Source organism: Phoenix dactylifera, chromosome 3 (genome assembly GCF_009389715.1).
Source record: "Phoenix dactylifera cultivar Barhee BC4 chromosome 3, palm_55x_up_171113_PBpolish2nd_filt_p, whole genome shotgun sequence".
NCBI classification, from domain to species: Eukaryota; Viridiplantae; Streptophyta; class Magnoliopsida; order Arecales; family Arecaceae; genus Phoenix; species Phoenix dactylifera.
In genome coordinates this window covers 2750699-2994491 of record NC_052394.1, presented here as the reverse complement: position 1 = coordinate 2994491, position 243793 = coordinate 2750699, and the positions used below count along the sequence as shown (strand labels likewise).

At 40.0% G+C, this 243793-nt stretch overlaps 25 protein-coding genes and 2 long non-coding RNA genes across 57 annotated transcripts; 9 read left to right on the top strand and 18 right to left on the bottom strand.

Moving 5' to 3' along the window:
• The first annotated feature begins 737 nt into the window (after window positions 1-737).
• Window positions 738-12961, top strand: LOC103709716. 4 transcript variants are annotated; one of them, XM_008795217.4, is made up of 6 exons: window positions 741-1029; window positions 1111-1496; window positions 1607-2368; window positions 4294-5445; window positions 9586-10892; window positions 10977-12961. In XM_008795217.4, exons 2-6 carry the CDS (start codon window positions 1316-1318, stop codon window positions 12531-12533), a joined length of 4959 nt encoding a protein of 1652 aa, XP_008793439.2. In that variant the 5' UTR covers window positions 741-1029; window positions 1111-1315; the 3' UTR covers window positions 12534-12961. The 4 variants fall into 4 exon arrangements, with proteins under 4 accessions (XP_017698886.2, XP_017698885.2, XP_008793439.2 ...); XM_017843397.3 differs by having other exon boundaries at window positions 738-1029; window positions 9589-12961; XM_017843396.3 differs by having other exon boundaries at window positions 740-1029; window positions 4297-5445; window positions 9586-12961.
• A 1537-nt stretch (window positions 12962-14498) lies between these two features.
• LOC103709737 lies at window positions 14499-19362 on the top strand. Of its 2 annotated transcripts, XM_008795237.4 has the most exons (5): window positions 14499-14652; window positions 15583-15972; window positions 17493-17614; window positions 18847-19041; window positions 19116-19362. In XM_008795237.4, exons 2-4 carry the CDS (start codon window positions 15684-15686, stop codon window positions 19012-19014), a joined length of 579 nt encoding a protein of 192 aa, XP_008793459.2. In that variant the 5' UTR covers window positions 14499-14652; window positions 15583-15683; the 3' UTR covers window positions 19015-19041; window positions 19116-19362. The 2 variants fall into 2 exon arrangements, with proteins under 2 accessions (XP_008793459.2, XP_008793449.2); XM_008795227.3 differs by having other exon boundaries at window positions 18847-19360.
• A 238-nt stretch (window positions 19363-19600) lies between these two features.
• On the bottom strand, window positions 19601-21829 carry LOC103709748 (tetraspanin-6-like). Its single transcript, XM_008795244.4, has 3 exons — window positions 20612-21829; window positions 20154-20473; window positions 19601-20038 (listed from the first exon to the last, which is right to left on the bottom strand). Exons 1-3 carry the CDS (start codon window positions 21107-21109, stop codon window positions 19999-20001), a joined length of 858 nt encoding a protein of 285 aa, XP_008793466.1. The 5' UTR covers window positions 21110-21829; the 3' UTR covers window positions 19601-19998.
• Window positions 21830-24187: 2358 nt separating this feature from the next.
• Window positions 24188-27106, bottom strand: LOC103709757. Of its 2 annotated transcripts, none has more exons than XM_008795263.3 (6): window positions 26673-27106; window positions 26382-26481; window positions 25798-26296; window positions 25035-25701; window positions 24883-24932; window positions 24188-24468 (listed from the first exon to the last, which is right to left on the bottom strand). In XM_008795263.3, the coding sequence occupies exons 1-6, from the start codon at window positions 26698-26700 to the stop codon at window positions 24460-24462; spliced, it is 1353 nt and encodes a 450-aa protein (XP_008793485.2). In that variant the 5' UTR covers window positions 26701-27106; the 3' UTR covers window positions 24188-24459. The 2 variants fall into 2 exon arrangements, with proteins under 2 accessions (XP_008793485.2, XP_008793477.2); XM_008795255.3 differs by having other exon boundaries at window positions 25017-25701; window positions 26673-26768.
• A 9722-nt stretch (window positions 27107-36828) lies between these two features.
• LOC103709782 lies at window positions 36829-49608 on the top strand. Its single transcript, XR_604514.4, has 4 exons — window positions 36829-36914; window positions 37113-37176; window positions 47415-48630; window positions 48745-49608. It is a non-coding gene; the product is annotated as an uncharacterized LOC103709782 (long non-coding RNA).
• LOC103709772 (peroxidase 21) lies at window positions 48683-51477 on the bottom strand. The gene is made up of 5 exons (XM_008795275.4): window positions 51374-51477; window positions 50566-50714; window positions 50284-50472; window positions 49323-49488; window positions 48683-49245 (listed from the first exon to the last, which is right to left on the bottom strand). The coding sequence occupies exons 1-5, from the start codon at window positions 51441-51443 to the stop codon at window positions 48839-48841; spliced, it is 981 nt and encodes a 326-aa protein (XP_008793497.1). The 5' UTR covers window positions 51444-51477; the 3' UTR covers window positions 48683-48838.
• A 1576-nt stretch (window positions 51478-53053) lies between these two features.
• Window positions 53054-57121, bottom strand: LOC103709790 (transmembrane protein 209). The gene is made up of 7 exons (XM_008795291.4): window positions 56706-57121; window positions 56562-56617; window positions 55594-56474; window positions 55300-55501; window positions 54940-55122; window positions 54342-54718; window positions 53054-53500 (listed from the first exon to the last, which is right to left on the bottom strand). Exons 1-7 carry the CDS (start codon window positions 56891-56893, stop codon window positions 53360-53362), a joined length of 2028 nt encoding a protein of 675 aa, XP_008793513.2. The 5' UTR covers window positions 56894-57121; the 3' UTR covers window positions 53054-53359.
• A 2689-nt stretch (window positions 57122-59810) lies between these two features.
• On the bottom strand, window positions 59811-70624 carry LOC103709803 (importin subunit alpha-2). Its single transcript, XM_008795308.3, has 11 exons — window positions 70368-70624; window positions 69523-69742; window positions 67942-68095; window positions 66603-66705; window positions 65189-65373; window positions 63344-63423; window positions 62188-62338; window positions 61285-61366; window positions 61153-61211; window positions 60765-61070; window positions 59811-60297 (listed from the first exon to the last, which is right to left on the bottom strand). The coding sequence occupies exons 1-11, from the start codon at window positions 70423-70425 to the stop codon at window positions 60133-60135; spliced, it is 1563 nt and encodes a 520-aa protein (XP_008793530.1). The 5' UTR covers window positions 70426-70624; the 3' UTR covers window positions 59811-60132.
• A 1597-nt stretch (window positions 70625-72221) lies between these two features.
• Window positions 72222-79871, top strand: LOC103709813 (lipid phosphate phosphatase gamma). 4 transcript variants are annotated; one of them, XM_039124279.1, is made up of 4 exons: window positions 72222-72526; window positions 72599-73112; window positions 73209-73420; window positions 79391-79871. In XM_039124279.1, exons 1-3 carry the CDS (start codon window positions 72237-72239, stop codon window positions 73413-73415), a joined length of 1011 nt encoding a protein of 336 aa, XP_038980207.1. In that variant the 5' UTR covers window positions 72222-72236; the 3' UTR covers window positions 73416-73420; window positions 79391-79871. The 4 variants fall into 4 exon arrangements, with proteins under 4 accessions (XP_038980207.1, XP_008793550.2, XP_008793542.2 ...); XM_008795328.4 differs by lacking the exon at window positions 79391-79871 and adding an exon at window positions 78669-78969 and having other exon boundaries at window positions 72602-73112; XM_008795320.4 differs by lacking the exon at window positions 79391-79871 and adding an exon at window positions 78669-78969.
• Window positions 79102-80365, bottom strand: LOC120110160. Its single transcript, XM_039124280.1, has 4 exons — window positions 80006-80365; window positions 79486-79584; window positions 79361-79404; window positions 79102-79273 (listed from the first exon to the last, which is right to left on the bottom strand). Exons 1-4 carry the CDS (start codon window positions 80085-80087, stop codon window positions 79253-79255), a joined length of 246 nt encoding a protein of 81 aa, XP_038980208.1. The 5' UTR covers window positions 80088-80365; the 3' UTR covers window positions 79102-79252.
• A 5942-nt stretch (window positions 80366-86307) lies between these two features.
• LOC103709830 (alpha-taxilin-like) lies at window positions 86308-98680 on the bottom strand. 7 transcript variants are annotated; one of them, XM_039124275.1, is made up of 13 exons: window positions 98085-98680; window positions 96505-96590; window positions 95703-95805; window positions 95063-95130; window positions 94891-94968; window positions 92494-92558; window positions 91187-91253; window positions 90919-91101; window positions 89549-89605; window positions 89326-89421; window positions 86946-86992; window positions 86680-86853; window positions 86308-86588 (listed from the first exon to the last, which is right to left on the bottom strand). In XM_039124275.1, the coding sequence occupies exons 1-12, from the start codon at window positions 98527-98529 to the stop codon at window positions 86682-86684; spliced, it is 1467 nt and encodes a 488-aa protein (XP_038980203.1). In that variant the 5' UTR covers window positions 98530-98680; the 3' UTR covers window positions 86308-86588; window positions 86680-86681. The 7 variants fall into 7 exon arrangements, 6 of the variants coding, with proteins under 6 accessions (XP_038980203.1, XP_038980202.1, XP_038980205.1 ...); XM_039124274.1 differs by having other exon boundaries at window positions 86460-86853; XM_039124277.1 differs by lacking the exons at window positions 86308-86588; window positions 86680-86853; window positions 86946-86992 and adding an exon at window positions 87149-87596.
• Window positions 98681-98769: 89 nt separating this feature from the next.
• On the bottom strand, window positions 98770-102333 carry LOC103709860 (probable serine/threonine-protein kinase PBL25). Its single transcript, XM_008795385.4, has 5 exons — window positions 101722-102333; window positions 100457-100656; window positions 100155-100344; window positions 99502-99893; window positions 98770-99281 (listed from the first exon to the last, which is right to left on the bottom strand). The coding sequence occupies exons 1-5, from the start codon at window positions 101864-101866 to the stop codon at window positions 98898-98900; spliced, it is 1311 nt and encodes a 436-aa protein (XP_008793607.2). The 5' UTR covers window positions 101867-102333; the 3' UTR covers window positions 98770-98897.
• An 8173-nt stretch (window positions 102334-110506) lies between these two features.
• On the bottom strand, window positions 110507-113814 carry LOC103709868 (L-type lectin-domain containing receptor kinase VIII.1). The gene has a single exon (XM_008795397.3). It carries the CDS (start codon window positions 113664-113666, stop codon window positions 111486-111488), a length of 2181 nt encoding a protein of 726 aa, XP_008793619.2. The 5' UTR covers window positions 113667-113814; the 3' UTR covers window positions 110507-111485.
• Window positions 113815-115835: 2021 nt separating this feature from the next.
• LOC103709879 lies at window positions 115836-121765 on the bottom strand. Of its 5 annotated transcripts, none has more exons than XR_005510919.1 (4): window positions 121285-121765; window positions 120938-121123; window positions 116355-119767; window positions 115836-116148 (listed from the first exon to the last, which is right to left on the bottom strand). It is a non-coding gene; the product is annotated as an uncharacterized LOC103709879 (long non-coding RNA). The 5 variants fall into 5 exon arrangements; XR_003386089.2 differs by having other exon boundaries at window positions 120938-121118; XR_003386091.2 differs by having other exon boundaries at window positions 116355-118618; window positions 118690-119767; window positions 120938-121764.
• Window positions 121766-123670: 1905 nt separating this feature from the next.
• Window positions 123671-124741, top strand: LOC120110328. Its single transcript, XM_039125146.1, has one exon. The coding sequence runs from the start codon at window positions 123671-123673 to the stop codon at window positions 124739-124741; it is 1071 nt and encodes a 356-aa protein (XP_038981074.1).
• Window positions 124742-126318: 1577 nt separating this feature from the next.
• LOC103709889 (40S ribosomal protein S26-like) lies at window positions 126319-131816 on the bottom strand. Its single transcript, XM_008795417.4, has 5 exons — window positions 131674-131816; window positions 131495-131587; window positions 131079-131163; window positions 130849-130979; window positions 126319-126709 (listed from the first exon to the last, which is right to left on the bottom strand). The coding sequence occupies exons 1-5, from the start codon at window positions 131674-131676 to the stop codon at window positions 126644-126646; spliced, it is 378 nt and encodes a 125-aa protein (XP_008793639.1). The 5' UTR covers window positions 131677-131816; the 3' UTR covers window positions 126319-126643.
• Window positions 131817-138526: 6710 nt separating this feature from the next.
• LOC103705468 (cell number regulator 8-like) lies at window positions 138527-140812 on the bottom strand. The gene is made up of 3 exons (XM_008789179.4): window positions 140471-140812; window positions 139755-139957; window positions 138527-139079 (listed from the first exon to the last, which is right to left on the bottom strand). Exons 1-3 carry the CDS (start codon window positions 140721-140723, stop codon window positions 138837-138839), a joined length of 699 nt encoding a protein of 232 aa, XP_008787401.1. The 5' UTR covers window positions 140724-140812; the 3' UTR covers window positions 138527-138836.
• A 2269-nt stretch (window positions 140813-143081) lies between these two features.
• LOC103705467 (E3 SUMO-protein ligase SIZ1-like) lies at window positions 143082-164592 on the bottom strand. 3 transcript variants are annotated; one of them, XM_039124271.1, is made up of 16 exons: window positions 164007-164592; window positions 162629-162709; window positions 162069-162111; window positions 159997-160075; window positions 159693-159855; window positions 156493-156626; window positions 155419-155487; window positions 153959-154046; window positions 152069-152144; window positions 151742-151815; window positions 151220-151327; window positions 147944-148105; window positions 146818-146922; window positions 146660-146740; window positions 145376-146573; window positions 143082-143404 (listed from the first exon to the last, which is right to left on the bottom strand). In XM_039124271.1, the coding sequence occupies exons 1-16, from the start codon at window positions 164028-164030 to the stop codon at window positions 143319-143321; spliced, it is 2571 nt and encodes an 856-aa protein (XP_038980199.1). In that variant the 5' UTR covers window positions 164031-164592; the 3' UTR covers window positions 143082-143318. The 3 variants fall into 3 exon arrangements, with proteins under 3 accessions (XP_038980199.1, XP_008787400.2, XP_038980200.1); XM_008789178.4 differs by lacking the exon at window positions 143082-143404 and adding an exon at window positions 143544-144390; XM_039124272.1 differs by lacking the exons at window positions 143082-143404; window positions 151220-151327 and adding an exon at window positions 143544-144390.
• A 3885-nt stretch (window positions 164593-168477) lies between these two features.
• Window positions 168478-172584, top strand: LOC103705465. The gene is made up of 2 exons (XM_008789177.3): window positions 168478-168661; window positions 171732-172584. The coding sequence occupies exons 1-2, from the start codon at window positions 168571-168573 to the stop codon at window positions 172406-172408; spliced, it is 768 nt and encodes a 255-aa protein (XP_008787399.1). The 5' UTR covers window positions 168478-168570; the 3' UTR covers window positions 172409-172584.
• A 578-nt stretch (window positions 172585-173162) lies between these two features.
• Window positions 173163-182663, bottom strand: LOC103705464. Its single transcript, XM_008789176.3, has 6 exons — window positions 181784-182663; window positions 179435-179626; window positions 179087-179326; window positions 176939-177156; window positions 174264-174518; window positions 173163-173734 (listed from the first exon to the last, which is right to left on the bottom strand). The coding sequence occupies exons 1-6, from the start codon at window positions 182250-182252 to the stop codon at window positions 173435-173437; spliced, it is 1674 nt and encodes a 557-aa protein (XP_008787398.2). The 5' UTR covers window positions 182253-182663; the 3' UTR covers window positions 173163-173434.
• Window positions 182664-186867: 4204 nt separating this feature from the next.
• Window positions 186868-192229, top strand: LOC103708755 (protein disulfide isomerase-like 5-1). The gene is made up of 4 exons (XM_008793828.4): window positions 186868-187050; window positions 190374-190432; window positions 190637-190812; window positions 191826-192229. Exons 1-4 carry the CDS (start codon window positions 186928-186930, stop codon window positions 191909-191911), a joined length of 444 nt encoding a protein of 147 aa, XP_008792050.1. The 5' UTR covers window positions 186868-186927; the 3' UTR covers window positions 191912-192229.
• A 728-nt stretch (window positions 192230-192957) lies between these two features.
• On the bottom strand, window positions 192958-197628 carry LOC103708774 (elongation factor 1-alpha). The gene is made up of 3 exons (XM_008793851.4): window positions 197467-197628; window positions 194632-195098; window positions 192958-194105 (listed from the first exon to the last, which is right to left on the bottom strand). The coding sequence occupies exons 2-3, from the start codon at window positions 195091-195093 to the stop codon at window positions 193224-193226; spliced, it is 1344 nt and encodes a 447-aa protein (XP_008792073.1). The 5' UTR covers window positions 195094-195098; window positions 197467-197628; the 3' UTR covers window positions 192958-193223.
• A 3009-nt stretch (window positions 197629-200637) lies between these two features.
• LOC103708765 (elongation factor 1-alpha) lies at window positions 200638-204909 on the bottom strand. The gene is made up of 3 exons (XM_039124269.1): window positions 204667-204909; window positions 202085-202579; window positions 200638-201853 (listed from the first exon to the last, which is right to left on the bottom strand). The coding sequence occupies exons 2-3, from the start codon at window positions 202544-202546 to the stop codon at window positions 200972-200974; spliced, it is 1344 nt and encodes a 447-aa protein (XP_038980197.1). The 5' UTR covers window positions 202547-202579; window positions 204667-204909; the 3' UTR covers window positions 200638-200971.
• A 1909-nt stretch (window positions 204910-206818) lies between these two features.
• LOC103708781 (mitochondrial import inner membrane translocase subunit TIM14-2-like) lies at window positions 206819-212601 on the top strand. The gene is made up of 3 exons (XM_008793864.4): window positions 206819-207043; window positions 209961-210139; window positions 212119-212601. Exons 1-3 carry the CDS (start codon window positions 207041-207043, stop codon window positions 212273-212275), a joined length of 339 nt encoding a protein of 112 aa, XP_008792086.1. The 5' UTR covers window positions 206819-207040; the 3' UTR covers window positions 212276-212601.
• A 1749-nt stretch (window positions 212602-214350) lies between these two features.
• On the bottom strand, window positions 214351-220414 carry LOC103708788 (protein IQ-DOMAIN 1-like). Its single transcript, XM_008793875.4, has 6 exons — window positions 220254-220414; window positions 219690-219809; window positions 219266-219592; window positions 218007-218228; window positions 215606-215725; window positions 214351-215362 (listed from the first exon to the last, which is right to left on the bottom strand). Exons 2-6 carry the CDS (start codon window positions 219762-219764, stop codon window positions 214634-214636), a joined length of 1473 nt encoding a protein of 490 aa, XP_008792097.2. The 5' UTR covers window positions 219765-219809; window positions 220254-220414; the 3' UTR covers window positions 214351-214633.
• A 5528-nt stretch (window positions 220415-225942) lies between these two features.
• LOC103708797 (beta-1,4-xylosyltransferase IRX9-like) lies at window positions 225943-229774 on the bottom strand. Its single transcript, XM_008793886.4, has 3 exons — window positions 228780-229774; window positions 227573-227852; window positions 225943-226495 (listed from the first exon to the last, which is right to left on the bottom strand). Exons 1-3 carry the CDS (start codon window positions 229409-229411, stop codon window positions 226346-226348), a joined length of 1062 nt encoding a protein of 353 aa, XP_008792108.2. The 5' UTR covers window positions 229412-229774; the 3' UTR covers window positions 225943-226345.
• A 4128-nt stretch (window positions 229775-233902) lies between these two features.
• LOC103708805 lies at window positions 233903-238545 on the top strand. Of its 11 annotated transcripts, none has more exons than XR_001879563.3 (4): window positions 233906-234655; window positions 236150-236561; window positions 237070-237187; window positions 237795-238545. XR_001879563.3 is itself a non-coding variant. In XM_026805787.2 (2 exons), the coding sequence occupies exons 1-2, from the start codon at window positions 234156-234158 to the stop codon at window positions 235113-235115; spliced, it is 519 nt and encodes a 172-aa protein (XP_026661588.2). In that variant the 5' UTR covers window positions 233911-234155; the 3' UTR covers window positions 235116-236140. The 11 variants fall into 11 exon arrangements, 1 of the variants encoding a protein (XP_026661588.2); XR_001879562.3 differs by having other exon boundaries at window positions 237062-237187; XR_005510915.1 differs by having other exon boundaries at window positions 233903-234655; window positions 236150-237707.
• The last annotated feature ends 5248 nt before the right edge of the window (window positions 238546-243793 follow it).

The window sequence follows — 243793 nt, the reverse complement described above, 5'->3', positions numbered from 1 at the left end:
TTCCTCCACCCTTTTCCCTCTCCCTTTCCCTTAACCCACGTAGCATGCCGTCAATCAAGGTATCTCCAGCGGTCCCCATCAGACTTGTTAACTAGACAAAGAATATGTCATTTCCCTTTAAATTTTCTCACATAAATATTTGGTTTTCCGACACTATTTACTTTTTAATCCCATTATTAAATTTATAAGAAATTACCTATATATAAATAAAATATCAAAAGATGCTTAAATTAACTACGAGGGTTCCAGCGCACCGGACTTGCCAGCCCCGTCCCCATCCCACGCGGCACCGTGCCGCCTCGCAAGATCTCTCGCACGTGCCGGCCCCTGCCCCCGGGTCTCTCGCCCTGCGTGCATCCGATCGCCCGTTAGTGAAGTGGAAAGAATTCTGAAACGTTACAATTCTCTTAAAAACTGTCTCTGCACAGTCCCCAAACTGCCCTCTCTGTCCATCTCATTTTCGCACCGGCCCTCGGTACCAGGGTCGGAGAAAGTCTCCCGATCCCAGCCGGCAATGTTGAATCGGACGGATCTACATCGGAGAGTTCCCGGAATCCAAAGGTGAGAGATTGAAGGGAGGATTGGGGATACAGGTGTAATTCCAGGAAGGAGTTGGGGTACATAGGGAAAGGGAGGAGTCCGCATTAAGCCAGGAGGAGAAAGCGAGGGGTTGGAGGGGGAGGGATTGAAATAATGCTGGAGAAAGGATTTTAATTCAATAATAGAAATTCCAGCGGACGTGAGGGGAGATTGAACTCGAGTTTATGGCGCTGCCAAGGGGCATTGAATTCCAGGCTGGGCTCCCCTTTATCGGCTCACGTTTTCCGGTGTCGCCACGGTTCCGGTTCGGCGTCTTCCCTTCCACACAGCCGGGGAGAAAGATAGACGACGTCTCCGACGCCCTACGAGCGGCGCGCGATGGAGCGACTGTGAATGGCACGATCTCGCCTACGGCGACGTCTTCGTCTGATTCGACGAGCTCTTCTCGCCCTCTAGGGCTTCCTAACCCTCTTCCCTTCTCTCCGAGAGGTAGGAAAAACTGGTTCTTGGCTCCCATTTCTTCCTACACATGCTCTCCGATGTTGATTGGTTTTTTTTTCGGGGGTTTAGATCTGGTTTTGATCCACGGCACGGGAAGAAACCCTAGAAAATTCTCGTGGATGGCTGTTTCTTGAGGGGATTTGGATGTTGGAACCAAGGAAAAGCCTAGAAATTTAAGCAGGTAGCTCCGAGGAAGGCCTTCTACGAATTGGTGTCCGTAGTTCTTTTCCCGTGGTTTCTGGGGCATCGATGCCCTTTGTTGGTGGGGTATTTGATGCCTCCAGAACCAGTGCCTTGGGATCGCAAGGACTCGGTGTTCAAGGAGAGGAAGCACGAGACAGGGACTGGCTCCGACGCCCCAGGCAGCGGTTCCTCGTTCTCCACACCGCGGTGGAGGGAGCCCTTCCACGGGCCCCGTGACTTCTCCCGCGCTTCCCCTCGTCGGCCTCCATCAGGTACTTGCCCGAACCCGACTCGGATCTGAGAAGTCTAGGGCTCTACCCCTTCCTTTTTCCTGTCTTCCTGATGATTATTCTCTCTTTTGGCAAACTCTCTTCTTCTAAAGGTCACTACCGGCAGGGAGGTAGTTATCATCAGATTTACCCCGACGAGTCGGGCGCCCATGGGTGCACCCCTTCCCGGTCAGATAGATTTTGGTTGGAAGATGAGAGCTTTAGGCCTTCTTCGGGAAGATATGGCGTTGTCGGCGGCGGTGGCGGCGGACGGAGCGGCAGTGGAGGCAGCAGGGAGGGCCGGGGATCTTTCCGGCGGTTCCCTTATTGGGACTCCGTCGACTTCTCACGGCAGCAGCATCACGACCCTCATGTGACCGCTCAGAGGTCAGTCGCAGTTCCGATCCCGCCCGCATCTCAACCGCCCTTGAAAGATCCAAATGATAAGACCGGTGGCGGTGCGGAGGATGGCTCGGGCACAGGCCACAGATCCGAACAGGACCATTCGTTGGGTTCGATCTCGTGGAAGCCCCTTAAGTGGAGCCGTCCCGGTAGCCTTTCCTTCACGAAGGCTGGCAGATCTGAGTCGGAGGAGACCGGGCTCGAGGTGTCGGTGCCTCCTGGGAAAGAGAGTCCGATCAGATCTCCGGTGGCGTCCCCTGCACCCTCTGATGAAGGTGCTCCTAGGAAGAAGCCGCGTCTTGGGTGGGGCCAGGGCCTGGCAAAGTATGAGAAGCAGAAGGTGGAAGGATCTCTGGATCCCCCTGGGACTGCTGCCAAGGTGTCTGTCAATGACACTAGCCCGAAAGTTGTGGGTCTTGCTGGATGCCCTTCTCCCGCAACTCCAGGATCATTCACCTGCAGTTCATCACCAGGTAAGATAAGGTTTTCTTTCTTTCTTTCTTTCTTTTTATAAGTTTTTTTTTTTGATATGTTAGTTTGATCTGTAGTTTGTTAATAGGTTTTTGGAGTTTCTACTGCATGCTTGCTAAAAAACATTGTATCGATTTTGCTTAAAATCAATGTTTCATTTTATATATCTATGCCATCGGTCTTGATTTTCTGAATGTATTATTTGTTGAATTGTGCCCTCAATTTGAAACTTGGCTTTTTTCGAAATGGTTAATATTCGGCACAAATCTCTTGATCTTGGTATACTTTCCTCATTGGCTTTTCATCTTGTACCTGTGGCTGAAAAAGGATTAGCATTATATTTCTTCTACTTTCCTGTTGCCCATTTCCAAAAGTTAGATGTGATTCTTGTGAGTCCATTATTATTTCCCTTTGGTTGGTCCAGTGGCAGGATTGTTCCTCTACCATTGGGGTTACTTTGGTAGATATACCCATTTCGATGGGCTTGTGCTTAATTTGGCTGCTACTCTTTTAGTATGTCGGACTTGGCTGTTCTGGAGGCAGGTGGAAATTTGTAATATAACTTTTAGTTGAAGAAAAAATTATGCTTAGAAATTTTTAGGCCAATTCATCGATATATCTATCATATGTTTTTAGAAAATTTCCAATTCCAGGTTTCTTTATTTTGGTTGGTGTTGGTGGGCATTGCCAGCGTGCCCAAGTTTCTGTTGCTTGCAAACAATTGGAACAAGTTAACTATCCTTTTTGAACTTATTTTGCTTGCAACTTTCACACTTGGAATTTAGTTACATATGTATAATGAGGGTTAACTATGGCCTTCTTTTTGGTGTTTGTGTTGTGCTTTTTTTAAATTATTTATTAGCATATACAAGGCCTTTAACCTGCGGTACCAGAGCCACTTTAGTCAGCTCAGGACCCAAAGGTAATTCAGGTGAAATTGATGGACAATTTTAGTTGGGTGGTTAATTTATCCAATTTTGTTACTGTGTGGCTATCAATATTTCCTAAAATAGTGTCTTGCTGATTCAGTTAGTATTTTCAGTTTGTTGCTTTGAAAAGCCAAAATGCTTTTGACAAGCCATGCAGCAATTTGGGCATATCTTGTACTCATCATTTGGAAGAAATGAAACCAAAAAGACAACAAGAGTTGTAGTTCTCGCATATGATGAAAGGCTAAAGCAAGTGAAAGTTATAATCAAGTTTGATTTCATGATTGTATAATGTCACAGATTTTCTGGTGGAATGTTGTGGCATTAAACCCAATAGTCAATCTTTGTATGCCGACACTTGTCCTTCATTTGATTAGCATCTGCTTAGGTTATCTGCTGTCAGAGCATCTTGTCTGTTATTGTTACAAAATTCTGCTTTGAACTTGTTTTTCAACTCCATTTTTGTTGCATTTTCAACTGATGGTAAATTTGTTAGATGTCCATCACCACTTTCCATATATCAGAAACAGTGAAAGTGAAGAAATTGGCTGTGAACAACTTTTTTTCTGCATTCATGAGTATCTTAAAGGCTGAATGTTGTTTGTTCAATAAATGCCTTTTTTCGGGTATGATATGTTTCTGCTTTCATTTGAGCACTCTCTCCATGTTTCTGCTTTCATTTGAGCACTCTCCATGTTTCTGTTTTCATGTGAGCTGATATATCTGTTGTGTGATATGTTTATCATGTCATTGATGTTTATCTTTTTTTTGGTAAAGATGTTTATCTAACTTTAAGAAGCTTTTATGCAAATAAGATTTTACGAGTCATATGATGGTGGGGATAAGGTTGGTTGATCTTCACCTTCCACCTGTTCTTCTCTGGCTTCTTTGGAATGTTAATTTAAATTGATTGTTTGCTAACTTAGTTGGAGCATTTAAATACTTAATTCTCAATGGTGATTGGTAATCTAACCTTTTCCATTATTGGTATTTTGCAGCAGGCATAGAGGAGAAGCCTTGCATCAAGGCAGTGAATGGTGAGAATGATACAAGTCATTGCAGTGATTCGTCCGAGGAATTCTCTATTAGGTTAGGTTACATGAAGGGTAATCCTATTAACATCCTGAATACTCTGCTTGCTGATTTATTGCAACCTGAGGATGCCAGTTCTGGGGATTCCACTTTCTCAAGAGAAACTGCTATGAACAAGTTGCTGTTATTAAAATCGGGTGTTTCTAAGGAATTGGAGAAAACTGAATATGAACTCGATTTGTTTGAAAACAAACTCAAGTCCATGGATAGTGATGCTGAAAATGATCCTTATCAAAGTTCTTTTACAATACCAGCTAATAGTGCACCAGAACCTTGCATAGAGTCATCTGATGTTGCATCAAAAGATTCTAATCCTTCGAAATATCATGAGTTTTCTTCTTCTGCATGTACAGGGAATCCTGCCCTATATACCAATTCCTTGAATGACAATAATACTGAAATTAAAGATGGGGATGTGGATAACCCGCAAGCAGCTTCATCTAGATTTAACAATTTAGCATGCTCCAGTAGGGGAGTTCATGATCACAACAATGAAAAATTGGCTGGATGCTTTGAGATTTTTGAGAAGGTCAGGTTCAAGGTCCCAGAAATCCGACATTTTATCTTATCTGATGCGGAAAGACCTACAGCTGTATGTGATCATGGAGATGGGAATTGTGTAGAGGCAGCAAGTAGTAGCGAGAATGGTAACTCTGAAGCAAGTTTACATGGCAAGACAGACTGTAATTTAATAAGTTTAATTATGGCTTCTAATTGGGATGCTGCAAAAAAAGCTTCACAAGTATTTCATAAGGCATTGCCTACTGATCCACCTCAGTTTGATGTTTGGGAATTAGGTAAACTTTTGTCACCGAGTAAAAATGATCTCCGAGTCAAAGAAAAGCTTGCTATTCACAAGGGCTTGCTGAAATTCAAAGAGCGAGTTCTTGCTCTCAAGTTCAGGGCACTCCACCATTTATGGAAGGAGGATCTACGGTTGCTTTCTATAAGAAAGCATCGTACAAAGTCAAGCAAGCGTTTTGAATTAAGTAGCCGAGCATCACAGGGTGGTTCTCAAAAGCAACGTTGTTCTTTCCGGTCAAGGTTTGCACTGCCTGGTTAGTCTTTGATTTGACCTCATGTATTTTTAGATATTGAGCCCTTTTCATAAATAAAGTTTTTGATGCCATGTAGCATATTTTCTAGAATGGGAGTTTTTTTAAATCACTAATCATAGCCTAAAATAGTAAGAATATTACAGTATGGTAGGTGAAGTGCTTCTGCACTTATATAATACAATCCAAGCAATGGCATGAGGATAATGTCACTTCCTTATTTGCAATGGCATCCTTGCAATAATATGCCATTCTTCTTTATTTAAAATGTTTGAAATTGCTTGATGACTGATTCTTTCATCTGTTTTCACTTGAGCAAGATTTTGAGTTTGTGATATGCACATTGTTGTTCGTTATTTCAGGGCACTACTATTATATATTTTTTAATTTTTCCTACCTTGTAAATATATTTATTTTAGGTCCCCAATTGTCATTGTCCAATAGACACTCTTGTTTTAGCATCGGGTGAGACATGAGGTAGCTCTTTAGCAAAGAGTGTTTAATCCATTAAAATTGCTTGAGTGGAATGTTTTAATTTTTATTTTCCTTGTCAGTAAAATTTTGATGGTTAAGGATTCTCTATGAGTACGGTTATTATCTTCTAACTCATAAACTGCTGGAATGTTCAGTTGGTCACTTCACTTCCTAAAGTGATAGAGCGTGGTTGCCAAATTTTACGGTTATTATTAGATGGAAGACCTATATATAATAATTGTTGTGAAAAGGGTGAAATTTTATGTTCCACATGGAATGTTAAGTATGTTGAAGGTCATATGGGGGGAAATAATAGGCTGTTTTTTGGAACATCTAAAATTTGATAGGTCTGAAATGATAAATCTCTGTGTTGGACGTGGAAGCAACAATTTGTTGGATGTTTATAACCTTCTATTGTTTCTGAAATTTGTGTAGCACCCATAGGGCTGCAGTTTAGCAAGTCCAAGTAGTTCATGAACAGTTTAAGTTTTTGTTGCTTGGTATTGCTTACTTCAAAAACAGACATTCAGCCAATTTGATATCGGTTAAAAAGGTTCTTCATGTGTTCTGTTTTGTAGGGTCTCTTGGCATTCTTATGCTCAATCAAATGATAAAGTTTGTCATTGTTGATTGTAATTTTGTTGATCTTGATATCCATCCACAATAACATCTCTTTTGAGAATTTAAACAATTGTACTCAAGGAAGACAGGATGGTATCTGTTTTAATATACCAAGTTAATATTGGACTAGAGAGGCAAATCTACTGCAAAACAAAATGAACTGGGAAAGACATTTGATCGCCAAAAGTAATCAGAAAATGCAGCTCAAGACCTGACTTCAAGCAACAAAATATGATTGCAGATAAACCAAGTTTTAGGGTCAAGCCTCCCTTCAATCCACCATCTGATTTAGTTTGATGTTTGATATTCAGTGAGTATAATTAGACAAATGGTGCTTGCTCTGATGATAGTTCTAGCTTCTGGCAACTAATGATTACTACTGATAGGAAGGCATCTATTGTAATTTAGGCACTGATTGCTCGATACATGTGTAGTTTTTGGCAATAATGAACAGTGTATCATGTATTGCAGCTGGTAAGATGGTGAAGGCATGCGCGGTCTGATATAATTAAGCTGGTTAATAACTCTAAATGAAAATTATCAGAAGTGAAGGTGATGTAACAGTCGGTATATGATTTGTTGCACCATTATATTTTGATTGAATGTGTTCCATGGCACACCTCTGGGATTATATCTGTATTTGGTGCACCTTTGAGTTTCTTGTTTTTAGTGGGCATATGTAGATTGGTAAGCTTTGTTTTGTGTTTGTTTTCATGGATTGACTGCTCTTACATATGGCTGGTTAATGTGCACTTCTGAGATTATCTAGTATTAATTTAATAGCTTGAAATATATGTCAGACAGTAAATTAGAATAATGGTGTAACTGTAGAGAATAATGGTTTTCGTGAAATTGGATACTTAATGAGCATTGTGGGGTTACATGGAGAACATATTTGTGTACTTGAGGGTGGTATGAGTGCAAACAAGCTTTGGAGTTTTTAGCAATTTCCACCTGCTTGTGAGTCTCAAGGGAAAGAAGTCTGAAGTATGCTTATTAGTGTTTCAGGAAGTGGTGCCAATTCATAAGAAGGATGCAATTATAAATGTAACTCTTAACATTTATTGTTATAGCACAAGGACTTTTTGAGTAGGAAAGTTCCCACAGATAAGGCTTAGAACTAATATTATTATACAAAAATGATGAGTAACTGATCGAGAGGACATGCTTTTGGTTAGCAAGGACCAGCAAAGAAGAATGTGACTTAAGCTTCTGTACATGGCAGATTGAATGGGGGAATATATTAAAAAATTGTCCCAATCTCAAGTGCCTGAGATGCAGCTTTGCTTTGTAGACCAATGTCTTGCACCAAGGTTTATGTTTGAGCACCTGGGTATTTTGCCAATCATTTGATTAGCCGTATTCTCCTTCTATATATGTTTATAATTTCAAGGAACATATTCATACGTTGTGCTAGAGAGTCTTTTATATCATTAATTGCTACATTATGGACCCAGAATCTGATCATATATTAACTACACCTGTAATATTTTTCGTTATAACTTTTCAATTTGCTTATGGTGCCAGCAGAAATTTCTGTGAAGTCCATCCAAAAAATTTGCTTTCACATTTCCAGTGTCATGAATTATTAGTTTGCTAGTCCATACTGTGTTGCAAGGGTTTGTAACAGTTGCCAATAAATCAAGTTTCGGAAGGGAAATACCAGAAGGGCAATATTTCACATTCAAGTGTATCATTTTGTATCTACTGATAAATTCAAAAAAATCTACTTAGTATCTCCATGGCTCTTTTTTTCTTTTAGTTTGTGCCCTCCGATTTTGACAATAGTGCTAGGTGTTGCTGGGATGACTTGCAATCATGCTTTCAAAGTTGAGAATTTGTCAAGTGATTAGATCCAAGGGTGTTATTTTATTGTTCTTGCTTCAAAGTAATGATTTTGGCATTTCTTCAGAATTTCTCTTGATATTTTTCTAGGTGGATGTGTGGATTCCATATGTTTGTTGCTGATGAGTTGATGGTTGACAGATGGGAAAGTACTAGTCTACATATTGTTTACGTTATTGCCTTGTCGTGTGGGGTTCACTTATGTGGGTTGGGGAACAACTACTTGATGGTAAAATTACTCGCAAGGAAATTTTAAGTTCTAGCTGCTTGCACAAAATACACTTTTGTGCACTCTTCTGCATATTTTGTTTTCATTGTTTGTAAATAATTTTCCATATAGTTAATAATTTTTTTTAGCTAAAAAATTGTTAATTAGTGGGTCTGCAGCCCATTTCAGCAGTTGTGTTTGAAATGAGGTTGGCAAAATTTTCTCTGCAATGCACTTTTTAGATCTCTGTAAAGATGGATAAGTGAAAAGTTGTGTTTTCATTGTTATGTTGTACATTCATGTGCCATAGTTATTTGGTAAAACCATCTTGAGAATAATGATGACCATGTTCAATAGGATGTTCTTAATGTTATTGTAATTGCAAAGTTCGTCATCTTCAAACTTGCCTTAGGGATAAGGTGATTGGCTGAAACTTCAGACCTTGTTGTAGACTAAATCACCTACAAATCAGACCACTATATGTAGCTGAAGCGATGTTTAAGCTAGCGCTGCAAATGAATATTATATTCCTTAGATGTGATAAGTTTTAAGTTTAAGGTAATATAGAGCACTGTCAGCAGATAATGATCAGCCTCTAGGAATATTGAGACAGTATTTAGTGCTGGAACCCCATATCTTGATTGAGGGCTTGTGGTTGGTGGTTTTCTTGTCCTCTCATAGATGAGTGTGTTTATACATTTGCTTAGATTTTCATGTTAATGCCTATGATATACATTGTTCATTATTCATGGCCACTATTTTTTTAATAAGTTTTCATTTTGTAATAGCATTTATTGGTGTTTCTTTGATTGTTATGATCTTATCTATTTTGAATTGCTGTAGTGTTTGCATACATCTTCTAGACGCCATCTCCATATGATTTAACCGACTGTCGAGATTGTTGTTATGAGTTATCTTTTATTTTGTCAAATTCTGCATCACTTTGTTGTTTTATTCTTTTTTGTCATCTGAAAGTTTTATCTTCCCCCTTGCAGCAGGTAATTTAACTCTAGTTCCTACCACAGAAATAGTAGAGTTTACAAGCAAGTTGCTGTCAGATTCCCAAATCAAGCTCTACAGGAATAACTTGAAGATGCCAGCTCTAATTTTTGATGAGAAGGAGAGGAAACAGACAAAGTTTATCACAAGTAATAGACTGATAGAAGACCCAATCTCTTTTGAGAAGGAACGAGCAATGATAAACCCATGGACGCAAGAAGAAAAGGAAGTCTTCATGGAGATGCTTGCCACATTTGGTAAAGATTTTACGAAGATTTCTTCTTTTCTTAGCCACAAAACGACAGCAGACTGCATTGAGTTTTATTACAAGAACCATAAGTCTGAAAGTTTCAAAGAAGTAAAGAAACGGTTGGATCTTAAAAAGCAGTGGCAGTGCTTGCCTACCAGCAATTATCTTGTAACATCAGGAAAGAAGTGGAATCGTGGAATAAATGCTGCTTCACTAGATATGCTTGGGGCAGCATCGATGGTAGCAGCACACAGCAGTGGTAATGCAAAGAGCCAACAAAGGTATGCTGGAAGGTCCATTCATGGAACCTATAATGGCCTGAAAGTGCCTTGCGGGAATTATAGGTCATTGGAAACGGTAAGCAGTGTTGAAATACCAGGGCATGAGAGAGAAACTGTAGCTGCTGATGTTTTAGCGGGCATGTGTGGCGCTCTATCCTCTGAAGCAATGAGCTCTTGTGTTACTAGTTCTATCGACCCTGTCGAGAAGATGAGCTTCATGGCAGTGGAGCGACCCTTGACACTAGAAGTTACCCAAATTTTTGATGAGGGCACTTGTTCAAATGAAGGCTGTGGTGACTTGGACTCGTTTGATTGGACTGATGAGGAGAAGTCCATGTTTATCCGAGCTTTGAGCATGTATGGCAAAGATTTTGCAAGGATCTCACGGCGTGTAGGGACAAGATCAAGGGAGCAATGCAAGATCTTCTTTAGTAAAGCTAGAAAATGTCTTGGCCTAGATGTGATCCACCAAGGAATTAGCAATGGGGGAATGCCAATGGGTGATGCCAATGGAGGAAGGGGTGATGCCGATGATGCTTGTGCTGCTGAGATGGATTCTGCAATTTGCAGTACGCAGTCTTGTTCTAAAATGGATGCAGATGTGTGCCAGTCTGTGGCCAAGATTAACAGTGAAGGGTGGGTTAATGCTGCCATGACTCCCCTGCAGGCTGAAACTGATAGAACAAGCGAGCAGGGTGTCGTGGGAGGAATAAATCTGGAGGAAGAGGGGAAGGTTGATAAGCATGTGTCTGTTCTTCCTGAGAATAAGCTGGTAAGTGAAGGGGACAATCCTCAGTCTGTTTTTACTTTGAAGAAAAATGCTGATGCTGCAATAAGATCTAATGAATCTGTACAGCTTCATGAAGCTGTAGAGTGTGTTCATGCAGCAATGAAGATTGGGGGAAGTATGGTCTCTCCAGTTGAACCTGCCTTTACAGCATGTATGGAAGTCGAGTCCAAAGCTCACATTGATGATGTGGTCCAGCAAAAAGGTAATGGCGGAAAATTTTCTGCAGATGTGATGAAAAAGGAAGTAGATGTGCCATTGCTGGTGCCTGAGACTGGGTCATGTAATAAACAGCAGATGGATATAGACTTAATTAATGGTGGCAAAATTTGCTCTGCAAGCAATTCTAAGGTTGATCTAAATTCTCTGCTCCCAGGAAAGAAAGTTGATGATTGCCCCAGGTCCACATTTGCCCCCGATTGCCAGCATCAGATACACCTGGATCTGCTCCGGTGTCTGCAGAAAATACCTCAGGGCATCTCATTGAAGCAGGAGAATCCCGACTCTTTACTGTTGAACTCAGTGTTGCCTGATCCATCTTCTATTTGTTTTGAGGGCCCTCATCTTGTAGCTTCCCAGGCTATGAATTTTGAGGAGCATGGGAACAAGCAGCATCTGAATCCAGCAGCCAGAGATCTTTACCAGCAGTATATGATAAGAAATCCATTTCTGCATCTGGTTGACCAGCCCTTGCATGTTCTCAGAGGCTATCAGCTGCAGGTCAAAAATCAGGAGGTGAAGAGAGAAGCGGATCCTCTGATTGGTGAAAAACCAGTTTTAATAGAAAGCCATCCCAAGAAAAATGGGGTTTCCCAATCAAATCAGTTCTTTACTTCAGAGATGCATGGGGACCATTGCTATCGTTCCAGCCTTTCACGTTCGAGGCCAGGGGTACTGTTTCCCCTGAGGAGTGAGGCCCAACCAGAAGCTCAGTTAAGACATTGCTCCCAGAATGCTTGCTCTGAGCCTGAAGAGCAAACGCACCAAGCTAGTGATGTCAAACTGTTTGGGCAAATTATCTGTCATCCGTCATCCTCACAAAAATCAAATTCTTCCCCGCATGAATGCAATAGTAAGCCCTCCTCACCGAGAATTAATAGGTCTTCAACTGGGAAACCATCTAATGCTGTAAAAGCTGGCATGCCTTTTGCTTCCACACCTGGAAATAGTGGTCATGTGGGTCTGGAGGAGCTGCCTGTAAGAAGTTATGGCTTCTGTGACGGGAATAGACTACAGAGTGGATTCTCATCCTTGCCAGAATCTGCTGTCATGTTGGCGAAGTATCATGGATCACTGGCTGGAATGTCATTTTACACTGCCAAAGATAGTGTTCCTAGCAGCAACGGGATTTTAGCACAGCAGTCTTACATGCAGCACTTGGCATCAGATGGAAAGCGGCTTGAAAGCTTCTGTGAGCTGCAGAAGAGGAACGGGATTGAAATGGTTTCAGGGTTCCAGCAGCAAGGGAGGGTTGCAAGGTTAGGAGCAAACATGGTGGGGGGAGGAATACTTGGCAGTGGAGGGGTGTCAGACCCTGTGGCGGCCTTAAAAATGCATTATGCTGCAAGGGCCAATGTCCTTAGCGGTGAAATGGAGTCATGGAGAGGAGATATAGGAGGGAGATAGCAGAGACTTATTTGAATAGGAAAAGAGTGGTCGGTGATTGCTGGCAGTAGAAAGGGTGGTCGGATAAATGTTGGGGTGGGATAGAGGGCGTGGTTTTGACGCCCTACTGTATCATATTTAGTTTTTGTAACTTGAATGAAATCAAACACAGGAGGGGGAGTGAATGGCTTTCCCGTCCATATTGTTTTGTCTGTGAAATAGTTGCTTTCTGGCTTCTGTTCTTCTTTCGTCCTCCCTCTGGGTGCCCAAGATTTTAAATCTGATGGGCCTTTCCTATTTTCCTTTATTTCTTTTTCATCTCAATATACACAGCCGATTGGACTCATACCTGTTGTATTGCTGATTTAGCAGCTTTTTTTTTTTTACATTTTTAAACTATGTTAAGAGAATTATCAGTGCATCTAACTATATTGGTAATTATTTCTTTACATCCAAGGGTTTAACAGGCTTCATCATTGTTTAGTTGTGATTGTAGTGAGACTAAAAATTCATTTTCATTGAGAAGTATAGGACGAAAAAAGAAAAGCTTCCTGTTGATCCATAGGCATGTTGTCATGCCTGTTAGCTTATCTGTTAGGTGTCTATAATGTGGATCTATGTACATGATTGTAAGAGGATGTACGTTATATTTGGTGGTGACATAAAATCAAGCATTACATATTCTATTTTTAGAGTTCACTTACGATGCTTATGGCAATTGTTTTTGTCAACAGCATTTTATCTATTTATTTTGGGTACATCCTTGTATGTTTTTTATGGTGTCTATTGATATCGTTTCGTGAGTCATTCGAGTCTCACCTGCTGTGCATGGTTTGATGTCTCTTTAAATAGTCAGTGAGAATTCATTTTAGTTTTGCCTACTTCTGTCTTGGAGAGTTTTCCTGCTTAACGAATTTTGCTTTGAATCATAGTTTTTGTCTTTCATGTAATATATGGTTAGGGTTAACATTTTGAACGAGACAAAACACAGAGGGCAAATAAAGACTGAGCAGAGTTGAAGTTCGTTAACCCTGGACAGTGTGAAGTTTATTCTGCTCTAAACCTGTGGATCTGTGACTAGTTCCGCTCCGAACCTGTGGGTCTTTGTGACTGTAGAAGAAAATGTTTCATGAAAATTTATATTGCATTAAGACCAATGCGATTATTCACCACCTTTTTAATAATTATGGATATGGTTGCTGATAAGCCACTTGGGCCATGCCGGTCAGCAGGCTCTGACATTGCGATGTATGACCTTGCATTTTCTATATTTCACGATAGTTTTTGCAACGCTGAAAACTTAATAACACCTATGAAATCGCCCTCCAACTGTTTGACGGATTCCGCCAACGAGGTTAGTGCCCTACTATTATCTCCTCCAATACGTTTTACTTTCTCTGCGAGGTGAAGGAGAATAAGCCGAATTGAAAGGGCTCTACCTGTTTGATTTTTTATTGTTATTCTGGTTTTCTTTTCGCGGCATCACGTTGTTCGAACATGGGTGGTCTTTTAGTTCTTATAAACAAGCAAAACATCCCTGCATCCCCTTCTGATTAATGGAACATCAGAATTCCAAGTAAGGATTTGTTGACAATCACAAATTTTTTAATTGTTAGTTAGCAAATAATTTATAACAAAATACCAGAAAGAATAATACAAAACAATATATAGTATATTTTTCACTTATAGACAAGTAGGAACAGGCACATTTGCTTACACCAAGCATTAGTATATCAATGAGATCGATTGAATTATTAGCTCTAGCAATAGTAATATCTGACTTAGCCCTAATAAGTATCCGAAGATGGCTGCAAGTATGACGAAGGGAGGGCATCGAAAGGGCAAATATCGAGCAGGTGATCGCCATTGGTCGAGCAGGCCCTTCGCGAGGGCTCCCATTGGGCCCTACGATGCCCAGATCTTTCTTTTTGAGAAAGGCCAGGCCCAGATTTTTGATTCCTGTTGGGCCTTATTTGGGCATTGCGAAATCGTAGACGTGCGGCGAGGCGAGCCCTAATTTCGCACAACTGTTCCTACTCTTCTCCCAGACGACCACCCCTCTTCCTCCCCCATGATCTCCGACTGCGGAGCATCGAACACCATCGGCGTCGGTGTCGGCTAACATCAGACCGGATACAAGGTATATTTCACTCTCGCAGCCATGGCGCCCAACCCATTGTCTCTCTCCCTCCTTTCCTCTTTGTTTTTTTTTTTGTTTCCTTTTGTTATGTTCAATGTTTCCGTCTCATTTCCTCTGGTGAAGTATTTAGTTTTTGTTAGAGGAGGCTACTTCTTTGTTTAAAATTAGGGTTTTTTGCTTTAATTACTAATTTCTGTGGTTTTTCCTCGGTACATTGGATTGTAATAGTAATTGAATATCTTGTTTTCGGTAGTTTGTTTATATTTCTCTTCTTTCTAGTCGAAGTTGATTTAACCAAAGGAAAGAAATTGATGGACAATTTATCAGTGCATCACAAATCGATTACTCGATGAAGATTTATTGAATAACTGACAGTAATGTGGTATTCTTCTCTGGACATGGAATTAGGGTTTCCGAATGTATTGTATATGCGTAACACTACGGACATTGAGCAATATAATATGATGAGTGGGGGTTTCAGAATTTTATGTTCGATGCATCCGTTTATTTGCTTTCTTATCTTTGGGCCACATTGTTCTATGCCTTTTTATTTTCTTCACTGGCTCTTTCACTATTTAAATCCGCATCATCAAACTCATGATTTAAGCACCGTTTTTTTTTTTTTTGGCATGGTATTTCATTGTCTTGAATGTTCATAGAATGGTACTCTTTAATCCTCGTAGAAAAATTCCCATACAACACTTTGTTAGTTTTTTAAATTTAATGTGAAATAGATAAGTGAAGTAATCTTTGCCATGCACTCATTATATTTTCGGCAGTTCCTTTCAAGAATTTAATATCCATTTATCTAATGCTTTATCTGTTCTCAGCAATCACTCTCTATTGTTTCAACGCCTTATTGCTAGCATTTGCTTGTTAGATGGCTTTTTAATAGGTGTAACATTGCCTCCTTTCTACTCGTCGTGGCAGATATTCCCGCTACTGTGTTGGTAAACCTGAAACCAGTCAAAGACAAGGTGACAGTTGATAGTCTGCCATTGGTCTACATTGTATAAACAGTTGAGAGAAACATGGCTCTAGCTGGAGTTCTGCGGAACAGCATTCGCCATTTGTCAGCTCGATGTTTTCTGCCTCTTTCAGTCCCACTATCTCAAAAAGTCTTCACTCCTTTGCCTGTTGCTCCCACCAGTGGAGTTTGCCCGACATTTTTATCTGATCTGCACGGTGGCTTGTCTTTAGAAAGATTCTTTTCTACTTCTACAGCAGGTGCAGTTTTTAGCAGCTTGACTGATAATCGATACCCAAAGAGAAGGCCTGGAACAAAGCCTCGACGGAAAAGAAGCAGCCTAAAACCTCCAGGTTTGGATTCAACTCCTCTAATCTGTTTAATTACCTCTTATCTTAAGTTGTGCCTTAGCCTTCTTTGCCAGAACCATGTTCTTTTTGCACATTGGCTTACTTTAATAGTCTAATCTCACATTTGGCAGGCGCACTTGTTCATTGTAGTTAATCATCTTTCAAATTAGTCAATAGCATGTTGAAGTTTGTTGGTAGCTCGTTCTGCATGTAGGCTGATGAATATTCTTAAATAATCTAGATTTCAAGCTTTTTAATATTTTCTCACACTGTTCCCAGAGTCTGGAGCTATAGTTTGTATAATTTTAAGGAGCACAGTTGAAGCATATTATATTGTCATGTAATATCTTTTAAATTATTTTTTTTGGAAAGTTGGATTTGACCATGTGATGAAGTCAGGTTTGACTGAATCTGAATATGAATTAATTTTCTGCTGGATTTTTCTTTAGGAAAAACTGTATGGCTTGATGAGGATTTGTACCATGTTAAAATTGTTTAATATAATGCTGCTTAATCACCAAATTGTTATACTATGTTTGGTTTATAGTGGCATCAGAAAAATATTAGACTTAAAAGTTAAAATACATGGAACCTATTCTAGACATAACAGTTAGAACTAATACAGTTCAATGGGGTCAACAATCTGGTTAGTCCGGTTGGAGCGGGCAGAGCACAACTTTGGTTTGATCTCTGGTCTTTTTTTTTTGAAAACATAATTTAATTGACGAGTATCAGAAGGCACTCATTTGCAGAAGTTCAACCAGCCTGTAAAGTGTAAAAGATAAATGAAAGTTGAAAGCGTTAGGCAGACTCCAAGTAACTGAGATAGGGCTATTTATTTGTTATTAATGTTGTTGTTATCTGAATACTTCCTCTTCCATTATGATCCTCAAAATGCTGAAACTTTCCACAATTTTGTTCATGACTTTTCTTGGGGCTCTGAAAGTGGAATATCTTCCTTTACTTTATCTTGATATATTTTCTTTTCTACTGAGCATCTGGTATGATGACTTCTCTGTTAAATCATGGGTATGCTTGATATAAATCATTTAAGTGACTTATTACTTCTTTTTCATAATCATTTCTAGGTTTTAAGATTGAAGTTTCACATTCATCTTCTTTTTTACTTAACCTTAGTTTGAAAGAATTAATACTCTCAGCATATTTATGTATTTGTAATAATTAGTTTACATTTAACAGAAGTCTCTTGTTGCGTTCCTTTCAAAAGGCTGGTTCGGAGTATGGTTATAATTACTTGAATTGTGAACTGAGGTTAATTCATCCTTCAGGTGCAGCCTGGTAAAACTCTTCCTGAATGTGGGAAGAGTGTTGATGTTCAAAATCATCATCAATGGAAAATTTGTGTAATTCCATTCATGTCTCTAGTCATCACCAGTTTCCGCGAAATCATAACTCTTATAACTTTTTTAATTACCACATGTTGCATGCTAGGTTTTTAAACTGAAAATTTGTTTCCTTTCTGTTTTTGGGTTCATATAGTAATGGTGTGACGAAGATTGCAGGTCCTTATGCTTGGGTTCAGTATGTGCCTGGAGAACCAATACCTAGAAGTCGACCAAATGAAGGAAGTGTCCAGGGAAGGAAACGAAAGAAGCGCATCAAGCAAAGGAAAGCATTTATATTGGTAAGTTTGCAAATAATTTCATCTTCTGGATACTATTCTTGTGTGAGGGAGTATTATTTAATATTCTCGTGGATTTCTTTTATTAGATTCTTTGATTCATTGGTTATTGTTGATTTTATCTTCACTTGGTCAACCATAATGCCATCAATCATCGTTTCCCTTTAGGATTGAAAATTAGTTATGCTTTGGAACCTGCAGTTGCTGCTAAATCAATTTCACTTATAACGGTCTTGGTAAATCATCCATAAACGTATAAACTAGCAACAATTGCAGGAAATTGAATGGACGTAGGTCAAGTTCTCTCGTATATATGGAATGTTGATAAAAAATAGAAAGACAGTTGCTGCTTTATATACATCATTGTTCTATTCTTGGTTTGATTAGGACTTGGATCAATTCATCAAGTCATTCTTGGATATATTGTAATCATTAGAATATGTGTCAGCACAATTTGGGCATCTGCAATATTGAAGAATCTCCAACCATAGCACATAGACTTTCTAAATTTGCAAGCGAACTGTGGCTCTATATGAATAAGGAAGGAAAGGAAGCATATTTGATAGCAAGAAGAAAATAAGAAGATAAATTAAAGAGTATAGAAGGTGTAAATAGTGAAATTTTTTGCATCTATTTATTTATTTTGATTCTTTTTCGGTATCTTTTTCTTTCTTAGCATGTCATTTCTAAACCTGGAGAATTTTCTCCTTTAGCATCTTTTTTTGTCAGTAAAAATGGAGTGTGGTTGGTATTCTCAGGCGGCATGGTGCCGTAGAAAATCACATATTCTCCTATATATGACTTTATTAAATATTAACTATCTTTTGTGTTTTATGGGGCATGGAATGGGCTCTTCATCCATGCCCCCCTTAGGTTCAGCTAAAAATTTGTTAACAGTGTTTGATAGCCTGAGATTTGCCAACTATTTAGATAAACTGTTTTCTTGTTGGATATAATGTTATATTCAGTATATATAGAGAACTAGTTATAAAGTCATACTCAGCTTTCTATGTTTTACTATTCAAAGACTGATTGCACCTTGGCATTTATTCCTGCATCTCCTTGATTTTTAAAAATATGCTGTCTTACTTGGTTAAATGTGTGTGCTGAATTCTTTTTTGTCTATTGTATAAATCTTTCATCTGTGATTTCCTATCTGCCAGTGTATTGAGGATGATGAACACCATATTATCTGATCTCTTAGCTAATTCAATTGCCCCGTGTTATTTGTGCAGTCTGAGAAAAAGAAACGCAAAGCTCAGTGGGCAGAGGCTAGGAAGAAGAGGGACATGAAGAGGATTGAGAGGAAGATGGCTGCAGTGGCAAGGGAAAAAGCTTGGGCTCAAAGGTTGATAGAATTGCAGCAGCTTGAAGAAGCAAAGAAGGCTGCAAGGGCCGAATAACCCCGTACAACCCATACTTATCAAATGGTACTCGTGCTCTAAACCTGATTGAATATTTTTGCAGCCTTTGGAGCCTGACCTTAATTAGAGGTCCTCTTCAGATAGGTATTTCTGTTGAATGTACGAAGATGTCGCAGTGTTCACAGAATTCATGGGCGAGTAAGCTGCGTGGCAAGTGCTGATTATGATACTCTGATGTAGATTTCATTGCATTTTTCGCATTTCCAAGAATAAAGATTGAGAGATAAGCAACTCTTTGTTTGTCCGACCATCAAGTGCAAGCCTATTGTTTCCCATGTAATGTCACAATACAACGTTGGCAATTGGATGCTTGAAATTTTTTGTAGCTCTCTGGTTATTACTCAGGCTAGAGAGTTATACGATCCTTGGTGAAGACTGAAGAGATGTCGCCGCTGGATTTTAATTAAGATGGTTTGAAGAAAGCAGGGTCTCTGATAATGCTTTGAGAATCGACGTAATGGTCAACCTTGCGTGATGAAGTTCATCTCTCGGTTAAAAAAACCAATATCAAAACGGTAGAAAAGATAAAAACATCGTCCAAGCTTAAACGGAATAATCACAGCGATGGGCATAAGAAGCTAATGGAATTTAATCAAAAAGGCTTACACAACTACAATTGTGCTCGTTTTGTCTCTGTATGGAAGCAAGGATCGATTCTTTTTGTCAACGTTGAATTATCTTAGAATGCATGCTCATGCGTGTATATATATTACATATTGCAAGGATGCTTGCTCTGGACTTCATGGAAAGCAGATGCAGTGGCGATTGAGTGATGATGAAGTATGCAGTCTATCACCTTAGAGTCATCTGGACAACAAATCATTCCATTCCAAAATCCTCCTCAGCATGCATTCCAATGGAGCTTCATCCATCTCCTAGTCATACGCTCAACCAAAATATCTACAGGCCCGAGAAACTCACAACCTTCATGGCACAATCCGGGTCAAAACGAAGGGAAGGGAGCTAATAGAGCTGGTCCCTTCTGTCACGCCACCACCTCCCCCTGCACAACAGGAACAGGTACCATGGGATCAAGTTTTCGAGATAAATTAAAGATGGTATAAGCAAGAAGGAAGGCAGGGGAGGGAATGGTTGAATAATAATAGTGGAGTACGTACCAGTAGTAGTCCCAGCGAGGTCGCATTTTGGACATGTGGTTCTCGCCATAGGGGTACCCGTATTCGGCACGGCGGGCGTTGCGGAGGGCGCAGCAGCCAGTGAAGTAGACGACGAGGAGGAAGACGAGGACGACGACGTTGAGGACGGAGAGCTTGTGCCAGTCCCGCCTTACCTGTTCCAGGACCCCGGCCTTGCACGAGTCGCACTCGTAGCACAGCACGCTCGCCGCGTTGTTCCACCGGTAGCAGTCCGCGTCCTGCGCCGCCACCGCCGCCCCCGCGCTGTACGTGCACGATGTCGGCGGCTTGCAGCACCCGGACTGCACAAAAAAAGTGCAACCTTTTAGAAACTCGTCTCTATTGAGCTCTGCTCTCCCAACGCTTTTCCCCTGTTCTCCATGCTGGAGTTATATAGGTTGGGTTCTTTACCGTCTGATTGAAATTGAATCATAGGTTACCTGGATCGGCGTGAGGTCCTTTTGGAGGTAGTCCAAGGGAGTCCAGAGTACGATGTTGGCGCAGGCCTTGGAGCCCACGACGCAGGCCCTCGCCGCCTGCCAGTACCGGCCCTCCGTGATCCGCCGCCGGAGCCACCGGGAATAGTCCTCCAGGTGGTACTCCCGGTACACCCGGCCGGGCACCTGCACCCCGCCGCCGCGGCCGGTGACGGCGAACCCGAACACCGTCAGGCCGAGGAGCGCCGCGATGAGGAGGAGCATCACCAGGAGGTAGAGCCACAGCGCCCACGCCACGTTGAAGCACGCCCCCACGAACCCCGCCAGCGACACCAGCAGCACCACGAAGCCCAGCACCAGCAGCGGCTTCTGCAGCAACGACTCGCACGTCTTCGAGCTCCGCGCCAGCCACAGTCCCCCGCCGATGATCGGAATCGACGCCAGCAGCGACAAGAGGTTCAGGTACCCGATCACCATGTTGCTGCATCGGTACATGGCCATCTCCCCTCCTCTCTCTCTCTCTCTCTCTCTCTCTCTCTAGATTGGCTTCTACTCGCTTCTTTGCTTGCTTGCTTGCCTTCTTTCTTCTGATTGCTCGGTCTGAGAGCGGGTATTACTTTCCGCTTCTTCTTCTTTCTTCATGGGCTGCTTTACTAATGTGGTTCTGCTTTTTCTGAAAACAAGGCGAGCCTTCTGCAATTTTGTAGGGTGGTGGATGTATACCTCGGTGCTTCCCTCTTTCTGGGCCAAAGCTTTGTGAACAGGATATTCGACTTCTGGGTGCCTTGTGCGGGTCTTCATTTCTTAAATGCTAAGTAATAATGGAGGGAGGTAGTTCTTTTTGTTTGTGTCTTGGCTTTATGGACTTTTTTCTGGCTTTACTATGGATTGTTAGTGGAGTTTCAGCTATTGTTACTTAGTGCATATAATGGTGCTTTTGGGGAGATAAGATCTGAGACTTAGCAGCATACTTTTGATAACAATAGACCACGCTCCGATCGCTTTATTGCTTTAGGTTGACGTGTTCGTAGTGTCCAAAAGAATCCAGATATGAAGGCATGAAGCGACGTATGCTCGATTATGGGGGTCGGGCACGGCATGCCAATTCCGGCAATGAGGAAACCACGACCCGTTCCGTCTGTAGTGACTTTTGGATTGAAGGGAACTTGGTTCGATCTTTTTACAGTTCCGGTTAGCTCAAAGAATTTAGTTCAAACTCTTAGGGGTCCAGGTTAGGCCCTTCGTGCAAAAAAAAAAAAAAAAAAAAAGAAAAAAAAAAAAAACATCAAAAGTTCTTCGGCACGCTGGAGTGCAGGGTCCACTTTGGGTGTTGCAATTCGAAACTTGGAAAGTTTCTGTAAGATTTGATAGCACTATGAGCTCCTATTTGGGACGTTTTTTTTTTTTGTTTTCATTTTTTTTGTTCTATTCCTTCCTGTCATCGGATTAAATTAGCTGAATTTCAGGTTAACTGTGATATATTTTCTTCCTCTCTTTATTTTGTTCTTGTAATAATTTCTCTTTCCATTTTAAGATTAACTAGAAGCTGTAAGTGTCCGAACTCTTTCAGTTATGTGGTTTAGGAAGATCCAAATTGGTGTAATTCATCACAAAATGGACTTCAATTTCTATTTTCTATAGCATAGTAATTGGAGAGAGAAATTGATTATAAATAAGTGCTTGGGCGTGCTTTTTGTATGAGAATTTAAATCGATCTCTTTTTTCTAGAAAAAAAAAACAATCTTTGTAGACCTGTCGCGAAATGTTGATGACAAGTTCAAATCATTTCTCAGGGAAGTTGCTTTCAGCAAGACATGGATTTATTTCTAACTGAAAATTATTTTACTGCACCTCTAACACGGAGGCAAGGAAGAGTAGATCCATCTCTCTCCCTTTTTTTTTTTGGCAGGATGTAGATCCATCTCATTAATGGAGGCACGAGTTTATACTCATTATTTTCTCAAAGCTTATTACCTCATTTTACATTACATTTCCAAAAACAAATTCACTCTGCATGGTCCATTGAAAATAACTATACCTCCTCTACTGCTCAGCACTCAGGAGGAGTCCTCTGAAAGAGTTGTGTTGGTTCTTCCTTCTCTTCGCCAACTTTTTTATGACTCTGCTAGCTATACTCATGCTAGACCTGTGTGAGCAATCGTTGTACCAAAAAAATGAAATAAAAATAACTATAGATTTTCCTATGAATGTTATGTGCTTGGTGATGTGCTTATTATTTAATCTACCATGCAGCTTCTCTATAATCTCTCATGTTCGGAGCTTTTACATTTTTCAGTGTTCCCAAACAACCATTAAGCTTGGGGTTCATTATGCCAGATTGATTATTTATGCCTTGTTAATCCACCTGCCAGCTTCTCTATAATCTCTCATACAGTAGGAGCTTTCAGATTTTTGCAGTTTTCCTAGATGACCATTAAGCCTGGTGTTCGTTAAGGTAAAATTGTGTAGTTCAAGCAAATGGAATACTGGCTACTCTCCACTAGTAGTATCACCTTGTTGATCTAAATCCCTTTGTTGCTTGAACTGGAGATTATCTTATCAACCAACAGGCATAATGAGAAATTAGATGCATGTGATCCACAAGCTCTGCCACTTCACATACTTTCTGATTTGCGGTACTTTTTTTTTTGAATTTTATTGCAATCAATTATAAGCCTATCACTGGCTATCCGTATCTGTTAATTTGACAAAGCTTATAACTAGCGACAATTCAGTAAAGCCTATTGATCATCCAGCACCAAATTTGTCTAAATTAAATTATGTTTTGGCAATTATTTGATAAGATTGCACTATATCAATTGGACTCTCTTGATCCATCAGAAATATCAAGGTCCTTTGGACAATTTATTAATTTAGTTTTATGGCATATAACCTCTAATAAAAATTCTGACAGTTTTTTCTAATAAAAAAAGTCTTGAAGAAGGGTTTAAGACCCTTCCATCTCAGAATTTATTAGAGAGGCCATCTTAACATTCTCTTGCACTTATGCAGTTTTAATGCTAATGGTTAACAGTATTGGAGAGGCCATCTTCTTTTAACCTTTTCTTTTGCTGTCAAAGGCCAGGCCAAAGTATTCTTATGTATGTTGTGGGAAAATGGAACATGATTATTTGATCTAGATCCATCAAGGCTGTGGGATTATTCCCCTAGGAAGAGGTAACTCAATGAGTAAGAGCCTCTTTGGAGAGCTGATCAGCCTTCAGATTGGCCTTCTTAGATACATGAGTGACAATGACAAAGCCAAAACTTTGAAGAAAAAAAGTAGAGCCTTCTTTTCAACTTATTAGCATACAAACAGTAATAATATAAAAACACTCACCATGAGAGATCCCATGAGACATCTTAGTTCTTGGGGACCATCATAGGCAGTGAAGCTCTCAATGTTTCAAATTCGAACTGATCAACAATAATGAAGAGTGAAATCTCTCTTACTAATTCAACATGAATACTAAACAGTATATGAGTTTAGAATCCTGATGCATCAATGAATGGTTGTAAACTATAAAAGAAATCCTCTTAGCCTTAGGCCATCATGATTTTCTAGAAGGATCCTGTTCATAAACTAAGAGCAGCTGCATTCAGATATATCAAGTGCATTTGCAACAAAAGCCAAATCCATGCGAAATAGCATATCCACACCATTTACACCAATCAATCAATCAGTGTCCTCTCATCTATGTCATGGAGGCAAATTACAAACTTACACTTCCAGTTGAAGCTGCAAAACATTCCATACAAACTAAAAAACCACACACACACTAAATAATATAATCAGGGGCACAGCTACAGCTTAAATCTTCTGCAAATTCAGTCGCATCTGAGTCCCATGGCTATGCACTCTGTAAAGATGGCATAAAGTTCATATTTCTAAGCAACATAATAATCAGCAAACCCAGCTGATGCAAGTAGACAACTGATGATGTAAGATGTAATCAACTAGGAATGCGTGTTAGGGGGAAAAAGGATTTATCAAGAAATGTATGCTTTTAAAAGTATCCCTTTCTCAAATACATATGATGCTTCATTGCAGAATAAGTACATATTCTAGCTATTACTAAGCATGATAAGTCCATGAAATGAGAAAATCAGAGTGACATAAAATTCTTGATAAACTATACTACCTAGTTCAGTTTTCTAAATGGGCATGCAGAATGATGCACAACCGGCTAGGTGGAGAAGCAACATGTAACATCACATCTTTTTGGAGGATATGGTTCCTTAAAAGGTCGAGCAAAACATATAGAAGTTCAAACCTGATTAGTCATTGCATCTTCTCCAAATACATCAGAATTAAAATTGTCACCTGACATGTGAAAGAACACAAGATCAAAATAGAAGTAGTCGAACATGAGAAATGCAGCACAAAGAAATAGTACTGTCTAATTACTTGAATTGTAGTCACTACCCTTCAAATCTTCCTTGTCTTTGCTCCTAAGCTGACCACTCCCATCCCTTTTACCTCCATCTTTTACATTAGTCTTCATTTGCCCCCTAACAGAGAACTTCAGCCCTGCTTGGTTTTTCTTTGCTGAAATCCGACCCTTGTCAGCGGAACCACTCTGTGTCCTGGTATTCAAAGATGAACCTTTCATGGAGAGCCCGGTGCCTTTATTAGACTTTTCCTCCAAAGATTCATTAGCACATACATGGGAAATGATCATGGCCTCAGAATTCTTATTCTCAGGAAAGCGGTCTTCAGATGTGTTGATTGCTGGCTTTGCCTCTGTACATTCCTCAGTGACAGAACCACCTTTCGGATCAGTAGTATTAGCATCCATATCCCGGAGAGGTGCGTCCTCTGTTTCATCCACTACTGGGTTATCATCACCATCATATTCCAAACAGCCATCTTTATTCGTCTCACAGATTGTTAACTCTTCTCCTGCATCAGGTTTGGGTTCCTCCTCATCAGCAAAGATAGCATCAAACTTATCGAGATTATAGGAATGAGCATTCGCTTCATCATTTGATAGCCCATAAGCCTTGAAAAGATCAGTCCACAAAGATTCAGCAGAACCGACTCGGTGTCGTGCCGCATAATGTTTGAGCTCCATCTGAAGTTTGTGAACCGGCTGACAAGTAGAAACATGAAAGAGTGATAATTTAGACCTATGGTTACCATCATAAGAAAGAAAATGGAAGAAGAAGAAGAAGAAGAAGCACCGAACCTGGGCTTGGCACTCCAACGCAAGGCGGAAGAATGCAGCTGCAACGGAATGCCTCCCCACAGACTCCGCCAGCTTCACCTGAGCGAGCCAATATGATGAGGACTCCAGCTTGTCAAGCCTGCACTTGCTGCAGTTCTGCGCGCTGTGGTATGGCGTGCCCAGCACTGCGGACTTGATCGAAGACATCGGGGTGCAGATTCCTTCCTGCTGGGCAATCTTTTCATCACCATCGGCAGCTGCTGCCACTGGATCTTGGAAGCACACATGCTGATGCTTCTTGGTGCTGGTCTTGGCATTACTAGAATCGCTACCGGCGGCATTCTCGTTTGCCTTTCGGTCCTTTCCGGTTACAGCTACGGCGGGGCCCTCCGTTTTGACTGGTTTCGTGGCGTTTCCGGAAGGTTTCCATGGCTTGCAGGTTTTGGTTGATGAGGGCTTCGATAGAGACTTCTCGACCGGCATGTTCGTGCTTCGAGCGACACCGAAACCACGCTTTGGCCTGGAAACGAAAAACTTCACGAATGACGAAGAGAATATGTGAGAATGAAATGAATGAACGAGTTCAGATCAGGATCTTCTGATACCTGGTTGGAGCAGTAGTGAGGGTTTGAGATGTTGGTTTCTTGGAAGATTTGATTCGTTCGCCATCTTTTGTGGTGGAGTTTGCTGCTGGCCGGCGTTTGCCTGAGCGATGCATCAGACCCCAAATAGGAAGGTATCAAGAAGGAAATTATATGAATGCAGCACACACGCGATTCATTAATAAATATGCCGCTACTGAGTGGAAACTTTGTGCAATAATTTCTTCATAAAAGGTAAATACGGGAGATTAAGGATTCGTCAATGGATTCAGAAGGGGGAGAAATAATAATTACCAGGGAAGGGGGTGGGATGGACATCCATGGCGACCGCGAAAGCGAGCGCGTGGGAGGGAGGGAGACGGGATTTGAAATTTTTCGAACGAGGAGGGTACGCTCCGCAGGGCGCTAAAATGGAAGATCATTGGTTCGGATGTCCCTCCTGAACAAACCAGTTTAGAAGATACTGTCTACGTGTGGATTTCTAGTTGGACTACCTGGAGACATTCTTTTGTCAGGGACCCGAGCAATTAAATCCGCGACAAGTACGCTACGGTTTAACGCATCGTCTCGGGATCGGCAGTTGGGGCGCCGGCTCTGGTTCTATTGGAGAGCACTTGCCCACCTCCTTGCAGGTGAACTCAATTATCGATTAATGTCTACTGGGAGCCTTGGGGTTATAAGCTTGAAACTGAAACATAATGTCTTGTATCCAGGAGTTCTATTGGTAGATATCAACTTAAGTCTTGGTATGAGGTTGAACCTTGGTGCAAGGATAGCCTTGCTCAATTATAATTTAAAGATAATAAGTAAGTTTAAAACATAAAAATAGCATTTCCATATGCAGAATAAGACTGCATGTCTCTATTTTCTGAAAATTTTGTAATGATGGAAGTCTCGTGTACTAGGTTATTCTTTATCAATTTACCTCTAAGAGGCTGGAATTAACTTTTTTGAAAATAAGCTTTGCCAAGGTGAGTCTGCAGTAGAGCAAATCTAATCAAACCGATCTTTGCATTGATGTTTAGGCCGTGTTTTGATGCCCAGATAGATAGATGATGGAAGAGTATATGCTCTAAAAAGAAGTGTTTGCATTTATGGAGGAAAAAATTTCCAGTAGAGAAATCACGTAATAGATGATTTCTAAAAATCTTTCAAAATCTTTAATTTTCTGGATAATGAATCCGTGGGCTGCTTCAGTTGAGTAGGAACTTTTTTTTTTTTTCTCTCCATGCACAATCTGTTCCCTCATGACTTGATTGATTTCATCTCACAGATAACTTGTCTCAGTGTGAATTTGAAGTAGTCTTTCTCAGCCCAACAAAAATTATAACTATTAAAACTCATTTGGATTTGATCATACTAAATGAGGCATGCATTTCAAAGGCTCCAAATAGATGTGGGTTATTTTAAAGTAATGATCATTATGGTGTCAATGTCTTAATAATTATTTGGTACCCCCCCCCCCCCCCCCCAATTGGACGGAGTTCTGATCCTCCTAAAAGGGGAGGCGACGAGGAGGAAGAAATGAGGGTTGTAGGGCCCATAGAAGATAGTTGGCAATTCCGGCGCAAGCAGAAACGCGTGAGGGACCGAGTGATGCAGGACGGAAGTACGGATTGAAATACAGAGAGAAAGAGGAGAAGAAGAGGGGAAGAAGAAGGGAAGGAGGAGAAGAGGAGGAGGAAGAAGAAGACCAATTTTCATTCATTAATTCATTAAAACCCTAAACATGAGGATGGACCCATATATATAGGGTCACAAAATAACAAATAAACCCCTACAAATAAAATAATTCCAAAAAGCTCCTAAAATGACAATATGCAAATAAACCCAATCAACATAAAATAAATCAATCTAAAATAAAATCAGGCTGGCTGAATCGGCTGGAACCCGCTGAGCTGGCTGGATCCTGTGGCGACCGGCTGACCTGGCACTGGTGTCCGCACCAACTCTCCTCGGGTGGAAAGAAGTCGACCTCGACGAAAGCGGCTCGGTAAAGCCCCGGTAGTACTCCAACAAGTCCGGGTCAATCAGCGGTATCTCCTCGCGCTGGATCCAAGTGTAGCCGGACCTTGGTCGTCCTCGCCAACGAACCAGGAAATGTTGGATGCCTCCATCACTGGTAAAAACTATTTGCTCGGCTAAAATAGAATCAATATACTCTTTTTGTGCTCGATGGAGGGTAAAAGGAAACGAAGATGGCATGGAATCAATAATAGGATAAACATCAGGCGCAGGAGAGTGTGCAGCAAAAGAGTCATCAGGGATTGCAACCAAATCTTTAATATTAATAGTAAGGCTATGACCGAAATCAAATGGAAAGTCAATGGCATAGGCGTCAGTGCCATCCTTGTGCAACACCCTGAATGGTCCAATACTAAGAGACTGCAATTCCTTAAGATGGATCATTACGTAACCCCAAGTTTGAAATTCTTTAGCACGGAAATCAGCTTGCATCGGATACGGAGCAGTACATGCATGAATGCCCTTATGGATTTCCTGATACAACTTATGAATGTGTTGTGTAAATGCATATGCAGGCTCAGAAATCCTAACATCAATTTCGATGGGTTGTGCGGGGGCATAACCAACTACACTCATGGTAGACTGGTCAAACTCGTTATCTGACTGTGCAAGCGAGCTAGGTGGAGTGTGGGTGCATCCTAGGGTTTCAGGTTTGTCATCACACTCTTCCTCAATGTCCTGAATGTCATCGAGGTTTGGTTCATAGATTTGCTCCTCTAAGTCATCTATGTCACCTCCCTGCTTTTGCTGAGCAATAACGAAAAATTTGTTCGCACATTGGGAGGTAACGTGACCAAAACCTTGGCATTTGTAACACCGAATTTTGGAATGTGGTTTGGGAGGCTCACCAAGCATTCCCTTGCCATTAGTGTTGCGGCCTGTGACATGGGCAGTAGGAGGGGGCCTATGAGTAGTGGACCCTACAGAAGGTTTGGACCCTAAGGAATTAAGGCCGGTGGGAGTGCTCCGTGTGTCAGGGCGCCTTACAAATGTGGACTGAGTGTTCCATCGATTTAGGAGATCGTCTTGGTAGTTAAGGGGCAGGTATTTTTCTTTAAGTCTCTCTTTCATCTCTACCCAATCAGTTACTTCATGTTGATGTCTCCTAGCTAACAGATGTTCGGTACTTTGCCAGAAAAGTTTAGCTCGACCAATGAGTTTCATTCTAGCGAATCGAACTTTTTTGTTCTCAGACAGATTGTACCACTCAAAAAAGTGGTCCATTTCATGCAACCAGTCTGAAAAGATCTTTGGGTCATTGCGACCATCAAAGGTAGGGGCTTCAACCCGGATGCCTTTCGTCACATCTTCAACATGTTCACGAGGTTCACTGGGTTCTACGTTATGTCGGTAACCTCTACCAATAATAGAGAAGGGACCAGATCCTCTAGGGTGAGGGTAGGCATGATGATGACCTGGAACAGACCTATTACCAAACTTGCCCTGCCGAACAGAGCCTTGTTGTTTTAAAATTTGTTCTAGGGTTTCGTCCTCATCAACACCCGGTAAATGGGGAGTACTAGCTCTTTGGGATTCAAGAACCCTTTGAGGTGAAACCTCAATTGAATCGAGTCGGGCATTAACTTGGGTGGACATTGTGGTTAGGTCATGAATTTGGGCGTTGTTTGCTTGGACTTGGGCATTCGTATTTTGGACTTGAATATCAGTGTCGTGGATAGCTTTTAATAGGGCTTCAATTTTGGAATCCATGCCTAATTGGGACTCAGGATGAGATGCGTCACGACCACTACGTAGATGCATAAAATGAATGTCAAAATGTATGATCCGACCAACTATAAATGTTCCTAAGTAGACCTAATGCATGAAATGAATTCAAAATTGCAAAATAGATACTCAATATAATCGGAAGCTAACTCAAGCAATTGAAATTGGCTTTGAATTACGTAACAAATTCAGATAAGTAGTTGCAGCCAAATAGTACTAGTTTTCAGTGTGTTGCAGGGTTGCACAGAGCCTCAAAGAACTTCCAAAGATTAGGTAGCCCTACAATTAATAACAAAGACAGGCCACTACTAGGGTTTTGGTGTTGTTTGGAGTGGATGTGTTGAATTTTTTAGGAAGCAATATCAATAGAGCACATAAGAGTTAATTCATTCTAAATTTAGACAAACAAATAAAATTTGCAGTAAAGGAAGAAACCTGACCTGGGTTGGGGTGACGACCAGAAAACCTGCACTGTAAGTAGGCTTGTCAAACGGCTCCAATTGGGGTTGATCTCAGCAACACGGCAGGTCGAAATGGGCTCTGCAGTGGCGTTGCAGGCCGACGGGCTTGGGCCTGTGAGGAAGAAATCGGATTGGGCCCGGTGTTTAGGGCCTGAGAGTCGGGCCCGGTGGATTCTTTGGGAGTGCGGGCGCGGGCCCGATGAGAGAATCGGCTACAGAGAAAATGAAGGTGGGGTGGGAGGTGAGGTGGATTCGGCCATGAAGGAAGAAGAAAGGGGAGGAGAGATGGGGTTATCTTTGATCCCACAGAGGGGAGGGGAGGTGCGATCAGTGGAGGCGGAGGCGGTTGCAGCACGGGGGCGGCACTGCGGAGGCGGTTGCAGCACGGGGGCGGCACTGCGGTGGAGGCGGAGGCGGTTGCAGCACGGGGGCGGCACTGCGGTGGAGGCGGAGGCGGTCGCAGCACGGGGGCGGCGCTGCGTGCGGGCGGCAGAGGAAGAGGGCGGCGCTGCGTGCGGGCGGAGGGGAAGCGGCGACGTCGGAGACGGAGGTGCGTTGAGGTGGGGCGGCGTTGTGCGCGAGCGAAGGCGAAACAGCAAGGCGGCGAGGGCGGTGCTGCACGGGAGGTGAAGTGGCGACGGATCTCAACGGTGGCAGGGGCGGCGAGGCCGGAGGGGCGGCGGCTGCAGCGGCTAGGGTGGAGCGGCGCTTCACGGGCGGCGGCGACGGCGAGCGAACAGAGGGAGAAGATGAACAGAGGTAAGTTTTTTTTTTTTTTTTTTTTTTTTTTTTTCTCTTTTTTTTTCTTTTTCTTTTCTTTTCTTTTTTTTTTTTTTTTTTTTAACCCGATTGGGTTCGAGTTAGCGGGTTGTGGGCTAACGGGTGTGAAGCTTACCCGTTAATCAATTTTAAACCTCCCGACGGTTCGAGAGGGTTCTCCGACCCTTGCGGCGGCGGCTGCGGGGCGGGGCTCCGATGGCCGTGGCGGAGGGCGGTGATCTCGGCTGCGGCTCCGTGTACCGCGGCAACGGGCGGCGGCCAGTGGCGTGAGGGACCTTCTCCGGCCGACTGTGGACCGCGTGGTTGGAATCCTTGGCGGCGTTGCTAACGGGGGAAGGGCACATCCCGGTGGTGCTCAGTGGAAGGGGAAGTGGGGTGCTCGGTGGAAGGAGAAGCAGCGGCCGGCGGTGAGACAGAGGAGGTGGAGCACGGCGAAGGGTACTGCTTGGCGGAGGCGAGCGGGGTGGTGTGGCGGTCTTCCTCTCCCGTATCCGGCCACAGACGGTGGCGGCAGGTCGCGGCCGAAAGGGCTTTCCGTCGGACCAGGGGCGGCGGGTCTCCGTAGGTCGCGGTGGTCTCCGGTGGTGAATCGGCCGCGAGCGTGCCCTCCTCCGGGTGGGGCGGCCACGAGCGGGCAAGGGAACAACAGGAGCAGTGGAAAGGCAGGCCTGCTAGAGGTGTCGGCCTTTTCTCCTCTGGAAAACAGGAGGGTTTTCTTCTCTGTTTTTTTTTTTTTATCTGATGAGAACCGAGAGGGAGGGAACGTGGGCAGTTGAGGGAGGAGAGTGGTGAGGTGAGGCGGTGCAGCAGGCCAAAAGTGGAGGTGGCGGAGGTGATCCGTTCTAGGATCTCCGGGCTTTGGCGACAGAGGCAAAGCCGAGGCTCTGATACCAAAGCTGATGCAGGACGGAAGTACGGATTGAAATACAGAGAGAAAGAGGAGAAGAAGAGGGGAAGAAGAGGGGAAGAAGAAGGCAAGGAGGAGAAGAGGAGGAGGAAGAAGAAGACCAATTTTCATTCATTAATTCATTAAAACCCTAAACATGAGGATGGACCCATATATATAGGGTCACAAAATAACAAATAAACCCCTACAAATAAAATAATTCCAAAAAGCTCCTAAAATGACAATATGCAAATAAACCCAATCAACATAAAATAAATCAATCTAAAATAAAATCAGGCTGGCTGAATCGGCTGGAACCCGCTGAGCTGGCTGGATCCTGTGGCGACCGGCTGACCTGGCACTGGTGTCCGCACCACCGAGTGGTCGTCAAAATTCAACTTAGCCGTAGTAAGAAGAAAAATGGCGTAGATATTCTTGTTGTTGCTGCAGTTCTTCGCTCTTGGTTTTATTCTGAAGGACGAGTTGACTGCGTTGCCATGGAGTGAATGCTCGGTCCTGTTTTTTTTTTTTTTACTCGATGCTTCAGATTCTTCATGAACTGAGACCAAATGCCAAGATTTTTAATTAACAGGAAATGACAAATGAAAATAATCAAGAAGGTATTTTTTTTTTTTTTCTAACCCTGGGGAAACCTTCACCCTCACAAAATATGGTGGGCATGGAGGGCTATGTTAGCTACCTGCAGGCAGATTGTGGGAATCGGCCCAAATGAACTTGTCCCGAATTAAAGTCGGCAAGCTCAACCAACTTTAATTCGAAACTTCAAAAAGAAAAAAAAAAAAAATAGAACAGTGGAAACCACCCTCCGTGTGGTTATCCGACGAGCAAATCCAAATTTGAGCCTCCATCCCTCTATTTTTGGTCGAATCAAGATTTTCTTTGATATCCATTTCTATCGGCCGCCGCTGCCGTCGGCTAGCCATTGACCTCTTGCCGCTCTGGCCTAACAACCATTAGCCCTCCCCCGGTCTCTTCTCTTCCATCTTTTCCCTCTCTTCCCCTTCCCATTTTCACCTTTTTCTTCTTCCTCTAATTTCTTCCTTTTCTTCCCATTTTTTTCTTATTTATTAGTTTTAAAGAAAATCCTCTTTTCCCTCCTTGTTGTTTTAGACTGGTGGATTGGGTAAAATGATTTATTCATATCACCGATGAATCAAATTTAGGCCTCAGATTGAACTTAAGTCGAGGCTCTCTCTTCTTTCTATCTTTATAGGTTGATCCAGATCGAGTCAAAATTTATTTAATTAGTCTACTTTACTTTTAATTGATGAATTAGATCGAACCCAAGAACTCTAATTCGATTAGGTGAAAATCCAGATCCGAATAGCAAGGAGGTATGATCAAGATTGATTCCTTTGCATTCAGGTAATCACAAACTCCACCTTCTTCAGAAATACATGTGTCAGTGTTAAATTATAAGTAATTATTGATTCGTGGGGTTGTCGAGACCTGGGGATATTAGACTAAATTTATTGGTCTAGATATAGATTGGACCCTATTATAGGACATTTCAAGTTATATAGTGCCTTATAGAAGTCTAATAAGATACTTGATTATTTTAGGTTTTTGGATGATTTTTTTTTTTTGCTTAGTGAATTTTGAGAGATTTTAGAGCAGAAATTGTAAGTTACCTCTACCTCTAGTATTTAATCATTCAAATGATTTAATCTACATTATTTGGGAATTAGTCTATTGCTATTAATTTATGGTTAAATTAAGTACTACATGCGTTGTGCATGAAAATGATTTGTAAACTATTGGATCAGGTATAATATGATTTATTTAGACATGAATTATAATTTATTGCATCGATAAATATACTGATATTATATATGTTATGTGTTGATTTTTTGCTATTCTCTAGTCCAAATATGATCTCACAAGCTTAGGATCTAGTCTCCTTTCGGGCCTCCAGTAGGGCGATCACTAACACATGCCGGCTGAGCGCGTGTTCTAATTAGGAGCTAGTTTTTTTTTGGACCTAGCCAGTCAAGGCTGATAGCTTGTATATGCTATTAGAAGCATGTATCTCTATATAATTTTAGAGTTAGTTTCTTTTCGACCCTCCAACGGGGCGATCACTAGCATATGATTGGTGGACAGCATGTTATAGTCGAGATCTAGTCTCTTTTGGAGCTTGCGACAGGCCAATCATGGCTATAGTCATAAGTATAAGGAGAGTGAGTCCATCAGTATTTGATTTAAAAATTTATGTTGGTTAAACGCATCATCTTCAAATCTATTGACAGACTTGATATGTTCATCGGCGTGCTATACTCATGGAAAATCATACAAACTGGATATATATGTGTGTGTGTATATATATTACAATATATTTAATCGTACTGGAAGTTTTGGTAACTTACTGGGCTGCGAAGCTCATCACCTCTTTTCTAAATCAAAAAGTAGGCTTTGCATATCTTATGGGTTTAAACCTTATAGATGTACAACCATTTGTCACGTGCTTGGTTAGAGCCATCTAGCCAAGGTGTGACACAAATCCGAAGGACTTTCAGGTGAGTATTGGGCATGGTGAGTTGGCTTCACCGTCCTTGGCTTTTTTTACCACCATCAATAAAAAACAAAATCTTTTCGAATAAATTTATGATATTGTCTAAAAAACCCATTTTTTTGCGTTTTAACTCCATATTGGCTGTTTATGATAATTAACTTCATAATAGATGGTTATGTTAATTATTGTAGTTTTTTTGTTGATTTAAACAATTACCATGATTTGCAAGAACGAAATTATTAAGATCATATGTCCATCAAAAAATGCCTATAAGCACTTGGCAATGGCTTGCCGTCTTTAGAACCATAGAACCATAACAAAGCATAAATTTAAAATAAGAATGCTGAAGTAACTCAAGAAAAGATATCACGCGAAAAGCTATTCGGCTGGTGGAGTGCACTCCCATTTCCCCACTTGAACTGGTATCATCGATCGTGCGATCCAGTGAACCAAAGTGAATGGTGCAAGCCAGCTAGGTGACTTTTGACTTTTCGAAGTTACAGTAACACGGCTCAACTTACAAATGACCATAAAATGGAGAAGACAACGTCAACGTAGTAGAGAAGAGTATCACTTTATCATATCATTTTAATGTATCATTTAGCAACCTATCATACTTTATAACGACACGAGGCCAATAACAAGGTCAAGGAAGAAACATTACATTCTTATTTCATATGAATCGTAGCTATATAGCATGATATGTGTCGGTCCTGCTTGATATGATTTGAGAAAGAAATTTGCTGCTTGCCACTTAAGTTTTCGAGAATACATGTTCATGACAATCGAGAATAATATCAGGGTAAATTATACCAAGATTAGAGAAACAGCATTGTCTCATTACCTCTAGCAAGTCACAACTACCATGATGTGTGTTGGCTAAGACGCATGTTTGGCGTGGAATAGAAGAGGAATTAGTAGCTTGCCACCTAAATTTCAGGGGATACTTTAAGGCATAAGTGTCAGAGACACATATGCAACTAACAAAAAATTGTATCATGGTGATAGCTTGTTCCCATCTAAACCGGATGGTAGCTCAGTGAAACGGAGCTTTACTTATAATCAAGTGGTTTCAAGTTCGAAATGCATGGGCGTCGATTAAATTATGGAGACCGGATGTTCCCTGATCGGACACGGGGTTTGGAAAGGCTACTAGTCCACTGGTAGCCTCGGTGGTGCCAGGTGTGATGTACTCACACGGAGGGTTCGTGCTGGAGCCCAAAGGGGTATCCGAGTTGGGCCCATAGGGGAGGGAATGAGTAAAACCGGCCGGAATGCCCAATATACGATCTTTTCTGTCTGCATCGAACATTCTCCGGGCAGGGTGGGGGCCCAGTGGGGGCTGCTACGCGGGGGTGGGTTTGTCCCTTCCTCCCCTCTTCCCCTTTTCTTTAGCAAAAAAAAAAAAAAAACTGGGTGGTGTTTTTTTTATGGTACAACAACTATTCAGGCTAACCTAGCATGAGGCAACCAACAAAGCCAAGGAAGAAAATATGACACAGGAGTGGAGAAACAGTTACATAACATGTTCAGAGGACATCTTTGAAGTGTTGAGTAGCAAAAGCGACGACATAGTCAGCATCCCTATTCATTTCTCGGTATACAAACACGGCCTGAAAGGCGCTGCATTCGCGCGTTAGCCGACAGATATCACACAGCAAGGGGTGTCCATCTCTCCTCCGTTCCTCGGCCGTGTCCACTCAACTACCGTAGCTGAGTCCTCGAGGATGCTTTAAGCTCTCAACACTTGTCTTGTGAAGATGGAGTTCTTTTATGCTGCTCTGAGCTCTGCCCCTAAGGCTACCAGTTATATATATTTGGATAATATTACCATAGGCAAGTTTTGTGCAGGAACTAAAAGCGAGTCAGATTTACATGTCCATTTGAAACCATCAACTCAAAATTTTGGGCGAGTCAATATACATTTGCTACCCACGGATTCAAATTCAGGCACCAAGCATTGGACAGCATGGATACATTGGACCCGACCCGACCCGAACCGTCGGACCGTGTGCGAGTTGGACACGGTGTCCCGCCCACCGTATTAGCTCAATAAGTGGAGACCTGGAAATTTTGAAAACATCGAAGAAAGCACGCGTGCACTGGGGAGAGATCTGGTGCTAAAGGTTACTTCCTCTCCTTATTTTCCCGTCCATCATCTCTTTAGGTTTTTAATCCATCTTCATTCGAGGATCGGAGGACGTCCGGATCGCCGATTCTTTTTTCTTTATTTCGAGCTGGTTCTTTTGCGCTTTTTTTGACCTAATCTTTTCACGGAGTATTTACTGATTTCTGAAGAATTTTGTTTCCAAATCGGGTGGCAGCGAAGGGATCGAGGGCGGCGTGGTGGGATCTCGCGCCATGGGCGAGCAGTTCTCTGGTAGAGCGGTACGAGTGCTGATCTGCTTTCTTTCATTCTTTTCCTTATCTAAACTCTTCGCGTGGATCGATCCGTGCTCGATCTTGAGCCATCTTTTCCGATCCAGTTGTAATTCGTTATAAAGAATCCATGTTCTTTCATATTGTTCCTTCCAGAATGAGCTGTTGCCGTTCTAGAGCTGATCTAATTTAAAATTACCGAGATAAACTTTTTCTTTTCAAAAAAAAATAATCTACCATTAGATGATCGAAGCTTTCTTGACTTCGTCATATGGTTTTCGCACAAATTACTCCTGCATTTTCATCATCTTAACAGTAAAATTTAGACGTGGGACCCGTTTTAATTTCTCTTTTGCACCAATATATTCTCAATTGGCTCTCATTCCCATTGGTTATAGTCTAATCCTCTGTTTCACCTAGTTATTGTTAATCTTTACAGTTAATCATCGTTATTCTTCTGACCCTCTTGGCTAGATTGATCTTACCCATGCATTATTTTCCTCGAAGGTGTTGTCTTTAGCTATTTCAAGTTCTTTTTTTTAGCTGTCCTCTGCGGCTAAAGGTGGATTTTGTGGGACGGTATGCTCTGTCTACTTATTAATCATGTGCTTGCAATTTAAGGAAGTATTATGAATTTATTAATTTTAGAACTATTGGAATAGTTTGCAAGGTGCATTTCATTGGAGGTTTATCTTTTTACCCTCGTCATCATGTGCACATCATAGAGTTAAGTTTCTTGAGCGTTGCCCAGGTTGTGAATTGGTGCAGGCTTTTTTTTTCTTTGAACAGTCATTTTAGGCATTCAAGAATCTTCAAAACATCTAGACATCTCGAATATTTCTCTTGTGATGTGATTGCATGCATAATCATTGATTGGAACCTTCCCTGCTCATCTTCTTTCTTTATATAATTTCTCAAGGAACCAGCAGGACTCGCAGCAACAGCTAGTTAGGAAAAGGTTGTTGATGTACTATGTCCTTGCTGAATCTAATGATGTAAAATCTTTCTCTATGTTATCAAAATAATGAATCATAATCTTTTTTTTTTTCTTTTGAGAAATGAGGGAGAGCCAAAGCTCGACCTATGTTCATTAGGAGAACGAAGGAAAGTACATGAAGTCCTCCACAAAGTGAGGAATACAATACATAGGCTAACTTCTCAGAGTACTCATAAGGATATCCAATAGAAGTGAGAATCAGCTTGACACCCAATTGGGCTTAATCTGTTCCCAGCTTGCAAATGTCTCTAAAGCTTTTTCAAAGGTCTGTTGATGTGTGGATTCTTAGCCAAGGAAGATACAACTGTTCCTCTTGAGCCATAGAGTGCAGGTCTGGGCTAAAGTGAAAGAGTCCTAAACTAAGCCATAGACATCCAATTTTCTGTGTTTCCTCAGCTTCAGCCACACTGCTATTGGAGTCATTCTTCTTGGCCTTCTTAATTGGGTAGAGCCTCAACTAGATTCCAACATGTCATGCATAGTTGTAATAGGCTGCATCTTTTGTAATATGCTGATTTAATTTGATTTATCCATGGCCGTTCTCCATCAGATAAAAGTCTCCATGCCATTTAGAAAGGAGAGTTCTATTGAACTTGACTAGATTGAGGATGCCTAGTCCCCTTTCTTGCACACTACCTTCCAATTAACCAGAGTAGGGGTTAAAGAAGAAATAGGCTTGCCATACCATAAAAGGCTTCTTTGTCAACTTATGTATTTTAATCAAAATCCAAGGATATATAAAAGACAGGCAGGGCTATGAGGACCCAATTTACCAATGTGAGTTCCACCATTGATAGCAGTTGTCCCTTCCTATTTGCTAACTTTTGCTTGGACTTGTTTCGCAGTGGATATCACTTGGTTTTCGTGAGAGCATTGGGAGTTAGACGAAGACCTAAATAAATGATCGGGAAGGTTGTTGCAGGGCATCCCATGGCAGCAGCTAGTTGTTGTTCTCTTTCACGTTGCTGACCCATATAAAGCAGAGATCTCTTAGCAAAATTGATTTTCAATCCTGGTGCAAATTGGAAGCTCATTAGTATTAACTTCAGGTCGATGATCTGGGAGGTATCTGCTTCACAAAAAAGGATGTTGTCATCTGCATATTGGTGGTTGAGGATTCCTTCATTCTTGTGATCTAAGCCAAGGCCTTTAACATAACTAGATGTATTTTCTTTGTACAAAATCCTTGTAGGGATATCTGAACCTAGAATGAATAGATAGAGAGATAGTGGATCGCCTTGTCAAAGACCATTTCTATATTGAATCCAGTTTTCTGGTTCACCATTAGCAGGGATTGCAGTTTTATCAGAGTGGAGGATGGTAGAGATCGACCGGATCCACTTCAGTCCAAATCCTCTCTTTTATAAGGATGAATTCCCATTGGACCTTGTCGAAAGCCTTTTCAAAGTCAAGCTTACAAAGGACACCCTTGTTGTTATGACATTAGGCTACAACTCCATAGGCACTTAGATAATAGTTCGGTATGCATTGTTTCTTGATGAAGGCTGTTTGAGTCTAATCTATGAGTGTTGGCAAGAGGGATTGCAGTCTGAGCTATTTGGTAAACTGATCGGCCTGAACTCTGATAGGTGCTTGGCTACCTCCTTTGGAACCAGAGTAATTCGATCTATCTAGAGTTGGGCACTGGGCCGGGCCGCCCACGGTCCGGCACGGCCCGGCACGAAGCGGGCCGTGCCTGGCACGGCCCGCTAGCTACAGTACCGGGCCGTGCCTGGCACGGCCCATTTAAGGGGGCCGTGCTGGGTCACGGGTTTCTGGCTCGCGGGCCGAGCCCGGCACGGCCCGCTTCGGGCCTGGGCCGGCATGGCCCTCTCTTGGCCCGCGGGCCAAGCACGGCACGGCCCGTCTCCATAAAAATTAATGCTTCATAAATTTTTTTAATAAATTAATAAATATTGAAAACTAAGGATTTATTAATATAAAGCCACCTTAATGGTGGGGGGTTTGGCATAGACCCCTACCAGTTTATTAATTTAAATCAAAATGGTACATGAAGGGAGGTTTGGACCTTGGTCTGACCTCCAGAATACAATAAGAAAGGGCCGAGGTTTGGACCTTGGTCTGACCTCCAGAATACAATAAAAATGTACAATTATAAAAAATTAAGAAATCTTACAAATCATCAGTGATTCAGTGAATCAGTATTCACTCTTCAGTAGTGTTTGTATCATCATCATCAGAGGATGTTGTATTATGTCCACCTTTATCTTGAAGTCTTGCCTCAGCATCCAACCAATCTTTGAAGCAGAGAAGCATCTCCACCGTTTCGCCCGTCATCCTACTTCTCTTTTCGTCAAGAACACGCCGACCTGCACTAAAAGCGGATTCCGATGCTACCGTGGACATCGGCACAGCTAAAATATCGCGTGCAATTGCAGACATAACAGGATATTGATTTTTAACACTCTTCCACCAAGTTAATACATCTAGATTCTCTATTTGATTTTCATCATATGCAGACTGAAGATCATTTCGTAAATAAAATTCTAGTTCACTACTTAAAGATGAAGAAGATGAAGATAAACTTGAAGCATGTGTGTGTTTTCTCTGTGCAATGAATGAAAAAATAGATGACGAATGAGAACTACTAGAAGAAGAAATAGAGGTTTGTACGGAAAATCTAGATCCACGAATTTTTTCATCATATATAGCATAAATATCATAAAGAAGTTGTTTTACCTCATTTTTAGCAGGTTCAGGATCTTGATTCATATTTTCACAGTATGCATCAAGTAAAATTAGCACGCCATTTAATTTAACTCTAGGATCAAATACAGCAGCTAAGTTATGCATAGGACATATCTTGTCCCAATACTCATTCCATTTAGATTCCATTAGGTCAATAATAGGCATTAAAACATCATCATATCTATGTTCTGCAAATTTTTGACTAATTATATATGCTTGTTGTAAAAATGAACATGAAGTTGGATAATAAATACCAGAAAGAACATTGGTAGCATTATAAAAACTAAGCAAAAAATCTTCCAAAATTTTTCCTTTATTCCAATCAGTTTCAGTCAATGTAAAGCCTAATCCACGATCATTAATATATGCACTTAATAAGTTTTTATATGGGTATGCATCATGTATCATGCTATATGTTGAGTTCCAACGAGTAATTACATCAAGTTTAAATTTTTTAAAACGTTTACCATGATTTATACATAGTTCCTTAAATTCTTGAAGTCTTGATCTTGAAGCATGAATAAAAGAAACTGCATTTCTAATTTTTGAAATCACATCTTGAATCATGCCCATGCCAGCTTGAACAGAAAGATTTAAGATATGACATGCACATCTAATATGCAATAAATTTTCATCTAACATGGGATGCAATGAGTCTTTTAATAATGCAACAGCAGAATTATTATTAGATGCATTATCAAAAGTAATAGACATAATTTTATCATTAATATTATATGAACATGCAGTTTGATAAATGACATTTGAAATTTGTTGCCCAGAATGTGGAAAATCAAAAGCACGAAAAGCAAGAATACGTTTATTTAATTGCCAATCATTATCAATATAATGAGCAGTAATGGCAATAAAACAATTACTACCTACAGATGCTGACCAAATATCAGAAGTTAATGAAATTTTTACATTTAAAGTAGAAAGTGTTTCAATTAAACTTTGTCTCATTGCTAAAAAGTTAGTCATAGCTACTCTTCTAAATGTACGCCTACTAGTTCTTTTGTAAGCAGGTTGTAGGTTTAATTGAACATATTCTTCAAAATTAAAAGATTCACATAAACTAAAAGGTAATTCATCCTTAACTATCCATTTTACAAGTGCTTTTCTTTGATTTTCATGATTATATGCAAAATTACCTACAAGTAATCCCCCTTGTATATTAAGGGTACTTTGAGTTTGAGCATGAGAATCATGCATCCTATGACTCTCTTGATGTCTTTTTAAATGCCCTGTTCCCCCACTACTACTACAACTATAAAGTTTGGCACATTTTTTACATTTAGCTTTCCAGACTCCATCAACCATAACTCTATCAAATTCATTCCATACAGCACTAGTCCTCTTACGAGAAGAGGTTTGATCTTCACTCGGTTCACTAGTTCTAGAGGAACTAGGAACATGGGGTTGGGGATTAGTTTCTTCTCCCTCAGAAACAGGAGGAATGCCAAACTGACTTTCCTCAAAAGATGACATATCTAAATTGATGAATTCAAAAAATAAAAACTAACTACAAGGAGGAATTGAGTAGAGGGTCGGAGGGCAGAGGCAGAGCCGAGATTCTGAGCTTCCTCTTGTGCTCTCAACAGGAGTGACCTTCTCTTCTCAACAGGAACCTCCTCTTGTGTAGCACTTGAACACTTGCTAAATCCAAACTAAAAATTAAATTGCTAGAAGAGCACTTTAGAAGAGAGAAATAATAGTAGTAGAGAAGGAGAGAATAGTTGGTTTGGTGTGGTGAGAATGAGGGAGGAAAGGGCTATTTATAGAAGCCCAAATTTTTTTCCCAAAATACCCCTCAATTTAGCCGTTTTTGGACTGTTGGGAGGGGCAAATTTGGAAATTTCCCAAAATAGCCGTTGGAAACGGCTATTTTTCTCCCCCCTCTCCAGACGGGCCGTGCCTGGCACGGCCCGTCTCGTGCCGTGCCCGGCCCGGCCCGCCAATAGACGGGCCTGGGGCCGGGCCGGGCTTCCGTTCTGTGCTGAACGGGCCGTGCCCGGCACGGCCTGTTTAGACCTCGGGCCCGGTGGGCCTGGGCCGGGCCGGCCCGGCACGTCCCGATGCCCAAGTCTAGATCTATCTAGCTTTGCTGTTCCCTAGTGAACTTCTTGAAAGATTTTGAAGAGGCCCTCCTTTATTGTATCCCAAAAGATCTTGAGGAATGAGACAGGGTGTCCATATGGTCTTGGAGCCTTATCATTAGGTATGCTAAAGTTAGCCTTCTTGATTTCTTCTATAGTGAAAGGGGCTTCTAGTAAAGCTGATAGTTGGGAGCGATCTTCTAGAAGAGCATTCCAACCTTTTAACTCCATAACTAAGGTTGAGGAAGTGCCTATAATGTCTCTGAAGTAGTCAAGATGGCTTCCATTGACACTAGGTTGGAGGTTTCTATTTCATCCCAGGAGATTAAAGAGTTATACTTGAATGTCCTTCAAGCCATTGCCACCAGGTGAAAAAAAGGCCAATGTTTCTATCTCCTTCCTTCAACCGGTATACCCTTGATCTTTAGCATCGTAGAATCTCTTCCTGGTGTAAGATGCCCTTAAGTTTGGTATGTAGGGAGAGTCTATATTCCCTCTGATGACAGTTCAGATCAGCAATCTCCTCCAGTTTGTCCAATTCTTGAATCTTCTTGTGTAATTCAGCTTTCTCTCTTGTTATGTCTGCCATATTTGCATAGCCCACATCTGAAGGCTGCTCTCAGATTATACACTTTGGAAGACCAAGATTGCAGGCATTCGGGAATGAAGTGGCAATGGACCAAGCTGTTTTTACAAAGTCGTGGAAGCAAGACCTGTAGCCTAAAATTCTCAAATCAAAAAAGATGAGGGTGAGTAATAAGCTTGTTAGTTTCCAGGAGGATAGGGGCATGATCAGAGTAGGGGTTGGCTAAGGCTTTTAAAATAGTGGAAGGGAACAAGAAATCCCTATCTATGAGAGGAGAAACCTATCTAACTTGTTAAATGAAGGGTAGAGTCTCTTGTTGCACCAGGTATACAATCAGCCTTTTAGGGGAGGATCAAGAGTCAGGGTGGAACACATTAGGGTGGCAAAGGCTTTGGCTCTATCAGGCCTTTTGTTTCAACTAATACATGGGTTGCACTGAAGTTACCCTAGAAGCCATGGGAGGGTTACAAAGCTCTTAACCTCAAGCAGCTCTGACCAGAAGGGTCCTTTTAGATTGAGTGAATGGCCTATACACTACTATAAAGGCCCAGTTGCAGTTTCTTCTCAGGTCACAGTGGAAAACTGTAATGGTAAACATTTTGGTGAAAGAGGTTACACAGTTGAAGATTTTGCTATTCCAACTATGTAGGATCCCCCCAGCCAACAGCATCAAGGGAAGCTTGCTCTAAAGGATGATGTCCTTAACAACACACTTCTTCTCAGATTGCCCTAGCCCTCATATATTCCATGAAACAACTTTCAATTTTACATTAACATCAACACCCAAAGAACAGAAGAAATTGTCTTTTAACAAGCAATACTTAATACAAAACCCCAACCTTTACTGAGGTACTCAAAATGGAAGTCTTAATACAAATCCAAAAGATAAACATAACCATAGAGACATGGTTTATAGAGATGAAACAGCAAGCAGTAATTCTGGTATTTCCACCAAATGGCTTTCGTCAGGGGATTGGAGAGAGTATTGACTTTGATGGGCCACAGTGTGGATTCATGAGCTCCACCATATCTTCCACAGATGTGCCATTTCAGTAGAAATCCACAAGCAGCGCCAAAACTCTGCAGAGCATTAATTGATTCTAAAGCTTCAGGAGCTTCCTTGTTGGCCACTTGCTTCCCTTTGTCCTTCGCACTTGCCTTTTTGGTGATGGAGGCCGCTTTCCTTGCTGCCTTCTCAGTTCTTTACCCTGCAGTCTTTTCTTAGTTCTCACCCTTTTTCTTCATTCCATATTGGTTTTTTGTCACCCACATTTAATTCAGAGACCAGTAAGGTAACATTTTCAATTTCATCTGCAGAAGCATCTTCCAAGCAGGCAAAACCTTACGTGGGTTAGCCTGAACCAAATGTTGCTCATTCTCCTCCAAGGAAGGGGAGCGGGAATTACTGGGGATGACAAGGTTGATAGCAGCTAGCAGGCTAGGGGCAGTAGGGGCAAGAAAGTTATAGGTCTGCTTCATGATTGCAACTAGGTTAGGGTTATCAATAGAGAAAGCCGGGGGGGGGGGGGGGGGGGGGGGGGGGTAGAGCTTTAAAACAAGGCTAGGGTTTCCTTTACTTAAAACATGCTAGAGTTTGGGATTTGAATTAAAGCCATCCTTGAGGGCTCAACAGAGAGGTCAGCAGAGGGATTGGAGAAGGAAACTAGTTCAAAGGTAACGTTTTGATGGTAAGAAAGCTTTTTAAGAATATGCTTAATAGGTTTTTTAACCGGAATGGAAAATACCAAGGACTCATTAAAGCCCGACTGGGTAGTGCTGCTGGAGTTAGAGGAAGTGTTAGAGGGGCTATGGGTAGACTTGTGAGGGTTAGAGAGGCTATTTCTTCTAGAGCCTGAGGAGGAACTGCCTTGGCTAGGTATGTCTGGGTCCTGAGAAGATAAGAGTATCAAGCTCACTAGGGCCATTCCATTTCTAGTCTGAGCATTCATTAGATGACCTCAGAGGAGGAGCATCCAGGGCTTCCGAGTTGAAGCAAATGACATGCACTCTAACTCTATAAGAATAATCACCCAAAGTAACATCCATGGCTTCTGGAATATCTTCTAGATTAATCGCATAACAAGTAAAATAAGAGGAATCGAGATGGACCTTGGAGACACATGCTTCATATATCTCACGCACTAACCCAAAAGTGCTGACAATCTTCTCCATGAGGTTCTAATCCAGCATGTTCTGGGGAGATTATACTTCGATTGAAGGTAAGCCTAAAGAACTCAATAAATATTGTACCTTGATTTCTTAATGAGAAAAGGTATTTCCTGGAACTTGATGGCTTAGATGCTATTGCCAAGCTTCTTCATTTCCTAGTCCACATCATTTCTGTCTGTCCACATGACATGGCCACAGCAATCTGTTGCTCAGAGACGTCTTCCTGTGGCGACCCAATCGAGGTTTGCAGCAGCTGTCTTGTTGAGTTGGTCCACCTTGTTCACCATGTCCTGGGTTACAGGAAGGAAAGCAGCTGAGCATTGAACTCAGTTGGGGTGTGGAAAGGATAGTCTTCCATTCTGTTGGAGATAATGGTCCTAGAGGTGAGAGTAGGGGGTGAAAGATCAAGTGGAAGGAGCTAAACTTGGAGTTGAGGAAGCCTTTTTGAGGGGGCAATGGAGGGCAGGGCACCTAACTGCACAATGACCCACTCTGTATTTATAGTAGCATACGGTAGCATTTCTACGATTATTGCTCTTGTGACCTCTTCCTACACACCTGAACCATGTTCACAGCGAAATCTTGAATAATCATGTCCGTCAACTAGAATGGCCCACCAGCCTTTGGGAAATTGTTTGACGGTGTTGGGTTGGGAGAGGAGAGGGGGGGGGGGGGGGGGGGGGGGCGAGGGGAGGAGGAAGGGGAAAGTCAAAGGCAGTGGACGAAGGGAGGTGGGGCCAGAAGTATGGGACGGAGAGGACAGGAGATGGGGGAGGGAGATTGGTGGAGTGGAAATTGGTCAAGGGCAATGGTTTTGTTTTTTTTTTTTTTGGGGGGGGGGGGGGTGAATAGGGGGCAGAGGATAATACCATGGCAGTGGGGGGAGGGAGTAGGTGTGGTGGATAGGACAGGGGCAGAGGCGGAGGCCGGAGTGGAAGCGGAAGCCAATCTCAATCAAAATTCCTCTTGGCTAATAGATCTGACTTGAAATACAGCCATAATGAAAAACTCGATTGCAATATTTTATCAATGCCCATTTCTGCATGTATAGATGCTTTTAGTTTGGCTAGTTGATTGCTGACCACAATTTTCCATGTTATGCACATATCCATTTTTCATGAGAATGAGACTGCGTTATGGTGTTGTAAGCTAGAACACTGCTGAATCATTTTGCTTTACATCTAAAGGTTGTTTTCTGAATGGACAATATTAGTGGTGTTGAAGCCATTAGTTAATGTGCAATAACTCTTTGAATATTTCATGCTTTGAAGAACTTTGTTGCATTTTGGAAGTAACAGCTATGTCGAAGAAATTTCAGTATCATTTATGATTTTTTTTTGAATCTTCCCCTGATCTTACTGTGACTTTTAATTAAATTGGATATCTATACCTTTTTTTTTAATTGTCTTTTAGTTTCTGGTGAACCTTGTATGTAGTTAAGGAAATTTATTTTGAACCTTTGGTACCTTATCCTCATTGTTTTCTTTGTTTGATCTTCAGTCTTTCATATTCAAGTCTCATTTATCTGAGTGCTCTCTCTCTCAAAAAAAAAAAATACTGAGTAGTGGTTTATTTTTCATTTATTCAACAGTGAATTATAATTGTGGCTGCAGTTTGAATACTTCTATTTTTCTTGGTTCCTTCTACTAGTCCTTCAATTCTGTGATGAGATGGACATCATTCTTTTCAACAGGAAAATTTGGTCAGGGAGGAGGCAACAAAAGGGTTGAACCCAGGGCTGGTAGTCTTACTTGTGGTTGGTGGTCTTGTGCTGTTTTTCCTTGTCGGAAACTATGCACTCTACAGGTATGCAGAAAAGACCCTTCCACCAAAGAAGAAGAAACCTGTCTCCAAAAAGAAATTGAAGAGGGAAAGGCTTAAGCAAGGGGTCTCCGCTCCAGGAGAGTAGAAGTAGTGCCTACAAAACTAGCAAGAAATCTTGATCATAGTGCTGATTGTCAGTTTAGTTGTATGTCGAGGTCTAGTTCTTTGTTAAGCTTGGAAACCTCGAAAGTTTACCATTTGATTTGGTATAAGCTATATTTAGTTGGAAATTCAAGGTAGATTGGAGTTACTAAACAATTCCAGCTGGTGCTTGCTTGCTTGAATGCCATTATTATATGCTTGTTGCAATGCCACACCATTACCATCCTACTCTCCTACCCGCCCTCCTCCTCCTCCTCCTCCTCCTCCCCTCTTCTAATACGTTGGGAACACCATCACCAGTCTTTGAACCCTGGACCTGCATGGAATGTTACTTAGGCTCAGGCACATGCGCATGCAATTATAGTAATTTCTCTTTCATTATGAAAATATTCAGGTTACAGTATAGTACCAGTTTTTAGCTGGGGATCTCTTTCTAAGATCCGCAATATGTTTAATTGTTTATTGCTCTGCAATTGTCTATTACTACATCTTGATGTAAAGTTGAATAAAATATTTTTACACACATTAATCTCCCATTCTTAATGAAAATATTCAGGTTATATTATAGCCCCATCTCTTTAAGATATGCAATACATTTAATTGTTTATTGCTATGCATTACATTCAATTGTTTGTTGCTACATCTTGCTGTAAAATTGAACAGAATATTTTTATGGTTTTGAAGGGTGGAAGTAAATATTAGTCGACAATGAATGGCACGTTTTACTGTCCTGTGGCCACAGACTTGCTTAATATTCTGTTGGTATCTTTATTTTTCTGCTAGCATCCTTTTCTTTCTGTTTTTGGTGGAAGATGCCCATAGGCATTCTCCAGCCAAAAAGATGATACTGGAACCCCCCTATGTGGAGATGATTGGTATAACACACAATCTGCAGCTTCTTTGGTTGTGTACTGCAAGATCTCTATTCAAAGTGCACCATGTGAACGCATACTTTTATGTTCCATCAAAATCTACCTTTCTGTGTGGGTATTTAGTTCTACAACAATACACACTCACATTTTTATTTTCTTTGCATTGAATTTAAGTTGTTTGGATGTAATGCTTATCTTGTTGGCTGGTCTTTTTTATGCCCACAGTCATCTTATTTAGTTATCAAAATACAAGGTGATCGAACCTTCCATGAAAACTGTAAGAGGTAGCAGGTTTGCGGGCAGTTTGCAATGCCTCCCATCAATCAGCGTTGACAAACCGGCAGTCCTTTCTTATCTCACCTTGATCGATGGTCAGTGGATTGTTCTCTGATAGCAAGAGAAGTGCACCTGCAAACCGTTCATGGAAGTAGCTGTTATTAGCTGCCATCAGTTCCACAAAAGAAGAGGTTGTAGGATCAGAAGCGAGCTGCTGATCTATCAGCAACAGCCCCCTGTGCTTCAACAAGTTCTTGTAGTACATGTTGTCGATCACCATCGGCGTCTCTCGGTCGTTCCTTGAGTACGATACCTTCTTTGGATCCGGATTTGGTGTTGGACACCGGACTCGTAGGTATTCACCATACTCAGGAGCTATTGTGGGATCAATTGTGGGATAGAGTCTACCAACAAGGTTCACACAATGAACTCGGCCGACTGAATGTGCTCCTGAAACGAGGAGGGTAGCCTTTTATTGTTCTGAGGATGGAAGAATTGCTAGTTTTCTAATGGAGATGGTGTCATACCTAAAAGAGCCACTGTACCCTCTGTATCAATTCCTACTGACTGGAATCGTGAGAGAACCAGCGAGCTGGAGTCATTGTGATTAGGAATAGAGTCTTCCACCATTTCTACGTGGCTTTCCTTGCTATCTCTTCTTCCAGTTTTCATGGGAATGTATGGTCCTCCAAGCTGTTAAGAATTTTTTTGTGTACAGGGTTACATGATTAGTTGTTGACTCTCGAAAGAAATTGAGAAAATGCATCAAAACCTGGAAAGAATTAATAAATATGCAAAAATTATGTTTAGAAAGTGAAAAATTGGAACAGTAATAACCGCCGATCAATGGCTTCCTGACAAGTATGCCAGTGAGATGAGTTTTGGTTGTTGAATAAATCTTAGCATTTGTGAATTATCAAATAGCTTGTGGGTTGTTCCCGCCTTAGAAATTTTTTTTTCTTATTGAAAGGTTTTTATTGGAAAGCTGATGGATATATGATACTTAAAAAATTAGTTTTTACATATTTGGTTGACAATAAGAAAGTGACAAATTAAGAAGTAACTTATGTTTCATTTAGCATATACTTTTCTAGAAAACTATATAATATACCTGTTATATCTTTAATAAAGAAAAGTTCTTATTCTATTCTATTTAAAAGCTTAAGGGTACTTTTAGAAAAAAAATATTTCAATTTTCAGCTGTGGGAACATACTTTTTCCTGTCTCATATGGATTGTTTTTTTTCATATAATGTGAAAATGTTATTTTTATGGGCAAATTACTTTTCTCTCTTTTTTTAAAAAATTTCAAGCAAACATGAAATATTTTTCTATTTTTTTTATTGATCATATTTTTTGTTCTCCTCTTCCTACGAACCAAACGCATCTTAAGCTGTATCTGAAGGAAGATGTAACAGAAGGAAAACACTCAATAGCGAAACCATGGTTCATATAAGGCTGAGGTCACCAATCTAGAGTTTAAACATACCCAAAGAACACCTTCTCTTGCAGAGAGAGCAACGACATCAGCACAAGATACTGTATCAGGGCACTCCCTCTCGAGTGCGTCCTTAATCGTTGTGATGTACTTGAAGTTTCTCATGCCGAAGCTCCGCTGGGAGGTCTGCTCTGATATTATTGAGTTGGTCGTCTCCAATAGAAGCGAGGCATCACAGGACTGCATCATTAAACACAATACAAGTTTTGAAGAAGCTTCGAAATAAGAGAATGGCTGACGTTTCAATGAATACTAAGAGAAAAGGAATCTAACCTTGACCATGCAGTCATGGAAGAGATTTCTGACCCAAGAGATAGCAGTGTTGCCGTGTTTGTGGTACAGCTTCGCTACCTCTTCCTTGACTATGTCCTCAGCTCTTGGGCAGCTCTCTGAGTAGTAGTTTAGGCTCAGATCACCCTCCCCTGCAATACCATTACCTGATTTATTAGTATTAATTTGGATCCTTGCTTAATCCAAGGGATTAGAACCTCATGCTCCACCATTAGATGCCACGGTGAAGATGTGAGCATACAAAGTGACCCAAGACTGCAGTCACACCCCTTCATCAGATGGATCCTGCTACGAACGAGCTGCATCCTGTGATTCCATTTGGACTTCGGCATCCATGCATCGAATTCTAAACCAATGGCAGAGAGAAATTATATCCTATACTGCATGCACCACGTGGCCATACATGCAGCCAATCATTGTAAATCGTTTTTCTAAGAATGCACTGAGATGAGCGCTTGATGATTAGAGTTTATAGAAACAAGTGGCTGTGATTGGCTGATGCATAGCCATACGGTGCATGCTGTATTTGTATCTTTTCAGACCTGGTTGTAGCATTTCCTGCAATCAGGGTTTGTGGCAGGTGCTGAACGGGCCACGAGGTAGGAGTGCCCCTTGAGATTCGTGTGTATGACATCGTCAGCACCTGCCACGTATTCCGTTCAATATGAATTATGAATGAAATTCCTATGGTCAAGGCTGTAAAGGATCCCATAGCAGATTCGAGCACTCTTCATGAACATAAACACGCGAGCCGGTGATTTTTAGCAGTTGATATAAAAAGAAGCATTACCAAAGCTGGAGATGAGGCCGAGCAGGAAGGAAACCAGGAGGAGAGTAGCAAGCCCGCGTCTGAAGGCCATGCTGGGTTCTTGAGGGGATTGCGTGAGCCTCAGCCAGTTTCTACCCTCTTATAGGGAGGACGAAGTAATATGTAGACTTAATTAATAGGAATTCAATCAGACACGCTTCTGCTTCAAGTTTCAGCATACCCAATCTTCCGGATAGGAGTGGGATTTGAAAGCAACTCCTCTCCACTATCGACATTTACCTTTCCTTTTGTCCCATGTCCAGCTAAATTAGGCCAATCCACACAGAGATATGCTAGGTTCCACCTCACCCCTGTGCTCCACTTAATTGCAGGGCAACAAGCATTCGTGAAGGAAAGTCCGTGCGGGTGTGTATTTAGTCCCACATCGATTATTCGCTGGGTAGATATTGGGTACTTATACAAAATCAAAGAATCCAAATAAGATCTTCTAGCTAGTCATTTTGGATAAGGTCCTGAGTTGTTACAACATTAGAAAAAAATAATTAATTTGAGAATGAAAATGCACACATACCGCCATGCTTTAATCTACAGTAATGAACCTCCCATAGTCTAAAGGTTTTACCAACTCGATGAAATTAGTGGACGGCACTGAGTAGAGAGAATACATACCGACAACCACCACAATGGCACCACCATTTCAAAGCCAATGATTTGGGCAGGCACAATACGCAACAAAGAGATCGCCATCACGCGTGGAACAAATATGATAGCATAATCCAATCCAATCTAAACTGATACAGAAATTCAAATTGAAATTTAAGAAGCAAATATGGGGCTTGTTTGGTGGATGAGAATATTCAGACATTTTCTAATCTTTCCAGAATGCTTTCAATAAGCTGATGCATTGGTGCATAAAAAAGTCGCTCGCAGCCTCGCACTGCCGCAGGTTGCGCTGATATTAGTGGCAGACACCGAGCCCAGAGTTCCACACAATGCCTTTGAAATCAAAGCCCATAGGCATTTGTGGCAGATTATTAGCGGTGCAATAAACACTTGATTATACCAGCTGACTTTGTAAACTTGAACAAAGAACATAGAATGATTAAATGACTCTCTCTCTCACACACACACCCACCCACGCACGCACGCACAAATTTGATTAACAATTGATAATCAGTGTGATTTTACTATTTCAACGAATAAATTAATTGAAAACCAATGCTAGCTTTAAGAAGGAACATACTGCCCTTGAAAAAATTGCTGTCTAAGAAGCCTTTAAGCACTTGCTCAATATTTTACTAATTTACTAATAAGATTTTGCTTTTTTAGAATTTCTTTTTTTCTTTAATTTTCTGAGAGCACCACCTGCGCAATAATTAGTCAAGATCAAAATTTTGGGAATAGACAATCCAATAAGCGAATCTAAAAAGCATCTATTTTCCAAGTGGTGTGACTACTGGGGCAGGCCCAAATTCACTTCTTAATTTACCCAAGAGCCAAACCATAAATCTCTCTTTGATTTGCGATGCAAGGGGCAGTCCCATTTGCAACTTTCATGGGATACTGTCCTCCAACTCCATTTACTTTCTCCTGTGCCTCCATGAACTGCCTGTGCCAAAGTAGTGGTTATAGTGCTGCATAAAATTATAAATATACCCTCATATCATGTTGCTTGGTATTTTAATATGGCACATCACAAAATTAAGAACACCGAAACAAAGGTCCATTAGCAACCCAGTAGCTGTATGGTATTGATGGATGACAAATCCACCACAAAATCTACCATGAAAAGCATGTTGGTAAAATATGAAATATAGCTAGTAAACTAGGCAAGTACTTCTACATTCAGGAGACTAGGGCCCACGGAGTAATATCGGCACGGTGATGGCTAGCAAATTAGACCTTTGAAACTATGGTTCAAATCCATTTACACCTACTGACACTGAAATAACAACTTGCTGGAAAAACAAAAAGGTTTTACGAACAGCTAGTGCCTCAAAAATGCTTTCAGCTTTCTTCAGCAGAATCAAGAATTGGAAGGATATTAAAAGCTGAAGAACCAAGATGAACTCCTCTCACAATACCTCCATAGCCTTGCTTAATTTTGTGACAAAGGAGCAAAATAGCATCCCATAATGCTGTCCTTCCCTGGAAACATGGAAAAAGAAAAAGTAAGTAGAGCTGCTATGAGTATTTATGATACTGAAGTCACCAATCTACTGGTTTTCATCTACTGCTCGTATTTGAAAGGTTATTATCTACAAATCAGTCGTACGTGCAAGCTGCTTAATGAAACTGCAGCTCTGAAAGTCATTCTTTAATGAGAAAACTAATTAAAACAACTGAAGCACAAACAGGTTCATTAGAATTTTCAAATAGATATCCTTGAAAGATCAGATATTGTCCCTAGAAACAGAGCCACTGACTAGGTGGGAGCACAAGATGATGGTCCCTAGAGGTTTCCCTTTTTATTTTTTGATTGATAACTGAGAGAATCTGTGCATGAATGAAAATCACCCAATCCCACAGATAAGCTGATAGAGATAGCAACAAGCAATCTCCTGCAAAAATCATAGTGCCTAGTGCAGCATTCTTTAAACAAATTTACTAGCACAAGGAGAAACTTTTGCCTAATTAACAAGTTAGCCTGGAACAAAACAAGTAAGGTGTTAAGCAATGTGTCAGCTAATATTGACAGATCTTCTAAGCCTGTCAGTATCACTTACTGGACATGCTGCCAGCTAAGTTCAGATTTCTGCCACTGCATCACATAAACAAATTAATGTGCTTGCAAATAGTACTTCAAACAGATAAAAAGGGCAATCATTAAAACAATTTGCCAGGAAAAAGAATAAACCGCAGACAACTTGAAACAAAGAATATGCAGTTGATGTTGATGCAAGTGTTAGAAAGAGATATAATTAGCTAGAGTCATTCAAAGTTTATCAGACAACATTAAGCGATTAAACCCAAAAAAAACTGCACTTACCTGAAGAGAGAATTGCAGCTTCTTATCCCAATATAAAGCAAATATTGGAGGACTTTGCTTCCCAACTGCTAATATACAAGCTCCTGGGTGAATTACAGCTGGAATGCCTGAGATAACAGCCACATACTTCTCAGGAAACTTTTCTTTTGGAGGGAGAACTCCCAGGAACAAGGGATTCTTGCTAGACTGTGCACCAGAATAGGAGGTAGGATCAACATGCAACATCCATTTGGGATGCTCCAAGAAAGCGCAGAATAAGTACAACAACAAGTGAGAGTCAGTTGGTAGCTCGCTTGTCCACTTTTTGTCTGCTTTATCATAACCAACCCCATTCCCTGTATACTCGTAGTTCTTCAAGCATGTTCCTTCAGCAAGCTCTGCGACATGGCAGAAAATATATGCACAGTATTACTGCTGAATTCCAAGGTTTCAGTAAATAACTTAACTTATCGATAGGCATGCCATGATCATACTCTTGTGATTTATGTTGCTATGAAGTTACCAACATTTCTTGAAATACATATAAATTGTAAATGAGCATAAAGCAATATGCCAAAGCGTGTTTGCTTTAAATAATGGCAAGATGAAGTTAATCTACCTCGGACTCTTTGAACTGTGTAATCTGCACGTACGCTGCTCTGAGGCAGCAAGCCTTTAATCAGCTCTCCTTTCATCAGTGTGTTAAGCCTCTGGTGTTCGGTGATGGCATCCACACATGCCTGTATGACAGGTAGTAGAGGATTTGGTTGTGGCTGTTGTGCACCAGCTAAGGGTACCTGCGCTGAAAGTAGGAAAGATCCAAAAACAAATGCCTGAATCAACATATCAAACACAACCAAATGATAGGCATGCTAGCTCATTAGTGTTAACCAGAGATCCAAAAAAAAAAAAGAAAAAAAAGAAAGGAACAATGACCAAGCAACAAAAGACATGTAAGAGAAGCACAAAGGTAACTGACATATTGATTGATCTCTTGCTTGCAGAAGGATCGCACGTAATTGATGAAGCAGCCTATCCTCATCCAACGTGAATGTTGGCTGCCACTCTCTTGCACCCTCAATGGGAGATGTATTGATTGGCAGTGTAGCAGTCGGTGGTGTGCCACTTCCAACCTGACTGACCGTAATGGGAATGCCGACACTGGCTGCTGCTTGCATTACCTACAAATATTACAGAAACAAAATCAGCATTGGCGATTTGGAAAAGAAAGCAGATTAGCACATATCCATTTGACTAAAACAAACACCAAAACCTGAATGTGGCTTGTCTCGATCTTTTCGAGCAATGGGTTCACCAGATTCGAAGAAAACCACTGCCTGAGACGATCCCGCCACCACTCAATCTGCGGGTAGACCCCCAAACTCTCAAATGCCTCGACTGCCTGTTCCATCGACATGGGAGGGTGCAGCTCCCCCTCTCCCTTCTTCGGGGGCGTCGTGTACTTCTGGTGGGAACCAGGGGACATCCTGACAGGCCTCAAGGGTGTGCTCCTCGTGGCACCTGAAGCAGTCGCTGAGGTGGCCACAGACCCAGGGCTTGCAATACCGAAACCCCGAATGGTAGGCGATGGTGTCGCTGCCGCCTTTATCGCCGACTCTGTGATCTTTTCGTCTACATCTGCTAGGAACTGCTCCAGCATTGCCTCCGTCTGTATCCCCTTTGCACTGCCTGAGCTCTGCCGCGACCATGGAGTTCCAGGAGAGGCGGTGTACTGCGAAAGTGAGGCAGAGGGTGATATGGGCGACACTGCCAGCTTCTTGCCACCGCCGGAGCTCTGTGCATCAGACCCAATTCGGGACGGTCGAGAAGGGGCATAGCTGAACGCCGATTTCCGGATGGGGACGAGGGGTTCGGAGGATGGGACGGGCCGGGACTTAGGGGGCTTCTTGACGGGCTCGGCATCTACAGTCGCTTCAGTGGGTTTCGGCTTCAAGCCTAAAAGCCCCAGCTGGCGCTCGGTCAGGAGGCTCTTCTGCTCCTTCGGTTTCTTCGAAGGGGATGCAGCTGATAAAGAACGAGCGGCGACACCCAGGGCGTTCTTTGTGTTGCGGAGTGACAGTGCCCTGATAAGGGCCGATAGAGTCGCCACGAACACCAGGCCGACTGCAGCTTCCAAGACCTTGGTAAGGAGTTCTGAGGCACACATTCGAAAGAGTAGAAATTCTTACAAACATCTGGAGAGCAATAAACAGAAATAGCATAAAGATGAAGAGAGCTTACGAGCTGTTCTGAAGGAAACGTGGATCCGTGTCAAGCTCTTGACGAGGCTATCTTCCCTGAGGAAGATGGCAGAAAGAAATGGGTGACATTATTATGAAAGAAAGAGAGAGAGAGAGAGAGAGGAGGATGGAGGAAAAACCAAACCTGGAGGTGATGGAGAGGAGGGAGAGGGCGGAGGCGAGGAAGGAGGAGGAGATGAGAAGGAGGGCGGAAGCGGAGGGCTGGAGGCTGCGGGCGGTGAGGGCGGCGGCGAAGTTGGGGTTCTGGTACACAGAGAACTTGGCCTTGGGGCCTTGAGAAGGACGAGGAGGGCTCCTGTTCGCGCCTTCCATGCCTCCTCTCGCGCGCGGCTGGGGCGGAATCGGGGCTCGGATTGGAAGCGGTGGCCGCAATGTCGTCACTTCACAGTGGGTGGGTTGCAGTCGTAGGGTGTAGCTAAGAGAGGGAGGGTCATTCTCGTTCCCATCTCCATCGCCGTTATCGCCGCCCAAATTGAAATTTTAAAGGTGCCGTGGCGGGCAGCCCTTCTGTTGGGCTGCTTGGCGAGAGAATCTGGGCGCGGTCTGGCTGCGAAAAATGGCACTTTTTTTTTTTCAATTTTATACAGCGACAGCTCACATCAGTCCCAACCAATAAAATCAGAAAAAAAAATGTATGACGAAAAAAAACAGACTCGAAATTGTTTTAGAAAATCTTTTTCAAATGATGTGTAGGATGGAAGGTGACCCGCACTATTTACTTTCCAATAAATATGAGATGTTCTCAACTCTGTTCCAAAAGTCGGCTCATCAAAAATACGTCGCTCTCTGGCTGCGACGAGTTTAGTATAATAATTTCTGATCACAAAGCCCACATCTTCTTTATCGCCATCCTAAATATTTACTATTGTCAAAATGACACTTTTCACTACAGAACCCATCAATAGGTCCACTACCATCAGTTTGATAATTTTTTCTTCCACCCGGCTCTCAAGACACTCGAACCCTTAACCCCGTTGCATATAAACAACATCCCACATCTACCAACTAGTGATTGATCAACATAAAACATTATATAAATATATGCATACATACGAGAAATCTAGACAAGAAGCCAAGATCCTGAGCTGGCCCACCATAGACACAATTTCGCCATTCGTGGCCCAATCACGGCCCGGTCGTATTAGCATGCAAGATTACGCACATGCATATGGATAGGATTTTTCGCACCCAAACAAATGAAACGATGTAGCTGATGCAAGTACGTTTGACGTAACAGAGTAGAAAAGATGTCACATGATATGAACCTGCTCTCGCAGGGACTTAATAAAGCATTATTGATAGCTCCCAGCGTCTAATGTCCACATATCATCCTCCTAAACAGAGAACCGAGCACGTCATTCCCCTCCGCTCGCCAAAATCCGAATCCTCCGTCCCAGAAACTCGTCCGGGAGGAAGATTAAAGCAAACACCCGTCGAGACAAGTTTCCTTCGCAGGAGAGATGATGCTGTGGCCTCCTCGATGGTTCCGCGCTTCCGGACCGACAGCATCATCTCCCCGGCGAGGGTAACCTGGCCAGAGGCGCAGTATACACCCTCTCTTCTAGGTCGTTACTTTCCACTCTCCTTCAGAATTCTGCGTCTTAGACTACTGTAATGCTTGCTGCTGTTAGGTATTCTCTCTTTTACCTGAGTTGGAAGCGGATATCAGTCTTGTTCGAAAGTGTTAACGTTTGATACTCCCTGGTTATTAGGACTTCTGAATTAAGTTTTCCTGGTCGTCAGGATTAATGGATTATCTCTGTTGTTTCCTGTTTGGATCCGCATGATTCTTTGATGTTTATGTCAGCTAGCTGATCCTGATTTGTAGATTGGTTTGAGTTTGTCATTCGGCTGTTAATGAGTTTTCGTACTTTTTTTATGGAATTTATTGGTGTACCGTGGCCTATTTAAAGAGTGACAAGGTAGGCTGAAGTTATTTCCTGGCGCCAGTGTGTTCTTATTGTAGGTCCTGGTCCCAACGTAACCAGAGCGCTTGTTCTTCTTTCTACAATTTTTTTTTTTATATAAATATTTTTCTAAATATTAAATTTTATATAAATATTCTCTCAAAAATAATATTTGCATGTATATTTTTATAAAACATTTACTTTACTATTCTATTTTTTTATTTTTATTTTTACATATATACTTACGATACATCAAAAAAAATATTTATAGAACGATCACGATGGAGGACAAAAAAATAATTTAGAAATTATATTTTATTTTTAATAAAAAATAAATATAATTTTTATTAATGGTATTAGGAGAACCGTTATAGTAGAAGCATTTGTTAAAAAAATAGTATTTTATAAGAATACAGAAATAAATATAAATTTTTAAAAAATATTTATGCAAACGTATCTATACTTAATGACCCATTAGTAGTAGTAGCCTGTTATTGTTACATATGAACACGTTGGTTTTATGTCCTAGTATGCCTATATCATTAATGTTGAATTAAGATTATTTCAATATAAAAAATCATCATAACTTTATTTTGGCATGATAAGCCGTTGTTACGATTCAAGGGGTTTTTTTCACCCTTTTTGGCAGTCAATAACTTGCGTCATGGCGATTCTATGTTTGGCACTTTTGACAAGAAACATTACAGGCATTTAGTCGTCTCACATTTTTATTGGAGATTCGGTGCATGGTAAATTTAGATCCATGGCCATGGGTTCCTTGTTGGACTAGTAGTCTTCGTGCACCTTATCTTTCCTTGACACCTTTTTTTTTTTTGGATCCCCGGCCATTTTTATCCTTCACAAATTACAATCAGCAGAAGCCAAGCTCATATTCCCCGCATTCCATAAGATTTAGAGATCAAACTCCATAGATGTATACCAAAAACCAATTGGAAAATCTAACAATCATGACATGCTTATAGTCCTGTAGGTTGCAACTTGCATGAGATTGGAACCTCAGCAATCACCCAATCAGTCATGATGCTAGGCATGGCTCATTACAAAACACGCGTAAGCTTAGCAAATTGACCAATTTATGGACCACTAGGAGAAAAGAATGAACCTGGAATTGTAACGGGTGGGCATAAATAGCTTAGGATTATTGCAATTTAAATTTTACGGTAACTTGATAAAGTAGTAGTATTCTACACTGCTTTAGTCCTAACTTGAGTCTCATTTGGACAAGAAAAAATGATAGATACAACTACTGGTCTGTACATAAAACTTGATCATGCCATCTCATGTCTTGCAGCACATTTTGATTCATACGAACAGGCATAAATAGCTTTGGATTATTGCAATTTAAATTTTACGGTAACTCGATAAAGTAGTAGTACTCCACACTGCATTAGTCCTAACTTCAGTCTCATTTGGACAAGAAAAAATTGATAGATACAGCTACTGGTCTGTACATAAAACTTGATCATGCCATCTCATGTCATACAGAACATTTTGATTCATACGAACATGTTTTAAACATCAAACAGTTGCAATACGGTGCCGGATGGATGAATGCCGTTTGGTGCATTTGATGTTGGTCAGAGACAAGTAGAATTCAAGTCAGAGTTGGTCATGCAGGTGTTGTTACTCATCAAGCCCATAGTCCTCGCCGAAATATTTATCTACCAATCCGTTTGCCATGTTTCTCATTTCCTCATTCTCATGAAACTGGAACCTTTCCATTGCATCGATTCCATCCTCCCTCTCAACCAGCTTTGGGCCTTCTCCATTGGGCATCCCCCTCAAGACCTGCAAGCAGATGCGCAAAAATTAACATCCTCCATCCCATGTGTGACTAGATTGAAATCACATACTCCCTTATGGAATTGAATGGAAATTTAGACTAGAAGATTTTCCAGAAAAAGTGTTTGGCATAACAGTTGATGTACGCTCACATTTTTTCGTTCCACTAGAATTCAAAAACCGACTGTTATTTTGATTCGCTGGGTTCTTTTTTTAAAGGAAAATAGATTTCCTAGGACATATAAGGCCACAACACTAGGAGACACATGGAAAAACATCATGGCAGCGTAAATGATGCAGTGAAATACTTATACTAACCTGCACAACCTAAAATAATATTCCTCTCACATAAAAACATCCATGAAACAGAAGAAAAAGGAGCAGGCAAAACAAGGGGGACAATACCACCCTGAAATTATCACTGTAACAAGAAAACATAAAGCAGAGAATATAGGGAAGTGAATTTTGCTGACCAGTTCCAAGAATTGAAGTCCCAGCCTTGCACTCTCTATATCAGCAGACCTGACCAGATTTATAAACCCTGGAAGGCATCCATGGTTCACAAGTGCGACCAAGTGCCGCAGAATTATGCTTGGCTGTCCAGCACCTTCGGCTGGGGCAACACAAAGATTCCCCAGAACATATGCGACTTCTTTTCTTATGTCGAATGGCGCACTTGATAGAAGATGCACCAATAAAGGTGTGGCCTGACTAGAGAATATCAACTCCTTGTGTTCAAATGATCCTGCTGCTATGTTAGATAGGACCCATGCAGCCTCCTACATGAGTGAGTTTAGAACTTCTATGAGAAAACAGTTATATGCCTTTCATATTAAAAGTTGACCAATAACAAAGTGGTACCTTCTTTAAAACACGGTGCTCACTTTTCAAACACTTCATCAAACCTGATAAGACTTGATCTGGAAACCATAATCTGTCAGTACTCATGAAGAATGAAATTCACACCCAAGCAAGGAAAAGTTTCAGAGTAACCTGTGATATTATGCCCAACAATTAGGACAGCATCAGTAATGTAACTGTCACCAGCTACAAGATTACCTAAACTACGAAGTACCTGTATGAATAGAACAATCATCTATCAGTATGGAACCCTGAGAAATTTTACCATTTGAATGCTAACCTTAACGACCATGTCTGAGAACACGGACACTACACCTTTACATCTAAAATGACTTTTGGCATGTGAAACCCTCCTATGATGACTCACAACTGAAAATGTATATGACTTATGCGACCAGTGTAGATCACCCATGGCCTATACATATACAAAAGCATGCAAGTAGAATATGCACATGTACGCAACACAGATAGCCATATCTTTATGTATTGGTATAGTAATGGAAGTTCAACTTAAGAACCTGTTGACGAGAATTGAACCAGAGCTTTACGAATGCAAATTACAAGATGCATCACATTTAAATTTGAAATTGATAGTTTTTCATGATCTACAGCATTTAAATTGCCAAGAAACCAAAAATAAAATGCGTAGACAAAAAGAAATAAGGTAGTCAATATAAGTGGAAAATACAGTACATAATTTGCACAACTAATGTCAAATGGGTTTGACATGGTTATCTTTTTCTTCTAGATAAGACCAACTACCAACGCATATGCTTCAAAGGTGAAATAGCAAGATACAATGAGCACTTAAAAACTAAAAATCATTATCCACACCATATGCATCTATGATTCAACATCTAGGAGGATGTTTGCAGGTTCACATGGCAAAATAAGACTATTATATACAAAATTAGAGCCTATCATATATCAGGAAGACAGATTTCAGGAAGAAGGAAAATTAAAACTGAATCCTCCTAACAAGCAAGTAAATAATCTGCATGGAAGAAATTCAGTTTCATTGAAAGTGGTTGCTACCGGAATGAGCAACTGCAAACTCTCTGATGCTGCTAATCTTCCAGCTAAAAGTTCAACGACATCACTTTTTACGAGCAGACTGACAGCAATTTCTGAGAGTGCTGAAAGATAAACCACTACCCATGCCACTTCAGTAGCCAACTCATCATCCCTAAGTACAATTCAACAAATAATCATTAGCTCACTGTTATGCTAACTCGACTAGGTAATATTGAGAGACGCAGGAAAAAAACATGCATAAATTTGTAAGCATGAAGTTTAAAACTCGGTTGGACAATGTACAAACAGCAACAGGCCTTCATTTTTAAACAATTTAAATATATAATATATATAAGAAAAACAATCTTTAGAACAACCACTTGAGGGATCATCGCATACACTCAGAATGCATGGGGTGACTGCATTTCGGAATGAGCAAAAATTATTTCAGTGGCCAACCTGAAAAGTATCGTGAAACTAACATTGCTTTTCTTTGATAGTTATTGGATCATGTGTTACAATAATGCTCATAAGGCATAAGTAATCATACAGATTGTGGTTTAACATGCTATTTCTGCATATGCACAAACATGCTAGGTTAGGGAAACTCAGTAAAGTTCCCAGGTACCTAACTCATTGAAAACAAGTCATTTGAGAATCTTCAATCTGAAAATGTAAAATATCACAAGGCAATCAATATGGTACTTTATACTTATAAATATACAAATTAACAGATGGAACTTCAAATATCACATGATAATTAAACTCCAACATTGACCATGCTTGTTCAAAAAACCATAGACCAAACTCTTGCCTTTAGTTATATTAAATTTGTCATGGAGCCCTTTTTTTCATTTGAAACCATAAAAAGCTTTTTAAGTGGGAAGAGAGTTTGCATTTTGTACGACCCCTGAAGAGCTCTTAGAAATTGGACGAAGCATGTAATGCAGGGAAGAGTGCATGACCATATGCCCCCACATATTCCCAAGACTGGATGATGATAAATGGATATTTGTTTCGTATCCATCAAGAAATCACTATATAGATTAGAAATAGATCATATTAATACATTAAAACAGGTTGTTGTTACCTTGACTTTTATGAAGATTACTCACAAAATATGAGATTATGTAATACAAGTGAGAAGAGATAACAATAAACCAAGCAAAAAACCTACGATTTTTTCAAGTGCCGTATGATTGCATCTAGCACCCCATCAATTCTTATTAATGACATTGCAGCCTTAGGATCAGGTCCCTGAACATAAACATAAGAGTAATCAAAGGCATTGAAGACAATGAAAATTCATTAACATAACGTTTCAAACACTAGGCCTATACAGAAACAGCATTTTACATATAAATGCATTTGAAATGGAACTATTATTAGTATTTACAACCTGGGAAGAGTCCCAAAAGGAGTAAAAGATATCACGTACAAACCTACATATGAAGCAAGACCAAATAGAAGAAATCAACAATAGCTTTTATTATGTCAATAGATCTTAATATGTGGAATGGGAATAAGTCTAGTTGATTCAGGATTATAAAACAGGATTTTTTCGGATCACAGATTTGCATGCTATTGTGAGAAGTTGTTTATGGGTTATATCCTCTGCAGATGAATAATCAGTGCACTTGTATCCTATTCCATTAGTTAGTTTCTTACAAGCTACAAAGTGCCACCTCATAGAGGAACAGATGTTTACACTTACAAGCAAACATCCAGTGCAGCGGTTTATAGTTTTACGCGATAACCACAAATTACAATGCTCAAACATAATTTGCAGCATCATCAATCAGCAGTCTTAAGCGTGAATCTGGTAAATTTTATATGCATACAATGGAACATGCAGCAAACAACTAGTGATGTTTAAACAAAGCAAATACACATTTTATATCTCTAGGTATACCTCAACCAGGCTAACACTAAAGAAGAAGAGTATCTTATCATCCTCCATTTTAAGTTCATAAACCAGACACAGACAATGTAAAATGCAAACCAGATTATACGTTGCAATTGAGACTAATGCATTATATATTAGGACAGATGTAAAAATAAATTAAAGATAAAACAACACAAGTTTCCATACTAGTTAACAGTAGATTGCCTGGTTGAAGTGGCATGTTAGTGTACATCCATGACAGACTTAACACAAGAAATCCAGTCAAAATAAAGCTTCTAGAGTCAAAGGAGTAGTACTTTTATAGCTGAACAAATAAGAAACTTCTGATTCATACTGAAACAGAGAAAGCCATAATGTGTTGACAATTTTAATCCTTCTAGATATACTTCATACTTATAGAAATTGTCATCTACCTCATATATTAGCTTATTGGTTTAAGGAAAATGATCAACCTGACCTACAATGAACACAAGGAAGACTGGTAAACATTGTACAATTGGCATAGGAATGGTACTGCTTGAAGATTATGCGTAACACTTTACTATTAAGAAAATGTCCAGAAATATTTATTGACATCCCATTGTACGAACTAGCACAGCTAAAATTGCCATGCTAATTCCAGAATCACTTGCTATATTGCTTCTTATCCATGTGAGTAAACGTTACAATGTGTAGAATGTATGAAAATACACCTATATCTCATTTTAAACTAGATGCCCAAGATAGATTGCCACAGATTCCACAAAAAGCACAAATAAATAGTTTGCATAGCAATATAATAAGCATCAAATTGTTTTGCTCTCTCATTACTAACAAAACATATAAATCAAGGTTTAAACTATAAAGTACCTGTACAGGTACCTGTACCTGTAGGGTGGGGTATCATACTGATACATGGTATTCCTCCATGTGCCAGCACAGCAAAAAATGAGCATGCTACACAATGCCTCAATATAATACCAGCACAGAGGTGTGCTGATATCAGTACCTTATCAATACAGACGGGTACTTATCAGCACAGACTTTTACACACTGGTATCTAAATCCTAGACACAGATTTTTGTGACCAGAAATATTAGTGAAAATCTCTAAACTTGCGGTGAAAAAGATCATGACCTTAATGAGATTTGATAATGCCCAAGCAGCGGTCCTTGTTGTAGAAACCTTATTCGACAGCATCAAACGTGCGAGAGGTAACAAAGCTCCTTGCGCAAGCAAAACATTCCTCAACTCGTCCCCTTCACCAGCAACATTTCCCAAGGCCCATGCGCACTGCTCAGCAACAGGAACAGAACTCGTCTCTACCAGATAATCACAAGTTAGTGAAAAGCTATTGGACAGTACAAAAAAGCAAGAAGTAGTTTCGCTTCCTACTAACAAAGAATAAGGTACAGGCCTTTACGGGCCACTAATCCCATTATTGAGATTATGTGATGAAGTAACAGGCGTAAGCAAGACTTTTTCATACAGAGATGGGATATGTCTAAGCCTTAAATTTTCAACGGGTTAGGGGTGAAAATTGGCTGGATCAGGTTTAAATGCAGCATGACAAGACCAGATTCTGGACACATCTGTGTTCTGATTTTAGGATTCAAATCCATCCTGCTTGTATATCAAGTTATTTCATTTTTCAGATTCTAGTTGCATTTGTTTCATTTAAGGTCAAGATAGTTAGGCCTTAAACCTATCAGTTATATGACCAGTCATGCCAAGTTAAACCGACTTGAGTTAGATTCAAGATCCAACTGCATTGAGGTCCATATCTACAAGTTGGATAGAAGGTTGAAAGGAAACCAATAGGAGAACTCCAAAGATGACTGAAGAACTTGTCCTTACAATTTTGTAGTTACTGATTATAACAAGCATGCACAACAGAAGCGCACAGAAGACTTCATTGAAGATACTCAAGCCAAAGCCATCTCCTCCCAAGCTTTACCTCTCCCATTAAACAACTTTGAAAATTATCTCCCCTTGGATAGGTCTCCATCTTACAAGAGATAGCAGCCTAACAATTTATATGAAAAATTCAGAAAACTGGATTTAAAGAAGATGATGTGAGGGAAATCAAAAGTTTGTGTGATAATTAAAATTGGATCAAGTTGGCATAATGCTTTAGGCTACAGTCAGCAAAATCCAATACTCAAGGATACCACTAATAGCTAGAAGGCCCTTCCATAAATGCGAGTTTAACCCTTCAAGTGGAGGTACCCGCTTTGCAACAGGCTCACTAAAGGAGAGTGCCTATGACAAAAATATTAGTATGCATTTAAGGAGTACTAAGTTATGTAATTTATAGGAATTGGGAGCAGAGACTTTCACTTCACTAATTTAATGAAACTGAAATTTCAAAGAACCAATGGTTCCCAAAACAAATGACATGAATTTAAAAGAAAATAAAAATAAAATTCAATATAGAAACTGATGTGTAGATCTATTATAAAAAATGGATAAACATTTACGAAAACCTATAAAACAGGAGCTGAATCTAGTATGTTCGAACAACTCCTCAAAAAGATAACCAACCTCCTACCTCCTAGGTGAGCTATAAGCAAAGGCAATGCAGGCAATAACGACCTTGTTTCTTCGGGTTCCCCGGCTGCAATATTAGTTAGACACCAAGCAGCCTCAAGCAACTGCGAAATGATTAGAAAGATAATTGTGACCATAAGTAATAAAAAGTTATATCGTAGATTAATATAAACCACAGTAAGAACTAAGAAACTACTTAGAAATATTGGCAAGTCGACTTGTGTCTCAACCAACTAGAGTCATTTTCTAAGGATAACAAGTAAGATTTAATTTAACCCATCAAGCATTGAAAAGGAATTGTGACTCAGCCAAACCTGGCCATTGCATCATAACTCGGAAAGAGAGTCAATAGAACTTATTCAAATAAGCTTCCCCTTTTATAATCAAATAACATTATTAATCCAGTCAAGTTAGAGCAGATTATTTTTCAACAAAGGCAATTCAAGATGAATTTAAAAGCTCGCTAATCAAGGATATAACTTTTCAAAATTATGGTTTCTTGCGATTTCCAAATGATGATCATGTTAATTACTTGAGTAAGTTTACATAATGGATAAAGGTAATAAAGTGATTTGCTAGATACAGTTAAGAAGTTACATATATACGCCCTTGTGCGGTTGCCTTTAATGTAAACTATCTTAGGGTTTATAATAAATTGAAGGAATCAGCCACTTACTTCATTCATTGGACTGGAAAAAGGTAACATGTGGCAAATCAAAATTTTTTATCTCCAAAGAGATCATGGCCATGGTACTATGTATGTAATATAGTAATAAGGTAATCTATTGGTAATTGTTTTGAATCTCTGAAAGTTCTTTTGATTAAATAGGTTTGAATTTGCCAAATGCTTTCTTAGATTATCAATGAAAAGAAGAAAAATATGTTGTCCTCATCATTGTTTGCTAAAAACCATATGCTCTGACAACCAAAGTAGTTCGGTTAACATATCATATTAAAATAAATCCATAGGTTTTTATCTATTTGTATTCCTTCCTTTTGAAGAAGAATATTTTAGTTAATTTTATTGATTTTATCATCTATTTTATAATTGTTAAGCTGCTAGTTATTTCTGTTCATATTATTTGTTTCAAAGATATAAACCACCCTAGTCATCAAGTTGACTCACCGAAAGATAGTTAGGAGAAGACAAGTCAAATCTGAAAGGTAAGTGATGAGCTTCTTAATCTAGTTCTAGTGAACAAATATCTATCAACAAAAAGAGGGTTAGTTTATTTTCAGTTACTGTCATTCATCAGGTAGGAATTAGCATGGGGCCTCAAAATCCTTGCATGTATTATTAGTTCCAAGTAACTAGTAGAAAATTACTAGAATATGTGAACCTGTTCATCTGCTGATCCAAAAGATAGGCATTGCACTAGGACAGGAATAGCTCCAGCTTGGAGGGCTGCTTCAACAGGAGGTACTTCAGACTTTGATAACAAGCGTCTCAAGGCACGAAGTGTCTCTATCTTCTTCTGTGTCGCCCCTTTTCCTCTAGAAATTTCAACTCAAAAGACATCAACATCAAGCAAATTGAGCAAATAATTTACAAAAGAATTACAAATGATAATGAACTAAAATTATGATAGAAGTGGAGATCGCATGCAGATTATATCCTCAGATGCGTATGCGTATAACATTTTCCTCTTGTTTTTCTGCACTCCAATCCTTAGCAGCCCCTAGGTAAATTTTCATTTGATAAAATAAATAATGGGGATGGGAGGGGCAACTAAAAATTGTTTAGATGAATAAATCCCTTTTCTTATTTGTCCATGATATTTTTTAGTCGTACAAGAAGAACTCAAACTGAATGTGCTAGTGTCTCTTGGACAATCATCTATATATTTTCTTTTTCTTTTTTTCCTTCCATTAAGCATCCACCCTTCCTTTCTTTGAAAGCAAATAAAAAAGAAAACCAGGTAAGCCTCAAACGTATTTAAGGTCTAAAACTTAATCTGGTACATTTTCAAGTCACTTACAAGAACACAGTTTATGCAATTTTCCGATAAAAAATATAATTTAATGGTTCTTAATTTCTTATGCAATCAAATATCAAATTATTGTTTTCAAAGCTGGTCCAATGTGCATTGTTTCATAATGTTTGACATATATATAAGCTAGTTTAAGATTCTGTGACTGACATCTAGCTTATAACCTAAAAAGGCAATTCTGAGAGTTTGCTTTAGATACTGTGGTACTTAATCCTTGTTGTCTCAACTTGGAATATCCATTCAAGAATATATAGATGTTGAATTTTAAATGTTAATCAATTATCTCATCCTAAGTCATTTCATACTTGTTGTCATCCAGAAAATCAATATAACAATGATATCTGTAAGAAAGGATTTTACTTTCCCAAAGAATCACTTCATATCGTAGGTTTTAGGGGCAGGAAGCCTGATATTGGCGAATTCTGGGCGCCACTTAATGTAACTAGTGGTAGATGAAATATATGTATGAGTCATTTCACATGCCCAACATATCAATGCATCTAGATGGAAAAACAAAAGAACTTTATATCTTTTTTTGAGGGAAAATGGAGGAAGTGAGACATTTCCCCCTATTTTATTGAAGGAAGAAGAAAGAGTTGTTATGGAGTTGGATTGTACGGTATTGATGGTTGTCAGGAATACATGAAGGGGGCCAATCTCAAGCTGCTACAAAAGGGTCCCTGAGTATTAGAAGGAGACTGGATAACGCACTCAATAGGTTCCTGTTGCTGTCTGTTGTTTTATTAGAATAGAACTTCATATCTTCAAGATGAACAAAGGCAACCTTCAATGGTTGAAAGAAAAATATTGCATATAAGGATAAGATTTACTCCAGCACTGCTCAAAACAAGAAATTCATCGTTGAAAGACAATTCACACCTAAGCAGCTTGCAAAATCTTTATCATCTTGATGGGAGAGAGAAGACATACTGGTACAACAAAGCAGACTTTAAATCTTCCACAGTTTGAGAAGTTTGAGAATCCAACACTGCCTTCTCTTCATCAACAAGCATATCACCCTCCACTAAACCTTCACTATCATCAGCAACTGCAACCCGGCATAGACGTTTTGTGCGTATTAACGCTTCTCTTCTTTCCTTTCCCACTGCAATGGCATGTTGCCGCCGCCGTTGCGCAGCAGTACCGTGCACTGATGTACAATTTTTTTTATGTTAGCTCCACATAAAAAATACAACAAATTATAGCACAAAAAAAAAAAAACAGATTGACGGCAAACTAAACATTAATACGCCAACAAACCAAAACTTAAAAATTCTAAAAAAAAAAAAAGAAGTGATGCGTTAAGTCATCTTTCATAACGCAAGCATAGCATTGATCTGGGAAAAACAGCATTTTTTTCTAACGCTGGGCACTGAAAAGCACAGAAAAGAAGTGAAGATATTGATTATGAGCAGAGAAAGCATAAGATTTTAAATTTTCCCTGCCACCCAGCTCTGATAAGCTCTCTATTTCCAATAGATTTACACGACAAACATAAGCTTTCCATCGGCGACTTCTTGACCAACTTGTTTAGTGCGGCAATCCCTGCAAATTTTAGAATCGAACTATATATTCACCCTCGCTAATCTACCGCACCATCACATTATAGGGTTTTGGGGACGGAAGAGAAGTTGAATCCATCAGGGAAGGTTCTTTCGATTGGGATCAAAATTCTTTAGGGTTTAAAAAGTAGAAGAACCAAGAACAAGATCAAGTATTATGCAGTCCATCCGACCGTAAAATCGAATGAGACGTTCAAGAAAGAAATAAAAAACCTGAGGACTTGATGGAATCTCGCCGCTGGGGAGGAGGGGAAACCTCTTCGTCCGCCATTTTTTCACCCTTTCCTGTTCGATCTTTGGAGTAGAGAGAAACGGTCCAAGAGTAGAGCTTGGTTCTCTTACTTAACAAGTACGGCGACAACTGCGGCGCCGCCTGAGGCTACAAGAAAGATTTTGGAGTGGGTTGTCGCTCTTGAACGGGCGGCCCTGGTAAAGGAGGTGGAAGAGGCGTCGTTCCCGACAAGAATCTTAGCTGCGGATGTCCTCATAGAGATATTTATCACTATGCAGACTTCCTTCCGCATAGAGAGTTCATGCGCCCGCCCGAAGAGGAGAATCCTGCCAAAAATGGATCCAGCTTTTTTTTTTTTATTTTACAAATGAATACTCTCACTTTGACATCGAAATTATAGATGTCCACATAATGTATCTCTATGCGGATATTTTTTCTTCCGCATAAGAAAATTATGCACACGTCAATGTTCCGAGTCCCAGTGGACTATCTAGTCTAAGCGGTCTAAGTGGACCCTTGATGAGGATTATTAGTCTTTTATTATCATCTCAACATTGAGCTTCTTTGATCATAACTTACCCATCAAACACAAAAAAATAAAATTCTAGTAATAGAGCACAAGGAAGTTTAGTATTCAAGAGGGAACGTATTGATACTCTATTGTTAAATTCATATTTTTTAGATGACACGATGAAAATAAGAAGAAAAAAAAAGAAGCTAAAGACGAATGGTAAGCTAGAGCAAATTTAATAAAGTTGGCTTTGTTGGGCTTTATTTTGATGTTCTATCAAGTGATGCATGGGGGAAAAAAAGAAAAGGATATGAGGCTATCCATAGCATAGAGTTTCTTTCCTAAGTTTTTGATTTAAATAGATGATATGGATCTAATGTTTAATTTGGAAGGACATGTTAGAGGATCTAACCAAAAGATTTCTAAATTTGATGCTTTGCATAATAATCCATGAACCAACACCAAATAATCAGGCCTCTTTCCTTACCTCATAATAAATTCTAAATCCTAAGGAGACATTGTTTGTGAACATTCTTTCCATACATTAAACTTTAAATACATAAGAGAGAATTTCAACATTTGATACCTTATATAACTATTTGAATCAAACGCAAGGAATTGAGTCTTAAATCATTCCCTCATTAGATCTCATGTTGATGTGTTTAGCTTGCATTCGTTTCATTCAATTAAATTTTACAGACATGTGACAAAATTTAGAGATATGATGCTTAATTAACACAATTAATGATGAATCAGATGCAAGAAATGAAGTACATATCATTCCCTCATCAAAAAAATCCTGTCTCTCTGGAGATATGTTGCATTTGCATTCTTTTTTTAATAAAAATTTCAATATATAAAATAAAATTTGGTCCTCTAGCCATGAATCAGTAGGTATTAGATATTAACGACATATATTCTACATTGCCATCACCAAATTCTGCCGGATCCTCCTCCCATCACGGTTCTTATTTTTAAAAAAATAAGTTTTATACAGTAAATTTAGTATTTAGCCAATCTTGTAACTCTTGTAATTGATTTTTAGTTTTGCACTTAACATGTTATATAGATTTACTAAAAAAATTATTTTAAGATCACTACATGGAAATAAAAAAAAATAAATTGCTAAAAGTAAAGAATTCGACAAGAAGTAACCATCCATTCAAATCAAGGCTATTTTTTTTTCCCATTCGACTCGAACAGATCAATAATCTACGATCAGTGTGTTGGTTTTGCATCAATTACTATTTTTTTTTTTGTTGTTTTTTGATCGATTTGATGAGTTCTAACCATTTCTTTTTTCTCTGTGCATCTTTTATTTTCCTCGTATACGTCACGCATGACACACCGGATCGCCCTTGTGCAGAGGTACCATTCTCCATTTGGCATCAACCAACGGCGCGATCATATCCTCGGCGAAAGCCTCGCCTCACCTCTCTACCTCCCATCACAAACACCAATTCAGCGACCACCCCGCCGCAACCTCCCCTCAACTACGTCCCTTTCCCACGCTCGATTCCACGTTTCACTCACAAACGCACCGACCATCTTCTATTCATACCCCAATTCCAAATCTTCCATCCCTCCTCTCCCGGCCGCATCGCCGTTTCCAGAGAAGCCTCCTGGAAGGTAAGACTTCCACTCTCCTCCCCCCGATCCGTCCCCATGATTTCTTTAATAAATCTATGAATAAATAAATAGTAGGAGGGAAGATAGAGTAGAAGTAGCGTCGACGGCAAACGGAATGGCGAGTCCCTCGCCGGCGGCGGCGCTGAAGGCGGTGACCCTGACCCACGTTCGGTACCGGCGCGGCGACTCCCTGGGCCACTTCCTGGCCTGGGTCTCCCTGATCCCGGTGTTCATAAGCCTGGGGGGATTCGTGACGCACTTCGTCTTCCGGCGGGAGCTCCAGGGCTTGTGCTTCGCGCTGGGCCTCATCGTGTCCCAGGTTCTCAACGAGCTCATCAAGACCTCCGTCCAGCAGTCCCGCCCGGCTACCTGCGCCGCCCTCGAGATGTGCGAATCCCATGGCTGGCCCTCCTCCCACGCCCAGTACATGTTCTTCTTTGCCGCCTACTTCACCCTCCTCTGCTACAAAGGCGTCGTCGGCGTCGCCTCGTCGCGATCCAGGCTCTTCCTCGCCTTCCTCCCCTGGCCTCCGGCGGTGCTCACCATGTACTCTAGGGTTTACTTGGGATACCACACCGTCGCCCAGGTCAGGCTCTTGAGTTATATTCTTGTTTTGTTCCCGATCTGGGGGTTTCTTGATGATGGATTTTGTCCGTTTCGTTTTGTTTGAAACGGTCTTTAGGTGTTTGCGGGGGCGACGCTGGGGGTGGTGCTTGGGGTGGGGTGGTTCTGGATCGTGAACAGTATGCTGATGGAGTATTTTCCGGCGATCGAGGAGAGTCCGGTGGGGAGGTTCTTGTACATCAAGGACACGTCGCATATACCGAATGTGCTCAAGTTTGAGTACGATAATGCCAGGGCTGCTCGGAAGAAGTTGGCTCAGGATTGAAATCTGTAAGTTGGTTCTGATTGCTGCAGTTCGATGCTTGGTGTTGTCTTTTTCTTTCTAATCGTGCTGCTACTTTGTTGATAAATCTGGTATATTGTGGAGTCCTGTTTTCCTACTTGTGCTAAATCTTACTAGGAAGAAGATTGGGAACAGGGTTGATGCTGGCTCTCATATTTCTTGAAATACTCTGTAATAGCATGATTTGCTTTGCGAAATAAATATAGTTTCAAACAAACCGCTCCTGTTTTTGTAGTCTGTGTAGAGGATGCAAATATAATCATCCGATCGATAAAACTATGACATTAATTAGCAATACTTATTCCAGTTGTTTGTATTTGGCTTCTTAATTTGTTGCTAATGTGCACTCTTATATGTTTGCTTCTGACTCGAACACTTATTTTATGTCGCCTAACATCTCGATTTATACAAATTATCAGGCTTTATAATCTCTATCTTCTACTAAGTCTCCAAATCAATCTATCTAGGTCATCTGCAGCCGTCTATCAAGTTAGATGTTGACTCTCTGAATGAGGGAATCATGATAGTAGAAAAAGTTAGCTTGTCTCTTTTCAATTAATTCCAAATGGAACCTTATTGGCATTTATTTCTTCACATAAAATGCTAATACATGCCCTCTAAGTATGGTGTATCAACTGAAACTATATTATTTGCAGACTTGATGAACCTGCTTTTGAAAATCATTGGACTTTAGATTGGCACTTTGTTTTGATCCTCTGTAAACAAAGATTCATTTGACTTGCAACACATAGCCCCTTTATTTGTGCTTTTAATAACTTAAGTATACTTCTTGAATAGACCTTTTTCCTCCTTTACAAAAAAAGGGGGACCTTTTTCCTTAATGCTCACTGAGCCATCTCTCCTCGTACTCTATGATTAGCTTTTCTCAAGCAGTAAAGTCCATTAAAGTTTCTTTCAGCACCTCTTTCCATCAGGTACCTATTCAAGAAGGTAGTTTTTGTGGATGACCTTCTTAGAACAAAGCTGTATCATTTCAGAAGTATTTTGCTATTATTCTGCCAAGTATAGTTCTATCAGCTATCTTCTGATTGTTGCTAGGTCGAGTGATGAGGTGATAACACTGATGAAACTTGAGTCCATTAAGATACAAAGTTGATGCAAGAATTTTGTTTAAATTATGAATGTAAGAGCAGGTCTAGATCTACAATTTAACAATGCTACTGCTACATTGCTTCAAGTCCTATGTACTACAAATGCACCAAACATGTTGAAACTAATGATCGCTTTGCTTGGGAACAGTTGGATTGAAAGGAGGACGAGACTACTTCTATTCATCCAAAAGACCATGTCTCCTTTTTCTTCATCAAAGGCTTTGTGGTATAAAATTGAAGGAACTCATTGCAATTTGGGCATGATTCATTTTTATGCATCACCTACTTTGATGAAATTATTAGTATTTTGGACCCATACAGTGGATAAATAATGTCTTTGGCTCCATTTTGCATTGTTTTTACACTTTTGGGGCCTTATCTTTCAGCAATTAACCACTTAAGAGGGACATTTGGGTCATTTATCATCCTTAAATGGTTCTTATATATTATAAGGCAGAAAAATTCTAAATAGATGGTTACTTCATTTGATATCACTTTTCTCTCTTCTTTTGAAGAATCGGTGCTCGTGGCCTTGCTAATTGCCTACTAGCACACATGTATGTGTGCAGTGTGGGCATGCACCCTGAAAATCGAAATTTATATTCACAATATCGGTGGTGGCCCCTTAAAATAAATCATCTCAAACACTATTGCTCCCCTTCTCAAAACATATCATCTCAAACATCACCCCCAACCTCCCGCTTAGTTGTTTTCCCATTGTCTACCATTGCACTTTATCTCCTCATTTATTTGGGATTTCAAATGCCTATCAAAACTCATAGAGGCTTTTGAGTTAGAATAAAGTGTGAGTTCTACTAAACAACTTCTAGTCTTTTTGTTATATTTTCCGCTTTTAATAGTATCCAAATCCTTGTAATTTCATTTCTTAGTGAAGTTGTAATTAGGAAATAAAATAAAATAAAATAAATTACTTTTTAACATAGATACTATTTTATTGTCTTCATATAGTTTTAAATTGGATTTACTTTTAAAAATGGATTTCATATTTTTTTTTTTGATTTCATTATCTTTTAAGCTTGTATTAATGGATAGGTGATGTAGGTCAACAAGGGTTAGGGCTGCCTACATGCAATGATGGACCTTGAGATGAAGGATTAAGGTTATGAAGGATTTTTTTTGTCGACTGTCCAGGTTCTAGATTAGTATATTCAATAAGAAAACCTGAAATTTAGGGAAATGGCTATTCAGAAGAATGTCTATTTAGGGTGTCTTATTTGTGGGAAGATGAACCAAATCACAATTTAGAGCTCTCTTGGACAATCAGATATAAATCTATAATCAGCTTAGATCAGATAATGCATACAGAAATCTATAGACAAAATATGATCTATTCAAAGCCCAAAATGAGCAGGGATAAACAGCAGATTTATGAAATAAAGAAGAAGAAGAAGATAGAGAGAGTGAAGGAATATTTAGCAGAAAATGGAGAGAGGAGGATACAAGAGGGCTGAACCTAGCCTCAAATCTTCAATTCCATTCACAATAAAAAACCAGTATAGAAGTCTTTTGCTTGACCAACTGTATAAAACTCAAACTTGACCCACTAGTAAACAAATTTTAGTCTTTCTGGGACTCTTTAAAAAATAGAAACAAATCCATCAAATAATTTCCAAAACAAAGCTAGTTATTGACTTCTAACAGCGCTGCAACATCACTATTCATGCTAGAGTGGCTTGAACAGTAGCTGACACCTTAACTTATCTAAATTGACTCCTTTTGGACCTCCTAAAATTGTTGACTTGAAGATCCGTGACACGATCTTGTTTGTCTGTTATTGGACTCAAAAAATCCTAAGAATCTCAATTTAAAGCCTGCAAAAAAGAACTTTATGTCAATGAAATTCAGGCTTTTAAATGCGATGCAATTTATTGTTGCGTCATTTGCTTTCATTGCATCGATCTCATCCTTGAGGTTTTCATGATTCACTTATAAGCTCGATCGACCATTGAATCTTCAAGATCTAATGATGAAAGCCTACATAAAATTTTTCTTGCAATCACACCATTGATTGGTTGGTCTAATGTCCATTGCTTCGCAATCAACAAGCATTGTATCATACTTCTGATGGCGATCTTCGTTGAATCCAACAAATCAATCAAGAATGGGTCTTCATATCACCTTCATTGCCTTTAGGGTTGTGACTTGATATCACCATGAGTGCTCTTTATCCAAATCTTCATCATTGTGATCTTCTACCTTCAAAATACCTCATAGATCATCATCTGCAGCATTTTCAATCAACAGGTCTTCAATTGCAGCATCTTTGCATGATGGATCCCCTATGATAGGTTCTCCATTTGATGAAACCTCAATTATGATCTCTTCTTGCAATGATTTTTCAACTTTGTGACTCTTGATATGTGGTTCAATCTCAAGAAGCTTTCCAACTCCTGCTGCTGCTGCTGCTGCAGTTGCCTGTAATTTAGCATTCATTGGCATCATATTATTACTGATAGACGTCAATCTAGTCTCCAACTGCCCAAAAACCTTCTTTTTTATGTTTAGCATGTTGATGAAGATCATTGAGTTTGAAATGAAGTCCATGTTTGATAACATGACAAAAGGGGAAAGAAATGAAGAGGACCAAGAAGAAGAATGGAAGAGCAAAATGTAGGACCTTTTATCTCTGATACTAAATTTAATGAAGGATAGCAAGGGGTTAGGGCTGCCTACCTGCAATGGTGGACCTTGAGGTGAAGGATTGTGGTTACAAAGGACTTTATTGCCTGCTGTTCAGGTTCTGAGATTAGGATAGTCAATAAGAAAACTTGAAATCTAAGGCAATGGCTGTTCAAAAGAATGTCTATTTAGGGCATGTTATATGTAGGAAGATGAATCAAATCACAATCTGGATCCCTCTTAGACAATCAAATATAAATCTGTAATCATATCAGATCAGATAATATATACAGAAATCTGTAGATAACAATGTGAGCTATTCAAATCCCAAAAGAAGTAGGGATAAACAACAAATTTATGAAATAAAGAAGAAGAAAAGGGAGAGGGAGGAGAGGGATAAGTAACAGAAAATAGAGAGAGAGGAGAAGGGGAAAAGAGAGGAGGAAACAAGGGGGCTGAACTGGGCCTCAAAGCTCAATTCCATTCATAATAAAGAATCTGCATACTAGTGTTTTGCTTGACCAACTTTATAGAAAGAAAGATAGAAACAAATTCCTCAAAAAATTTCCAAAACAAACTAGTAACCGATTCCTAATAGCCATGGGTACTGTAGGAACACTATTCATGCTACAGTGATGAAAAAACTTACCAAAAATGGCTCCTTGTGTACCTCCTAAAATTATTACTTGAAGATATATCACACGACCTTGATTGGCTGTTATTGGACTTGAAAAATCCTAATGATTTCCATCTAAAGCCTGAAATAAGCCCTATGAGTTGGACAGATGAATCTGCAGCAATTGTTAACTCTCTCCCTTCAAAATATGGAACTCTCATGAAATTGCAATGCCAGATCATTTACCAAGTGTTTGCTGTCTGTCTTACACAGAAAGGTCCCCATTAAGTAAATTTAATCCTAGAGAAGTCTCATATGCCTTTTGATTTTAGGATCCAAAAGATGAGTTTTCTTTTGTCTAATTAAGTAGAGGACTGGATTCATCCACTTTTTTAGAAAAAATGAAAAAGAATGACTGAATTTTAAGAAAGATAGAGGGCAAAAATAGTCTGAAAGTTCAAGCTATTGGGGAAAACAAGTTGTAATAGCATCTACTAAGGCTTCAATTCTAATTGATGTTCCAGGGTATTGAAATTGGAGTCATAATATTCAGATACAAGTGACAAATGGATATTGAGTGTGAGGCATATTCTGAAAGTGCTAATGTATCGTGTATAGATTCTAATCGGACAAATTCTCGAAGACAACAAATTATGTATATCAAGGAAAATTATTGTCTGATCATGTTGCTATTTGTTAGATCGGTATTCCATTTTGGGAGGATTGGAAGATATTAGCAGTTCTAGTATTTAATATACTTGTTTAAATATCTCTGAATCTATTCCTACAAATCATTGGTCGCGAAAGTTAATCATTGAATATATGGCATCTATCTGGAATTCAACTGTTTTTCCTACTTTGATGCAGGTTACTTTACCTGATGAAATATTCATTTGTCATAAGGAGCATGATCTAAGCCAACTAATGCTGAAATCTAGGCACTAAGCTAGACCCACCGACTATTTAGAGGCATGCAGAGGATTGCTGGAGATGGATGTCTACAATCCAGGGTCTTATCCTTGGTAGTTCAAGCTACTTTGATTTATGTTTTGTTTAAGACATGATGTTCGGAGTAGCCAAACACATTCTTACAATAATTAAACTGTGGTCCACATTTAAGAACTGCCCTTGGATTCACATATCAAGTTATTGTTTGTGATTATATTCATTTATGTTTACTGGGAACCGAAACTTCGCCATATTGGCAGTTGGACTGAAAACTTCAAACCAGTGCACTCCATTCACGGTGCTGTCTTTTGGCCTGATAAGCTTGAGTTTGCTGTCTGGGATGCCATGGAGATGCGTTAATATTGTTATATTTATTAACTATCATATACTTGAAAGTACAACCAGATTACTTCACCTTCCCTCAGATTAATAATTGTATACAATCATGGCTAAAGTTTTATCTACCACGTCCATAAACACGAGAACCATTCTCGCACCTCCTCTTACCCATGAGTAGCTTTTCTCTGTGAGCAAAATAACAATTAAAGCGTTACTAATTCAGCTGCAAGTAAGAACTAAAACTAAAATTTGGTGCAGAAAATCAATCTTACATCACTGCCCTTGTCTCTTTTTCTTGACAGCTTGGCCTTTGGATCTGCATGGATGATTTAAGATGAATAAAAGCTTTAGCTCAAGTGGAAATTTTACTGTCGGAGCGAATAGATAGTGGCAGCACCTCTCAAAGATTGTGGAGGAGGCAAGGAAGAATGGGTCTCCGGGCCTCGGTAGTCAATCTCGTACATCTCTGGGATGCTTGAATGCTGTCCTGCGCCTTCTGCATGAGCGAAAAATCCCAACATCAACTCAAACTAGTAGCAGCCTCTCTAATTCTATTTTCATGTCGACAATGGTTATTCCTCAGTTTACAAAGTCTGGCCTTCAGTACTAGTTTCAAATCAGCTGGGCCTTAAAAACTTTCAAATCAGCTGGGCCTTAAAAAAAGGGGACCTCTTTCTATCCAGGAAACAGAGACGACAATCGTCTTCATAAAGGTGGCCAAAAGAGTGAGCTCATCGACTGGGGATCTCACAACCTTATGTATTAATCCCTTTTTTCATTCGTTTTTAAGAGGAAAAAAAGGAAACAAAAAACCCTTTTTTGCTGTCGGTCGGAAAAAATTCAAGCATCCAGGCTGACAGAGTTATAGAGAGGCTCAAAATCAAGTGAAACAAATTCAGCGTTTGGAGTGATCAAACCTTGGCACTGCACTGAGCCAGCTGCTGCAAGAACCAAAACCAAGAAGACGAGGGTGACGACAATGCACGATCTTTTTCCCATCTCAGATCTCCGACTTCTTAGTTGCCACAAAACAAAGAACTTGAGAGGCTTGGGCAGAGCCTCTTTCCTTTTCTACTCTTCAAAGATTTGGAACCCATCACCGTTGGGACAGCAGGCATAAGGTGGCGATGGAGATGCCCAGTGATGCAAGCAAGACACCCCTGGGGCCAGGTCTCGACCCCTACTTCCTTTCCCTCTTCACTTCTCAAGCCAAATCCTGCTAAGAACCCCTTTTTTTTAAAAAAAAACTACTGGGTATTTTGTTTTGCAAGGAAGAGTACAAGACAGAGCCATGTGAGTATTATTAGATGACATTGGCTTCTCATGGCTGGACACTTGACACCTAGCGGGCAAACTCATCAGTCCCCACAAGGCTTCATTTTGTTTATATGATCACGTTGTCGGTACACGATAGAATGGAACAAGTTCATGCTGCCTGCTGTGCTTTCGAGCCACAAGAGCAAGTTGAAAGAAGATGGAAACAAATGCATGCTTGCGTTTGTCCCCTCTTTATCGCTCATGTGGGGATGCAGGTACGTTGAGACCGCGAGGAGCCATTGCTTTTGTGATGCGGGGAAGCGAGGTGAAGAAGATGACCTCTGTTCTGCGGCTGAATCCACAACCAAACAGAGGGGAACAGGGAGAAGTTGGGCTCCAAAACAGAGCTTGGTTGTTTTCTTTTCTTTTTTTTTTTTATTCGTGGGAAAACAATCTATGAAGAAGGAGCCTTTCGGCGCTCCTGTACAACCCCTTTTATATCACCACAACTGACCCTAAAATCCCTCATCATAACCCTAATCAAATTAGACTCTTAATTAAGCCTGAAATTGGAACTAAACAAATATAATTTTGGACCCAATTTAAACTAAGCAAGGACTCAACCAAATCTAAAACAAAGTCTCTTACACAGCTCCAAGTTGGGTTCATTTTGGTTCTGCATCAGTCCCCTCCACTTGAACACAACTCGTCCTCGAGTTCGCATCTGGATATAACTGCTCTTCAGGATTATGGTATTCATAGATATCGGCGACATTAAAAGTCTTTGAAATTCCCATATCATCTGGCAGGTCCACAACGTAAGCATTGTTATTGATCTTTTTCAAGATTATGTATGGGCCATACTTTCTTGGCTTCCATTTGCTGTAAGTTCCCACAGGAAACCGTTCTTTGCGTAGGAAAACCATCACCATGTCACCTTCTTGAAATTCTTTGTGCCTTCGATGTCTATCTGCTGTTGACTTGTACTTAGCATTTGTGTCCTCTAGGCGCTTCTTCACCTCCAACTGTATAGCTTGAACCTCCTCTGCCAAATGTTCTGCAGCCACACTCTTTCCCAAAATTTTCGGTAGGCGCGCCAGATCCAATGCGTGCTTTGGTGCCTTTGAATAGACAATGGAGAAAGGCGACCTTCCGGTTCCACTATGGACAGCATTGTTGTAGGCAAACTCTGCTTGGGCCAAGGCATAATCCCAATGTTTTGGGGTACTCCCACAAATACAACGGATCAAATTACCCAGTGTCCTGTTAACCACTTCTGTCTGTCCATCAGTCTGAGGATGCGCAGTGCTACTGAAATTTAATGAAGTGTCAAACATCCTCCAAAGAGTAAGCCAGAAGTGACTCAAAAATTTGGAATCCCGATCTGACGTTATAGATTGTGGTACCCCATGCAAACGAACAATCTCCCGAAAGAACAGCCTTGCAATGTGGGATGCATCTGATGTCTTCTTGCAAGGAATGAAATGCGCCATCTTGGAGAACCTGTCCACCACCACGAAGACTGAATCTACACCCCTTTGTGTTCGGGGAAGTCCCAACACAAAATCCATCGACAGATCCTCCCAAATAGCATTTGGCACAGGTAGAGGCATATATAATCCAGTGTTTTGCGATTGTCCCTTCGCTGTCTGGCAAGTATAGCACCTTTGAATAAATTTTCCAACATCTCTTCTCAGCTGCGGCCAATGATACCTTTCCGTGAGACTGGCAATGGTCTTGTCCCGACCCATATGCCCACTAAGACCGCCACCATGAAGGTCTCTAATCAGCTTTTCTCGCAATGATGATCTGGGAATACATAAGGAATTGCCGCGAAATAGATAACCATCCTGAATGTTGAAGTCTCCAGTTGCTTGATGACTTGTACACTTTGCCCATACATCTTTGAAGTCCTCATCCTCTGCATACAACTCTTTCAGATATTCAAACCCCACGACCTCTGCCTGCATAGTAGTCAATAAAGCATTGCGTCGGCTCAAAGCATCTGCCACCCGATTCTGCTGCCCGGACCGATGCTTCAACACAAAGGAAAATTTCTGCAAGAAGCTTACCCATCGAACATGCATTCGGTTCAAATTGTTCTGATTATTGATGTACTTCAAGGCTTGATGGTCGCTGTACAGAACAAATTCTTTTTGAATAAGGTAATGCTCCCAATGCTTCAACGCCCGGATGATGGCATAGAACTCTAGCTCGTAGGTTGTCCATTTTTGCCGTGCTTCACTAAGTTTTTCACTGAAGTACTCCACGGGCCGTCCTTCTTGGTTCAAAACAGCCCCTATGCCGACCACAGAAGCATCACACTCCACTTCAAATAGCTTCTCAAAACTCGGTAATGCTAGTACTGGTGCAGAAGTGAGCTTTTCTTTTATCAGTTCAAAACTTGCTTGTTGCTGCTCTTTCCATTGAAATTGGCCCTTCTTCATGCATTCGGTGATGGGAGCGACGATGGTACTGAAGTTTCGAATAAAATGCCGATAGAATGTCGCTAACCCATGAAAGCTGCGAACTTGGCTAACATTTGTAGGAATCGGCCACTCCCGTATTGCCTTTACCTTCTCTTCATCAACCTGTATGCCATCAGCCCCAACAACAAATCCCAGGAACACCAAGCGTTTTGTAACAAAATGACACTTCTTAAGATTAACAAACAACTGATTCTTCCGTAAAGCAAGCAAAACTGCTCTCAAGTGCTCCTTATGCTCAATTTCATTGCGACTATAGATCAAAATATCATCAAAGTAGACGACGACGAACTTTCCAATAAATGATTTTAGTACTTGATTCATTGTTCTCATGAAGGTGCTCGGTGCATTGGATAGGCCAAAAGGCATGACCATCCACTCATATAACCCATCCTTCGTCTTGAACGCCGTCTTCCACTCATCACCAGGGCGAATCCGGATTTGATGGTAGCCGCTTCGTAAGTCAATTTTGGAGAAGACCTTGGCTCCTTCTAACATGTCGAGCATATCATTCAAACGGGGTATGGAAAACCGGTATTTTACTGTTATCCTGTTGATCGCACGGCTGTCCACACACATACGCCAACTCCCATCCTTCTTCGGCGTCAAAAGTGCAGGCACCGCGCACGGACTCATGCTCTCCCGGATCAGCCCCTTCTTGATCAAATCTTCAACTTGTTGCTGCAGAATTTTGCTCTCCTTGGGACTCATGCGGTAATGAGGCAGATTGGGAAGACTTGCACCAGGCACCAAATCAATATGGTGCTGAATATCTCGCATGGGAGGCAGTCTATTTGGTAACTCTGCAGGAGTGATGTCTTTGAACTCTGTCAACAATTCTTTGAACTCTTCGGGCACCTGCTGCAGGATAGGCATCTCCGTCCCCTTAACAATCAACACCATAACCTCTTCAGCCCCCTTGAGCTCCGCCATGAACTGCGCACCAGAAACTGCAAGGAAAGACTTCCCCTCCACTTGAGAAGTTTTGGGGGTAGGCTTCTCTTTCATGGGCACCAACAGAATTTTCCTACCCTGCCATCGGAACAAGTATGTGTTGTCTCGGCCCCTGAATGTAACATCTGTGTCATGCTGCCATGGACGCCCGAGTAGAACATGACATGCATCCATATCCACCACATCGCATACCACTTCATCCTTGTAGTACCTCCCGATGGACAAGGGCACCCTGCATACATTTTCTACCCTCGTTTCAGCTCCTTTCTTAATCCATCCAATCTTATAAGGAGACGGGTGCTTTTCTGTCTTCAATCCCATCGCACGAACCAACGCGGAGGAGACAATGTTTTCGCTACTGCCGCTGTCAATAATCACGTTGCACACAGTTTTGTTGATAGTGCAGCAAGTCTTGAAGATGCTGTGGCGTTGCGATTCTTCTTCACTCTTCGGGGCAAATAAAATTCGCTGAACTACAAAGGAGGCCGGAACTCCCTGATCCGGCGCCGTCACCTCGACGTCTTCATCGTCGGTCTGCCCCTCTTCATGATCCTCCTCCTCATGCGGCATTTCTTCTTCATCCTCAGCTTCGACTACATGGACTGGCCGTCGCCTCGGACACTCGTTAGACCGATGCCCCACCTCCTGACATCTGTAACATTTTATAGGCATGGGTCTCTCGTAGGGGTTGCCACTACCTTTTGGGGCCGCCTGCTGCCTGCTGAAATTTCCGGCTCCTCTCAATGTGGATATCGGTGGTGGTTGACTCGAGGTGGCCGCCCCTTCAACAGTCTTCTGCTTTGCCATGGTGGAGCGCGAGGATGATGCTCTAGTCATGGGCTGAAATTGGTGTGCCTTTCGTGTCGCCTGCGCCTCTAGTTTTAAGGCCAAACTTGTAGCTTCCGTCAGACTCCACACCGGATATAAATCTACCTGATCTCGGATGGCCGGCTTTAACCCACCAATGTACCTTGCCACTTGCTGATTTTCTGTTTCTGACAAGTTGTTGCGGGCGTTGAGGCGGTTGAATTCATCAGTGTATTCGGTCACCGTCCGGGGGCCCTGTCGGCAGTTCTGGTACTGATGGTAGAGTGCCTGCTCGTAGTCAGGCGGGAGAAAACGGCCACGCAAATGTTGTTTCATCTTGCGCCAGGTGGTGATCTGCATCTTTCCTTGCCGTAGACGGTTATGTTGCAGTTGATCCCACCATGCAGATGCTCCTCCCTTCAGTTTATACGCGACCAGCTTCACTTTCTTCTGATCTGGGATTTCCATATAATCGAAAAATTTTTCTACCTTGGCCAACCAATCCAAAAATCCCTCAATGTGAAGATTACCGTTAAATGCTGGGAGATCCACCTTCAATCTGAAATCAGGGGAGCCCCTATCACGAACGCCCCAAGGGAGCCTGTTCCTCACGGGTTCCGCATTCCTACCTCCTGCAGGGAACCTGTTCACCCGTGGACGCGGCTCCTGTGCTTCGTAGAAAACTCCATCGTCATCAGGTGGCCAGCCGTCAAAGGCCATATCCCCAGGGGGTCTTCGGTCGAGTCCACGGAGCCCGTGGCCCGCACGGTTTTGATTCCTCCATGGACGCCGCCCACCAAGCTCTTCCTCCGGCGGCCCCTCATCCGGACAGCGGTGGTAGAAGGGCCTTCGGTCCCGTTCGCCCCCGATGAAGCCGTACTCGCCTGGGTGCAGATGCGGTCCACCGACCGTCCCATAGACCGCGGCTCCCTCCTCTTCATCGGAAGACTCCGGAGGAACTCGCTGGCGCCGCTGATGGGGTGGATCTCGCACCGGTGCCGGTGGACCGTGAGGGAGATCCTCGCGAGTCTGCACACGCTCCCGGTTGGGATCCACAGCGCTTTCGATCCGCATGGCTTGGAGGTTTTGCTGGATTTCATGCACGGCTCCCTCCAACCCGCGGATCGCTGCCCAAAGGGCTCGTTCCCCGTGATCGCCGTCGACGGGGCGGACACCTACGCCGTTGTCATCCACCATCGAAGCAGGAGGCGCCTGCTCTGATACCAACTGATGCGGGGAAGCGAGGTGAAGAAGATGACCTCTGTTCTGCGGCTGAATCCACAACCAAACAGAGGGGAACAGGGAGAAGTTGGGCTCCAAAACAGAGCTTGGTTGTTTTCTTTTCTTTTTTTTTTTTTATTCGTGGGAAAACAATCTATGAAGAAGGAGCCTTTCGGCGCTCCTGTACAACCCCTTTTATATCACCACAACTGACCCTAAAATCCCTCATCATAACCCTAATCAAACTAGACTCTTAATTAAGCCTAAAATTGGAACTAAACAAATATAATTTTGGACCCAATTTAAACTAAGCAAGGACTCAACCAAATCTAAAACAAAGTCTCCTACACAGCTCCAAGTTGGGTTCATTTTGGTTCTGCATCATTTTGGTCTTACATGGGACCCTGCACCGCTTGACATCTCAACTGCATCGAATAAATGTCATCCTTGCTCATCCCATGGCGAGAGGAGATGGGCGCACTGTGGAATAACAAATGCAGGTAATGTTACTTGAATGACTAACGAATTAATTACAGGGCCCTGTTGTTATACCTTGTTTTTTTCTTTTCCCCAATCCTCGCAAACTCTCGTTCACGTCGTTGCATAAGAAATTGCCGCAAACTTTTCTACTTGAAGGCAGTTTTCTCAGCATTAAGAAATGGCTCCAGCTTTTCTGCTTCAAAGAAAAACCGAGTGTCCAGAAGAGGAATCCCGTCCCGTGATCGCATTTGACGCGCTGCAACCACCAAGACTCCTATCTTGCGAGGGACTTCAACTTCACGCCATCCCACATGGTAACATGGATTTAGCTTTTTTTTATAGTCATCAAATATGGCATTCTATGATGCCATGGAACGAACCTTTACCTTTAATATAGAAATGCTTCTTGCTGTATGTAGTTTCTGAGTCCATAAATGCATAAAAAATAAAATGCTTTGAAGGAACTAGTTATATTGAGAACAGGGATCCTATAGATCATCTTTTGTGGAATTGATCGGAACCGGACAGTTTGGTCCATATCAAACCGAATCGACACTAGCCTGAATTCACGAAGAAGAAATATAAGAGACCAAGAGGGGCTGCAGGAGGAAAATACTTGGACTACCCATTAGCTTAAAGCAATCACATATACCTAGCATCTTTACTCGTCCACTTTATGGAATTTGACGAACCCAATAGCTGGAATGAAAGAACATGTTGATCAAAGAATGGTCAAGACAACAAGACATTTCAAAAAATAACAGGTTCCTGACTGGATATTGAGAATTAGTTTAAAGAAACAACTAGAGATAATAGCAGCAAAGTTCAGCTTCAAACAATCGCATAAAAAATTCATGCAGAATTCACTATATGGATAAGGCGGTGACAAAAGGACCATTCTTTTCATTTTCACATCGAGGAGATATCATCACATAATATGATTCATTTTACAAAAGAATCTTAATACATAATGAGATGTGAGAGAACTGCACTATAGGCATAAATTCTTGCACAAAATCTGAAATTTCAGGCAAACTTTTGCTGGTGAGAACTGCCAAAATCCATTAACTTTGGGAATCTTCATTTGCTGGAGCTCCTGTGACTTGCATACTAACTGGATCTGTATTGCTGCCAACTAAATTTTGTTTCCTTTCTGCATGTAGTGATCGGCACAAAGATTCGAGCTTCTCTTTCTGGTTCTTCACTTTTTCCAGCTGTTTCTTCATAAGTTCTCGCTTTGACAATTTAAAAGCAGGGCAAAATCACTAAGATTGTCTTTCGTCGAAGGGGATGGAAACAATAGCTGCAAGCATATAATAGCCACCGAACCTTTGAAAACAAGCTAAACCTGTGAGGGCCAAACTATAGGACAGATTTTCCAAAACAAGCTAATCCTGTGTTGGCCAAACTATAGGACAGATTTCGCGGTTTCCTTTAGCAGTGCAAATATACTTGTTTAAGTGGAGATCATATGTGCCAAGAAATCATGATAATTTATGATTATACCATTCCTCTGTAATTACAAACCTGAGAATTTAAAAATAAAATAAATAAAATTCTATTTATAACTTTTCAACTTCAGTGCTCTTATTTAACTCGTGTTTTGGCAACCCAACCCACTCTCCTGAAAATTCTCAACTTCCAATCACGTGATTTTTCTGCATAAAATGGCAGGAAAATGTTATTTATATTTTTTTTCCTAAGGAAAAAGTATGCAGATGCAGCCATTATATCTGCACCATATTCATGAAGGATAACTCACAATACATGAAGCAAGGGCATCCCTTACGAATACCTTTGAACTAGTACACAACAGGATTTTCACTCAGTTCTATCACATCACTCATATTACTGTTCTACATCAGAGAAAGCTAATACTTGCCTTATTTTTAAACAGGAAAAGTTACTGTCTCCATAAATCTAAAAAGCAAAAACAGACTTTTGAGATTTTCCAAACCATTGAATTTACTTACCACCCCCTCTAAATTCTCTTCTCCACCTATAGTGACTGATATCAAGAAAACATATTATTTTTGATTTTCACTTTTATATGTTCCTTTATAAATGTAAACATCTAGAAAACAGTTTCAACATGTTGTCTCCTGAACAATTAAGTTAGCTACAGATACACGTGAAAAATTTTTGATAAAAGGGAACAGATACTTGACATTCAGACTGAAAAGCAAGGAGTTCCCTGGGTATTTTTGCAGCGTATGTCCAATCTGGTGATAGATGTACGAGATAAAGCTTGAATCTTGTAATTTTTCCCCCAGCTACATATTATCATCTAGAGCATGATTAAAATTCATATATCAATACTAGCTTCCATATTGTGACTGTGGAGTAACTAGCTAAAAGGGACTATATATCTATGCCCACCTCTGGAGCCATCTTAGTATGATAGAAAGAAGTGGAAAACAATCTATACCGTCTTTAAAGTGAGCAGAAAATCGGAAACTGCACGGGCAAATGAACGGTTGCAATTTAAAGCTAGGATCAGAAGGGAAGTGAAGGCATAAAATTGTCTAGATGGAGTAGGTGCATAGATGCTTCCCTGACAGATCATGTATTTATTGGAAATAAGGAAAATCTGATATTTCTAAAGCCAACCTTAAAGGGCTGGGACTATGGATAGTCTTTATGCCTATTATAATAGTTGGCATGTGGTAAAAGGACACCACTTGCCATTAACCAGCTCAGAGGCCCGAAGTTTGTATAATCCTATATAAAAAATACAACCACTTACCCTTTTTATTTAGAATTTTACTTCTATACTTGTCGTGCTTCTGACAAAAAAAACAACAGATATTTACACTATAGACAATGTAAGAAGATGACAAACCAACAACATTTCATGTCTTATCGACATGGGAATGAGAAAAAAAAAAAAGCAACCACACATAATTTACATGGACCAAATTTTTTTTGCATAGCAAAGACCTATAATCTTGGATTCTCAGTGAGGTAGTGCCATTGGAGGGTTAAAAACATCAAAAACTAGCAATTAATTTCAACATGAATGCTCAGCTTACCTCCTCAACAAGGTTCACAAGGGCAATATCTGACTTCTCACACTTGTTCTTTAAAAATTCATTTTCCTTCTCAAGTTCTTTTATCAATTTTGCCATCTGATTAAATTCAAGTGCCACAGAAATAATATTAGTTAGTAGAAGATATACATAAAATTATATATTCAAAAAGTTTGGGGCTATTACTTTATATAAATACGAAATCCCAACTCAAATGCAAAAATACCTCTTCCATCTCCTGCTTAAATGCTTCAAAGACATTGTTGCTTTTTGACAAAGCTTCCTGAAGAGAACAGTATACATTTGAATATTGGTTTTATTCTTGTTTGATCCGTGCAAAAGAAGACATTATCTGGAAAGCATAAGAACTAATGATGCAGTTGATAATTGGAGATTCGAAACATCTGGTTCCTTGATAGACAATGGTAGGAATTCCAATATAAATATACTCAATTAGGCTGGAAGTTGCACTTTTAAGTTACATCCTTCTTTCGGAAGAAATTGATCAGGCCCAATATTTTCTGGAAAAAAAATAAATAAAAAGAGGCGCACCCTTCAGCCAGTAAGCCAGGAGTGTCCTCATCCCAGTCAATAAATTAATGCAGAACAAGTGTGAGCCGGATGTGCTCATGCTTCCATCAGCTAATCAGCAGGTGGTTCTTATTTGATGTCCAAAACCCTAGTGACTGCCCTTTTGCCAATTCATCAAACTTTATCAATACAAAAATTTGAATTTCGGCTGGAAATTTGGGTAACATAAAAAGTCCATGCCTGTATAACAGCATTGTAGAAATAAGAATACCAAATGATGTGCCTAACAACTAGGAATTAAGGATGACTTCTGAGAGGAAACCTACAAAATGCAATAATAGGGTAATGGATAGCTAGTTGAGATGGTGTATTCATGTAAATCTTCCAAATAAGGAGAAGGTTCAAAATTCTTGTGGAACCATAGACTTGGCATTGAGCTTGTTTGCCATGCATATTCTTAAAAGCTGATTGAGTCAACCGTGTAACAAGCTGAATCCTCAGAAATGAAGATATAATTAGTACAAACAAAGTGGATCAAATAATATCCTCACTCATAAGATTTGATTTATTTTTTGCGAAGATAAACAGCACAAAACTAAATATTCTCTACAATAAGAAGAACAAAATGAATGACTAAATGAAGGTTGACAAGGATAGGTAGTTTGATAATTAATATAGCAGACTAACAGACCAGATATTTAGTAAGCATATACTTGGGCTATTACTTTTCAACATTTAAATATTTAATATTGCTCTCTCATAACCTCTTTCTATATGTATACAACATAAAGTGGATGAAACAACAACATAAATCTTTTGTGTGTTGAATGCATCTAGGCCAATTTGCAATGTTATCAGATCATCATATATGGGTAAAGCACTAAAATGCAAGTCCAAGTACAGATGTTATTCTGCAGAATGTCCTAGCAGTGGTGTTACATCAAACATTAGCAATATTTTCTCAGTCTAAATTAGTAACTGACTTATGATAAATGGATAACATATCCTGATAAATATATCCTCTGAAGAACCTTTAGTGCGACAAAATTAGATATGAAAAAGTACCTGAAACTGCTGAAATTTTTCTCCATCAGCTGCAAGCTGTAAATGCAAACTCTTCTCAGTGGCCATAAGTTGTGCAATTTGTTCGGCGTACAGTTGCATCTGAGTTTGTTCTTGACCAGACTTCTCTAGTTGTTTTCGAATTTTCACATCAGCAAGCTGAAGTTCCGGGGTTTTTTGTTTCAACTGCACATTAATTTTTTAAACCAGGAAAAATAGTTAATCTTATAGTAAACATGTTAAAAATTAGTAAAACCACAGAAGATCTTACTTTTTGGGCAAACTGTTGTTCAGAGAGAGCATATTGATCAGCAAGATGTTTTAACTTATTTCTCAGCCTACAATAAAATCTCATAAAACCTAGTGTTAGATAGAAGAAACATGAGAAATATAATGAAAGCCTAAAGTAAGGATACTGGGGGGAGGGAGACATTTACATTTCCGAAAATTGATAACTATCAGAAAAAATTCCAATGGAGATTAAAATGTAACATGAAATATATTATCATGGCAGGTGCACAATCTGTTTAAAAAAGAAAAGATGTTTGCTGCCGGGAAAAGAATATTTCATATTCATTATGACTGCACTAGAAATGAAACTGTCAAAATATAATCCAAAACCACAGACCACACCTCTTACCATGAGGTAAGACAAGTTAGATAGGATCTCCAAAATCACCAATTATTTTGAACAGTGATACACACAACATCGAACATAATTTAAAATTACATTAATATAAATCAAGGTTAGAGGAACCGGTGCTAGGAACTGTACCAGTTCTCTGGCGGGACGACTCGGTATGGGCCGTGCCGGGCCTGTACCGAGAGAGGGCATGCTGTCGGAGCCGGAGAAGGAGAAGAGAAAGAGAGAGCGAGCGGGAGAGGGAGGGAGAAGGAGAGGTGGTGGACACCGGCAGAGACCGGGGGGGGGGGGGGGGGGGAGGCCGCGGTTGGTTCCCTTGCTTCTCCCTCCCTCCACCACTCGCTCTCTCTTTCTCTTCTCCTTCTCCGACTCTAGCAGCGTGCCGTTTTTACAGCCCGAACTGTACCGAGGAGCGACTAGTATGGCTCGGAAAGAGTGGAACTGCCCGATTCGGGACGGTTCCACCGACCATAATACACATGTGGACATAGAATCTTAATAACATGCTTTGGTCGAAGGTCCTTCATAATGACATCAAAATTTGTAATTCTAAGATCATTCTTTTAGTAGATGTTTAGAAGGCTAACTTATTTTGCCCATCAAATTGACCAAATTTCTGTTAGTTCGTAGATCGTATATGATAAGAGAAACTTCTTTTAATGATGATCAAGTACCATCCAACTCATAATGATGATTAATAAATGCACAGAAAAAATTGCAAGGAAAAACTAAAAAAGGTAATGACTATGTCCAAGAAAAGCAACTCCTAAGAAGCAAGTCAAGAATTCTCTATATCTAAACAAAAAGTCCATGCTTAGCCAAAATAAGATGATAAGAGCATGCTCCAAAAGCATTAAACCAAATGATTCAAGATCTAATTATGAAAACATATTTTTACTGTTAACTATTCAATCTAAACATAAATCACATCTTACATCTCATTGTCTTTGAGTTGAGAAAGGCACTCATTTTTCTGCTCCTCGAGCTTACTACTTACATCCTATAACACAATACAGAGACCATTATCAAAATATTAGTTGCTAGAAATCAGAAAACAATAAGAAAACTCAATTACAATACAAATGCAAAGCAAACAAAATGAAAAACTTGGAAACAGGTTTAAGGCATATGGCAAGGCAAATAGCCAAAATGAAGTCGATGATTTTTTAATCAATACATGGAAATACCTAGTGAATGTTATGTATGTTTTTCCTCAATTAATCTTACAGTAAACAAAGAAAGGCAGATTATTGTAGACTAGTATCATTCATGTTGTATTTCATAAACAACACCTTGCGAGTGATGTTGCTGAAGTGAAGCAGGCTTTCTACCAGAATACTGATGTACCAGTAAAAATGATGTGAAACAATAAACCAACATAAACACAAGATGGACTAATAAAACCACAACTTGTATCATAAAAACGAGAAAAATTATTATGACATAAGAGATGACAGAGGAGATTAGCTCAGTTTGATTGTGTATATGAGATGGTCAATAATTTGGCCTACTAATTAGCAATGGCCCCATGGCCCCAAGTTGCAGAAAGGCACAATGATTGGACTGATTGCTTAGTTGTTCATAAATGGCACAATATAATCCACGCATGCCCCCCCCCCCCCCCCCCTCACACACACCCACACCCACACACACACACACACACACACACACACACACACACACACACACACACACAGAGAGAGAGAGAGAGAGAGAGAGAGAGAGAATAAAGTTGAAGTAAAGGGTGACAAAAACTTGATTACCCAAACAAAGGCTTAGAATACACTTCCTTAACAGTCTGCCAGTTGAGTCACTTATCCCAGTGGACAGAACATTCAAGTATCACGGAGAGAAAACTGTCTCCCCTATAACAACCACGGTACTAAAAATATCTGATAATTATATTTGTAAATATTTATTTTTCTTTATTTTTCTTCTTTTTGGTGTATGTATATACATTAGTGTTAATAAGGACATCAACTTTGCTTTCCTTTTCTCTTAAAGTGTACAATCACATATCTTAGTAAGTTAGTATATATACATTTGCCAGAAGGTATGCTCGTGGTTCCTTCGACAATGCACAAGACTTTCATAAATCGCCTTGTCAGACGTTATTAGAATGTCCCCATCAGATAAGCTTCAACAATCAAATGTGTAAGAACTTAACCTTTTTTCTGTTATTCTGCCTAGTATCTTGCATGTGCACAAAATATTTTTTCTATTGGCACGTGCACAAGATACCTTACCACCAAGGAAGACATTGGAAATTATAAATCAATAAAAAATACAGAAATCTAGCCACCCAATTCTGAAGAAAATTAGGTGATTAGAAAAATGTCCTTCACGAATAAATAGTGACATAAAACTAAGATGCTTCCATACGTAGCTATCTTATAATTTTGATTCTTGGAATCCTGATTGTCCTTGTGGCTTAAATTCCATTCACTTTGTGTGCATGGTGGTTCTGAATAATATCTTGATCCGTAACCTTCGGAAGGATGCTTGTACCTAGCAGTTTATTTTGTGTGAAAATGTGGTTAAGTTTGTTTAGAACGTGCTCCTGGGGTGTCATGTTGCATAGAAACACAGGAAGTGATTCAGAAGGCAGCTCCTTTTACAAGAACCCTCTTGGGAATGTTGAGTTCGTGGAAACCCAACAAGGTATACGTCAAAACTACAATGGAGGTCACAATCTTCTAATATTGAAAGAAAGGCTAGAACTGCACAAAAGATGTTGGAAAGAAATTTGCTGTCAGTGTCCAGATATGGGGCCGATATCTCGATTCAGGTTCTTGAAGGTCAGTTGCATATAAAATCAAGAATGATTAGTTTTTAAATGAAAAACTGTATCCCTTTCTATTGTCTTCTGTCTTCTCTTTGCTTTTGTTTTACGAATGAGATCCTCATCTCTCCTTTACTGTTTTGCTGTTCTTTGATCTATCATACTGCCCAGGCATAGGGTAACTTACTGAACTATAACATTTTATTGATATAAAAGATTTAATCAGAAAAAAAAGAACATACGAGAAACAAAGATAAAGCCGTTTAGCTATTTTACATCAATAACTTTCTATTGCTTAAATACTGTTTGTATATACAGTAGTGAGTGCTTATGCTGTATATTCGTATTCCATAATTCACCGTTTGAATATCAAAATTTTTCATTTATGGAGCTTGTTTTGGGTAGCTAATATCTATTATTTTCCCATTTCAACATATGGCACCTTTGAAAGATTCTCGATGTTCCAAACCACATTTATGCAAACTGTATATTTTCTTAATGAAATAAGCACTAACTATGTATTTATGACTACTATAAAATATGAGCATGCCTTGATTGCATCATTAAATTTTGTAGACAAGTCTAGTCTCATATTCTGTCCCTCCGTTGATAATCTTTGGCATTCATCCTGCAATAAAGTACATCAACTATAAATATAGTTGAATAGCATATAGAAATAATGCCATTATAATTTGATTGTGCCTTTTAATTGGAGAATGTACCATGAGCATCTTATTGTGACACTGCAGCTCTCTACAAAGTGGCTCAAGCCTTTCTCGAACAGCAACAGCTTGAAGATGCAAGCAAATTTAAAACAAGAAACCTGATATAATTTAATCTGAAAAAAATGTGGTTGCAGGAAATAGAGGCCATTGTTACTTATTCAAGGAGCTTTCTAAATTAAAATAACTAAATGTATAGAGTCATAAACATCAGAAAACAGGCAGATAAGCATGTGCTATGGAATATTCTAAGGACAAAGGACATAAATCTCCCATTTTTTAGGATTCCAACTGTCACAGAGCACCAATATCTTCACATTCAAGGATTGGATATTCTGATTCCGACTATAGTCATGATAAAGCCTACTGAAAAGATATCTTCAAGCTCATTAAGGCACGTCCAAAAAGAACTTCTTAAAGAAAACATCCAGAAAGGGTCATAAATTAATGATTTAGCAAACACCCAAATGAGGGGCGCAAGGGTTATTGTGATAAATGTGACTATATATTTCATGAAACGTGGGTGGCACTCCCAGAGGCACAAAGCATAGACTATGATAATACTATATGTCCCTATTTAGTGCTCAGCCACGAACATTTCATATCTTGAAAGTTAATAAAGTAATATCTTGATACTTGCCGGCATCTCTTTCTGCTATAACTTTCTGATAATTCAAAGTAAACTCTAATGACTCTTCTTCTGACTTTATTCCACGCTTTACAGCTTTACGTTTTGCTTCATCCTGAAAAGACAATGAGATACAAAGTGATATCACCCTGCAATTCACGCGCTGAAAGTAATTAAAAGAAACTAGCTAAAATACCAAAAGTAAAAAACTAATTTTCTATGTCATGAACCCACAAGCTACAGAAACCAAAAGATTTGCTGCTTTGACACAACAAACTGATCCATGTAATTCTTGACTTATGTCCTTCTGGGAAAGGAAAAAATCTAGAAGAAAAAGAAGGTAGTACAGCATGATAGTAGCCTACAATGCAAGTTTTCAAAGAGACCAAAGAACTCCTGGAAGAAAACAAGAACGCCAAAATTCCTAGGTAACACAAAGAAAAAGCATAGGCAAAAAACCAGCTTCCTGGAACAAAGTGATAAGGGAAATGGTGCCCTTCAAAAAATGGGAAAAGGAAAAAAGAAAATATATCATAGCAAAATGGAACTAATACAAATTTACAGTAGCTACAGTCAAATTTTGCAAGCATAATTCATTTTATCATCAAGGTAAACATCATTCAAAGTATCATTCAGGCAAAATAAAACCAGTACAGATGATGATCTCATTTAATTGTCTATGCTATCAATCGTAGCTATAAGAAGAAACAGGGTACAGATAAGTTGGTGAATGACTATCTCCAACTAATTTTTATTCCTCAACATTGCAGAATTGATATAACACAACAAGGGTACTACAATATTTAGTGACTACCTTTTGATGTTTTAAACTATCAGCGTATTCTACAGTGGATCTTTCCTTCCAATTGGTGGTATGTAACTCCAAGGACCCTTTAGCATCTACAAAGACCATGGGAAAGAAAACACAAGTATCAATAAATCTGACAGTTCAGTGTAAGTTTCTGTGCACCTAATGAATCATTAGCTAAGATTTGCTGGCTTCTTCGGTGCTTACATACTACAAATATATTGCAACACATTCCACTAGGAGTAGTCAAAATAAGAAACTTCACATACTTCATGCAGAGATCACCAATCCATCCTAATATGCAAGTCCTTGGTATTTCTTTTTGACCGAGAACCACAATTACTTCTATGCAAGTCAAACATCATTTATTTTAGTTTTTTTGGCTAAAAGTAGTGTCACTATGAAATATCTCATATTTATATGTCTTCATAAAAATACTTATTTATGCAATTGTGCAATTATTATAAAGGAGTTCTCCAGATGGCCATTGTAGACACGCAATTAAAATTCCCATGACCTGTGATCCCAGACCATTTTTTTTACTTAAATTGATGATCACTTTATCGAAACATATAAGAACACTATCAGCTAGTCTTGTTAAAGATACTATCAATAAACTAATATCTTGATGTTAATGTGCATGTTATCTGTCTTAGCCAGTATCTTACTTGTATTAGGGCCCATATTTATTATCTTAATATGAAACAACTAGTATATATCAGAATCAAGTACTGATGAAGGGCAATTGTGTGACCCACATTACTATCTTCCCTTCATTTATGAACTACCATGAAGATTAATCATTCAATCGACACAGCTCTTCTCTCCTCAGTTCTCTTCTTCTTCTTCATGCTTATCCCCTCTCCCAAAATAAAATAAAAGATAACATTTTTAACTCTGCTTATCATTTTCCCATATCATCTAAACGGCCAGGTTGTTAAGATCACCTTATCTTGAAGCTGCCACCAAATTCCTCTACTACAAGGTTCATAGAATAATTCCCTGATTTCCCAACAAACTTCCACCTTTTCCTCGAACATATCGCCATAAAAAACAACAGTCTCTTGAAACTATTACCCTTCTATTCCTAGGCCATGTTTTCTTTGAAAAAAAAGGAATACAAGAAATAAAGAAAAAACGGTACTCCTATCTCCATTACATCATTTGACCTTATTATTTCGTTATGAAATCATCTTTTCTTATTCAATTCCTATTACCCTGTTCAAGCCTTCCTTTAACAACCTTGAAGAAGCTGGCAGCTTTCTTCCTTCAAAAGGAGATGTTCATAAATAAAATCATTAAATCAAAGGAACTCATAAACGGAAGGAGAGACAAAAAGAAGTGGCTTCCGTTTTGAAAGAACTTCTTAGTAGCAATCTTTCTAGAACGAATCCCAGTGTCCGCCGTTTGTTCTCCGATACAAAAATCATTAGCTCACACAAGTTACATACTTCATTTCAAAAAAAACAAAAAGACCAAAAAGATTCGTGTTAGAACCCTGAAAAAAGATACAAATCATGATCTAATTCTTACTTCTGATCACTTGGCTACTTGAGAAAAAACAAATAAAAGATAAAAATCAATACCTTTTCCAGAGGACTGACAGTCCCCTCGGCTTTCTTCTGAAGACGAGGACACCGAGATCTCGTTCTGGGGCGAATTCATCTCCTTCGACTTCTCCGATGGATCATTGTCCGGTGTAGGCATCAAGATCCTATGTTCCACTCCCACTGAATCATCGCGATGATCAAGACTGTCCTTTTGCGATAAGAAATCAGTAGATTTTTTCGTTGTCAACTTGTGCAGCCCATCCGCTAAGCTCTCGGGAGTTAGGGTTTCGGACGCGCCAGAGAGTGACAATCCGTCTCCCCGCTCGCCGGAGGGACCAAGACCGTGTAACGCGTCCTTGGAGTCCGGCGGCGCAGCCGGGGGCTCGGTGGAGCTCTCGACGAAGCCGTCGGGCAGCGAGTCCGCTTCTAGGAGTCGGTTCGCGGGAGAGCTCTCCATGTCGGACACCGGCGGAAGAGACATTTCCGGTGGTGGGAAGGAGGATGGATTTGGAGAAGTGGAAGGGGGTTTTGGAGGTCAAAGAGGCCCCCGCACCGGTGGGATCCAATTTATATCAAAGTCGGCGTTCTTGACGTCGTCGTTGCCGACTCCAATTAGAGACGAGGATCCTCAGCAACCATTACCTAGAAACAATGATGCATCTACTGTACTGATGACAGAATTCTGTATATGAAATCATCAACCCACATATCTGCATGATACTGATGGAAACTACCATCGACATGTTATTTTTGAAAATGGATCAAGTTGCAAAAGATGTCCCTTCGATCTTTTGGATGAAAGGAATGAGCTATACTTGTATAACTACAAGACCAAATTCAAACAATCTCTTATATTACAACGAACCAGCAGTTTGATGCTAGCCCCCCTGGTTGTCTTGAATTCGAACCCCATCGGATGGCCTCTGCCACCGCACGCTGCCGATCGAAAGCACTCAAATCCTGCAAGCCGTGTTCATCTGGTTCGATATCTTCTTCCCTTGGTGTGGATTGGGAGGATTGAGAACAGCTCTCTTCATAAGCAGCCGGTTCTCCAGTGAGGAAGCTTAAGGCCACAACAACATCAGCCATGAATGGCCGGACTTCAGCTTCCTCTTGCAGGCACATGGCAGCCACAGCAACAGCTTGATTCAAGCCTCTCTCAGAGTAGTCCCCTTGGAGAAGCAGGTCGGCAAGCTCTGCATACCGCTTCTGGTCTTTGAATATGGGCTGTGCCTGTAAAATCAGAACAAGAGTAGGAGGATCATAGGAAGTAGCATAACATGAAGAGGTATCAACAAACTCGGCACGAGTGAAATGTGTGAATTGAACTAATGATATGAAGATTTGTTTCATCTTTAGGGAAATTTCTGACTAGTGTGCATGAATTCCACTTTATGGTGTTGAGTCTAATTACACATGCTCAGCTATATAGATAGATTTAGGCAGCACATACCCAAGCGACCAGATTCTGTTCGTCCTTATCCTTGGTTGTATCAATGACTCTTCTCCCTGTGATTAGCTCCAATAAAACGACTCCAAAACTGTATACATCCGACTTCAAAGTGAGCTGACCTGTTCTTGCATACTCTGGTGCACAGTAGCCATATGTGCCCATCACCCTCGACGAGACATGCAGTTTATCTCCTACTGGGCCAACTTTGGCTAGTCCAAAATCAGAAAGCTTTGGATGATAACTTTCATCAAGTAAGATATTGGATGATTTTAGATCGCGATAGATCACAGGTGGGCTGGCCTTCTCATGCAAGTATTCTAGACCTTTAGCAGCGCCGTAAGCTATATTCATTCTAGTATACCAGCTTAGTGGTTTCTGATCAGGAGGGATCTCTGTGAAGACAATGTAGTGCAGAATCCATTAAGTTAAAAGCAATATGCAAAACAACAATGAAAGGATAAACTATATATCGGCATCATATTTAGATATATAAAAGAAAATCATAGGTTTGAAGCCTGAAAAAGATGGCCTGTTAATCTTAGAACTAATGCATGTAAAAGAAAGCCTAATGATCCAAGAAGGTTGAAACTCGATGCTGACAAAAATAGGCAGGTTCCAAGATGGCAAATAATTCTGAAAAAACTAAATCTCACCAAGCAGATGGTCTTCCAGGGAACCTAAGGGCATATACTCATACACCAACAGTCTCTGATCTCCATCAGCGCAATACCCGATAAGATTGACCAGATTTTGATGATGGAGGAGACTGAGCATCAAGACCTCCACAAGAAACTCTTTGTTGCCTTGCAAACTATTCCTGTCTAGTTGCTTAACAGCCACAAGCTGATGCAAACAAAATGGCACAAGTATTTAATCCATGAACAATTCTCTCAAAATCGCCAAAAAAATTCAGGAAAAATCATTGGCTAGAGAGCAGAGCTGGAGAAAAGAATACCTGGTTAGTTTTCTCAAGATGTCCCTTATAAACTCTACCAAAGCCCCCTTCTCCTAGCAGGCAGTCAGCACGGAAATTCCTGGTAGCTGTAGCTAGCTCGCGGAATGTAAATGTTTGCGAAGCAATATTTCCATTTCCGGTTTCCTTTTTAGGTGCTGCTTCAGCTGCATTCCCTGTTGAGGTCTTCTGAGGGAGATTTTCTGCGCAGGGAAGGTTACAGCATAGACCAATATCCAAGTTAAGCAATGCCATGTTCCTATGCAGAAGAAATAAATGTGGATCCCCTCAGTTGGCTAAACTATTCTCCCTTGCAGAAAAACACAACCAAATTTTGCCCTCATAGACAGTAGCAGTGATGCAGATTATTGAGGATGCAGTCTAGAAATGTTTCAACATGTAAAAAAGTCATTCTGAATGATAAATTCAAAATTAAATCTTTGGCTCATATAATTTCCATACAGCAAATATTCTTTCATCAGTACCAGTAAAGAGAACATAGAAATGCACACTGCAATTTTAAGTCCACTGATTGAATAAATTCACATTAGCTACAACAGGAAACATGGAAGAGTGAATCTGGATGGAGAAAACCAGGAATGGGAGAAAATGGTTGCAAGCTAGCTAACATGGACCGGGCGTTGATTCATGCTCCAAGACCTCCTAGATTTGTACATAGGATTACATGAAAAGGAATTTGTATTGACTGATTCATGAATCAGTTGTAGAGGGTACAAGAATTACATCTGTAGAATCCTATGTATGACATCTGTAGACAAATTAGTGCAAGATGTCAAGCTGCAAAAGAATAGGTGCGGTGGAGGGGTAAATGTGAAGCATAGTATTTGTTTGATAATTAATCAATAAATTAATTATTCACCATAAACTTGGGAAAAGTTTCCATCCACAGAAAAGGAAATAAAATGATATTTATCAAATTAAAACACAGAAGTAGATGAAAAACAAATGGTTAAGATTCAATCAATCAAGATGATAACACCCAAGAGTGGTAGGTAATTTGAACCAAGCAGCAGCTAGAATAACGAACAGTTGCGGTTAAAGTTCCTCAAGGTTATATTAGCAAGCTATCATTCAACCTCGCGCATTACATTGTAATACCAAATACTCCATCAGTTTTTACTACTTGGATCGATCCGCACGCAATTCATCGGAGAATCGACGAGTCTCATGCGATAACCTTAAAAATCCATTAGAAACTGCGATGTTTCATGCTTGTAACAATAGAAGACAGATGAGCAGCAACTCACCGGGCTTTGGGGATGTCTCGCTGACCCTCGTCGGAGCAACTGCCACAGGAGCCGGCCTCTTCCCTGCCTCCAGAATCTTTCTTGATACCCTCCTCTCGCCGGCGTCGTCGACCGCCGGCGCGTTAAAACAAGAAAAGCAGCTCATTTCTCGATAAAGAAACCCTCTAGCTAGCGTACGTACCTGTGGATTCTTCCAAAAAATTTACAGCATCCACTATAGTCAAAAAATGATGGGCATAAAGAACTAAGTCCCTCGATTCATCAAATGGGCAAAATCTCGTCGAACAAACTACAAATTTCACCATAAAAAACAAATAACTTATCAAATTGATCCAGTTTAAACAAGGAAATGGCCCCAGAAGATCGAAAAACCTCCTGAGGGAGACGGTTCTTTCGGATTTGGGAGGGGAGGGGAGGGATCGAAGAGGAGGAAAAGGGAGACGTCGGTTTCCATTCCGCAAGAGGCGGACGTGTCTGAATTAAGGCGGGAATTGAGGACCAGACGCGGGTCAAGATTCGCAGGAGTAGGGAAAAGGCTTGGATCGAACAACAACGAAGGTTTTGTCGGTTGGAGTTTAGCCGTTGGCGTTGGTTTCAGCCGTTAGAGCGGGCGAGGACGGAAGGGCAGAAAGGGGAACTGCGGTTGGTCAAAAATATTTAGGTTGGTACGCTTTGAAATCCCAAAACTAATTTTGATAATTCTGTTAAAACTGGACGTTTTAGAATATTTGACTGAAGATTCGTGGAGTCGATCTCAAGTATCTAGAATAAAACTAGAATAAGACTGGATTGTTATGGTTATGATAGGAATTATAATAATTTAAAAATACAGGTATAAGTTGCTTGCTATACATAGACATGGAGCCTGTCCAAATCAGCAAAGTCTTCGTTAAAAACAATGGCAGCTAATATCAGATGGTAGGTGAACCCAATGAATCCATCAAATGATTTTTGTAGTAAGAGTTACAGTTCGTTGTAAAATTAAATATAATTTTTAATTAATTATTTCTTAATTTAATTATTATTGTCCTTTAATTTAATTTTCATGCGAGCAACATATGCCTCACCTAGAAGCTAGAGGGATAGACAAATGAAATTTCGCTTTGAAATTGTTTCATATTGATGTTTTTTTTCGTAAGATTTGCATTAACTGAAGTTTTTTTCCTTCCTTTTTTAAAAAAAAATTCTTGGATACATAGGCAAGACAAAGTGTTTATCTTGCACTATTTTCTCAAGTATTGATGGCAAATTGCTTCAGACCTGGTCATGGATGAGGAGGTACATATAATGAAACTTTAGATCTAGATAAAAAGTAAATCTATATGATTTGCATAGAGTTGAACATGCTCATGGTTCTAGAATATGTATTTTTTTAAAGTTTGCCCCAGGTCATATAATCCCATTTACCTAGGCGAGATGAGGTTCTTCCCAGGCCTTCCTGACTTAAACTACTAGGTTACTGGAAATGCCAGTGCATCGTTCATTGTTTCTTACAAATTTGTTTTACTTCCGAACATCTTTTACTTTGAAAACTACTAAAAGTTACAATCATTTCATCAGTAAATACCAGATATGTGCATGAGCCTATCCATGCAACATGAAGTCTTGCGTATAAAAGTTCACAATCCATGCATCAATGAGTGGTGAATTATTGAACAAGGCTACCACGTATGCCCTAATCTAATAAATCAATGATCGATCGACCCCATTGGAGAGAATCCAAACTAAATGCACAATAAATCGGGCATTGGTCCACACTCAAACCTTCGTTTACATAGTTGCAGCTGCCCTACTATAGAGCTCATATTGCTGAAGTTCCATTAGATTTTCAAGCTAGCCAACCTAGGGGTTGATTCCAAATCCTTGTAGCATTCCTAATGTCCATGTGCTAATCTCGGGTGCCAAATGGCCAGAGGACCGTGACCACATAGAACCCTTCTATCATAAGACGAACGTGGAGTCGAATTTTTTGCTAGGGTTTCTCTCGCAATTCAAGACATACATCCTAAAGAGAATATGATTCCCTTTTTTTTATTTAACCAACAGACATGCTCCCTTCTAATGCTCACTAAATGTTCACATGTATGGCGAACCACTTCAAAATATCCAATCACTTGCCATTGGCATTTGTTGTCTCGGATCAAGCATATGGATGACTATAATATGGCTGGTATGCGTTGCACTAGCTTGTTTATTTGTTTTCCACTCGCACACTATTCTTCATGTATTACATGTGCTACCATCAAATATAAAAAGATTGCTGAGAGAGTTTTCAATCTAAACAAGTTGTTGCACAAACAAATCAATAGACTAAATGCTCCATGTGAACATGGAATATTAAGTTTAGTCAAGTAAGAACTTAATTTGATGGCCAAATTTGAGTAGTAAGCGCTATAAGTGGAGATCCTAGCTTGAAGCTCGTGTTGATTATTTATATTTTATAGTCATTTGAAGTTTCTACCACATACTATATGCAAATTCTTATTTATTTTCTGGTACTACTTTCAAGTTCTTATTCTATCATAAGCCATGCAACTTGATGGAATCTCTCTCATATATAAGCAGGCTGCTTCCACTTGGCTATCTGCTCTTTCCTTCCGTTTACTCAAGAACAATGTTTTTTTATGCTTACCAAGATGGAAATGCTGAGGGAAAATGGCATCATTCCACCACAAGGATGTGCAAGCTGACTCAAAGATATTAGCAGGTAATGAAGCCCATTGCCAAGAATTAAAAAAAAAGGTAATGAGACAGCCAACTACTGGCCCCTTTCACATACACCCGCTAACAAATGCACTGAAAGCGCCACCATTGTTTGAGATCAGCAACACCAAGTTGGCCAGTTTAAATGGAATAACTTTGTGCAAAGATGAAAGTATAAAACAACACATATTTTGATGGAATAGTTTTATCCATGTTTATCTGAGTTAATTGGGTTAAGTAAACCAAAAGGTGGGGACTGAGTGCTGTCATATTTTGCAAAATCCCCCGTTACACTCCTTCAAAGTTCTCGAACTCAAGCAAAAAAAGAGAGTTCGGCTAATTAAGCAGTTTAGCCTAATAAGAGGGTTATTAACGCAAAAATGGAGTTAAAACTTTCTTTGTTGGCATAATTTTGCACCCGTCCTCTTACCATCAAATTAACACCATCTCTTTCAATCAAATTACGACAAGTTGAGTGTATAGCCAACATCAATTCTATTTGCTGTTTCTATGAAAGCCACCAAAACAGTAAGTTTTAACCTGCACTCGCCCTGGACTTCGATCGTATGACAGGTCAACAACCATGGTACGCTCATCATCCAGTTAACGCGGCTGCGCGTCGCATATGAGTGTCATATTGCACATTTAAAAATTCTGGACTTTCTAAATTTAACTATTGGATAGACCAAGCCCGACAGACTAGGCAAATAGTCACTCTTTGGATATTTAGACTATGGTAAGTGATCGTGTGGTCTTTCAGACCACGCACATATTTAAAGAGGCTAACGGAGCATAGACTGGGCAGTTTTTTATGTAGCCTATCAATGTAAAAGTACCATGCGGGCCGGAGAGGAGGAGTTACCTAGAGCACTCCAAAATCTATTATTTTCTGACATTATTAGATGTATCCATATTCGAACTATATGAAACACCCGCTTTAGGAAAAAAAATTAGCCACTCTTTCTAGAAAATTTAAGATCAGATGAGAAATGCCCCTATATGTGCTTTAGGATTTGGACTAGTCCATTGGACCGATCCATGTAATAATTTCTCACTTCTAAGAGCTTCTTCGCATGCTTGAACTTCTAACCAAACATATCAAACATGCCAAGAAGCTCTTTCTAAGTTCAGGATTTCCGAGCTCTTTTTTTAGTATAATCAAACATGCCTGTTGGTGGAAAAATGGACCACCCCACAAATGTAATTATAGCACCCAAATCCATCAGCAAGCTCGAGCTCATCCTAAGTGATCGGGCTCTTCCGCTCTCGAGCTCATCCTAAGTGATCGGGCTCTTCCGCTCTCGAGCTCATCCTAAGTGATCGAGCTCTTCCGCTCTCGAGCTCATAGACCAGAGAGCCGAGACCAGAGAGCCGAGACCAGAGAGCCGAGACCAGAAGGCCGAGCACAGCAGGCCAAGCCCATGCCTTAGCCAAATATCCAATTTCCACCTAACCCTCTAAGGGACCTGACAACTCCACTACAACCTGCCGCTATCTCCAAGCCATCAAGGCATAAGATCTCCGCAAGTATTCGGCACGACCTGCCATTAATGCATGAGACCCCCTCAAGTCTCCGATGCATTCAGTCATTTAATGAACACGGCTCAAGGCGATCTCTGGATCACTGAACCATCAAAGCGTATGGCTCTCCCTGACCGCCGGTTCACTCGGTAATAAATGCACTTACCATCCACGGACCCCAGGCCCACCACGGCCGGCGGTTCAACCACCCCAATAGGTCCGATCGACCGTGACAACTCCCTGGTTCCGGTCTGATTCGGCCTTATTTTCCACCACGCCATTAATGGGCCAAATCGTGCCCAATTATTACAAAACAGGACAAACCTCCTGTCACCTCCCAGGTAACAAAAATCCTCCTATAAAAGGAAACCTGGGGGGGAAAAGGGAGGGGGGACCAAAACGGGAGGAAAAACCCGAAGCCGGAGAGAACCCTCCGGGACCGGGTGAAAAGAAGAAAACAGCACAGACACAATAGAGGATATCACCCTCTTCATCTTCTTCATCTTATCAAAATATTCCTGCTGTCTTCTCCATATACTCTCCTCCCCGCTCTCTCCACATACTTGCCCCCTCTGACTTAGGCATCGGAGGGCCGGCGCCGGAGAGCCCGGCCACCGGCTTTTTTGCAGGACAGGACAGGACTGGACGCACCACCCCTCTTCGGACGCTCCCACGCCCCACGGTGGAGGACGCAGCCGGCCGGCGCACCGCCGTCCGCCCCCTGTAGCAGCGGAGCTCCTCCTTCTCCGGCTTCGCGGCGGCCCCCGGGTCCAATTTCCAGCAACAGTTGGCGCTAGAGGAAGGGCCCGAGTTCGCTGCCATGAAGCTAAGAAGCAAAGGGGCTTCCAATGCCTCTCGACGTCCTCCACCCAGTCCTGAGCATTCCGTCCGGAACTCACCACCTCCGGCTGAGTCAGTTCATCAAGTTCGGCCGGAGCAGTTTGATGCCCTGGTGCAACAAGTGCAAGCCTTGGCTACCGCTGTCCCAAGCTTGCAACCCAGGGGCATCCCAACGGCACCGCCTCCTCCGGCTCCAGTTCAACCGGAGCCCCCTACAAGCGGGTTTCCCCTTCGAGTATCATGCTCCAAGTCCCAAACGCTCAGTCCAAAATTCACCATCAAGATCTCCGGTAGATCAAGTTCCACAAGTCCAACTCGAGCACTTCGATGCGCTTGTGCAGCAAGTCCAAGCGCTAGCTATTTACAGCCCAAAGCCTGCAACAAGTGGAGGCCCCTCCTGTGCCGCCTCCACGGAATCATGTTAAGCAGAGGAAGAAACTTTCTCCAGACTCCCGAGCCATCTCGAATCAGGCATGGCTCCCGCTGCAACGACGTATGTGAGGGCAACCAGTGAGAAGTAGTAGTCCAAGTCTCACGTCAACGAGTTGGGGAGAAAGAGAAATAAAAGCTGAGGTCTGAAGAAGGAGAGTTATGGAGCTTTAAAATGGGATTGTAAGCCTCTGTGACAAAGGGTACAGCCCCATTAAATCCCATTATCCTTCCAAGTCTTCTGTCTTCCGGCAGCAAGCAAGAAACCAGCATGTACTCCCTCCTTACGGGCGTAAGTCCTTGGGACGGCGCCCGCGACATTGCTCCCCTTTCAGAGCGTCGCCATCACTGAAGCCCCCGCCGAGCTCATGCAGACCGAGCTCAGAAACCCGAGCGCAAAACACCTAAAAAATCAAGCCAAAGAAGGCCGGTGCCGAACCAAGTCCTGAGGGACTTCGAAGCTCGAGAGCTATCAAAATATCTCCAAAAGGTACAGGACGCCACTTTGGCTTCAAATAAATTCAATATTTTATCTATTTTCAGGTTAGCCAACGAGCTCGGCTCGTGCTCCTACCCTGACCACGGTCAGGATGCCCCGAGACGTCGGGATGCCCCGGCTATAGGGACGCCCGAGACGTCGGGATATGAGTTAGCGGTCCTCTCTGACCGGACGAGCTCGGCTCGTGCTCCATCGGCTATGAGTTAGCGGTCCTCTCTGACCGGACGAGCTCGGCTCGTGCTCCTACCCTGAGACGTCAGGATGCCCCAATATATTGGGATGCCCTGCCACAACGGGATGCCCCGATCCGTCGGGATGGCCCGAGACGTCGGGATATGAGTTAGCGGTCCTCTCTGACCGGACGAGCTCGGCTCGTGCTCCATCGGCTATGAGTTAGCGGTCCTCTCTGACCGGACGAGCTCGGCTCGTGCTCCATCGGCTATGAGTTAGCGGTCCTCTCTGACCGGACGAGCTCGGCTCGTGCTCCTACCCTGACCACGGTCAGGATGCCCCAATATATTGGGATGCCCTGCCACAACGGGATGCCCCGATCCGTCGGGATGGCCCGAGACGTCGGGATATGAGTTAGCGGTCCTCTCTGACCGGACGAGCTCGGCTCGTGCTCCATCGGCTATGAGTTAGCAGTCCTCTCTGACCGGACGAGCTCGGCTCGTGCTCCATCGGCTATGAGTTAGCGGTCCTCTCTGACCGGACGAGCTCGGCTCGTGCTCCTACCCTGACCACGGTCAGGATGCCCCGAGACGTCGGGATGCCCCGGCTATAGGGATGCTCGAGACATCGAGATGAGTAGCGGTCCTCTCTGACCGGACGAGCTCGGCTCGTGCTCCATCGTCTTCAGCCAACGAGCTCAGCCCGCTCTTCTATTTTTGGATTTCTCTGCCGACGTCCCCAAAGAACGGAGTCCGAGCAGAGAAGCGTCTTCAGTCGCCTCGACGCAAGGACGCACACGGTACAAGGTACCCATTTACTTAATGTTTCTACATTAATCTCTCTATATTGTCTATTCTATTTTTGGATTTCTCTGCCAACGTCCCCAAGAACGGAGTCCGAGCAGAGGAGCGTCTTCAGTCGCCTCGGCGCAGGGACGCACTTAGTACCAGGTACCCATTCATTTAATGTCTTTACATTCTCATTTATCTTTACTTGGACTTTTCTCTGCCGACGTCCCCAAAGAACGGAGTCCGAGCAGAGAAGCGTCTTCAGTCGCCTCGGCGCAAGGACGCACACGGTACAAGGTACCCATTCATTTAATGTCTTTACATTATTTTATTCTTGGACTTTTCTCTGCCGACGTCCCCAAAGAACGGAGTCCGAGCAGAGAAGCGTCTTCAGTCGCCTCGGCGCAAGGACGCACACGGTACAAGGTACCCATTCATTTAATGTCTTTACATTCTCATTTATCTTTACTTGGATTCTTCTCTGCCGACGTCCCCAAAGAACGGACTCCGAGCAGAAAAAGCGTCTTCAGTCGCCTTGGTGTAAGAACGCTCACAGCACCAGGACGATCGATGACTGAACTACTTCCTTCGCCCGAGCCAAAAAGTAGCTCGGACTCGGAAGTCGGGGGGTAGTGTTGGTGGAAAAATGGACCACCCCACAAATGTAATTATAGCACCCAAATCCATCAGCAAGCTCGAGCTCATCCTAAGTGATCGGGCTCTTCCGCTCTCGAGCTCATCCTAAGTGATCGGGCTCTTCCGCTCTCGAGCTCATAGACTAGAGAGCCGAGACCAGAGAGCCGAGACCAGAAGGCCGAGACCAGAAGGCCGAGACCAGAGAGCCGAGACCAGAAGGCCGAGACCAGAGAGCCGAGACCAGAGAGCCGAGACCAGAAGGCCGAGCACAGCAGGCCAAGCCCATGCCTTAGCCAAATATCCAATTTCCACCTAACCCTCTAAGGGACCTGACAACTCCACTACAACCTGCCGCTATCTCCAAGCCATCAAGGCATAAGATCTCCGCAAGTATTCGGCACGACCTGCCATTAATGCATGAGACCCCCTCAAGTCTCCAATGCATTCAGTCATTTAATGAACACGGCTCAAGGCGATCTCCGGATCACTGAACCATCAAAGCGTATGGCTCTCCCTGACCGCCGGTTCACTCGGTAATAAATGCACTTACCATCCACGGACCCCAGGCCCACCACGGCCGGCGGTTCAACCACCCCAACAGGTCCGATCGACCGTGACAACTCCCTGGTTCCGGTCTGATTCGGCCTTATTTTCCACCACGCCATTAATGGGCCAAATCGTGCCCAATTATTACAAAACAGGACAAACCTCCTGTCACCTCCCAGGTAACAAAAATCCTCCTATAAAAGGAAACCTGGGGGAAAAGGGAGGGGGACCAAAACGGGAGGAAAAATCCGAAGCCGGAGAGAACCCTCCGGGACCGGGTGAAAAGAAGAAAACAGCACAGACACAATAGAGGATATCACCCTCTTCATCTTCTTCATCTTATCAAAATATTCCTGCTGTCTTCTCCATATACTCTCCTCCCCGCTCTCTCCACATACTTGCCCCCTCTGACTTAGGCATCGGAGGGCCGGCGCCGGGGAGCCCGGCCACCGGCTTTTTTGCAGGACAGGACAGGACTGGACGCACCACCCCTCTTCGGACGCTCCCACGCCCCACGGTGGAGGACGCAGCCGGCCGGCGCACCGCCGTCCGCCCCCTGTAGCAGCGGAGCTCCTCCTTCTCCGGCTTCGCGGCGGCCCCCGGGTCCAATTTCCAGCAACAATGCCAAAATATGTAAATCGGTCAAGAAGCGTGCTGAATTTGGGGAAATCCATTTTTAATCATACCAAGAAAAAAACATTTTTGGTTTTCCAAAAAAAAGAGAGGAAAAACTGGAAAACAAATTTTCCTGTGAACTAGCAGAGGCAATACGCAACCATCATGGCACGTGACCTCACCTCGGTTGTCGGTTCCCTTCCTACCGTTTCTTCTCCATTTCAATATACTAATGATCAAACCAGCACCAAATTTCCACGGCCGTCCTCACCCTTTCCCCTTACGCAACGCCGCCTTGTCAACGGCACCAGATCCGAAGGACGGCCCACCGTTGTCGCCAAAAAAAGGAGGCCCCCCTAACCACATCACGCACTAATAATTTCAAAACACGTTTGAGCAAATATATCTGTAATAAATACATAATAAGTACCTTATAACTAGAAGAAAGTATGATAAAACTATCATTCCGCATTGTAGCTTTTTTTTTTTTTTTTTAACAGGTTGATCATACAATATGTATACGATTACATGCAATAAAAGCAAAAAATACAAGCTCATAGAATATTCGAAGCAACTCTCCCTCCGATACTTCCTAAATAGTTAGCCACATAAGCAGACAATCTTGTTGTGCTCTCTAAATATATGCTTAGCTTGAAAGGCATCTTCGTAGCCTTTTTGTTGCCCAGCTAAATAATATAAAATAATATACAAGTTATGATACCTTTCCGTGCACAGGGTATTATTAACCATTAAACTAAAAAATAAGATTAATTAAGAAAGTCAAAAAAAATTAAGAGGCCCCTAATTTATGTTGGGCTTGCCATTCTTATACCGATAAACAAATGATGAACGTAAGTTATAATTAAAATGAATAATGAATTTGATATAAATAAATAAATAAATAGGATAGATTTATAAGCATGCCGACGATAATTATAATTATACGTACATATACCGTATGTAAGAATCCGAGGCAGGCTGGAATCCAATCACCTCCCGGTGGGCGGCAGAGGACATCACCCTCCGCTGCCACCTCTGAGTGTACTCCGAAGAGAGGAGGAGGAGGAGGAGGAGGAGGACAGGTTGAGCCCCATGGCGGTGTAGTCGGAGACGCTGTCCTGGAGGCTGAGGAGGAGGTGGTGGTTGGAGCTGAAGGTCATGGACGGCTTGGATACCGGCACAAAGGGCGGGTCGGCCTCGCCGCTCAGCATCTGGACGACACTCCTCATCCCCGGCCGCAGGTTTGGGTCCGGGCTCGAACATGCCAACCCCACCAACAGAACTCTCCTCATTTCCCCTTCGTCGAACTCCCCCTCCAGCCGCCGGTCCGCCGCCTCTAGAATTCTTCCCCCGCCGTGCAATCCCCATACCCACTCGACCAAATTGCTGCACCACTGGGTGCTGCTGCCGGCGGGCCGGTCGTCGCCGTCGATGGGGCGGCGGCCGCAGGCAACCTCGAGGACCAATGCGCCAAAGCTGAAGACGTCAGTTCTCTCGGTGGCGCGGCCGGTGAGGAGGTATTCGGGAGCGAGGTAGCCCATGGTGCCAGCGGTGACGGTGGCGTCGGGGGACTTGTCGTGCTCGATCTGGCGGGCGAGGCCGAAGTCGCCGAGGCGGGCGTGGTAGCCCTCGTCGAGCATGACGTTGCTGGACTTGACGTCGCGGTGGATCACCTGGCGCTCGCACTCTCGGTGGAGGTAGGCGAGGGCGGAGGCCACGCCGATCAGGATCTTCCTCCGGTGGCGCCACGCCAGAGGCGGCGCTTCTGGCTCGAACAGGGCCTTGTCGAGGCTCCCGTTGAGCATGTAATCGTAGACGAGTAGGATCTCCCCCTTCTCGTGGCACCAGCCTTGGAGGCGGACCAAGTTCCGGTGCCGGAGACTGGCGATGATGGAAAGCTCCGAGAGGAACTCCGCCCTCGCCTGTGCTCCGCCATTATCGCCGCCGCCGCCCTGGATGCATCGTTTGACAGCCACCATCGCGCCGGTCTCTGGGATGATGCCCTTGTACACGGTCCCGAAGGCGCCATGGCCAATCATCCGAGATTGGTCGAAGACCCGGGTGGCAGTGCTCAGCTCCCGATAGCTGAACTCCCTCGGGGTCTTCACAATCTCCGAAGCCGCCGCCAAGCCGTTCCATTTCTTGAGGGCTTTGGCACGCCGGGCGAAGGCCCAGATGCCAACGCCGGCGCAGGCCGCGACGAAGAAGACCCCTGCCATCGCCACCCCGGCCACGGCGGCGGGGCCCTGCCTGCAGAGCCCGTTGGTCTGGCACGGCGACGACGAATGGGCAACGGCGGTCTCGTTGCTCGGGCCCGCGGCGGCCGCGATGGAGACGGACGGCGAAGGGGCGGAGATGTTGGAACTGGGGGAGTTGAGCTTCGGGGGAGTAGTGGAGGGGACGGCGCTGGGAGAGGGAGAGGAGAAGCTCCACCATTCGATGCTGTGGATCTCGGTGCTCCCCTGGGTGGATCCAGAGAAGCCGACGAAGGTGAAGTCGTCGAGGAATTGGCCGAGGTCGAGGGGAACCGAGAGGACCGGATCGGCGGGGCGGACGGTGGAGGAGGAGACAAAGACCTGGAGGAGCCCGCGGTCGACGGCGCCACCGCCAGCGCCGCCATACTCGATCCAGGCGTTGATGCGGTCGCCGCTCTTCAAGTCGATGCCGGCGGAGTCGAGATCAGCGGCCTGGGCGGAGACCATGCTGTTGATGTCCACCCCGACGTGGTTGCTGTTGATGTCCTGGAACTCCACGTCCATGCGGGTGTCGAACTCGACGGCGACGACGGAGGGGCCGCCGGCGCCGGCGCCGGCGGAGGCAGTGAGGAGGCCGAGGAAGCCTCCGGCGTCGCCGAGGGCGCGGTCGTCGGAGGTGAGGAGGAAGGCGAGGCCGCCGCCGATGGAGGAGGGGTTGAGATTAGTAATAGAGAAGGAGAAGAAGGTGGAGAAGGGAAAGGGGAGGCGTGTAGAGGGGTGGCGGAGGCGGACGGGGTCGGCGTAGAGGGCGCGGCCGGAGCCGGAGTTGGGGACGGGCAAGTCACGTGAGAGGCGGATGCTGCCGTTCTTGAGATGGGCGTCGCCCAAAAGCTTTAAACTCCCGAGCGTCAGGGTCCCGAAGTCGAACCTCGCGGACAAGCCGCCTTCCAACGAGAGCAATAATAAGAAGAAAAGGGAGAGCAACTGTTGTTCCGGCGGCATTGTCAGGAATGCCGGCGATCCATCCGCCGGAGTTCTTAGAGGGAGCGTGCCCAGGAAAGGGAGAACGGTGGAGAAGGTATAATGGAGGATTCTTGGGACGGAAGGTAGGGGGAGCGAAGGAGAGGTTGCTCTCGTTGAGTTGGAAAGGGGAAAGGGGACTGAAGTGGGGGTTGCCTTGAGAGGGAGAGTCCAAAGGGGGCCTGATGGAGACAAGTGGCCAAATGGGATGCGACGTGTCCCACTTGCAACGGTAAACTAGAGGGTGATGGGGGAAGTCGGGAGGAGGCCCCGGGTCTCGGTCCCGGTCTTGATCTGCTCCGGAGATTAATTGAGCGCCCTTCAGTCCAATAGTGGAAATAACGCCCGTTGGAACAGAGTACTACGTATTCCGGAATGATTCCAGCGAAAGACGGGACCAGGCTGATAACGGCCGTTACGGATATATAGCGGTTGGAAGAGCATCTAGATTGCGATGGGGAAGTGGAACTCGGCGGTGTTAATCATTCCTGCGGGCATGTGATGTGAACGGGAGGGTCGTTGGGTTCTGGCAGCCTTTTCTTATCTTTCTTCCAGGCTTTCTGTTGACTACGGCCCCGATGTGCGTGCGCGTCATTACGTCTGATACTTCGTAGATGGAGGGTCCCCGACTTGTGATCCGACGTGGAACCATGTCAGTGGTCTGATCCACCAAAGAGTTAACGGGTGCATCGTGCCCCGTGCTCTGAAATGTTCGTAGATGGCGCGTCCCCCGCCGATCGGGCATGTCAATTCTCCTTTGCCTTAAACTCTACAACAACGGCAGAAAAAAAAGTAAAAACAGAATAAAACCCTTGCTGCGAAAAGTCTAAGGGCAAAGACAAAGTATCACGCCGCAAGCCTCGGCCCGTGAAGGCAGCGGACGGTCCGAGGCGGGAAAGGTTTAGGGAGCAGCGCAACACTATTCTCTTGTGGGCACGGTGCATCTACCAATATTTGTCCTCCCCTCCTTTTTTTTTTTTTTGATACAAACTTTGTCCTCCTCGTTTCGGACTCCTTTTATTTATTATCCTCATTTGTTCGTATCGTTGTTTTGTCGCACCAATACTGCATATTATCTTATTTGATAGGGTAAAAAGAGATCGGTATAAAATGTGTCCTCATACTTTGCAAATCTATCTACTTACTCAGAGTGGTTGCTGCGGACAAGAATCTTGGAGCATCGGCAGTCGTGGAGTGGATTGCACGCATTGGCTGCTCTACCTTAGCTTAGCTTTCCAAATAATTCATTCATATGAAACATGTACATTCACAGACCCTTTGTATCCATTCCCATTAGCTTTCTTTGTGCGCAACGCACGGTTCGTATGGGAGACTATGTATCGCTTCCAAAGCTTGCCTTTTGTTAAAGGGCTGGCTGCTGGTACCACTAAGACTCCACAGTGGAATCCGCTCATGCGGGCGTCCAGCCATTGGGGTTTCGTTCGAATCTCGTAAAATAATAAGAATGATTGTCTGCATCATAAGGACCTGAGCACCTGTTTTTCTTCTTTTTAGAAATGGGGATCTCGTTACTGATGGAGTGTCATGTTATTCACGAAACAGTTCCCTCTCGACGCCATCTACCAATGGGCATGTGTGGGCCAGACCCAACATGCACCGCTCGGAATTTGTGAAAGCTTTGAGACCCACTATGACTACTATGAGTCTCCCAATGGGGGGCTCTGCATCATATCGGAATGAGGCGCAATATAATCCATGGAATTGTAGCCGTCAGATAAAGATGGAGTAACCAACTTGCGATCAGATTGCAGATTAAGCCAATGCACCAGCTGGGATTTCTTCCGACAAACATCACCAGGCCCATTAACAGCCCAAATTACGCTCTGTCTACACTAGTTTAAGCAGCTGGACCACAGAAATAAATAGAACTGACGACGAAACAAGATCATGACTCACACGACTTACTTATTCATGATGCGCAATGATTTAGTCATGTGTAGCATTTTAAAATTATCAAAACCATTCTTGTTTGCTTTAATATTTTATTTCTGTTTAGTTTTACTATAATCTTTTTTTGGCTGCCACTCCTATCATCGATTAACACAAGCAGTATCCCTCCAAGGGTTAGCCTCACATGTAAAGGAATCATATCGACTTGCAACCTGGAAGGTTCCTGGCACAACAAAAAGGTAAAAACATTAAAATGATAAATACAACGCTGAGTTTATTGCATGGACAATGAAGATGGTCATGATTCAGACTACTTGGTGTGCTCTGTGACAGATGAAAGTTTTTTCCAACAACAAGACGTTAGATGATAGGTCAAAAACTGAGACAAAATCATCTGTTAAGACAGATGTTAATGACTAAACAAAACGAGAAATGATATGAGCAAGCTTTCAACAGAATAAATCGATGTCAAGGCACCTAGCAAGGCAAAGGAACACCACCGTGCAACATCCTGAAAGTAGTTGATTTGGTTTGCCTGTGATAAGCTTCAAGCCTGGGGGGGGACCAACCAAGCAGAAAAGGATCAAATTCTGCTACTTAAGAAGTATGCGATCTACTTTGAAGTTAACATGCTATAAGGCATGTCAAATAATTATAATTCATACATCTAGTTGGTAAGCTAGTCAATGCTGCAATTAGTTATCCATAAAAGCTTTTGTAAATAAAACTGTTGCATATTTATCTGCGAGCAGAGCAAACCTGTTCAAAATATGAGCCCCCACCAGAGATTGTTTATCCTTCTGCCCTGGCAAGAACAGCCGCATCAGCAGCAATTACCTCTCATCATTGCCCTTTTCTGCATGCCTTGTTTGATCTAGTTCTTCCTGTGTTTCAAAGATGGTGGCAGTGGTGCGTGATTTATGGACATTATATTAATTCCATTGTTATCAATTATCTGCCATCATTGCCCTTTTCATTCAGTTCTTCCTATGCTTGGGGAAATAAGACAAATAATGTCATGTGAAGTAATTTTGATGAATTTCATTCCTTGTACAGTACATATTTTAAATAAAACCAACAATTTGCAAGCTTTGTCCATTAACATGCTATGTAAAAGTGAGCTGACGACAGTTAAGCATCTTATAAAGCATAAGCACTTCAAGTATTGACAAGGAGTAGAGGTTTAGTTGCCTCGGAGGCAGCAAAGTGACTTTTAATAAATGTCTAATCATAATACAGCTGATACGTGACAAAGATTGAAGGTGTTAAAAGTAAAACATTAAAGATATTGAACATTTTCACAACAAAGAAGATATTAAGCATAAATTCCATGGTAAACAATAGCACCATCAGGGAGGTATATGGTAAAAATCCGACCATGAAGTATAAATTTTGAGCCAGCAGTTTCCCAATAAGTCGAGGGAATTCATGTATACAAAGAAATTGAATTCTTTATCTGTCAACAGAAATAGTTATGGTTCTTTTGTCAATGCAACAACCGGTGGAAATCCTAATCAACTACGACTCTAAGTGAAATCAAAGATGAAAAAAAAAAATTTAAAATTTTCCTACAAGCTTTCTCTATTGTAACTCTTATGCCATACACTTACAAATGGTAAAAAAGAACAATGTAGCAAGTCATGAAAATGTTCTTAGGCTACCATAATGTCTATTTATTTTATCAATATATTGTGTCTTCAGGATATTCTGCACAGAATACCTGATATAGGCATATCATCTTTAAGTTAGTATGGTACAAAGAATTGAATTAGGAAGTTGATCAGTGCTAGTCTTAGGGCATCCTTGTTTACATAAAATATAAGATAAAAACAAATGGCGAATGCCCCACAGCAAAGTAGTTCCTTTCAAGATGCTTTATCGCAAATTAAGTGATAGTCAACTTCATACAGACTTTACAGCAGACACAATGTTGAAATTGCCACTTAATGTCCAAACTCTTGATGTTAAATCTCATGTATTTTGTACAGAAGAGGTATCACTCATAACTGCAATAATTAAACTGAAATCACGTGGTGATCTATTTTTTGTACCCAAAAGAATCTTCCGTGCGTTGATGATTCTCAATTAGCGGCTACACTGCCAGATTTCCTAAAGAAAGTGCAAAGCCAACATATCAAACGAACAGATGAACATACAGTATGTGGTGCATCTGTCATCAGGAGTGAATGCTCAAAATCAGCACTCAGTACCATGACCAAATCTAATAGTTTCACAATAAGTATCTCCCTTCATGACTTCTTCATTCAATTATTGAGATCCATCAGTCCATCTCGAAGAAATATTCTTTTACGTCAACACCCACCAAAAACATATCTTGGAATTCTATGTCAAACTATTTCATATCACCTTGACGGTTGACATAAAGCTGAGAGTTTTAAAATAGGAGTTCAATGTAATGATATCACAAAGCTTAGTGCATTACTTGTTACGTGGCATCACAGAACTTAACCAGGTGATGATGAAAATGAATAACAGCTCTCTAGTGCAACTCATGTAAGTAAAACATGCTCGATGCATTTTTTTTTAAAAAAATAGAGCTACTAATTATTCTAAAATTTGATGACTTATTTTTGTGAGAATATGTATTATAGTTTCATAAATATTTTTTATTCCCCTAGGTTCTGCCATTTATATCTGCAGATATTTTAGCTGTTGCTTTAATTTGCAAATACTATCAAGTATCAACAGATAGACTCGTCACTACATTACTGGCTTTGAATATGCCAACTAATATGAAAATCCTGATAATATCCAATAACTACCATAAGGAGAGCTAACAGAAAATGATGTATCCAAATAAAAGTGTCACAGAACTATAACATGGCAAGCAAGAAAAAGGATCCAAAACTAAGACATAAATGAATCATGATCCCTAGAAGCAACCGCAAGGAAAAAGTACTTTGACTTATATGGCTATGTAATAGCATTTTCATTCAGCAAAGTAGCCATGATCGATCTTTTCCCTTTAGAGAAAATGTTCGTGCTCCTCTTAAAGTGGCCCGCTGCAAACATCTAGGAATTAGGCTGCACTGCATAAATCACATATAGAACCATATGAGTGTATGTAAATTACATTCACCGAACAGTGGATGACCAATGGATGCAAGGTGAATGCGAATTTGATGTGGTCGTCCTTAGTGAATCTCAACCTACAAAAATCCATATTTAGTCACAATACATAATTAGCAAGCAAACAAGAGCATAGTGGTTTATATTGAAAAACATTTTAGTGTCAAAGACATGATATATTTTAGTGACTTATATGACGCTGTCTAATGTATCTCAGATATAATTAGCATGTAAAAGCCAAGATGAAGAATCAACTGCTTTGTGTCAAACGCAACTTTACATTTTCTGCATAATTTAGATAAAGACAAGTCTATTATTTATATCAGCTTCAGGTCTTAAGACCATTTAAATCAACCCAACTCAATAACTGCATGATTTCATAATCAACCACTTTTTGCATAAGTGGTATCAAGAAAATTGAAATTCAATGGAGTCTTTCAAAAAATGCATGGCAAGAAATTATGTTTCCAGATACACCATAAATAGGTGAAAAATGGAAGTAAACATCTGTATAAGCTGCGAGGCCTGCAGCTAACTGGGTGTTCTAATATTAATTAAAAGAATTAAATGGGATTGCATTTGACATACTATAAGAAACGATGACCTAAAAGAAATAGATCAAATGATTACCATGAAGAGAATTCTGCAAAAGCTATTCTAGCAATCAACAATGTTGGAAACTAATAGAATATGATGAAAGCAATGAGTACGCCGGAAAAAAAAATCAATGATGCATAAAAGAAAAAAAAGGGAAAAAACAGCCAACAAGAATACCTGAACCAATATTTGGTTTCTTTGGAGATCTCTCTCAAGAACATAAACCTTGCTCAGATGTTTCACTTACAGAAATATGAAATTAAGAGAAATTAAGATATATGAAACAAACAGTAAACATTGAGAAAGGAAACAATTACAGATATTCCACTTAACAAAGACTGTAGATAGTCATGTTTAAAAAAGATATATACTCCCATTTCAAAAGATAATAGTAAGAAGATACAACACCTAATGAAGATGCAACATAAATCCCCTTTGCTACCCCTGTACAGTGCATCACTCCAATAGGCTGTTTTAATTCCAACCTGCAATGTCCAAGCAACCTCAAAAATTCGCCCTCAAAATACTTTACAATCTTGAAATTTTCAAGACTAGAAATGGTACTTTCCTCTAAATTGTACTTAAAGGATTAAAATGATAGGTTAATTGAAGAAGAGTGCTGTCTTGACATCAGCTTGCAGTGGGGGCAGAGTTTGTTTCAAATATGCAAGCATACAAGGAAGACCAGATACATCCTACTCATCAAAGATGGACATGGTAAAACAGAATTAAAGATCACCGTATCAATTAGTTTATCCATCATAGGAAACAAGAAATTAGAGACATGGTCACCAGTAACCGTATAGCCAACACCAGATAGCTGGACAACTCATGTTACTAATGGTTAGTTATTCTTAACTAAAACACAATTCTGTATGAAATTCAGTCATCATCATCCAACATCCAGGCATTCTTCCCATGAAAATGGGTCAGTAATGCGTCATAATTCTAAGTTAAAGGATCCATGGAAGAATTGAGTAGACTCCTACAACTGGTTGCTAATCTTATATCAACCTTCCAAAACACATGCTTATCGGTGTCATAATTCCTAGATTCGCGGGTGACAAAATCAAAGACATGTCAACATTATTTAGTTATTTTAAATGTATTACTTCACCAAGCAATTCATAACTAGTGACATAGAAGCATCAAGATTGAGCTAAATAAATATAAAGAGTACCCGGGGGGATGGGTGGGGGGGGGGGGGGGGAATCGAAATCCGCTACCTACGCTTCACAGACATGAGTAAATTAAGGATCACATAATGCTGTGATATTTTGCCACACTAGCCGAATAAATTAAGGGCATGTTTGTTTAGAGGAGAGTTGGATTATGGAATAGGAATGAGAATGAGTGACTCATATTCCAGCCATTTAGTTGAGGGGAGTCCCATTCCCATTCCGATTTTAGGGAGGAACGGAAAGACCCCAATCCCCCAAAATCCAATCCTTACTCTCCCCTAGTATGATATGGCTATTCCAATTTCTAAAGCAATTTCACATAAAAACCTTCCAATTTCACATAAAAACCTGAGAATCGTGCAAGGATCGGCTATCCCTTCTCCTTTGACGGTAATATCAAGATAAAAAAAACATTTTACAATTAAAAAAGAAAAAGAAGCAAATCATTCTGGATCGTCATAAAGGATAGCAGACCTGGCCATTCTTGATTCTGTGAAACCAACTGTTTTTTTTCGAGGGTAGATTCTGCGAATCCAACTGTTATACCGGTCCGAGGGAAAAGGAAACCCAAAGCTTAGCCATTATTCCAAGAAACGGAAAGAGATGAGAAGGAATTGGGAATCGAAGCGCCCGCTTGCCCAACGGTGCCGAGTTCCTGTACTTGGAGAAGTGAAAATCGACTAGGGTTAGAACTGCTGGCATCGGGAAAAGAGAGAAGAATGAACTTAGGAGACAGCACGAGAGAAGAGAGGAGGATAAAAGAAAAGAAACGATGCGATTGCGAGAAGAGGAGGGACGAGGAAGAAGGAAAAGAAGAAAACCAGAGCTCGGGGATCGGACGACCAGTGCAGTGCAAGCCGTCGTTGAGGCCACGGGCCACCGGAGGACGCGGCGGCGGCCGTGCCGATGGCGTCGGTGACGGCCATTCCTCCGAGGCCGCAGCGGCGCCAATCGAAGATCAGACAATTGGGGCAGGCGTTCTTGGAACGTTCTTGGAAGTTAATGGTGGCCGAGACCGGACACTACATTGGTTTCGTGTCAAGAACTTGGAGTCGCAGCTGTAACCTTCTCGCCAGCCACCATTGGATGGGTCTGGGCGGGGTCCGAACTTGCGGGGGTTTGGTTTCGCCGGTCACAGAGTTTGGTTCCAGAGGTGGAGAAGAATCGGGAAGTCACCATCCCTATTTCATTGTTTGGGTGCACATGGAAAACAAAATTACACTTAGCACATCAAGTTTAGAATAAATATCAAAAATGACTTCAAAACATATATGCCTTTGTCAAGAGAACAAATTATTTTTGAATCATCCAGCCCTTGATTGGATACTGTTAACCCTTGCCACTTTGAACAACCGGGAGAGGATTTGAACCTGAATGGAGTTAGCCCTCAGAGGATTGACTAGGTATATAGTAGAATGGAAAAGGATTAGCCCCCCCCCCCCTCTCTCTCTCTCTCTCACACACGCACACACACGCGCGCGCATATATATAAGAGAATGATTGAGAGAGTTATACTATTAAATTTAATATAATAAGGCCTAGTAAGGCGTGTACAAACCCAAAATCGCACTTATGCATGCGTGATTAGCAAACTTGATTACTTAAATGAGACATGCATATAATATTCTACATGGAATTGACACAAAAGAAATAGCAATAGTGTCGTGATATGTTTCGCACACTTAAATTGGACCAAGAACAATGAAACAATCATGAATTCACGAGTTTCGCACACTTAAATAGCAGTAGTGTCTTGCTGCTACTAATTGCATACAAACAAGTGCATGCCGAAGATAAGGGGCCAATGAGATAAATGCAAATGGGTGTCACAAGCTTTAGCATGTTCGTTTATCCAAAAGTAGCGTTATTAATTCAAACTATATACCAACAGATTCATCTACGTCCATAATGATCTTTCTTCTTCATCCTCCATCAAGCATGTATATATGCTACATTTGTTTGTATGATGACATCTCGCTATCATATGTATGTGCTTACAAGTTACAAGGGCAAGCACCAGTATGGGTCCACTTAAGAAGGCATTTTTTAAAAAAATAATTGATTTGAGTTGAGAAGACAAAAAGCATGGAGAATAAACCTAGTTCAGAATGAAATGAAGAATTGCCGGAGCGAGAAGCTGAAACCCAAAATAGTAATTCCACTTTCGACGCGGCATACCTCAAGACAAGTCTCTTTCACTGAGAAATTGATAGGGGATCACTTCTATAGGCAGACAGCACAACGCTAACGAATAATACCTCATCCACACAGCCATTCCTTTGGACCATGCTTTTTAGATTTACCTGACGATCTTGCCTCCCCGATACAAGACACAATTTAAACCACCATGACAAAGTAATGCGCCTTTCACTCTCTTTCCATCCCCAGAAAAGCAGAAAGGAATCTCACTTCCATACCATGCCATGCTATCAAATGACCGGCTAAAACAAAACAATATATATAGATATGATAAATAAATGATAATAGAAATCTCAAAATTTCTAATTTCGTTAGATATTTTTATAGAATTGAGCTAAAAATTCTATAAAAATCAAATACGTTTGCTTATTTATCTAAAAATTTCTAAGAGTCTCTTCAAATCCTTAGCTTAGGCTTAAGTTTTTGGATTGCCGGAAGCAAAAAAAAAAAATCTATTTTATGAAATTTGGGCTGGCTGGTATTTAGTTGATACACAATTATGTTTAAATAAGCGGTCTAATTTATATATTTTATAAAATTTTAATTTAATTTTATAAAAAATATCTATAGAAATTTTTAATGATAAAATAAAACGGGTAGATGTGATTCCCCACCCGAATCACGTGCCAAGAGCAAACGGCTGTTAAATTAATAGAGTAAAAGACGAAAGAAGGATTGGAAACTAGTAAACATGGAAAAGTAATAGGCAGTAATAGAATAATACCTCGCGATCTGATGCACTCGCACTCCCACTCGTGCAGCGGCGCTGCACGGAGGACAGTCAATTAATAAATTAATAATCTCCTTCCTTTTGTTTTCTTTTTTTTTGATAAAAGGAGAAGAAAAGGACGAAACGCCCACCTCTTTATCTGATCTTTCCGTGACTACTTGTGCAGTCGAGCAAAGCCAGAGAGAGAGAGAGAGAGTGAGGGGGGCAGCACGCGCGACCACCATTCATGTGCTCGCTTCCCCTATCCAACCTCTGATTCGAAACCCCGGAAGGAAGCCATGATAAAGTCGGCGGCGACGGTGGCGGTGGGGAAGGGGATGATGGTGGGATCGAGCCCGGGGCGGACGGAGAAGCTGCCAGCGCCGGGGCTGGCGAGGCTGCTGGGGGGGGCGGGGAAGAGCCGGGGGCGGGGAGGGGCGGCACGGTCGAGCCCGATGTTCGTGACGCGGAGCCGGAGCGTGGGGCGGCTGGCGGAGGCGGAGGCAAGGGCCGAGGAGGGGGAACCGTCGTCCCCCAAGGTCACGTGCATCGGCCAGGTCCGAATCAGGAACAAGAACAAGAAGAAGAGGGACACGACGACTACGACGTTCAAGTCTAAGGAGAGGCGGCCGACGGCGACGGCTACGGTGGTGGAGCGTTGCCGGTGCCTCCAGAGGCCGCTGCTTTGCGGTATGTTCGCCGGCTGTACAAGGGGCTCAGGCGGGCGGCCGTGGCGGTCGTTGTGGTGGCGGCAGTGGGAGTTTAGCCTCCGATCTGGAAAAGGCCGGAGGTACCAGCAGAGAAGATCAATCGAGAAGGACGCAGATCTCATGAAGCCACCAATAGAAATGGTAGGAGGAGGAGGAGGAGGAGGAGGAGGAGTTTTTGAATCGGATCGAGAAGAATATAAGGACGACGACGATGAGGAGGAAAAATTGGAGAACGAGGAGGAGGATGAGACTAGGGTTTTCGTTTCGTCGGCGACGACGCCGCCGCCAAAGAACGCGCTTCTGCTGATGAGATGCCGATCGGCTCCGCACAACCGTGCGTCGTCCCTCGCCGCCAACCGGTTCCCGGTCTCTCCGCTTCCGCCATCGGAATCGAAGCCTTCTCTGGCAGAGAAGAAGACGGAAGCGAGAGAAGATGAGGAGGAGAAAGAAGGGAAGAACTCGAGCAATGGGAGCTCGAGAGATGGAGGGGAGGGGGTAGAGGAGGTATCGCGGCCCCTGGTGCTGACGCGGTGCAAGTCGGAGCCGGCGAGGGGGGCGGTGGTCCCGGAAGCGTCTTACTGTTTCTGGGCCAACAGCGGCAACGGCAGGTCGGCCCTCGTACACGACGACCGGCCCCCACCACCTCTCCTCCACCGCTGAAGCAGCTCAGACCCACGCGGGATCCGAAAATCCAAAAATTTCTTCTGGTTTCCAATTAATTTTTTTGTTGTTAAGCGTTGCCTTCTGTTTGTTTAGCGAGGGGTAATGGATGTATTTTACCAAAAAAAAAAAAAGGGGTAATGGATGTACAAAGTTGCGTCTAGAGACTAGTAACGAACCACTTCCGAGTACGCTGTCTTCTCTTATCTATCCATCCTCTCTATGAGGAAACGAGGATAATTTAATGCTTTTCCTCGAGATCTATTATTTTTGTGGGAATCCGAGATGGAGAGAATCTCCAATCGCACCACTTTCTGCGAGGGAAATGAAAGAGACAATCATATATCTAATCATGTATCTACGTGGAGAAGAAGCTACCGTGTCCGTACGCCTCAAAAGGAGTAAACTAACGTCAGTGTCAAATGTCATAAGCGCCAAGTCTTCAGAGGATTTTAGATTTGTTTATGATGACGACTAATTTGTTTGACACTGCGGCGATAAGAGTAAAGATCTTGCTCTCCGGCCGGCTGGGTGGGTGGCGGTGGCGGTGGCGGACGAAGGACTCCAGGTGAGCCTCCACCACTTTGCTAAAGCTGTACATATCGTCACTGTTTTGCCTGGAAATAGGTTTCGATTTGTCATTCAATATAAAACTCAATAATGGCGAGCAGGGGCATTAGCCTTCACCGGTTTACCTCCTGCATAGCCAATGAAATACTGAACTTTACGTGGCTTCAACCTTAGGCGACCGTGATTACAGCGGCCATTTCCATGCACGCCGGAGTGGTCCTGCCTGCATGGGTTGGTCCACGAAAAAAGGAAAAGACAATTCTGCCTTCACCATTCCACAAGGTTCAAGCAACCACGATCCGTCACATCGCGGCAGGACGAGGCTAGCCATTGAATCAACAGCACCTTGGCGTGTGGGGATGATTCATGGCAGTGATGTTTCAAATCAAGATAAAATTAGGTCTCGACTACCAAGAGACAATGGGTTTTGTTCATGGTTTTCGCATGGTCTTCAGAACTACCTAGCAGTCTCGATATGTCTCCAATGAGGCCCAGGGGTCGTAGAACAGGATAACGCACAAGCACTCTAGGGTTTACAAATCTACATTCTCACTTTCGGCCGTTACTTGTGTAGAACCACATTCCTAAAGGACCACCATAATATATGACCGCGTCACAAATATTTCAGATATATTTTCCATTTCACTGAATTTCGCCATTAGAGGATTACTAATTAATCTACCAACAACCTTTTCGCCATTAGAGAAGCTAATTAATCCTGTGGTTATAATATCAGCAAGCTATTGAATATTTTGTCTTTGATCATGTGAATCTCAAATGGTCACCAGTTACCAGTTATCGAGTCAATATTCCAAACACAGCCTCGTGGTCAGAAACCTCCAAGTAAGGTACAAGCTTGATGAAATTAAGCAAACGTCGAGGTCATGACAGTCGAAGTAATTAGTTGCCCGACCAACCCACAAAGAAATCTGACAGGAGATGCAACAGAGCATAAACGTAGGACACAGGCGGGCCTGTAATTCATATAGTACTAGCTACCAGCGAAATGATCAAACAGACAAATTGTGCACAACTTTTAACTTTCATTTGAGTTTGTGTTCCAGTAATCACACTGCTTTGAACATTATCATATCAGCGCCAAATCTCTGTTGAAGAAAAAAACACAGAAAATGGTTCAAATACTCTTCAAAGTAATCTGATCGGTTAAGCAACAAATGGATTAACCGAAAGTCCACGAAACTTTAACAAACTCGAAATGGTGATAATACTTGACCTCCCTAACTAGGTCTTCTAAGTCTAGAGGATGATATTCAATGCTTAAAATCCCCATCAAAATACCACACTCTTTGAGCTCTAAAGGATAAGACGACTTCACGGGCGACCAGGATTTCCAGCTCCAACAGGGCGAGATCCTTGCCCAGGCCTTGCCATGTCATCCTGTACGAAATGCAGGACAGAAAGCAGTTTAATAATTCGTTACTGTATCATAGCAGGGGGCTGCAAATGTTAGGCATAACAGTTGTTTCATGATTTGACCAGATGGCAGAGCTATTATGCACAATAATACAACATTTCAGATACGAAGACAGACTAGCATCTGGTAATGTTGCACGTGGCCAGACAGGCTTAACTATTGGTACTCAAATCGAAAATCGTTGTGGTATGGCGCTTGCAACTCTTCTTATTTTTTTTAATTAAACAAAATTAGGATCAGATCGCAGCTAATTGGTTATTGCTCGAATCTTGATCTGTACACAATTCATACCAACCCAACTATGGCTCTCCAAACCAAATGCTCCCATCTGAAATAAGCGCACCATATCTAAACCTAACAAAAACATAACCATCACAACTGAAAAAATAAAAACAAATTTAAAAACTACCTTTCCCCTAGTCATCTCCTCTAAAATCTCTCCAACAACACCAATGTTTAGTTGAATGATAACGACCACAACGAGCATAACCAAGAAATAAACACAGGCAAGAAATCATAGCTACATAATAGTTACTTGGTCTTTTGACTGAGAAGCTAAGGGTGATATTGGGTCGGGTCACAACCAGATTTTAGTTACTAAACCCAGACCATTGCCTTTTGGAGTATGCAGTCAGGTCCAGGTAATAAGAATATTATAAAATCCATCAGGTCCCTAGCTGGGTACGGGTACATTAAGTCTTAGCTCCTATTAGATACCAAACTTTACATCTTGAATAAATAATCAAGCTAAAAGAACCCATACTTTGAAAAGTTTATCAATAAAACATCCAATTACATAGTCCAAAATATAAATCATAACCAACAAGTAATTGATAAATCTAATCATATAAAAATAATTGACAAAAAAAATACACTTAATTTAAACATAAATATAACCAACCAAACGTGTTCTAACATGTTATTATTTTTATTCCAGAACTTTGATTTTTGTGTGGACTAATGAGCAATATTATAAGTTACAAAAATTTTATTGTTCTAAGATCTAGATCAGATAGTTTTATTCCCGATCAGCAGAAAAGCCAAACATAGTCTTCTACTTATAAAAAAATGTTGTTGCTTTATCCTGAATAATTGCATCATTACTCTTGCTCGGGTAATAAGGAACAAAATACATGTTAAAGAGCAGTCAATGATATTTCCTTTCAAGCTATAGCTGTTGGTGAATAAGCTCATTCCCTCTAATGAAGGAAAAATCTCATGAAGCCAAAGAAATAGAAAGACAGCAAAAAAAAAGTTACATTTTTCCTTTCTCTATCTTTTTTGAGAAGTAAATTTGAACTGTTTTGTTTTCTCTATCTTTCTTTTCTCTACCTTACAAGTCAAAGAAGTGAAAAAATAAATGGAAACAAAAAGAAACAAAGATATCAAGATGTCGTGGTGTGGAGTGAAGGTGAATCACAGTTGGTATATATTCATCTAAAGATGGACTCAAGATGATGGTCATCATTGTCAAAAGAATCATTATATATTTAAACCATATTCCCAGAGCTCAAGAAACAATCAAATATGTTATACTCCATCAAATCAATAGCATATGAAGATTTACGATAATCTTACTCTACCAAATTTGAAATCCTATTAAATCTATATCATTTATTTCTCACTTCAATTGCTTACCAATTGGCACATGCATGGCACATGCTCTAATCCCCTAGTTTACATAAGCAAACAAGGTAACTAGTTGGAATAGGGTAGGGTCGTGTTTGAGCGGGCCGAAAAACATCAAACCCAAACCCAACACAAACCTGTTGATTGATGGGTCAAGGTCAGTTCTAGGTCGCAGTCATCTTGGGTCATACCGAGCTTGCAGGTTGAAGCAACAGCCCTAAAAGCAGCAAAGCATGACTGCTTATATGTTGGTCTGTTCCATCTCTTTAGCAAAACCTGCACTAAGCACCTCTTGGTTTTTCTCCAATGCAATTTCCATATCAAGTAGCTGTCTTCATTTCAAAATCACATAGCATCCATAACATAGATCCATTGAATTTGAAATAGGTAAAGATTAGAGATTTTCTAAGAAAAGATGTTCCAATTAAAAATGATCTTGCTTTCTTCTAGGTAGCAAGAATGATTTCATGTTCCGAACAAAAGACCTGGTTCCAGACAAGTCAGTCCAATTTCCTTGAAACAAGTGAACTCAAAACTTATTCCTAACATAAAAAATCACTTACATATGCTTCTTTGAACACTTTCTGCCTCTTCTATCTCATTCTTATGCTGTACATCTCCTTTACCAATTATGTACTAGGAAAATGTCAATTTTGCCTTACTGGCACATAACTTCTGCTTCAACCAACTCAAATGAGATCAGAACCAGGGCACACCATCTTAAAAATCCTACAGCTTAAAAGATGCTTGAAAGTGAAGCCTATTTCATTTAGGCTTGCCTGAAATGCTATTAAAACTGTTTTTCAAGTCACCAGTTCTTTAAATAGCTTTGAGTATGTATCAGCTTTCACCAGCCTCAGTATAAGTATGCTAGCTCAGAAGGCAGGAACACTTAGTGAAAGACTGAAGGTGATTTCACTCGAGATGCCTACCTTTTGCTAAACCCAAAGGCTCACATTCTGCACACTTGCTTCAGAATTTGTTGCTGATTTGTTCTTAACCAAGCCCAGAACTAATGACAATGAATGGAATTATAATAACCCACCACCTCATTCCATTAATTGATAAAAAATGTCAGGTTGCCCACTAGTTAGCAAGGCTGCACAAGCAAGTATAGATTATCACTCAAATTGAGCACTCACTTGCATGACAAATTCAAGAGGACCATCTCCTGCTGTACGCAGTATTGACTCTAAACCACCAAACAACAACCATCTTCCCCAAACATCCAAGATCTTACTCAATCCAACCAACTTCCCCCCTCCCCCCCCCCAAAAAAAAAAAGGAAAAAAAGAAAAAGAAGAATGAAACAGCCTTCTTAACTATGGCCAGAAGTAAACAGTACTACAATCAAGGAGGAGAAGAGGCATTAAGGTGGAACTCAATCGGAGATATTGGCATAAGTAGCATCAATATTTGATCATTTGTTCAGTTTTGATGGTTAAAGCCAAAATTCCTTGTGGGACGCAACTAGGGAAGATTAAGCCTCAAAAGGTTGGACAGGCTAGAGCAAGGGTAAAGGTCAACTTTGAAGGTGGTTTGGGACTATATTCAATCACCCTTTTTACAAAAATCTAAATTAGAAATATAAAAACTAAAGCATAGTAATTTCACTCCCAGAGCACAACCCATTTTCTCAGTTGTCAGCCTCCAAGAGGCAACCACATGACCATATGCACTATCATTAGATAGAAACTTTGCAGTATTACGAAAATCATGACCAAGAAACAGTAAGAAGTAGCCAAATGGCAAAATTGTTTTGTGTTTACATCAACATACCAAATTGTGGCAACAGCTTTCTGATCATATCATAATGTAAGTGGAACAAGTTTTATCAGTGAAAATGCTACTGGGAAAAAGGGTCCAAGGACCAAAATCGCCGAATTCATTGATCTAGAATGACAACGACACTATTTACAATTTGTCCAGTGCATGACATAATAAAAGAATATGGCTAAAACATGTTCACCACTGCCTTAGCTTAATGTGCTTACCATCTCCTAAAGAAGCAATTCCTCCTTTTCACTGTTCCACTAATTCTAGGTTCAGCTTTTTGAGACAACAGAAAAGATGTACTGATAGTCCATGCAACAAGCAATACATGTAGATAGAATTTAGCTAAAATCTCTTTCATGGCTCTTCCTTAAAAGGCAGAAGGAGGGGAGGCAAGGGAGTAGCAACTGACTAATGGCTTTGATTTCTTCTTTAACAGAAAAGAAAACAATAAATAATGTATTGCAAGCTAACTTCAAATTGATCCCACTAACTAATAAAATTTGATTTAACTAAAAATTGTCATCACGTACAATTCATCTCTCATGATCAGAAAATAACCTTAATTAAGAGAAACAGACAAAAGGCCGTAGTTGCAAGAATACCAAATAAAGCATCAAATATAAGGATCAAGAAGCCTGGAAGAGCATGTAAACTAAGGAGCTAGGAAATAAGGTTATTAAATTCCTGAGAGTAATACCCGCCGTCTGAATCGCTGTGGTGGTTCACGGTTCCTCCTGGCCTCGCGAGACCTGACCCTAACCACATGCGAGTGAATCGCACAGGAGACGCAGTACTGCATCTTTGCATACAGCTTCGGGAGAGTGTACCCTGGAGGATACAATCATTGATACTTTGGTCAAAGAAAAAATAAAATAAAAAAAAACGAGCTCATCTAAGGGAAGAAAGAACGAATAAGATTAAACCTACCATCATAGACACAAGCCTCCTGGACATCCCTCACAGCAGCCTGCTCGACAATGTTCCTCACAAGGAACCTCTTGATAGCCTTGTCCTTTTGGAATAAACCAAGGAAGCCAAACATTTTTTAATGTTAATTCCAGTTGTTCTCTAAAGATTAATACGATTCTTGAAAAAAATTGAAGCATGCAAGCTCAAAATTGGAAAAAAAAAAAAAGCTCCAAAAGGAAGAAGCCAAGGGTTCTACTATCGAATCAGCAGGATGACAGAATCCAAATCATAAAAAGACAAGGATCCGGCGTTTATATCAATTCGATCAGCAAGATTCTTCTTGAACAACGAAGATTGACAGACACTAAAGGATTCAGCAAGACATCTCTCGATCGGATAATCAAAATAGCGAGGAGAGATCAAATGCGGGGTACCTTGGGGCAGCACTTGCCGCAGTTGGAGCAGCGGATGAAGTTGACGTGGCCGCGGCCGTGCTTGTTGCGGCCGCCATTCCTGCGCTTGAAAGTCTGCGGAGATAATCCAGGAGGATTAGATCTCAAGGGAAGAAAGAAAGCTGCAAAGAATGCCAACGGCTAGGGTTTCGATCTCTCACCATAGCCACCCGATTCCTCGCGACCTTCGCCCCTACCTTTCTCGTAATCTAGGGCTTCTGCGGAAAGGGCGCGGTGTGAGGATTATATAGAGTTGAACGATGGGGGTTCATATACATCTCCGCCGTCCATCTGTAATCCACCTGATCTGGTAAAATCTACTCTAATCTGACCGTTCCCGCAGTTGGATGTGGGTTGGATCAATTTGTTCATTTATTACTTCCTAAGCCATAGGAAATAAGGGTTGTTTCCAAACCGGAATGGCCACATCCTTCAAAACTCTTGGTTCATAACTGAAAATCGGAATCAAAATAGGATTTAAATACTAGAGGAGCGTAGGAATTAGGTTTTGAAAGATTTAAAGTATTTCCATCACCTCTGGAATCAGAATAGAATGGGAACCTTTTTTTCTCTTCCCTTAACCAAATGGCTAGATTGGAAATTACTCATTTCTATTTCTATTTCTATTCTAGAGTTCAACTCTCTTCAACGAAATATGAATGTGAGTGTTATTCATAATGTTGCTGCCAATTAGAAGGAGAATGGGCTCAAAAATCATGTTCGACCAATATTTATTCTTTTCTCATCACCCGATGCTTTTTTTGTAATAAGATTTAACTAAAACTTAATCCTGTTGTATGGACAGCTTGCTTACTTGGCCATGATAATTTGAAGTTAGCTTTGGTGTCAAATTTCCTCATCATTTCAAAAGTTATAAGTATTGTTTTCGAATGGACTATGTTGTGTTTGTTAACTCCCTCAGAATTCCTTCCAGACTCATCACGGAGCTCCAGGCACATGGGTTCCGTTTCTCCCTAACAAACTTCAAACAAACTTCCATCCAGAATGTTCCCAGGAGAGTTATAAAACCTCCGTCTCACGCTCTCTCATGTATCCTGTGGAATGAAATGTAATCTCATTATCTTCTCCATTCTCTTCACTCTCCTTCTTCTTCAACGTACTCCAGTAACTGGAGCATCTGTGCCAGCTACTGTTCATCATTGTGCCGGGGTATATTAGTCCAGGCTAATAACCTCTTCATGGTATCAGAGCAGGAATCCTCCCTGTATTTTGGTGAGCTCCCGACAACCTTTCTTTTTCTCATAGTTCATGTCATCCGACTCAATTATTCTTGAAGTGGTCTTACCTCCTCTCGACGACGAAGCTATGGCATCTCCCGGATCAACAAACAATTCCACTGATGCTCGCAGAAGTTTCTCCAACTCTGCTATCTCCCCAAATCTAAAATTCCTCATCACAAGGATTCAATCCTTGGTTCCAACTCAACTCACAGCTGAGAACTATCTTACCTGGCGCTCACAAATCACTCGTGTCTTCAAGGCGAGTGGGTTTCTTACCTTTCTAGATAATACAGCACCCTCAGTGTCTTCCAATGATTCCGAGGAATTCGACAATTGGCTGTTTACAGACCAATTTCTGTCCACTGCGCTGTACTCTACAATCTCCCCTTCTCTTCTTCCTTTTGTAGTCAACTTAGAATACTGTCACCAGATCTGGAGGACTCTTGAAAATCGTCTGAATTCAGCCACTCGGACACACATTATCCAGCTAAAGAATGAACTGCACAATATTCGGAAGAACAATTTATCAATGCAACAGTACCTTAATGAAGTTCGATCAAAGGTTGATGCTCTGGCAGCTGCGGGATCCAACCCTGAAGCAGAAGACGTCATTCTCTACATTCTAAATGGCTTACCAACCTGCTATGACTCCTTCGCCACTGCCATTCGAACTCGTTCTTCCTCCATCACCCTTGATGAACTATATGCTCTACTCTGTAGCGAGGAAATTATCATGCTGTCTAAAGAAAAGCAACACTCTGTTCTTGATAATTCCTTTGCTTTAATGGCAACCAGAGGACGGGGCCGTGGACGTTACTTCTCCTCCTTTCGGGGACGTGGTCGCTCAAGACCAGGTGGCTGGTCTCCATCCTCTCCCAGCAGGGATTCCACATCTCTCATCGAGTGCCAGATCTGTCATAAGCCCGGGCATTCAGCAGCTCGCTGCTGGTTTCGTATGGATCCCAGTTATCAAGGCAATCCTCGCCATTTCACTCGACCACAAGCTCACCTCGCTCATTCCTCTACTGGATCTTCATCTGGTGATTGGATCATTGACAGCGGAGCTTCACAACATATGACACCAGATTCATCCTTGGTTCATCAGCCCAGTTCCTACTCCGACTCAGACAAGGTTCTACTGGGAGATGGTTCTTCCACTGATATTACTCATACAGGTTCAGGTATCCTTCATACTCCATTACACAAATTTTACCTACCTACGCTTCTACATACTCCACACATATCACATAACCTTCTTTCTGTCCACAAACTAGCTTTGGATCATAACTGCATCCTCATCTTTGGTTCCTCTGGTTGTGTCATCAAGGACAAGCATTCCAACAAAACTCTATTCCAGGGACGATGCTCTGACGGCCTCTACAAAATTCCTTTCACTTTCACCCAGTCATCTCCTACAGCCTATACAGCGTCTACATCCCTCCCATCTTCAATCTGGCATCATCGTTTGGGTCATCCGGCAAACACTACACTGCAACATCTCTCCAGCACTCTCCGTCTTCCTCGGTCAACTAACTATTCTTCCCTCTGTGATCCCTGCTGCATGGCCAAGAGCAGTCGTCTTCCATTCAACTCACACTCACGGACTACAAAATCACTACTAGAACTAATCCACTCCGACGTCTGGGGTCCCTCTCCTCCCAGCTCCGATAACACCATTCGTTTCTATGTGTTGTTCGTGGATGACTTTACACGTTACTCGTGGGTCTATCCTCTTGCTCGCAAATCGGATGTATTTGATAAATTTTTACATTTCAAATCTCTTGTTGAACGACAATTCAGTCATTCCATTAAATGTTTTCGCTCTGACGGAGGGGGTGAATTTGCTAATAACCGATTCCACTCTCTCTTCTCATCTCTTGGCATCGTCCATCAACTCTCTGCACCATATACCCCAGAACAAAATGGGATAGCCGAGCGAAAACACCGACATTTACTAGAAACTACCCGTAGTATTCTCATTCATTCCTCTCTTCCCACAACGTTCTGGATTGATGCCCTGCTCACAGCTACGTATCTCATTAACAGATTGCCTACATCGACACTCAATTTTCAATCTCCATTTGAAGCACTTTACAACCACCCTCCAGACTACAATTTCCTCCGAACAAATATTCTCACTCCTCAGCACCTCACCAGAACCATCTGAACCAACCTGTTACACAAAGGCAGTCACAGATATGTAGTGGAGAAAAGCCATGTCTACAGAGTTCGACGCCTTACTCAGCTAGCACACCTGGGATCTGGTACCTCGGCCTCCCTCCCAACAGGTTCTCGGATGCCGATGGACATACAGAATCAAGAGGAATTCAGACGGGTCCTTAGTTCGGTATAAAGCCAGATTAGTCGCCCAGGGTTTCAAACAACAATTCGGCATAGACTACACTGAGACATTCAGCCCCGTCGCCAAATTCCAAACCATCCGGCTCCTCCTTGCTCTCGCAGTTACCAAACACTGGCAGGTCCGACAACTAGATGTATCCAATGCGTTTCTTCATGGGAAACTAGAAGAGCTGGTCTACATGGAGCAACCACAAGGTTTCAGTGATACTCAGCACCCAGACCATGTCTGCCTGCTTCGGAAGGCCATCTACGGTCTCAAACAGAGTCCCCGGCAATGGTTCGCTACATTCTCGAACTTCCTTCTCAAACATGGTTTCAAATCCAGTGTTGCCGACCCGTCTCTGTTCTTCTCCCACCAAGACAATGCTTCAATGTACATTCTCATCTATGTGGACGACATCTTGCTCACAGGAGACTGTCCCCAGGCCTTAACAAACTTATTTCTTCAACTACAAGGTCAATTCCAGATGAAAGACCTGGGCCAATTATCTCATTTTCTGGGTATTCAAGCTACATTTTCTACTCATGGCGTTACACTCAACCAACAATCCTATGCCCTGAAACTTCTACACAAGGCCGGCATGCAGGATTGCAAACCAGTGGCATCACCTCTTCCTTTGAAACTACCTGTCTTCCCTAACAGTTCGGCCCCATATTCCGACCCTACACACTACAGATGTCTCACTGGATCTCTACAATATCTGACTACTACCAGACCGGACCTTTCTTTTGCCGTTAACTATCTGCGTCAATTCATGCATAAGCCACTCGAGATACATTTTCAACTTCTCAAGCGAGTACTTCGCTACATCAAAGGCACTGCTGCTCTCGGTCTCTTCTTCAAACCTGGCTCTCTTCAGCTTTCAGCTTTCTCCAACTCAGACTGGGCAGGGGATTTCAATGATCGGAGATCGACCACAGGATACTGCATCTATCTAGGTCCCAACTTAATCTCATGGTACGCGAAGAAGCAACCCACAGTCGCCAGGTCCTCCACCGAAGCCGAATACAGAGCTCTAGCAGTCACTGCATCGGAAATCATCTGGCTTCGTCGCTTGCTATTCGAACTTCAAATACCACCCGGTGCATCAACTCCCTTACACTGTGACAACATATCAGCTTTAGCCTTGGCATCCATTCCTGTATTTCATGCTAGAACTAAACATATTGAAGTAGACTATCACTTTGTAAGGGAGAAAATCCACTCCGGTGAACTATGCACAGCTCACGTCGCCTCCGATGATCAGCCAGCCGATATTTTCACCAAGGCCCTCTCAACTCGCCGCCACCGTACTCTCTGCAACAAGCTGATGCTGATTCCCTCACCATCATCTTGCAGGGGGATGTTAACTCCATCAGAATTCCTTCCAGACTCATCACGGAGCTCCAGGCACATGGGTTCCGTTTCTCCCTAACAAACTTCAAACAAACTTCCATCCAGAATGTTCCCAGGAGAGTTATAAAACCTCCGTCTCACGCTCTCTCATGTATCCTGTGGAATGAAATGTAATCTCATTATCTTCTCCATTCTCTTCACTCTCCTTCTTCTTCAACGTACTCCAGTAACTGGAGCGTCTGTGCCAGCTACTGTTCATCATTGTGCCGGGGTATATTAGTCCAGGCTAATAACCTCTTCAGTGTTTACTTTAATGATGCATGTATGTGAAATTATATTTTCTTTTTCTTCTTTTTTTGTTTATACAAACTCTATACAATATGGGAGTGATCATATGGTTAGTTTGTCCATGCCTAATCTTTCTCAAACTTTACTTGCCAAAATATGTGACTTTACTATTTTGTTTTCCTTTTTGTGTGCATGTATGGCTGTTTCAATTTTTTTAATTGGTTTTGTCGCATCATTCATGGTGATGTGGGATTTGATTCAAGAGATGATCATTGTAACCTCTATATATGTATGGAAAGATCATGCTTGTCAGTTGTCAGTTGTCAGTTTTTTTTTTTTTTGGTGAACAGGATAAGGATTTCATCTACTAGAGGATTAGATTTTTTTTGAAAAAAAAAATTGTAGCTGAAAAGCATACTTGTTTTCACTTGTATCCTTCTCCAGATCTCATCAGTGGATATACTTACGTGTTTAGAACAAAAACAGCTTATGGTTAGCTACAAAATATACTGCATATCTCGAAATTGGCTTGAAGTATTACAATACTAAAATTCATTTACTCAAAAGAAATAAATGAGATAAAAAAACAAGTAAATATTTCGTCTAAGCTTGATCATTCGATACCATACTTTGTATAATTGGCACTAATACTAATATATACCTCCATATGTTTTGCATAACCTACATGTCTATGATCTCACTAGATCCAAGCATTAGAACTTCCATTTGCAAATTAATAAATCCTATGCAAAACTTGGAGCCATGTTACCATTCTTTTTGGACGCCACTACAATAAGACATATAGATTTAAGCTGTCTGCATTGAAGAAACATCGAGAATATTATGGAGGTTTTTTTACTTACCAATAATTGAACATGTGGTTTCTTCAGGGACCCGCATGTAAGGAAAGGACCTGCAATTTGTGGTCCCTTTACCATCCATCGCCACTCAATAATCACAACCGTGTCTTGCATGCTTTAGAGGGACCGGAACGTTAAGTGATGGTTCTGTTTTTTTTTTTTAATACAACAGCAACTCAAATAGTGCGTGTGTAACACTAGAATCAAAAAAAAAAAAATATCGTGGATATAAAGGAGTAGTTATATCACTACTCCATAGAACTGCTTCAAAATACCGAACAACAAATGAGGAGATATAGTCGGTCGCTCTATTCGCCTTCTAAAATACATGAGCTGTCTGAAGAAATCCAAATCTCTCAAAATACATCAATTGAGAGCTAGCCAAGTCAGCACCGTTATAGAGATCCCTTTCATGTGTGATCTAACCCCCAGGTAATCTCTCCTTCTATGACCACGACAAACTCCACCGTTTCATGTAATGGACAAACTAATCCTCTCAGCCAATCAAACAGATGAACTTAACTTATTTCATTATATGACAATATTACTGTTCAAAAGTCGGTACATATACGCACTCTTTGCTGTTTTGTTTGCTCCTTAACCTTTTTTTTCTTCTTTTTACTAAGACGGATGTTTCATACAGTTCTAGTATGTATACATCCAATAAGATCGGAAAACAACAAGTTCTGGAGCACTTTAAAAAACTTTATTTTCTCAGTCCACAAGGTATCCTCGAAGTGACTAGCCACATAAGAAGCCACTCAGTCCGTGATCCCATTAGCCTCTCTGAATACGAGATTAGCCTAAAAGGCCACATCGCCACTGATCATAGCCCGAATATCTGAAAGCAATGGGTGACACCCTCCACCGGCTCCCTAACCTGTTCAAGCCTCGCTCAGAACAACTTGATGAACAGAGCAGACAGAACTAAAGACATCAACCAAAGCAACGCTTTTAAGAACACAAAATATATATGCTGCAACAGTTGCTAATGTTGCTACAGTTACAGATACGCAATAATTCAGACAATAGCAACCCAATACCATAAAGCATTAACACAACAAGCATCTGACCAGACTCATTACTAGCTCGGCAACCATCAGTCTGAGCTGACACCATGACTCACAAGCACACTACAGAATTTAAAAGTACCAAGTAACCTAGTTTATATAATGCCTGCAACTCGGTTCATCGACAAAGCTCATGCGACACCCAGCAGATGAGATGATAGGAGAGCTTCAGGCGCCGCGTCGAGCCATGGTCTGCTCCCCGGGAGCCATCGTAACCCAGATAGGTTTCCCAATGAAGCCAGGGTGAGGCAGCCTGCGGCGCAGCTCTCGACCTTCCTGACAGAGGGAGCATGGGTGGCAGAAGTAATGTGTCGCGAAGTCGCAGGCTGTCTCCATCTGCTCGAGCTTCTCTTCATCCTCTAAGATTCCATGGCAGCACCCACATGTTTTGGCAAATGACTCAAAGCCACCCTGTTTTCACAACCCAAAAAAAGAAGCAGGTTAAATGACAGGACTTCAACCTTTCACCATCAAAAAGTCAAGAAGACTCCAAAGCCAAAAACCACAGGAGAATAGAGAGTCAAATCTAGAGACATTGCATCTGATGAATAAAGACACTGAAGTCAAATGTCAATAATGTAATCTCTGATCTCATCGGTGTAACAATTCATCCAAGGACATATGGTAGCATAGGAGCACACAAAATTGTACTAATTCATTATACGACAAACATGTCGGCATCAACGAATCTATGAATACAAACATAAAGATCCGAGTATGTCGGAAAACCTGCAAGGCTACGACCAAGGAACTAAAAGATTAGTAAGTTTCTGAAAATCTATAAGAACCTCTTAAATACTTGATATATCCTGGACAATATTTCTTTTTCTTTTTTTTTATAACCTGCATGCATGCATGTCTAGGAAATACGGTACAGAAAAATTTTCTTAGAATTCCTTCTAGTGGATAAACTCGCAAATGCGGATAAAAGAAATGTTGCTTGGAGAAGGATGACTAATAAAGAATGAAGCAGATCCTTGTAAGAACAAACATTTACACGCAGCTGTGGTGCATAAGGAGCAAATAGAATGAAGTGCAGCCCAAATGCAATGGAGTATATATTCTTTCAAATGCGGAAATACTTACTTCAAGATGGAACTTGCGGCGAATGGCTGTACGGATATGATAAGAGAACCATGGCGCCAGGCAGTTCCAGCCGAAAAGAGAATTCCCAAGCATAAAGAGAGTGGAGTAAGGGAAGCAGCTATTCGCGAACCACCCACGACCAGATCCAAGCCGCTCCACATTGCCTCCATAAAGCACGCACGGAGCAACGCTCCCAACAAGACCTGAACATTGCCATGGCAGTCAGTTCAAGATAGGAAAAAGAAAACAGCAGTCGCGAAACCCAGTGCCGTTTACATACAGAGTCGGTGACATCGACCGGATCTTTGAAGCTTTCTTATAACAATGCATCTTGGACGAAGAATATAATGGAGGATGATCTCCCATCTGATTCAGAGAATATGATTCCGCATTCTCTGATTTAGATGTGACTCTCGCATTCCTTGAATGCCACATTTCTTATTTAAGATCTAACTGTGTAAGGATCTAAATTGTAGACTGTACCGGTTCACGCTTCAAGCTAAATTGAACCTTTTTTCCGAAGGAAAAAATAAAAATAATCGGGGATCACGAGATTCCGGTTAAAAAGTTTCTTCTTTTCATTTGACCCACCTACAAATCCTCTATAAATCAATTAGAAAACCCTAGATCTACGCGATCTAAAGCGAAAATCAGAAACCGTCGGGGAGAACGTAGGAAAAGGGTGGGGGGGAGGGGGGACGAGCTAGGTAACGCACAAACATCCAAATCGCTGCTCCAGAACTCATCGCTGCGGCCGAGGCAGGAGAAAAGGCCGGAGCTCCACTGGTTGCGCGCCACCGGCTCGCCGACGACGCTCCCGCGCCCAACGGGTGGCTCATTCGCCGCCCAACGCGGGGGCCTCCTGGCGGCGGTGGCCGGCGGGGGCTTCGGTGGGGAACTCTCTTCGGGCTTGGGGACGGCGTCGGAGCGGGGCTGGAGGAGGGGGTTGGCTTCCTCTTGGTTCGCCATGGGTGGGAGTCGGAGCGAGAAGGGCGGGGATCCCAGTCGCAATGGCGGGGGGAATAAAAAGGAAGGGCGTGGAAAGTGCCAAAGCGCGGAGAGCTGGAATCCTCTTGACGTGGCCCGGAAATAGGACTCCGGACAAACTTTGTTGAGCGGTGGGGTCGCGCACGTACAGAAACTTTTATGCGGAGTATCCGATCCGACGTCCACGTAAGGCTCAAAACAAGCGACGCAAGGGCTCAAAACCGGATAAGACTTCTTAGATGCAGCCTGCGTCGCACCATTTTTTCGTGCTGCCATTTTTGTTAACCACACTTCGCACTTGTTTTGAGGTGGCAAGGACTAGGTAGGTGACATGTTAGATCTTGCATCTTCTTCATTTCATGGTTAAAAAATAGAAATCCATGCTTCTATTTAAAGCTGTTGTATAATTACACAGTAGCTGCCACTAAGCAAGGCTTGTAAGTTATGCATATAACTCTGCACTTTATGATACCATGCAGGGTTTATTCAAGCACAGGCATCATGCAATACACCAAGGATTAGGATTTGGAAGGTCGGTTCCTTGCGGTTCGACTCTAAATTGTAGAGGATCCTGAAATGTAAACTATAAATTTATTTTTTGGTCATTGCTGATATGTGATTAGTCGGTACCAATTTAATGATGCAGGTGTCGTGTTTGTAAACAGAGGGCCGGTGGTGAGCATCTGGGAAAGTAGGTTGGGTGTCGTTTTTCGTTCGACGTTACAAAAAGAAAAGCGAAAGAGTTAAAAAAGGCCAGCGGTGATCTTCTAAAAAAAGCATTCAAAGTTGTCGTCGTTCATGTGACGTATAAAAGAAGAACAAAAGCGAAAAATATAGGTCAATTTTATGTACTCGATAGTACTTATAGAAAGTTGATGTTATGATCATGATTTTCATGAATAAGTGTATCATGAAAATCCACTAATACCTAGGCAAGATTTTTCATTTTATTTATCATCTCAAACAAAGCTTTTAGTTAATAAATCAAAATCAAAGCCTAACATGATTGTTACATTTTTTTGATTACTTTATTTGGCAATACAAGATATTGGATTTTATAATTCAACTAATATAAGCAAGTTTGGTTATTTTATGATTTTATCAAACCACCAATATGTGGTGGCCATACAAATAAATTGTTCATAAGTAGCTCGTATTTAGCTTGCTCAATTAGTAAGTTGATCCAAAACTAGATTTAATTCCTCCAAGATCCACTTGATTAAGCTCAAAATACAAATAATATAATATAATAATACAACATCATATATTTTATTTATTTTTCATTGATCATCATTCAGAGAACTATAAAACACTAATGTAATTCACAGATAAAAGAATATATTCTGACTATAATATCATTATATATAAGATGGATTATGGGAGTTGTGGCTCCAACCCCAGTCTTCGACTTTCCCCATATTTTCTTTATGTATCCCCAGTCTTTAAGAGGGATATGTCTCCATTTTTCTTTCTCAAGAGTTACCTCACATCTCTCCCTATTTTTCCTTTACTTTTTTTTTTTTTTTGCCCCTTTTTGGTATACTTTCTCCCTTTGGACGCCATAATCGCGCATGGGACTCACAGCATGACTCGGAAAGGGCACAAGGAGTGATACGACCGGCACCAATGCACTCTCCTGCCACGTACCAAAAAAAAAACAAAGAAAAAAGGGAACTCACCCGCCATGTGATGTGACGCAATTCGGGGTAATTTGTAAGGATTAGGTTGGTCAACATTGACCGGGCAGAATAGAGGCTGAGTTTGGGCTAACCCGAGCTTCCTCGAGCTTGGTTTTTATCGTACATTCCAGTTCGGGCCATGATGAACCAATAGATCGTTTTGGCATAAGATTGCAAATGAAGTGCCCAAACGTCATTTGCTCAAAGAGAAAGGGCATTTTAGTTGCTGGCTTCTTTGATAAACTACAAATTTGGCATTTTTCCTCTTCTTTTTCCTGAATTTTAATTCACACATCGGACATTTTGTTGAATATGGTATCGCCCTGTAGGTCGCGCAAGATCGGGCATATACAAATCCTACCATACTTGCGAGAGGAAATAGACAGTCTCATTTCTATTTTTCTTTTCACAAATAGAGACTTAAAAAAAGAGAGAGAGAGCAATACTCCTTATGCCCCTCTTTCAAAAAATCTGCTGCTAACTACTTTTTTGTGGAAAAAAGAGAGAGAGCAATACCTTAACGATGTTTCCGGCTACTTATTGTCCGACTGTTTCTGAGATATTATACTTAATGAAATCAAAAGACAAATTTAAGAGAGTCTAAACTCTTAAGCAAACACGTACGTGCTCCACCGATCACACATACGATGAATCTGACTCATACACGCCAGAAACAGATCCTGGTGATTTCATTGATCGAGAGGGAAAACATAGAGAATTATTATCAACATGTTCCATAGTTCCATAAGGAGCATATGAATCACACCAGTAATAAACTCCAACATAGAAAGCTTACTGTTAATGCTAGACGCGTAGTTTTGAATTTGAGCCTGGCAAACAAAGACTTGGAGTTGAATTTCGTCTCTGAGGTCGTGCGACTCCAACCACATAAACTGTCTCAGAACCGAGGAACCGAACTCCAGGGCTGTCCCAGTGCGAAGTCCACTTTGTCCAGATGGCATTCCAATATCCAGATAGCTTTGCCTGACAAACAGATAAAATTCTACAATCATGGAGAAAAAATACTTCAGTAATTAGATACAATTACTATGCTGACACATACTGCCTGCCACTGGCTGAAGGCATGTAATTCACAATGAAAGCAAATGAAAGTCAAGAAAAATGTGAAAACTTGCATTGCTCATTCACATTTAGAATAAAATCAGCGAGCATACAAATGTGTCAGCAATAAAATGTTTACATTGTAGCAAAAACACTGGAGCAATTTAATCAACATATGCATATGAAAAACCACCAATGATGGTAGGCACGTATCTAATTTAAAATAATTAAACTTTCGGCAACAACATTTTTGAAATCCCAGCTATGGAGCTAATGCAGCATTTTCTCCAATTGTGACCAAAATTCAATAAGCACTTGAATTTACAGCAGTTGAACCCCGATACAATTACGATACACAAGCCTTCCCAGTAATTTGGCTTACACCTTGGGAAGGCCTCCATTTCTCATCTCCTATCACTGTACTGTACAACTCGCATTCAGCCTGCAATTCAAATAAAAAAATTTTCTTGCGGAGGTGGCCAATATGGAGGAATTAGAGGATCTGTCTGCACAGGGCATTGATAACATGCAACAACCTATCACAGATTCAAGCCTTTCATCAGGCATGCAATTTGAACACCTTAATATGCCACTTGCAGTGGTGATCAGTTGCCACAATTCTTCTTCCTTTCAGCAAGGCAGGATTGTCTGGCCTTTTCTCTAATAGAATAAATGGTCACCAAAAGCATAGCAAGCAGCATGCAGAGGTGGCAAGCGGCCTCTTAGGGCAGTTACAAAGTATCATCCCATTAGTTCCCATGACTAATCAGAATCAGTATCTATTGACAGATACAGACGAGGCCTAACAGCCCGTGGTTGCCAGGGATGCGAAATTGAATTATCAGACCTTTGGGTAATTGAATTTGCTTTGTTGGGTCTGTCATCATTCATGCTCAAAAGCAATGAAGCTGCATCCACAAATTAAACATAAACAAATATTGAGATGCATCACAAAAGCACAAGACTGATAAAACCAACCATGAACAAGTTTTTTTCAGTCAAAACTCATTGAAGCCATGAGCAAGACGGAGGCAGAAGGCTAGGGATTAATAAATCATAAAGCAATATAGACCACGAAATCAGAAAGCATTAGCACATGCGCAAATAATACATATGCTGTATCGGATGGTATGCTGAACCGGCCCGTACAGTATATCCTCATACAGTAGCAATGTATACGAGATGCAAGTGTTACATTAACACTTTAGGATTTCAATAGCGTTGGAACACTGAATACGTACACACATGAAAAAGGCAGCTCCTACATGAAATAGACATTGCTGCAGTGGTCGCATCTCCTAAGAAAGGGGTTTTAGGTTCAGGTCTTGGGTGGTGCACCTCCAAAAATTTGGACATATGCAATTTTAACCAGGTGGTCTCCCTCCCTTTCCTTCCAAAGGCCAAAAAAAAAGGAAAGCAAAAAGAAAAAGGCAATTTCCACTAATGCCAGGTAGAAGCATCTGCACTAGGCGTGGCCTTTCATAGTGCAAGTTATGATATTCTTAACATCTGTGTTAAGTGTCTAAAAAGTGTCCAGAAAATTGTAGCACATTTTACTATTTTTTTTTTTAATGTAGTATGGCATCAGATACAAGGGTTTCAACAAGTATTGTTGACTAATCAACCTATTATATTATGTATTTTGATAAGATAATGTATTAACAATTTTAAGATATTGCACTGAAAGGAGATTCTTCATGTTGAGCTACTTGGAGGTAATGGTCAGACAATTTAGCACTGAAGCACCTCTAGCTAACAACATGCAGGTTCAGCAATTTAAACATGCGGGAACTGTTCAAAGTTGAACTAGCAAAGTCATAGACAGTGTCCTTAATGTATATGTTAAGAAACATAAATAGCAAATGAAATACTACATAAAGAAAAGGTACAAACCAGCATCTTCTAACGGCTCTGTCCTACTTCCCTTTGGTGCTAAATGTTGGCCTGGACTCAGCCCATTTGCAGTATACTCGCCAAGACCTCCACCAGCAGCAAGTGTAAGGGATATCCAAGCATCAGAATGAACCCCATTTAGCATTTCAGTATCACGTAAATCAGGTTGCATAGTAACATCAGCTGGTTGGCTAGGAAAAAAATTTTGCAGAGAAGTATTGTTGCTACTGAATGATGGCAGATTATCGACCAAGCTTCCATTCATATCAGTAGTAGAACGAAAGTTTGAAAGATCTTGGACACAAGAACCATCCCCCAGACCACCATCAGATGCCAAACCATAGCCATTGCTTGTTGCACAGCCAAGAGAATTATGTGAACCAACTAAGCCATCTGGAACTTCAGCATCAGTTCCGAATAGCTGGAAGCCTGGTCCGGTCTGCAGGCATGTCTGCATTGGCCAGAGTGGCATCCCAAAATCATCGCCATTATTGTTAAACTGACCAAGGCATGAAGTTCCACTTGTTCCCAGGCCAGGGTATTCAGGATATCTTTCTGAAACTCCAGGATGGATGGCAGTAAAATGCATATCACTACCACCAGATGGACCAGTTTCATAGGCATTTTCAGGAAAGATCAATTTACGGTTATCTTCATCAGAGTCAGTAAGGACAATGATATCTGGATCCTTTGATGGTGCAAGAGGGATTCTATCCTCAACATTGTATGTTGGATCAAAATTGAGTGAACGAGAATCAAGCTCATGATTATTATTCAGAAATAAATCAAAATTCCCCTCACCTTCTTGATTGACACTTGGATCTTCTCCATCCCTGTAACTTCCAGTGGGACTACTGCTCATAGGTATGATGTTCTGGCAGTGATTGTCAAGCGTACCTAGAACATGATTTCCAAAAGATGGAGGTTTCATGTCTTCAAGGTTGTTAACTTCCCATATTCCAATGCAATTTCTTTCGATTCCTAATCTCAAACCTGTGTGCCCTTCCAAAGTGCCATCCTGCTTAACCCGCCTCAAGTTCTCCAAGTCAGGTTTTACTTCTGTATCTGTTTTGGCACAAAGAGTACCATCAGGCATGTGCCACCGACCAAGGTCCCCAAATTCACCTTCAATCTTTGCGCGCCAACAACCATCAGGCTTCACATCAATCTCATCCACATCTTCTCCACAATTTTGCAACTGTATCACCAGAAGAAAACAGTGAAAACAGAACTTCAACATGTACATCAACAAACTCGATAAAGAACAATTGAAGGGAAATCTACCAGTGAAGTGATGCAACTGAAATATGGGTCAACAATGATGTTTTCAAGAGAGTAGTTCTTGAGGCATATTGGACATTGCCACTGCATGAAAGCAAAAGAATTTCTGAGAAACAGAAACAATAAAAGGAAAAGGCAGATTACTGAGAAAAAATTGTGACCTTCCGAGAGCGTTGACTGAGTTCGACAAAAGTGTCCAGATCGAAACAGCCCATGTGAACACAAGGCTTGAACCTGCCTGCAATCTTTATTCGAGACCCGCTCATCTGATGTCCGTTAAGACAACAAAAAAAAGAAAATTGCTTAGGCTTCCTAAAGGTGAACTTGGTCAACAAAAAGCAGAAATTCAACTCCTAATGTTTATTGGTTAAGACAACAAAAAAAAGAAAATTGCTTAGGCTTCCTAAAGGTGAACTTGGTCAACAAAAAGCAGAAATTCAACTCCTAATGTTTATTGGTTAAGACAACAAAAAAAAGAAAATTGCTTAGGCTTCCTAAAGGTGAACTTGGTCAACAAAGCAGAAATTCAACTCCTGATGTTTATTGGTGGATGAATTTACTCCATCTCTCTACCATTAAATGTAGGGCACATCTAAGTTTTCCTATACAACTTATACCTCTATCAAACAAAATACACAGTACCAGGACTATAATGATCTAGAAGCATGAGCATAAAGATGCAAGTTATTGAAAGTTCTTCTCATGCATTACTGTTTCCATCTCTCATGACTAGGCAAAAAAGATCCATTCTTTGGTCAAATGTTGGCTAAATCGATATTCGTTCCAAAAGGTTAACCTTTGCTGAACCCTTCCTTTTACTAGTCTTCACGGCTGGAATCATAAATGCATTGTCTCCTTTTTTTTTCCTTTCTTTGCTACCCCTGCTACCTCTCATACCTGTTAGAGTTGGAAATCATGATGGACCATTTGTATGGAGATAAAAGACAGGAAATAATTATCTTGGGAGCCGCATATTGCTGCATGCTTTGCAATTAATGTTCAGACGTGAAATAGACAGATCATGGAAGACAAGAACTTAGGATTGAACCACTGGCAGGCAGTTTAACCTGCACAGCGGTTGAAAACCCCATCGGCAGCATTGTGTATATAATTATTTCCCTTTTTCAGTACATCATTCCTCAGAACTCAGCATTTTCAGGACCAGTAAAATGGATCCCATGGCAGCATGAAGCAAATCGAAAACAAAAACAACAGCGGTACATATGCTGCTCCAAGATAGGTAAAGAGATATATCTACATTACATAAAAAATTATATGGCCACTTACAGGACAACGAAGATTGACTGTGACAGAGTCAGCAACCACTTCTAAATCACTGTCACTATCTGCATCCTCCGTAGTATTTCCACCACCAATGCAACGGCGAACACGTGCAAGAGCATCCTCTAAATGCTCACCATCTGCTTCCTTCAGGACCAAGTTGAGGACCTGAAACCAGTTCCTTTAATAATGAGAAGCAGCCGATTTGCAAACAGATATTTGCTCAACAGGAATGATAAACATCTGCAATCTCTGAATAAGAAATACTTGTGGTATTGCTCAAAAAGAAAAAGCAAGATCAGGAAGATCATGAAAGACTACCTCCCCCCAGCCCCCCTCTTACACAAAAAAAGTATTTTATTTGTTATATTATTTTGATAATTTATAAATACAAGTGTGGCATGGACGAGCGTTAGGATTACGTGCATGCACTATACTACTACTACAGGTGCTATGTACTAATATTAGTGTTCTTTAAAGCAAGTCGATAATGAGTGTAGTTTCTACATAGGCACACATTAACTAGAGAATCCTAAAAACATGATTAACTCTTCACAGTTATAATGCTATTTTTATCCTTCATTATCCCTAGGGGATTTACAGTGCCACTTCCCTTCTGTTATCCACTACTCCTAACACGCAAAAGTAGGTTTTTGACAAATTCCTAATATACTGGTCATGCAGCTGCTGTTGGTAAAATAACAACAATAACTAACTATTGCAGGTAAGGGAGTGGAATATCTTCAAGAGATTGACAACATATAAGAAAATTATAAGCCTCACCAAATGGTGGAAATAATAGAAACTAGGGATTTATCGATACCCCCAATGAACAAGGGTGCAGATGATTTGCAAATGGAGCAAAAGGAAGGAGGAAGGACGAAGATAAGCTCTTCACTGCCCTACTGCCAGTCCACATCTCATTCTTCCATCACCTTGGTGATGCTCCAGTTGCGGCCTATTGGACAAGCTCTCCTCCTTTTTATCTTCCTTCATCATTTTCCTCTTCCACTTCCTCATTTCTCTTATGTCCTAACTTTATTGCACCAAAGTCACACTTCTTAATATAGCTAGGCGACCTGCTGCTGTTAAGGACGCATGTCCAAAAAAAAAAAAAAAAACATGTTTAACATGTCTGACCCATGTCAGCATGCATTTTCTTTGGGAGATATTCCTCGGTCCTGGACCTCCTGGTAACATTGACAGGGCCTCCTTCTTCTTACCTGTGAGAGTGCTGCTCACTGAATCTCCTGGTTTCCAGCTGACTCGCATACAGAATTTCAAATTACAGAACAAGCCAAGAATTTAATTACAGGTAGGTGCTTTTGAAAAGAAAAAAGACAAAAAAAGGAAAAACATAGGTTTATCTGCTGCTGGCAGGTAATATACGTCAAAACTTCAGGAAGATCCATTACTGCAGTATTACCTGGTAACTTCTGAAAGCTTGCAAAGGCCAAGCTCCAATAGTTTTAAACTCTCCCTTCTCGTTAAAATAATTAAAGCACACAACTATAAATGGCTATCAGCATAAAACGGCATTTACTACTTATAAAAGGTAACCATTGCACTAATTCTTTTGTAATTTATCCATTGTTTATAAACAGCTTTTGTAAGGTCAGAAATCAAGAATTCTTCTTCCATTGAGGCTTCCGAATAAGCTTCCTAATAAGGTTATTAACTTATTTGGAATGTTGAGCTCTTCCTGACCGAAACTATGTAGAAACTCCAGAAATTATAGAAAATATGTTTTCATCTCTTTCAATGAAGATACCTTTAAATTCTAAAGAAATTTCGCTCATGAAGTTTCACACTGACGGACCCAAATTACTTTGGAGATGAATCCTACCTAACTACATGGGATTTCTCACAACTTCAGAATGCAATCTTTAAAAAAATGATACAATGATCTTGGTATATTGGGGAAAAAACATGATGCTTGCCTACAAATAAATATAATACCAATGCAAATCAAACATGAATATATCATAATTCTAGTACTAATGCAAAAGGAACATGAATGTGCAACTGTAAAGACCTTGTTTGGATGTTTCTAATTCCAAACTTGTAACTTCATCATTCCTACATTCAAAAGTCATAGAAAAGCACAAAGGACAACACAAAGGACACTTTGATTTTTCAATATCGGCACTGAAAATTACTGAGCCACCTAGCAGATGTAAATTGGAGATAACAAAATAAACATCTGCTTTTCCTCAGAAAAACAATATAAAACACTGTTTGATCTATATATATGAACAGACCACATGATTAAAGATATCGAACTGACTTCAAATAGCTGATATTGTAACAGTAAATATGCAAATTCAAACACAATTATTAATAAATAATGCCCAATAAAATCATCCAACCCTCAACTAAGGAATTATATCAAAGCATCCAATGCTAAAGCATGTGAATAGAAAATGCAAGTGCAATGCATGCGACTAACTTAAATGGACGGAATATCTGATAATTGCTTAGGACAGACTGAAGTGCTAGACATTGTTGCGCCATGCCATGTGCTTGCCAACATGTGGCACAACATGTACCATGCTAGCATGTTACCAACACCAGTCCCAGCACTGGCTTTTGAAAACTTGATTTAGAATTCCATCTAGAGCTGATACATGTGGAAATAGAATTTAGCCATAAGACTTTTTATATATGTAAATCTATACTAATTTTTTGTGGATGTACTTTCATGTTTTCCTCCTCAGATCATTATATAAAGAAAGATAAGTCCAATTATGAAAAATGGAGGTTGAACTATCAGCAGTGATTGAACGAAGGTTGAGTTGCAACAGACGAGTCCACATTGTAATATAATAAGAATTAAAACCAAATGTTCCTGCAAGGTATATCATACCGATACCGGTTCGGACCGGTACCGAATCGGCCAACAGCACGCGCGCGCGGTGCGCTGCCACAATGCCACAGGACTCGGTGTCGGTTCGCACTGCCCAAACCGAACGAAACTGCTTCGGTTCCGTCCGGTTCGCTCTTGTACCAGTTGGTTCAGGCGGTATGGGCTCCGTACCACTCAATTCCGGCCCCATTTTCACTGTGGAACCGGACTGGTTTCCCGGTCTCTGACCAGACCGGTCCGGGAAATCGGCCAGTACGGGCCGGTTCAGCATTCCATAGTTCTCCGCTTGATCCACAACATAATACCAACACCTCATGAAATGTGTTGCGAGATAGGTGGCATGGAAGTTTCTAAGTAATAGTTCCATTCATTTCAAGTTTTTTTTAATATGAAAAGTAAAAATTAATTCAAACTACCTGTTGAATTGTTTGCCTCTTTCCTATTCTGATTCCAAAACAGAATATGCGAGAATCACACCTTGATAAACAAATTTTGTTAATTCCTTCCCTGCTCCTTATGGTGATCTGAGTAGAAAAATAAGATAATATGGAACAACCATTCAGAACAGAGTGCAGCGAATTGTAATGCAGCTGCTAGAATTAGAGGATGATTAGTGTGAAAAAGAGGAAATGCTTTCCAAACTAAGCCAAACTGATTGAAGATAAGTAACAAATAGGAAACAACCTATAAAGTGCCACGACTCAAGGTTTGAAATCTCAGTACCGAACCCAGTATTGAGTGCTGGACAATACATATCTCAGTACCAACACTTGGTACAAGGGAAGAACCTAGTCTCAGCACCTTACTAGTACAGTACAATATAATGCCCCATACCAGGTGGTACACCAAGGTGCAGCGAACCATGGTATGACTGCAAGCACCTAATGGTACTAATTGATGAAGAAAGTCTTACTGCATTGAGATAGCAAGGTACTCACCACCGGACCATCATCCCGACCATTGATTCCCAACGTCTGTGAGCCTGGTCTACCAACTACACGCACTTGAACACCTATTTACAGATTCAAAGAAGATAAATAAAGAGAAAATAATAAATATCTTCAGCACATCAATATCTTCAAGCATTACTGAAGCAGATACAGCAAATCATGATAAACACAAATATGAATATAAATTAGGAAAAAATAGAGAAGATTTTGGTAAATAATAACTTATTTTATCAAAAAAAAAAAATTGTGCAATGAAATGACATCCCAAATGACATATGTGACATCAACAGGTGAAAGTATAGATGTCTTCCCTACCATTGACTTGCAAATCTGCATACTGCGGCCATTGCATCCTAAATGGAACTTTATCATTAAGAAGTACACACCAAACCTGCAAAACAACAGACAATTACAATACCATTATGATCTTTTTTGTGCGACACCTGCAAGTCTCCAACTTTCCCGTAATAAAGGATCTTTATCAGGTTGCCAATATAAATCAATAAATATACATTTTATTCTTTAGTTATGCTGTGGTTACCATTAGGTTCTGTATATAAAACAGGAAAAAAATGCCATTGTTGTCACAGACGCAAAATCGATTTAAATAATCCCACTGGGAACTGGATTGCATCATAAATCATTATGTGAGCAGATAGGACCATGGATGTCCAAAGATAGTACGAACTTTTCTAATTTGTTTTTAAGCATCAGAAATAAAGGTAAAGCAATATGAAAAGTAAGAAACAAGGTTAAATTGATTTAGATAAATAACGAGTAAGAAACCATCATACATGGACTTCATTCTCACAACCACAGGACCATGCATGTCCAAGAAAGTAACACCATGTTGAATTAATCACTAAGATACATAACACACTACAATTCCATAAGTCATTTTAGTCTAGTCCAATACAGATATTTATGTATACACACACAAATCTGCCAGCAAAACAGAGAAAAGAAAACTAATATGCTATCATCATCATCATCAAAACATCAGTATTGGATTCAATAAACAAAGACACCTCCTTCCCTTCCTTTTGGCTCTTGAAGGACAATGTTTTTTTCCTCATCTGCTAGTTAAATTTTATACAACATCCTGATACTAAATTTTCTTGCTTCCAAAGAAACATAATTCAATTTTGAAGATAACCAACAAAATTTGTTTCGCCCTTATAAGTACAAAAACTTAATTCTCCTTTCAAATAGAAGAATAGAGAAGAAATGAATTGGATTTCCAAAAATCATTGCAAAAATATGAAAACTTGCCTCTAGGTTTAAGCTCTGAAAACAATGAAATCTCTCTTACTTCTTGAAAGTTAAAAACCCAATGGAGACAGCTAATTTTATGTTTTGTAAGCTTGTCAGCGATGAATAGGTCATTCTAAAAGTCCAAGGAATCAAATGGATCATCAAACATGGCTGCTGTAATAGCTTTAATGTCAAATAACATGATCTAGGTTTGGATCTTATGATCCAAAATGATCCCAGTCTAGAAATCTGATCTGCGGGCCATTTTAGTCCAAAATGTATGACCTGGATCATGGATCATACCATCTTTACTCCAATGATCTTAGGCAGATCAATATCTAAGCCTTTTCAGGATTGTCACATCATTTTAGGCAATTAAGAACAAGAAGCATTAGTTATGCTCACTCATGATGTACAAGATCAAAGTTACGCCATATAGATAAAAAGCATGGTTCTCACTCACACACTTAGAAAAAAAAAATCAAACATATATGACTAAGATGGGCAAGGATTTAAATAGATAAACTACTTGAATACTAGGTGACAATCATCATAGAAAAGACTTGTCAACTCGAAAATGAAAATATTACAAAACCTTATCCATGCAATTATCAGTATAATGAGAAGTTTTGAATTTGCAATTTTATTGCCAAATGTTCATGGTCCAACATATGAGATAATGAGAAGTTATGACAAAAGAAAATAAACAGTACTTTCCTTGGCTATTAGTTTATAATTAAAAGAAAAGAAATTGACAGACCATATGGATACTAAATAAGCAATCCATATTTTCTAACTACTAGAGCTCAATCATTATTTAAGAAAACTTTAACACAGAATTCTACAAATGAACTGGTGCCATCAAATGTTGTCATACTTTAATGCAATGCCATCAAGAACCAACTAAAATATAGCAGTAATCCAGAGGGGAAAAATGTTACAGAAACCAACCTGAAGATCATATTCACTTCTCTGCAACATTTCTCTATCTCTTCTTGACAACTGAAATGTTCTTTCCACATTTTGTACAGTGTTTGTTCTGTAATCCATGCAAACAAATCAAAACAAACAAATAAATTGATGACCTTCACCTTGATAGCATGTACAAGATAGACACAATATATACTATCAGTTGGAAAAGATCCAAAAATCTAAGCATAAATACAATTATTTTTTCCAGAATCTCACAGTCAAATTGAGCAAAACTGTATAACAAATAACAATCCACACACATTGCCTTTCTCCACATACACTTGCACACAAGTTTAAAAACAAAGACATATTTATCTATTTTTAATTTTCAACCACAGTTTAATCATGAGGCCGTAGAATTCAAGTTGGGTACAATAACAAATCCACGGTTTTATGTCCCGATGAGATGGGGGGCATCCCGGCCGTCCCATCCCATTCCTATGAGAAAATGAGACTAGGACGGGATCAAGACTCCGAAACCTATCCACGCGAGGACAGAAGAAGAACAAGGGAAAAAAAAAAGGAAGAAAAGATGAGAAAAGAAAAAAGTGAAAGGAAACAGGAAGTTAAATGAAAGAAAGAAAGGAAGGGAGGAAAAGAAAGAAAGGAAGGGAATAAGGAAGAAAGGAAAGAGAAAGAAGAAGGAAAGGAGAAGAAAAAGAAACAAAAAAGGAAGGAAGGAAAGAAAGAAGAAAAGAAAGAAAACAGGAAGGAAAGAAAGAAGAAAAATAAAAAAATAAAGAAAGAAAGAAAAGAAGAGGGGGACAGAGATGGAAGATATCTACCGGGATGCATGACCCGAAAAGCTGCTAGGACGGGGTGGGACAGCAGGGCGTCCCGTTCCATAGAGAAATCGAGACACTCTTGTCCCACAGGATTTAAAACCTTGAACAAATCTATCCACGTATAACATATAGTAGTAATCCACTTGAGTACACAAACATTGATGTTCCACTTTTATGAGTACCATCTTGACTGAATCAAAAGGTTTAAATAGAATATTATAAGCAAGTTTGTAATATTCTCCAAACTATCTAATAGTTCTTATGACCTTTTTGTTCGCCAGACATTATTCCAAATTATTTTCCCGACCAATATGTATACACCATAATTGACTATTTGAGAATTTGTTACAACTTATTCATGAAACTCAAGCAAATTTATCATACAAAACACTTCTAATGATGCTATTTCTTGTTCTTGCCTTCTCATTGCCTTTTCCTCCATGTGCATTAGCATGCAAGTCAAAGCAAAAAAAAATGTTTATCCATTTCAATTGGAAGTTTTAAATGCAGTCTAATTGTGAATTCTCACCCAAGAAGATACAAAACTAGAGAATAGACATTGCTCAAAAACACATGATATTTTGGCAAATGTTGCCCGTACACCACTAACAAACTAGAACTCATACAGCAAGTCACATTGCATACAGCACTCACGCTTCTGCTGTGATGCCTGAAGATGTCAACTTTACAGGAAGTAAGGGATGCCTTATTGTCACCCAGAATCTGCAGGTTGAAAAAGATGCCACTGATCAACAAATTATCCACTTCTGTACTGAAAAAAGGCATAAAAACAAATGAAGCTTATTTAAAATACATCATAGTGAATTGTGTTCTTCTACAGAGACCTATTAGAGAACTTTGTCCATATTCTTACTTGTCGTATCTGATCACAACCCTGTTAATTTCTTCCATGTCTTCTATTAATCAACACAAACATTCAGCATTTAAAATTTAAAAAGATTCTACATCCTTTTCTATCTTCAGTGCTCAAATTCATCAATTTCTCAGTTGAATAAATAACTCGGTCATCAATTTCCTCTGAAAATTTAGTCCATGCCATAGGCTGAAAACTTAAATTATGATTAATTTAAGATCCATAGATCAAAACACTGGGATGGCCAGCACTAGAACTAGACAAACATGATACATAATTTCTCTCTAATAAAACAAATATGCTTAAAAAAGAAAAGGCATTTCATTAAGTTGCTAAGAATATTCCCAACCTTGCATTAAATATCAAAGATTCTCACGCACACTTTCTTATTCAGACTTACTCATCTCTTTCGCTCCATAATTACCATCTCAAGAACATAACAATAAAAGACACCTTACCTAGACTAGGCAGAAATGTCAAGCTCCAACATGTTCGTGATCAACCAAACCTCACATTGACTTGGTAAAAGGAAGAAAAGGTTGATAATACGAAAGTTATATACCTTACAACCAAACCTTAAGTGATAGACGTGCTATATACAATTAGAAGTTTAGAACATCAGTTTTCCTAAGAGATAACTGACATAATCTGCAGATATCTAGATTTATATAGGTAATTATGTTCTCAGTGACTTTATATAGAGACTAAATTTGTTACATCCATAGACAGATAGGCGATAAGTATACATGTTAAAACAATAATGAGATTTTATGAGCATGATCAGATCAATGCTGAGGGGGAAAAACCAGATGCTCATAATATAAGAAATCCCAATAGAGGAAAGTAAGACATACGGGTCAGCCCTATTGATTCGACATAGTTCACAATAGAAGTGAGGTGGAAGTTCAGGTGAAACACCCTCCATAGGTTTCTCAGGTATAATAACACAACCAATGTGCTGCCAAACTTGACATCGGGGATCTTCACACTGCAATTATCAAAACTATCATTGATGTGAAGGCAAAAGTGAAGCTAAAATATATAAATAAAGACTGTTAAAAGTCAATATTAAGGTACATCTAAAAAATCTGCATCTGAGATAAACCAAAAGGAATATATAAAAGGAAAAAAGAATATTTAATGGTGATAAGTGATAACCCAGGGACATAAAGCAGCAAAGAGTAAATGAAGAATCAAACTTAAGGAAATAAATGTAAAAGAACTATGAAACAAACAGAAGCTATTCACTGTAGTGGATATGGAGGTTTCCCAGCTTAGCATGCATGCCATTCCTAATGTAAAGGCTATCCACTTCTCATATGTGATATGTCAATAAACACAAAAAAGAAGGATACTCGATAAAGATGAAAAAACAGACCATCACAGTAAACGACAACCATGATGACAAAACCGATACTACAAGTTTCCTTGAGTATTTTACTGAACCATGTAACATTAAGAGATCTGCTAGAAGCTTGCAAACAGCAAGAATACAGTATAATAATTTCAGCTATAACAAATTTACTGTAAGGTTAGAACTAATACAATGAGACTCTGGAACATCTGCTGAATCCATCTATTGAAGGTCCATGACTCAAGACAATCTCATAGTGAGGTGCTTCTAGATGTCTTCACTAGTTACTAGTTATTATTCCAACATCAGAACTAACTATTATACCAGTAACTTGCAGCAATACTATATGAAACATTGTGTACAGAGATTTAGATATACTAATAATTAGGGATGGGTATCAAAGAATGTAACCAACCCAAAATGTGTTTCTGACTGAAAACAAGAAAAGGAACAAAAAGAGATGGCAACATGCCCAAAGCAAAACAGGCACATGCAGGTTCATTTCATAAAATGCTGTAGAATTAAACCATTGTAGCAGCACACTTTTGGTGCCTGTATGCCATATATGCTGCAATGTCCATTTGCTACTCTATGTATACACTCAAAATGATTCTTAAACATAGAATTTCAATTCTGTTCAATGACCAAGAACACCTGCAACCAATTCCACTCGGTATACAATCATGAAAGTCCAAAAATTTCTGAAAGCCCCAACAAAAGGTAAGCCAAATTGTTCCATGGAGCTCAATATCAGGTATATTTACAACTCAATGTCTTAAAGTATAAGAAATTGAAGGAGTTCAGTTTGTTGAGAACATATGATTCTTGATGAGATGGTAGGCTTGAGATATCTGAAAGTTGCAATCCGATCAGGAACAGTCTACATAAGAGATTTAATATCACATGGAAAAGTGAATAAGATTAAGCTTGTATTCCTTAAAGAGATATTAAACAGTTAGCGAGCCAATGACAAACAGCAGCAAGTATGTCCTTCAAAAGGATGAAAACAATTACCATGCACAAGAAAACAAGTAATGGGAACAAAAGGAAATGAAATCTTAGATAACAACAAGAGAGTTGAAGGAAAAGATGGGTTATCAGGAAAATGATCCATCTATACAGTCCAAGTATCATTTTCTATTATTAAAGAGGTCGCCACTTATAAGAGAGAAAAGATAAACAATCCTTATAAGATGTCACATTATAGTTGCTATAACATTAATAATGGGCCATTAACTCGGCAAAATGTTATAAAACAGAAGTCCATAAACAAAAACTTACAGAACTGGTAAGTAACATGTGCTAGAAAGCACAAATAAGAAAAGTGACAGGATAAAACATCTCCCATTAAACAATTGATTTAGAAAATCCATGGGAGTATGGAGAAGTACTTGATAATTTGAACCAAAGGTCTATAAGTCTCAAGCAAGCTGTTAGATAAACAGATTATTGGAACTGACCAACAACAAGTGAGAATCCTCCTTTCAATACTAGAACTTGTCACCTGCAACTTCCAATCTCTTTTTATACATAGTAGATAAGTTCTTCTGAAATCAAAAATTACCTCATCCTGAACCACGCTGCCAGTTCTAAATGGTGGCACAGTCTAAATCTTAACCTTTCCAGTGCATGCAACATTAAGCAAAAGTCCAGCTTATTTTAGAAAAGTAGAACCCTTTACAGACCGCATTTTGCATGGTTATTAGCAAATAAATCATGTTTCAGGATTGTTTTAATGCCCTTACACAATCTGATACCAAATCAGCATTTATTCTAGATGATTAATTTTACAATATACTCATTAGGATCTTCACTATAAGTAAACCATTATTAGTGCTCCTTATTCTTCTTGCTTCCACAAGCCTCTGTTTTCTGATCCAATGACTAATAACAAATATACAGAAGAATCAGAAGCAAATATAAGCCAAGGGCTTCAACATGACCCATGAAAGAGTAACGCAAAGATAAGTATCTTAGACTTCTTGTATGTAATAGCAAAGGCTGGTCCCAAAAATTAAACCATGGACTAATGGGACGGTCTTTATGAGATCTGCAACAACATACATTAGTCAACAAGATGCAAAACAATATTACAGATGCATCTGGTCAGATAAGTAGAACCATGTTCTACTTGGTGACATGCAAACACACCTAAATAACTCGATATGGATCAGCATTCCTCTTAAATATATAAAGTATAATACCAAAACATGTTTACCCTCAAAAAGATTTACAATAACCAATGAGACCTTATGTCCCAAGTATAAGAGTTCAGCTCTATAGCATCTACCATGCCATTCCTCACCATCAAGAGCTAAATCTAAAACTAGGGCAACTTTTTTCAAAAACATAACTCACAAATTTACATCTAAGATCCCAATAATAACAATAACAACAGCAGCAGCAGCAGCAACAACAACAACAACAATAACAATAATAATAAATAGTGATGATTATGATGATGATAAATATTTTCTTCTTCATTTCCAATTCATCAAATTTGCATGCTGCAGTTATTAGGGTGACATCGACAACTAAACAGAAGATAATCAATGTGCAATGCAAATGTAAGCAAATATGGGTCCGGATATGATAATGTGAAAATAACTTTCATGAACCACCAAGCTGTGTACAGATAATAAAAATGATGCTGCTCAAGACTGTACCTGGATATACTGAAACATAAATAAGCAACAGTACCTTAATCATGGACTCAGTAATCAAAGAACTGCCACAGAGGCAGCGAACCCTCATATCCAACTGATAAGAAACATCCATTTCCTCTTTAGGCTTCACATGATTGAAATCTGAGCCACTGTGGCTTTTAGATGCTAAATCTGTAGCACCATGAACTTGCATTTTTCTGGAACAAAACATATTGTAAGCTGGTATTTGCAACAACATAAAGACAATGTTTTTTTTATAATGTAAATGACAAGTTAATCATACTATGTATTTAATAATGCGAGCTGATAAACAGTGTAGACAGTCAAAGATAAGTCACCTGCATGTATCATCAATTATTTTTGCCACCGTTTCTTTTCCAATAGAATTTTTCTTTCCCCAACCCTGAGATCTGGGAACTGTGAAAGAAGACAAAAGCACACCTGATGAGAATCTAACGTGAGGAGGAGGAGAAGGAGAATGGTGCGGGGGAATGCCTCAAGTTCGTAACAACAGCATCAAGAGCAGTGTTGCATGGACACAAACAGGACAGCTGGATTTGGATATGTGTCCAAGTATCTCACTTGGAAGAGGGAGAAAAAGGAGATACAGGGATACATAGAAAAATAATTTTAACCAAAAAATTATATTTAAACATTATATAAAAATATTAAAAGATATTATTTGTTGAAGTCTTCTGATAACCACGTTTCTCATTCAACCTTTCAAGCTTAAGGATCTCAAGAAATGACATTTTGCAAAGTTATTTGAAAACATAGGTGTCAACCAATCTCTAGAAAGCTTTAACTAGAGAGAGTCAAATTTGTTGTGGAACAATTCAAATCTCTACCAATTTTTAAAAGCTGCGACTAGAAAATTTGATAAGTATCCAAGTGTTCAATGCGTATTGAATTCGTATACATACTGGACACAGATTCTCACGATTTTCAGGTAATTTAGGTAACACAAGCCAAGAGTTCAGAATATGTACTGCAAACCAATATTATTATAGTTTATAACTATGACCAAACTGATAAAAAAGGCATCCCAATGCACAAAGTTTCCGCCATTTCGGAGTATAGGCAAAGGATTACCCTCTATAACAACAAGCAACCTTACTATTGCACCAAGGCTTGTCCTCTATAACTATGGCCAAATTGATAGAACATCAAAATCTCATTTTCCGCACTTTCTTTTCTGAAATTTAGGATTGCTTTTTCTCTCTCATCTTGCCATGGTAGCAAAAAGAGATAGCACTATGAACTTCAGGATGTAAAGCAACCCAGCACATAGTTAGGTGCATGGTCTCAAATCCCGATGGAACATCCCATGGGACACCAAGATGGGTTATTGTCCTAAGTGTCGGGACAGGACCGTCCCACCGTTGTCCCAGCATCCCGATCGGCACATCTTGGGACCATCCCTTGTCCGAAGTGTCGGGACGAAGCAGATCACGTTCCATGGGCAAACTGAGACAGCTTCATCCCACGAGATTTAAAACCTTGGTTAGGTGTACATTTACCCTACACTATTGATCACAATCAGTGCCTATTGGTGGTAGGTAGACTGTGATTAGCAAGTGAAGGACTTGTATAATACAAAAGGAAGAGAAGGAAAGAGAGGTTGTTAAAAACAAGTGTATGAGACACAGATTGATGTAGAGCCTCTTGTTTGAGAATCCTAGCATTTTTTGCATTTAAAATTTAAAGGAGTTTTTTTCTCTCTTGGCTTGCCTCAGTGGTGTACAAAAAGAGGCCTACATGAATCAGTCACTGCTCTGTGATTTTTTCCTCTAACTACGATCACCTAGGAAAGCATGAAAGATGATGTGTTAAAATGCAAACAATAGGACAGATGTGCATGCACGTAGATGTCTACATCTGTGCCTCAAATCAATATGTATGTTCGAATGAAGATAGTTCAGAACACAATTTTTTATGGGATGCTCCATGATTCTATAAAAGATAACATCTAACAGAGAAAACATATATAGCTTTAATTGACACAGCAAAGATACAAGAACAAAAAGGATACCAAGAAAAACATAACAAATCAATTACCTACAGATAACAAGGATTAAAAACAACAGACCACAATGAGGCCAACATTAATACCATATGATCAATGAACATAAACACATCTGAACAAAACTACCCTCACACTAGAAAATATTAAATAGCAGCAGCAGCAACCAGAAGAAGGATTGAATAGAATCGAATATGATGTTCGACAAACAACAAAGAACTTCTAATTGTGCAAAAAGAAAAAAAAAGAATTATAGACCAAAATCACCCAAAAAAGAAATATATCAATAATTGAAATATGCAGACAAACGCCATTTCACTGAGAAAAAAATTACACAGAATTAGATCGGATATTATAAAAAAAGAAAATTCACTAAATAATCAGTACCTTGTTCATCTGACAATAATGCCAAAATCCTATCAACAAGATCCTGCATTGCATTCAACCACATAAAACCAAATTAAAAATTATGCAAATATGATGCAAAGGCATCTATAGTAGAGTAAATAAGGGAACAGAACAGGTTTAATTGTACATATAAGCAGTGATAATAAATTAAAATTATAACTTGGTATATCTAGCTATTCAGGAATACAACAATTCAACATGAAAAAGCATTGCGCCTCAAGCCAACATCGATAATTTTCTTATTATGTGTTCTGATATGACAATTATTAAAAGATAAGAAGTATCAAAATACCACGTAAACAATTACTGTGCCAAACAATTACCAAAGTACATCATAAACCAAAGTTTTTGACAAAACAGGCAAAACTGTTCCTCTCCATATAATGATACTTATCACAGATTCCTTGGATATCCAAAGAGAATCCCACACTCCAAGCACTCCCCACTGTAGCATTTTTACTATTGTCATTCTGGATACCAGCTCTCCGCATAAAAAGAAACAATTGAATATAAATACAAAAAGCGAGAAAATTGCTAACCTGTTTTTTCCCTTGCTTTCCTAGACCCAGTTGAGTCAGGACATCTTTAAGCTCCTTAATTCTGAAGTACGTTAATTTATCCTGATGAAAAATTAAGCACACATGATTATTAGAAACAAAATAGAACATCTCTTTGCAAGATATTAGTTTGTACATAAGATGCGCAATATCAGAAATACCACGTCTCAGAAAATAGATGCTCATGTTCATACTTGGTCCAAATTGCAGAATTAAACCATGCATCCCAGATATGTGTCATGCAACATATCATATGAACCAAATAAAAGGAAAGCACCTGAATTTTACCAAGAAAAACATAGATGGATAAAGAAAGAAATCTTGGTTTCAAATGCAGCATATAATACGTGTTAGCACTGCATTAAATAGAAATCTTGGTTTCAAATGCAGCATATAATACGTGTTAGCACTGCATTAAATAGGAATTTGTACCATCCTCCACACGGTTTTGCTGGTTTGGCCTTTAGCAAAAGAACCTTTCTCTTTCTCTCTCTCCCTACCCCCATTTATTTTTTTTTTGTGGATCACCTGTTATCAGAGAAACCGCTTCCAAGTTGGAAAAGCAGATAGTAACTTAGATCATTAAATTTCCAGTGGCTAACCAACCGTCGCTGCGAGGGGTGGTTTTTTTTTTTGTGGGGGGGGGGGGGAAGGGAAGTGGCGGGGCCCAAAACGGAGAGAAAGAGAGAGTGATTTGTCACTTTTTGAATAAAAATCGGTGCACTCATTACTGATCAAGCAATTGGCTCAGAACGTGCCATGTTATTCCTATTGGCAAGGCTCTATCGCTACAACTTCAGTACTGATAAAGTTGGCGCATTCTAAGCATCCTTTTCAAGAAAAAGAAGAATAATAAAGATGACAACGTTTTGAATCAGACCACTAGCCTATGCATAAACAAAAATCCTCGAACTAGTCAAGAAAATTAAGCAGATGAACAGAGGCCATGGCTTACATAGAAAGACCATCAGAAGAGGCATTCAAAAACAAACAAATTCAGCTCAAGTCACAGTACTTTCAGTTCAACATGCCCGAGAAGACCATTGCGAGAAAAAAATTCTGCTCTCGGTAAATTTTAAGTTGAATTTAAACATAAAAATTCTCAATGTGAATCCTATTTTGTATACGAGTAACCAAGAAAAACCTTAAAGTTGACCGTCTGAAAAAAAAAAAAACAAAAAAAAACCCTTCAAAACCATCTAGCATGCTAAGCAATTAGCATTAGTGAATTCAAATACAAAATTCCCACACAAAAATTAAATTGAATTGGAACAACTCACCTTTGACAGTACCATAATTTACAACAACAACAATCGAAGGCAGAAGAAAAGAGTTAAAGATATATGGAAGAAGATATTACCCTGCAACTCGGCACCAAATCCATTGATCCAAAACCCCACAACCCAGCCACCAGAAGACAAAAATTTTAGCCCACCGTCGCCTCACTTGACCAACCTCCGGTACCAAAAGCGTGCCAATTCAGTCCGATCAAAATTCAGTCAAAACAGAGATCTCCAATTCCATCCGATCCACCTTCAGCGAACTCGAGAGCGCAAAGACCGAAACGTCAATTCCCAGCCCGGGTCGGATCGAACATCAGAGAATTCCCTCCAAGAAACCGTAGGCGGTCTCGATTGATCACTGGGACTAGATGGATGGAAAATTGATACAAACCCTGGAAGGAATTCGGGGACAGCAGAAGAGGAGGGGGAGGCTTCTCTTTTCGCGGCGGCGGCGGCGGCGGCGGCACGCGCGTGACACAGAGAGAAAGAAGAAGCTCCAATTGATCGATGGAAATGGTGGCGTCAACGACGTCGTAGCCGGGTGATCCACAACCCTATTCGGCAGAGAAGTGTTGCGGACTAATGCTCCACATTCAAATGTGGTTTGTTACACCCGCACGAGTCCGCGCCATGAACCCCTTTCTCTCTTCCTCCCCGTTCGTCAATTTTGTCTGCTTTGGCTTTTTTTAAATAAAGCCCCGCTTGCGTTCATTTCTTTCCTTTTATTTTTATTTTATATTATTATATTGTATCGTATCAGGGTAAACGGACGGTTAGGGTTGAGGGACACAGAGTTCTAGGTTGATCCGACACTCGTGGCCGTCTGATACAGTTGTACGGGTGATCTCGCTGGACTCCAATTCCAGCGAGGGATTGTCGGTCAGTATGATTTCCTTTTTGATTCTGAAACATCGCAAAGGAAGCATCCGGCCAAATTCCGATGGAATTTAGTCATTATCCTTCCAACGACTTTGGTTCACAAAAAAGGAAAAAAATATAGTCAATAAAAAAATAAAAAATATTTTTTATTTAGTTAGAGTTTAAAAAAATAAAAAATAGTATTTTTTGAAAATAAAATTTTTATATTTTATAAAAAATCTATTAAAGATGTGGAAAAGCAATTTTTCTACCGATATTTTTTTTCAAAATATCTTTAAACTTTTTTTTTTTAGTACATCGGCGACTCAAACATATATAGGTGCAACCCATAAATCAGAAGAAAAAAAAGATAGTACGAAGAAGAAACATGATAAAGCCTTCGGAGTGATAAGCCGCATAGGAGGCCATCCATCAAAATTTATGTATAACGTCTTTCTTTTTACTAAGAATATAATAGATATTTCACATAATCTTTTCAAAGCAATAGATGCTCAACAAAATATAAACTATTTTGAAATGTACTAGTTTTCTATCATCAATCAAGCATACCCAAACTATTTTTTTCAAGCATCATATTTTCAGAAAAAATATTCTGGTAAAAAAAAATTTTTCCGCAAATCAAAAGAATCCTAAATTTCACTGTGTGAAGCATTTTTGGCGATCCAATCTGCCACTTGGTTTCTCTGCAGCCAATTAAATATATCTATGATCGTAGGGTGATCAGTTCTAATGTGACAATTGGTTTGGGTTGCACCGTGGTGTCAACAACTCGGTGAGAAAAGTGGACCTAGTAAGGTCATCTTTATAGCAACAATTGGGCAAGCGAAGTCGCATTTTTGTAGCCTTGATCACTAGATTCATACCCCAAGTAAAAGTTAAATCTAGGAGTTGATGTGACACATCATATTTAGAGGCGTGCTTGATCAATGTGTACTGGTCAATGCAACTTGTTTCAATCGCGCCATCCCGTATCCCTTGTTACAGAGTGGCTTCAATTATTTAGTTGAGACAACTTTCTTCAAACCTTTTGGAGATGGCAGGCTCAATTGGCCTTTCTGCCACCTTATCTTGATCTGGATAGAATTTTTTTTTTTTTTACCCTCTGCCACTGCACTTGAATTCTATTCTATACACTATCAGTGGCAGGCAGCGTTTCTATGTTAATCTGTGTCATATAAGGTAAAACAAAACTAATATACCACACCAAAATCAGTCATGACCTCTGTAAGTTTGGGATACTAACACTCTATCCTTTGTTCGTCTCTTGAATATCTGAGATCGTAAGAAAGCTTATGAAAAAAAGGAATTGTTAAGTTGCAGGGGAAGATTTATTTTTTCTTATTCAAAATGTACAAAGAGAAGAAATAGAAAGAAGAAATGGAAAATAAGAGAGTCTGGGCTAATGGGACGACAAGTCTACTTCCTCTTTTCCCTTCTCCTTTCTCTTTTTTTTTTCCCTTCATTCCAAGCGCGCGCAAAAGTTCCTCCTCCTGCACGAAAGTTCTTCTTCCTTTCCTCCTCCTACTTCTTCGGTTTGGATATCTGCTGCCGTTTCATTTCCAAGTAGAAAAAATATTGGTACGAAAGTTCTTACACATACACACGGAAGTTCCTCCTTCTACACGAAAGTTCTTCTTCCTTTCCTCCAACTACTTCAGTTTGGATATATGCTAGTGTTTCAGTTCTAAATAGAAAAAATATTGGTGCGAAAGTTCCTCCTTCTACACGAAAGTTCTTCTTCCTTTCCTCCTACTTTTTCAGTCTGGATATCTGCTATTGTTTCATTTCTAAATACCAAAAATATAATTGAAAAAATATTGGTAGGAGAAAGATATGTGATCTGTAGAATTCATGAGATCAAACACCAAACATCCGTGGATTTATTGTGAGATTCAGCCTAGGATGGGCCATTTTTGGCTAAAATCGACGGGCTCAACCGACTTCAACGAGGATAAAGGATTGAACCAGAGGATCGCGATCGCAATCCTCTACTTCTTCTTCGCCTCTTCAGTTGAGCGGATAAGCCACAACAACCGTGGCCGCCGTGGACTCTGTGGGCTATTCAAATATCGCGCTCAACCGCCGCAAGAATCGTAGGTGAGCACCCCCCATTCGTCCTCTCTCATAGAAATTAGTGATATATACTTCAACTTTCTTACAGATATTTCTTATAAATAATTGCAAGTATGCATAAAAACATAGCCAATACAGACATTGGCCTAAGAGAATTTATAACCTTCTAGCCATTGCTTTTCTCTGGAGAAAAAAAAAATGGTTACATTTTCCTTTTTCCAATCATAGCTTGCCCCTGCATGATTTAAAAATATCTACGCACCAACCACTAGGGCTGCAAATAGGTCAAGTCAGGTCGGATTCTGAATGACCCCGATCTGATCCGGTTTCTTATTTAGGTCCTAATTTTGGATCCAGACTCGACCTAGTAGAAAATCGAGTTAGGTCGGATTGGGTTTATGCCTATAAATTTTGACTCGACGGGTCATTTGGGTCGGATCGGATCCATGAATAACCCAAATCCGACCCAAAAAATAGACCCAAATGATGCCATCCTAAAATGGATTGGGTCGGATCCAGGTCGAGATCGGGTGGACCCGACCCAACCCGACCTGAAAAATAGAACGGGTCCAAATTTAGGACCCGACCCATCCCGCAGGTCCTAAAATTCGGGTCGGATTAGATCTTATGCAGGTCGGGTTACGAATCAACCCAACCCATTTGTAGCCTTACCAACCACCTATTGCTCAGGTTTTAGCTAGAATGAACAACTCTGATATTTGGATTAGGTGGGTGTCGACCTGTATCTCACAAGTTTTCACATGCCTTTATCATTAAATTTACACCTCTAGATGGATTAATGTTAAGCACCTAACACCTAAGGGTCCTTTGGACCTTCAAGGAGACAATTTAGTCAAAGATGTCGACACTTATTTAGCCAATAAAATATTTAAATAATCATAGATACATAGACAGATAGATAGTCAGTCTAGTATCATTAGGATATATCGATGGTCTTAAAAAAAATTTAATAAGTGAATTAAATTAAGAAGAAAAAGGATGATTGCAGATGCTATCATGCTTTCCAGTTCTCTTGAAGCCAATTATCAGCTGCCGTGCCCCTCCACACAAGGCACCAAACAATATCAAATATGGCGCTTCAAAGGTCACCACCATCAGTGCAGCCTTGATATTTCAGCGCTCCTTGAATGTAGCAAGCCTAGAGACATGACAAATTTATTTCAGCACTGCTTAAAGATCATCGACGTAGGGATTGGGTAAACGAGGAAGAACGGGAAGAGGGCTGGGCCTCTGGCAGGCGTGATGGACGGTTGCGATCGAATTAGATCTGATCGGGAATTTGAGAAAAGAAAAAAAAAGAATTTGTGCAAAATTCCATTACGGACGGTCGTGTAACCGCCGTGGAACCCCCTAAACAGAGTTACATAATAAACGCACGTGTCTCCCAAAAAATAATGACACTAGTCCGAGTACTTCACGTGCCGACTTAACCTGGAGTCGAATTGCTTCGGCGTACTTTTGGATTAGTTATGGCCATTGGATTATCTCCATCAACCACGTGGAGTTCATCCCAGGCTCCGAAACGGTGCTCCACGTGGGTGGGTCAGGCGATTTGTGCGACTCGAACCGGAACCCTAAACCGCTTTCTAAGCCAGCGAGCGCAAGCATGGTATAGCCGAGCTCGAGCGGCTCCAGCTGAGACCAGAGCGGAGACTAGACGAGACGGGAATGGCAACGAGACGGCCCGCCTCTCTCTATCGTCTACTTCTGCTTCGCCCGGCGGCGGCGCAGCCACCGGCGATGAGAAGCTTCCGACCAGGTCGATCTCTCTTCCCTGTCGTTTCTTTTTTTAGGGTTTGATTTGAATTGTGGCGTTTGAGGAAGCTATTTTCAAGAGTTTTCCCTTTTTCTCTAGCAAATTGTCGTAGAAATATCTGGTTGAGAGCACTTCGAAGTAATTGATCAGGAGAATCTATCATTAGATCTTAGATCTTTGAAGGAATCATAAACCCTAGAAACTTAAGTTTTTGATGTCAGTCCATTAGTTCATCGAGCGATCTTCATGGTCCTTTAATGTGTCATAGAGGGGGTGACATGAGATTTATAAATCTCTTGCCACTTTTCCTGGTGAATTCTCCTTTAGAAGTTACATGGAAAGGATTTCAGCACTCCATTTTGCTCGTAGAACACGATGGAACCAAGTATGCAACAAAATCTTGTGCTTGGAGCAAACAAGGGAATCACCCAATGCTGATGCTGATGGGTTAGGTGACTTTCTTGGCGTTTCTGGAAGTTCAAGAAATATTATTTTATTAACCTCTAAACTACAGTCTTAAATCTGAACCAACGTCTACATTCACATATTAGTATTTGTCTTAGCCAATATCGGTTTGGTTTGCCTTGTAATGCTTTTGCTGGAAATGATTACCATCGTTGTTAGGCTATACCATGTAGAATTCATCAAAAGACATGCATGGCTATGCATGTGTGATGAATTTCCATTGCACCTTCCCATGAATCGACATTTCGTATTGTTTTTTCTCTGAAACATGTATTTCAGGTTCAGGGGTGACAATCCTCTATAGTTCTCTTCTTCCTTCAGGATATGCAAGTTTCTTGCATATCTCTTTTGCATTCTCAAAGAAAAGGGGTCTGAAAAGCTAAAGATCTTCTTTGGCTCTTTGTTCCATTTTCTAATAGTTTCAAATGTTAGGTTCTATATTTTTGTCAGAATTCTAAGCTCTAAGACAATCTCCTTTTCTTTTCTACTTTCCCTATTATGGAAGACAAAAAGCTTTTCAAGTGATCCATCTTACCTCTGAATTTTTTCCTCTACATGGTAATTGTTATTTTAGGTGCACAAGAATTTAAAGGGGTATGATGACGGTTGATGCGATATTTATGGATTATACGAGATACTATTAGAAGTAGACATGTGAACTGGGAAGAATCATGACATGATAATGCCAATTTCATGTCTTGACACATGACTGTTCTTGAAAAGGTGCCAGTGCTTGCAATATGTCAAGTTAGATGTAGATTGAACCATGGGGACCAACTCTTTGATTTACTTATGAAACAAGAAACGGAGTGCTATGGATAGAAGTATGTGTGGTATTTCCAGCTATAGACCTCCTCCATGATACTCTTCAAGGTAGATCAGATGATGATAGAAATTAGCTGTTTTTGCTATTCTATGTTTGAGAGTCCTTGTCCTCATGCAGAAATAGAACTATAGAAGGGCTCACTAACTGTGCCACAGGTCATATTTGAACCTCATTAGAACTAAGGTCTTGTGACTTAAAGTCTCAGATTAAAAACAATCATTTGTCCATCCAAGTTGTGAATTTCTGATCTAAGAGTGTTAGTTGGATAGAGAAAATAATAATTTGTCTCATAAACTGGAACTCGTAAAAGAAGATCTAAAGTGATGGAAATTAATTTTAGAGGAGGATAGTAACATAATGGGAAAGATTGGATTCAATTGTCAACTGCTCCTATCAGAAATAGGATTGACTATGGATTCGAGCCATAGCACATGGTTTAGAATTTTTTTCTAGGAATTAATTTTAGAAGCACTACAGGGAAATGTTGAAATAAAGGAATCTATGTGGATGGAGATAAAGATTGAGAATAAATTGGTTGACAAGAGGCAATAAACGTACTACATTTACTGTCAAGTTGTAAAGAGTTTAAGTATGATGTCTGCAGTCCCCAGCTACTTTGGCATTAAGGTTTAGTTGAGTTGTGTTAATGTTTGCAAAATGATAGTTGACTTCCTGAATATTTGTATATCGGGAAGAGAAGCAGTGGATGCCCAAACTCTACATTTAGACAGTAGCTGTGAAAACATTGAACAGGTAATGACATGAATGATGTTTGGATTATTATTATTATTATTATTATTATTTTGCTGCAAATGGTTTGAGACATCACACCTTATATTATAAATATAGGAGGGTAAATTTGTTCTGTTCTGTTTTTTTATATATTTTAATCATTCCTTTTCTACTCTATATCGTCTTCTTAGGATTTGGAAGCTGAAATTTGCACTCCCCACAAGATAAACTAGAACTTTTGATTGCATGCTCGTTATTAATGAGCAGTATTGGTCATGAATGTGCTCCTTGAGTAAGCACAAGGTACTGCAAATAAGGGGTTTAAGAGCTATCACATGAAATTTAGAGGATCAAGGACTTAAAGTGCACAAAATAGAATTGCGTATCAAACCATACAATGTCTAGCATTTGCTTAGAGGCTGATCCAAATGATGGTGATTTTTTGGGTCTCTGTCCTTGACTAGGTAGGTTTGTCTGCTGGAAGATTCTTCTCTCTTTGTTGCAAGGTTCTGTTTTTTTTTCCCATGATTTTCTTTATTCATTCTGATTTTGCATGATATTGTTTTTTAAGGTACCACAATAAAGCTGATATGGTACTACGCAACTGTTGATTGTTTGTTAGCATTAGCATTTTCTGGTGGGCCGTGATAGTCAGTGATGAGTGATGTATACACTGAATCGCCTGACTCGAAAATGAATGATGGATTGATACAGTTAATCGCCTGACTTGTTAGTGTCACTTTTCTGAATGGATGGATTATCTTTCACAAGGCATGTTTGATATGTCATTTTTACCATGTTTTCTGCAAATGCTTATGATCCACATGCACAACCGTTTGCCATTGGGGAATATTTATGGACATGCTGAGGAACTGTCTTAACATCTGCACTGCCATGGATCTAATTTAGTTATCAGGCATGTCACTAGCAACCTATTGTATGATCAGTTTCAAAGAAGCATTATTTGTAGCTTATATTATGCTTCATTTCATGTTTGCAAGTTTATGTTGCTGCCGGACGCATATCTTGCTTACTTTCTTTATCAAACAGATTTTCAGGCTTCGAGGTATGGAATATGGAAGCATTACTCTAATTTCAATCCCTCGTCTCCAATTAAAGTTGACAGCCTTGGATCGGTCGTGCAAACATCTTCTCAGAAACGATGGGCTTCTCAAGCTGCAGCAGCAAGATCTGACGTAGGTGACAGCAAAATTAGCATCGGACCTAAAAGTAGTGAAATGGAGAAAGATGGTAAAGGAACTGGAGTCGTCTATCAAGGACCCATCTCATCAACCATAAAGAAAGTGAAGCTTTTATCCCTCTCCACCTGTTGCCTCTCAGTATCTCTTGGCCCTGTCATAACATTCATGACTTCGCCTGAGCTGAACGTAATCCTCAAGGGAGCGGTAGCATCTACTGTGATTTTCCTTAGTGCTTCCACTACAGCAGCCCTGCATTGGTTTGTCAGCCCATATATTCACAAGCTCAGATGGCACCCTGGTTCAGATAGCTTCGAGGCTGAAATGATGTCCTGGTTGGCCACACCTATCCCAAGGACAATCAAGTTTGCCGATGTGAGGCCACCAGAGACCAATAGACCATTTGTGACATTTAAGGCTGATGGTAACTTTTATTTCATCGATGCCGAGCATTGCCACAACAAAGCTCTACTTGCAAGGCTGACACCTCAGAAACCATCTCATGAATCTGCTTTCAAGAACCTGTGATGAAGGACCTTGATTGTTTTGCTTGTCATCATCCTCTCTCTAGTACATTAAAATATGTTTGCGGATAAAAGTTGCTGCTAGTGTTGATACTTTTGAGAACTTCACACCCTGCAAATTGTGCCTGATGCCTATATTAAACTATATATGCTTTAATACTTGATTCTTCTTTTCAGTAAGTTAATGCTGCAGGGTCACACTCTGGCGCAACTTGGTGAATAACAATGATAATACTCTGCAAAACTGCAGTTGTTTTATGCTTGATGGTTCAACTTGATTTGAATCAAGACTATGAGCCTGTAGAGCTTGAAGTCACAGGGATCCCCAACCCATAATTGTGTAATTGTGTAAAGATTTGCAACTTTGAAAGATAATTGAGAGTCGGCAAACGATCAAAGCCCAACTCTTTAACATAAATTTAGAAGCGCTGCATGAGGAAGCCAAGGGAAAAAAGGAAGGCCCTTGAGAATTTAACACGTATATGACCTAATTACACATCCAAACTTTACCGGAGGTCAAAGGAGAATACGATGGTACGGGTGCAAAGACCGAGAGTGATGAACCTCCAGGCCCTGGGATGAGATTTAATAAAGGGCAACCCACCCAAGAGAGGCGGCCCCTTCTTCTTTATGGGGTTGAACCGGAGAGGCCCAGTTCTACTCACCTGCTCTCCGGAATATGGTAGAGCAGCTTCAACTAGCAAACACCATATCCCCTTCGACCATACACCATTATAGGGTCATAAAAGCAAGACATGTTGCAACAAAGCAAGGCCTTGATAGCTTCTCCATACCTTGATATGGCAACTCAGTGATTACAAAATTTTCCAAGGTATTGTTACAGAACAATAATTGAAAATTTTCTAATCTAACCTCAGGCAGCAACCAAAAGCCATATCTCATTTCAGTCACCAATCAGAAATAGAAGGCTATTTCGCTCTAAAAATTAGATTGAAAAGAAATATACTATGTATCTACAAATTTCCCACCCAAAAGTTTGAATTTAACTATCAAGAAAAAAGATTTTCCTTCATTCTTGTTCAGTACAGTTATGCCATGCAGTTTCTTCACAGATTTCTTCAGGTGATGGCTGATCCTCCTCCAAAAGGCTGCCGAGAGGACCTTGAGCAATGCCGAGAGGACCTTGAGGAATGCCCAGAGGACCTTGAGGAATGCCAAAAAGGGTAGAAAATATGTGTCTATGGCACTCATCACAGAAACAGAAATAGGAGAAATGACCTTCGCCTAGCAGTCTATGCACGGTGGCTCCTGGAACTACTCGACGTACAAATTCAGTCATCGACGGTGGCATCACCCAATCATCCATACCCTGCCCAAAATTAAACATTTAGAATGCAAATAACAAGGTAAAAAAATTTCAAAAAAAAGGCATCCAAGTATGACAGTTATGATATAAAAAAAAAACAGGCTTAACAATGAGGTCAAATTATCTATTAGTTGTCAGCTGCAACCACAATTTTGAGAGAAAACTTCCTGGGAAAAAAATATGATTCTTCAGGATTCAATTCAATGAGAACTAGAATTTTAGAAATGCCCAATTATCACCGGAGCAATTTCCAGAATTTTAGAAATGCCCAATTAAAAAAAATTGGTATATGAACAGCTATTCAAATTCCAGAATCATAAAATCCTCTAGCCTCTGCAGTAGATTATCGAAGTTCACAAACAAGCCAAGATCAAGATTATTTGTACAAATTCTTGCAATTGCACGATAGAGGGAGGGAATCTTTCTAAGGTAAGGATCAAATCTGCATCAGACATCTGCAGTATTTTGCCAAATAGTTGAAAGCAGACCCAAATGCAAATATAGTTACACCAGGAGGAAAACAAATGTAAACCTGCCAAATGTGTATTGGACCAAGAAAGCCTGTCCACTGGCGTTCAGCTGGACTGTATATGGACTTGAGCCATTGAAGAAGGCCTTGACCCTGATGTGGCTTCTGCACCTGAACATCAGCCAGGTTGAAACCCCAATCTGATACTTGCAGCACAGCTTCCTCCACAAATGGCTTAGAGTGTCCCTGGCGAACTGATTCTGCAACATCCTTCTCCCAGAATTCACTAAAATTTGGTTCTTCCAATAAAGATTTATCCTGGAAGCATAATATGTGCAGTCAGAAACTGCAACACCTTTTAGGTGGAAATTAACCAACTAATGTCGGAAGAAATGCCCTTATCTACAAGATGTCAATTTTCAGAAGGGTAGATGTGGATCTTTTGCATGTACCTAAAATTGAATGCCTTTTGAACACTGATGTCTGAAGTAATGCAATTACAAACTATGACTAGATCATTTTTATTATTAAAGCACAAATTTAACAAACTTTGCTTAAAGAACCTTTCCCCCAAAATAATGGTCGTAGTGCACTTTTAACAATCTAATGGTAGCAGAGTTAAGAACAAGAAGAAAAATTGGTTGAAATTCAATAAAATGGTGATCATTGTCAGCTGATTTTTCTGAGAAAATACAATGATTTTTAGTTTAACTTGCTGAGGAACTGAGGAAACAATTCAATTGTTGAGATTTTTCCCATTGAACAGGTAGAATTTAATGATTGGATTCTAGTTATTCTTAGAAAATGAACATGGAAGAAACAAAAGTGGAGTGATATGTATGAAGTCGCTGATGGCTATAAATTTATGTAAAGTTTAATAAACATGATTAACATGATTTCTCCAAGATATCTCTATTACCCATTTGATTTGATTTAACTACCTTCAACAGACACAAGTTTAGCCTTATCTCATATTTAACAATATCAACCTGTCTTGTATATTATTTACAGAAAGAATGGAAGGCCGATATCAGAAAATTTGGAACTATATATGTTCCAGTTTCAACATTAAGTTCCTCCAAAGTTTGTACTCTGGCAGTCGTACAAACACTTGTTCTGGTAACTAAATTAAACATTTAAAACTGATGGAATTTTATATAATCCTTTTAGTGTGTTATATGCAAATTTCTCTTACATTAGCTCCAGAAAAACTATGTTATAGTTTATGAAAACTAACAACCCAATTTTTTGAAGGGATTGAAGGCAAAAAGCTAATGGCCATGCAACCATCAAAAGTTTACAGTATGGGGTTCTAAACTGTAGTTTTTTGAAGGGATTATTACAAATTCATAGTAATTAGATGCCATCATATACCAAAAAAAGAAAAAAAACCAAAACATGAGAAAGTGAGGTTTACACAAAGTCTAACTATTAATACATGCCAGAATCTTTTGAACATTAACCAGAGTTAAATAGTAAAAATAACTTGCTAAAACACAAGCCCAAAAACAATCAGTGCACACAACATATCAGCAGCTACTTTCGCATGGAAGTATGAGCATTTGAGTTGGTTGTGCTATTGTAGTTTGTTAAAAACTGCAGGCTTTTATTTTCCTTTTTAAGACAATTTTTAACACGAGTTTCAGGCAGTATACTCCCAGCAGCCAGCAGGATAGTTGAGGCTCTTGTGATATATATTAGCAGCAATTTATAATTTAACAAAACTAAATTGTCTCATGTTACTTATCAAGATCAGGAGTTCCGATCAATGTTGAAGCAAGAAAAGCTTCACAACAAGTGAAACATGAAGAACAGCACCATTGTTCACAGTTACAAATTTCAGAAATTTGAAATAAACAGAAGAAACTAATGTCGGCTTGCAACAAAACTATAACGTGTAAACTTAGAAGCACCTCGCAAAGAAAGTGATCAGCTATGTGATTGCGACATAAAGAGACGGAACTCTAAGATTTCATGTTTTTTTTGGCTAAAAACTAAGATTTCATGTTCAAAATGTGCAAACTGCCAATATTTGTGCACTCTATAAATGGAAATCATCCGACGATCAAAAAGCACAAGACCCTTAATAGAAACAATAGACAGTGGCATCACAGTAAAAACAAATTGCAACAAGGCATAACTTTCTCATCTAAAATCATGTTTCGTAGTGGCACCATACTAGCATACCCAGTTTTCTCAAATACAGTTATTACCTTTGACATTAAATAAACCAACAGGCATCTGCTGATTTAACTAGGGATCATCTTTCATTTACTACACCATTCCAGAAATATGATATAATTAATTGATAGGTCAACAAGCTTGGGACTAGCTGAGGTTTCATGGTCGTCAAGCCACCAGCAACAATCATAGATGAAACTAATGTATATTGCATAGTCATATTGATGTGATATACAAAAAAAAAATTACGCCATAACATGATAAACATTATGTTGCCATATGAAGGTGATATAGTCAAAAGAATATGAGCCATAATTCAGATTGAGATATTTGCATCTTATGACTAAGCCTTTGAAACCAGCTAACCTACAAACAGAAGGACCCATACATATGAGCACTTGATATTTGACAAATTCAAAATGTTATGGATGCCATAGCATCATATTCACAATTAGAATGCACTTAAGCTGAGAAAGTTCCAATAAATGATTTGACCATTTTGACAAAGATGAAACATTTTCGACTTCAAGCAAGGCAAAAGCTAAATCTGGACATACCTTCTTCCCCAATGACAATGATAACCACTGTTCAAGCTTCCCTTGTTTTCCTGATAGAAAGCTTCGGCGATAAAAATATGGAAGAAGAGAAGGAAATCTCCGAGCTAAAACATACATCAATTTCCTCTTCATTGTCCACTTTTCCCAGGATTTACGTTTCTCTTCCTTGGTCATGCTGGAATCATATGGATTAACTATTGGAGCAAACATAGCTACACCTGAAACAGTGAAACCTCTAAAACAAATGAGGAACTAAAATCAAAGTACAGAAGACAAAATAAAACATCAGCCATCTTGTCATTTAGAGCCTTCCTTAATTTCCTGTTTAATAATGGTACTTGGATCTTTTGAAGCCACAAAGAAAGTGTGCCCATCCTAGTATATAGCAGTTACAATGTCCAAAATGCAATAATATAAACTTCACTCAGAAGAGATTTATTTGGACTTCCAACACATACATATACACATACACACACAAACACATAGATACATACATACACAAACACATACATACCATCAGAATATTTAAAATGACTGCATAACATTCTGGGAACAACAATGCTATGAAAGGAACACACATCCCATCAAAATATTTAGGGCCGGCTTGGATATTCCTACAGGATTGGACTGAAAATCCTGAGGGAATCAGACCTGTTAGCCCATCTAGCTTGTAATTTCTAAGAGAGTCTATCCAAATCCAGCCCAGATTCTAGCTTTTGGGCTTTAGGAAGAAAAAGAAGATCTATAGATGTCCTTTTTTTCTTCCCACAGTATTTGGGCTGAGTGGAGTTTGATTGATATAGGGCTATGCTTAAAGGGATGGTCCAATCCACAAATCCAACAGCATTTTAAGCCCAATCCTGTAGGAGTAGCCAAACATGCCCTTAAAATGATTGAATAACATTCTGGGCAACATAATACTAAGATACAGACAGGATTGTAGATAAGTTCTATGGAAGGAAGAAGCCAGATAGATTCAACACATTTTAGCACTTCATTACTTCAAGAAACAAGCCTCTATGGCTTTCTAGAATTCGAGAGAAACCATCTATGTAACATTTAAATTGGAGAAACCTACGAAACTGCACTTTTTTGCTTGTGGCCAAGTACCCTCATGTACTATATTGGACTTTTAGAGTCTCGATGCCACCGGAAAATGAAAAAGAATCATCTCAGGTTTTCCCCTTTTCCATGTACCACATGCTGCCTGGCAACAACGTGTCCCCTTTTCCTTCTTTCCTTAACCATGTCCATCATATGCATCCAATTCCAGACACTTATGTCAGAGCCACCAAGAGGTTGATCCATGATGAAGGAAAAGCATGATTGTTCATTGGATATTCCTCTACTATGCATGTGCATACAAGATCCTCTGCCCTATATATGCTTACTCTCCACATTGTAAAGCTGCTCTTGTAGCTGTCCTACAGTTTGTTTAGTTTAAATTCCAACTGTATCAAATGATCCATAGCTCGCAAATCTGTGACCCAACTTTACTCTCTGCATAAATTCTATTTCTCCAGTATCCACTATAATTAACAAATTGTTCGGGGAACTTTATCCCTTGATTCTGATTCACAACTCAACTCCGCAAAATACGAACTAAAATACAAAGCCTCTCTTTTATTCTGACCAATCAATCTTAACACTCCATATTTTTCTTCCATATCACCAAGTTGTTCACAAATTCTCTAGCCCAATCAATCAGCATAACATAATTTGCAAAGTTGACAGATCTGAATGTCAGTGTCTTGCATTTTGTTACACCATATAACAAAAGACTGATAATAACTGGGTGAAATGGGAACTGGTTGGAATGCTGTATTATCCACTTAAATTGCAGAAATTTTCTTCTGAAGGAATAGGTACAACAAGAAGTGTTATTCTGAGAGATTACACTATAATCGTCTAGCATTCTATGAGGTAAGATCATATAGGTAATTTCTTTTTTGCCCTTCTCTTGGGAGTTTCTTTTTTTTGGTGGGGTGGGGTGGGGTGGGGTGGGGGGTGGGGGGGTCTAAAATCCTAGTTACTATACGGAGCCTTAAATTTATCTATAACAAGTTAGACCAAGCGACGCGAATTCTTTGATGCCACTAGGGCTCGTGAAGAAAAACTCATGCAAGAATTTTGCAATGATAGAAGTACCTGCGAGTCTGTCAGGAATATAGCGAACAGCTGCCCACGTGTGCATGCTTCCAGCTGAGTAGCCCATCACCCAGAACTTGTCTGTAACTCCCAGAGCATTTGCTAAATGAAGCATATCCAGGGCTGATGAATTAAGATTTCTGCTCGGGTGAGGATCACTTTCACCAAAACCTGGGAGGTCATATGTAACCAATCGAACTCCAAACTCCTCTAGGAGTGATGTTTTAAGGCCAGGCAGTCCTGTAAACAAAGAATAGCAAGTAAATATATATTGCATATATTGATACACAGCAATGAACTTGCTGATTCATCTGATGACATAGAAGTGTAAGCATTAAGAAATTTTACCTGCCATTCGAGATGAAAGAAAGGAATGAGGAGCTATCAAAGAAATTCTAGCTCTTTCAGCTTGAACTCCTTGTTCCTGATATGCCATGTGTCTTCCATCTGGAAGTTGGATTCGACTTGCATTTGGGGGGCCTATGTACAGTTGCTTTGGTTGTTGCACCGAAGTTACATTTCCGCTATTTACATTCAATGCTGCACATATTTTCTCATCAAATGAGGAAACAAGATGACATATCAGATATAGGAGCAAAACTATCTGATTAAATTCTTTTAGGTATGCATGGCTTTCTGTAATTTATAGTATTAAGCAATTACAGATATAAGAATTATTCTTAAAATCACAAATTCTGTGCATGAATTGCCTAGGATATGTAAACCAAAACTGGTGATGCATGGATGAAGATCGCTACAAGGCAGCTTTTTGAAGGATAGGACACATGTTAATCATGTGCAAGAGTTTCCTGGGTTGTATTTCCTTTTCAAGCAAGTCTTGAATTCTTAGCAGTCTTTTCACGGTCAAAGGTCCTTTTGATATTTCTCCTCTTGTGTGGGTAAGCATCCTTGTAAAACAACTATGGCATTTAAGCACTAGCATAAAGAAATGACTACACAATCAGTTATCCTGACCCATCCTCATATATATTCCAAACTTGACCCCCATAAGCTGCCTAAATATAGATGATTGCTTAGGTATAATGCTAGGCGATTGGCCCACGCACAGAGGCTGGCTTGGCTATTAAGCCCCAAGCATTGAGATCGAGAGTTGCCTATGCCCACCTAGGCAGTCTAGGCTGTAGGTGGACATTTCCTTAAGCAATGGGAGAGACAAATATATGTACGATTACCACAAGACAACAGTATGATTTATTCTGTGACTTCATCCGTTTGCAGTTACAATATATAGCTGAACGATGTCCAAAACGAGATTTTCTTGATGTTTGTTAATTTTCTTGATGTTTGTTATTCGTGTTTGTCATTATTAAGGGTATAAGATGGTGCATGTAAGGGTGCAGACATGTGCTAAAAGATTAAAATTTACAAGTTACAGGAATTTCAGCGAAAACAAAGATCAGTATTATATTGAAAAGGGCATTAGAGGGCTTTTGGATCGGTCATATTTGCCCTTAAGAAGGAACCTGATTAGTTTTCAATTAAAAAAAAAACTTTGTTATATGACAGTAATGAGTACAGGTAGTTTTGGAAATTAAACTTTGTTGAAAAGATAGCACTGAGTTGTCGAACTCTCTATCCAATATTTATACTAACCAATATTATCTCTTTTCAATTTCTCTCTTCAAATCTATTTGAATTGTTGATATATAAATTTTAAAATATTTTTGAACCATGCATTTGCCTGTGCCCATATAGTTTTAAAAAAAAAGCCCTCTTAAAGTATAAATTTTGAATATGAGAACAAAATAAAAAGTGATGGCAAAATAAAAGAGATAATTTCAGCTACATTTATTCTCGTACACGAGGGTGAAGATCCAAATAACTGATTTTGATAGAATTTGACTGGGCAGATGAAAAGTAGCAACTTTCTTAAGTCTTGCATTATCAGAAGAGCCATCAACGGCTACTGGAAAAATGAGAAAAAAATTATACATTTTTTATTTTAACACTTGGTATAACGACAATTACCATAGGTGTAACTCTATGGTAGTTGAGTATTATATATCCGACAAACTTTCAGTATGCGAAAATTAGCACATCAATGAAAGCATGGGAGTAGCAAAAACAGAGGATAAAGCTATCAAGACTCAATTTGGTTTGGTAATATGACTTTGAACCAAGGTCAGAGGATTGAGACGAGGAAGAACAGAAAAGATTACAACAGAACTAGCAGGGAAGCAGTCAAAGCAGATAGTTACGACAGAAGCATACGTTGCCACGTGATGCATCAATGTGATGCCAAATATATACGCACATAAAGTCGATGAAACCCGGAAAAAAAACAGGATAAACATCAACGAATATCCAGAGATGTAGTCATTCCTCCTACGAATACGTCCAATTTTCCGATCAAAAAGTTGGACCTAAAATCAAAGATGAGAAATTTAGCACAACCAAATCAAGTCCAATCCACTCACTACTCTGACCCATCAAGAAGCAGTCAAGCTTGGATCTGAATGTATTTCTTCGCATCCCCTTTGCGAGAAAAAAGATTACCACGTTTCCCAAGATACCTCCTAGGATCTAGATCACAGGATCTAACCGAAACATCTAAAACAGAAGCAAGATTCAACATTAAAAAACTGCATCTAGTAGGCCCAAATCCAAACAAAATCTCATCAAGAAACCGAGAATTAATTCTTTCAAAAACAACAAAAAAAATCATGGCATTAGTACCTGTAAGCGCGAGAAGGAACACGCAGATGACGACCGGCCAAGCATGCATTGGATCGCGATCCTCCGGCAGGTACTCGTTCAAGAAACTGAGCCGGCTCGACGCTGCGGCCAACGGTCCCCGGAGCTTCTTGACGACGTAGGCGTCCTCCGCCCCCTCCAGGCTCTGCTGCACTATATCCCGGCACCCTCGCCCCAACTCTTGAAGCATCTCCGCCGTCGCCACCAAGAAACCCTTCACCTGATCCTTTAAGCTCTCCTCCACCGGCGCCGCCCCGTCCTCGTCCCCGTAGTACCCTTCCCCGAATACCCTGCCTCTCGGATCCCCAACCACCCCCTCCGCAGGCGCCGCCGCCGCCGCCGCCGCTTCCACGCCGGCGGTGTACTGGATCCCGGCGTCCTCCACCAGGCTCGCAAGCTCCTCATGCCACGACATCGTTCGTCCGCCTCCGCCGGCGCCCACAGGCGACATCACCACCACCGGCCCCAAATTTCTTCAGATAAAAGAAGGAAAGAATAATCTACACAAAATGGAGCCGTTTAAGTAGTCATCGGGTGAAACGACGGGACTAGAAGCGAGCAGTAGCGTGAGATGGAAGCTAGATGCGGTCTTCTGGGGTAGAAGAGCGCAGCGAATAGATGGACGAGATCTCACGGAGAGGGCGAAAAGGGACAGGAAGCAAAAGGTGGAGGAGCATCTAAAGTCCCGTGTCGGATTCTATCGCCTTTATCCTTTCCACGCCCCCCTCCCTCTCCGTGCTGACTCGGAGACGCTCGCAGCGGAGGACTACGATAACCGCCATTAATGGATCCCTCACCCTTTCTTGGACTCGGTGATGGCTTCCTTTTCTGAGGTCTTGGGGTTGGGAACGGAACGGGGGATTGGATGGTGGGAAATAGTGGAAGTGGGATGAAATAGACGGCGTGGAGTGGTCCACGTTGGACGTGGACCAGCTACACGTCCCGTCCGTCAGGGTATATTTCACGGCGCACATGTCGGTTACGCTGATGGGGACAGCTGGGATGGGCGCCACCTACACTCGCCGGCCGTCGGTCGGAGGTCCGCGGATCGGGTGCACGGCACCGAACACTAGAGTAGTCCTGCTGTGAGTACGAAAAGCCGGTTTGGATTACGTGGCACCGGGTGAGGCAACCGGCGGGGAACTAATGTGATGCCGCTTGTAGGATCTAAAAAAGGGAGCGACCGAGCGAGAGGGGTAGTTGTGGAAGTGGGTGGGAAAATTAAAATAGAATTTTGGGAGGTGGGGACACATAGGGAAGCGGACCTTAACTATTTTTCGTGGATCATTTCGTTTTTGTACAAACCGCATACATCGAAGAGCTTTTACCCCCATTGGAACGTTGCCACGCAAAGAACATCAATGGCGTTTCGTCGCGTATTTGGGGGGCGGTGGGAGCGGTCGGAAAGGAGGAGATCCGAATTCGGGGTGCCGTCGGGGGGGTAAAGAAAGCAACGGCAAGTCTTGGGTCAGTGACCGGTCTAGTGCGGCACCGGACTGGTTGGTAGTCTAGTCCACGCGAGAGTCCTAGTAGTCTCTCTCGCCGTTAGGTGAACCGTCTCTTTTGTGGATCATGATTGGAACGGACCTGATTTGATCCGTTAGGGAGGAACCATGAGTTCTTCTTGAGAAGGATAGGAGGGTTAGTTGCGGTGGTTTTCATGGACAGAGTACGGAGCAAGTCCTCTTTTTTTTTTTTTTTTTTTTTCTTGAAATCGGAGCAAGTCCTTCGCCTAGAGTTCTATTCGCTTTTGGTTTGGTCCGCAGGAAGATTTTTTCCCCACTGTAATATTTTTTTAAAAAAATAAAAAAATGATATCCAAATATATATATATTAACTAAAAATATTTTTTATTTTCATGTTTGATTGGTCGGAAAAAATATATATATATTTCAAAATAATTTATGTTTGATTTAGTATCTATTTTTAAGAAAAAATTAGATAAAATATTTGTTATATTTTTATTTAAAAAAATATCTTATTCTATTCCATCTAAAGGTTCAAAGATGTTTTTAGTTAGAAAAAATTATATTTTTTTATATTTCATATGATTTTTTTATAAAATATAAAAATTTTATTTTTATAAAATAGTGAGAAGATTTTAATCAAACATAAGATATTTATTTATTTCTTTCGTTGATCTTTTTTTCTCCCTTTTTTTTTTCTGTGAACCAAACTAGTTCTATATGTGGATGAGGCGAAGCATCCATCCACATGCTTGATTGGTTGCAAGGAATTGGCCGTTGCATGGCTTTGAGAATTGCAGCGAGTGAAGAGAAAAGGCTAAATAAATCGAGTGATGGAACTGCTGAAGAATGGGGACGTAAGAGCCAGAACATGAAGATCTTTGTTTAATGGCAACTTTGGAGGCATCTTTTCCTCTGTTCCTGCTTGTCCTGGGAGTTTGATGGGAAGGTGGTAGGTTTGACTTCATGAATTAAGGTTTTCAAAGAAGTTTTAAAAAAATAATAATAAAAAGAACATAAAGAAATGGCTGTGATGGTGGGAGTTGGTAGATGCACATGCGGTGGCATTTCAAGTCTACTATGAGATTGAAAACCATCGGAAGCCAAGGATTATAAGCTGTTCATTGCGCATTTCATGGTATCTGTTGTCTGAATTTCTCCCCCAAATCTCCACCTGGTATTGGCCAAGACAAAATATTAATTCCGTTCACGGAGTGGGTTTGCATTCGGAGAAGTTGTGAAGCTTGAAACTTTGCAAAAAAATGTCATAGAGAATGGGATCTAAACCTACCAAACGAGTCAACATTCACAGCCATGACAGATGTTACTGAGTTTAGATTTCAATAACGGGAGAGATATTTTGGAGCCAAATGTAGTGCATGAAATTTCCTGGACGGTGGGATCCTTCTTTATCTGACAAGAGGTCTCTTATACAATTTTTTGAAGAATTTTATCTCGGCATATCCCATTTCCATGTGGTGCATGGCCTCTATATTATGTGATTGCTATGCATGTCTCTCTCTCTCTCTATATATATATGAACATGTCTGGCTTACATGATGTTGTTTTGATGCATATCATCTAGTGATCAAATATCTATGTTTGTAAGGATCCGTGCGGGCACGTAATTAGTGCTATATCGGTTATTCATCGGAAAGATTTTGGGTACTTATACAAAACTAAGGAACTCAAAAAAATACCTTCTATGTAGTTTTATTGGATAAGATTCTAAGTTGTTGCAAATTATGTCAGAGCGGATCCAACTTATGTCCCATCTAAACTAGGAGTTACTGTAGCACGGGCTCTTTAAGGTTGATTAAGAGCCAATTATGATGCTTATGATTAGTTTTGAGTAGATTTGGACTCTTAGCCTAACTAGAATATTAAGACTTAAATGGAGGAAGTATGCGAGGATCCGTATGAGCATATATTTAGTCCTATATTGGTTATTCATTAGGAAGATCTTGAGTACTTATACAAAATTAAAGAGCCAAAAAAAATATCTTCTAGCGAGCCTTTTTGAGTGAGATCCTGAGTTGTTATAATATTCAGAATGGATGTTGAAATAATAATAATAATAATAATATGAGAAATAGAAATCTATAAAAATGTCTTGTCTCACCTGTAAAGCTTGTAACTCACAAAAATCGTTAAATGCCACAACATGAAATGATGCAATCACATTCTTATTATTAATTTTATCATTTTCTATCTATCATAGTTTCACTAATTAGCTGTTTCTAGTCAAAACCACTGTCTTCTTTTAGCAAGAGAATCGTGTGGAGAAATGAACTACATCATGAAATGACTTGATAACTTGTAGCTAGAACTTCTACATCACTTTACTGCCTAGAGAAACATGTTCAATTTTGATAACTAGTTCCAGGAAGGAAGAGAAATATAGGCCAATAAGACCAAGTTCAATATAAATGGCAAAATTTAACATCGCCCTTATGTTCTCTCCATCCAAGTGAATGTAATAACTATTGTTATTATTATCATTGCCTTGTTAGTATTACTACCACTTCTTTTTTCTTTTTTTTTTGGATACCACCACCATTACTAACTGTTGCTATTGTGATTAATTTGTTTTTACCATGTATTTTTTCACAAATAGGAGTTTTGCTCGGATAATTAAGCATATCATTTTTTGAGCTTGAACCTTGTGAAACATGCAGACAAAAAAATATCTATCCTAGAGATCAATGAGAAGATAGACAAAAGTATAGAAATTGATATGACCATGCATAGATCCAATTCATCATATTAGCTCGATGAAACTATTTGTAGGTCATCTTTGTTTCATCTCATTTCTTGATCTTTTCTCTCTACTTGATCTTTTCTCTGTACTTGTACAAGGAATGCATATTAGGTGATGCAGGCCCATAGGTCTCCTTCTCTAGTCTTTCATCTTCACTTGAAATATTCCTCTCTCTTTATCAAATTATGCGCATCGGAAGTGCAAATTACTAGTAAATTTGACTCTCTTCTCATTTTTATTAAGGTATTTGGCTGATCATTGATGGAGTTTACTGCAAATACACATCCAAGGGAATACAATAGCCCCATAAATCGAGCATGGTGCAGTCCCAAGTAGTGCATATCAATCTCTCAACTCACATTCATCTCAAAAGTCAAAACTTATATGAATCTCAAATTAAAAAAATGCATGAATTATCCATTTTTATCTCTCCACGGCCATAGGCCTTGGTCACAACCAGGTCACCTTTGTGGGCCTGTGGCACACAAAATGGGCCGCAGATCCCAATTTCCGTTGACTGGCCTAATTGTGGCTGCAATGTTGCTCCGGTCCAATTTGCCAAGGGCAGACCGGACGCCGAAATTGGACCGGGCCGGATGAGAGACGGCATAGCCGAAGGCGTTCTCAAAAGAGCCCACTGCGGGTCACCGCGAAGAGCCGCCATGACCATGGAGCCCTCGGCCCTCGCCCCTCGGTCGCTGTAATGAGCCTAAAGGCCCAATTTCTGTCGAGTGGCCCAATTGTTTGTGCAGCGCTTCTCCGGTCCAAATTTGCCAAGGCCAGACCGGACGCCGAAATTGGACCGGGCCGGGATCGTGAAAGCGAGGAGAGTCGGCATAGCCATCACCGCCGAACGCGTTCTCAAAAGAGCCCACTGCGGGTCACAGCGAAGAGCCGCCATGGATCCGGTCCTCCGACGCTGTCGTGCGCTCTTCTTCCTCCTCTTCTTGTTCCTTCTGAACGCCTCCCTTCGAACAAACGCCGACGTGCTCACCCTCACGGCAGAGTCCTTCACGGACAAGGTAACTTCCCGATTAGGTTGAATCTTGATCTATTTCTCTCCCTGTTTTTTTTTCTTTTTTTTCCTACCGAAGAATCAAAAGAAAAATGGTCATCGAGTAGTTTGCGATGTAGGGACTTCATCGATTCTTTTCCAAATCGAGACCCTCTCTACGTTCGGTACCGTAAAGAATGATTTTTACCCCTCTTTCGAAGCCTCAGTTCTATGCATGATGCGTGACTGCTTTCCTTCTTCAATTATTTTTTTTGGAGTATATACACTAAAAGGTTTTTATGCGAGAATTATAAAGACAATTACTTCATAAAAAACCCCCTTTGTTTATAGAGGCAACGTATTTCTGTGAGAAAAAAATTATGAGCATCAAGGCGCCAAACAAACCACCATGCAATTATAGATTTTATTGGCAACCAGCAATGTTTAATCAAGGGAATTATAATTTTTATCAGTTGTTGGATCTTGGCAGTGGCTTCATGGAAATTCCATCTCGGAGATGGTGTAGACGGCCTTTCCATCGAACGTCAAAGACTAAAAATTTCTCAATCTTGCCTCTCTGTTAAATTGCGCATGTCATGTTACCACCACTTGGCTTTATGGACAAAAACGAAACATACCTTGAGCTCCAAACCTAGCCTTGATTTATGAGACTATGGTCACTTGATATATAGGAAACACCGAAGCGTGGAATTCTTAAACCTACACCTTATGCATGGGTATGCACTCCCTTGAACTAGTTAGTGATTTTTAGCGGCATATCACTTTCTGATTTATTTCATGTTCAGGTTTTTTTTTTTACCCCTTTTGTAGTTACGTAATCGCAAAACAGCTTTTATTTATGTTATATCAATTGAATCTGATGTGTATATTCTCTGTCATACAACAATTTGATGATTCTCCTGACTGAAACATCAGCACGTCATCTCGTTTAAGATTGTGTTGGAGTTATTCAATCACTTCTCACATCCTATGATTTCGACTTTGCCTTGATGTATGTGACTTGTATGATAAGCTCCCAACCATGCATCCTGGAGTGGGATACAACCTTTGATGCATAGGGATGACATACTGTGCACTTTTTTAATTGTTTGACATTTCAGAGCTTATGCATAGCAATATCAACTTTTAATACTTCCTTTGTGTTACTAATTTATAGCAGCTCTCATTATGTTGAGTTGATGCATTTCTTCATCCCTAATTATGTGTTGCATCTAACTCTTTGCCATTAGATTTCTCTCCTTATCAAAGCAGTTCCATCAGATGACTTAATCCTATGATTTTTTTAGAAAAACTTGTTTATGTGTTCATTACTTGTATTTTGTTCCCATTAAATTAAAGATTCCTTGGTCTCCCATGGCTAATATAGGTGCCATTTTAACCACAAACCTCATCTCATCAATAGGGGTTGGCCAAATGGATCGACTGGCATTGGATCTAATGTTGCCCCTTTGCTAGTCTATGCTAGGTTTGTAGCCAAGGTGACACTGGACAGGATCATGGCCTGCCATATTACTAAAACAACCTGTAAGAGGGTTGGAAGATCTATTCCATATTTGACTCGCATTGCAATATCTTCCGTCATGAATAGCTTCTTTGAATTATGTTGCAATTTTTTACTACATGTTCTTATTTTCTCCTTGTATATACTAGATGTATTGATCGTTCTGTCTTCCCCAGACCTTTTTGACTCTTATGGTGGAACAAGGATCAAACTAGAAATGGGTATGTCAATGGAAACTTAGGAGTGATGATGGTAGAAAGAATCTTTTGAGGTGTTTTGCATGTATGCAACATAGGCGTGAAATTTTCTGGCAACAAGGGGATGTCAAATAAAGGTTGAGGAGACGAAAAAGAAGAGGAGAAAGACCAAAAGTTGAAGATGTGGTCACACTACATGTGCACTAAGAGGTCAAATCCATACTTTGTTTGGCTTTCAATGGGCCCAAATTTTGAAGAAGTTGGCAAACTGTTTACTGGCTCATTCTGGATGACTATAGCAATTTTCAAACTTATGATAATTTCCAGGATGAAGATCAGTGAGAAATAGTTGGAACTTCTTTTCTCATACTCCAGTTTTTTTTGAGATACATGAATTATGTATCTCATATTTTTCTTTTGTTAAATATATAAGAGCTCAACTAGGACTCTCTAACTTGTTGTAGCAGCTGGCAACTTTTATTTATGAAGTAGGAAAGTTTATCCTGGCTTCTCCTTTATTTCTGTGGCCAAAAGAAAAGGTTGACCCCTCCAGTCTTTCTTTTTCTGTTTTTATCTCTTTTATTCTGACTTCTCTTTCTTATTACTTGTTTATGGTTCTTTACCGCGTATAGATTTATAACAGATCTGATTTTTTTCATACCTCGCATACTTATCCTCAAGCTTTGATTAGTACACTTCTCTACCCTAGAATTCAGCCCGCCTAGAACCTACACCAGAAAAACTTAGTTTGCAATTTTGTTTTCATTGTTTTATGTTTAGCCTACTTATAGTTTGACAACAAAATTGATTATGTTTACTGATGCCTGCAGTTAGGAATAAGTGTCTATCCTCTTTTTCCCATTTAACTTCAGTCAGTCAATCTAGTAGTTGGTTTGAATTCTAAGAATCGTATACCCATCCCCTCTTATATTGAGTTCTCTCTTAATTGTCAAGTAAGATTTCTGAACAGCAGGCTTCAGAATCTCCCTAAATACTAACTACTAAATTCTAATTTCTCCATCTTGTAGGTCATCTCTCTTGAGCAATGCTATATCTAAACCCATAGGCAATCTTGTTCCATCTATATGGAATTGACCTTACAAGTTTTCTTCACCTATCTAAAAGTTTTATCTGGGACATTCAAGTTTATCAGTATGTAATTATGTATATAATTTAACTTTATGTTGATCGGGTAGCCATGTTGAGGCCATTGCACGATCTTGGCTTTTGAATTTATGGTTAGAAAAGGAGAAATTTTGCTATGCACCAAATTATGTGTTAGGAATTGTATGTGTACAACTTAATTTATTTGTTTCCCAGTTGGACATGAAAGGTTTATACCTATATTATTCTTTCAATTATGGAACTCCCCCAAAAAAAATCTGATAATGTTTGATAACCGATCAGATAGGAAAAGAAATTATATTGCATCTTTGTTGTTGGTTTATTTGGTTCTTATGATGACTTTTAGCATAAATGGGCTTGTGCACTGAGTCTTGCAGTTTTCCATCTTTGTGTAGTATGGAGTTACTCATATATTTGTTCTATAAACTTTTCAATATGGTCTTATCAATGAATTTATATGTTAACTACTTACTATTTCTGATCTTATGTTTTTAATGCCTTATTCAGGTAAAGGAGAAGGACACTGTGTGGTTTGTGCGGTTCTGTGTTCCTTGGTGTAAACACTGGTAAATATCCCATGGATATCAATTTATCTCCATGACCTAGAGATGGTATTAACTGTTTTCGTTTTCTGATAATATTAAGAAAAAAAGTGATTCATGGTATCCTTTACGTGTAGGCCTAGCGATCTGCTTGCATGTGTTATACATCAAAACTCTGAGTGGTATTTTGATTATCTTGATCACTACTAATAGAGGGTTCATTTTCAGTAAGAACTTGGGAACACTCTGGGAAGACCTAGGAAGGGCTGTTGAAGGCGAAGATGAAATAGAGATAGGACAAGTCGATTGCAGTTTAAGCAAACCATTATGCTCCCAGCTCAACATCCATTCATACCCGACATTTAAGATTTTTTATGATGGAGAAGAATTTGCGAAATACAAAGGTAACTTTTAGTCATATTTGTTGAGGCACACTTTACAATGAACTAGTTGATGAAATTTGGTGGGTTTTTTCGTTCTTTTGTTGCTTGGATCGATATATATATATATATATATATATATATATATATATATATATATATGTATGTATGTATATATATGTGTATGTGTATATATGTGTATGTATATGTGTATATATATATATATGTATGTATGTATGTATGTATGTATGTATGTATGTATTTGTAAAAAGCTACTCTAGCTAATCTGAACTGATCACTCCTTGACTATAGTTGGTCCAGACAGATCACCACCTGATGCCTGTATCCTTCCCATTTCGTGTGTGATACCAGCCTCTGTTTGTTTTTAAGGTGAAACTAGGAGAGGTGTGCGATTGTATCAGCTTTGCTACTTAGTAATTTTAAATCCTAGACTTTGTAAAAAACCAGGACTTTCCCCTTTCTATTTATTAACATTTAATGAAGCAAGGTTCCCTGATATTGCTCTACCAGGTTGCATTGACGTTGGTCAAGTAGTTGCACAAACTGCTGGGCGGTAATGGAGATGCTTGCATAGTATATAGGAAACACCTTGAAGAATTGACAAAATGCATACGGGAGGCAAAAAGCCTAAATTAATTTAAGGAAATCACAGTTTGAACACTATGTTGCCCAGGAGGCATGGAAGTATTCAGGATTTGTGAACCAAATGAATACTAAAGTATGTTAACTAAAAAGTAATCATTCTTTTCAAGTAGATAGCAAACTTCAACATTTACTAGTCTGGTTAGGAAATCCCTCTAAACATTAACATGAGACACAATATTAGTGAAATAATGTACGGCATATTTTGCTTATGGCTGCTTATGTCTATGTTTTTGGTTGATAGATACTCTATGTATTTGATATTCTATTTCTTTTTGGCGTCTTGGCCATCTTTCTGTTACTTGCCCAATGGTTGGATGGATCACCTCTGCTAACTACCACACTCGGTGGAAATTGTTATACATGACATGCAGGTCCAAGAGATGTTGAGTCACTAAAAGCATTCGTCTTGAATGAGGCAGAGAAAGCAGCACGCACGAAGCTTGACGCTGATATTTGATGGTGCATATGCTGAAAATTTCTGATGCCCTGGTGTCTATTCTTACCAAAATAGTGCAGGAAAACTGGTTGTTCTTTTGATGATAACCAAGCATGCATCTTCACAAACTTGTGGTGTTTTATTTACCAAAAAAATCTAGATAATCTTATCATATCGGTTTAGATCAATTTGGCTTTCTTTGTAGCGAATGTCAAGAAAAAAAAAAAAATCTGCGCAATTACTGGGAAGGGAGATCTTCTTCTTAATGAGACATTGTGTATTAATATTTCAGGTTTGAGAGAAGCATTTGCGATCAATATATGCCCAATTATCAGAGTACTTTGCTATGCATTGCCCTCTATCATGATACGGAAAGTTTAATTTAACATATGTTGGTCTGCAAAAACTTAAATAGCTTATTTGAACTGTGTATGCACAGGAGCAAGGAAAGAGTGGATGCAAAGGAAAGGAGCCTGACCAACTCTAACCATAAAGGCAGCAAACTCGATTGTTGGTACATTTGGTAGATTTTGAACACAGAAAGCTATCAAATGAAAACCCTCAACCAGCAATTTTTGACACATAAAGCTAGCAAGCAAAAAACCCCAACCAATCAACATTTAACCAGTCCTGCGGAAGCTTGAAAACCTCCGTTAATTCACCTTGAACATTTAACCAATCTGAGCTTATCATCAACCAATCATCACACAATAGTAATGATTTACGAAACATAATTGCACTAGGAAACCATGCTGTTGGCTGAACTCCACCAAATCTCTCTTCAAACATTACTGATTTTGGTGGATTAATAATGCACAGCTTGTTATGACTTGGATAACAAGAACAGATAAACAAATGACAAATGACAAAGAAAGCAAAACAATATAGCAAGTATTAAGATAGAAACAACTAAAACCCCACAAGAAAGCGACAGTCTAATTTGTAATAATAAACCATCCTAGCACCTGCAGCAGCAGTCATGGCTGAACTCTTGATCTATGAGCAAGGGTTACTTAGGAACCAGTAACATCAGCGGGACTACAAGTAGGCCACAGGCAAAAAACATGAAGGAAAGAGAAGCACTTCGCTTAAAATACTAAATGCTGTCTCAAGATTATAAAATCAGATGTCCAAAACTCTCATCATCCAATAGAAAACAAAAAGGACTTCTGAATTTTAAGCTGTTTGTGAATTTAATCCAGATTCACAACTGAATCAAAAAAAAGAGGAAAAGAACTAGAACTTGGGGGCGATGCCCCCTCTACCAAGACTCTTAAGACAAACAGGGAAACCATCTAATACTACCACACTGCTAGGCACTCGATGATATTGTTCACTTCTTCTTAGCAGCTGCCTTAGTGATCTTGGCACCAGTAGGATCCTTCTTCTCAACGCTCTTGATGACACCAACAGCCACTGTCTGGCGCATGTCCCTCACAGCAAAACGACCAAGAGGTGGGTACTGAGAAAAGGTCTCAACAACCATGGGCTTGGTAGGAATCATCTTAACAAAACCTGCATCACCATTTTTCAAAAACTTGGGTTCCTTCTCAAGTTCCTTTCCAGACCGTCTGTCAATCTTGGTAAGGATCTCAGCAAACTTAACAGCAATGTGAGAGGTGTGGCAGTCAAGCACAGGAGCATAACCATTGCCAATCTGACCAGGATGATTCATGATAATAACCTGAGAAGTGAAGTTGGCTGCCTCCTTCGCAGGATCATCCTTTGAGTTAGAGGCCACATAACCACGCTTGAGATCTTTGACAGCAACATTCTTCACATTGAAACCCACATTATCACCAGGAAGGGCCTCCTGCAGGGCCTCATGGTGCATCTCCACAGACTTGACTTCAGTTGTCAGACCGCTGGGACCAAAAGTGACCACCATGCCAGGCTTGAGAGTGCCAGTTTCGACACGTCCGACTGGGACAGTACCAATGCCACCAATCTTGTACACGTCCTGAAGTGGCAGACGGAGAGGCTTGTCTGAGGGCCTCTTGGGCTCCTGGATCAGGTCAAGGGCCTCAAGAAGGGTGGGACCCTTGTACCAGTCCAGGTTGGTGGACCTCTCAATCATATTGTCACCCTCAAATCCAGAGATGGGAACAAAAGGAATCTTCTCTGGGTTGTAACCCACCTTTTTGAGGTAAGAAGAAACTTCCTTCACGATTTCATCATACCTGGCCTTAGAGTACTTTGGAGTAGTAGCGTCCATCTAGAACAATGCAGCATAACAAATAAAAAACAAATACGATTAAAAATATCATATCCGACAGGCTATGCGCTTAAATGAAGGAACAAGAAAAGAAGAAAAGGAACGTGGTAATTTAACACATTAGTAACAAAAAAAAACTTGGGATGCATTGAACCTAAATGTTCTATTTTGAACATAAATTGTGCATACACCTAACAGATGCTCCGTGAACAAAATAGATCTCAGTTTTTTTATCATAAAATAGGACAGCATTTAGGGAATACAAACATAAAATAAACAGATCATGATTAATAAATATCATTGTTACATTTCACAGAGCAAACAAAACGACCAAAATACGAAAATATGTAATCAACATTAAAACACTTAGAAGCATGCATAGCAGAGAAGGCTGAGAACACTAGACAGAAAACCATGAAAAAGAATATGACGACACCATATTGTTGAAGACATCATCTAATAACTTTCGAAAACGAATGGTGATGTAGTGTTAGAAACAGCAAGGAGGAGGCAGCAATATTCATACCTTGTTGCAGCAGCAGATCATCTGCTTGACACCAAGAGTAAAGGCAAGCAACGCATGTTCACGTGTCTGTCCATCCTTGGAAATACCTGCCTCAAAACCACCAGTCGTGGAGTCTATAATAAGGACTGCACAGTCAGCCTGGGAGGTGCCTGTGATCATGTTCTTGATGAAGTCACGATGCCCAGGGGCATCAATGACAGTGCAGTAGTACTTCGTGGTCTCAAACTTCCAGAGAGCAATATCAATTGTGATACCACGTTCTCGCTCAGCCTTCAGCTTGTCAAGAACCCAAGCATACTTGAATGACCTCTTGTTCATTTCCGCTGCTTCCTTTTCGAATCTCTCAATTACACGCTTGTCAATGCCACCAAGCTTGTAGATAAGGTGCCCGGTGGTGGTCGACTTCCCAGAGTCGACATGGCCAATGACCACAATGTTAATGTGTACCTTTTCCTTACCCATGATTGCTGAAAGGGGGAAAAAGGATGATCAGGAAAGAATAACATGGAAACAAGAAGACTTGCATATCTAATGACAGAAAAAGAACCTAAGTTCACAAATGTAAAAGAAGATTTAGTGGAAAAACAAAGCTTGCATTCCAAATTTCAAACTAATATACTTAAATAAAGTCAAGATAAAGGTCCTTCGACAAAGGATAGCTTATAAACAATAAAAATAATGCAATCTAACATGACACATACACAGTCACATTGCACATATAGGATCATCAGGTAGAAATCAACACAAAAGCAGGGAGAAAAATAGAAAAAGAGAAAGGAAAAACACTTGAAGAACATGTGAAAAGACCTATGAGCAACTAGAGCAAAATTTTTGATGACAATAAGCATAAGACAATAAAAAGGGAAAATATGGTAAATATGCCCATAAAAAAATATAGAAGGGTCATTCGTACACTTTAGTAATAAAACGCCCTTAATTAGATAAACCCACGGTTTGTTCAAAACAAAGAAAGAAGAGTAACTCAGTTTATAATAAAATGTTTTTACTGTAACCACAAAGAACATCATCTTAAAAATCCATAGTATCTTCCTTTACCATTTAGGAGAGCTCATTCATTGTTTACTTCAGACTATGTCACATACACAAATACAATACAATGCATAAAGCAATTGAAACTTTAAAAAAAAGCTGCTCGGAAACAGTCGCAGAACTATAGTGCTTTCCAGATCCAAAAAATCTACAGGAAAAGACTAAAGTCAGATCATGTTGACATGTATGAGAGTTGGAAGTCCAGGGTTAATAAGAAAAAACCAAGGACATGAAAACTCCCTGATATTAAAGTTTGATATATGCCTCCAGAACAAAGCCATCAAGACATTTAAAGTCCAAACCTCTTGCAGCCGAAAGGAGAGGCAAAAATATACCAAACTTTAAACAACCCTAATTGATAATATAAGCGACTATGGACTATAATAAAATGTATAACAATTAATAATCTAAACGAGAAGAAATAACTCAGAATAGACAGATCCAAAAAATATAAGAGAAAAGGACTAAAGCCAACTTATGTCAACATGTACGGGAGTTCAAGGTCCAGAGCTAATAAGGAAAAACACAGGACATGAAAACTCCCTGATATTTAAGTTTGATATATGCCTCCAGAACAAAGCCATCAAGACATTTAAAGTGCAAAACTCTTGCAGCTGAAAGGAGAGGCAAAAATATACCAAATTTTAACAAACCCAAATTGGTAATAGAAGCGACGATGAACTTGAAGAAAAAAATGTATTTGACGTTAATATAAGCCACCAGATCAAAACAAAAAGGATAACTTTAGATTCAAAACCCCTTGCGATTAATCATACGAGTATACATAAACTGGACAAAAGGGCGAACCATGAAAGTATTTTAAACGAGAAAACACCAGAACAATATTTCTAGAGCAAGTCCTTCAAGTTAAGGCAACCACGTAGCACTCAAACAAAGCAGATTTTCCTTCTGAAAAAGGAACAATCAGTATTATAATATCACTAATCAGTATTGTAATACCAAAAGGCACTTGCAACATATTTGAATTACCACAATAATGATAAAGCCAGTGAAGATCAAAATTTTCACGATACAACAATAAGTGGTTAGGTATATTCTTGTACCACAGGAACAAAGAGACATGACTTCCAGAAAGATCTTAGTAGTTAAATCTCTAACAAAATGCTGAAAAGATTGCCGTACACGCGTATGCATCAATTTCCAATTTCTTCTTTTAAATAGCACATACGAAGGGCGAATGGAGTAACTCGTTCACCATGGGACGATAGAACTTAGCCCAGGAAAAAAAAAGGACGAAACTAAGATATACGAAAAAAACACCAGCTTTAGACAGCATCTTTCAATCAATGATCTAACACAAACAACCATCACCGTCCAGCGAATTAAAATCGGAAAGCAAGATGTAGCTAGCTACCGGTTCAAAGTAAGAATTGCAAAACGAATATCTACTAGATCGAATACATCAAACGAGGCATCGAACACCTAAATCGAGAGCTTCCAACAATATCGTTCAAAACACAATCATATCAATCACATAAGAACTTAGATCAGAACAATAATTGCATCAGACACAGAAACAAACGCTTTTCTTCAAAAAGCCTCCACCGACGCAACATTAGCTACGAAAATAAAATTAAAAACAGAGACGATTCCGAGGAACTTTAGATCTAACACATAAATCTTTTACTTCTAATACTAGATCCGTGCCATATATTAACAGGTAAGAATTTTTTCAGCAGAACTCGAGAATTCATGCAAGATTTTAACGAAAGAAACATAATTCGATCAAAAAGAACAGCCTTTCGAACAGACAGTGGCTCTCACCTCTGTCGGCGGCGGCAGAGCGATTTGGGATCGGGATTGCCGAGAGAGAAGCGCAGAAGGTTTTCGGCAGGGCCACTGCGATCCTTTTATAGAGGAGGACTGAAACTTCGGAGACTTGACACGCTAGGGTTTCTCTCCAGACCGTGGGATTCTTTAATCGGACGGTGCTCGGTGTTATACAAATCCCACCGTCGAGTATAATCGGACAAATGAGCGGATGCCACGTCTTCCTCGAGGCTGCGTGAGATCAACGCGGCGATATTGGTAGGATTTTTAGACGCATCGGCACGCTTACGGCGCACGTGCCCCGGCATGGGAAGTTGGGGAACATTTCGTGCCGGCTCCGTGTTTGCTGTTTGTCTTACCTTGCCAAACAGGAACACGCCCACTCAGCTCCACGTCAGTGGGTTGGATTCGGCCGTATCTAATATCCAAATTTAAAATATATTTATCTTTATCCAAATCCAAACTCAACTCTAATTAAAATTTATATTTATATCCAACCAAAATCAGGTATCTTATTGGATTCCAGGTCTTCATTAAATATTTTTTGCCTCTAATAAATTATCCTCTCAGACTACTTCATGCACCAAAAATACTATCTCAAGAACTATGAATTATAAAAGATAATAATATTAAAACTCTTAAAAATGTATGGCAAGGTGGATATCTGTTGTAGTTTTAAGTACATATTTGAATTTTTGTACCAATACATGATGAACATATGTATATATATATATATATATATATATATATATAGAGAGAGAGAGAGAGATAAATAGATTTATGTATGTATATAGTTTGCATTATGGGTTGGGCTTCAAGTTTTTGGGCACCAAACTTTCCATATCCAAACTCGGTCCAATAAGACTTTAGGTTTGATTGTGAGATCCAATCCTCGCCAAAAGCTTATCAAGTCTAATTTTGTGACCCAAATCTTATATTTTGGTTTAGTTTCTGATTGGCTTATTAGGTTATCAATATACACATACATATCCACACACACACGCACAAGCGCGCCCACACACACACACAGATATATATATATATATATATATATATATTGCATAGATTTTTATTCTTTATAAGATCGTGCATATGTAAATTACAAGAAGGATAGGAGCACAAGGAGAGGAGCAAAACGGTAAGAAGCAAAGTTCCCATAAAAAACTTCATGGAAAAAATTTAAGGAAATGTAAATTAATTTTTCAATGTACTTATTATTTTTTCTCCATTTTTTTTTTAACATTCTCGCAGCTTTTCTCATCCACCGCAAGTTATCAGCAATTACTTTAGATGATTCTCCAAATATGCACTACAAGTGTAGATTATTAAGCATGTATACTAAGAAAGGTAGTAATGTCTAACCCCACACTTAAGTCTGGCTTTAATCATATGCATCAAGGATGACAAAGTAGCTTTATAAGAAAAGCCACGTGGCACACATGTTTCATACGTGTGGAAAAAAAATCTCCCACCATGTGAGCTTTATAAGAAAAGCCACGTGGCACACATGTTTCATACGTGTGGAAAAAAAATCTCCCACCATGTGGTGCTTATTCCGGGTGCACAAGGAGGTGCACCAAGAAGTATTCAAAACAAAAATAACATCAGAAGCTATTTTCTTTCAGTTCAGGTGAAAGCTTTTTTTTTTTGAGCAGGAAAAAAAAAAGATGGAAGGTTGATAATTTAATAAATGCTTGCAGGGTAATCATTAAAACATCATGTGATATTTTGCCTAAAGCAACTAATATTGGCCAAACCATATAGCTTGAACCCAACACAGTAAAAGAATTTACAAAACATTGCAGTACAGATCAAAGATTAGTACATCAGAATGTCTCATTTTCTATATTGTTCTCTACAGAATTGCATAGATAACAGAAATATCTTCACTTCTTTTATTTTTCTCTTCAATATCGCCACCGCATTTGAACAAGCAGTTTGTGGAAGATCTGAGTGGAACAAGCCTAGAGGCTAAAATGGCAAAGAAAACAGAAAAGGACAACATTTTTTGTTTTAGATGTACAATAAAGAGACAATGAGAACAAAGTCATTGACAGAAGGTCGAAATTATCTGTGAAAACCCCTAGTAAATTATAAGAGCATTCATAAAGGCTAAACACACTCAAGCATGAACCATTCATACAAAAATTCTAGAATAGTTAAGAGAACGCTCAAGTAAGTTTGCAGACAATAAAAATTGCAATTACTTGGATATGAAACACCCCTTCAACCCTCACAAGGCAGCTAATAAGTTCATACAAACAAGCTATTCCCCTCACTAAGTTCAAAGCTTGATTCATAGAGCAGAATTAAGAGCCGTTGGATCTTTGCGGTTACCATACATGGATGTAAAGATATTATTGCACCATATGCACGAGATATCTATGATAAATATCCTAGTTACCAAAGAACAGAGAGAGAAACACTTTGAAGTCCTTCAAAAACTGATGTACCAGACTTGCATTTCATCTGGCAGCATTTAAGGCCGCTACACTTTCATTCTGTAGCTTTCCCACAGATTAATTGCAATTCTGCCACCAATTTCACTAGCAAAACAGCAAAGAACCCTACACCATCCATTAAGCAAAGGTATTCCCTCCAAAACAGATTGCTGATATCCCACAAGAATCAATCCCATTGAAAATGTGGCAGAAGTCAGCAGCATGCAAGGTTCTTATTGACAAGACAGTTACAATTTTCCTAGATTCATTCCCAGTAGGGCCTTGTATGTACCTCACCAATTGTGTTCTCAAATGGCCACAAGCATGATGCCCAACATAGCAAGCAACTGGGCAGAGGGAACAAAACAACTCATGAATCCAAGGTCCAAATCAAACACAAACTAGCCACATCATAGTAAGAAAAGGAATAAAAAGTAGCTGCACAGCTGAAGAAGAATGCAATTATTACCTGTTCTGCATTCTTTTTAAGTTGGAATCAAGAAAGATCAGACAACTTACACCTGAACCTCATCTTATCTGCAAAAATATATAGGAATGCAAATTTGAAAAAAGAAGACATGCAAAAGTAAAAGCACATCCTCCAAGGCACAATGCACCTCCCTGTCCGCACGCAACAGGTTTAAAGCATAGCTGAGGCATGGAGCCACAGACTATTACCTTTTTATGTTTACCCATTACAGCAATATAATATCACAATCGAACAAAGATTGAAACAAATAATTTATTAAAATTCTGAACATTAAAAAGATACTGTAGCTTAAGATAGCGAAACTATTCAAGCTGCCCAGGAGCAAAAACCTAAAAATTCTGAAGCAGCTGATTGGAGTCTAAAATGGATACCAGCAATGCCATAACAAAGACACAAAACACAAAAGACTCCACCACCGCCTATCAAGCACCCAGTTCTGCAACAGGTTGCCAAATAGAGACAATGGCGTTGACCAAAACCTATAGCAAACACCATGAAAAACCAAACCGACACTGCTACCTACTAAATTCCTGCAGACTCTGACCAAAACACATTCAGAATGCATGTTTCACTTCTTCTTTGCAGCAGCCTTGGTGATCTTGGCACCAGTAGGATCCTTCTTCTCAACGCTCTTGATGACACCAACAGCCACTGTCTGGCGCATGTCTCTCACAGCAAAACGACCAAGAGGTGGGTACTGAGAGAAGGTCTCAACGACCATGGGCTTGGTGGGAATCATCTTAACAAAACCTGCATCACCATTCTTCAAAAACTTGGGTTCCTTCTCAAGTTCCTTTCCAGACCGTCGGTCAATCTTGGTAAGGATCTCCGCAAATTTAACAGCAATGTGAGAGGTGTGGCAGTCAAGCACAGGAGCATAACCATTGCCAATCTGACCCGGATGATTCATGATAATAACCTGAGAAGTGAAGCTGGCTGCCTCCTTTGCAGGATCATCCTTTGAGTTAGAGGCCACATAACCACGCTTGAGATCCTTGACGGCAACATTCTTCACATTGAAACCCACATTATCACCAGGAAGGGCCTCCTGCAGGGCCTCATGGTGCATCTCCACCGACTTGACTTCAGTTGTCAGACCGCTGGGACCAAAAGTGACCACCATGCCAGGCTTGAGAGTGCCAGTTTCAACACGTCCGACTGGGACAGTACCAATGCCACCAATCTTGTACACATCCTGAAGTGGCAGACGGAGAGGCTTGTCTGAGGGCCTCTTGGGCTCCTGGATCAGGTCAAGGGCCTCAAGAAGGGTGGGACCCTTGTACCAGTCCAGGTTGGTGGACCTCTCAATCATATTGTCACCCTCAAATCCAGAGATGGGTACAAAAGGAATCTTCTCTGGGTTGTAACCCACCTTCTTGAGGTAAGAAGAAACTTCCTTCACGATTTCATCATACCTGGCCTTAGAGTACTTTGGAGTTGTGGCGTCCATCTAGAACAATGCAGCATAACAAATAAATAACAAATACGATTAAAACGATCATATCCGACAGGCTATGTGCTTAAATGAAGGAACAAGAAAAGAAGAAAAGGAACATGGTAATTTAACACAATAGTAACAAAAAAACTTGGGATGCATTGAACCTAAATGTTCTATTTTGAACATAAATTGTGCATACACCTAACAGATGCTCCGTGAACAAAATAGATCTCAGTTTTTTACCTTGTTACAGCAGCAAATCATCTGTTTAACCCCAAGAGTGAAAGCAAGCAAGGCATGCTCACGGGTTTGACCATCCTTTGAAATACCAGCTTCAAATCCACCAGTGGTGGAGTCAATGATCAGAACAGCACAATCAGCCTGAGAGGTACCAGTAATCATATTCTTGATGAAGTCACGGTGTCCAGGAGCATCGATAACAGTGCAATAGTACTTAGTGGTCTCAAATTTCCAAAGAGCAATGTCAATGGTAATTCCTCTCTCACGCTCAGCCTTAAGTTTGTCAAGGACCCAAGCATACTTGAATGACCTCTTGTTCATTTCAGCAGCCTCCTTTTCGAACCTCTCAATCACACGCTTGTCAATACCACCAAGCTTGTAAATGAGATGGCCAGTGGTGGTCGACTTACCAGAGTCGACATGACCAATGACCACAATGTTGATGTGAACCTTTTCTTTCCCCATGATGGACGTGAATGACTACTAAAGCAACGATAACTGTCCAGAAAGAAGATGACAGACAACATTAGACATCAATCCAATAAACTGATTGCAAGCTTCATATTTTAAAACCTTCAATAACCAGGGTAATCATCAAGGTTTGACTACTAAAGCAAGAATAGCTGTCAAGAAAGAACGCAGACAACATTAGACATCAATCAGATGAAAAGTTGATATATTTAAAAAACCTTCAATACACAGAGTAATCATCAAAATTACATGACATATACAAGTAACATTGCTCAAAACATACTAAAACTTCTGATTTCTCATTAAATTAACAATGTAATTAGCCACGGTTTAACAGTCCAACGTGCAAATACAATCCTTTGCTGTTTTAGTGCCAAACACACTGAAACTATCATATAAAATTTACATATTGGATCGCTCATAGATATTAAAAAATCAGTGTGATTATTCTAGGTTATACCAAGACAGGAAACCTGAAAAATCTATCAAATGAGATATCTTTATCTTTTTAAAAAAAGATCTTTAGCTCAGATGACCAATGATCTTTCAAGCTGAACCAAATTTTTTTATTTAAGCATCAAATTGCAGAGGCACAAAAGGCAACATCATAAGTTTGTAATCAACTAACTGAAAGATATCAGCAGCCTGCAGACAAGTTTAAAATATGTTTGTTCAAATATCATGAATACTAAAGTAACTTGCTAGTGCATTTTCACCAATTCAGACAGCCCAAAAGTGAAGCTATGTCATTCTAATAACAGATCAGTAAATATAAACAAATGGTGTCAACAAAAGAGACATTAAAAAGGGAAGAACATCTAACTATGAAGCATATGTTTTCCGATAATTAATTACAACAACAAAAAGAGTCTAATCTTCAAATTTTAGAACCACTTTTTCATGGTGGGAGATGTCTTTGTTTGACTCGTTTTCAACATAACAAAGATACCCACAATTAACTTCCAATCAAAGTATTTTATGATAGTACAGCCATATAATATATACATTAAAATGGATAGGCACTTTTTTATGTAATTAAGCAGGCAAACGAGTAAACTTCATATTTTCTAGTTAACTAGCAAACACTATGCTTTGCTATATTCCCGTTATATAAACAAAACTTTCAGGAGAAAATAAAATAATAGAAAACATAATCCTGCTTCATTCACAAATTATTGTGAAAGATCTTGCCATGAAGATTGATAATGAAATATGTCCATACTAAAATGATTTGCCCTTTTGAAGAATCTCACTTTCGGACCAATCAGTATGCATATCTCAGATTTTCCATCACCCAAATTGGCAAGGTCAGCCATTTTTGAAATTGGAATGAACTAATCACGTCCAATAGGATTTGAACCTATACCAAAGGTTTAATTAACCTCTGTCCTTTCCATTAGACAATGGACGCTTTTTCATTCCCGATTTCTTCGTTCTACATATATTCTTTTTTGATGAAAACAAATTCACAAGGAACATAATACATGATATCAGATCAGCGAAAAGACAGTACAGTTTCATAAATGTTGCTAACTTCATCTGTACAAAATAGTAATAAGACAGACAACAAATCCGTCATCAAAATTTAGTTTTTAAACGATAAAGTCTAAAGAGAGAACTACACCAATAACAGAAATTAGCTCTAGATATGAACAACAAATTACTTCTGGCAATTAGATCCATAAGACATGAAGTACTGCAGAAAAGGTATCTATCGTACGCACCACAAACAATCCGAATCCCTCCAAAAGAAAAAATTCTTATCGCAAATTACTCTTAAGAAAAATCATAGAATACTGGTTCAGATCCGTTGAAGCAAAAAAGAAATCACATATATGCAAAATCCAGATCTACTGATTTAATTTAAAAGATTCAAGAACTCATGCAACAAAAAGAATCAGACTATATGCAGCTCTTAAAAAACCAGATTCGATCTTTAAGAATCATTTTTGCAGAGATCGTCACAGATCTAACCCACAAACAACTACGATGAACGAAGAGAAATCTTTCGCAAAACTAGATACACAAAGAGAAAGATAGGACCTTTCTGAATCGGAAAAGGATAAAAAATAGCAAACGACCGAAAGATGGAGGAGGTGGAAGGAAAATCTCACCCAGGAGAGGAAGGCCAGCGCTCGAGAGAACGGACGGCCGCTGAAGAACTGGCAAAGGTTTGGGAGCCAAGGAGAGACACTCGAGTTCATTATAAAGTGATCCACCGCAGCCGGGTTGGCTAGGGTTTCCCTCTCCGCCGTCGGATCTCCCATCCGACGGTCTTTGGCTTGTCAAGTTCTTGCCGTTGATTTCGATCCGACGTACCCTTCTGCCCCCTGCTTTCCGCGTTGTCTTGCGAAGATCCAAAAAAAAAAAAGAAAATAATAATAATAAATTATTATTATAAATATATTTTAATTGATCTAAGAACCCTAGGAAGGACATTGTTTTTGAAGGTATCAGTTGTGGGCCGTCCGATCTGGTCCATCCGAGGGCGGAGGTTAGCTAGTTTGGCCGGCCGCATGCTGGTTCTCGGGCCTCCTCACGAAATCGGTTGGGTTCTTTGTTGGCGTTAATTGATCAAGCTGAAGAAAGGTAGGTGGCGAGTGGATCGCACCAAGTTGGGCCTCCACTTGCACCTCTTTACTTTTGGGATAAAAAGTGGGTACGGAGAGGATGCTGCCCAGCTAGGCCCCAAGCAATAGCTTGAAATTGTGAATATTTTATCTAACTTATGCTGTTATGCATAAATGGACCAAGATGGGGGAATAAATAAATACTTTCCTTGGAAAGTGAGAGAGGGATGGGATAGTGCAGGAAAAGCACTCAACCGAGTAGCAGATTGGATAGTCTCATATATGGCTAACCATTCTGGAGAAACCCTATGGTCAGGGGAGAGGGAATTATCCGGTGCATTCCAGGACTTGTTATCTTTTGACTTTTTTGGATGTATTCGTATCCAATTTGTATGAGATATCCATGATCATACTTTCAATACAGGAGGAGATGGGTTTGGAAATGCAAAATACTATCATGAAAATCTTTTTATTTATCTAGTGTTTAGACTGATGGTATAAAATGTCTAGACATTAATACAAATCAATAGTCGGGATCAAGCTGCTTGGGCATTTGTTATGACATAATTCGACTACAAACTTGTTGCTTGCAAGACATCCTTAATCATCTACCATATCAATTATGCTCGATAAACCATCTAACTAACATGTTGGATTATGTTTTACATTGGATTTCACAAATTAGATATTCAATTCAAATTGCAAATATTGTTTTCCACATTACTGTAAATAAATATGTGCTTGGAGAGAGAGTAACTAGAACTTTCATCAGAATGACTATAATTTTGTTCATTGTACTGAAAATAATGATTTTTATGAGAAGATTCTCCTAGTGGAACTTTGTATATCACATGTTTTGCATAAATATGAAGTCAAAAATCTATTCCTAGTGCTCTAGTTCCTATTCATTTGATTGATCGTTGTAGTTAGTATTATCTATTCCTAGTGCTCCATAAGCATGAAATTTGCAAATAAACTATTTCACCACATAGATCATGAATGCATCAAATTCACCTCTAATACCCTTTACATTTGGTTTTCTTTCATAAATTAATATTTGGCCCACATTCTCACATATCCACCTCTACATAGCATATTTCACATAAAACAATGTCTATATAAAAAAATAGGCACCATTTATCGAGTTTTTCAAAATAACTTTCTCCTAGAAATTTTCACATCATCAATAAGGAAAAGAATACTTGGTAGATATTATAATTGGGTGATTATATTTGCTTTTTTATGGTATGTTATATATTTTTTTTCTAACAACTAGTCATAATACGCTTGGTTAAAGGTTTTAGATATGGATAATTTTTAGAAAGATTTCAATATAAGCTAGGCACCAATATACTTTACAATTTATTTATTATATTTTATTTTAAACCTATATAGGGTTTTTTGGCTATGCCCAACAAAGAATTTACATTTGACAAAATTTTAATTGCACATAAAATAATGGAAATTTTAATCCAAAAGGAGTTTCTTCCTTAGATTTGGACTCTTTCTTCTTGGACTCTTCCTTTGAATGTACTAATTCTAGAATCAATTCGTTACAATGTAGTACGATCTTAATTCTTGAGAAAAATAACCAGGACTGAAAAGTCGAGAAAGACATTTGTATCAGTATATACGTGGAATTTGATATACTCCCAATAAGTGGATCCTATGACCGTTAAACTATGATCAGACGGTCCAAACACATGGGGGTCTCCGCGGGTGAAAAACCTAGGTGAGCCACGCAACGGCTTGCCCATTGGATCCCCCGATACGGAGACTCTCCGGCGAAGCGACCGTCATAGCCGCCGCGGCCGCCGCCGCCGCTTCCTCCGCGCTGTGGCGATATAAACCCTAGCAAACAAATCTATATAGAGCGGGAACGCCCATCCCCACACTCTCACGGATTCATTATCGCAATATGGTGAGTTCTTCAAACCCTTCAACTTCAACTATGTCCGAATCCTTGATTCATCTGGATGTTTTCTTGATATCCATGTCTCTCGTTCTTACTTTCTTGATGCGAGTAGAGAGGTCTTATAATTTGATGCTGGAGCCTGGAAGTGGCTCAAGAAGAAGAATCGGGCCAATAGGATTCGTGGTTGGAATCGAGGGATTGCATGACGGAAGACGAGGAGAATGCGGGAGGGGAAAAAACCCCAACAAACCTAATAAAAAATTCCGAAAAAATGGGTACAAGAGAGATTAGATGACAACAGAGGATCCTGGTGAGATCATAAGAGTTTTTTTCCCAAAGAAAATTTTGTGGCTGAAATCTGATTATAGGTTCTAGATGCATGCAGGCGCTGCGCTTAAAGATCAAAAATTGACATTCCACAGCAAAAGATCTTTGATAGCCGAATGCAAAATTATATCATTCACAAAAAATTGTCCCATTATGGGACAAAAAGGTGAAACTTGTAGTTGCTTAGGAATTTTCAGGACCTTTATCATTGCAAGGTTCTTATTTCAATGCTTGGAATTATATAACAATGGATATCTTGAAACTTTTATCTAATATGTTTCATTATGTCTTCTTCTCATTCCTAATCCTCTGATATAAACTTTCCCTTATCTTCTCATTTGGTACTCTTTAGATATTGTTACACCGGACATTTTGACAATACAGGTCCTTCAATAGCATCATTTGGTCCAAGCATCGAGTTCTTTTCTGCACAAGTTTCTATCCTTGCACATTCCATTTTATCCTAAAAAAAAATCCTGCTTTACTACACCATAGACATAATTTTCTTCATATTCAGCTCTGCAGTATTCCTGATGTTCTGATTCATAGAACATTGCCAGCTTTTGCTATCAAGTGAAACTATCTCCTGGCCTCAAGGGGAATGCTCTAATAAAATAACACTCCGAGCACATTTTAAAGTCAGCAGAGAGTTATGCATCCATTAGAGATTAGGATCCCATTGTCTTTCTTACTTACTAATAATAATGTACATGCACCCACCTCCCCTCCTCCCTCTTGCACAGCCAGACAGTGCCCATTTAGTTTGTATGGAAGTGCTTGCTGCAAGACAGTGCCCATTTAGTTTGTATGGAAGTGCTTGCTGCAAGACAGTGCCCATTTAGTTTGTATGGAAGTGCTTGCTTTTGCTGATGGCCCAAGTTGCATCATTAACCACTCACAAAGGCCATATTGCTTTTGCTGATCGCCCAAGTTGCATCATTAACGACTCATAAAGGCCATATTTAAATCTTATAACTGTCTTTAATTCATTTCCTTGTGCTATTTCGTTTTGAGGTAGGGCACCAATTTGTGTGATGACTTCTTTGAAGTCAACATGTAAAACATGCCCTATAGCTGAATACTTGGGGATGACATTAAGTTGTTATTTATTTTTTGGAATCATTAACAAGTTGTGGGCTAGGTAGTAGGTATCATCTTTTTTCTACTGTTAAGATGATATTTATAAGTTATGATATCATAGAGTCTGGAGCAGTACTTGCACTTAAGTTAGCTAGATATTTCTTTGCTCAGTGGAAAATGTCGCAATATTGTTTAATTTTGTTTGCATATTTTACTCATTATTTTGATGTTACATATCAACTAAGAAACTAAGTTAAGTTCTTTTATTTTCTCTAACACTGAGACTGGATATCAGTTTTAGAGCTGAAAAATCAAAAAGTTTTGTTGGACCATACGTGATCCATTAAGCTGACTCTATATAATTGTGTTGAAGCTTGAGGTTGAGATAGAGAATGCTTCACATTCTTTAGACCCAGTGCGATGTTTACGGTTCTCCATGGATGTGTAATGTGCTTCTTATTTCATAATTAAAGCTTCCACGTTAGGCTTGTAATCTTGATACCCTTATATATATATAAGTAAATCAATATGGGTTTCATAACTCCAAAAAGATTTCCTACTAACTGTTTACCAGGTCTGTACGGTTCAGTCCAAAAACTAGCATCGATTTTTTTTTTTGTGGGTTGGGGGGGAGAGGGGAGGAAGACAAAGCTATTGGTAAGTACTAACAATTCATATTTGCTTCAGTTCCATTTTTTTCTGTAAACAAAAATGTATACAATATGGTTAATTCAAGTGTCTTGTTTCTTATAAATATTAACATGTTTTATGCATCGAAACCTTCTTGTCTTATTAAAATGCCAAGAATTCCTTGGAGGTACATGCTACTGTTGCTAAACATCTGTAAAAAATGTCATACTATGTTAACATCTTTAGATTGCAAACTGTCATAACTTAACTCTATCATGGAATGCAATTAATAGTAAAAAAAAGGCAGCCTAATACACGAGACTTCCGCTGCTGTGGCATTTGGGGAAAGTCAGATATATGCAACCTTATCTCTACATGTGGAGAGGTTACTTTCATGTTTCGAATTTGTGATATCCAAGTCACAATGAAGCAACTTTACCATTGCCTCATGACTCACCCTCAAAACAATTAATAGAAAAAAATTTTAAAATAGCTTTGGATTCTGCAAGTCTTGATTTTCTTGATATGCATCATCACAATTTCTTCATATTGCAATGCAGGGCCCTGATATGCCATAATTGGAATAGATATTAATTGATAATTAATACTATGCCAATAGAGATAGAAGAGATACAATCTAAGATATGGTGGCTTGTCTCATGTTGTGATGGAAAATTACTTGTTGATATTATACCATACATTCCACATTGACTTATACTTTCGATCATGCTTCTATAGCATATTACTTGTATTTTCATTTTATCAAACATCTTAGAGATTTCACTTACATGCTACGGCATGGCTTCCTCTCCCCTATGAATACTGTTCAGGACTTCAGGACTTTGTTTTGTTTTGTTTCTGATGTTAAATGGTCTGCACTCTGCAGGTTGCACCACTTTTAGCAGGAATTGCAGTAGCTGCTGCTGCTTATGCTGGTAAATATGGAATCCAAGCCTGGCAGGCATACAAGGCACGGCCAATTGTTCCTCGGATGCGAAAATTTTATGAAGGTGGCTTCCAGCCTACCATGACTAGAAGAGAAGCTGCTCAAATTCTTGGAATTAGGTAAGCACATCTGAGTTATTGGAATAGATAATCCAAACTGCTCTCAATATCAACTACTTTATGTTGTCTGCCTATAGAAACAGATAGACATTTCTAGGGTATATTCACAGGTATAATATCTTATATATGTGCTTAAAAATTTGAAATGCATGTAGAAGATTATTGAATGATATGATGAATTCTTGTTGGCAGTATCGTCCATTGATCTGCAGTTGAGGTAGCTACTGGATGCAGTGAATAAACCACCATACAAATAAATTGCAACTGACCAGTTTTCTATAATATTTTTCTTCATTGAGTCAGTCTTTGCATCAGTTACACCATGAGCATTTTTTTACTTTTGTCATTTTTTCATGGTGCCACATCTTCCTTCAGTAAATTGTATACAACCAGACCAGTATCAAGCAACCACATCATGCCCATGCAAACTCGAATCTTTAAAATTGCAGGGTATGATGTTTATACTAATTTGATGAAACTTGGTCATATTTCACATTTGTCATCTTGTGATTATAAAAGAAAAGAAAGTTGTACATACGTGCTGATGCTAGCACATCTGTGTTGGTGCATGTTTTTGCTCATAGATTTGCATTATGAACAGCACAGCACTAGGCAAAAGTCAAAGATATTTGTTTGAGCTAATTTTACTCTGATAGCTATGTGCTGTAAAAGTTGAAGGATACAAGAAAATGTTGGATTAGTTGCTAGCATATTTGATATTGTGAAGCAAATAGAGCAACTATCCATAATTGGTTTTCCCTCCCTATCAATGCCTGTCTGTTGATTTCACCAATTATTAAATTTCAACAATTTGGGATTGTGCTAAGTGCATTCAATTATATTCTCTGTGAAGGCATTTTATGTCATAATTACTGGAAAACCATATGTTTCAGGCTCTTTGATGAGTCACTGTTCACAATTTTTTATTGTGTAAAACACATCCCAGTTCAATTTTCCACTGCTTCCCGAGCTTGTTTCTTGTTCTTGTACATAAGATGGCAGGAGAAGAACTTGACATTTATATCCTCCCCCAACTTTTCCTTCATTTTTTTCCAAAACAATTTCCCTTCATTTTGATTATAACTAAAGCAGGGGAACTAGCATTTAAGTGATTGATAGAATTATTGTACTTTCAACACTTTGTCCCTTCAAGTAGGTAAAGTTTTATAGCAGAGAACTGCAAGATATGGAGGGGAATGGTATGAGCAAGTTATGGCAAAAAGTTCATATTCCTAATCTTTGTTCCCTTCCGCTTGCCCAAATCTTGATATTGCACTCAGAGAGCTGCTCCTTTCATCCTTCTGGTTCTGGTTCAGTCATAGGAGTCAACAGGAACATGATCTGCCATGTTTTTTTTATGGATCAAGTGTAGAGTTAAGAGCTGTTAAGAAAACCATTGAAATGTGCACTTAACCAGTTCCAAATTGAGATGAAGGGGACTAAAGGAATGTAAGTACTTGAATTAGGAGGATTTAGTTCATTTTTAAAGAGATTCTGATCTTTCAATATTTAGTGATATGAATTTTACTCATCTTTAGGGCTGCTGTTAATGAGATTATGAATAAACTGACAAAATTGCAATGGTTGTCTTGGGGACGCAAGCTTCTTTCTGGACAGACTCTATTCGTTAGTGTTGCTCAGACATATGACCCTTTTCAAATCGTTCATTACTAGAATTTGCCGTCAACTTTGGCTTGGCTTGGAGTCGAATGAAGTTGCATGGTTTTGATGATTAGTCTAGAGCAGGAGCAAGAATAGGAGAGCGTAGGGTGTCTGTTTGAACAAATTTCCTAGAAAGTTGTTGGCATGAAGGAATTTGGAAATTAGTTTATAGATCAATGATCTATAATGATAATTTCACATATCTTTACTCTTGAGGATGGTGATTTATATTCTGTATTTTTCCCCTGCACTTTTTCTTGCTTATCATTCTTCTTTTCCCTTACCATTATCCTGCTTCCTTCCTTCCAATTTTGCAGGGAAAGCACCCCTCCAGATAAGATCAAAGATGCGCACAGAAAGGTTATGGTTGCCAACCATCCAGATGCAGGAGGAAGCCATTACCTTGCCTCAAAAATCAATGAGGCAAAAGATGTGTTGCTGGGGAAGACCAAAGGCGGAGGATCTGCATTTTGATGTTCCCCTTCTCCTATTAAGATTCCTGGTGCTGCCTCCTAGTTAAATCAGAAAATTGTATTAATTAGAGAAAAGGTGCAGAGCTTGATTTTTTATTACATCATATCTTACACTTACCTAGACCATTTTTGATCTTCTCGGCTAGCCTAAACTTCAAATAAGTTGGCGCCTTTAAAGTACTGTGAAGAATTTTGTTGTGCATTTCGCTAAGAGTACCTGCAAATGTATTACCATTAATTTGGAGGACTTGTAAACACTGATCATCGGATGTTCTCAAATTTTGTTATGCATTGTGGCTATCAGATACTGGAATTGTTTGATTTTGAGCAAATGGCCTTGGAGTAGTGATAATTTGGCATCAAATATATACCATGAAAAATTCTCTATGGATATTTGAGACCTGGCAGCAAAACTTATTAATCGAAATGCATGATTTAAAGATCTTGCACTGACTATTTTCCTTGGAAAATTGGGGACTGGTTATGCATCACCACACCATCTTATTTACAAAATCTTGTGCGCTTGATAATATCCGGTGCATCTGTGGCCAACTCTTTTTCATCTGTAATCTCTATTCGCCACTCTGGTTCGAGTATTCTGCTCCAGCTTTCTTTGTTTTAGTCAGATATGGGATGTTCAGGTGGTTGTGTTTTGTGAATTTTTGTGAACGTTTATGCATTGCTCTGAAAACCTTAGCTAGGACTTGAAATTTCTAACCAGGCTGTATGACAAATGCCTATAATGGATCCAATGCTTAGGATGGATGCAGAAACCTCATTTTTTTTTTCTTGCCTTCTTGCATACATTTTACCTGTTATTTGGGTGTTCCATATTTGCACTCTTTGCACCGGAAATAAAATTACGATCGACCTGTGTAGAGAGCATGTTTATATGGAGAGTGCAAGTCTAACCAGGATCACCATGAGCACCTCTGCATTCCTAGTGCCTGCACTGCGCTTTGGGGTTGGGTGTTTGAAACTGATCGTCATAGATGTGTTGTCCTTTATTTAGCCCACCCCTCTTCTTCTTTTTCTTCATCTTCTGTTTTTTTGGGAGAGAAATAAAAGAGCTGTATGAACAAAAATCAACGACAACAAATGATAGTATTTAATTAATTATATGATAGTATCAATGGATTATATTAAAATCAAAAGGGAAAAATAGCATCATTCATAAAAATGCTAGTCGATACTGATCCAGCCGAGACAAGGTGGAGACATTAATGATGGTCCAAGGTCAGGCTTGTCGCCGCCATACCCCTTGGGCAAATTTTCTTATAATCATAAAGATCAAGGGCATGTTTAGACACTTTAATCTGAATAGCTGAGAGAAACCAAAAGAGGTACTGGCTAGTGCAGTGGTGATGAAATATCAGATGTTTGAGAAAACGGGAAAAAGAAAACAAGAAAACGAGAAAGAAGGAAAAAGTGCAGTTGTGATTTACCAGGAGAAAGAAAGGTATTTGTAATTTTATGTCATCTAAAAGATGGATTTTTGGCAAACGAATTAATGGCTTGATTTTAGGGAGATTATTGCTATGGTTTAATTAGGATGAACCATGTTCTCATTATGTTCACTGATCCGTTGTATGACATGTTATCTCCAAATCAAAACATTCTCTGCTGTATTAGAGGGAAACCATATTTTTGCTTGAATTTTTTTTCTCTTTTTTTTTTTTGAATTTGGAGAGTTACCTTTTGAATAAGTTTTGTATCGGAAAACTTCAGAAATTATCATGTTATCTCACCCAAAACGAATGCAGTATCTTCTGGTGACAGCGCCTTATATTGATTCCAAAGCCCAGAAGTACAGGAGAAATCTTGCTGCAGAGAATCTTTATTTAGGCTGCTCGACCACTGTCGCTGCAATATAGTAGTGTCTCGCAGCTTAAAAATTCCATCCAATCTCATGCTTCAAACAGTTCTATCATCACAGTGCCAAGCATTTTTTACATGGTTTGGATGTCCTTGGATCATTTTAGAGATCTATTGTGGCTTCATTGCACCTACCAACCATAGTGTTGATAGAGCACTGCCTCCTACACTGCCATTTCAAAAAGAAAGGTGAAACCATCATGAATAAACATCAACTTTCATTCAACACCCAATAGCAGGAAAGGACAAGTCTCAGGATCCAGAATCCTGTCACAGAAATTGAATCAAATTCTTGTTTACCCCCCCTACAGCAAGCAATAGGTGGGAATAAAACTAAGAAAAATAATAAAACAAAGCAATCCCCAAAAGCTGATGTGTCATCGATAAACAATTCAATAAAAACAAATCATATTACAATAAACGAATTGGCTGTAGTAATAGGTCCTCCACAAGAGCTTTTTTCCACCTCTCTGCCGCCTTAAGTTTATCTGCTTACACCATTGCTAGTTTTGTGGTCTGCATGGACTTCTACATCCTTAATGGATGCAATGTCCACCTTGGGAGGACCTGAGTGTCGCCTCACTCCTGCTGGAGATGTCACACCATTCTTATCTCCCACTGGAAAAGACAACCTCTTCTTCACAGAACCTACAGACCCTGTATCTGAAGCCTCAATTTTATCATTTAATGGGCTCTGGAAGCGGGTTTTGGCCCTTGCTGATTCTGTTGGTGCCATGTAGCTAGGAGTGGCAGGAGAGCTTGCTAGGCTCTCATCATCCCTGAAGGACGACCATGCTAAGCTGTGCCTCCTGGGGCGCTCCGACTGTATGCTGACTATGCTCCTCGAGTCATCCTCCGACAGGCTCCAGCCAGTTTTCGGGCTTGCTGATTTTATCTTTCTCACAACCAGCGATGTCTTGGAGTTAGGTGTTGATGGAGACTGGCGGCTGGTGGGGCGGTTTAATTTCTGGGTGGTGGGTGAGGGCCTCTCCAGATTGCTGTCACGCCGAGCATAGGCTTTGATTATTTCCCCTCCTCCAATACTTTGGCTGGTGCTCTTTACAGAGGCATGATCACTGTTGAGCTCTCTATCTGTCGTGCTCTGGCTTTCCCATGGCCTTGCCACCATCCAGCGCTCCAACCAGCTCCAACCCCACTGTGGGTTGTTGGGATCCATAAACATTGGGGCCGCTGACCTTGAAGAGTTCTTCCACTGTTGGACAGTTTGAGAGTAAAATAATTGAGTATAATCCATGCTCGTCTCATAAAAATGAAATATAAATGAAGACTGCATCAGATTGACTGAAACAGTGCTAACACCGAGCAGCAGCAAAATGGGACAACGCAACATAAAGTGAACTGCAAATGACTGATGAGAAAACATAAGTAGATGCTGTTGCATGGAGAAAATTAGACTAGCATTCGATCATGTGATTTAGTTAAATGTGCTGAGTACCTGATGAGAAAATGCATAAGCCAATGCTCTCTCTCTTCTTATTGCAGCCTCTTGCTTGCTCAGCAGACTTGCTTCAATTTGCTCTTTGGATTGTATTCGATCATCCCATTCCTCTCCCCTCTGTAATCAGAACAAACATCAGTAGGCTGAAGATGGTTAACTAGCTTTACCATAGGCGCAATAATTCCTCTCCATAGACCACAGCATAGTTTCAAGAAGTTATGGTTAAATTGAAATGTAACAAAATCTTATCAATATAAATTTTGATCCTTGTCATGTTAGTCCTTCATTTTCAGAAACAAATATTGATCAATCTTCTTTCCTGGGATACAAATTGCCAACACTTTCCAATGCTTGGATGAGACAACACACAAAAAATTTAGTTTTCAACCAACTATATATGAACATTATTAATGAAAAGACAGATGGAATAGGGTGTACAAACAAACCCAGAGGCTATCGGTTTCAATTGGAATACCTAATCCATGGGCACTGTCTAGATGTGCCTCTTCTTCTTATAGCTACATGTCTGCATCACTAATTCATGTCTCCAGGCATGCATCCTTACGTTCATTTATACAAGTAGTCAAGCATATATACAAGCATATGAACAGATGCACGCATGCTCCATTACATCCATCACATCTGAATGCATATATCTGGTAGCATACATATACAGGTTTGCATGTACCAATATACACTTGTTGCACTAAGCCATATACATAGATATAAATGCGGCATCCATGTATCATCCATGCATGCATGAAGACATAAAGCACTCAGGTGCGATGCAGATGCATTCATACAAGTCAAGCTTACATGCATACATTACGTCAATGTATTCTCATGAATGATCTACACATCCGTGCATGCATGCTTTCACTCAAAACACGTGACGCAAGCATGCATTCCTTCATTAAGTAACACTCTGGTTAAAGGTACATGTAAAGCCATTGGCCAATATGCGTGCAGAGAAGGGAAATGTAAATGTTCCATCAACACAGCATATATACAGATACTCATTGAAACCTTCCATATTTTTCCCACAACTAGCCATTACATGGTAAGCCAGATTGGTTTCAACAAAGTTACCAAAGAAAACAAGTGCTTATAAAAGAACTTTAGACCTTTCAGATCTAATAGCTTTCCCCTCTCGTCCACTTCATTATATGAATAAGTCGTATTTGATGCTGATTTGGTGTAATGGTTACCAAACCTTTTTGACTCCATATATCATCATCTCGATCTCTTTTCTCAGAAAAAAGGACATTTTATCTTTATTTGGATGGAAGTGCATCTCTAATGCAATTTGTGGTGCAATCAAATTAAAGTTTTCTAAAACCAAAAAAAAAAAAGATGAATTGATTGCTAGTAACTTTGAAATTTTAAGTTCCCGGAATGACGACAAGTCTGATGTCAGTCTCTCAAATGGGAATGAAGGAACTAAAAATTTGCCTTTGGAAGCTAAAGCGAAAGCTTGCTCGAAACATATGTATCATTCAAAATAGTTATTTCTGTAATTTTTTTCAAATAAATGACTTCACATCTTGCATATAACCATTCACTGGTCAAGTTTCCAGGTGGTTGACAGGTCAAAGACATGAGGTTTTTTTGGACATTGAGCACCCATGCCTGAGTGTTCTCGAATCAATATTGCACTATAGATTTGCTTATCTTGAAACCAAAGGCAACTAAAGAAACAAGTTAGAGAAGATGTTAAAAGAAGATAGCGATCTATATGAAGCTGCCAAAGAAATTAAATGGCCTACAAATCAATATCAGCAGGTGCAAAAGCACAGAATAACTACACCTAAGTCCTAACAATAAAACAACAGACTGGAATCTTTTGATCTGTCATACGGAGTTACTTCAAGTGATATGGTCCCCTCCTTCGCCCAAAAAGGAGAGGGGGAGGGGTGGGTTGCAAGGGCTCGTCCGCTTTATATAACACAAATTTCCCATTCTATAGAAACGCGCGGGTAAAATCTCGAAGTGAAAGAAAAGGCAATGCTTCTAGTTCTGGAAATAAAGAATTAAGAGGTTTGTTGAGAAAGGATGTTAAAGCACAAGGAGAAATGAGCAAGACAACAATAAAAGCATCTTTCTCTATGTTATTCAGCAAACCCACATGTCTACTTGTGTGTTCCGCTATCAAGCATAGTCCTACCAGATATTGTTCATTTTCCCAGACTCATTTTTGGTAATTTGTAAAACATTATTCCCACCTAAAACTTTATTCCAAACCCTGGTACTTTGTAATAAGAAAAAAGAGAAATGAGCAAGACAACAATAAACTGGAGTTTCATGCAGGTTTCTGCTTGTCCATGTAGATAAAGAGGTTAAGCAGAAAAGCAGACCCCATTTAAATATAATAAATAAAATGTTAGATAGATGTATGTACCCTCAAACTTTCAAGCTCTCTCTCACGTTTAAGCAGCAGCTGCCGTTGAAGGGCCTGGTTTTCCTCGAGCATTCGGATTCTCCTAGAACGGATCTGTGACTGAACTCTTGCCAGTGTCTGCATGCAACGTAACGTAGTTGTGGCTTGACGCTTGACAGAATTTCCATCAATCAAGTACTTCAACCTAACCAGTCCTCTCAGGGCCCGCAGTGCTCTTCTTGCCTGATATAATGTAGAAACAATTTAAAAGTTTTGCAAGCATATTCAACAGCTTAAGAACAGGAGATTCAAATACTAATTATTTGATGATGTCGACAGTAAGTTTAATAACGGATAGGGCCCATAGGTGCCAAGCGGATTTCATGTTCGCATTAGATATACTGTTTAATTCTAAGAAAAAGATAACTACCAACTATTTGGTTTCGTAAAGCTTGAGCTGGAGGTAAACAAATTACATCTTTTTTTTTATTAATATGTCATAGTCCAAGTAACTTTAACTGATATTGGTGGAAATGGGATACCAAGGCCTAAAAGAATAATTGTATAGGATGTAGTAAATAGCATGTTTCATGCACTTTCAGGGAAGTTTTCTTATTTTGTATAAATGAATTTAACAACTTTGTTTCTTAAAAATATTGATCTAGAAAATGACAAAACAATGAATACGATAAAATATAAGCAAAAACTGAATATGCTTTTTAAAGGTCAGCAAGTCTGACACTTCAAGTTTCCAGCTCAGAACGTTGTGCTCAACAACTCATGAGTAATCCAAAGGTAAAAGCAAACTATTTGACTGGTAATCTTCTGCCAGGAAAACTGATCTAACTAGAAATTGAACTTGCTAGAAACATGTACAAAAGAAAGGTCTTCTTCGTTATCTTTTGCAAAACACTGAGAAAAACCATGTTCGAAAGGTTTCATACCAAAAAGTCAACGGTCTCATATGATGCTAGATCATGTCTAAGGAGAATTACTACATTTTTCAACCACCATAATTGTTGGCCTTCTTTTCTAATATTTAAATAGAAAAGAAAAAAGGTGGAAGGCAATTTAATTTCTCCAAGCACCAATGCTGGTCCAGAGAGAAACAGCGTCCTCTTCAGTTACTAAGATCATAGTTTAACATGCATTGTTCTTTAATCATAACCGCACAGTTTGATATCATTGTTCAATGCCATAATAGGCAAGCATGTGAGGCAAAAATTAAAAAGGAATCTATCTGAAAGAGCAAGAAGGTTTGAGCATTTGGGTTTATATACCAGGTATCCTCGGAAGGCAGTCTGGATCTTGATTGCTGCAATCTCCTCTCTCGACTTTCCGGGGAACCTTGCCGCTGTTGTGAGGCGAACGACCTCCGCAGCAGCCCGACCAGCTGCCGCAGCAGCCTCCGCTGCAGCTGCAGTGACCTGCACCACAGAGCAGGCACGGTTGTTCTGCTCATTCTCGGCCTCGACCGCTTTGACCTCCTCATGCTGAGGCAAAGGTGGATGAGGAGGAACTGAGACTGGAGCAGCATTCTCTAATGGCTCCGGAGGGCATGGATCTGAATTCTTGGACGTCTCAAGTAGTGATTTCTTCTTGGATTTCTGATAGTAGGAAGAGAAAATATAACATTTTGAACAAAGACATTTGATAGTCACAAAAAATTGGAAAAAGCAAAGGAATGCGAGCAAGATCCAAAACCTCTCTCTTCTTCTCCTTCGATTCCGGGCTGAAAACCCTCTTGACAGCACCAAACCACTTCGACTTCCTCCCCATTCTTTCTTTCCTTTCCCCCACCTTATCTCATTACTCGGTCCCGATCTTGAAATCAAGAATCATCATAGAATGAATGTTATAAATTCCATACGCTCGAGTCAAATTGCGAGATAAAAAAAAAACGGAATCTTTCAAGCGTCAGGACACGCCAGATCTCGAGTTCCTTCCAAAAATCAAAACCCAAATCTCTCACCTTCAGAGATCCAGAAGAAATGGCAGAGACCAAAAATACCATAAAAATTTAATCTTTTTCGCAAAGCAAGGACAACCACACTGAAATCAAGATAAAAAAGAGATCTTTTACCAAAAACTATACATACGCTCGGAGGAAGAAAAACAAAGAAAAAAAAGAGAAAGGAGCTCCACATTGGCCCCGACACAGCCGAAAATTAAAGAACAAGGAAAAGAAAAAAGAGATCAAAAACCGAGACAAAAGAAAAAGCAAGAAAGCATGCATCAACCTGTTAGGGATTCAAAAAAACCCATTACCTGGTAATACTGATACCCTTCTCTCCCTCGCCTCTCTACTCCCCCCAGCGGAGAACAACAAGAACCGAGAAAAGAGAGAGAATTTAGACGGATCGGGAAGGGAGCAGAGAAGAAGTATCTCCCTTTAACTCCGTTCGAAGCGACGAGGACTGCAATAAAAAAGCACCAGCCGAGGAAAGGGGGGATGAGGTAGGAGAAAGGGGTGGGGCCCATAGCGGAGAACGATACCGGAGGTGATCTAAAAATTTTTTATTTGTAATTAATGCATTGGATCGTTCTGCTCTCTTAATCACTACTAGTTTGCGATGATACATTGATGATACCCAATAACTCTGTCTCCGCGGATCCAGTAACCCCTCACTTACTTCTCAGGGACTATATTTGGGCGACGTGTCGGAAGGCGGTTGATCGTTGATAGATTAAGCCAAGGGCGGCCGAGGTACCGAACGCTAGCGGTGATCGCATTAATGGTCACCGCGTCAGTACTAATCCCGTGATTGCGAGCTTATTTATTTCCGTGTTTCAGGTATCTTGTGGGCTGGTGATGCTGTTTCCATTTTCCCATCAGAGCCGTACATAGAAAGTTGATGATGCTGTTTTTTTATAAAAAAAAGGGAACGTTTTGCTGGCAGAAGACTTGTTATATAATTATTCTTCGTTTTAGGGGAATGGTTTGGGTGGCTTTAAAGTGTAATATTGAGGGTGGGTGCGAAATTGATCTGGAAATTTTTATTTTTTTTCTGAAAAATAAGTACTTTATTTTTTGGATGCAGATTCTTGGTTACATGTCAATTTGTTGAAATGGATGTTAATGGATGAAAATGATATCAGATGGCTCCCCATGGAGAGAGTCACATCTCATTCCTTTAGCTATTTAGTCCTTAAGAGTATTGGTTCTATGTATAACAGGTAAGACCTATCTATAGAGTTATTGTTTAGTTGTAACAACTCTAACTCTATCCTTGTTTTAGTGTATTTGTTCAGCTCAGTTAGCTAGGATTATGATTACTTTTCAAGTATATATTTATCTCCTTGTAATCACCTTGTGTGTGTTTAATAAAGCATTATCTCTTCCACTTCTATATGGTATCAGAGGGTTCTTAGTTCTCACAAACAGCTAAAAATCCTCTTACTTCCCCTCATGGCAGATTCTAATTCCTCCACCACCCTCATTGTGCACATCCCTATTTCTTCCAATTCCACCACACTTCTGATAGGTAGCCGTGAATGCATCCTCTCAGCTCCCCCTCAAAACTCTCTTCCACTTTTATACTATGTTCCTTCTTTGGTTGCACTTAAATTTCCACACTTGCCATGCCCTGTAATTTGAGTTTAATATACAGCACCATTTGCATCTGTGATAACCACTAAATATTACAATTGTTTTATAATATTTCCTTCGCAATGTTAAAGATGCTTCCTAGGTATTCACAATCTTTAGATCTTCCTGAAATCTTCACTCCCAACTTTATCTTTTGGTTTGGTTTTAGTTAATAGTTATGATATTCACTAATGGCTGTTGGCCTATAACTGTCACATTGGTAACATGTACTGATTTTCATTGATTGACATGATAATGCTGTGACGTTATGGTATCGACGGTGATTGCCATTTATATTTTACTAACTTAAGATTTTAAGTTTTATTATCTATTCTGAAATTAATAAAGTTAATGATAAATAAAGTTTTTACTACTTAGTGGTTAGCTGTTTGGGTCGTGTAGGACTACGATTTAGAGTAGAATGTTGTGTCTGAAATCCTGGTTCATGGCTATGCTCCGATCTGAAATAGCAAAAAAAAAAAAAATGTTCTTTTGCCGGAGTGTGTTTAGCGGGGATCCTTTAATACATAAGTCAAAATAATACTTGGAAATAAAGAAGGTTCTCAGTGGTATGTCAGGATATCAGAGCACCTACTTGGAAGGTCCTTTGGAGAATGGATTGTATAGGCGAAGACGAGTGCTTGTTGCCCAGAAATGGCGTATGGGTCGGCCAGCAGCATTAGTAGGCCTCTACACGTTCCAAGAATCAGGCGCAGGCATTCCGCATGCAGATTACGTCCTGCCCGTTTCACTAGTGTAATTTTAGAAACCGCAAGGGATTATGGTCCGAGTATCACCGGCTGTAAAGAAACATTTGAAATTCAAAACTGCCTGCGCCCTTCTAGACTCGCCATGTGACGAGCTTTGGTTCTCAATTCAAAAGCTTCGTGGGGGCTTTGGTTGGCCGGCCTTTCATGTGAGTTGTGGTCGGTTCCGAGGCACATCGCTATTATTTCTACCATAACAAGTATGGAACTTCACAAATTAATTTGAAGGACAGAATATGCAAATAAATAATTGCTGTTACTGAAACCATACAAACCTCCGAATACTGTAATAGATTCATCCATAAATTCCAAAGTTTGCAAGGGCGTCCTCTATGAAAATGACCAGCCAAAGATTACCTCCGTTTTTTATTTTAGAAAAATACTTCGTGACTCCTCGATTAGATCAGAGTTGGATTCTTATCAGCTGTGGCTGTTCGAATTTTATTATTTAGTACGATGAGGAGAAGAGGTTGGGTTAGGTGGGTATTATGATAAGGGTGTGAGTTGTGGTGGGCTCGCTCGTCACCCAGGCTGTCCTCCCCTTGAGATCCTCATCATTGCCGTTCTCTTTTCCATTTTTTTTTTCTACTGCTTCTGTTTGCATGTGTAACAAGAGCTCCTCATTTGATCCATAAAGACTGCGACCAGGTTTGAATCTCGCCAAATAAGTCTCCACTTGGAAGAACGAAATTGTTGTGGGCTCGGCTTAGGATTGAACAGCACTGGGCGCACCATCTTAGTTTCCACTGTACAACTTCTTTCTACTTCAGAACACAAAGGGGAATGACATCCTTTAGAATTGAATCCTGAGTTGAGATTTATGTTTATTTTATCACCATCTCTTGAGAATTAAATGTTTCCCTTCAACGCAGAAGCACCTGGTGAGTGTTCAACAATGTCCTTCACAGCTTAAACAGTTTATTCATGGTCTGTCGGTGCTCTGAAACAATCTTTAAAAACTCATTTAGTCCGTAAAAAAAATTTAAGTACCGCAATATTTTTTCTAAAAAGCTATATATATATATAATGTCTGAAAAAATAGTTTTTACATATTTTGTTAGCAATAAAAAAATGACACATTTCAAAATAGTCTGTTGATGTTTAGCTAAACATCTATTTTTTAAAAAAAATATATAAAATATCTACTGTGCTTTTAATAAATAAAAAAGTAGTACTTAATTTTATTTAAAAACTTAAAGGCACTTTTAGAATAAAAAATTACTCCAGTTCTATGTAGGTTTTGGTTTTTCTTTTTATGAGAATCTTATTTTTATGGAAAAACTACTTTCTCATCTTCCTTCTTGGTTGATCAATGATCACACTTTCTCCCATCCTTTTCCTATGACCAAAACGAGTCCTAAACAAGATCATGAGATGGCCTGCCAGGCGAATAGGAGAGAAATTTTTTTTTGTTGGTAAATCAAAAAAATATACCATTGTAGTATAAATAAATCCATCAAATTTAAAATATAAAATATTTAAAAATTAAATTGGTAAACGGGTTGTGGAATCCTATAATATAGTTTCAGTATGCTTGGCTGCATAAAATGCCATGCGAAAGATTTTTTTTAGGAGCTGGAATGCGCAAGGAGCCAAATACGAACTCCAGCCATGATAGACTACCACAAAAGCTGATAATTAATCAAGATGATGTGATGTTCTATCCGGGTGAAAACCTGACAATATGCTAATGTCGTAGTATGTCATGGAAGCAAGACCAAAGCTTTTTATGCGACGCATCAAATTGGAGGTTGTAATGTGGGTTGAAAGCAGTATTGGACGGCTGAAGGACGTCTTGCCCTTGACCAAGGCCTGAATTCAGCTCGCACTTTAAACTTGAAGCCTGGCCCATCTGAGAAAGACCTATCTTGATGGGGCTCAGGCCTCGGATGACTCAGAGTGCATTATGATCCTTCTCTGCCATGACTCTACGGGACGTTCAAGTACACTCTTAACTTTAATTGGGGAAAAACCCTAGACAAAAAGCTAGCCAGGTCCAAAAGGTTTCATCCGACCGTTTTCATGGAAATGGATGCGCCGCCAGTCCTTTTGGAAATAATATAGATCTTTTCCTTATTTCTTCCCATATCAGTAAAATGGTCTTTTTTATATATATATATATATATATATATATATATATATATATATATATATATATATATATATATATTGACTCGATTCAGGATCGCCCGAGTGGTGGTGGAGGGGTGCACCTCCTGTATCGAAATATTTGGACTATAGTGAACGATATTTATGGCCTTTCAGACTAGGCATGTGTTTAAAAAGGCTAATGCAGCTACGGATTAAATGACTTCTTATGTGTCTTGTCACTCTAGGAGTATTCTATTAGTCGGAGAAGAAAAGTTACTTAGAGCACTTCGAGACTTGTTATTTTTTAATTTTATACTACGCCGGTTTAAAAAAAAAAATCTTTTCCTCATTTCTTCTAACCATAGTCCGTTCTTTTCTCACCTAAAAGATGAAAATAGCATTTGCCATGGAGTGGAAATATCGTTTAGGTGGTCAGTAGATTTTTACGCTTGAAGCATACCACAGTAAAAGCCATTTATTAGTTGGAGTTGATTTAATCGAAAAGAAAAAAAATCTTTCAACATAATTAATTAATATTTTTTTAAAAAAATTAAAAAATAATAAAATTGATAAAGATAGAATCTATATTTTTTATTAATAATTAATAAAATTAAGTTACAAAATCTTTATTTATAGTATAAATTTTACTTTTATATAATTAGAATTTGAGTTCTCTTTTACTTAAAAAAGATTATAGTTTTTTTGAAATAGATATGAGTGATGAAAAATTATTACGAAAAGCTGAAATCCTATGAAAAATAGATTTTAAATTCTATATTGATTTTATTTTTAGTTATGATATTTAATTTTTTTCAATTAAAAGATATATTCAATCAAAAAAAAAATTCTCTAATTGGCCCATTTTAGGACATAAGCAATAGAACTTGCCCTTGGTCGCCGTTCGGTGCTGTGTAACCTTATAGGATGATGCCATATTGTTTCTAAGAAAAAAAACTGCCATAATTGGATACTATACTGACAAGAGTTCGATACTTGATTTAACTTCTAGATATGATGGATCTCCCTTCTGAACACTGTTTAGTCTTTTCTTAGCGGCGAGAATGGTCAGCACGAAATTTGATAATTCTCCTGAACTATGAACCGGTCTCACAATGAAAGAAATTTCTTCAAAATTTTCAAAGTTTATTTAAAATAGTCAACCTTTTTTTTCTTTCCTTCTTCGGCTCCTTCAGACAACTACTCAATCCATTACCTCAGAGTCCAAAGCTTATTATTTTTTCAGCCATTCAGACAGCAAATCATCAATTCATCCTAAATGGATGCCATTTTTGAACGCAGAATTTGGGGAGTGGGATATTGCAGTTTTGCTTCATCTTATTCGGATATGAACTATTTGAGTTATGCAAATGTAGAGTAGGATTCACGATAATGAGAACAGAAGAGAAAGCAATCCTTTGTTTTTTTTCCGTGCCATCAACAGGTACGTTCCAGCACGCAATGAGACAAGGATTGAAAGCCCACATAATATCTCTGGAGTCCAACAGAAGCATGCTGTAAAAGAATGTCTTCTTCATTCATATTCCAGTGTTTAAAAGGTAAATTTGATGGACATATAGTAAATGCTTCGATTGCAAACACCGCAACCCAAACTTCTTCCATTTCTTATTGAGCTGGGGCTCTTAGGAAAAACGCTAGCACTCTGCTGTTTTTAGTATAGCTTTGTTTGCTTCTTGACAGGAGAGCAGGAACTAACCACTCCATTATAATATAAAGAGCAGCAATCAGAGTGAAAAGAATGCGGAAGAACAATAATAAATAATATTGCTTGGGAGATGGCGGATTCCCCACAAAAAGAAAACAAAAAGAAATCAGAGATTTAGCAACAATTTTTTCTCTACAATACAACCCTTCTTTGGATCCTCTATTCTTCTCTCTTTTTCTTTCGTTTTTTATTACCTCTTGTTTTGTTTTTGGTGGAACGGGAGAGGAATGACTCTTGGTACGTGGAGGTGCCACAGCATGATCTTGGAGCTGTTAGGAGGAATACATTTCAGCTTGGTCTCATCCTCTAGGATCACCTCTTGGACAAATTTGAAGGAGTCCTGAAAAATATATAAGCGGTCAGCAACACAAGATGGTGGGTGGGTGGGAGGATCTTCTCAGTGGACTTGCCACCACCAGCCAAGTCCCTTGGTTAAGGCCATATTGGCAGTCCTAATCAATCGTCCCTTTCCCAAGTACTTGGCCGTATGGAGTGAGTTGGATGGTGTTGATTCAAGAAAAGAATGATGGAATTAGTTAATAGCTCGCTTGAGCTATGAATTAGCTAGAGTGCTATCGGATCTTTACTCGAATCCAATCAAATTGGACGGTAAAAATCCTACATAAATAATCCGAATTGGTGGATGTGATCTGCTACTTCTAAATTACTTATATATTAATAATCAATGTAATTTGTAAATCCATAGCTTATGATGGTCAAAAAATTGCATAGTTTAAATAATATTCAATTATATATATATTTGATTATTTGATGCATAAATTAAAGATCTCATATTACATAACTTGTAGTGAGTAATTAGTTGAGCGGTAGTAGATTACTTAGCCAAGTCAATATGAAACCTATATTGTCCAATATATACTTAGCTGGATCCGAGTAGAAACCTACGTAAGTGTAGCCAAGTCGAATACTCTCTCTATATATATATATGTATATATAATAAGCTTCCTTCTATTACAACCAAACTCTGACTTCTAAGCCTTGTGGGGTTGCGGGGTTGCTTTCAGAAGCACTGCTGGAGTGCATTTCATATGTGTGTTGGTTAAGTCCTAATCATGGAACACGGATTAATTGGCTAGTTAGAATAAGGAAACAGAAGTCTAAAAGATATCAAAGTAGATTGACTCACGCAACCATGCAAATAATTACAAGCAGGAGATTAAGTGACAACGCACCTATTCGATTTGACAGCCTACCAATTTCCAGACTAGCTTAGGTAAGCCTGGGTATTAGGCCACCCTAACTGTACTTTTTTTTTAGTTAATTAAGAACAGGATCCCTTCAAGTAGATAATTAATTTTTAAGCAGAGACTTTAGTTTGGTTCTAGAAATCAAGCTTCTCATGTCGCCATGAACTACATTCTGCATATGATACCATAAAAAAGCATTAATGGCTGACCTGCGACGTGTCCGGCATGGAAGTCGGGCGACCCCATCTCTCGGGATCCCACAGTATCGAACTATTGAAGGCGAAGCCTGAGATGTTAATCCTTGCAGGTTTTGAGGCAATGCCCACAGTGCCCGGATCAGCACTGGTTCTATCATTTGTGGTGCCAATGCCATAGCTGAGGTCTCCCACAGGCCATCCCACAACCTTTGATGATCTGCAAGAAGGCCCTTCCACCACCACCCTCTTCCTGTTTGCCGACACCATCGCCACTGGCCATGTCCCAAAAAGCCTGCATTTTGTCCAACCAAAACATCGATCGTGTTATTTATCATTATTTCAGGAAGATAATGACAAAACAGTGGTGTTAGTCTGAATAGCACTTTGGAATCTAAGCAGCGGACAAGTTTGCAGGACCTCGCAGGGTCATTTAAAATTCTACCGTTATGATAAGAGTTGAATGGGCTCCCAATTATTTTGCCGACAGAAGGGAATGTACATGGTTTCCCCTTATTAAGTTATATGGGAACTATTGAGAGCATGTGAGACATCCTTAGAAAGAAAACAACAAGAGTTTGGTCAGAGGTTGGCTGGAAGGACCCGTTAAAACAAAGACGTGTTGGAAGGCTACTCCCTCTCATGGTATTTGGACTTGAAGGTCAGATGTTAGAACTTGGATTGATCTCCCACAGTACTGATGATAAGACTTTAGAAACCATGAATAGGAATAGATGAAAGAAGTGGAAAAGGAAGCATCAAAGAAAGAATAGTAGACACAGAGGTCTCATTACATAATTATCTTCTCTACATAAGTAAAGCCTTTTTTTTTTTTTTTGAGAGAGAGAGAGAGAGAGATGAAAATAAAGTTATGTTCGCATGAACTTTCCCTCTATTAGTGCGATGGAGACCGCATAACTAAAATAAATGATTAGAATCGAAAGCAACCTTCAATTCAGTTATGAGGGATGCAGAATTTTTGCGAAAAAAGGCGAAATTGGGAGAATAAACTCATATCATTTTTCTTAACTCTTTGTAAACGAAAAGATTAAAGAGAAATTTCGAATTCATGATCAATAATAAAATAGCCAAAGCTCTGCAATATCCCATTCAAAATGTCTCCTTGCGTAAAAGACACCAAAGTCTTAAGTAATTCATAAAGGAACTCAAATTGAAGTAAAAAGGCAGCAGAAAAGAAGAATTTAGGAGGAAGACGCCATACTCAATCTGTCTAATCTCCTCGAAAAGTCGGGAATCGTAGATGTTGGAGATTCCGGCGAAGTGCACAATCCCGGTGAGCCGATGGTGCTCGATGTGACCCAGCGCCACATTCCTCTGGTGATCGGCCTCTGCTTTGGCGTCGGTGAAATTCTCCTTGAAGGTCAGATGCCTGTACATGATTCCGCTCTTCCTCAGCATCTCGGCGGTCGCCGGAGCATCGTTATGGGCCTGCACGACGATCCAGAGGAGCGGCGGAGGGACCGACCTCAAGGTCTGAGCCAACCTCATCAAGAAAGCTTCCTGAAACCTGTCGCCGGACCGAGTTGTCGTGATGACAATCAGAAGATCTCGAGGAGTTGACTCCAGCGGGAGGTCTTTGCCGGTCGGGATCTTGACCAACAGGCTTCGGTTGAGGCTGGGAGGCTCGACGGGCTTCTCCAAGCCCTTGTCGGGCTCGGCTGAGATGCCCAAATTCTTTATATGCCGGTAGGAGACGAGCTGGCCGGAGAAAAGCGAGGCGGTGTTCGTGGGGGCGAAGCCGGTGAAGAAGCCCATCACGAAGCAGACGGAGAAGTGGAGCAGGGCCTTCTTCCAGAGCTGGATCCTCTTCTTGGATCGATCGAAGCTGCTCATTTTTTCCCCGAGAAGAAGACGACGAAATCAAAAAAAAAAAAAAGAAAGAAAAAATGCAAGAAGAGGAGAGAGGGATTGATGCGGAGGTTGGGGGAGGAGAGGGTGCCGGATTTTATATTTGGATGAGTTGGATGGAAGGTGAGCCGGATCGTTTTAAAAAGGCGGGAGCCAACGGCTCGATCCACTACCAATCATCAGGTGCGAGGATGCCATTGTTTTAGGTGGCTTGGCACCTTTAATTTCCGATCATCAAGTCATCACTTCAAGTTAAAGGAACGCTTCTTATTGGCCCAAAGAAGAAAGGGTTACAGGAACGCAGAGAGAGAGAGAGAGAGAGCGAGAGAGGGGCAGCCAATTTTTTGGTTGGGATTAGAACTCGCCACCAAAAGTTTCAGTAGAATTAGGCAACCTCGTTTTCTACTGTGGAAACCAAGGTCAATTTTCCATAAGCACAATGTAGTGGGATCCACTGATTTGTATTTTGTGTAGAAAAGCCGTTTGTAGTATTATGCTTAACATACCACTTGATATAAGTCCTGACCAACATGCCTCACGAGGAAGTCATGTATATTGTTTTTACTGGAGCTTAGGTCCAAACTATTTGAGGTGCGAATAGTTTCGATTTAAGTCCAAATCCAGTTCGGCGTATCTTTAAGACCCAAGTTCAACCCTAGTTATATCGATCGGTTCTCGAATTAGAATACTGAGAAATAGACTTGGTTGGGAACTCAAAAAGACTTCGCAAGTTGATTATTAGTTGAGTATTATTGGAGGTTATGGTGGTTGCGATTATCAACCCACCTTCTGGAAGATGGGTGGGTGTAGTATTGGGACACACTTATCCTTAAATTTAGCCAATGCAGATCACATGGTAGTTGGTTTACATCTTTAGGCAGGATGGGCATCATTGGCAACCAACAGTGGGAAACCTCATGTGCAAGTCTGTTTCTAGGTCAGGATCAAAACTATTCACTTGTTTTTTTTTATAATGGGATCAAATTAGACTTCTAAGTGCAAGTTTATTGCAGCTGGAACCAGTCCCACTTTGATGGCAATATGGTCTAACCTTTCAAATTGCATTCAAACTGCAGTGGTGTTAGCAATTTTGGTGCTGGACATTTCATTGCAAGAGCAACCTGTTAGGATAATTTTGTAATGACAATTTTTGGATATCATGCAAAGACATTGTGGCAGCAAACTCACAACGATGCATAATTTAGAAAACTAATGAGATAACTCGCGCAATTTGATTAATATGTTATGATACATAATTTGTTTTTTTTGGGAAGAAGAGGGAGGCAAGGCCACCCAAATTTTATTGAATGAAAAGTGATACGCCTCAGAACAGACCACAGTCGCTATGGTAGATCGACCATTCAAAGCTTACCACGAAGCTGCCGATCAACCAGTCAAAATGTTTGAGTTTTCATTTGTCATACTTTTTGTTCGTTTTACGCAGTTCCTATCGGCAAGTGACATTTTCTGCTCTTTCTACGAACCATGCGACCAACCTAGAGGTGCGTTGAGAATCCTTCGAATTTCAAATTCTCTTTTCAGCCGGCAATACCTCGGTCATGACCACAAAATATTTTCATAATTGTGTGGACGAGATGTATGAAGCATGATGTACGAGTGAGCATGATAAAAAACAGCAAATTCACACACCCGAATTTCTCGACTACAAGTGCCGAGCCTCATCTATATACATTATTCCTGAAGGACCCTTCAGGTAAGTACTCTCGTATTATCGCTCTGCCGCTCTCACAATACTTTTGCTATTCTATAAGAGTCCGTTTAACTTAGGCATTAGAGGGTTTCTGTCGGACACTCTCCAACAAGAGGACTTCTCCATCTTTGTTGTTTTGGATTAGGTATTGGAGAAAAGGTCCAAGCATGATATTCTCTTCTTGGTAACATCTCAGGAATGACCAATGTTGCAACCTATTGCCATCCGAGTATAGCAACTACCACTTCGCCATTTTGGAGACATATTGCAATCTTCGACTAACCTCTACGGTCTGAACAACCAATTATCCAAGTCCTACAGCAGCCCAGCTAGCTCGGCATTTTGGTTGGACCGATTTTTAGTGGCAATAGAAAGAGTGTACCAGAGGAAGCTGAAAAGGAGGACCTAAGTGCTTACACCAGCAATGTTCTTGACAGATCACTGGTTCCAGAAGTTCCTCATACCAGACTTAGTTAAAACCGGTTAACTGAATCAGTTGTAATAGTTTACAGCTCAACTAAATTCGATCTTGATCCCTATATAAGGGAATGTAGTAATCCCAGAAGTCTATGATGAATAGAATGAAATTCTTCTCTCTCTGAAACTTCTCTCTGAAACTTTCTCAGGCACTGTTCATTGTATCACAGAAGCTCTATATGGTATCAGAGCATGTTACTTTTCTCATAAAATTCCCACCCTCTTCCTTCCCAACTGCCGCTTGAAGCTCTCAAGAACCTGCTCTTGGAGACAGGGCAATCCGCTTTTCAATCAAGAAGTGGTTCATGTCATCTCCTTGCTGCTGTTAAATCAATGAAGAGCTGGAGCTTCACCACAATATATGTCTTCAAGTTCATTCACCCTGGAGGTAGTTCTACCAGAACTTGAAGAACAAAACGTCCCAGAATCAATGGATAATACGAGAACAAGAGATGACACAAGGGAATCTGAGGATTTCGTTATACCATCCAAACTGAAATTCTTGATCTCTCGAATAAATTCCCTTGTTCCCACCCAGCTCACCGCAGATAATTTTCTCACCTGGAAATCTCAGATCATCCGATTGTTCAAAGCGAGCAGGTACCATGATTTTCTTGACGGATCCTCATCTTCAAACTCAGGTATTTCAGCTGATCCTGAATACTGGTTGTTTCTTGATCAGTTCTTGGCATCAGCTCTACATTCAACTATCTCTCCATCAATTCTACCATTTGTCATAAATCTGGCACACACGCATCAGATCTGGTCTGTTTTAGAATGTCGGTTGAATTCAGTAACAAGATCTCATGTAATTCAATTAAAGAACGAGCTACACAGCATCAAGAAAAATGAGAAGTCTATGCAACAATACTTGAATCATGTTAGGAATATCGTTACTGCTCTTGCATCTGCCGGATCTAAGCCTGATACCGAGGATATTCTACTGCATATCCTGAACGGTCTACCTTCATCGTAAATGTAACCTAGAACACCAGTACAAAACATTATAGGAGGAGCTTAGAGAGGGAATGATGACCCCTTCTGATTGCATGACAGAGACCTGTCATTTATCAAGCTCAGCCTATTACAGATAACAGCTGATCCAAAAACAGAGTTTTAGAAAATTTCAATTAAAACCTCCTGCAGTTAAATTTTTTTTATTTAGTCCCTTGAGAAAGAAAATGGCATGCCGCATATATAGATCGCGAACGTCCGCTTGCCAGCGCCGCCGCGATGGAAAGGGTCAAAAGTCTCCTGTAAGATTTCCCCGTCAGAAGTCCAAACTTTGCGCTCGTCCATCCAGCCAGCTGGAAGCAGCTGCCTCTGCTTCAGACAAATGAGTGCTGGTTTATTGTAATAATTTTGGTCAGGCCACGCAAAACTGATTCATTATAGGTGACCATGTTTGGAGATCTTTTAAATTTTAAAACATGATTTTATCGAGTTTTTAAAAAAATCAGGGTTGATATTTTTTGTAAGTGTTTTCCTAAGCATTAATCTTTGAATTGTTATATGTGAACTTAGGAGGGCTTATTAGCATCACATTTAGTCTGTTTTGGGCAAATCAGTACACATCCAAATATTTATAGTGAATCACTGGGAATGTTTTAGAATTCAGATCAAAATCACATACACTAAAGATCAGAAATTTAGAACAAAAAAGCTAAACCACGCTCACCATCCATTAAAATAAATTGCACGTACATAGCCTTGTATATACATAGCCTTGTATACGCCTGACACAAATATAAAATCAAAATTTACCATACTAAATGGTACAATACCACACCATCAGTAAAAAGTCTTATATCATATTGATATTTTTTTTTTGGTACAACGACTGCTCATCCTATTCTGGTATAGGTGCAGCTATCAGAATCAAGAGCTACAATCTGAAATAACTGTGAAGGAAAGACGCCCGGTGTGTCTACAGGACTTTATCGATGTACTGTATAGGAGATGATACAGTCGACCGCTCAGTTCGTCTTTCGATATACATGGATTGTCTGAAAGGCACTGCAATCTCTCACCATCTGCCGAATGTCGTCGAGTAGAAAGTATCCATCCTAGTCATATTGATATTTGGTATATCTCATTACCTTATATTATATCGTATGTTGATAATATAATAGAATAATATTGGTATAGGATTCAATATTGTGACGATTAATCTTGCATAAGATAATATGGCATAAGAGGGATGTACAGCGAGTGCTACTTGTCGATACTAATTACCGTTGTTGTTCCAGTCAAACGCTAACACCGCATCCGCGTTCCACCCTGTCAAGCTCGGTGGTCCAACCACACCGGCGTCCCCAACATTCTACTACGCCGACAAAATAATAATAATAATAATAAAGTACTTGTTGTCGTCTCGTTTTCCATCCCAACCCTCCGAGATCTTTTTATTTTTTTTATGTTGTTGCGTGTGTGGCCCCTGTCCAGCTCGACACTCGCGTCGGGAGGACGCGACGGTCCCCGTCCACCTGGAATCCGGTCAAATCCCTCACCGACGATGAGCCATCCAAGAAAAAGAGAGGGATGCGGGATTCGCCAATTGATTGCAACCTGGGGTGGCCGTTCATGGCCTCGTCCAGGCCATCCCGACCTACTTCGAAAATCTGCCAACCGAAGGGGAAGCACGATCTCTGGAGACGAGCGCAAGATTATTGCGGCTTCAAAGAACCGCTTCTTGTTTATGTCATCGATAATCTGGCGCGGAACCTTCAGGTGTTCGATCCCCGGTGCAAGAGAAGCAATAAAAAACGCTGTCATGAACCACTGGTTGTTTCTACTTCTAATGACCCTTCTAAATTTGACCTATTTCTCACGAATATGGGGTTTGCGAGGGTTTCGCCACAGAAGCCCCCAAGTGGGTTGTCAAACATACCACTTTCTAATGTCAAGCGGTTGCGGTTCGCACTTCCAGCTGTTTCCTTGACGGAGCTGGTCGAGTTAACCTCGCAGTCGAGACGATCCTCGAAAGAGCATCTGAAAAGAAGAAACTATTCTCTGTTCAGGATTTCTTTCAGAGGCAGAAGGTATGTGGTATTAGATTTAAACTTTCTGGTAATTACTTACAGTGTCGGCATCCTTGTAGCTGTCCTAGCTGTTCTTGGTTATTGCTTAAAGTTAGTATCTTTCATACTGCTTTGACCAGCTTGTGATTAACCATATCGATTGTTAAACAAGACATTGGCACCTGTTGTTTTCTTGCTTAAGCCAATGGAGAAAGAATTCAGAGATGAAATGTATTTAAATTTGTTATTATTTTCTCGGAGGAAGAATATGATAGACCATTCTGGGAATTTATACTGCGGAGGTTAAGGAAGGCAAATTTATTAATGGGTTGGGAAACTGCTAATGATATTTATGATGAAATGGTAAAAATTGCAAGAAAAATTTTGGTGCTTGCTATTGCAATCAAATTAGTTGACCCGAGGGCCATATTCTTCTTTTTAAAATAAGTTTTGGATATGCAGGACCTGGAGTGTTTTATAAGGTTGTATATGAGAATTATGTTGAATGTGGAAATCCATTATGAAGGAAATCTTAGAAGTCGGGAATTTGGAAGGCAGGAGTTCTTTGGCCCTTCTAGAAAGCAATTTGGAGGGACTGGAGAAAGTCAAGGTTTTTATGTGGCTTGCACTACACACTGGAGAGATCTTAACAAGAAAAGGGTGGAGTAGGGGCACAGGATGTAGCCTCTGCGGAGCAAGAGAAGAAATGGTGTCACATCTCTTTGTGAAATGTCCTTTTGTTAAAGGCCTGTGGTTGCGTCTCAACATCAGAACTTGGCCTTCTGAGCTGCGAGACCTTTGGATGCTGTGGAGAAGGAAGAATCTAAAGAAGACCAATGGAAGAGCCTGGCGGTTTGCTGTCACACTGGCTTGAGAGGAATTTCCGGGTAAATCTGCAGAAGAAATCATCCATCTACTCAGTCCTTCAGAAGCCTTTAGAGACGTTTGTACATTGGGGGAATCTGTGTAATGGGAGTGTTGCTGAGAGTCATAACTCCCTGGTTGACTTGCTGAATTCTCTGTTTCTGAGATGTGCCCTTGCCTAGTTTTTTATTCCTTCATTCGGGCCCCTGTACATTCCCTACCCTTCTTGTACCTTCTTCTTCTAATTTAATAAAGTCGGGGGGAAGCTTTTCGCTCCCTCCTTTCACCTCAAAAAAAAAGAAAAAAAAAGAAGGAAAACTTAGAAGGATAAAAGTGCAAAAAATTGATCAAACTAAAACAGAATGTTGGACACCCCATCTTTTGAAGTCAGCTGACATAATGAAGTTATCCAGAAGGAAACCTTGGTTTCTAATGTCAGCTAATACTATTAATAACATATGATGCAGCTTGTTTACTACTTTACTTGATGCTCTGTAATGTCATTCAGATATAATGACCGCCTCCATGTTGCTTTGCTCAGATTTGAGAAATTTCTTGGATATCATTGACATGAACAATATACAGATTTAATTCAGAAACAGTTAGTATACTCATTGCCTGATGTTCGGTTTTGTTTGTTACCAAATTCAGGTGATTTTGCAGTAGCATGCCTTCTAAATTTTGTGACACTTGCATGATGGCATATGATTAGCTTCATACTGATGGAGCTAAGAAAATTGCTACAGGAAGGCGACTTTTTGAGGAGCTGTACTTGAAGACCTTGAAATTGCTATGAGAAGGGAAGACTACAAAGGAAGTGTGCTAGAGAATTTTTGTGCCACACTAGATAACACTAGATGAGAATTTTTGGGTGGAAACAATTTTTTTCCTTGATGGAGGAGGAGCCAACATCACTGACAAATGCTGGCCTTCCTATAAAAGAAGTTAATGATATTGCTATGATGCTTTATCTGAATGCAAATGCTGGCGGATCTATTTCTTGTAGCCATTTTTGGAATTTCATGCTGCTTCTTCCTTTGGAGCGCCTTGAAGATGATCCTCGGTATGTTAAAAGAAGTTCTCATATATAATATCTCCCATTCCATGTTGTCCCACTTCTAATCGGCCCAATTTTCAGCAAAACATTTCATTCAAACACTTTTATGTTAATATCAATTTTGTATATGAATAATAAACCATAATACAGGTAATCAATAACTTCACCAAAATTGATGCGTCTTTTTCTTTCTTTTTTCAGTCCTTTGTTTTTGTTGAATACATAGTGAGTAGGACCCACCATTTTGGAGATTCCTTTACCCGACATTCATACATACATCAATGTTTACAATCTTTGAGGTTAAGAATACTTTCACACACACGGAGAAACATACTAACGCATACAAATGCATGCATAGCTACAAAGATGTAAATGTGCTGAATTGTCCCAAACCTACCATGCTGGATTATGCATACTATCTGAACATATCCATTTTTGAACATTTATGGTTCACCTATTCTTTGGGGCCAAATGTTTGTTGATATTGTAAAGATATTTTAATCAAGCTGTGCAGGAACGTATCATATATTACACTTGACTGTTTGAAGCAGCCACAGTTGTTTCTGATTCACCACCTGTGGAAATAGCTGCTGGAGATGTTCTAACATCCGCATTGGCAGGATTCCTTGCAGGTGCACTTTCTACTTGTGTGTTGCATCCTCTTGATACCATGAAGGCAACGCTCTCTCGCTCGCTCGCTTTCTTGATTTGTGTATGTGAATTAGTTCAAGGTCCTACATACACTTCTTATTGAACCATGTGAATGTTAGCCACCTCTTAGTATGGAAAAATGATTAAAAAATAAGTCACAGAATGGACTGATCGACTAAGTTAATTATCATTTAGTTTTGAATATGGACTTCAGTCTGAGGGGCATACTAGTCATTCAACCCATGGTATGATATGTTAGTTGGTTTGAACTTGGAATAATGTTTGAAACCCTAACTGGATGGTATCATCCCTTCTGTTAAAGTTCGTCTTATTTTCTTTTCTGAATTGATATAATCTGAAAGAAAGTTGAGATGATATTTGTCTTTGTTTTTCTCTAGCACATTACCATCACCTTGCAGGTCTGGTTTTTTAACTTACGATGCATACAAGCTCGTTGTAGGATCAGTAGGTGCCATTCGCATATGGAAGGAATGATGTTAGGTTGAAATGCCTGTTGGAAGATTATACTCTTAATAAACCCTACTTAGAATTATACACTTATAATTTGTTTATTTCTTTGTGATTCAGGTGCAATATGGATCAACCAATACCGACTTCAGTTTTCTGCATACACCGTTAATGCTTTTCGTCAAAATTCTCTCTTCAAACTGGAACAGCTTTGGGTCCCTTGGCTGAGGCAGAGCAATGTTCAGTAATAACAGTGCATGATCAGAGGCAATGTGCTCCAGATGCTGTTCAACTGCTCTCCAAACCTTATTCATAGCTTCCCTATTATGGCACCAAGTAAAACAGTTGCTAGTGAAACCAAGTCCAACGAAGCAGAACTATCAACAAACTGTCAAAACTGATGAACCTTGGGAGTCACCTGAAATGGGCATCCCTCTTTCTTATCATGGGCATCCAAGATACATTAAAATCACCTGTAACACTAGTTCAAAGAGCAGCAGTAATCACTTGGAAGATCTGTTATAATTGCTGGAAGGACTTCTACTAATATACTTATGAGGATCTATGCAGGCGTGTTTAGTCCTATATCGACTATGCATTAGGTATATCTTGGATACTTACATAGGACCAAGAAATCCAAATAATATTTTTTGGCTAGTCTTTTTAGATGAAGTCTTGGGTTATTTCAAATGGTATCAGAGCAGACTCGGTCCATAATCTTTGTGGATTAGGATGACACTGCAGTATATGCCTATCGGGCTAACCATGGGCCGATCGTGTTATTTGTGATTGGATTTGTTGTATTTATGAATATATTCGCATTTATTTGAACTCTTAGTCTGGTAAGAAGATCAGGACTTAAATGAGAAGAGTATGCGAGCATCTGCGCAGGCATGTGTTTACTCCTTTATTAGCTATGCACTGAGTAGATTTTGAGAACTTATATAGAATCTAAAAATCTAAATAATATCTTCTGACTAGTTTTTTTGGATTAAATTTCAAGTTATAACAATAATAATATTAGCATTTTAAAAGGATTACATGTACTAACGCGAAACTTGCGTCCGAACTAGTCTCAGCAGTAGACGTGCTAAGACTAGTGCAAACATGGGAGACTCATTTGTACATAGTATAGCATAAAGATTTATTACCAATCTTATAGAGGATTAATTTTCTGTAGAGCCCTACGGGTGGTAATTCATATCTAAAGTTTCAAATGGTGCTGGCTCTGGAATCTGGATCCAACCTGAGGCATAAATTATTACATATTACCCCCCTACAGAACGTCGACATTATATGCAAATATAAATTTTAAGTTTCAACGAGCCCCGGCATGCAGCCTGCTAGCATTAGCTCAAACTTAAGTTATGCATCATTACAGTTAGCACAAGGGGTCCTTTTTTTATTCTTTCTTTTTTGTTAATAACACCCATGGCATTTTAATATTGGATAGGAGTTCATATTGGTAAAGCACCACGAGGTCCCGACCTCCCTCTCTCGCCGGCTCCTCCTCGTTTGGTTTATTCTTGCTCTCTCCAAAGGCTTATCATAGAAATCTTGGTTGGGTATATGAAGAGCGAATAAACCAAACAGGTCATCAGAGATGGTCACCAAGTTGGGCGGGTGTTTGTGGGCTAACCCATTGTGCTGTCTTTGCGGAAGATGTGAGCTGGGTTGGTGAAAGACATATAGAAGGGTCTTTTTTTTTTTTTTGTTAAAACAAAAGAAAAAAAAAAGGAGTGAGGAGAACCTCACCCGCGTAGCAACTCTTACTGGGCCTCCTCTCTGTTGGAGAATGTTCGATACGAGCAGACAAGTTTTACTCATACCCTCTTCGTCCGTGGGGGAACCTCACGTGTGAGTACGTCACACCAGCACCACCTAAGTAACGGCAGACCAAATAGCAACTCTATCGGGCAAACCAGATGGGGGGCATCAGGTCTCCGTATTTAATCGACGCCCGTGCGTTTCGAACCTGGGCCACTCCGGTGGAATTAAAGCTCTATTCCCACCGTGCTACCACCTCGGTGGTAATATAGAAGGGTCTTGGGTAGGCCTAAACCATACTAGGCTCGGGCTTGTTTACTAAATGATATTTATGTACACCCAACATAGAGGAACTAGGGTCGTGCTGTTCCTTGATTGGTATGCAGTATGCGCTATTCATGTGACAAAATCATATGATATCCTCATTGGTTATGCAGTATGTGCTATTCATGCGACACAATCATATGATACCCCTAAGGTATGCTTTTTCTTTGTAAAATAAAGTCCATGAACAAATTACTGTTTGTGGGAGCAGACATGAGGAAAGTCCAATATCTACTGGCTTTGCACTCAAGATCATGCAGATGGTGGGTGGCTAGGGCAGGCCTTGCATCTTTCACAAGAAAGAAGGATTCATTTTTCTCAGCTCGGATCCACCATCAGATTGCACAATGATCGCTTTGAGTCTGTGCTCTAGATGGCTAAAAGATTTTGGGTTGCTTTGAGTCCGTGCAAGGTGCAATCCAACAGTCAATGTTGCGAAAGAAGATCAATCATTCTTTGGTGCGAAAGATGCTATCCCAACCACACCCAAGTCAAATATTTTACCTTCAACCAGCTTTTGTATTCTTTTTCATGGAGAATGAGATGGCTAACTCGGGAAAATCGCTCAAGAAAGTCACTCGCCGTCTTCCACTAATCACGTCGCTTCGTTATGCGGCACAATCCACCATGCCTATCCAGAGGCCGCCATCAGAATACATCACGCAAGCTGAGTGGCTTTTTTGAGCTACACAACCATTTTGGTTCTTTTGGCAACAGTACCACTATTCTACCAAGATCATGCCAGGGTTAAGCTAGCATGCGTTTGTTTTTCTTAATAAACATATTATTATGGATCAAAATATTTGGTTCTAAAACCTTTGAGGTGACAAAATAACACGAGCAATTTACGTCATAAAGTAACAGGATGACTCCAAACTTATATAAGGACTCGTGCAGGCGTGTGTTTAATCACGCATTAATTATTCGCTGGATAGATTTTGGATATTTATGCAGGATTAAGGAACTCAAATAATACATTCTAGTTAGTCATTTTGGGAGAAGTCTTGGGTTTTTACAAATGGTATCAGAGCAGACCCAACTAATTGCCTGTGTGAACTAGGAAACACTACAACATGGATTCATAGAGCTTGACCACGGGCCGATCGTGGTGCTTATGATTAAAATGGAAACGCTACCAGCCGCCTAACGAGGCTGTGAATCACATCCACATCTCTGGATGGATTCAATCCTGCATGCAAATTTTTAGGCAGATGCAATGCGTGCAAGCTGTTGAACGTGTTCGGCAACTCTTTTCAGGTTCATGGGAGCCTATGAGCTAAACTGCATCCCATAGACATAAATTCCAAATCATCAACTTAAAATAGGAAAATTGCAAACCTGCAATTCGAGCCGCATTTAGTCCATGGCTTTGGCTTGTCATCATCTTGTTATAGACAAAACCGACGCAGAACATGGATGCCACCTCTTAGTCTACTAATTAGTAGATTAGCAGAACTTCATTGGATAAACCGGGCCCACAAGGAAGGCCTTCCTTTATATAATTCATTTCCATCCGTAGAAGTCTCAAGGGTAACATGGGATATGATCGCCCAAGTTGCGAAGTGCCATTCGACCCCCCTTACGTTGACACCCCGTCCCTCTCTTCAGAAATGCATGGAAAAAAGCTTTGAGAGAGATGGGATAAAAGGAAGTGGGGATAGAAAAAAGGGGTCACTTAGCGTCATCATACTAACATAACATGTCTGCATGAAGAAACCAAAGAGAGTGACACTTGTTATATATGATCCAAAGGATGTGTTTGTGTGTATGTGTGTGTGAGAGACACAGAGAGAGGTGGGAAAGGTATGGATGAGACTTTTCTTGTGGCATATAGCGGTAGTAACATCATGCCCACCCTACTCTAGAAGTACCTTGCCAAGTGGGAAACTAGTAGGATCCAAGCGTAGCATGGGGATGGATGGGATATGGCCTGGCCTGGTGTGAACCATGCATCCAAACCATTGCGAGCTTGGTTGGTCCCTGCAGCCGCCCATCAATTACGTGTGCCAACTAACTAATATTCTCCTCATAATGATAGTGTTTTGACCGAAGAACGAATAAAGAATTTTCGTAACAAATGTTTCCCAACACTAATTGAGCAGGTCTTTGTAAATTATTTGCGAGTCTGTGACACATCAGCGGCGAGATACGTGCCGGGTGCTGACGCATGCCACGTGTGTGTATATATATATATATTGTGGTGTATAACTTGGTCTAAGGGGAACCTTGGCATTCTTTGTTGTGGAATGATTCTAAGTTGACTGGTGATTATCCTATATGTAATTGGAATGCTTAGACATGAGAATTAGTAATATTCAAGCATAAATTTGAGTTATCCGTTCCTTTCGTTTTATTGAAGAGAGGATTTCAGGATCATTTTTGGCAGAAGTTATTTGTGTTCGAGCATGATATTTACTTAGGTACGGTATCGAGTAAATTAGATACTTTCGATAGAGTTGATAAGTAAATAGGATACTTTCATTAGGGTTGATAAGCTGATTAGATGAGTGCAAGGGCATTAAGCTTGTAAAACCTATATTAATTACCTAAATTGGAAAGGTGAAGGTACTAGCTAGTCCATTGATAAAAATTATTGATGGTTGTATTAAAGCCTGAAGCTATATATGTTGAGAGTCATCGTTTAATCTAGTTATGCTAGAATTATATCCTAGTTAGTTATCCTTGTATTATTCCTACTTTTCTATACTAATTTCATTGTAGTTAAAATAGCTAGTTTGTCTTCTTGTGGAAGTCCTAGTTCATGCCACCTAACTCTTGATTTGATTCTTTTGCTTGAATTTGGCTCAAGTTTTGGAAGAAGATAATTAAACTATAATTTAGTCAATTATCATGTCTGCTTTGTGATGAGAGTACCAAAGTAGTGGTCTTCGGTTGGATGGAGTTCTTTACTATTTTGGTTTTGGTGGTAAAGCACCGGTGCCAAAAATTTTGGCATGGGAATCTTGGCAGAGTCTGACTTAAACTTGGTTGGAGGGTAATTTTATATGATGCGCTGAATTAATGAGCAAGAGTGAGAGTGCGTCGGACATCCTAGCGAGTTTTTTTGTTTTGCCATGAGCAAAGCATGCGTCGAGCCTTTTGCCTTGATCTTAACTTTATTTTATAAAATTTATTACTCTCTCTTTCCAATTTTTCTTCTTCTTCTTTGCTATATTTTCTTGCAAATTTGTTTTTTTCTTGCTGCTTGTTTACAGTGATCTTGACCGACCAATCTTATTCCATATTATTACCAATCTACAAATTATCAAATAGTGTCTAGATTTTCTGCAAAGCTATCATATTTCATACCTCATAATGGATTAGAATCAAGGCACTTGATTTCATTATGGTTTCACATTTATTCTCCTATAATCATATAGGTTGGATGCATGTTTAATCCCACATAAGTTATTTGCCGAGGAGATCTTGGATAATTATACAGGATTAAGAAACTCAAAAAATACATTCTCGCTAGTCTTTTTTATTGAGGTCTTAGGTTATAACAAATGGTATCAGGGCAAACTCGGCTCATAGTCTATGTGGATTAGAGGATATTATAGCACAAGTTTATGGAGGCTGACCACGGCCAATCGTGGTGCTTGTGATTAGATTTGAATAGATTTAAACCCTTAGCCTGATGAGGGCGTCAGAGCTTGAACAGGAAAGTATATAAGAACTTGTGTGGGCGTGTTTAGTCCCTCATGGATCGTTTATTCGCCGTATAGGACTAAAAAACTCAAAAAATACCTTCCGGCTAGCTTTTTTGGATGAGGTTCTGAGTTGTTAATAGCTTGTCCGACGGTAGATATAAAAGTTTTGCTATTTATGAGTTAATGCTACAAAATATGCACCAAGATACATGCAAACCGATGCCAACATGATCAATAGAAACCAACTCATCTGATGCAGGCAATGCGAATCTCATCGCTCATCAAATACATATTGGCGTGAGTTGTATGATATAGACCGGCCGATCCATTTCCTTAAAGCATCATGGCATGTCTATTCGGGAGACCCGGCGTTTCGGA

Excerpts from the sequence above, each read along its gene's own strand:
- LOC103709716 (XM_008795204.4), top strand. The coding sequence starts at position 1,316 with ATGCCTCCAGAACCAGTGCCTTGGGATCGCAAGGACTCGGTGTTCAAG. Across the intron at positions 1,497-1,606 it reads CCCTCGTCGGCCTCCATCAG|GTCACTACCGGCAGGGAGGT; the intron begins GTACTTGCCCGA and ends CTTCTTCTAAAG. Across the intron at positions 5,446-9,585 it reads GTCAAGGTTTGCACTGCCTG|CAGGTAATTTAACTCTAGTT; the intron begins GTTAGTCTTTGA and ends TCCCCCTTGCAG.
- LOC103709737 (XM_008795237.4), top strand. The coding sequence starts at position 15,684 with ATGGCTCTAGCTGGAGTTCTGCGGAACAGCATTCGCCATTTGTCAGCT. Across the intron at positions 15,973-17,492 it reads AAGCAGCCTAAAACCTCCAG|GTCCTTATGCTTGGGTTCAG; the intron begins GTTTGGATTCAA and ends CGAAGATTGCAG. Across the intron at positions 17,615-18,846 it reads AAAGGAAAGCATTTATATTG|TCTGAGAAAAAGAAACGCAA; the intron begins GTAAGTTTGCAA and ends TTATTTGTGCAG.
- LOC103709748 (XM_008795244.4), bottom strand. The coding sequence starts at position 21,109 with ATGGCCATGTACCGATGCAGCAACATGGTGATCGGGTACCTGAACCTC. Across the intron at positions 20,474-20,611 it reads AGGACCTCACGCCGATCCAG|TCCGGGTGCTGCAAGCCGCC; the intron begins GTAACCTATGAT and ends TTTTTTGTGCAG. Across the intron at positions 20,039-20,153 it reads CCTCGCTGGGACTACTACTG|GGGGAGGTGGTGGCGTGACA; the intron begins GTACGTACTCCA and ends CCTGTTGTGCAG.
- LOC103709757 (XM_008795255.3), bottom strand. The coding sequence starts at position 26,700 with ATGGATGTCCATCCCACCCCCTTCCCTG. Across the intron at positions 26,482-26,672 it reads CCATCCCACCCCCTTCCCTG|GCAAACGCCGGCCAGCAGCA; the intron begins GTAATTATTATT and ends TGCATCGCTCAG. Across the intron at positions 25,702-25,797 it reads CGTTGGAGTGCCAAGCCCAG|CCGGTTCACAAACTTCAGAT; the intron begins GTTCGGTGCTTC and ends TCTACTTGTCAG.
- LOC103709772 (XM_008795275.4), bottom strand. The coding sequence starts at position 51,443 with ATGGCCTTCAGACGCGGGCTTGCTACTCTCCTCCTGGTTTCCTTCCTG. Across the intron at positions 50,715-51,373 it reads CGGCCTCATCTCCAGCTTTG|GGGAGGGTGATCTGAGCCTA; the intron begins GTAATGCTTCTT and ends ATGGTATTGCAG. Across the intron at positions 49,489-50,283 it reads CAAGAGAAGGTGTTCTTTGG|CTTGGAGGACCATACATTCC; the intron begins GTATGTTTAAAC and ends AATTCTTAACAG.
- LOC103709790 (XM_008795291.4), bottom strand. The coding sequence starts at position 56,893 with ATGGAAGGCGCGAACAGGAGCCCTCCTCGTCCTTCTCAAGGCCCCAAG. Across the intron at positions 56,475-56,561 it reads CGTTTCCTTCAGAACAGCTC|AACTCCTTACCAAGGTCTTG; the intron begins GTAAGCTCTCTT and ends TGTGTGCCTCAG. Across the intron at positions 55,123-55,299 it reads AGCAAGAGATCAATCAATAT|CGCAGGTACCCTTAGCTGGT; the intron begins GTCAGTTACCTT and ends TCCTACTTTCAG.
- LOC103709803 (XM_008795308.3), bottom strand. The coding sequence starts at position 70,425 with ATGGCGGACGAAGAGGTTTCCCCTCCTCCCCAGCGGCGAGATTCCATC. Across the intron at positions 62,339-63,343 it reads ATACGGCACTTGAAAAAATC|GGATGATGAGTTGGCTACTG; the intron begins GTAGGTTTTTTG and ends AATTGTACTTAG. Across the intron at positions 61,367-62,187 it reads GTTTGCAGTTGCTCATTCCG|GTACTTCGTAGTTTAGGTAA; the intron begins GTAGCAACCACT and ends CTATTCATACAG.
- LOC103709813 (XM_039124279.1), top strand. The coding sequence starts at position 72,237 with ATGACACACCGGATCGCCCTTGTGCAGAGGTACCATTCTCCATTTGGC. Across the intron at positions 72,527-72,598 it reads CCAGAGAAGCCTCCTGGAAG|TAGGAGGGAAGATAGAGTAG; the intron begins GTAAGACTTCCA and ends ATAAATAAATAG. Across the intron at positions 73,113-73,208 it reads GATACCACACCGTCGCCCAG|GTGTTTGCGGGGGCGACGCT; the intron begins GTCAGGCTCTTG and ends AACGGTCTTTAG.
- LOC120110160 (XM_039124280.1), bottom strand. The coding sequence starts at position 80,087 with ATGGGAAAAAGATCGTGCATTGTCGTCACCCTCGTCTTCTTGGTTTTG. Across the intron at positions 79,405-79,485 it reads TCCTCCACAATCTTTGAGAG|ATCCAAAGGCCAAGCTGTCA; the intron begins GTGCTGCCACTA and ends TCATCCATGCAG. Across the intron at positions 79,274-79,360 it reads AAAGAGACAAGGGCAGTGAT|AGAAAAGCTACTCATGGGTA; the intron begins GTAAGATTGATT and ends TTTTGCTCACAG.
- LOC103709830 (XM_039124275.1), bottom strand. The coding sequence starts at position 98,529 with ATGTCTCTTCCGCCGGTGTCCGACATGGAGAGCTCTCCCGCGAACCGA. Across the intron at positions 95,131-95,702 it reads TATAGCAGAAAGAGATGCCG|CTGTTGCTGTTCGAGAAAGG; the intron begins GCAAGTATCAAG and ends TGCATCTTCAAG. Across the intron at positions 94,969-95,062 it reads GTCACAATAAGATGCTCATG|GATGAATGCCAAAGATTATC; the intron begins GTACATTCTCCA and ends ACTTTATTGCAG.
- LOC103709860 (XM_008795385.4), bottom strand. The coding sequence starts at position 101,866 with ATGAGCTGCTTTTCTTGTTTTAACGCGCCGGCGGTCGACGACGCCGGC. Across the intron at positions 100,657-101,721 it reads CGAGACATCCCCAAAGCCCG|AAAATCTCCCTCAGAAGACC; the intron begins GTGAGTTGCTGC and ends TTCCCTGCGCAG. Across the intron at positions 99,894-100,154 it reads CCTGGAAGACCATCTGCTTG|AGATCCCTCCTGATCAGAAA; the intron begins GTGAGATTTAGT and ends TTGTCTTCACAG.
- LOC103709868 (XM_008795397.3), bottom strand. The coding sequence starts at position 113,666 with ATGCCGCCGGAACAACAGTTGCTCTCCCTTTTCTTCTTATTATTGCTC.
- LOC120110328 (XM_039125146.1), top strand. The coding sequence starts at position 123,671 with ATGATAAAGTCGGCGGCGACGGTGGCGGTGGGGAAGGGGATGATGGTG.
- LOC103709889 (XM_008795417.4), bottom strand. Across the intron at positions 131,164-131,494 it reads GCGGCAAGTGCTGCCCCAAG|GACAAGGCTATCAAGAGGTT; the intron begins GTACCCCGCATT and ends TTATTCCAAAAG. Across the intron at positions 130,980-131,078 it reads GGAGGCTTGTGTCTATGATG|GGTACACTCTCCCGAAGCTG; the intron begins GTAGGTTTAATC and ends TGTATCCTCCAG.
- LOC103705468 (XM_008789179.4), bottom strand. The coding sequence starts at position 140,723 with ATGGCGAACCAAGAGGAAGCCAACCCCCTCCTCCAGCCCCGCTCCGAC. Across the intron at positions 139,958-140,470 it reads GAGCAGCGATTTGGATGTTT|GTCTTGTTGGGAGCGTTGCT; the intron begins GTGCGTTACCTA and ends GGCAATGTTCAG. Across the intron at positions 139,080-139,754 it reads GCCGCAAGTTCCATCTTGAA|GGTGGCTTTGAGTCATTTGC; the intron begins GTAAGTATTTCC and ends TTGTGAAAACAG.
- LOC103705467 (XM_008789178.4), bottom strand. The coding sequence starts at position 164,030 with ATGGATTTGGTGCCGAGTTGCAGG. Across the intron at positions 162,112-162,628 it reads GAAAGCAAGGGAAAAAACAG|GATCTTGTTGATAGGATTTT; the intron begins GTTAGCAATTTT and ends AATGCAATGCAG. Across the intron at positions 156,627-159,692 it reads TTACTGAGTCCATGATTAAG|TGTGAAGATCCCCGATGTCA; the intron begins GTACTGTTGCTT and ends TGATAATTGCAG.
- LOC103705465 (XM_008789177.3), top strand. The coding sequence starts at position 168,571 with ATGGCAACGAGACGGCCCGCCTCTCTCTATCGTCTACTTCTGCTTCGC. Across the intron at positions 168,662-171,731 it reads GATGAGAAGCTTCCGACCAG|ATTTTCAGGCTTCGAGGTAT; the intron begins GTCGATCTCTCT and ends TTTATCAAACAG.
- LOC103705464 (XM_008789176.3), bottom strand. The coding sequence starts at position 182,252 with ATGTCGCCTGTGGGCGCCGGCGGAGGCGGACGAACGATGTCGTGGCAT. Across the intron at positions 179,327-179,434 it reads TCTTTCATCTCGAATGGCAG|GACTGCCTGGCCTTAAAACA; the intron begins GTAAAATTTCTT and ends CTTTGTTTACAG. Across the intron at positions 173,735-174,263 it reads GTCCAATACACATTTGGCAG|GGTATGGATGATTGGGTGAT; the intron begins GTTTACATTTGT and ends AATTTTGGGCAG.
- LOC103708755 (XM_008793828.4), top strand. The coding sequence starts at position 186,928 with ATGGATCCGGTCCTCCGACGCTGTCGTGCGCTCTTCTTCCTCCTCTTC. Across the intron at positions 187,051-190,373 it reads CAGAGTCCTTCACGGACAAG|GTAAAGGAGAAGGACACTGT; the intron begins GTAACTTCCCGA and ends TGCCTTATTCAG. Across the intron at positions 190,813-191,825 it reads AGAATTTGCGAAATACAAAG|GTCCAAGAGATGTTGAGTCA; the intron begins GTAACTTTTAGT and ends CATGACATGCAG.
- LOC103708774 (XM_008793851.4), bottom strand. The coding sequence starts at position 195,093 with ATGGGTAAGGAAAAGGTACACATTAACATTGTGGTCATTGGCCATGTC. Across the intron at positions 194,106-194,631 it reads TGATCTGCTGCTGCAACAAG|ATGGACGCTACTACTCCAAA; the intron begins GTATGAATATTG and ends GCATTGTTCTAG.
- LOC103708765 (XM_039124269.1), bottom strand. The coding sequence starts at position 202,546 with ATGGGGAAAGAAAAGGTTCACATCAACATTGTGGTCATTGGTCATGTC. Across the intron at positions 201,854-202,084 it reads TGATTTGCTGCTGTAACAAG|ATGGACGCCACAACTCCAAA; the intron begins GTAAAAAACTGA and ends GCATTGTTCTAG.
- LOC103708781 (XM_008793864.4), top strand. Across the intron at positions 210,140-212,118 it reads GCTCAAATTCTTGGAATTAG|GGAAAGCACCCCTCCAGATA; the intron begins GTAAGCACATCT and ends CCAATTTTGCAG.
- LOC103708788 (XM_008793875.4), bottom strand. The coding sequence starts at position 219,764 with ATGGGGAGGAAGTCGAAGTGGTTTGGTGCTGTCAAGAGGGTTTTCAGC. Across the intron at positions 219,593-219,689 it reads CGAAGGAGAAGAAGAGAGAG|AAATCCAAGAAGAAATCACT; the intron begins GTTTTGGATCTT and ends TCCTACTATCAG. Across the intron at positions 218,229-219,265 it reads CTGCCTTCCGAGGATACCTG|GCAAGAAGAGCACTGCGGGC; the intron begins GTATATAAACCC and ends ACATTATATCAG.
- LOC103708797 (XM_008793886.4), bottom strand. The coding sequence starts at position 229,411 with ATGAGCAGCTTCGATCGATCCAAGAAGAGGATCCAGCTCTGGAAGAAG. Across the intron at positions 227,853-228,779 it reads GAGGAGATTAGACAGATTGA|GCTTTTTGGGACATGGCCAG; the intron begins GTATGGCGTCTT and ends GACAAAATGCAG. Across the intron at positions 226,496-227,572 it reads CCATGCCGGACACGTCGCAG|GACTCCTTCAAATTTGTCCA; the intron begins GTCAGCCATTAA and ends TATATTTTTCAG.
- LOC103708805 (XM_026805787.2), top strand. The coding sequence starts at position 234,156 with ATGCGGGATTCGCCAATTGATTGCAACCTGGGGTGGCCGTTCATGGCC.